Here is a 287,561-nt window from a genome sequence, read left to right as displayed (position 1 = left end):
TACCATAACTTAAATATGTTCCTGATGGATACACAATGTCAAACTAAAAGAAAAGACCAAAGGTGTCGGTGAACTCAGGAAATACTTCTCTCACAGTTGAACTGTATCGCTTCGTGTCAAATGATGTTGCATGCACTGTTCTCTGTAACTTTCTGAAACTGACAGTCTGATATATGCACCCACTTCATGCCAAGATTGACCAATGGTGCCACAGTGAGAAAGCAAGCGTGCCCTGAATTTATTTTCTGTCTTGCTCTCTTGCTCTTTGCATTCCTTACACAACCTCCTCTGCCACCTTTCATGTCTCAAACCAAGAGGAACAATACAAAGGCCTTCAAGGAGAGACTGTCTTAAAGTGGGCACTATTATCTCCGTGTATAAACTATTATGGCTGCTCACCCACCTCTCTGAGGTCTCACTTTACAGCCTGCAGTCGAGTGGGGCTGCGTGAAAAAACGCTTTGTCTTTTTAACGTAGTAGGATGACAGGTTGTACAAACTAGTTTTTCCAGGATAACTCAACCTTATAGCTGCATATCAATGGCAAAAAAAGACTAGAGGAGATATATGTATGTATGTGAGTAGGCTAATGTCCGAATCAGGACCTTTTCTTGACCGCTTCCTGCGAACCCCCGAGTGAGCTCACATGAGAATACAGCTTAAAAATGTCTGGACAATTTAAAGCAAGCCAGTGGGTAAGATGATGGCGCTTTTTAACATGTGATGGACGCGAAACTTTATATTAAAGTATATATATATCTTTATAAGTAAAGAGGTGTCATATATGTCAAAGTGTGTCACAAGGTGTCATTGGAGATGTCAACGTGGTAAGACAAGAGATTAGAGGGTTTTAACGATAAGGGCTGTGTTGATGTGCTGTGAACAAAAAGACGTGATTTCCACAGCATAGTTTGTACATCTTGTCTCTGGTGTGCTATTCCTGGGCATCACTCCTTGTCTGGATGTTCGAACATTTTCGCTGTCTCTGCTATGTTCTTCATATGAGAAAGGAAAACCCTGGAATATGTACTGAACCAAGTTCATGTCTGAAAACAAAGAAAGAGCATTTGTTCTTGCAGTATTTAACAACCCGTTGTGTTACGAGTACAGAGTAATAACACTCCGTTATTTCATTTGAACTAGATTCCTCTTGAGAGCCAGGCATTGAGTTTTTCGTGCCAAACCCTAGCCCATGGAAGAAAGCTTGATATTACTTTTATAAAACTACATGATGAGACATGTTCATTTGTAGCGGAGGAAATGGCAGACCAGGCGTATTTCATTCGAGGCAAAACTCAGAAAACCATTGTAATAGTGTGAAGACGTGTCTTGTTTCTCAGGGTGTCAGGCCAACAGTTCGCTCTCTGTCCCATCCCATCTTGGCACAGACACATGGTGACGTGTTTAAACAGCGGTTAGCGTGCCGTTTTTTGGCACTTTGAACGTTCAATGAAATACCTCGCTGCTTGTCTTTCTTCGCAGCAAAGTGCGGTGACACGGGAAACCATTTCTCTGATTTCTTTGTGTTGTTGAGTATTTAGGGGAACCATTTGGATTTAATAGAGAGTGTGAGGAGAGACAGAAACTGCTGCCATTTCAGGCTTTAATTTGTCCTGTAATAAGCAAGCAGCTGTTTTCTTTGCCACGGGCTGAGTCTGTGTCAGATACTCCTTGTCGAGAAACCTTATAATGGAAATTATCACATGTTACATTTTCGTGGAATGCTAACAAGATTGTGAACTCTGAATAACGATTTTCTTGCCTCCTACTATAATCCTCTCACATCTCCCAAATTACACTTGAGTCAATTATTTTAGTATCGACATGCTGTCTGTGTGAAGAGGCACTGATGGCTCTAGCGCTAGAGAAACTCATTTCCCTGTGACAAAAGCTAAAAGAAAAAAAGGTGACATTTAAAGCAAAGATCTCCCTTTGTCATGAAGTACAATCGTTTTGTGGTAAAGCAAGAGCTGTTATAACGTGGCCTGAGGGGATTTGCACCCCATCCCCAAGGAGTCAGAGGATGATGCCTTCAGCAGTTCTGGATATTCTGATCCATCCCATGGGTTTATTTCAGAGATTCAGAATGAAACAAACTGCCTGTGACGACGACAGTCATGGCACTGACTCTATCTCCACGAGTCCGTTAAGGTATCTCCTAAGGTACAGTTATTATTTACACAGCATATTTGACAGCAACAGAGAGTGTACCGTGAAATATGAACAGCAGCGGTGATTACACAGGGTATGATCAAAACAAGAAAGTGCCAGAAGAAAAGATTTCTCGCAGGGACACTGGCTCCGTGTTGAAGTGGGATCCTTTTTCTGGCACAGTTCTGGTCCAGATTTAGAATTAGATCGCATCAATTTTCAGCCCTGCATGTGTTGTCAATAAGGCAAGATAACTGTACAAAAATAGCACGAGTGAGCCGTGGTGAGTGCTGTATCTTTTGTGTTTTTGGGAAAAGAACTGCAGACAGACTCGAAAAGATACAATCATCTACATCTGTGCTCCTGAGATTTTTGACAGGGTTTTGGTCGAGATATCTTCTACAGCACATGTTCAGTATCTGACGATGTAGAAATAAGGAGTGATCGCCCTGGCTTCGCATGATTACCAGGGCTTTGTCTGTGCTTTTGAAAGGCTTACATTAGGTACAGGCATAAGGTTGCTATAAGAGAGGATCTTATAGATTTTGGCATTAAACGAATAGTTTGAGAATTTATTGTTTCTTGCCAAGAATTATATGAGAACATTAATACCACTCTCATGTCTGTGCATATTTATGCATGGAGCCCAACTGATTTCTCGGTTGGCCAATAAAAATTGGCTGATATGAGCCTTCCACAGACATAATGGTGTTGGTTTAAATTATTTTTATTTATTCAAGTTATATAAATATATATACATACAGTATATGCTCATATCGGTCTCAGTCAAGAGAAGCTATATCATGCAGCACTTCCTCCATCCTTTCTACACATGAAAATCTCCCTTCATGTTAACACTGTTACAAACATTTCACTGTAACAAGGTTAGTTGCTTTATTTAGAAGCTTCATTAAGGAGTAAAGCTCTGAAGTTGCCTCTCTGTACCTGTATCACTTTTTTCAAGTGCAAAAATCTATATTGGTCAAGCTCACAGGATGTGTACAAAGATGGAGTCATGACTGATCCCAAAAGTGAAGCCAAAGCATATTGATCACCACCTGGTGGGTGGCTACAGTACATGTTATAAATCCTACCTCCTCCATGACAATGGATGGGACATGGACCAAACTAAAAAGTCATACAAAATTGGTTGGAGATGGTTTTTGTAATGTTAGGTAGTTCTTATCACACTGATGTTTGTTCAAGTGCAAATTTTCCCGGTAAGTTTGGTTTTCATTATTTGTTTGATGCTGTGAAAACGAGTGCGCGCATTGATTGGAACCTTGCAACCGCTGCTCCATCCCCCGATCACTACGGCACAGACTCTGGCTCCAAATGCACAAGATGGTGGTGTTCTTATCCAGGATCTTTTGGCTTCAGTTCTGGATAGTGGGTACAAGTGTAGACTTGTCGTCCATCTTTATATACAGTCTATGGCCAGGCTCTATACAGTATGTGGCTACGGCTAACACCCTGTGAGCTTAGCTTAGCATACAGACTTGAAGTACAGGAAACGTCTGGCCTGTTTCCGATCAACGGTAACGGAATCTACCTTTTACTATTTAGCATGCTACATCTTGTTTGTTTACTTGTTAATAAAAATGTGATATAACAACAATTTGCCATTTATAAAAGTGTGTTGTTGTTACACTTTGGCCTTTAAAACTGACAGAACAGACGGATTAAAGAAATGAAATATAGCATGAACAGAGCCAGGTTAGTTATTTCTCATGTTTCCCGTCTTTATGCTCTAATCTAACTGGCTGCTGGCTCTTTAGCTTCATAGTAACTGTACAAATGTGAGAGTGGTATCAACCTTTTAATCTAACTCTTGGCAAGAAGGCAAATAATCATATTTCCCAGAGTGGCCCTATTCCTTTAAGGTGAAAATGATTTGAATGTGCTTTGCCTTGGGTAATGATTAGACTTATATGGTGGTAGATGCAGCTGCACAGGCTCTTTACAGTGAGGTAAGAGTGTTGTAGCTCTTCCTTCATTTTGACCACCCCCCTGTTATATAGGCTTATTTAAAACAATTTATTTGATTAGAACTGGATACGCATGCATTGCATCTGGTCAAAGTAGCGAGATGCTTAACAGTTAGTTAGATCTTTATTCCTGAAGAGATTGGGTATCATACAATGTATTTTATGCATTTAGAGAAAACCAGATTTTATGGCATGGATTCAGTAAACAGGATGGATATCGGGCTGTGGTTGACCCTGTGGCTATATCAAGATTATAGTCATTATAATATTATTGCTTTCATCACAGAGGAGAGAGGATGTCGACCGTTACAGGCCCACCTCTAAATCTAGTAACACCTAAGTTGAAATTCTAATGGCGTGTCTGATATGACTACACAGGCCTACTGCAGATTACTACACTGACTTTGTAGTGCAAGTGACTGCACAGTACTGAACTGTAGCCCCGAAGCAGTTAATTCATAACAAAAATGCCCATAAATGCTTTCTAATATCAGCGGGTAGTATAGAATGATTGCTTTGTGCTTATCAAGTACAAATATGGACTCTTTCAACTTAAGTGTTACTTTAATAAGCAAGTGAAGATGTCTCGCATTGTGCCCAGTTCAGACAGGTCACATGATGCAGATAATGCCTTTGCCAACGTAAAACACATCATCTGGCAACATATTCGGAATTTGATCAACTAATAAAATCATAAAATCGCACATGGTAAAATATTCTATATATGAAATACCAAAAAATACAGCTGTGAACAAACATGAAAATGGAAACAAGGTAATATAGTTAAGGCTAAACATCTTTGTCTATTACCTTTGTATAGCTAAGTCAATAAGAGGAGCATGCAATCAACATAACATTGCCACAACTTTACGTTTAAACAACAAAAGCAATCAACTGAAAACAAACGTTATGTGCCTTTCGACCACCACAAAATCAGAAGCGTGTGATGAGAAGTTTCCCACGTAGTAAATCATATGGCTTTGTGCAATTTCTCACCGTCAGTCAATTTACCAATGAAATCGTTCATGTAAAGTAATATATCAATAAATGACATGCCAGAAGTTATTGAGATTCGGTTCTACATGCGCTGTTTCTTACATGCCAGATTGTGCTAATTGTACATCGTCCTAAAAAAAAAAGAGTCAGAGACCTTTCATCATAGCATGTACACTTACACCCAGGGACAAATGTGCTCAATTCCATCACCCTACTTTATATAAGGTATTTGTGCACAAATTCTACATTTCTTTTAATATAAGAATATTGTTCGTTAATAAATTAGGAATAGTACAAGGACTTCAGGTAGGGGGGAATAAAGGTGGATGGCAGAAGTTAAATATGTCGCCTGCTTTATGTAAAGCGATCTGAATTCATCTTTCTGAGTTTGGGCGGTAGGTGTCCGTCCATCCTGCCCCCACCTCCCCCAGCCAGTCGCTGCAGCTTGGGAGGTAAGTCCGCCACTGACTTGCTCATGGGCTCTGTGCACATCTTGGAGGCCTTACCGCCATGCTTATCATCAGAGACGCCGGGAACAGAGCTGATTCGCTGCAGCTTCATGGGCAGGTCTCCGAAGCTGTAAGTCATCTCTGAGGTGGTGGAGCTCATCCTCAGAAGCTTCTTGGGCAGGCCTTCCCGTCCCGTGATCTTCTGGAGCTTGGTGGGCAGCTTGGTGGTGCTGTCATTGTCCTCCAGCGTCTCCAGGCAGTCCAGGGAGCTGTTCTTCTCCCCGCTGTTGCACAGGGATGGAGCCATGAGGGGCGAGGAGAGGAGCAAAGCCTCCTCCTGCTCCTTCACGCTGTACGGAGTGGTGGGCACCTCGAATGTGGCGTGGAACTGAGAGTAGTCCACCTTGAAGAAGCCTTCCTCCAAGGAGATGACTGGGAAGAAGCGGTGTCCCCACAGGACCTCGTCCTCGGTGTAAGACGTCCTCGCTTGGCAGGTCATCCCTGTCAGGGAAGAAATAAAACACACAATTAACTCTGAGGCTTCACAAATTATGACAAATTATGTGTCACAGCCCAACACAGCAGAGTCTAATGATTTAAGACAAAACACTTCATGACTCTGGTATTTAACAGCAGAACCCTGATTTCATTATATGCTTGGCACTGCTCCATTAGAATCAACAATATTCACCGGGATTCCTGCATCACAAAGCAAACAATACTGCAAACACATTTAATAAGCGCTTAATGTATTAGGGAGCCAGCTGCCTAAATAAAAAGCTTAATTGATTTTCACTTTTCAAACATGATGAGCAATTTTCAGCCTAACTTGAAAAATAATTAAAAGTATAGCTGAGTATTTGCTTTATGTTTTGTTTATTTATATAATAGAAATGGGTAATTATTAAATTATAAAGGCCCAGCACATTCTAAATTGACTACTAATGCCAAACTGTCAGTGCAGTGTTTACCTGTGGCTCCACATTACACTAAAAAAGGAACATTTTAAATTACCAATGAACCAACTTCAAAAATGTATTGGTGAGAAACCAAATAATTAAATTTGTTCAGATTGAGATTAACAAGTTACATTAAAACAAATGATCACTTTAATTTGAAAAAATAAATAAATTCATTGGATTTTTCTTTACTTAAGCTGGTGAAGTTTCTTTTTTCATTCAAAAATAGGTTAAAGTTGACACATAAATAATATAGACAACAACCCATAGAATTTAATGTATTTTTTAAGGAAAAATGTAAGTCTACATTAAGAAAAACACTTATTTTATTTAGTTAAAACACAGGTCTTCTTCACATCAGCTCTTATGTTACTTAACAGCTCACTCCACAGTTTAATCTTGACTAGTAGCTACAAAAGATAAAAGATTAAGATAATCAATCTCCAGAGAGACAAACCCAGACAAGAAACTTCTGCAGGCAAAAGTCTGAAGTCTAAATTACACAAACATTAATTTCTATGTGAGGAGATTTCTTACCCAATAAAACTGATTAGATTTCATCCAAAACACATACGGTTACATAAAGTACCAGCTTCATAACATTGCTCATCTTGAGAAAAGACAAAATGAATGTGACAACTTAAAAGCCCTAAATTCTGTCATTTGAAGATTTGCAAGTTAAAAGAAAAATTCTTCTTTAGCATGTTCTGGGTTTGTTCATGTGCTCTGCAAATCTGGCATCAGATAGTAGATTGTGATACCCTTTATAATAAATCATCCTTCACAGGGGACTCTGAATTAAACCCCTGCTTAAAAACTCCCCCTCGTATCCTCAGAAACAAATGAATGTAATTAGAAGAATCATGAGGTTTGCATTAATGATCAACCTTTTTTTTACATTCAAAGTTATTGGAAGCGTACAAATGATTACTCAGCACCATCATATCTGCCTGTGCATTATATCACACTGCACTGCTTACAGCAAAGCCCTATCCATCTTAGCATATTTAACATTCTGCTGAAAAAAAAACCCTTTAATTTCATACAGAAAGTGAGCATAGAAAATCTATAATTACTTTTACATTCTAGAACACCCCCACCCCCCAACTAAATTGGTTATATCAGTCCAAACAGCCATTCTTTTAGCAGCGAGGAATGGCTGGGGGTGCTCATGTTCAGGCTTGTTAAAATCCATTAGGAAATCAGCGACTGCAGTTGGTTATTATCACGTGTTTTAATTACCAGCTTAATATTGTTCTGGCAGCGTCGGTTGGGTCCAAAGTGCTCGTTCACAACTAGACGCCGCCGCCGATTGCGAGGATCGTGGAAAATTATGGGGGCATCTGTGGTTTGTGCCTGATTCCCAAGGTCATAAAAGAATCCACTGATAACGGCGCTGTACACAAGCGCAGATGTGCGAGAGACTGAACATCAAGTGCGTTTGGGGTATTCAAAGTATTACTTCTGCACTATTGAGTCAGAGTCCCGGAGCCTTTGGGCACATGGAAGTGTGCAGCAGTGGATAAAGCGGGCTAAACTAATGAGAACTTTAGGGCCAAAGCGATCGAGAGTTAAGTGTGAATGGAAATCTTATGTTATTGTGAGCGTGTCAGCTGCCTTCGGGCAAAACACTGTCGCCATGTTATCCTCAACAGGCTTATATGTAGGGATTCTAAGAGCTGTGATGTATGAAACGCTCAGTTTTTTATGTTTTCTAGCAGCTATTGGACATCCACACTGGATATAATCAGGACTAAAACATCGATAGCAAGATGCATGATGAGAAAACACGTTTAAACAAGTGAAGTGAAATTGCACCTCAGGTGACGCTGCCACAGGAAACAGCTAAACAGCCTCATCTACCAGCTAAGAATAGTGCTCTACTGTTCGTGCAGATGGTGTAGGAGTTACTGTAAGACCTCTGTCCTGTGAACCCTGCAGGCCTGGGGGCTGAATCCCTCCTCATCCCCCTCCCCAAAAAGGACCACTCTCGGATGTAGATGATCTAATAAATGGTAGCTTTCTTCAAAACCTAACAACGGCACTAGACTTAATCATGGCCATTAACATCCAGTTAATTTCTAAACATTATTCAAAGGTTGATGCCTGAGCAGTTCCATAATTATAGACCTGGGCTGCCTCATATACATCCAATTGTGTTGCTCAAGACCAGCTGTTATGCAACACCCACATTCATATGGCACACGGTATAACACACTCGGCAATGCTAATGAAGTGTGTCAAACCACAGTTCATTTTGAGATGGAATCTGACACATTGTGCAGAGGAATATGTTCGACAACGACTCGTACAGTCGAACATCCAGAAATAGCACCAGCATAAAAAATAAAACCCGTATTTGATATGTTCTGCAGTTGCCGTGTATTAATACTTAGAATAGAAATCCAGTCAAATGAGAATACTCATATCCGCGTGTATTTCATACTGGTAAATCCTTATGTAACTCTAAAATACACGCCTGCCCGAGGACTCTGTTTCTATGGAAACAAAACTGTAGGAATGTGCGCATGCAACAGCCATAAACCTTTCACTGCTGAGTTCGGGCAAAAGTAACAGTGACAACACAAAACAAAAGTCTCTTTCTTATATCACAGAAGCAGACAAAAAAAAGGAAAAAAGCATAATCCAGGCTGCTGTGAAAGGATTTTTCATTCAGGGTCAAATCATCCATCCACACAAAACCTCATCTGAAAGAGCCTTTGTTTTGGTGCAGCGGCTAAATCATACATTTTAGTGGCTTCTCATCAGTGAAGGCCAGAGCCCTTATTAGAAATGTCATCGTTAATAAAGCACAGAGCAGCTGCCTCTTCCTCTGTCATCCATCACTCTCACTGTATATTACTGTGATTTGTCTGCGGTGTCTATAGCACACGTGTTGTGCCGTGTCGAAGCACATACACCGACTTAGTCCTCTCTGCTGGGAACATGCAACTGTGCGACATCCCAGCTGTGACAGAAACACCTCTGACGAGGGGTGTAAGATGCTGTAAGAGGTGTCTGTAACAACAGTTCACATATGTCACAGAGCGAAACGAGACAAGCTCAGTCACAGAGTCAGATTCTTTTTGGACAGTTTTTTAAACTATATTCTGGGTTCCATAGGTCCACCTGACTATATATTTAAATAAAAGATAATTTCTTAAATATGAAAACACCCTGAAAATAAAAACTTTTCTGGTATTTTTGCCCATTTGACACAAACATTGCAGGTTTGTACCAGAAACTTTGTAACGACACATAGTGTAGATCTTTACCAACCATACCATGAGGATGCCCTACGGAGCTATGTATATAAAAACCTTCCACTATAACAGGAAAACACATCACATGAGATATGGAAAATGTCGACATTTAACAGGGTGTTTTCCATTTTTGTGACTGAGAAGTTCTGATGTTAATCAAATGGCAACCTTTCAAGTAGCATAAGGTCCCATCTTCTGAAGCCTCAGAAGCCTCAATGATGAAAAATAATAAAAGCTAATCAACACATGAGCAGATTTATTCATTCTTTAATTCATTAACAATAGAAAATAGACAATATTAACAAAATGAACAATATTAATAATACAGTTAAACCACCGTAGAAGAGAAGGAAGCAGAAGAAACCATGACGGAGAAACATCACTACGATTGGTGGAGAGACAATTCTTCATTCAGCTCATTAGGAGAGAAATGTGTAACTCTGTGGATCCATTACATTTCTAATTTCAGTAAATGGTTATCTGTTCCCCTCTGTGACTCAGTGTGAGCCAATACTGATACATTTCAAATCCATAGCAGAGCGGCCGTTCACAATAAAGTGCCATACAGTGACAGATTTAGCTACGCCACTGTTACAGAATCAATGTTGGGGGAATCAACAGCGTTCTGGTTGATTTGGCAGGACTACATATGTGTCGTGGGCAGGTAAATGCACTGCTGTGTGTTACTTATCGTATTAGTACAGATCATTTATGGGTAAACGACTGCCCCAGCTCCAGGTTAGGGTTTAGCCATGGAGACAGAAACACAACTTAGAAAGAATTCTGAATCTATGTCTGCTAGTGATATGTCTAGGTGCCTCTTTGCAAATATGTTCATCATATCAACCGTATAAGGTGCACTGTGTTCATATGGTGCCTTTCTCATCTAATGACCAATCAAAGCACCTTACAGGACAGGTTATATCCCATATCCCACATTATTCACAGAGTCTGACTGAATTCTGGCATCAGAGGCATTTAAGGGTTCAGTGTCTTGCCCAAGGACACTTTAAAAGCATGCAGACTGGAGGAGCCGGGGTTTGGAACCAACTCTAATAATGATAATTAAAGGCTTGTTGCCACTCAAAGACTAAAGAGCCGGTACATCAACAAAACTAAACCTAACGGGGACTCAAACTCATCATCCATCCATCCATCATCTATTATCCAAGACAAGATTACACCAATGGACGATTTAAAGTCTCCAGTTACCCTAACCCCAATCTGCATATGTTTGGACAGTGGGAGGAAGTAGAAGTAGTGTGGAGTACTGGAGAATCACACACAGACAGAGAGAACATGCAAACTCCAAGCAGGGATTTGAACAGGGAACCTTCTTGCTGTGAGGCAAACACTGTGAGGCTAAACACTGTACCACCGTGCCGCCCTAAAACACATCATCTGAAAATTAAGACACAGAAAAAACGAAAAAAAACTACGAGCAATGACTTAAAACATGAATAAAATAAAGTATCAACTTTGCAAGAGCTGTTTCGTGCCATTTCCATCTAATTTTCATAAAACTATGTCGACAGTATATAAGCTGAGGGATATATATTTCCTGACTAGCTAATTTATATCTTAATCATACAAAAGGGTGAAATCCTGAAGTCCTTCATCGCTGAAGTTCGCCAGGCGGTTTAGAGCTCGTAATATCTATAACATGTGACAACAGGAACGGCATTAGAGTAATCCTCTGCTGAATCCACACATTCCGAGGGGATGTGAAAATGCATTTCATTAAAGGTGAATTTCAGAGGAGGAGGATGAGCATAGAAAACCAGAGGGAAAAAAAAAATGTCAGGGTTCTGTGGATTTGTGTTGAGGTTTTTTCAGCCATCATAGCAAAAACCACACCACTAAAAATAATCCAAACTAAGTGACTATATAACAGGTGCTCTCCCTGCACTGAACAGTGTTTCACCGACTCCCAACTGATTCCATTAGGCACTGGGAAAAAGGCAGGAAGTTGTGTGTCAAGAATAAACTTTGAGATTTAGATGCCCAAAAGCCATCTCAGCTTGGAACTCTAAGTAAATGCACTTTTCCCTGTGACAGAGAGCTAGCTGCTCCTCTGGTCTCACAAAGTGAAGCAGCCGCAGTCAGCAGAGTGACAGCCAAGATAAAATGGGTTCTTTGGTGGCTGGAATAGAAAAGCACTGTAAACTCAGAGGCAGGCTGCCAGTGTTTCTTGATAGCAGCTGAAAAAAAACAAAGAAAACCTAAGTGGTATTCACAGTCCCAGTCATCTGAAAGAAGCTTATCCAGGTTGTAGAAGCCGGAGGATCATATCCGTTTGGGGCCCTGCGCGGCCCGGTTGTGTCCTCAGCCACAGAGCTGCACTTGACACAACGAGGACAGAGGAAAGTCAAGGGGCCGACCCGAGAGCACAGATCTATTTATTGCACCTCGGTCAAATCACCCAGGCAGAGGCTTATTCTAGATTTTAAAATCAAACACATCACTGCTTTTCTTTGATCCGACAACCCACAGGCGCCAGGCAGATGACACTGGAAATTGACAGCCATGTGAAAATTAAGGTTCATATGACTTCTTGCACAATGCAAGGCGCTGAAAAAAAGTCAGGTGGGCGTAAGAAGAGTTCCTCACAACCTCACATTTAATGACAAAATCACAAATAACCTTCCCATCCCTCTGTCTCTCTTCCTCTCTGGCTTTCCTTTTCATTCAGTCACTCAAACAGTCACACACACACACACGCAAACTCACTCACCAGTGCAGTGCTGGCAGCAAAGTCCCCTGACAGTCTATCACGGATGTGGAAGCAGCTCCAGTGTTATGTATGAGAAAAAATGCGAGCGAAAACAAGCATGAGAATCTGGACGCTGCAGACACGGAGCGCCACCACACAACACCGCCCAATACTCATCCCATTGTTGGACGATCGCTGTTGCCAAGGCTGTCCACAAAAATGTATCTGCTGCACCGCTGGATTGTGAGGAAAAACAATTAATTTAACAATTACCTGTTTTTCATTTGAATTCCAGGGATCTTTGTTGCAACATATGCAGCTCCTGTGCTGAATAAGGTAACTCATGTAAAGACAAGAGGAGGAGAATATCGAGATGCTGAGCTATGCATCTAAACCATCGACTGTAAATAAAGATGGACGACATCGCCACTTCCTCAAACTATCAAGAAATTAAGCCAAAATATCCCGGATACGGATGCTGCCATCTTGGACCAATGATGTCCTTTGGAGCCAGAGTTGGCGGCCTATAGTAGGGATCAGAGGATGGAGCCGCAGCATGTAATATTGTTTGCAGTGTCCGGAGCCATTTTGTCAGTGAAAGGGATGTGATCGTTAGCTATTCTTAACAGTGGGGGAGAAGGTGTGGCCTAAGCTGAATGGGTTGGTTGGTCAGGCAAAACGTTCCACTGGCTGGCAAAAAGGATGCAGTGTGATGCAACTACTTGTCAAGCTAAACAAGCGCATTACAGGAACTAGCCTTGTAGCAACGTCCTGGGCTCGGAGCTAGCTCAGCAGCAGATGGACACTTTGCTTATCCCACAAACCAGGTTATGTGATGAGACTGTGCAGTGTATCTTATACTCCATATAAAGGGTGGGGGGTCCACATTGCCTGCAGCAGTCCCACTGGCCCAGCAGGCGTGTTGAAAAAGACTCTTCAGGTTGGAGTGTACTTCTAAAATAACAGAAACCATCTTTAAGAAAATTTGATTTAAGTGACTTTTTAGTCCACGTCCCGCATCCACTAACACGGTGGAGGCAGGGGTTGTGACATATACTGCAGGCAGCCACAAGGGATCGATTTTTGGCTTCACCTTTAGGGAGCTGTCATGTCGTACATCTTTATATTCAGTGTATGTGTCTTCCTGAAGAGAGGAAAGTTCAATTCTCGAGTCACAGTAATATATTTCTGAGTAGTTTGGCTTTTCACAACTGACTTCTTTTTTCTTTTCAATGAAATGTTACGAAGGATAGAGGAATTTGTACCTATAATAGGTTTTTAAAAATCCCATTTTGATACAGACACTGTTATTGTGGCCATGAGTCCTGTCTGATTATTTTGTTTCTATGGTGACCACCATCAAGTGGTATAAATGTAGAGAAGAAATCCAGAAGCATCCAGTGACCTGTTTTTCACAGTTTGACTTCTCGAAGATTGAAATAAGTCCCCTCGGTTAAATAACGTTTTGGTGTGTGATCCATTAGTGAAGGTGGCTTCTGGATGTTTGCAGCTCTGAGGTTTTAATCCAGCCGCACAGCACCGACTGAGTGATGAGAACAAGTGGGAAGCCGGTGGAGGGGAGCAGGCAGGGGAAGTGCACTGGGTGGGGGAGGGGAGAGCCTGGATACTGAGGAGATTGCTTGAGTGTGTGGAGGCTGCTGGAGAGGGAAGGAAGGGAAGGGAATTGGAGCAGGGGCTGCCAAACATCTCCACTCAAGGTGGGGTGTCAGGCAGGCTGCGGGAACATATGGCTGCAGGCCATTAACACAGCCAGGAGAGCGCACATTACCAAGTGAAGGCAGTGCTGATTATTGCTGCAAAGGGAACCAGTTGAGCAAAACAGCAATCGATGGATTTCCTTTAGGCCAGACAATCACTAATGGTTGAATAGGGAAAATCACACTGGGGATATGCTCACACCACCTGAGGCTATGAATGATTTGAATTATTAAGTGCAGAAATGATCAGAAAACCATTTTCAGACAATGAGTGAAAGCCATTTACTCTCATATTGATTTCAGCTATTAAGGCTACTTAGTTTAGAAGTTACAGCTGGAAGACGGGGGGTGGGGGGTGCGATTTCTGAGCCTTAAGAGATCTTAACAAGGAGAGACTCGCTGTTCAGATCAAGACTCCATTGTTTGGTTTTTCCCCGAGTTTGTCAATTGAGTTAGAGAGCAGATTATCCCAGTAAACTCAAGCATGTCTGAGTGACAAAAATAGAAAGAGACATCCCAGAGGAGGGTCCGGCTCGAAGACAAGCTTCAAGAACAACATGTCCGTACGGCTCCTCGCTTAGACGGCACGATTGATTCACCTGCACTTCAGGGATGGTCGCATCTCCACCAATCAATCCTGCCACTGACCAACACTGCAACTGCACAACAACCGTCCTCATCACCTCAAACGAGCGGAGCGACAATATCATCTCAATTATGGCCATTTAGCATTTTCCTCCATCCTTCGAGTAGACGAGGGTTAATGTTGAGGTCTCCTGTTTGTGTTGCTATAATCATCAGAGAAAGTGTCACAACTTCACGGCGTGCACGTCTTCTGAGACAATAACAACAGAGACATAGTCAATTATGTCTAACTCTTCGCGGCATGACAAGGAGATTGCGGCGCATTGTTGGCGAATGCATTCTCTGCTTGCTTTCGTCACGGAGCAACTTCATCCCAGGTCTGACACCACACCTCGTCTACCTGTGATTTATTGCCATCCAACAGGGACTTGACAAATCCCTCAAGACACAATTACCGTTCTCCCCCCTTGGGAAGCTCGCACAGTTCATCTAAAAAGGGATAATGAATCCGGGATGTCATAGCTGGTTCACTGCACTGCCCATTATGTGGAGTTCACCCCCAGTGCAATTATTGTATGTACAGAAGACATAGGAGGTAAATCTCACAATGCCGTCCTGGAATATCCTTGTTTGCTTATGTAAAACTAGTCTTGCTGACTTCAGTGTTCTTTGATAAGATTCAGGCTGCCTTTCAGCAGAGCGTAATGAGTCATTGTGCAGTCGCTGCTCATATACAGATATAGTATACGATTCCAACAGTGTTGCAACAAATGCATGTGCAGCTTATAAACTAGACTGATTCTTGGAATGACTTGAAAGCTGTATTATTTCTATAGTAATAAATATTTATTATATTGTCAACCAGTGCACAGTGTAGGTAGAATACAGTCTGCTACAATCCAGTACTCAGTAGAGAACAGCAGCGGGAGGAAGACGACTGATTGAGGATGTTTCCACTAATTGGACCTCTTGGAATTTTTAATTGGACACCGCTGGTCTATAGTCTTAAATATAGTTAATAATCAAACTATAATAAGTGTGCATAATAATTACTATTAATAAATAATTGATATTATTAAATTTATCAACATGATGTCATTCATGTTGAGTTTCTTTTATGCCCAGTGTGCTCGCTCGCACTGACTTATGAGGTGCAAGCACAGGCCAGAATGAGCAATAGGATGCTGACTGCAGTTCATTCAATGGCCACTGGTATCGCTAAAAACTAATAATAATAATAAAAGTCTTTGAAGAAAAGATACAGAAGTAACATCATAAAAAGCTCCTTAGAACAGAGTAAAGTTTAACCTATTTTAAAGTTTCAGTGTGTAGAATTTAGTGACATGAAACATGAAAGAGAACCTGTGGTATCCTTCAGTTGTTATAAAGACTCGAAAGGAGTTTAGATTTTCCAGTTTGGACTGCTCAATATGGCAGCCTCCGTAGAGAGGTAAATATTGAGTATTTAAATATAAAGGGCTCATTGTAGGGTATTTTTTTTAATTAGTATTATTTTTAAGTGATACCGGTGGCCAATAACTCAAACGCAAACGACTCAATACTGAAACTGCTCATCTCAAAATTACAAATGATTTATCGATGTCTGCCGATGCTGGAGATTGCTCCGTATTGCTGCTCCTTGACCTTATTTGACACCATTGACCAAAACATTTTCATCAATAGACTAAGAGTGCCTCGGCATATCCGGAATTGCCCTTAGATGGTTCAAGTCTTATCTCGCAGATAGAGAAATATTAGTTTCCATTGGAAATAACATCTCATCCTTGGCTCCACTGATGTGCGGGGTGCCACAAGGTTCTATTCTTGGTCCAATCCTATTTTCGCTGTACATGCTCCCGTCAGGAAACGTCACCAGCAATTTTAATGGTATTTCAAATCATTCCTTTGCCGATGACACCCAAATCTACTTGTCTTTTAAGCCAGACAACATGTCCTAGTAGAGTGCCTAACTGCCATTGAGGATTGGATGTCACTTCTAGTTAATGAAGGATTTTTTTTCTCCCACAGTCGCCAAAGTGCTTGCTCATTGTGGGAACTGTTGTGTCTCTCTATAAATGTTAAGGTCTTGACCTTATTATGTTATGATTTGGCCTTTAAAATTGAACTGAATTGAATATCTTTTATTATAATTCATTCTTCTTCAGTAGGATTATTTTATATTCAATTGCTGCCAACTGATCCCTTTCACCTAAATCTTACACACTGAGCCATTAACTTGTTTATTTATTTTGTTTGGGTTGATTTCTTCAGTAACAATTCATTATGTCCTATAATAAATCATAGTATGGTTTTATATGTAAAATATTAATGAGGGTGAGTGTGGCAGTAAGAATGCGTGTGTTTGTGTGTGTGTGTGTGTGTGTGTGTGTGTGTGTGTGTGTGTGTGTGTGTGTGAATGGGTAAATGGTGAAAGTGCTGTACAAATACAGTCCATTTACTATATTAATCTGGAAAGTGACTAGTAACTAAAGCTACTCAACTGAATTGGACTTGCAAGTAAAAAGTATAACTACCTCAAATCAGATAAAAAGTACTCGTTCATACTACAGAAATTTTCAGATTAACATAATAAATAATATAACCCACTGTCCATCCTGTTTAAATAAAGATGACCAGAAAATGTGCATTATTGCTTTATCACATTCAGGTCCAGGCTCTATGTATCACTACACCTTTCCATGCACATTATAAATCATATTAAACACTATAAACATGGCTGCGCTGAAATATTCAAAGCAGGTAGCTGTAAAAATGTATCGTTAATAAAGACAAATGAACCCAAAGCCTGAAATCCATTTAAACAGCTGGGAGCTGTACGGTATCCAACACGTGGCTCCTCTCCATCACCTCTGCTGCACAGGTGGAGCTCAGCAGGGGAAGACACTTCTCTCCAGAGCCCTCACCCTGAGCATATTAGATTTAATTGGAAACTCCGCTCTCACCTGATCTGCGGCACTAACTTCACCGCTGAACCCACTTTAAACCTTTGACCCACGGGGACTTTGGCGGGGAACACGACACTCGGAAGACAGCGCTCGCTTTCGGTGTAATGACTCCGAATGAATTATGGTCATTTCCCGCAGAGGACGGAACGGCCTGTAACAGCGGGCTCATACCCGGGGTTCGCCTGTGTCAGTGTTTACCTGAGCTCCGGAGCTCCCGACTTCAGGCGACCCCGGACCTCCGGGGCTACAGCCTCTCACTCGTATGATTAAAACTATCAGGCCTGCAGCACCACAGAAAGCTCTCCATTTTTATTTCAATTACTGCTGCGGATGACAAAACACAGATCAAGCCATGACATCGGCTGCTCGGCTAATCACTGGCAATAGATGTTTCCAATTAATTATGCTGGCTGGCTTTATTACTAAACATAGTCTGAATCAAAGCAATTATTACTCCAATTTTCATTTTCTAAACATATGATACGTGTGTATTTGTTGCACAACAATGACTTAATTGGAGCTATGCTGAGTGTATTGTATAACAAAATCATTTTCCCACTGCCCAGGTCTGGTTATTACTCTTATTGACCTTAAATGAGAAGCAATAGTCTATTTAGTGCCTTTTTATTCAGAATGAATATATCTGATCCTAAATCCATCTATGTGCATGATTCAGATCACAATATTCGTTGTTATTGATTCAGGTCCAAACACAGTTCAAGACAGTTCCATGCACAGGTAGAAATAATGAGCATATACTGTAGGTACTTCATTATACAAAGCTATTCTCACCAGTAACACACTGCATTCATGCAGATCGAAACATATGAATAAACATGACCAGTTGATCCAGTCTATATGCAACCAACCCCTAACCACCCACACTCGTTTCAAAACGAGCAGATAACTGGGATATTAAATTTTTTTTCATTCTGTAACAGTGAATCATAGGAAAGCCCTGCAGCGATAGGAATAACGAGGGGGGGGCGGCCGAAATCTTTGAAAACAATCAAGATCAATGCACAACTTTATCAAATATGAGGAAGCAGCGTTTGTTGATATTTTTGCAATAATTTGCCTCATAATTCAAATCAAGCGATGAGATGAGACGCAGCGTTTCATGTAAAACACACATTCAATAGATGATATATACAAATATGGAGATAATGTAGAGTGTGTTTTCCGGGAGGTCAAATTTGAAGCGTCACCACACAGAAATGAAATAAAATCTAAGTGAATCTCACTGAGCAAACAAATACAAGCATCTAAATAAATACTAAGATAGTTTACACAGTTTATCTCGGAGTAAACTTTATGCCTATGAATTTTAATAAAAACCTGGGTAACTTTGCCAGCAGTTTTAAATGTGACAGACACATTTGCGGTGTTTTCTGAGTTTCAGGGCGAGTTTAATGATCGCACTCATTTGCATTAAAGTCACGTCAATCTGAGAGGGAAAAAGGTTTATGCTGATGATACAGTTTGCGCTCATGAATCACTGCTCTTCACAGCTGATGAGTGAATTTAAAAACACTTTGCAGAGCTGGTGGAGATCAGTGTGTTTTGCCACCGTGTTAGAACTAAGACATTATACTAAATTTCAGGCTTGACTAATGTGCTGACAGCTCGTCTTTCTGTCCCATAATGAAAACGAGTTCTCGGTGAAATAAATCAGCAGCTTGTTTACCTTTGTTGCTTTTCACGTCTCCGATCTGAAAACTGCACAGATGCACGTCTTCAGCATATGTGAGCTACAGCGTTTAAACAGGAGCGTTGCGGTGTACTACGTCCTGTGCAATTTAAACAGGGAAAATCATAAAATTAATTTAGTTGTGCAAAACACACTGATTAGTTTCATGGTTGGAGGAACATAAACGATTGTCACTGGCAGCTACAGTTTATTTCGGGTTCTCAAGAATCAGCGCCACAAATGAACAGATTGCCTCTGGCCTGGGATTTAAGCCTTTGTAGTGCTGAACAGCATTACTGGTGTTAATGGGACACTTATCTCAACTCCTGATGTATTTTAAGACTCCATGCAGATTCAACTCGGGGAGTCAAAGTCAGGTCATCGTCGGCTCTGTCGTGGAACAGAGGAAATGTCCCTGCAGTGGCATCAAGATGTCATTAAAGTACAATTTGTTTTCATATTATTTTGTATTATTTCAACACATAAACACTGTGTTCTTAATATCTAGTATAATTTGACATCAGTGGAGTTGTGAAATAAATGAAAGGCCCTGCGCGCGCGCACACACACACACACACACACACACACACACACACACACACACAGCTCTTTTCAGTTGAAGCCCGGTGGAGCTACAACATAACAGCTACCAAAAGTGAAAACAGCTCGCTCTCCCCTGGTGGCTGGCTGCAGTATAGGTAATAAGCCCTGCCTCCTCCATGTTAGCAGATGGGACTATACTAAAAAGTCAAAGAACACATTGAATAACATTATGATTGACAGCTGAGACTGACTCATGATTGGTCAGGGGTTGGATGGAGCACAGCTCCACCACTGATCAAAGTTTTTAACTTTAAATTGAACAAACTTGATTCATTTCTGTCTTAACAAGACATTTTTTAAGTTAGCAAACTATTTTCTTTTTTCAGTGTAGACTCTTGATCCAAATGACGTCACAAGTGCACAATTGCATCGTCCACTTCAAGGAAAGATAAATGTTTTGAAAGTCTGCAGTGACTCGAGACATCACAAGTTTATTAACATTAAACTAAAACTAACAATCTTTTCTCATTTTGACCAAGGTACTTTTGTCGCTGAAACCTGACAAACAGATGGGACTCAGAATGTGACACCTTGGGTCAGGAGCTAAGATGCTTTGTTCACTCACCCCCCACCCTGACCACCTATGAGGTGTATAAAACTAACAAGTCCACCAACCTTAACGACCATGTAGGTCATTTGTCTGTATACCCTCCGATATGACTCACAGAGGCGTCTCCTGAAATAGCTAACGTTCGAAGGCGTACTAGACCTTGGTCACCATGGCTACAAATAATAAACATGCATGGTTTTGTGGAAGATAAGGGGAAGGAGTCAAGGTGCATCAGGCAACTAAAGCTCAAACCGGAGCCTCATCAGACAAGACGACTGAGTGTTGTGAGTGCCTGTACGTAACCATGATGAACTCTTATCAGGGTTTAGTTTCTATGACCAGAGCAGACACTGCAGAGGAATGAAATGAAATATATTGTGAGTGAGCAACTTGGCAAATGTAATAATTTCCTCAATATATGACATATACAATAGTGTGTCTGTTATTTTTAAGCAAAAATGCCAAACATTCATTAATTCCTCGTCTTCGATTGGGATGATTTACTGCTTCTCTCTGTTTTACACCACTGATTATCTTCGGCTTTTGAACTGTCAGAATAAAAAGTTATTTGAAGACATTGTCTTAGGCTCTGAGAAATGGTGATGGGTAATTTTTATGAAATTGTTTGTTTATATTAAAGTATTCATCAATAATATAAACTGCACACTAAACAATAATTAAGTTGTCAAGAATAAACTACATCCCTCACACAGTTTTCAAAGCCTAAAATGCATATGATATGTAATAATCCCTCCATCCAGCGATTATCTATACCGCTATGGGGGTCGCAGGGGACGAGCCCCGCTGACATTGCAAGAGAAGCGGGATACACCCTGGATAAACCGTATCACAGGGCCAACATACTGAGACAAACTCGCAGAGACTCACAGTCACATTCACACCTCTACTTTATATTTAGAGTCTCCAGTTAACATAAACCCAATCTGCATGTCTTTAGAAGCCGGAGTACAAGGAGGCAACTGACGCAGACATGAGAAGAACATGCAAACTCCACAAAGGAGATCTCCGGCCAACCCGGGATTCGAACCAGGAACCTTGTTGCCCTGACCTGACATGACTAACCATAGCTCAAAGAGATAATATAGTTTTCATAATAACTGTGATGACTTTGTCGAGCAGATTCAAGCGTACAGTATCACAGCTGAGCAGACGCTGCTGCACTGCAGAGTCTGTGAGAATTAAGAAGCTCATTGTCCAAAAAATGTTTTTGCTGAACCCTACAATGAAAAACCTCTGAATATATTAGAAGGTATTGGTATTTATTGGAATTAAAACTGCACACACACAGTCAACATCAGCTGGGCTGCAGTAATGACGCATTTTTCACTTATGCTGAATTATTTTCTCTTTTGTTACCCAAGCACCTGTCACGCAGTGCACAAGATTGATTCAGGCTTGGTGTTGTGAGCAGATTCACATCAACCAAGTGACAGGGGGATGGGGATGGAGCGCTCACACACACACACACACACACACACACACACACACACACACACACACACACACACACACACACACACACACACACACACACACACACACACTGACCTCACTGTAAAGCTATTTGCTGTGAAATGATGTGGTCTGTGTTGTTTGTATTGATTGTAATCATGTCAGAAATGGTCCGTGTTACTGCTGTTAACGCATCCAAAACTTGTTACTATGAGCTTCTTGTTTCTGCTGTTTTTTTCCTTCCTTACAGAAAGACTCTTTTTTTCCTTTCGGGCAATGCAGTGAGATCACATGTACAGTGCATTAACTGCAATGTGGCCTTAAAGGCATCCTCAGCCTCCGCAGCGTAACAACTCCCTGCGGCCGCGTTCGAAAACCAACTCAACACCACAAAGCCACAACTGGCATCGCTCCAGAAGAAAATATGCTGCTGCGAGACATCCTCCCGGTCTCATTTGAAAGGTGCACCATACTGAGGTGGTGATCAAAAAACTGATTGGGCTCCTGTTCAAACAGGAGCGAGGACTAGCTCTCGCCTCGAAAATGTAGAGGTTGTCCGAGGTTACGTCGAAAATCAGCCCAGATTATTTTTGTGTCCTGTCAGGGGAGCAAATGGTCACAATACCAAAACGGGTATACTGTTGTGTCTGTTGTTATTTAGCAGGAAGATGAGAGAGGCGCAGATTGTGAGGCATAATCTGCAGGGAGGAGTGTTTTAAGTTGTGTTGCGGACACTGGTTTTACCACGTAACAAAAAGAAAAAAAGACAGACCTGGGGAGCTGGGCAGCTTCTTCGCTAGTAAACACTGAGCCTCATAAATATTTTATCTTTTTCTTCCTCTGCTGTATCACCTGTTCTAGCGAGTGCTCCGCGGTACCGTTACACCTCTGTGGGCTTTTCATATTTCAGAAGATATCCTCCTCAGCGCCAGGAGATTTAATCGGCAGAGCAAATTCATCTCATGTTCGACGACGCATGTTTGCCCGCTTTATTGCTGAAAAATTGGGTTGTGATTCCTATACCATAGGAATAATAATAATAATAATAAAAAAAAGCTAAGTTTAGGTGCAGTGCTGCAATCCTGAATACTCAAGGAGAGGTTGCCATGGAAACAGAGTTACATTGGCCAGAAATGAAGGCATCTGAGGATTTAGACTTTCACTGTACATCAATTTTTAACCATAGATTGTTTCTACATCAGCCTTTCCACCAACTTCACACGAGCACATCCGCTCCTTAATGCAGGAACGGCTGCGCAGCACAAACGTGAGCATAACACGGTCCCACAGACTGAGGCCAAATCAGTTTAATTAAGACTGAGATGGTGACTCTTATAAATGAGGACGATATGATGACACATACTGACGACTATAAATATCTACCAATTCATCAAGGATAATAATCTAAGATATTCATACTTAACAACAAAGACAAGTGTATTAGTATTACAATTACTCTCGTAAAAGAAAACAATGGGCATATCTGACGCCACTAAGTCCAATGTAGATACTGTCGTACATTAGGATTTATTATAAAACTTTGCCCTCTTTTAGTCACATCTAAATGACCTGACTTAAATCCGGCGTGTCTGGAATCGACGGATCATATGTCAGTTACATCTCAGAGACTTTAAAAAAAAACTGTCTCTCCATACTATAAGGAGCAGAATATCTTTGCTAATTGCCATCTGCAGTGTCAGCCTGCAAGCCTCCCTGTCACATCTCCATATGCTGCTTCCTCTGAACCAACATATTACAACTGCTCCTCTGTTCGCTCTACACCAGTGAGGGAGCTTTCCCCGCACTACAATATCAGCCGTGTCAAATAAATGGCTGAATTTGAAATGACCTCGGTGGAGGATTTTTCTCGGGGCGTTACTCATCTTGTGTTGAAATGGAATTCCCTAATTCCCGAGGGACCTAAGAAAGCAAATTATTATCCCCTCTGAGAAGAGCCGCTGTGAGGTACGAGTGCCGTCCGGGGCACAGACGAGGAGGAATGGAATTTGTCTCGAATGAGAAAAGAAGAAAATGCACGTTGCCTGACACGGACCTGACAGAGTCTCAAAGTGTTCAGTGGCTCTACTCCCTCATTCCCATGAAGTCTTTTAATGCATAGATTAAAATTACTGCACTTAAAACCTGCTAAAAAAACCCCCCAATAATCTATGGTTTATGAAGGCTAAGCACTGTTATTATTAACAACTGTGTATGGCTGCCACAGAAATAAAAATCAATGAAAAGCAATCATGAGGTCAATAGTAAGTCCATTAACACCTCTGAAATCCCTCACTATTATTCATGGGGGTTTAGAAATACAGGACAAACACGTCCAAGGACCAAGCAACATCTTCAGCTCCTGTATTCACGACACCTGCACCCACATCATGCAGGAAAACAGACTCTTGTTTTCACCAGGAGCAGGCCTGTGAAGACGCATATCATTATTGGGCACTCACCTGTCGTCTCTACTATCCCTTCTAGTATCACCACAATTTCAAACTGATCCGTTTGCATGGATCTCTGGGAGAGGTCGTAGAAGGGGCTTTTGGGGTCGATCACATGGCAGATCGTGAGCGGTGAGACGAGAAAGAGCTGGTCGGCCCCTGTGCTGAAACCCACGTCCAACTCCAACTGATCCAGCGGAAGAAACTCGCCTTCGGGCGTCTGGCGAGACTAAGGGAGCGTACAGAGAGAGACAGAGATGTTTGGTGGAGGGGGGAAGGAAGGGGGAAGACACACTTAACCATCTATAGCTTCACACAGGCCTGTGTGCCGTCAGAAACAAAACTGACTGCGTTTTTCCTGCGTTATTTTTAAAGCTGGAAGAATATCCCTCTCAGCTTGTGACGTGATGTGCCACTGAGTCAAAAAATGGGTTAGTTTCGAACAAGTGGGACAAGTCAGTCGGTTCAAATGTCTAGATACTCAGTTTATTAGTCTATATGAAGAGACGCAATTCACTAAGATGGGTGTGGTTGCAGTCTGTCTTACTGAGTTTATACTTACCTTATTAAAAATGAATGGGAGCCCACATGTAATCTCCTATACTAGCACTGTATCTGTCAGGATGCTCAGTCATCCAGGTCATGGGATTGTACAAGAAAGGCCAGTGGTTCTCGGACTTTGGCACTTCAAGGCACCGTAACTCACACAAACTATAGACCACACTCCCCCTTTTATGAAGGTTTTTGCTTTTCGATGTGTTATTACAGGAAGTGTATGAATATCCAGGACCAAAATAGTCATATATTCTGTCAGTGTGTTGCCTATGGATGAAATTATAGTGAAAATGAACGATTCCTCTTTTTGCCAGGGACCCTCTGTACCCCTCAAGTACCCTTGGGGTGCTCTGTACCCCACTTTGAGAACCCCTGAACTGGATTTGCATGTATTTCTTCAAGAAACACAAGCAAGGCCAGTCGCCTATGTTCACTTGTATAACTCCTGAATATACTACTACTAGATTCCTATATGTTACAACTGGAGGACGTGCATTTGCATTGTAGAATGTTGTTATAGGTTTATTACAGACTTCTGTGAAGCCAGGACAGCAGAGAAATCCAGAGACAGTCTCCTAAATGATCGACAGCAGCCACACAGAAATAAGAATATAAACAAAATGTGACATGTGGGACATTTTGGTGAGGCCATGAGTAATTTGCAAGGTTTAAGAAAAAGCTAAACGTCTGTGCTACAAACTGGTTTTTGGATTGTCTCACATCCACTGTGTACCTCATATATTTGTGCACGGATGGTGTAGGCTTAAATGCCAGTGTGTAGGCCTTCCTGTTTCTTTTTTTTTCATGAAGTGGGCCATAAACAAACCATTGGAAGGAACAATTAAATGTCAGAATGCATTATCAAAGTAGCACCACTTACTTTCAGCAGTTTGCAGCGGATCTGTGCAGAGACCATATGGCTGTTACGCAGGTTCCCGACCCTGAACATGAGAGTTAGTTTCCCATCCCGCATGGAGATCACCGCATGTTCACTGAACATCAGCGTCTCGGCCCTTTTCTTGGGCTGAGACATCTTGATGAACATGCAGCCGATCAGAAAGGCATCGACGATCGACCCGAGGATCGACTGGAACAGAAAGAGAATGATCCCCTCGGGGCACTTGTCCGTGATGTATCTGTAACCGTAGCCTATGGTGGCCTCGGTCTCTATGAAGAAGAGGAAGGCTGAGGGAAAGTTGTACACGTTGGCCACGCATGGGGTGTACTTGTCGTTGTGCGCCCTGTTGAGGTCCCCTCGGATGTAGGCGATGCACCACCACATGAAGGCCATGAAGAGCCACGCGACCGTGTAGGTGAGGATGAAGATAAACAGGTTCCAGCGCCATTTCAAGTCTACCAGTGTCGTGAATAAGTCTGAGAGGTATCTGCTGGTCTCGCCACCCAGGTTCCCATGCTGGACGTTACATCGCCCATTCTTATCCACGAACCGCTGCCTCTTCCTCTTCTTCTCCGGGGGATGCTGGTTGAATCCAGACCCGCTAGATGAGGTGGTCACTACCTGATAATCGTCCCCAAATTTCTTTCGAAGTGCAGACATACTACGATGACAGCAGAAAGGAAAGGAAATAACAAAGGAGTCAGTGAAATGAGAAAAGAAAAAGAAAAAAAGTCCGGGGCTGTAGTTGCTGCAGCCTGTGCGCAATGCCTCCTTGTGCGCAAAAAGAGAGAGAAGGCGATAAAAGTGCGCTGTGTTCGCCCCCAGTTAGTCTTGCATCGTCCTCTTTCGCCGCGCACTACTGCTGCTGCTGTCCACAGCCATGGAACGTCAACAACGTGCGAGTAGTTTTCAAACACCGAGCACAGGAGCCATATGAATCCATATAAGCGACGCACAGGAGAGGAGGCAGCCTATCCAAAACGCGGATTACTCATCGCCCTGTGGAAGAGCTGTGGCTGCGTGGACCCGTTCAGAAAGTGTACACGCGCACGCGGCAAGTTTTCATGCGAAACTTCGAAATCCCTCAGTGCCCCGTCAAACGCCAAAATCTCTGCGTAATTATTCGCGGGGAACGGCTGCCAGGATGAAACGTCTCCGCGCGCACTTGCGACCGTGTTGGAGAGCAGTCGGTTTCCAATCCTGCCTGTGTGGTGTGTACACATAGGAGGCGAGTTGCATCCGAGCGTGTGGCCGCAAAAGATGACGAGCAGCTGGAGGAGGAAGATCACTGTCCCACCGTCGTCATTTTGGGCTGCGCGCATCGACGCCGATTGTCGGGGCTCCTTCTTGGGCACCTTCCCCCCTTTTGCTTCTAGGACAATGTCGACAGGGTTGTCATGGTTCGGCGGTGCAGAGATCCACCAAATGTTTCTTTGGGCTCGATCGGATGATGCTTCTGTGCCTTCGGTTCCTCTGTGCGGCTCCTGCGCATTTCCACGTTTCCAGTAATGCACTCACTGTTGCCTAGTGGTTCCACAAAGACAGACAATTTGGAGGAGTAGGAGGAGGAGGACGACGAGGAGGAGGAGGAGGAGGAGAGAGAGAGAGTTCGCCTGGTTTGACAGTTTTTTTTCTCTCCAAGTGATCACATAGGCCGTGTGAAACTGCAGCCAAGATGTCATGATGGCTACAAACACAGCTATTTATAATAAATCACTGCATCCAAAATGATTAATACACTAAAACACCCCAGATATGATTAAAACAGTACATATTTCTGTGTTGCACATACACTGCCATAAAGTATATCCTCACAATGCTGAGTAAATATGTATATATTTCTAGTAACCACTTTATTTTGCTTCCTGATCCTCAGGGTCACCTGTGCAGCCACATGATAACCCCTAAATGTCATCCCATGGGTGACTGCACCGGCCCCACTCTGTGCACGACATCCTTAACGGAGAAAACAAGCGTTGCACGGAAAGCTGCTGACACTCACAGCAAACTGTATGAGATCTCAGGGGGGGGGGGGGGGAGCTGCAATCAGGTTGCACTACCCTGAATTCACTTATCATATCAATGCCACATGGAATACACCCACACCATAGTTACCCACATGGTGCCTCTCAAACACACATGGATGACACAACGTACCACCATCTCTCTCATGCTCATCGCTCCCACCCGTGGTGTTGCTAAAATCAAGGGGGGGTTTTCTCCCTGATGAAAGCATGATTATCAATGAATCAGAAAATCGCTGATGGCTGCAGCTTTGGCCCGAGACATGCGTGGATCAGTCAGAAAGTAGCTTGGGGATCAATTTAATTTGGATGATTTTCACCAGGGAAAGAGTGAAATATCAGCAGATGCCTCAATTGAAGCTTGATGTGCTTACTTGCAAACTTCATGTGAATATGAAACATAAATCTTTGTTACAAACTGCTGAAATGTCAAGAAGCGTGTTTTATCTTTTATATCTGTAAATATATTGTAAAAATCTTGCTTTTTGTTCTTATATTTATAATTTTCTGAGCCAACAGGGATCAATATGCTGGGGAGTCTGTCTGGTACCAGTCTAAATCCTCCTCTCCTGTTATCCTGCAGCTCCCTGTGGTTTACCGCATCATATTCCATGTCCAGTCAGAAGCCCAGTCTGCCCCCCCCTCCCGCCGTACAAACGGTGGCTTCTAAAAACAGCACAAAGGCCTGACATAAATGCTTCCAAATGAACGACTGCGTGGCAGCACAGTGAAACGTTGATATGCCTCCAAGTGTTGTCTGGGAGGCTCTGTGATTCAGTCTTCTCGAGGAGGACACACCGGAAAAAAAGATTTCCCCCCCTATCAGTCACCGGGCCATCATAATTGCCAGGTGAACATTAGCCACAGACTCTGCAGTACTCTGTGCTTTTATAATGAGTGCATGGGGACATGGGTCATCCGCCATGCATTCTGGCCCTCATTAGGAGGAAAAGGCCATTCACATATTTGCAGAGTAAAAATAAGGCTATTAGTTTGGACTGGCCAACAGCCGGCCAGCTGGCACCGTGAGCCAGAGAATTTTAATTGCTGTATTTCACTGATATACTCATTGAAACAAAAGTTTTTTTCCACAACTCTTGTCAAAGTGTCTGCTCAGTGTGCGCATTCAGAAAAAAAGCAATTAACTTATTCTACTGTCCAGATTCCTTGAGCTTTAGAGCCCCAGAAAACCTGGTTACATATCAAAGGATAGTTTTCTGTACCACTTTACCTTCATTTATATTCAGTCAAAGCAAAATAACATCATTACAACAAGATGCTTTCGGTATTCTGCTTTTGTAAAAGTTTAAACCAAGCTAATCTCCATTAAGACTGCATTGGTATGGTATGTTGTATGGTATGGTCTGATTTGGATGGATATGGTTCGGTTTGGTTTGTCAAAGCATGGTATGGTTTAGTATAGTTTAGTATGATATGGTATGGGTTGGTTTTATATTGGTTAGTTTGACATGGTTTTGTATGGTTTATCAAAGTATGGAATGTTTAGTATAGTTTAGTATCGTATGGTTTGGTATAGTATGGTTTGGGATGATTTTATATTGTATGGTATGCATGGAAGAAGGAGAAACAGGACATGCAGGAACAGATTGACTTGTCCAGTCAGGGGCAGACCTACGACTCTGGAAGAGGCATACAGACAGAGTTGGAGGACGAGCTCAAGGAGTTGAAGCTGGTGTTGAGGGACAAAGACAAGTTTTTCTACAAATTGGATTCTCGTCCTAGAAACAAGCAGTTTGAGATCAATAGGGTGAAAAAGGACCCTGAACAGAAAGTGCAACCAGGTCAAGGCGATGGAGCTTTCCTTCAACAAGAAGATGGAGCACATCATCTTTGAAAAGGACGCAGTGATCGGCAAGGTGACAAATGAAAAAGTGTCACTTGGACATAAAATCCTGGAACTCATGACCAAGCTCCAAGCCATCCAGAGAGAGGTCCACCCCAACGAGAATGAGTGGAAGACAAAAGTCACCACTCTGGAGGACAGAGTCAAAGCTGAGCAGGCAGAGAAGGAGGCTTTCTATGAGAGGATAAAGAAGCTGGGGAATCTGCTCAGAGAGGGGAAGTGGGCGGCCAAGCACGAGGATTCCCTAATCAAAGGGAGGAAGATGGAGAGCGTCGATCTTGAAAAGGATGCAGTGATCGACCGTGTCACAACTTGAAGCTCATGGCCGAGCGCAGAGCCGTCCAGACAGAGGTTCTCCAGAGCCAGAAGGAGTTGAAGACAAAAGTCGATGCTCTGGAGGACATTGTCTGCTCTGAGAAAATAGAGGACACGGAGAAGAAGAGAACGGTCAAGCAGGAGGACTCCCTCAACCAAGCCAGCAACACGGAGGAGAACATGGAGCTCCTGGTTGTCCAAAACACTGAGCTTCAGGTACGTTTCCTCAGCTCAGTTTGATTTGAGTAATAACTTGTCTGATTGTACGTTTGAGGTTGAGACTTTTGAAAGAGTTCATACTGAACCATATGTCGTCTCTGTCTTTTACAGGAACCTCCATTGACAACTGCCACTGCTCAGGCAGGATCAAGAAGGAGGGGGAGAAAGAACAGAAAGGAACTGAAGGAGGAGACAAAAGTTTGGATTAATATGGTTTGGTACAGGTTGGTTTTATAGGGTTTGGTTTGACATGGTATGGTTTAGTATGGTTTTGTATGATATTACAGGTATTAGATTGTACGGTTTGGTATAATGTGGTTTGGTTTGGTTTGACATGGTCTAAAGTTCAATACAAACACAAATCCCCTCAGTCATGGTAAGAAGATGATTGAATAAAATATGTTTTTACAACCTTTGACATACATTAATGAACAGAATAAATATTTCACATTCACAAGCTCCTATCTCCACATGGACACATTTCAGGATCACTTGTAATCACAGAGAATATTTATATGATGTAGCATGTGGTGGGATTAAAGTGCCATTTATGGCTTGCCTTTAAATGAGCGGCCAAATGGGAGTCTATAGAAGCCTTCATTTGAACCATCATTCAAACGTTTCCTGGCCGTGCAGCAACACTTTAATTCTGCTCGACACGCAGGCTTTGTCAGTGACAGGTAAATACAAGGAAGAGGTTAAGGTCCGGGCTTGTTCTTGTCACACGCCAGGAGGCAGCTGACGTGAAACACTGTGCACTTAATTAGAATATATGCAGATTGGGGCTCTCAGCTAATAATGGGTGGATTTAGAAAGGCTGCACTTTTCAACAGCTTTTTACTCAATAAAACTCTGTCGTCACCATCACTGCCCAGTGTAATGTGGTTGGCCTTTCTTGCAACAGGCCCCCGTCAAAATTCTGTTTGTCAATGATCAGTAAACTTTGATTATCTTTTTCTGTAAGCCATCTCATAAAAATAGCCCGGGCAAAGTCTGATGGTCGGGCGGGGATGCGATTGATTTATAAATCTAATCAGACCAATGTAGGACACAAGATGCATTCGTCCTCTCTGAATCAGCCTGGATAGCACTTGAGGTCATTTTCCAAGAAGATCACCCAATCACTTCAGACAATCTCCTCTAATTTTCCATCTTCCCTTATAATCTATACAATCAAAGACAGATCAGAGGGAGGGCCATGTTTTGATGGATCTATTATTCTCACCCCACCCCCCACTCCTACACATTTGCCCCTTCCTCACACAAATAAAATCACCCTGTAATCATATTCTTCTGCTCCGATATTGATTTTTGTATTTCAAATAAAAGATATGCGCTAGGATTTTTCACCCTGCAGAGACAGGGTCCTAACATGATCGGGAGGATGTGAACGATGCTTGGTGGATGCTCCAGCGCTAACAGGGTCGTCCTCCATACTTGGCATGAAATGTGGCGAATGAGCAAAGCTGCATCTCTAACCCAGGGGGGGTGCAGCAACTGGGTCAAAACATGGAGCTTTCGAGGGACATAGGAAGTCGTCAGCATCATGTGGTGATTGGGGAACATTACAGATGTTTGCGCTTGACTGAAAGAAGCAACAGCATTTAAACACAAACCGAATGATAGCTCTTATAGCCACGTTGTCGTTGTTTATACAATCCTTCATAGGTGCACTTAAAAAGCAAATAGAAATATGGTTCTGGTTCAGTCTCTTAGGGTATGTTTCCCCAATTGAAATAAGACCTTATGAGTTGATGCTGTGGTCGAAAATAGCATCCAAACAGAAGCGTTTTGTGGAACAGCTCCTGGAGATTGATGATTGATTACTACACAATTACTGCTGAAAGCAGCGGGGCCCCACCTCCTAATCACTGCTCTCGTCTCTAAAAGGAGATTATCACATAGGAGAAGCTGGTTAGAGCCACTTCCTCCCTGCAAATCAATAAAAATTACTCAAGAGATAGCAAGAATACATCAGAAACATCTCCCTTAAATCCCCAGGCTGGCTACACATTTAAAGACAAGTGCTGGGGTATGTGTCTCCTGTGGCATTGGATCTGAGCCCCACTGAGTTAATGGCCTCAGTCCATGTCTAATTAAAGCTGCTTTTCAATGCGGGCGCTCTGGAACTACAGGTCCCCTCAACAATTAAGTGCAGGATTTCTTCTCTGGTCTCGAGCGAGAAGGAAAGGCACATCCAGAGGGTTGATCGCCCCCCCTCTCCCCCCTCTCCCCTTCATGCCTGTGCCTATTGTTGGATTCACTTAGCTGATGGAACCACATATATTGAGCAGGGGAGACAAACCAGTATACAATCAAACACATGGGAGACACTTGGAGAAACAGGACCTAGGAAGGTAAAGCGTCTTATTTGAAGTCGAGGCACGGAAGTGTTGAGATCGTCTCGTCATGATGGTCTAATGGAAACAGGTTAGAGAGACAATTCTATAACCAGAAGGTAAAGGGTTCCGCTCCTGCTGCAGTGTCCTTGCGGATGTAGGCGATGCACCACCACATAGAGGCCATGAAGAGCCACAAGCGACCGTGTAGGTGAGGATGAAGATAAACAGATCCCAGCGCCATTTCAAGTCTACCAGTGTCGTGAATAAGTCTGAGAGGTATCTGCTGGTCTCACCACCCAGGTTCCCATAAACTCCATTTATCATCTGACAACAGCTCAGGTTTCTCTTGTGGCACTGTGGAGGAGCCCCTGGACTCAAAGGGCTTAAACTTTTGTTATGAGAGGCGGTTTAGGGCATAGAAGAATACTTCACTTGCACATACATGTCAAACATATACATAGATATTTGCATGCATACACATATGTATATAAATAAAGGCATGCATACACACACACGACACTTGCACCAGTCCACCATTTAATGCATTTCAGCATCTCCACTAATTCCACACTCCAAAATGAACAGTTCAATTATCACTTCTTCACTTCAGGAGCATCACATTAGTTTTAGCTTGGTTTTCCTAATAAACCGAGTGCAAAGCTTTTATATGCACTGATTTTAGTGCATCACTGATTCAGGTCAAACACCTGTAACGTTTGAGGCTGAACTACAGAAACACTCAAAACGAATAGTGTCGAGAACAGCAGGGGAAAATATAGAAACTATGGTGTAATATGGTCCAGAGTTTCTCAACATGGGTCGAGTTTTGTATTCCCTGAGATTTAATGAGCTCATGCTTTATGTAGTCGAGAGCTGTACAGCGTCCCTGGTGAGAAGTTCTGATCTTGTTCCACCTTAGAGAGCCACAGATAGCCACAGATAAAGCCTCCATTAGGGCCATTATTTTACAGCATCTCACCCCTTAATGGACTCCTCTGGCCAGGCCACACACCCACTATCTTATCCTCACAGGCCCAGTTAACCAGCCTGGGTTTGGCTTCCTACAGGTGTGAGGCTGTCTGAAACAGCAGCACGTCCCCGCAGGGCCCCTGCTGAGAACGTGGCGAGGCGCTGATGTGCTGTCGGCTCCACAAAGACACCCATTAATACCAGCGCGCAGTGGTTGCCTCAGAGAGGTCAACAAACGTTTACTAAAGAGCTTGAGAGAAGGAAATTTAAATATACACTACCGTTCAAAAGTTTGGGGTCACCCAGACAATTTCGTGTTTTCCATGAAAACTCACACTTTTATTTATCAAATGAGTTGCAAAATGAATAGAAAATATAGTCAAGACATTGACAAGGTTAGAAATAATGATTTTTATTTGAAATATTAATTTTGTTCTTCAAACTTTGCTTTCGTCAAAGAATGCTCCATTTGCAGCAATTACAGCATTGCAGACCTTTGGCATTCTAGCTGTTAATTTGTTGAGGTAATCTGTAGAAATTTCACCCCCCGCTTCCTGAAGCACCTCCCACAAGTTGGATTGGCTTGATGGGCACTTCTTGCGTACCATACGGTCAAGCTGCTCCCACAACAGCTCAATGGGGTTGAGATCTGGTGACTGCACTGGCCACTCCATTACAGCCAGCATACCAGCTGTCTGCTTCTTCCCTAAATAGTTCTTGCATAATTTGGAGGTGTGCTTTGGGTCATTGTCCTGTTGTAGGAGGAAATTGGCTCCAATCAAGCGCTGTCCACAGGGTATGGCATGGCATTGCAAAATGGAGTGATAGCCTTCCTTATTTAAAATCCCTTTTACCTTGTACAAATCTCCCACTTTACCAGCACCAAAGCAGCCCCAGACCATCACATTACCTCCACCATGCTTGACAGATGGCGTCAGGCACTCTTCCAGCATCTTTTCACCTGTTCTGTGTCTCACAAATGTTCTTCTGTGTGATCCAAACACCTCAAACTTTGATTCGATAACACTTTTTTCCAATCTTCCTCTGTCCAATGTCTGTGTTCTTTTGCCCATATCAATCTTTTCTTTTTATTGGCCAGTCTCAGATATGGCTTTTTCTTTGCCACTCTGCTTAGAAGGCCAGCATCCCGGAGTCGCCTCTTCACTGTAGACGTTGACACTGGTGTTTTGCGTGTACCATTTAAAGAAGCTGCCAGTTGAGGACCTGTGAGGCGTCTATTTCTCAAACTAGAGACTCTAATATACTTGTCTTCTTGCTGAGTTGTGCACCGGGGCCTCCCACTTCTCTTTCTACTCTGGTTAGAGCCCGTTTGTGCTGTTCTCTGAAGGGAGTAGTACAGTAGGAAATTTTCAGTTTCTTCGCAATTGGTAAAGGGTTGGAGCATTAGTGTTGTTAAAAAGAGAACAGTCTGTGTCCTGTTGAAGGCAAAGTGCCTTCCTTGCATTTATTAATATTGCAGTAACAGTTTTTTCTTCGTCTTGCGGGATAAAAGTCCAAACTATTTAGTATTCTTGAACATTTAACCTTTTTAGTAAATTTGTTGCTTTCTTGCCAAGAGTCATTGAGAGGGTTGCTGCCACTCTCATGCAGTATATGTCCAAGACTGAAAACGGGGGGAAACAACAAGCATGGCCGTGTCCATAGGACGCACACCAGCTACACCGGCATCATCTGTGCAGTTCACTATAATTAACATGAATAAAGAGCTGTCTGTAGAGGTTATGAGCCAGACTATGTTTTGGCTGGGAGCAGGGACATCTCTGGCACCCCGTTGAGAAATAACTCAGCACATAATCACCCATCTAACCACTAACTGTCCTTTTTAACATTTTGGTTTTGGTACAGAATGAACAAATCAAATGTGAAGTTCGCTTTAGAGGTGTCGTTGGTGATCGGAGCTTCTTTTTTACAATAAGATCACGAGAGTGGTATTGATCTTCTCCAACACTTGGTAAAATGTCACTTAAAGCAGTTCAGCACACATTCGGTATAATAAAGCAGAAATTGTTCTTTTTACGTTTTGGTTTTCGAAGACAAATCTAATACAAAGGGACTCGATGCTAATCTAAGCTAGCTCATTGGTGATTACAGCTTCTTATTAACAATACGGCCATGAGAGTGGAATTGATCTTCTCTTCCCATGCTTGGAAAGATAGACTTAAAGCAGTCTATCAACTAATCAACAATATTGATTTCTAATGAATGGTTTAAGTAATTGCTAAAGCTTGTAAGACTGTGAAATAATCATGGCATTTACACTTTTTTTTAATTGTAGAAAAAATAAAAAAATAAAAAAAAGATAGGTAATCATTAGTTTCAGCCGTGAGATAGTTGCAACGCTGAGTATTCCCCAATCTCCGTCTCCATTACCCTCCATTAACCCTGTAGCTTTCCTCTTTTTTCCTTCTTTGATTTTAACAAAGCTAGAGTCATCGGCGAGGTCAAGTGTAAAATGTGCAGAGAATAATGAGCCGTGTCAGAAGTACCTTCATCAGGTGACAATGGAAGAAGCTTTTTTCACATGCTGGACAGAAGAGGAAGGCAACATGTCTGGATGTACAAGTGTTGTCTCCAAATGGTCACCACGGAAGGAAAGGCTAGAAAATAGCACCTGTAAGAGCCCACACTCCGAATGGAGCCTGGTAACGAGATGCTCGGGGGGGTCCTAAAAGCTTCAAGACAAAGGTTTATTAAACAACTGATGTGCTCGTGTTCTCATTTCCCTCAGTTGCTTCACACTGAAATTAATGCAAATTCTATGTTCAGTCGAAGTTTTATTTTTTTTTTTCTACAAAAAAGGCAAAATGTACAAACAGGTAACACTATCATTTTGCGAACAGTACATTGAAACATTACATTCCTTTTTTTTAACACCATGCACTTTGAGATAATGAAAAACAATAAATGTTTGCACGTAATGCAAAAGAGGTGATTGAATTTTAGTCTGAATGCCAAGCAGCCACTTGGTGAGGATTCAGTATTCAAGCAGCATTGATAGTATTTCACCATTAGTTGCTCCCTCATGTACGCTCGCCTCAGGTCCTTTAGGTAGTGTGAGGATTGGTTTCATGGGACCAATGATGATTTCCAAAACACACTGCAATTTCAAAACCCATGGTAAGCACTGGTTTTTATTACCTCAATTCCAAATAAAACATTGCAAAACCTCATGATCTTTTCACCATTCAATGCCTTTTTCCTCTGAGGAGTGTTCAAGTTTTACAGCATCTTAGAAAAATAATTGGTTCTGTATGTACAACAACAACAATGGTGATAGCAACATGTCATTATGAACAACTAAATGTGTTGATCTCAGACAGTAATGCAGTGTACCAGTCACATTTGCTTGGGCGATGGGTGAATATATATATATATACACACTGACCTGCTTAACTATTAATGGGTAACTAGACGCTTGATCAAGTATTTATACGGAAGTGATGAATTCATGAGATATGACATCAATATGGTGTAGTACTTCATCTCAAATGAAAACCGACTCAACAGTCTTCTTTTTCGACAGCTAAATAATTAAACCATCTAAAAACCAATAAACCAAATAAAAAAACAAATTTCTAAAGGCACACGAAATTATTCAGCTCCAAGACAAATCGTGATATCTTAAGATGTTTAAAATGCAGTGAGCAATGTCTGAGGATAAGAGGTGGAGATCTTGTAGAATATGTCCTTATGATAACACAGTGCATTTAATCCTACTTCAGTACACGTGTTATCATTTAGAGACAACTCTTACAGCCATTCCAAAATCAATCATAGACAGAGCAGAGTGATGATTACTTGATTCATCCTTTCCTGCAGCCATTTATTTATAAGTAAACCTAATCCAGTATGTTTTCCATCAATCCAGAAAGCTGCCTGACATTTTCATCTGCACCTTACTGTAATTCCCATTTCTCTTCTATGGACCATTATGTAATTACTCAGGTAGTTTCTAGGGTGGGGGAGGATGTTATAGCTGTACTCTTGTCTTCTAGTCATTTTCTATAGATGATGGTTTGAAATCATTATTTTTATTCCAGCATTTCAAGAAAACCACTTTAACAACTAGAGCCTGACCAATAAATCGGCCGATGGCAGACAGGAAAGTGTAGGACAGAAATACAAGGATACGTTTGTGGGAACAATTCTTCAACAAAAAACTGAAGGGTCCTTACAAAATGCTGTATATGGTTTTTTTTCTTTTGTAAATTTTAAGAAAATCTAAAGGTAGTTTATCACTAGTGTAATCACTAGAGACTTTTCCGTTTATTTGGTAAAACTATTCATTACCAAAAAGAAAACAAAAGTTATTAATTTTCTGCTGTCACAGTATTGTTACTGTTACCCAGGGGACATGGAGTTACAGGAAATTTTAGTCATACATTATTATGTACTGAAGTCTGAGTTGCATTGTTGTTTTGACATTGTATCAATTCCACAAATGACACATGGAGGAAAGTCTGTCTAAGTAACATGAACAATAAGCATCTTGTGGGACAATGATGGGTCCTCCCAAATATTTAATGATGCATCTTAAATGGCTAACGGCTGCTAGCTAATGCTACAGTAATGATAGTAGGTTACTCATGTCGTCCTGTAGTCACCAACACACCATGAAAGTGCGTCTCCTAGCAACACTAACCCCAAAAGGTCAGTCAACCATTGTCATGGTAACCACCCAAAAAGTGGCTTGAAGCTTCAGACAAAGTTTCAAGAAATATGTTAAATGAAAAAAATACACATTAGCTTCAGTATCATTTTTATCTTTAGTTCCCTTACAACAGTGATGAGAACAATCCAGTATTTTCAGTGTAACCCAGACACTGATGTAGCAGCGATAACAACCATCGTATCCTATGATTGTACCTACAGTCGATGCACTGCATGTTACACTGCACACAGTGAGCACCATCGCTTAGAAGCTCTCCTGTTGAATCGTTTGTCCAGCAGCTAATAAGCAGTCTGAGGAGCACAGTGTGGCTGCACGGCCAACAGCTGTGCATCCACAGCAGGAATGATATCAGTGTTCTCCATGCACAGACCTCGCACATCGATCTCCCTGCTCGGACTTGATGAGATCCCCAAAGCTCAAGCTCATCATGTCTCGTAAATGTCAGGTGCAGCTTCTCTCAAACCTGTGGCAAACTGTAAGAGGAGACACGTCCATAATGGAAGATGTAAGCTGCTGCAAGTTGCAACAGGAAGACGCAGATGATGTGTGTGAGCCACCTGGTGAGGGTGTGGAGCCGGGACTGGTTAGGATGAGAGTAGAATGGGGTCGGAGAGGTGAGGGATCAGACGTTAAGGGTCATGTTTCGTAGCAGCCACTGCTGAGAGCGGCGGCCGTTGCAGTCTCTCAGGGTGGGGACCATCTTGTCCTCTTCAGATGGCATGTCCAAACACTGGTTGCTGTTCACGTGCAGCAGGGTGAGTCGCTGGAGAGGGACGGACAAAGACACCGGCAATTACACCCATGATACAAATGCAAGTTAAATACAATGAGTTTTATTAAATGTTTTTCAGTTATAACTTTCCTCAACCCGCATCATTGACTGTACAACAGACATTGATTTACCATATTTCACAAAAATACCTTACACCCAGTTTGTTAAACTCAGTAACTGTAGCTGCAGCAGCACAAACAATAAGTGCTGTGTATCCAGAGGACAGGATGTTCCAGACGAGAAAGAAATGCAGACTCCTGCCCCTTGTATAACACAGCATACGGTGAAGCAGCCTGGGGAACCGAGGCTCCTGTGGTGGAGAGACTGTTGTCCTTGCCAATGAATAGGAGGGATTTCTTTGGGAATGACTTGAGCATCAGAGGCTTCAAAATATCAATTTAATAAAAAATAAAAGAATTTAGAAAAATACTTTCTTTTCAATACAGAAAAATGCTTTCAAATGATTCACTTCTCATTTGACCAGAATGAAAGGTTCAACTAAGACAACATTCAAACAAAAGTGGATCAGCTCAAACATAAAGGGATGAATAGCTTCATGGCTTTTTCCGAATCTTCCAGACATTTTTACAAATCATTTTTGCAGCAAAAACAAGATGTTAAAAGCTCCACCACCAGCTCCGCCAAATATGGTTAGTTCTAGATTACAGGGAAAAAAAACTCGGACACCCGGTATTGGACATGCTGGCTCAATATTCACGTTATGCCATTGTAAAGGTTATTTGACTGTATCTCTCAAAAATATCTGCAGAGAAAAAGTATCAGTTTGGGGTTTTTGTCTCATCAGTGGTTTGGTGTTGCTCATCAGAATGTGATGTGATTCATTTGCAGTTGAGGGACACATCAACTCATCCTCTCATTGTTTCAGCAGTATAAACAATAATGAATAAATATGAGCCCAGCTATGTCAGATCTCTCCTGTTTATTCTGCAGTGACAAACCCTGTCCTCATGACAACATGAGCTCACATTTATCTCCTGCTCCACTCCACACAATGCCCCCCACTCCCTTGCCAGTCCTGTCTGTACTGTTCTATCACAGAAAAGCCAGGAGACAGAACAAGCCCTTTTAAAATGTCCAGACTGGAAAAAACATACCTGTCATGATGAGATGAACTCGTGCACCATGTGCGCATGTTGCACAGAAATATGAGGCTATCTGCCACAAGGGCTCCGGAGATAAAACCCCCCACTAACAACGGGAAGGGAGCTCTCAATGGCCCTGATTAACCATTTATGCTTATTCCCACAGAAGGAACATGCTTCCGCAATTTCCTTCCTTACTTTAGCTGCTTTCCTTGTCCTAATGATCACATGCAGTTGTACAGGACTTGGAGGAGAAGTGTCTCTGCCAGGGAAAACACTGCTTTGTGAGGAATTGAGGGGAAATTATGTCAGGTGCTACAGTACTGAGAAACGGCCGAGTTCAGATACCATTTCTCCCCTTCTCAATACCGATTCAGACGTCAGAGCATTTCAAAAAAATTGCTGTATGTTACCAGCCCTGTATGGAAGTGATGATTGCATTTGCTGGTGTTGCAATTGGCAAAACTTGTGCCATCCCTTGAAACTGAAGCCTTGCATATAGTACACATCACCGTTTTACTCGTGGGACTTTCTAGCTTGAAATTTTGCCTAATGACTCGTATTGTAGCTTGCTCTGAAAATCACTTCTTCCATGCTTTTAAGAACAGCACCTTTAAGAGGAGCAAAAAATAAGGGATCTCTGGGAAAAGAAAAATGCATTTTTTTATGGGCGAAACTAATATAGCTCAAAGACGTGTTATCATACTATATCACTATCATATTGTACTCGCCGATGCAAGACTAATTTTTCGCTAGTATTGTAAGGCATAGTGCTGATATTGGTATTGGAACATCTCTAAATCTGCTGTATGTAAATATGAGGGTTTTTGAGGGAAAACTTGCATCATCTGCATAACTCGTCGCAAAATGCGAGAAGCTCCAGATCAGCAATTCACACCCCGTTATCAGCAGCGATTGTCAAAGTGAACAATGGAAGGAGCATGAAAGAAAATGTGGCATTAAAACTTGCATTGGCATGAATATTTGATCCGGTGGCCGAGATGCAATTCTTCATTAAAAGAAGATTATGCTTTGATTGTTGACAGAGGCTATTCGGACTAATGAGCACACAGAGACGCTCAGGCCGTGTTTGAGCTTAAGCTATAAAACACAAGGGTCTGACATTCACTGCCTGGATACAAGGATGTGCACGCACACATGCACACACATGCACCTTTTTGAAGTTTACATTACAGACTGCCCTACAAGGCACATTAGTACAAACAAACCTAGAACAAAGAAAGCAGGTGGAGGTCGACCTCACTCACCTGCCAAAAAAACGACATAAAAGAACAAAAGAGTAGCTCCAGCCCAAGACACGTTTCCCTCAAGGTATCAGCTCTAATTATCAGATGTAGTCAGGTTTTACATTTTATATACGATTTGAAATATTCAAACTTTCTGTCCTATTGAAATGAATGAGCCAAACTCGTCCAAAAACGTCCCCGCTTTGAAATCCAGCTAGTTCCGCAAACTTTCAACTTGAGACTTCATTTAAGCTTTAAACAGGTCACAATAATTTCAGCTATTAAACTAGTGCTCAGCTTTTTGACATGTAATAGTTTTTTGAATTATCAGTTTACATTTTATTCCTTTTTTCCATCCTTTGTATTCTACTCTGGACACAGTTGTGGTGTCTGTGCACACAACAGTCTGGCGTGTTAAATTTGTCCTTGTGCTGGGGTGCCATTTTTTATGTAGCAGATTGCCTGATCTTTTTGTGAGGTGGCAGCTGGACAATTATACATTTTTTGCCAGGAACCAACTTTAAACCAATTGACACACGCAACCAAACATTCAAGCAATGATCGAGCAACCAATCAATATGAATGATGATGCAAACACAGGTTGCAAAATCTGAAAAATGTAATGTCATCAAGCTGAATTATTGAATCTACTTTTATGTCCGACATTGAATCCAAATTAAAAGTGTTTGTTCTGTTTTACATGAAAGAATTAGAATTTCACAGACTGATTCAACTCTGATTGACCCAATTATTAAGTTTACTTGATTTTGATGTATTGAAACAGTATTACAATAATTAACCACCATAAAGCCGAGTAAATCCTCTTTAATAAAAGCGCTCTGGCAGCGTTTTGGCCTTTGATTCAGTTCATAGCAAGTAAATCCTCTTCTCAATCAAATTAATATCGGATCTCGGATTAGGAAGAAAACTCAAAAACTCTGACGCTGTCAAAGTCACTTGTGCCAGGCAGCTAATATCTTTGTGCACACAGGATATGAGAGCCTGGGCCAAGTTTAATGCTTTGCTGAGATCTGCGGATGTTTGGAGGATGGCGTGATGAAGAGGAGTAGATGTGAGTGAACAGACTACCGCTGCAGCAACCAACACAGTCGAATACGGAATCCATTGCTTCTCCAGTGGTACGCCACCATCATATTTTTGTTGTTGTCCATATTTAAAGTAAAAAGTGGATCCCAGGATCTCATTGGCAGAATACCAGTGGTGTAGAACTATCACCTTTATATTACCTGATGCTCATAAACATGCATTCATCCCATCCATCACCTATACTGCTTATTATTTAAGGTGTGTAAGGGGGGTGGCTCCAATGCCAGAGGGCCAACACACAGAGACAAACATTTACTCTCACATTTACAACTATTCACCATTAAAGACAGTCATGTTCACTCCCCCCCCCCTCTGTATCTACTATGCTGGAGACAAATGATTCTAATTAAACAGGGGAGAGCATAAACAGGAGAGAAGCAATAATGCACAGGCTGTTTGTTACATCTACCCAACACCTTCAGAGACATAAACCTACAGACAGTGAGCTGTTTATAGTGAGTTACATGTTGGTGTGACCTGAATGGAGAAACTGCTTAACAGGAAAGAAAAGAGACTAAAGGAATGAAACTGCACATAAAGAAGAAACATTCCCCTCAGTCATGATCGCACAACCAACAAGACCAACAGATTCACAACTGACTAGAGTTTTCAAACTTTCTTTTGGCCTTTCTGACTCTTCGAACAAACTCAATGTTGATCAAGCAGCTATTTTGTTGGAAAGGTTTCACTTCGCCATTCATTTTCATCAAGTATCTCGTTCCATGTTTGTACTGTCTGATTTCCAAGGGAAACTTTTAATAAGGCAGATATTTTGCCAAAAATAACAATTTGTACAAATTCAAGTTTGGGGGAATGTAAAAAATATTTTGTGTGTAATTAAAGTCTGATCAGGAATAATTGGAACAATAAGGTTTCATAGTCTCATATAAATAATATAGTCACACACATTTTTCATCTGACATTGAAACTAGTTTACAAGCTAAAGGTTACAAGCTAATCTACTGAAAAAATTCCTGCAAAGATTTGTAATCACACAAAGAAAAAACATTTCTACAAAAACAAAACTATCACATATTCAGAAAACCTGAAATTACAATTCCCATCGTTTTCAACTCTTGATATGGCTTCAACTGCGTCTTCATATAAATTCAAGTGAGCAGCTCAGTTTAGATTCAGCTTGTGCAGGAGCAGCAATCCCACTGCAATTTCTTCAGAAAATGCATTTTCTAGTTATTTCATGCTCCCTTTGGGGCAGAGCAAACTCCCAGCGCCGTCTCCCAGCAAACCAACCAACGTCTCTGGTGCAAGTCGCTGAGTGTGTGCACAGCTGAGACCGGCTAATTAAATGACGAGGGTTTTAAAACCATAAACCCCGGTTGAGGAACATTATCCTCTTCGTCACCAGGCAGCACACAGAGTTTCCTGTTTGATGTGATTTTTGTGCTGACTGTGGATGAAAATCTAAAGAGCTGAGCTGATTTTTGTGGGAAATACACAAACGGCAAATTTCTTTTGACTCGAGGCAGAATGGGGCAACAATCTCATTTACTCTAATACTGCCTGGCTCTGTTCAAGCGCTCTCTTTGTGCCGGCTATGCCACGAGGACCTCTGAGTGTGAACAGCAAATCAGGCCATCTAACAGCAGGTCACTTTACTGCCGCAACTCTGACACACACCAGCAGCCCTGGGAGCTCCTTACACAATTTTCCCTGCTTGGACACAAAAACTGAGGCGCGCTAAAGTGAAATAGCTTTTTGTCAGGGGGGACAGCAACGCAAAATTTGAGGTGCAAACTCCAGATAACTCAGCGGAGCAGAAGTGAATGCAGAGAAAATGACAGACAGGCACTACAACTGTAAAAAGCTGAAAAATAACCAACCTGAAACAGACAGAAACGCTGAGCCAGAAAAGGTTCCTCACAAAAGTATGTAAATGCGCAGCGGGTGCAGTGAAAAGCATTGATAACCGGGATTCAGTGGGTTTTACAATGTGTACATGGCACACAGTGTACACAGCTGCTGCGGGTCAATAGGAGAGTGGCCTGAGAGGACAGGACCATGAAAGGTAGCCTCACAATGAAGGATCACTTCAAAAGAACTTGTAAACAATGGCGAGCCCGTTTCAATCAGCCCTGCCTGTCCATAATCAGCTAAAAATAAACACGTCCTCCTCCGGCTCAGGCATCACTCACCGAGCGCTGGCAGTCTGAGGCACAGCCGGTTAATTTTCCCATCAAAATAAAAATATTTACGTTGGAAAATAAATGTCAAATGAGATCTAATTTAGCGTGAAGACTGGTGAAAGGTTTTGCAGATAGCATCTTATACACCACAACCATCTTAATGGGACATCTGTCACAGCTTGATCCTGCCCCTGTCTTTATGGCTTCTTCCTGAAAGGTCACCGGTAAAAGCTACTTAATGCTTCCTAAAACAATCTGCATGCACATTCTGACTAACAGCTGGAAGATCAACATCATAACAATACGTTCTCTGCTCATGTGCTCTCATAAACAAAAGAATTTAAAACTACAAGAATGCACACCTCTGCCAAGGCTCAACAGTCCCCTTGATTTCAATGAAGGAATTGAACAAAATGGTGTACAGACTAGTCAAGTCCTAAACATGCAAGATCCATTAACTTTTCCAAGGGAAATGAGTTAAAACATTAAAAAAATCTTGCAATATTTAAGACAGATAAAAAAATAACCTCCTTGGCGAAGGTGAAAATAATCCCACACACTACCAATACTACCACAATACTGCACTGTTAAAGCTCAAACAGGTCAAACTCATCTACTTCCACTTCTAACAATGCTACAACTAGGGAGCTGCTACATCGACGACCAGCTTCTACATGGCACTGACCTGCTCCCTGCAGAGCTGACGGGAGCTCAGAGGAAATAATCGGTGGGGCTGAAGTAGAGGCGTTTAGCGACCTCCAGACGTGTGTAGTTGTGGAGGATCCAGGCCTGCGTGGGACTGTTGTTACAGTACTCCACTGTGGGGCCGTAGGTGCCGTCCTCCAGACGGCTGAGGGTCAGACATGATTGGGTGATGATGTGGAGGAAGGTGTGCTTCTGCAGCGGGTCGGGGAGGTAGAGGGAGACATTGTGGTGAAGGTGAGAGCGAGAGTCATCATTTATTAATCCATCTGAACTGGAGGTTTCCAGTTTAATAAGAGGTGATTAAAATGACAATTTTGCTGCATTAGCATGTTATATTAAAAAAATTCATGACTTGTGAAAGAAAAGGTTGAATTCCTGCAAACTGTCAGTACCTAATCAGTCTATTAGACAACGTTTTGGTCATGGACCCTTGTTAGGAACTCAATTCACCATGTGAAACAACATTCTTATGCTGCTGCCACACAATGTAACAAACTAAAATTAAGATGAGAGATCTCGAAGCATAAGAATATTATCAGATCAACGCTTAATAAAAATGTATTTTAAATGAGACAAACAATCCAATATTTGTAGAATAAATATAAGTGAAAACAGTAAAAGGAAATTGATTTTTTAATACTATTAAAGATTAGATGGGAATTACAAAGCAATTTATTTATTCATAATCTAACGCCTTTCTTGACAGTTTCATCCATCACCCATTTGATCTGATCTTTGAGACAATATATATTAAAACTAGAATGGCACTGAGTAGAGTGGATACCACCCAGGCCCAAAAGTCCCCTATTTTTTTCGGATCATCACCAAATTGCAAACTCGTACATATCAGTCCCCTCAATATGCCTGATTTGTTTAATCAAGATCTGTGAATTATTCACTGAGAAATCAATGACAATCATCTCACAATGTTAGTGATAAAAAAAATAAAAATCCTGGATCCGCCCCATGATCTTAATATGCACCAACATTTTATGAGTTCTTTCCTGACACATAAATTATGTGGAAATCCATAAAGTAGTTTTTGTGTAATCCTGCTAAATACCTGACAAATGCAGATGAAAACGTGACCTCCTTGGATGAGGTCACTACTGTTTCCCAAATTAATTGTCAAGTGTTAAGTTTCTTATCGGTTTAAATAAGTTAGAGCAAGAATTCAACCTTTCCTTTAATGTGATTAAAGAATTTTCCTTCACATCTGTTCATCTATAAATAGAATAAATATTCAAAGCTGGAAACCATGTAGACGTGTCTTACTCACATGTTGGCAGCAGAAAGATCTTTGTGAATAAGACTTGACAACTCTGAGTTGGAAAACTACAAAACTAACACAATATTTCATATGTAAACCTGAGTGAGAAGAACAGCTGGATGAGTATTAGAATAATTCGGACTGGGATAATGTTTGTAACTGGTGTGTTCACATGTGATTGTGGGAGACGGACCAATAGAAGCAGCTTCTTTCTGGCTGAAGCTACAGAACAGGTGAAAAAAAAGGGAAAAGCCATCTGCTACAGTTGTGAATGAAGATGGAGGGAAGGTGGAGAAGTGAGATACTGTATATTCGTGTGAAAGAGAAACTGATGAGCAGATGAAATGTTAATGGCTCTGTAGGCGACCAGGATTCAGCCCCTGACTGTCACACCCGGGCTAAAAATAACTTCCACCACTGACAGCGGTGAAACCCCAGTCCTGTTTACAACAGAGACCAGATCGTAGTTCATGAATTATTAATTTTTTTCATAATGCTCCCAGAGAACAAAGTGTAATGAAAGGGCTTCTTCCAGGGTTTGTTCAATGCTTGATAGAAAGGCCTCTGGGCTTCCTCACCTTGTCATGTCCACATGTCAGCGATGGAACATTTCAATAAGTGAATGTTCGCTGTGGTCTCTTTCAACCCTCTACCTTTAAATTGTTCATATAAAAGATGCTGTTTGAGGTGGATGATCCATAATATACTGAGTTTACAGTCAGAAGAGCTTCAGGAGAATGTTTTGAGTTCGTCCTGTGAGATTCAAAATGTCTCAGAGTTTCCACTTAGGAGCTAAACAACATTTATTAATACATTTGATTGACGACTGAAATGATAAGAGATTACAGTATAAAGAGTATAAATGAACTCTGGTGATCAATATGCGGTTTGTGTTTTTTCTCATTTATCTAATTTTTGTTTTGTTTCAGCACTTTGAATCATAGTGTGAACTGGATCTATTTTTCCAAAGTGCCCATATTCTAGTCAATTACGGGTTTATAATTGTTTCCACTGGAATCTGTTTACATGCTGCGATGTTCAAATTAGTCTAACACTGTACTGCTTCCTGATCGAATATTAACTCTGCTGTAGTCGTGATAACAATGATTGATACACCAATGACACAGTTCTGCTGCGGGAGTCTTAACTGACTGGAGCAGGACGATTCACAATGGGAATTCTTTATGTATTTATGATTTTTAAATTTCTCTCCATCGTGCTAATAACTGTGTGTAGGCGGACATGTTACATGATGATGGAGACAGAGAAACAAAGTCTGTCCTCATTCTTCAAGATCCCGCCCTAACATCACTACTCCATTGTTATGACTATCATTATTATTACTATCATTATTAGCCTAAAATGTATTCTCAGTGTTATTAGCATTCACATTATTAACTGTTGATGCCATCATTGCTCTCTCACTTCTCTCCCTCCCTATTATTCTCCTTTCAATCCAACCAGCTGAATCAGACGTCCGCTCACCCAGAGTCTGCTTCTGTTTGAGGTTTCTTCGACTTTTTATTTCTCTCCACTGTCTTTAAATGTTTCACTGACATAAAATTTCAATCATACACTTTAAAGTGCCTTGAGATAACTACTGTTGGGATATTGTGCAAACAAATAATACTAAATTGACATTGAATGTAAACACGATGTTCAAGCAGCGTTTTCTCCCTTTGCTGCAGACTTTGGCCTTTGTGACTTAGCAGACCTTACATGCACAAACAAGCTATAGGTCACGCTACAGGAAAATGAAAGCCCCATGGTGAGGCCACTTTAAACGATCTAATCTCTAATGACCACTACCGACACAGGATATCACGATACTGGACATACAGATACAAACTATAGAGCAACGTTCAGAAGGTGATGACTCGAACATCTTACCTCAAAATCATACTCCCACTTGCCACCATACTATGTAAAACATAAAGAACATCAGCAGAGAATAGCTGCAGGCTGGAAAACAACTCAACTTGTGTGCTGCTAAAAAAAAAACTGGTATACACCACCACCTGGTGGCTGAGCACAGGGCAACTGAATTCCCCACTAAGCACGACCAAAATCCTCCATGTACTCTCCTGCATAAGCAATCTCATCAGACACACACAGAATCAATCCATCAGCATTTCATCTAAGTCTCTTTCAATACAGCAGGCGACAGGAAGCAGGACTGGCTGCCTGCAATAACAGCCTGAATAGGGATTATCTGGCTACTTTGGGGGAACACAAATCCCACCTCAGCATCGTACTCGAACATCTGATTTCCCTTCATGTGGTGACACTTGAGCATGACGACGGGGCCGTTGAGGCGGGAGACGTCCAGACAGAGGTCGTCTGTTCTAATTTCTTTATCCGCCGTGTATGAGAACACCTGGAAACAAGACGTCTCAGTCAGGGGATGGGAAACACAAACATCAATCACCATCATGCATCCAGTAAACAGTGGGGATTTATCACAGAATTCAATACATTCATTCTTGATGTATTGTAGATTTCTTCATGATTCATGTGGTGCCAAACATGGTTTAAACTTGGATTTTTGGGTTGTGTGTATTTCTTCAGTTGTAATGACAGAGGAAACAATAATTAGACCCAAATACAAATGATGCCTTGGCACAAATCCTCTTAAAATAGCAAAGTGACCCACAGCATGGAGCAACATCAACAATGGACTCTGGAGACAGCAAAGAAAAACTTGGCAAAAACCCCAGAGTTAAATTGGATTGGAAAACACACAGACTTAAACACACAGTTAGCAACCTAACCGAGCTCAAATTCTCGTGTGTCACAGATAATGAATTATCAAAAGCTCTATTGGTTGTTAATTTAAAAAGAGATAAAATTAATCTACATTCCATTTACATCACTTGGAACAGCTCTGCCAGTTTGAATGATATGTATAGTAAATAAACAGCCCAGTCCCTTACAGACTTGGAAAATACCAAAAAATACAAAACAAAGGATCTTGAAATACTATTTGAGGGGACTATATGTTCTGTATTAATCATCGTATATACGGTCGATAAGAATAAATGTGTTTGTGTTTTTCTCACCTGGTTTCCTCCCATACCGTGACAGTTGAAAAAGCCGACTTTCTCGTTCTCCTTTCTTCCCATGTTGTCCACACACTGGTTGGTCTCAACATTTCTGATCTACCAGCAAGAGGTTCACAGTGTTATAAGTTTATTTGGCTCAAATTTTCCATTCAATTTTCTGAGCTAAAAATTCATTTTTTAGTAAGATCAAACCTTCCTCATATTCCATTTTAACGATACCAAGTTGACAAAATGTAACAATTAGATTTATTCATGCTGTGGTATTAATCCATCACTCCAGGCTGCTTCTCTGAACAACAAAACAGCAGCAACAACAAAACACCAGCCAGGTTGACCCTGCTCAATATTTCTCATTAAAAATGTGTCTTTACCACACAATTGCACTTTATAAAACCAGATTGAAATTTTTTTTGAAATACTTTGATTTTAAATTGACTTCAAATTTTTTCTCTGTGTTGTTTTTAAGTTCCCTGTGCAGCACGTTGAATCAACCCGTGTATAAAATACGCTTTATGAATAAAACTGCCTTGCCTTTTAGCTCCCAAGTGACCATTGCCCATTACTGAGAATTGTGAATTTCCAAACTGTGATGTTGAAGAATGTGTGTATCACCATGTTTTTCGGAGTAAGAATTTTACTTTGAGTTAAAATCCTGTATGAAACGGTGTCACCATTTTTTCCACAGAGCTAAAGCTGAGCTGGCTCTATATGTAAGCAACTTATTATGCCTATCATGCAGGAACAGAGCCGCATTCATAATTAAGTGATATAAAAGCTAATGGTTCCAGCTGTTAAAGAAAGGCTGACTGTGTTGTGGGGGGATGAGAATCACTCAGTGGAGGTTGCGGTGGTTTAGAGGGAGATGAGGAGCTGAGGTGCTGCAGTACAGCAGCGCAGCACAGATGAATATATCCTCTCATCCTCAGCAGTATGAAATGATAAGGGATTACAAGCTCTTTCACCGGGAGTTCTTCAGCTGACATTGCTTGGAAGTGGCCTCCATCTTTTGCACAGGCTGCACTCTGCATGTCAGCTCTGGCTGCACTGCTGTCGACACAGAGCCGTGGGCATCAGGAGTCAAACTCGGGCCACTCAATTATCTTTTTTTTCTCCCCCGTGTGAGTAGGAAGTAACTTATAAAAGGATCTTAAACTTTTGTTATCTTGAAAACAATTAAGTATGAATTCTCATGCCTGAGCTTCACATTATCAGATCGTTTCCACAATATGCTTTTCATTTCTAAGGGGACCACTTTGTAATTCCATCACTGCCCATTAAAATAATGATCTGATGAAACGTTTCTACTGTTTTTTATATTAATACCACAGGGAAATACTTCTCCTCTGCAAAAAAATGTATTTTAGCTCAAGTGCAATACAAAAATTTGCCATGAGACTGTGTAAAATGTATACATGACCAATCTTGGAGCCTATCGCCTGAAGAGGAATTAGCACTATCTTCACGGAATGCACACACAGACTCTGCATATTCACATGCAGTATCTGTTTAACATGAGCCTAATCTCACCATGCATAGTGCGAACATGTGATTGGGAACAATACCAGCTGCATAAACATCCCCTTGTTTGTTTATCATATGCATTCAATACGAACACAGCTGAGGATGTTTGCTTTTTCTCTCTAATTTAATTCCAGCCTCTCCTGTATTCTGACATTTTCAGATTTATGTCAAAGCAGTATTGTCTTTCTGAAAAAAACAGCCGAGAAGCTGCAAGGTCGGAATGCGGAGGCAGCTGGTTTATCTGCTGCATTATGGGAGATCAGAGTACATTAAAGCTCATACTTCACCAAGTGAGAAGTATCTTCTTGGGATCTGGGAGTCTGGGTAGATGTTCTCTAGATACCAGGAGAACGGTTTGCACTTCAAGGCCTCGCGGAGGGCTTTACGGGAAGAAACGTCTCCGTAGTCGACCCGCATCACTCCTGCAGGGGAAATGCAGGATTCAGACACATGAAAAACTTCACATCATCAGCTGTTATTCACCTCAGTATTTACTTTTTTACCTCCTCCAAGGAGGCTATGTTGTCCCCACTGTCCATGTGTTAGTTGGATTATGTGTAAGCAAGAATACACCAAAACAACTCATTGCATTTCCATTGAATTTGGTGGAAGGGAGCGATAAAGGTCAGGGAGGAACCCACTCAATTTTGGTGTGAATCTGCATCAGTGGGCAGATCCAGGAATTTCTTCCCCACTTTCAACATTTTCCCAGTTTATTTTTTAGCGAACTGATTCGTATAACTGTGTAGAATTTGGTGCAGCTTGTTAGAATTTAAGGACAAAGGTCCGCGCTCTCCTGACTGATATTCTCTTTTGTCCTGAAAATAGAAGGGTTCTCTTTATTTGTTGCACCACCAAAACTTAACACCAGAGGGACCCTTTATGAAGAGCTATTTGGGTCATGATAGAAAGACTTTCTATTAAATGTTGCATAAAATACTTGATTGATAAAAAACGAAATGTGAAGAAAAGACATGAACGATGTCACATGTGTGTTACACGTGTGTCGTGAAGTATTTGACACTGAACATGAAAACTGCAACATGCATCAGCCTGAATGAAATTGAACACAGAGGAAGGATAAGACGGGACGGAGCACAGACACTTACAAACACATCAGGCAGATGGTTTCTCCCCAGAGAGCCTCTTGAGGACTCAAAGCTTCCATGTACATTGATCCAGGGGGTAATTTATCATGAAAGAGCATGATTGCAATAGGGGAAAATAAGAATTTTCAAGCAGCCAACAGTAAGGCGATGCATATTTATCTATCAAACACGAGGCAGACAATGCAAACACCACCCTCTATACTACCTACAATATCGTACACTTTAATCTGGGATATAGAGGTTTCAATTTGGCAGATAAAAGCAAAGGGCTGAAGGCCACTCTTCCTCCCCTGGCTCCCTCTTCCCCCTCTCCCTCCCTCTGTCTGAAAGGTCTGAGCATCACATGTTGCAGATGATGAATGGCCTCTTTGATCATGAAATCACCAGTGAAGAGGAGGGGAGATGCACTTTTAATAGGATCACTCCGCGCCACTCCCAAATTCAGCCCGCGCATCATACTGTGTTGCTCTGAGGCCAATAAGCGAGGTCTGGCAGCAGCGTGGCCGAGATCATTCTCCCTAATGTCCTGGAGGAACAGACGAGCCATTCCAGGGCCATGATATGCAGAAAGGCTCATCTATCACAACCCCCAGCCCTGTCTGCACACAGTTCGCCATTGAAAATACTGCTCGAGTCGAAGGGGAAGGTCACAATTTGTGCTACAAGATTTGGCAGATTACGAATGATCCTGTATAGGTTGACTTGAGATTTCCGGGACACTGCTGTCAGCTAAAGGGTAATCACATTACTTAATCGACAGATGGAGAGCTGCTCATGTCTCGGTCTCGCACAGTCGTATTGTTCTAATTTGTCCGTGTGCATTTAGGCTCTGAGGGGCTAATTAATTCTCCTTTGCAGACGACAAAAGCAGCATTTAATTCCTATGTGAAGCAGAGTGAAAGAAGAAAAATAAATTCTTAGATGAAAGAAAGAGTATCATTAAGACAATTAACGAATAAGAGAAGAAAAGTGCTTTCGTTTCACACTAATTTGGTAAATGTAATATGAACAAGCACTTAAGTAGCACAGAGAAGTTTCATAATGCAGTTTATTCATATCTGCTTTTAAACAGCAGTGCAGCATTAATGAAACTTCTTACTTTTCTGAGTCGAGAATAAATTCCTTGAAACTTTAAAAACATGACGAATTCATGTCATTTCAGCATCTAACTACTAATCTACCTTCTATTTCAGAAAACCTCTGTCTGTCTGGAAGTGGAACGTATATTTTACAAGTCATTTCTCTCATCAACTTCACACTTGGTATCTGTGTCCTGAATGGTCAGAGGAAGTGCAGTGTTGATTTGGACACGCGATTCGTTCGATATTAATAACATTTGAATAAACAGGACACCAGCACTCTGTAGCAGTCAGTGGGGGCGGGGCAGTGGGCCTGCAGTCTGCAGACCGAGTTCTTTTACGTCCTCAGACACACTGCGGTGGTGCCATCAACTAGCAGCCTGCTGCCAATAATACATGTCCCGCCAGATCATTTTAATAATCTGATTATTTATATTTTACTATATTGAACTGACACAGACAACCACTTCCTCTTCAGCGATTTGTCTTCAAAGTAAAAGCACAGAGTTTTTTTTTTTTTTGCTGTAATGTTTTATATCGAGCTGAAAAGTATATAAAAGCTACATATGTGAACAGTAATAAAGCAAAATCAGTTTCATTTTATGAAAAACATTCACATGATAAAAGTCTTAATAGCAGATGAACCAGGTAGGATGAACTCAAAGTTTTCTAACTTCACTCTGCACCATTGACTGTTTATAAAAAGCTCTGCACACAATGTCCAGCACACAAACAATAAAAAGTGACAGTATATTATAGAACTGTTTGAGAAGGTCTCACTAATGACGAGGAATAATTCTGAAGTAGCCCCAGAGCATTACCTCGGGACAAAAACAGACAGGTGTAAACAGACACTGCACTAATAATCTGTGTACCTGGTGATATGATGTAGAAGAAGTCTTTGAAATCATCCATCCAGACTTCGGCCAGGCGCCTGTTGTTCTTGTTGATGACCTGGCCCGTGCCTCCAGGGAAGCTGTACGGGGTGGCCTTCCGGAAAACGTGGCCCACGTGGGAACATGTGACAATTTCCAAAGAGCCACCGCACTGCCAAATCTGCAGACACGTGTTGAATTCATACAGTATGTGTCAAGAAAGCAGACAAACACAGTCAGTACAAGCTTACAAAACTTTGGGTACATGCCAGTTCCCTTAATTGATGCTCAGGTGCTCATATGAAAAATTAATGAATTCAAACTGTCACCAACAAGGACAGTTTGCTCTTAATTCTAGAGCAGCGCAGCTTTCAGGGGGAGAGAGAAAGGAAGAGATTGAATGAGGGACAGTTTTACTAGAAATGTGTTCGTCACTGGACGCTGCAGCAGAGTAGGCAGCTCTAAAACTGCAGCACACATACAGTAGACTGTATATGAAGAGGAGTTAAAGCAAAACCACACCTCATAACAGACTGGAGACATAAATAAACCAGCGCAGGTGTAAGACTCACAGTTTTAAGATTTTATGTGTTTGCTGATTCAAAATGTATTAGAAAATGGATGGAATGTTTATTTTTTGGGGAGGGGTGATCGGGTGCATACCACACACTCAGGATGCCGCCCTTTGCTTGCTTAAACATGATTAAAAAACCCAGAGGAAGCCAGCACTCATACTTGCAGATGAGCTTTTCGGCAGTGTAGGTAATTAATGGGAAACACTACTCCTCGCTCCACTCTCTGAGCAGCGCTTCCCATGAATTACCTACACTGTGGCAGCCCACTCCCCCCACAGCTACCGCAATACATTGAATGGAATTCTGTGGTAAACACAAAGTTGTGTTGACTACACAGCTAACAACAAGCCTTACACCGCATGTTAAGTGACAAAAGCACTTTACGTTCATAGTGCGACGAAACTTCTCCCACAAATGGACTACTCTGTCTTTGTTGTGTTATTTATGTATAACATATCAAACAGCTCAAGATGGACGGACCTGGCCAGAACAAGCTTCTATTCAGTTTTTGATCAACCACAGTGACGAATCTTGCACAATCTGAGAGTTTGCCTGAAAAGGAGCGACAGTGACGGTAGTGACGTCTTTCTGAAAAGTTAACAGACAATAAGTGGACCCACACACCCACTGTGCACTTTAAGAAGACCATACTAACTCTGAGTAGGGCCTCCCTTTGTTCTCACAACAACCTTAATTATTGTGGCATACATTCCACAAGATGTTTAAAATATTCCTGAGAGAGTCTGGTCCATGTTGATATGATTTCACATTTATCAGCTGCACATTCATGCTGTGAATCTCTTGTTGAACCACACCCCAGAGGTTCTACAAGATTCTGACTGGGGAGGCCACCAGATTTCTCTAAACTCATTGTCACGTTCATAAAACAGTTTCAGATGATGATTGCTTTGTTAAATGGTGCCATAACATGCTGGAAGTAGCCATTAGAAGATGGAAAATTGTGGCCACAAAGGGATGCACATGGCCAGCAACAATACTCAGACAAGCTGTTCAAACTATGATTGACTGGTATTAAGAGGCCAAAGAGTGCCACACTTTTACACAATTACTAGCCTGGACTGTTGATACAAGGCAAATTGGGTTCATGGATTCATGCTTAATACCAAATTCTGACCATCCGCAAACCTCCGCAGAAATCCAGATTTATCCGGTCAAGTTATGTTTTTTCAGGCTTGCGCTGTCCAATGTTGGTGAGCTTGAGTCTACTGCAGCCTCTGATTTCCCCCCACACAGTCTCCTGCTAATGTCGCACATCTGCCTCAAGGTTCGATGTGTTCTGCATCCTGATGCTTTCTGCTCATCACAGTTGTATAGATTGATCTGAGTGACTTCTGTCTGCTCCAGTCAGTCGGGCAATTTCCCTCTGAACTGTGTGTCTTTGTCTTTTGCACTATTCTGAGTTAAGTCTAGGGACTGTGCATTAAAATCCAAGGAGATAAGCAGTAAAAAGTCACTGACGTCACATTTTTACCTAATTTTGATGACTGTATATAAACATGGATGACACATCTCCACTTCCTCTGATACAAAAATTAAGCTAAAATATCTTGGATATCGCCATTTTGCACCTTTTACATAATTTGAAGCCAGAGTCTGCACAGTAGTTGTTGTGGTTTAGAGGTGAGTACTGAGGTCCCACAGATACCACTCACAATTCAGTCACAGCTGTCAATCTTGACATTTCACCCCGTTTTTAATAGCATCAAATAACCAATTAAGACCACGCTTACTGTAAAAGTGAACCCTTGACAAACATCAGAGTGATAAAAATAACTAAAATGACAGAAACCATCCTTGACTTCTTTTGTTTTGGTCCATGTCCCATCCATTAACATGGGAGAAATGGAGTTTATGGCCTATACTGCAGCCAGCCACCAGGGATGATCAAGATGATTTGGCTTCACTTTTGAAGAGCTGTCATGTCGTCCAGTGTGCGTTCAGTATCTGAGCTGTGAAGAACACTTCTGATCCGTGCACAGGATGAATAGAGCTTTGTTGTGCATGTGGAGATGCTTGTCACATAGTTCAAAAGAAAACAGAAACACAGATACAATTAAGGGAACTGGTATGTTTCCATTGCCCCCCCCCCCCCCCCCCCCTTTCTTTGTGTGCGACTTACTCTGAAAGACATTTCCAGGTTCTCTCCCCCCCAGATATCCATCCCTGGATCATAGCTTCCTATTTCTTCAAAGTATGTTTTGTCTATGGAGAACAACCCTCCTGCCATGGTGGGAGTCCTGCAAGAGACACACGACAAATGAAGACAAAATTATTCTTTTGTAATATTAAGTCTCTTCATGCTGCATCAATTTGTATCTCAGCACAACTCTGAGGAACATTCAGAATATAATAAAAGACCAATTTGTTTGACAATTTGATACCAAGCCTGAGAGGGAAAACGACTTGTCTTTTAATTAATTCCATGTTGAAGTCTGCTCTGAATTAAGGATAATGTTTGTTGCAGGGATTTGCATGCAGGCGACAAATTGAGCTGTGAATTGCACTGTGAATCCAAAAAGTGCAAATGTGAGCAGTCTTCCTATTTTTAAACTAAATGAGCTCATACATACTTACACTACAACAGAGCACAATCCCAACAATGCAGATGCTATCTAAGCAGTTGTTTGCACCAGTGGGACACACAAAGGAAAAAAGATCTATTTCTGTCCACAGATAAAAATGGCACTTTTTTAATCTTCTTGTGAAGAAATCTTAATAACCAAGATTTTTCTCTGTAGCCGGCTGCCATCAAAGAAAACCCCATAAACAGCTCTGACAAAAAACTGAGAAGTCACATCTCTACGAACTTACAACAGTGTCTTTTCACCTTTTCTGTTATCAGACGTCGTCTCTGTTAATTCTTAATCAAAAACATCGCTTGAGTGGAAAGTCAGACACACACTGACTTCCCCAAAAAAAATTTATCTAGATTTTTGCTTCAGAGGAGGAAGAAACATTTTCTTTGTGCACCTGACAGGAAGTGTTCTGTCGCCTTTGCGTCGATCCATCTCCCGCTGGGGAACAGGGTACCAGCGGAAATTCAGCTTCCAGTTGAATCCACCATAAGTCATATCGGAGCCTGCCATGTATTCAAACGTCTCGTCACTGATGACATCGATGATAGGGCACACCACTGCTGACCTGAGAGACACCGGTGGTAAAGTGTAAGAGTCAATGTTGAGATCAAATGTTTGTGAAGCATCACACCGTACATTAAAAATAAATGTATATTATAAAACCAGGTTAAGATCTGTGACCATTTCTACGGCAAGGCCCAGCCTCCCCCTTACATTAAAACACGTCTTTATAGCCAAGGCCACATGACGTTTCTCAACTACACATTGGTGGTATTTACAGGTTTTTATACCCGTTTGTTAACATACAGTGGTTATAAAAAGCCTGTTCCACCAAGTTTCGTGGTAATCTGTCCAGTACTTTTTATGTAACATAGCTAACTAGCAGACACTAACTAAATCTAAATACTGCAATAAATACTTTTTTCTTCCCTTATTACTAGGACTTGGCAACATCTACACTAATGTGAATCTTTGAAATTTTGTTGACATTGCATCATAATAACAGGAAAAATGCTCCAGTCCAACTCAATAAAATCAACCAGACTGTAATTAAAACTAACATAAAGGTTTGAAGTGTGCAGACTTATCTTTTAAATGTTCATTGCATTGAACATTTCATTTTTTCAACATGTGATTTTGAACAAATTTGCTATATTGTAATACAGTGTATATCAGTATTGAATATAACAAATCTGATTTCAACCATATCTCTGTCCTACACTGGATTTGAATTAAGCTATACCCGTATCATCCATCAGGTGCATACTGTATGGAGCATACAGCGTACTTCCTGCACCATCTCCTCAGTCTGCAGCCAGAATTATTGACGTCGATACACGTGCAGCAGCATTCAGTAAAAGTGTAATGGCTTCTTAATGCAATATTCTAAGGCATATGATACCAATCTCTTCCTGAGGGAAAATAAATGTGTCTGACCTCAGATAAGATATGGATCGCAAGCGAATCATTATTAATCCATCATCTGGTCATGTCACACACACATTTTTTTTACATGCAAGTAAAAGCCTGAAAAGACATCTTCATGTTCTGATAACAGCAACCAAACAACATACCATGTTTAATTAACAAATCTGGTTCAATAAACACTCAAAGATGAAGAAAACTTAACGAAAAGATATTCTACACATTCACGAACACGTATCTGAAGATATATCCTTGTTAAATTTAATCTTGTCTCTATTAGGATCATTTGTGGCAGAGTTAACATTTCAGATCTACAGTAACTGGAACTAGTTTCCTCTGCGACAGCAGCAGGAGCAGACGATGCAAAATTATAATCGTCTCCTATCAGCAGTGTCAGGCTCTAACAGCGTATTCATGACTGACAGGCTGCTGTCCCATCAATATTCAGTCAGAACTTTGGCTGAAGCACCCAATGATGCAACTGAAGTGAAATGTGATCGTACCACTATAAATAAAGCATGTTTCAGGACTGAACAGGCAAAAGATTAAACGGATTTTTAAACACTGTAATGCTCTTTCCTAAAGAATAGAATATGCTCATTATTTAAAATAAAAAAGTTAAGATCAAGTTTGATGAATTCATTCTGGTGCGTTTTGGCTCTTACCTGTCCTCTTTAATGCGGGCCAGCAGGGGCTCCAGCCAGCCCACTGTACACTCGCAGTGAGCATCCAGGAAGGTGATGACCTGACCTTTGGTGGCGGCCGCCCCCCTCAACCTGGCTCTGATCAGACCCGAACGCTGCTCCATTCTCAGGATCCTTACGGGCACCTCCAGAGTGCGCACGTAGTTCTCCAGCTTCTTCTTCAGGAAGTCTGAAACAGAACAGAGAGTCCACAGAGCTGAAACAGTCAGATAAAACCATTAAATATGTGAGTCTGGGCTCTAATTCTGACGACTGAAGATGTCTCTAGATTGATGGCTGATTATCCTCTGTATTTTAACTTAATTTATAATAAACTGTTAATTACCTCCATCAAGGAGGTTATGTTTTGATCCGCATTTGTCTATTAGATAGCAAAATTATGCAACAACTACTGGATTGATTACTAATGAGCATAGGGGAAAGATGGGGAAGGGAAGAACCCATTAAATATTGCTTCGGATCCAAGTCAGGATTTTTTTTGTCACTTTCTTTAACATTGCAAGAAAGGGCGGTTATACATTTTTGGCAATTTCTCAAAGAATTATGTGTTAACGTTGATGAAAATATTCAGACTTATTCAGGGGGTTGGTGTTTTTTCACCTGCTTTGTTGTAACAAATAGGACTGGAAACCTGGCGGAGCAATGAATTCTACTGAGTGCAATTCACATTAACAGATTCAAACCCACAATATTAAAAATTATTTCATTTGTAGCTCCACATGTCAGTTGACTTTTGTTATCACCCGCTTCAAATAGCAAATTCTCATTCCTGTTGTTGCATTTAAAAACAACACTGTATTAGCTGTTTCTTATATTATTCTCATACCATGATAGGTGATCCTCTAAGTCTGTATCAGGGATTTGTCTCCCACACTCTTTACACAGATCGTCAGCCATGACTTTAAAATGAACATCCTGTATCCTTGACAACAGAGTTAAACCTTAGAGTCCGTCAGAGACGAGACGCTGTACATTTTGTGAGCTGCTCATTAGCCACAGCACCGACCTCGCTCGCTGGCATCATCCACGAGCACAATCTCCATGAGCAAGTGTCTGGGGGAGCGGTTGATGACACTGTGAACGGTCCGCAGCAGGGTACTCCACGCCTCGTTGTGGAACACAATGACGATGCTGGTGTTGGGCAGGTCGTCTTGGTACACCTTGGTTTTACAGCTGAGAGAACGACAGCCGGAAAAAGGAACATAGTAAAGCAGAACCGAACAAAATTAAGCTTTGATTATCTAATGTCACTCAACAACTGACACGAAGAAAGACACAAGAAACTTAACAACCCACAATATAAAGAAAATATGAGGAAATGTGATTGGGCAGCCTCTTAGATTCACTTAAAAAACAACAAAAAGGGTGCTGATCCCAAAGCTTGCACCTTCTGGTTTAGATTAATACAAATAACAAATGTTATAAAATACAAATTACATTTTGGTCATACATTTCTCATTTAATCCAGTAGAACCCCAAACAATTCCTATTTAGAGCTTCTTATATGATTAATATTACTGTAAATTAAAGCTAGGGTTGGTTATCCTGGAGAAGTTAGCTAGAGCAGGCGACACTTTAAAGATACGGGACGTTCTACCCCCTCCCGCTGGCCCTCTCGTCAAAGCTATGCCCCCAAAAAGTGCACTGCCTGACAAACGCTCCAAGCCAACTTTTATGTGACTCACTTGCTAACTTCTAGCCATCGTCTCTGCTTTAGTGCTGCAGTGAATTCACATTTGGTCTGAATGAAATGATGTGTTTATGACAGTCCTGAGGGCCACAGCCAGAGCTTTGTTTCAGACAACTTTCTCTACTGAGCGGGATCAGAAGAGGATTTCAATAATAACTTGTTTCAGTGACACCTTATCAATCCTACCTTTAAATATGTTCAAAATGTTTTGAATGTCCAACATTTGTCAATATTTTGGTATTCTTCGAGAATAGTTAATTAGTCATTACAACTAAACTGAACTCATTTGCATTCAATACCTGAACAGAACAATTTGTACCCTTATACTTAAACCTAACCCTCTCTATCCGAACTAAAACTATGGTGTCAGTGTTGAGCAGCAGTCACAGCGGCTCTCTCTGCCTGTAGCTCATTATCCCGTGAGAGCAGTATCAGAGTGTATCCTGCTGCTATCCGATGCTGCAATCATGGTATAAAAATCGACATAGCAGATTTAATGACGAACACCTCCAGTAGAAAGTAGAAAAAGTAAAACCGGTGTTGACAGATGCGTCAGCATGCCCTTGGTTTGAAGGGATGTCTGTCAAAACCAGGGAGTGACAAGGTGGTGTGCTGCTCTGGATCGTGGATCATGTTGAATAAGGAATGAGCTGTTTTACAGGAGGGAAAGAGGAGGTGGACGGGTCAGAGCAGCCCGTACGGTGGGAGCATGAAGAGTGCGAGGTGACGGAGGGTGAAAGAAGCCATCAGAGCAGACAGCATTGCTGGTTCACTCCTGTCTATTCAATGTGACAGCGCTGACTGACACAACTGGGCCAGAAGGCTGCCTTCAAGACAACACGTTATCGTCCTTCAGAGGGAACAACTGGCAATTCTGCACGGCTCTGGATTGATCTTACAACACAGCTGGGGACATTTTTTGCTAGACTAAGCTGTGCTCTGTAATTAAGCTGCTGTAATATTTATACTGAGGGAAGAATGAAGATATAATGGAGCAAAAAAAAATTCCTTGGTAATACAGGTTTTCTTTTGCACTATGTAGGCAAAATATTCTGTATATATACACATCCCTGTATTGCAAAACACATCGAGGTGGCGTTTTCTTAATATGGTTCTCGAATGTACCAGTAAAAAAAAAGACATTCTTATTTCCTATGTGACTGGCAGGGCCTTTTGGCATCCACTTAATTAAAGTGCTGCAGAGATCTGGCATTCAGCTGGAATATTTAAACCTGAATCACATGGGTAATGTCTCAGAGAGCGAGAGGAGAACGCCTGTGCATACCAGCAGCCCGAGATGAATGTGCTCATGTTTCACACAAGCGGCTCTCTGGATTTTCATTAAGTGCTCAAGTGGATCTTGAGTGACAGTAAACAAAATCCTTCCTCCATTCAAATGTCAAGCCTTACCTACACACTGGATGGATCTGATGGATTCCGTGCTGAAACAGTGCCCATAATTAGAACTGGTTTTTCCCACATTGAACAGTTATTAATACAGATGGAAATTAATTAACTCATTTATATTTTATTAAAACCATCAAAATAATGTTGTCCTGATAGTTTCAAACATGTCATCAGCAGAAACAGCAGCTTGCATCACTGTTTGACAACCTGATGAGACTCTTAAACCCTGCTGCTCTGCTGAGCCATCTAATAAAGTTGTATCAACACTAAAGCAGTTTTTAGTGAACCTGACATACACAAGTCTACACACATTACCGAATGAAAACCCCCCCAAAATAAAGACATAAAAATAATTAAAATGTCAAGCATTTCCATAAAGAAACCACAGCTCCCTGCGACATGTGATAGGTATTTAAGGTATCAGAGTTTAGAGGCAGTGGAGGACTCGGTGTTTAGCTGCTGGGCTTCACGGATTGGTCATAGCAGTCTTCTCCTACACGATAGGAAGCAACGCTGACAAAAATAAAACTACACTGGCAGAAAAAGGTAAAGAATAAGAGGAAGAAACACAAACAGAACTGTTTTATCACTGGCTCATTTCCTGCAGGAGCATCACTTTGAGCCATTAGGGTGCTTCTTTGCCTTAACAAACCCATTGCAGAGGGTTTTTTTCCCCATAGTTTCCTGCAGAATTTATCATAGTTACCTACAATCTCTGCAATCTCCCTCCAGGAGGCATCTGAGAATATACTCCTTCTTTAATGACATTATTGAGGGGTTATGGAGATGTCTTGGGGATGACGTATTGGCAGACTCTTGCCCCCAGTTCAATCCATGTTGTGAAAGAAAGTTGGGAGTAGCACGACCCGAAATGACACCTCGCATCAGAAAAATTTTGTTATTTGGACAGGAACGGCGAGCATAACCTAGCCTTGAAGCCGGTCTATTGGAAAGAAGACGTGTGTGTGAGTGTGTGTGTGTGTGCGCAGGTGTTAAAAGTGTAAGTCACAGCATGCATCTGGAAGACTACCAAGCTTATACACACCCATCCAACCTCACATCCGGCAGACTCCTGTTGAGTGCGATCATGTCACTGGCCATCAGATTGAACTGGTTAATCTTAAAGAGCTCCTTCATCTTCTCCTGCTCGTTCTTGGGGATGTTCACCGACTTGCCCATCTCGCCTGGACCCTCGTGGCTCCGAGATATCACAGCTGGAACATAACAGAGAATAAAACAGAGGGCATAAGAGGGCAAGTCTAACTTTACATTTTTATTTCTCAGTATATACTTTTCGCCAAGGCCCAACATTTCCCTTAAGCCACACCAAATTGCACACATTCAAAGATATGCAAATATGCCAGACCATATTCCATACATTGTTTACCTGGGAAATCAGTTAAAACATTGAAAAATTGCAATGTTTAAGATCCTGCATCCTACCACCAAGTTTCATGGTAATCCATCCAGTAGTTTTTGTGTAATGCTGCCAACTAACAGACCACACAGCCACCAAGGTCCAACAGTCCACTCATAAAACCACATTTAAATTCACTAGATCCAGATTGTTATTTGGATCTGCACCAAATTGCAAAGGATCATTACTCAGTCCCCAAAACATGCATGATTTTTTTTTTATCAATACTTATGAAATATTCTCTGGGAAATCAGTGAGAATTTTGAAAAACCCCATCTCACAATGTTAATGTAATTGAAGAAAAGAAAATCGTGGATCCACCCCGTTTTGGAGCTGCACCAATATTCAATGGGTTCTTAATTGGTTCATGCCCCACCCCTTCCACAAAAGTGGAAATTGGTTGTAATCCTGCTAACAAACAAACAAACAAACAGACAAAAACACAACCTCCTTGACAGAGTTAAATAAATCACTTGCAGACTATTTATTTATGGGGAAACAATGTGAGAGTAACTGTTATATAAAAGTCAACTAAAAATGTCATCTCCTTTCTAAATGGGACTAAGAGTAATGAACTGTCTGACCTGGCTCACTCCAGTCTGTGTGTTATTCACTCCATTCTCACCAGCAGAGAAGAGAAGGAGTTATGGTGGGTTTTCAAAAACTCTGTAGCAGGCACCACAGATGCAGTGTTTATTATCCGTCTCTCCAGGGGAGTGTAGTAAAGCATGCTGGTTTTATCTCTGTACAATCTGTTAAGTGCTATTCTGCTATAATTGTAAAAAAGGACACAAACATTAGTTTCCACGTCAATGTGCATGTATCAAATGGATATTAGGGTTTTAAGAGCATCAGGATGTGCACATATGAAAAGTACGGTATATTTCCTTTAGGAACACAAAAAAAAAAATGTTGATAGTATTCTCACTTGCACTATTAAATCCTGAGAAATGTTACATCTGATGTCACAGATTGTGAAAAAGCACAAGAGACATTTCATACAGACAGTCGAGGTTCTGCTTAACCTCTACTGGTTCCTGTGGCTTGAGCTGGCTGAGTATTAAGTGGTGCAGGCTGAAGAAAACATTTTAATTTGATATATTATGAGGTTTTGAACTCAGAGATTTGGACAATGTATTAATAGATCAGGTTGTGAGGAAGCAAAATCCTTCCTACAGTTACACGCCCCTGTTGCTTTAGTTAAGTGCCTGCAGAACATCAGCAGTGCTGTTATTGTTGCTGCACTGAGCCAAAGGTAAATAACCTCCTATGGATTTATGACTCTCTCTCTCTCTCTCTCTCTCTCTCTCTCTATAATAATATCTCAGAGCAGAGGCAGTGATTTCAACGAAAAGGGGCCGCACAGTTCACATTAGCTGCGTGGCCCTTAGTTAAGAGGATTCCCTACAACCCCCTCAGAGAGAGACTGGTGTCAGCCAGACTGGTAACCTTGACAGAGCGTGTTCTTTCTTTTTTTCAAATGGTGCAGCTGACACTCTCCATTTGGACATGTCAAATCGAATGGACAGAGCTCAACAGCTGAGCTGGATGACAATAAAAAGTATCCATCAGAAATATGCTCAGCCTCTCATCTATCAGTCTATACATGTACTGATAAACTTTTCGGGCAACATCTTATACATAAAACAAACAGCAAACCATCAACACTGTACTAAGTCAATTTCAATATATAACTGTCAACAGATCATTTAAAGATTCAAGATTATACATATTTTAAAGGTTCAGTGTGTAGAATTTAGTGACATCTAGTGGTGAAGTTGCATGTTGCAGCTAAATACCTCTCACCTCACCCTTCCCTTCCAAACATGAAATAGAACCTGTGGTAGCCTAAACAAAATCAAAAAGTTGTTTAATTTGTCCAGCCTTGGCTACTGTAAAAAACACGGCGGCCTCCATAGAGAAGACCCGCTCCCAATGTAAATATAAAGTATTTAAATATAAAGGGCCCATTCTAAGGTAAAGAAAAATGTATTATATATTGAAAATAAATAAATAATAAAATAAATAAATCATACAATTTAGATGATTACACATTAGTGAAAAGATCACTATGATGACTTTATATAAAATTTCTGCCAATAGCTCCCTTTCACCTAAATCTTACACACTGGACCTTTGATATATAAAATGGATTACGACTGTATAACATGTGGAACAGTGCTGTCAGATGTGAAACAATCAGAGAGAACACTTTGTGACTTTTGTAGGAGCCAGTCCTCAGGCCTTGAAATAATAAAGCAAACTGTCGTTCCCCATTCAACACAACCTTTCTGGTCTCTTTGTATAACGTTAACTTTATTTTCAAAAATATCTGACAAATTCATAATTTTTTCGAGCCCAACAAATCCATGTAATGCAGCAAATAGTCAAACATAAATAGGAATAATATGTTGGAACAATAATATAATACATTCTGACCTATCGTCAATTTAAAGTCTGTCAACCTAACGCCAATCTGCATGTCCCAGAAAAACCATGCAGTCACAAGGAGAAGAATATGGAATAATATGATTCACATTAACATAAAAAAAAAACGATGGTCTTTTCTTCTTTACCATAAATGTCTCTTCAAAGTAGGGGTTGCTATTGAATTTTGCACAAACATTCTTGTTTCTAGATGATCAGACGGAATGGCTTTGTTGATTCTGAAAATTCTGAATGACAACTATTGGAGGTTTTTCCAGAATTTAGTAAAAACTTTCATGTAGCTCACGAGACAAATTGTGATCACATTAGTTGCTTTCAGACATTGCACTGGACTCCGCAGATCATCCGTATTTTCTCAGGAGGAGAAGGGCTGTATTCGCCGGACCCCCTGGTATAATGTCAGTAGATCCCCTGCTGCTTTCTCACATCAACTTCTCGACGTGAGAACGCAGCAGGGGATCTTCCGCTGGATTCACAGCGAGCGAGTGGGGGGTTGAAACTGCAACCCTGAAACTTAACTAAGATGGTTAACGTTAGCATGCTGATGTTAGCGTTTATTACCAAAGGCCAGAATAACCTCACAGACCCACCAACAACATGGGATTTGTTTTTAAGCCTTTAAATATTCTTTTCAATTATCAGTATATCAAATGTCAGCATATTTATGGTACAGTATGCAGACAGTTATATCATTTCTAAGAAATACATTTAAAAAAATACGACTTATATATTTGATTACCATAAGATACTCACTTTGAAAGATTTAGCTCCTTCATTATGACAATAAATTATAGTTTTTCACCTTCAGCGCTTTCAAAATCGCAAACAGTCAGATTAAATAAAAAGATTAGAAACACTCAAATAAATCTCTGGCCACAAACACTGAGTCAAAAAGCTCTAAACATGACAAACAGTTTCTACCAACAAGTCCTGGCCTAGTCCTATAAGGAGGGATTTAGGAATCCTTTACCTTTGTGGGGGGGGGTGTGGTCAACCTGGTTGCTAGGTATGACACTTACTTTATGTAATAAACATATCTGTTGAAGAGTTTAAAAGATATTTGAAACCCATTAAATGAAAAGGGACAACTGGGTTATGGGACGTTCAATGGGGAATGGGGATCTTTATCGTAACCAGTCTCCCAAAACCACCCGTTTCATGGGAGTTCGATGCTAAACTGCTGAAGTATTTGCTACAAACGAACCTCCTGATGCAGCATTTGCACATGTTTCATGTGGTTCCATTAAGCTCAGTTAACAAAAATAACTGAACATGTTTACACTGTAGCCAAGAACCTGTGTATGTAACATCCTTTCTTTCACATTAACATTAACATCCCTTCAAACAACTTTCCTTTATTATGTCAAGCTAATGTAAAATCCTAAATAAACATAATGAACAGCAGTGACTGGCCATAAAGTTTAATGTGGCTGAACTGACGGGAGCCGAGTTGTGCTGCTCGAATCAGGAATTGGAGGCAAACATTCTTTCAACTGTCATTATCAACCTGGTGAAGATCAACATCATGGACTCCTGGTCCAAAACTGAGGAAATGGAGGAGAGACCACAAAGCATCAAATCATACCGCAAGCTGAGTTAAGTAATTGTAATTTAAACATGCATTAATCATAAATTATTGATATTAATATTTACTGAAATTTCTCCATGTAACGCCGATATGACCAGCTTCAGAATTGTGGAGCCTTTTGGCTGATTGCTGGTTAGTGTAACAACCCCTTACTCTGTGTCAGTTGGAGCAGCTATATCTATAAATATATAAATCGCCGACATGCTAATAAACCCAGCACTAACCCACAGGTAGAGAAAAGGCTCTATGGAGCGTTTCAGTGCCTTTCAGCTTATTGTTTTGGTTTAATGCCCAAAACGTAAAATTTTAGATTGTATCATCGCTCACCTCTTTATCACATACGTCATAGATGGCTTTTTTCAGAAAAATGTCCACGAATACACTGATGAACAAACGTAGTCGCTTGCTGAGGAACACAATAGCATTTTGTAGCTAACTTTAAAAAAGGACCAGAAACAGATGAACGCAGTGCAACTGCTGAATGCCAATATGTCCGCTGGCTGTATTATAGTACACTGTGGGCTAACAAGTTTGCCATAACAATTTAATGTTGACATGAGTGATTGTTTAAACCCGATTTGATTGTCTGGTGCCTCAGTTGCTGCATTGAAGATTAAATGCTCAACCTCTGCTGTATGCAGCACAAGCAACGTGACGCACAAAGCAGTTTGGCAATGCATGACATTATCCCATACAAAGCGAATGAGCAGCATTATGGTTGAAGCCTCCACTAAGTTATAACAATGTTTTTTAACACATAATCCAGTTCAGCCTCTGATGCGTTTAAAATCATTTTCATTTTAACTAATATAAAATACAAAATAGTGACTTTTGAACCATACAAGCAATAACTGAATAATTATTATTTTGCATAAGCAAACAAAAATGGTTCCGTAATGATCAAATTGGGTTGATTGGTTCCAATTAAAAACTGAACATGTGAACCAGTGCCACATTAAGAGTATAGGCTCTTCAGTTTGGGGCAAATGAATAAGATTACACTTTCCAGTGAACTGGCAAAAGAACTGCAACTGCCTGTGAAAGAAAAAATTCTCAGCACTCAGTTCATTAATTATATCATCTACTTGGTGAGCAGTGTAACATTAGACTTTTGCATGGTAATAAGTGTCAGTAGCTGGCAGTTCTGCCTCATTCTAACCTTAAAAGCAGCTTAGCAAGCCTCTTAGAAACCTGCTTACTTGAGGGCATGTGAGGAAATGAACTCTGCTAAAGCGATTCTGTGGTTTAGGTCGATCAGCACCACACACACGCACGCACATACTCACACACTGGTGTAAACTTACAAAGGTGAATTAATCCTATCTTCATACAATCAAATAAGAAATAGAGATTTAATACATCACAAAACTCTTTCTGTAGATCTGAAAACTACCAATTTGTATTTTTTACATTGGTCAACTTCATCAAGTTAATGGGATTCATGACAGAGGATGTGAGTATGTATGTAAAACAGTGAGGTGAAAGTGATTAAGTCAACTGCTTAAATTAACACGCATGTCTGATCCTTAACAGAAGGTTGAGTCTACCAGATTAAAGAATGAAACAAAAAGAGGAATTGTCAAATAACCGTCGCTTCACATATAAAGTGGGGTTATCAAATTCTGTAATCCCAGTTTGAGAAGATACTTTTAAGGTCTTTCCATAAGAAGTCTTATAATCTTAAAGAGTTGATAATCTTAAAGAGCTTTCCTGATTTGATATTACTGCTGAAACCTATTCTTTTGTACATTCAAGTACTTAGAAAACTAAATCAAGAGCTCAATTTCAGGATGGAAATTGTAATTTTTGATATTTTGATAACATTAACATCATGGCCGTTTTGGAAAAAGACTGCAGAAAAATGCATTCAGAGTGAGATCTCACTTCACTGCAAAACACACTCCACGTTGTTTGCTCAGTAGGTAGTCTTTAATCCTGTATTTATTCCTGATTAAGTTCTCATTATGTCGTTAAAGAAATTACCACTTAAAAGTTAAAACACACCAGACACTGTTGTTTTTTTTTTAATAGTGATAGGTCTCTGTGTAGAAATCAGTACACTTTTAATATGTATTTGAAAAGACAACAAGTTTGTTACATATCACTTCAGTTGGGTTGTCTATTAAAAGTATAATCGTGTCTGTGTTTATTTTTGTTAAATTACTTATCAACCTTCACTCACAACTACATAATCACAAAGTGATACTGTTACCCTGGCAAAAAACATGCCATGAGGAAGAAATATGTCTTTCAAGTTTTCTGTGCAGTATATACAGAAACACAATGTTGTTTGTAGTAAACCAAAAAAGCTTTATACTGTTTCAAAGAGATACAATTTCTGAAGGCGATGTTTTACTAACTCCCTTTAATATATCACAAATGGAAAATCAATGCAAAACATCACCAACCAATTACATTGCATGAATGACTGCAAAAGCCCTTGAATACAAAAATGAATATTCAAACTCCCTCTCAGAGAAGTTTTGAAAAAAATCAACTCACTGTAAACGTCTTCATTTTCAAGGGAAAACATGACAATGGAAAAACGCCACAAGCAACATTAAAGCTAAAAAGGGACAGGGAATGGAACAGTGTCCCAGTCTGTATCTCATAATGGACTCCTTATACCTTTAAGTCTACATCACATCTACTCTACGAATGAAAGGTGGCGCAGAGCTGATGTGGACTCACCTCGGAGGGCAGGGAGCAGCGAGCGGTCTTTCCTGTCATCGCACTTGTTACACTCGCTGAAGTAGAGCAGCAGGAACACGTCCACCAGCACCCACACAAGAGAGGTGGTCAACACCACCTTGCAGTAGACGAACCGCCGCATCACCTCCCCGGGAAGTCGGCCAGGCAGCCAAACAGGGAGGGTCGCAGCGAGCGCTCAGGAGCACTCAGTCTGCGGAGGAGATGTTTGAACTCGGGAGACAGGCTGAGAAAGAGAGCAGGGTGGAGGAGACATCCTGAAGGGGAGACAGAGACAGAAATCATGATAAATATTTTAGCCAGGATGATAAATGTCATAATGAAGCTGTAATGATATAAATCAATAATCTTACAAAGAAATGTGATGTCAGCAAAGTCTGTGAGAACTAAAGTCGATCAATATTTGCCTCTCGTAAAAGTGATTAGGAATCGCCTTCAGACTTCACTTTATGCATTTCATGGCTGTGGATCATAAGAGATTACTTAGTCTGTTTCCAGATCTTTAATTCACTTTTTATTAGCGCAATGTGACATTACACAAAGGGTGAATAAATAACAGACTTATTGTCTGCACATTAAAATATACAGACAACTACTTTGATGCAGTGTTGTTTATACAGCCAACCAGGGATTAGGTTTCATGTATATCAAAAGAACTTTGTACTGTGCTTGTCTACATGTGAGGAATGTGGAGAAAACATCACCCAGAAAGAGGTAGATAAGTAATAGGATAAAACAACCACGTATACATTATAGTACAATCTGTGTTGGATTTTTAGGCAAACACAAAAATCGATTTGTGAGAAAAAAAATACTGGGTTGTTATTAAGACTAATTTTGATCTGATTTGGCAAATTTGATATCAGCTAGAAGTGACGTGAGATGTTTGATACCAACATTGGAAATTCCTCCGATACAGCTAAAAATGCAGAGTCGGGCATTGGCCAGTACTCAAATCTATGTTCCGATGCAATACCACATCTTTAAAGTATATTAGTTACACCCAGATAAAACTGCATGTTTATTTTCCTGGAAATCACTTCTTCACGCTCCAAAACAACAATATTGCCACAGGCAAGTTCTGTTTTTAGAGTAAAGAAGAGAGATTTCTGCAAGTGTAGCATTAGCCAGAGCTCGTTAAATAGTCAGCTATTGGGTAATATTTCATACTGGAAGGTCTCACAAGTAAAATGTGACATTTACTGTATGCAAGACTCAGTTTTGAGGGGCAGCTTGTGTATTCTTATATTTATTTGTATTCTTTTTCAGTTATGACTGTAAAACAAGATAATAAGATAAGTTCTATGGCATGCATTAGTTAGTAGCATAGTAGCAAATGCACTGGTATAAGATTGGTACTCTGTATCAGCCGATACACAAAGTCCAGGTATTGGTATCCGGATGTGAAAAATGGTATTGGATCATCTCTAGATGTGACAAATCCATATTAAACACAACATTGATTTGTCAGTGTCATGATAGTTATGTCATAATCGCAGCTGGAAAACTAGAAAACACACAGAAATCCCTGATGTTAAATCACACAATAATCGTAGAGCACAGAATAACAACTGGTATCTGTTTCGGAAATCAATATCAGCAGATGATACAGAAATCATTGGTCGATATCGAGTTGAGGTATCAGAATCATATTAGGAGGAGAAAACACAGATTGCTGTGTCCCTAGTTTTGAAAATGCGCGCTAAGCAGGACAGTTTAAAAATAAACCTGTCAGTGTTCTTTGATGAAAACGCAGAACTTTATAATATAACTTTATAAAGTCACATCCAGCCTTCCACCACGGACTGACCCCAGACCCTCCATTTGAAAGGATGAGTGACGGCTCATTTTCCCTTAAAAGAGACTTATCGCACTTCATCTGTGTTGCTCAAATCTGAGGAGCTTTCATACCAGAGGCAATTTCTGGAAATGAGATGTCTCATTGGCATATGGCTCGCAATATTTCTGATAAAACAACAACTACATCGTTTTCTGTCTAACTGAATATCTACTTGACCAAAATCATAGGCTTTTGTTGACTGAGGCTTATGAAAGTATAATGAGAAAGGAATGGGAATTCAGCCAAAGATAATAAAATACACAAATAGACAGAAGAATTTTAGTCACTGATTACAGAAAGGAAATGCCACAATATAAATAACACAGTAGTGAATTAAGTAAAAGAGAAATATCAGGTTCACAGCTTCATTTTAACCTAAGAAGTTGTGGTACATCACATACAGGAAGGCCGGTGCTGCCTCAATGCATGTGTGAATAGTAACTAACATTACCCTTTACTTTAAAAACTACTAGAGTGCCCACAGCAACTCCTGTGGGGAACCTGACAGATTTCTTTATCTTTCTCCTGCAGTATGGTAATGATTTTGCACTCCACACACACACACACACACACACACACACACACACACACACACACACACACACACACACACACACACACACACACACACACACACACACACACACACACACACACACACACACACACACACACACACACACACACACACACACACACTCCTCTCGCTGTCTAAATGTCCATCACAGGCTCTGACACCACTGCCCGGGGCTATCTCTTATCTCATTCACAAACAAGGCAGCATCTGTCCAGCTGCATCAGGAGCTTCAGCCTCAGATCACAGCACAGTGGGTTCCAGTGGATTCACACACCATTTATAGACTTCTAACCCCAAGTATATGGACGCAACCTAGGCTTCCCAGTGTAATCAACAAATTGGTCTAAGTAAAAGTCCAAATGTGTGTGTCGAATATAACCTGCATGCACATCGCAGATCATCCACGACTATGTTTCATGGGGTCTTTGGCATCTCTAACATCTTCTTAGGTCAGTCAGTAACTGAGACATGTTTGGGTTTCGCTACAACCACTGGGTTTGCCCAAAGACACCTGGGTCAATAAGCCCAACCAACCGCACAGATGAAGTTTTTCTATCTGTTCAGCACTGCTCTGTAGGTCTCTCCTGCTTTCACAAGCTACTTTTACCTGCTTCTTGAAGTGACAGTTAATTGTGTTGTTAACAACAGTCTTAGTTGGAAATGCCTGGTGCAGTGCGATGGGCTAAATAAAGTATCCCTCAGCCGTTTAACAGGAGTGCAACAACTGCAAGCAATTCCCAGACTGTTAAGTGCTTTTTTGCAGGAAGTACTCACCTCAAATCCACACTTGACACTGAAACCATGACTGCAACAGGTGAAGAAAACATATGACGACAAAGCTGAAGATCCAGTTATTAAATCGGGGATGGTGTGCGCTCCTTTACCTCCTCCACAATCATCAACTTTCTCAAAAGCAGCCAAGACAAACCATAGTAGTCTGCTGCTGACCGTTGCCGGATAAACTGTGGTTTAAGTGCCTTGCATAGGGGTACATCAAGGCCAGGATAAGAGAGATCATCCGCATTCAGACCTGTTCAGTTAGGGATTCCAACCAGCAGTCCTCCAATCACACACCACCTGCGTCTCTATTGTGACAAGCAGCAAATAGAGCTCTGTATCGAATATCAATACCTTCTGATTGCTGAACAAATTGTGTCTGTGGCAGCAGGTGTTGAAAACGGACAAGACCTGAAAACTGGCATTAAATGGTAAATACAGATTTTTTTGCATATTTTATGAAGAAAAATGTATAATCTAAATATTAAAAAGTATTTTTATGGTACCAGTGCAGACGTTTAAGAAGCTATCATGTTGGCACAAGGAGGCCCTATTGAAAAATGCAAATCTATATACCCAGCCCTACCAGGAACAGCATGTGATTATAGAGCTTATCCCAGTAAGCCCATTAGGCCAATGACTGAAGCTTCGAACCAAAACAACACAAAATACGTAGCTCTGCTGAGACAAAACACCAACACAAACAGAAAATACAAAACATTACAATTAATACTCTCAATGTGGCGACTTTGAAGACGTGGGATCCGTCTCTTTACTGCAAAAATTACAGATCTAATCAAATGTAATACATAGGTCTTAAAAACAAATAGTTAGAATAATTTGTAAGGAAGATTCTTTGCGTTAATTCAAATTAACGCGAACTCACCTTGTCTTGATGAGCAGCTTGGTCTTTATTTGAGTTGTATTCAACTAGACAGGGGACGTGTGTGTAAAGCAGCCTCCTCAAGGTTATAGGAGCCTTGTTTTAACCAAGTGTGTCATGACTAACACAACTTCCACTTCAAGCCTTAAGCATTTTGTGTGAGTTATTCCCCCAAGCTGCTAAAGTTCTACTGAAACAACAGTGAGATCTACATTGGTTGCATGGATTGTAATGATGACGACACAGTTTGCACATCACACGGCGAAGTGAGGAAACAACCTCCCCTTTATGGTATGGACCAGAAATAACTGTATGGAGGACACTAGCTCCGGGGCAGTGCCATTAATGTGCATTCGGGCTGAAATCAATGTGGCATTATCGACAGAAATAAAACACAGTTATGAACCCGGCGCATGGAAATGTCCATTTCTAAAGCCATTCCCCCCTCAGCATCGCGATGGGGATGTTGTTGTGATGTGGGCTCTGATGGAAGGTGTGGTGCGGCATGAGGGACACTCTGCTCTTACCTATGTCACCGATGCCTCTCGTCCTCTAAGACAACGTGTTGAGCGCAGACCACAAACCCCGGGTACGATCTCCGGTGGCTGAAATACACCCCCCCACCCCCACCTCCCTCACCGTCTCACTACGACACTTAAGTAGTCACGGTCCATGTCGGTGCACAGTAGTGGTCCAACCGCAGTCCACCCGCTGCCCGCTGTCCGTCTCATGGCACCTGTTAGGACTCCTTCGCGCCGTGTGTGGAGCCGCAGCGGAGCCGGAGGACAGTCTCCATGAGGAACACACGGTCCCTCACCGTGCACCGGGTTTAACGTCTCCACGCACCTGTTCTCCCTCTGGATGCTGGAGCGGGGAGGAGGCGCAATCTAACCTCCGCTCAGACCCACCTGGTAGTGTGGCGATCCTCCTCTCTGATTGGCTGGGAGAGACGTCCGTCACCGTGTGCCTCTGGAGAGGAGCGTCACTGGCGTTTAATGAAGGCACTGTGCTGTGCTGTGCTGTGTGTGTGTGTGTGTGTGTGTGTGTGTGTGTGTGTGTGTGTGTGTGTGTGTGTGTGTGTGTGTGTGTGCAATCTGCTGCAACAGTCCTGCAATTAATATGAAGTGTGTGATCTTTTGTTGAAACTGTATAATAATAATAATAATATACTTTTCTATCTATCTATCAATCTATCCATCTATCTAGTGTGTGTGTGTGTGTGTGTGTGTGTGTGTGTGTGTGTGTGTGTGTGTGTGTGTGTGTGTGTGTGTGTGTGTGTGCATCTAACTTCCTGACAGACTTGGTTTTGGGATTAGGGTTAGAATAAATTTAGTTTGGGCATTTAGTTGTGATGGTTAAGGTTATGGTAATGGTGGTGGACCAGGGAACACATTATTTAATTGAATGTCCCCACAAATAAAGAAGAATAATAATATCCTTTATATATGAAGCAATTTCAACACAGTTGCAAGGTGCTGTACAAGAAGAAGAAAAAATTGGAGGCAAACAATAGGAAACAGTGAAAAAGGATAACACAATGTAAACGCATTTTGATCTCACTCTGATCTAGAGCACAGATACAGATGAAAAAATGCTAAAGATGAGAAAAAGTAAAAACAAGGTCAAATAAAACATTATAAAATGATTAAAATAGACAGTGAGATCGATATTGAAAGTTTCATGCTTTTTTTCCATTTTGCCATGGGCAGGATTTAATCCATGAGATTAAATGGATTTTTACATTTTGCATATATATTTTGTTTTTCATTTAGCTTAGGTTAATGCAGTAACAATAACACATATGACCCATCTGCAAGGACTGGACAGGACATAATCTAAATAAAAACTTTGAGTCGATATTGATAATTTCCTTTATAAATGTCACATTATTATTTCTTTTAATTCTAAAGGATAATTTTATGTCCTGAGTAAAGGTTGTGTATTTAAATTCTTCTTTATGAACAGAGAATGACAAACAATGTTGGTGTTTGTTTTAACTTTATTAACAACAGGAAGGATGTGGCTTGAAGTCCACGTGGACATCAACACACTGGTAAAATCAACAGTTAAAATGACTGCATGTGTGTCTATAGGTGAATATACAGCTTAACAGTGTTGTGTATCCTACAACATCACAGCTATTTTAAGGCCTTCGTTGAATCCTGTTGAATAATGCTGCCATCTGCTGCTCCTGATGAGAGACCCTCAGTGTTGCATCGTTGCATTGGCCTCTGGGCAATGTAGGAGATCAAATCTGAGCTCAGCATTTGATACACTCATGTTGCCTGGCAGTCAGAACAAAAACACTGTGACCACAATAGATTCAAATCCTCCACTAGATGTCAGTCTAGTCTTACAGAGAGATGTCATGGCTTTGAGCAGCAGCAGTAAAATGAGTATGAAAAAACCTTTCATGAGTGATGCCACTACATACAATACATTATTTAGAAATTTGAACATTTGACTAATTGTGACAATATGATCACCAGCAAGGTAAATAGCCTCTGTTTTTCCTGTTAACTTGTTGTTTAGGTTGAAATATCTTCAATGATAAAATGTCATCAAAAAAGGGAAAACTCTTCCAGATCACAAAATGTACTAAATGGCATGCTTTACTAGTTAGATATAAATTTATTTTCATGATTTAAAACCCCAGAAGTCTCATTTAGAGCATTATGTGACGACTAATGCTGTCAAGTTGTCATTTGTTACAATACCTACAAACAGATGACTAAATGGTAGATGGCTGGTTGGGAAGCCAGGTTAGGTAGGTAGGTTATAGATGGGTAGGTAGGTAGGTAGTTAGGTTATAGGTAGGTAGGTAGGTAGGTAGGTAGGTAGGTAGGTAGGTAGGTAGGTAGGTTATAGATAGATAGATAGATAGATAGATAGATAGATAGATAGATAGATAGATAGATAGATGGGTGGGTGTATATAAGTTGATTGATTGATTGATTGCTTATTTCAAGTTCATTTTTGACATATCAATCTGCCGCATATTAAAATATAATAATAATAATATTATTAATATTATTATTATTATTATTAGTAGTAGTAGTAGTAGTAGTAGTAGCAGTAGTAGTAGTAGCAGTAGTAGTAGTATTTCATAAACAAGAAGACTGTTTCGTAGAATCTACCCCATAATACACATCTCTGATCCAGTATCAACATAAAATCACACTTCACATTAATTGCGGGGCTGTTGCAGCAGGTTGCACACACTCACACGCACGCACGCACGCATGTGCTGACACGCACGCAGTCTGGTCGGGTGGTGGCGCTCTTGCAGTGTCTGTCCTGTCACTCGCAGGTAGAGTCAGGCTGTTAAACAGCGGGTTGGTGGATTCACTCCGCTGTGGAACTGGCAGCAGAACAGATGAAACCTCCAGTAATGCGATGCCACAGCAGCTTGTTGAACTCCAGTCGGGCTCTGCTTGATGTGACGGAACTTTCTCTTCATCATCATCCTCCTCCTCCTCCTCCTCCTCCTCCTCAGCATCAGCATCACTTCTGACTTGATGACTATTTCTCTGGGCTTGTTGTCTGCCCGCGCGTCTTTCTCCTCGGGTCTGCACTGAAAGTTTGATTTCAAAACAAAGAGAAGAAAAGATGAACAGCACGGGGTTCAACCAGACGCAGGGCGCACTGTTCAACAAGACGGAGGAGTTATTCTGCTGCAACTTTTCCTCCGTGGTGACTGATAATGGCTTCGTGGCCGCGGCGCCGGACGAGAGGAGCCTCTTCATCATGAGGGTGGTCCAGATCGCCGTCATGTGCGTCCTGTCCCTCACCGTGGTCTTTGGCATATTCTTCCTGGGCTGCAACCTCCTCATAAAGTCCGAGGGGATGATCAACTTCTTGGTCACGGACAGGAGACCCTCCAAAGAGACGGAGGCCGTCATTGTCGGAGCTTATTGACTGACGAGGTGGATCTCGATGGATGGAGAGATGTTGGAGACTAATCTGCCTCTTTTCACATTGGTGCGTCAGTCGCCATGTAAGAGGCAGCTGAACCCCGCAGGGTTAGGGTGGCTTTTTTAACGCCAACAGACTCATGCATCTCCAAGAGGTATAGTGCGTTTTCAGCCTCTATGTGTTTATAAAGTATTCAACCAAGCACTGTTGTATAATTTCAGTAGATGGAGCACAATCTGTCCAAGCAGCGTCCTTTGTCATGTCAGTGGCAAAGTCCTTTTTCACCTGCTGCTTATTTCTTCCCTCTCATGTTGCTAAAGCAATGGAGAATTTAATGTGTAGGGTGTTTATGTATGTTGTATGGGTTTTTGCATACAACCTGCAACATATAAATTACTGTTTCTCTCTGGACTTCCTGGTGATAACTGTATGAGTGTATGAGCGTGGGCGATGGAGGAAGCCCAACATGCCATGTATCGTGTAAATTGGAATAAATTCACTATGTAATTAAAGTTTTTCTCTATTTCTTACCATGAAGCCTTCACCATACCCTGTGCCAAAGTCATTCATTTAAAAAAAAAACTAAAAGAGCTACTTAAACCAGTTATTTCTATGTTTTAATTATATTATAGCAAGTATAAAATATATTTGAACAAAATAGAATTAACTCTATTGATCCTGATAAATTGGCATGTTATGAGCATCTATTTAAACTGAGACCTTCTCTGTGGCATAAGGAGCAGCGAGTGCGTGAAGAAATGACTCCACACAAGATATTCTCCTCTCAGTCATTACTGTCATTTGCTTTTTCTATTTATAGCCACGAGGTAAATGTCAATTCAATTTAAACAGCTAAATTTGTTTTCCTTTGGTATAAGCTGCTCAAAAGGTTATCAAAATATTCCACATTAAGATTTAAAATGAAAAAAAAAAAGCAATATCTTCATCGTCATCTGTGGGCATTCAGTGTCTGGGTCAGAATCGGATCAGAGCAGCGTTTTACATCCTTTCCCCCCCTCTCCCATCCAAGCATCTGTTGTGCTCTGCTCCCAGCTAACCTGGATGCCGACTCCCCAGGGTGAAGCCCACAGCTTCAGAAATGACGTGTCTTGTCAACCCTGGAAAGGATGAAGCCACCAGGCAATATGCTGCTGTCTGATTGCCCACCTGTGCTTCGCATGCACAGCTGAGTAGGTTGAATCGACTTACTTTTTTTTTATGTGAAACGTCCTTCAACCCCGAGTTTTGCTCGATGCGGCCCTTTTCTGTCTGCTGATGGACGACTGGTAGCTTGTCAAGACTGACGCACCAGCCACTGCGTGAGGCCACAGACATGCTGCATGTCCTCATGTTGGATTTGGAGAAATTGATCTTTACAAATATTGTTCAAATGCTTTGTAAACTTCAACATAATGTGATATTCGGTGTGTAGAGGCTAGAAGCAGCTGGTCAAATTGAAGGAGGCACACAAAATGTTAATGCATCCATCCTAATTAGATTATTTCTGTTTTATGGGTGGGACAGACCTTTCAGATAGAGCCTACATGTGACAATTATGTACAATATAATCCAGTAAAGTGACAAAGCACGTTACATTTGTAAAGATTAAAGATTTTAGATGGTTGAAGCCACGGGTTTTCATTAGATTGCACTGTGTTGTAAGCTGTTTCCTATTGATGGTTACAGGGGAAATATGTGCACCACAAAACATGACAGCTTCAAAAATTGCTGCGTTTCTATCAACGACTTTCTGACACAGTCTCCACCAAAACTCATTGTTACAATGTGAACGCCGTGTTTATAGGATGTCTTGTTATTTTTTTCAATCACTTTTTTTTCTTTCCTTGTTCAAAACAAAAACCCACGAGAGACTTTTCATTTCACATGTGTCAGAACAGATTAACAATGGCTATTTAAACTGATTCTAGTACACAGAAAATCACTCTGAATAAAATTACACTTCTATATCAAGATCTTGCCGCTGCATAAGCAGACACATGTTGTTTACTAATGACGAAACATATAAATAGATGTTTGCTTAACTTCTCCTCAGGCAGAACTCTGATACATTAAAGTAACATATTAACACTGTAACCATCAATGTAACATTTCATGTCATTAGGGAGATATGGATTTTGTTCAGCGGGTAGAAAAAACAAATCATTCCCAGCTTTCTAAAAAAACTAAATAAAACTTGAACTGTTAAATTATCACTAATCATATTGATGAAAATTTGAAGTGAGCTTAGAAGAAGTAACAATTTTAAAGCAATAAACCAGGAAGAATTAGTCTCTCTACGTCATGACAGGAGTTTCTCGCTGTTTTGTGTGATTGCTTTCATTAGTGAGTGCTGGGAATAGCTCGCAGGAAAGTGTTGTGACACTTTAATATCCAGCAGAGAACAATCTTCTCTGTCTGCAGCTGAACCATCGTTTGCTCGTCCCGCACATTCAGACTGGATTCTCATAAATTTTAGAGCGATATTGGAGAAATTGGAGATTAAAGTTTATAAGGCAAAAGTTGCATCATAAAAGCAGTTCTGTGGGACTCTTTCTAGAATATTAGTTTCTCGACTGTGACTCAAGGCTCAGAGAGATTTAGGAAATGGCAAAAGTAGTCGGCTATACGTCTGGCAACAAATAGGTAGTACACTGCAGGGCTTACCAGAACCTCCTCCTCAGATATTAAGGACTGTGCTGGTAGTTTTACGCAGCGTAAAATAAAAGCACAAAACAAAAAAGAATGATTTACATTTTCATCAGGTACCTGCAGTCTGGTTAAACATATATATATATATGTATATATTTATAGCACAGGTAAAAACAGTATCAGCTTACTTCGTCCCATGTCTACTATATGTGAGCTATGTCCCACTGTCACAGCATCTGCGGGGTGTTGATTGTGAGCTAAAAGAGGCTCCAGGTCCCTGCAGCTCGCTCTCGTGTGATCGGGTGGCGAGTAGAGGTCCAGTCAATGAACTGGATTGCGACTCAAAGCTCCAAATAGCAGCAAGGCAGCCGCAACCATCGTCCCTGTTTATACTCCTATTGTCCCACAGCATCCATTCATTCTCCTGTTCTTATGTGGTGGGAGATACATAACCAATAATGTGGTATACTACTTATTTGCGGTCGTTTAATCTAAACTTTGGACTGCACTTTATCTCTTTTCATGAAAATAATATTTGATGCACACATATATTATAAGCGGGAGCTACTTTTTTGAAGGTCACCAAAAAGATTTTATATTAAAACTTAAATGGCGTCTGTGAAAAGCAAACATTACCATCCACAGTGTCCCCTCTTCAGTCTGAACCACGCTGTTGGCGACGTCATGTGGCATCTAGATTCTCCGACAACATGGAAGTCAAGCTGTGATAAATCCATGCAGAATGGTCAGACTGATTGTGGAGAATGATTCCATCGCATGGCATCTCTAATTCCAGTTATAGGATGAGTCATGGCTCTGTTGTTACCGCTGATTGTTTCACACTCAGATATCAAAGGGATTTAACATCTGAACAATCCTGCTTCTAACACTTTACTGTAATCTGTCTGTGTTGGCGCGTGTGTGTGTGTGTGTGTGTGTGTGTGTGTGTGTGTGTGTGTGTGTGTGTGTGTGTGTGTGTGTGTGTGTGTGTGTGTGTGTGTGCGTGCGTGTGTGTGTGTGTGTGTATTTAAATCACTATATTTCATTTCATTCTGGGTTTTGGTTTAGTATAGTTAGGGTAAAGCTGTAATAATAACTGTAAGTCAAGTCATTCGATAAACCCATTGCACGTCGCTTGCCGAGTACTAAACAGTAGAAAGATAAATTAAAGCTGGGCTCAAATTTTCTTCTGTCATTCTACAAGACATAGCAATTGTACCTTTCCTGGTTGATTAATATGTCGTGTGCCATATTTCATTGCATTGAAAGATATAAAAGTTGTCACTATGTTAACTTCCAAAAGTCCTAAAAAACCACTGTGATTGTTTTGGCATCTGATGAGCCTTTAAAACATTTTCTGTTTCCCCAGTTGGATCATAGTCCTGAAGAAAACGCCTCACCAACGCTGTGCTGAACCGGAGAGATGTTCCTCAGTGAACAATTAATCAGTGAACGCACCGAAGCATCCAGCAACCTAAAGATCTAGGAGCCAGTTGTAACAGTTCTTCATAGGTTTAAATTTACCCACCAATATTATAACATCAGCGTTAAAGGATTTAAAAAAGATTACACAACATTATTATTATTATTATTATTATTATTATTAATAGTATTAGTGACTCTTAGATATTTACACTATGGAATATGGTAAACAAATACACATGCTGAAAGATTTGAAAATTGCATTCCCACCAAAATATAAAAATGTACCTCAAATTACAAAATGTTAGTCCAAGAACTAAGATCTTTTCTAGCTGAGAAACTGTTGAAATTTTAATGATGCTATATCCGATTGTTGATTGATTGAGGAAGTACTTGAGAAAGCACAATCCAGATATTTCCCTCGGGTGTTGGAGGAGACCAAAACAGAGTTAAAAGAAGATGTGAATATTAGACTATAAGCTGGACGGAAACATTCATCACTTTCTTTACACAGGCGACACAAGGCAGGGTCATTATAGATGTTCAGCAGGAACTCATTATTTACTGCAGTCATGCAAATGTGTAATCAGTGCTCATACCTTACAAACAAATAGCTGTGAAGATGTGATATTGACCCTGAAATCCATTTTAATTCTTGCCTGAGTGTGTTTCGTGATTCAGGCTCTATTGACCCTCTATTCATGCAGCTCTCTGGCAGCTACATCAGCCTCGACTCTGACTTGACAGTGTCCCTGAAAGCGTCCCTGAAAGTGAACTATCACTTTGCTTTCAGAGGAAGGTTCCTCTATGTACCATTACCAACAGAAGTAATAACCTTTTCAAGGGAGCACTCAAAGCGCAGATGGAGTTTCAAGTGTTTGTTTCTACACTGAGATCAACTTTAAAGGGAGCTTGAAAACTTACTGCGAGGATTGCTACCTCCTTCTTGGTGGCGCTTTGACCGATAGGCAGAGTTTCCCAAAGCTTTCTGGATCATCTTTATCTCGGTAAAATCATTTACCACCTGAGGCCTCCCTCAGCCGCCAAAGGGCATCAGTTGACCTACAGTACATTCTGTATGGTACACTCTGTAAGCATACGCTGCCACTATCCAGCTTAACAACCCTGAGCCGAGTACAGACACCATTAGCTCTCATTTTCTAAATCCACGGAGACTTTGCAAATCACTTTATTTTTCAATGCATAGCAACCTGTCATCCCGGGAGTAGACATCAACATACATGTACATGTTAAGTGTGTGTGTGTGTAGGGGGGTGTGAGGAATCATACAGTGCAACGTGTTTGATTGCAACATATTCTACTTTTCCAGCATCTATAAGTGTTATTGTGGTTGTATACAAGATGCTATGAGGGCTAACTGTACATACACTCATGCACTGCACAATAAGACAACCCCATAAATAAATTATATACATCACCTGATTCTGAACGCATCCCTCTGTGTATAACCTGTGGACATTTTCTCGACAGTATTTTCTTTGAAAGAAAACATTGAGAAAACACCAAAAGACCCACGGGCATTCTTCTTCCTTTTATAGTTTGCTGCAGCACATTGTTCCTGACCTGTCACCGCGACTCTGGTTCATTTGAACATGTATTTTTCATCAAACTGTTGAAAAGGTCTTTCCCCTGAGACGACTGTGCAAGGAGCTCTTTGTGTTGAGCTCTGACAGGCGGTTTCAATGGTCACGAGGAAACCTCAAGACCTCAGCCCCTTCACCCGGCTCACGCCAGTGTCACAGACTGTCTTTAAAACCTGACTGACAAAGAGGGGCTGTTACTGACTCACATGTTTCACTACAGGATGACAAAGACGGGATTGTGTCCAAAGCAGAACAGTAGAGGAGAGGATATGAAAATGAAAAAAACAATGTTTAAAGATTTGAGGATTTTGCATCTTCATACCACAAAATAAATCATTGTGAGGCTGTGTATGATTCTGATTCTGATTTTCCAAAAGCACAAAGTCCTTTCTAGCATTAATGCAAAGAGCTGATCTCTCGGCTGAGCAAAGATACACTGATAGGAAGCGTTTTCCTCAGACCTGACTGTAGAAATCAGCTGTGACAGTTTGGACCTGCCTGCCAAGTAGCAGTGTCCTGTCTGCCTTGTGCGCTGCACTCCTGTGCCCCAGCTGTCAGCTGCACTCAGTCACTGTACCAGTAATGAACCACCTTTGGCTAAGCCATCTTTTTCCACTACATACAGTACGTCCTCGCCCAATCGTCCCCTAATCACAACTGCATCAGTTCTATGCTTTAGTCGCTGCAGGGTTTTTCTGCAATGATACAGTTTGTCAATTTTTTTTTTTACATTTTCTTTAGGAGATCATAGAAGGTTCATAACTGTTTTACAGGAAATCACAATGCAGAAGCACAAAGTTCACAAACTAGCGTCCACATATAGTACTAATCGTAGATAAACGGATTTGCCAGCTGAGCAAAATATCCCATGTTTCAGGTCTAATACTATACCTGGGGAATTCATGCCTAATGGTGGAGCTCCTGGTTCTGTCACAGCACATGAAAGTAAGCCTGAGTGCTATATGATAAAAGCTCTACAGGGTCATGACTTATTGAGCCTCGTCAAATTGTTTCTCACGGTGCTGCGAGCTCTTTCTCCCTCAGGCCTGGCTCCATTATCACCTGCCTCTGCCTGCAGGTGTTTTACAGTTACATCACTGACTTCCTTCTTATACGCTCACTGCATCTTAACTACACTAGAAAAACCACCACACTGCGTGCTGGGGATGATCTCCAAACAGGCAAGTCATTAAATCCACTGGTAGAATTTTTTTTTCTTTTCAAATAGTCACAATAATAATATCTGTTAAAGTTATATTATTGAAAACTCAGAATGGTATGAATGAGTGTATAATTCCACAAAGGCCAAACAATCATACACATCTGCAAATCTTATAATAGAAAAATAAAAGGAAAAAGAAAATAGTTCAAGAGTTCACACGTCCGCCAAGGCCCAACTGTTCCCTCATGAAACCACATTAGAATTTACTAGATCCCAATTCTTTTGGGGGGTCTACACCAAATTGCACACACTCATAAATACCATCTGAACATAAAACACGCCTGATTATTTTCATCAAGATCCATGCGTCAATCAACAATTTTTTTTTAAATGCCCTAATTCACAATGTTAAAGAAAGAGATAAGGGATCCTGGATCTGCCCCCTGATCGAGATCTGCACCACGACCACATCCTTCCACCAAATTCTGCAGTAATCCGTCCAATAATCCTGTGTAATCCTGCTAACTAACAAACAGGCAAACAAACAGATGAAAACAAAACCTCCTTGGCGGAGATAAGAAAAAGAAAAAGGAAGTATTGTGATACATTAAACTCATATCTATCTAAACAACACCTTCAATACGTGAATCTTATTCTTTTTACTTCATGAGCCATAAATCAGTTTTTTACAGAGCAACAAAAAGACCCAGGAGGAAGCATAACCTCCTTGGCAGAGGTAACTATATGGCACCACTTTCTTAATGATAATTCTGACTTTGTGACAGTGAACAACTTCTCCCATGTTTGACTTTTTGAATTATAGTACCATATTTTATATAAAAAGACAGATTCCTTAAAGGGGAGTCTTGCTGAGCAGAGATAAGCAGCTGCACTGACTGAACAGATCTATCACGAGGCTGATATGAGACATAGGGAGAGAGAGCAAAAAGTAGAGATTTAAAGAAAATAGGGAGATGACTTAATACAATTTTATTTCTGTGCAAACGATGTCATCCCAGCATAGAAAAAGAGCGTCCATCTCTCTGTATCAAAATCATCCACTTCACTTCACAAGCTGTGTGTGACTTCACAGCCACTGAACAGGATGACATATTCAAAAATGTCACTAATGTAACACTGCATGGTCTCAGATAGAAGTGACTGTGTGGGCAGCAGCTGAGCAGCCGAGCAAACATTTACGGTTATTTACATTATGAGCTCCATTCATGCTGAATCTGTCTGTGGCTGTGTTATTTCACAGCTCCACGCGTCAAAATAACTGAATGATCTGAGGAATTAGTTTTCTTAACAACCACAACCACCGTGATAACATCTACCTTTCAGGGTTCCCTTGTTTGATTTGAGCCGTGATTCAATCCTCCTCTCTTTTTTAACAGTGTTACCTCTCCCATGTGGTGTGTGTCTCTGTGTGTGTGTGTGTGTGTGTGTGTGTGTGTGTGTGACACCTCTCTCCCCTGTGGTAATACACTATAAGGTTCAGCATCACAGGTGCAGATGTGGCGAAGGAGCATTGCGGCGGTGAGTGTGAAAATGACAACCCAGCCTAGCAGAGCCACACCTTACGACACAACAGCTGTCACAAAGGATCAGCATCGAGGCCGCCACACTCCAGGAGCCGCTTCTGAAAGCCCTCTGCTGTGCTGTTGTCTTCACTGCTTATTCTTACAAATGAAAGGTCAGCTGCTTCACGTAACCGACAGTCTCCCTGTTTGCATCAGCTCAGGTTGGCCCACAAAGCTGATTTAATGGGTTGCTCTGGGTATAATTTTTTAACTAAACAGATAGATGACACTTTGGGCGCTTTCACACCTGAAAGTCTGGACCATATGACTGAGGAAAGTCATAATAATATTAGAATAAAAATGTAATTCAATGAGAAAAATGTCATAATATTATAACAATAAAATGACATATTTATACAACTTCCCTCTCATAAAATTCCGACTTTATTCTAGTAAAATAAAACGTTTTTTTTCCCTTTAAGTGTCCCGAATTTTCCATTGTGGGACCAAGGACCCAGTGGCGGCTGGTTAATACCATAGACTGTATATAGAGAGGTTATAAAAAAGCTTATACAAAATGTTAAACATAATTTAATTATATAATAATGCTCCTGGTAGACTGTACGCGCCTGTGAGCATTCAATATAAGTTGCTTTCAAATTGTATTTGGTACATTTCTGTCTAAATACATAAAACTTCCAGGTGTGGGGCACCGGCCAAACCTTTGGCAACAACAGGACCTGAGGCTGCTCTTTAATTGGTTGTTGCAGATTTTCCTCGGGACGCAGCTCTCTCTGTAGTGATGCCACCACCTGTTCTCCTTGAACACGTCCTTAACACAACATTTTGATCAGTAATCACAAACACGCCCCATTAACCTTTAAGTAGCCTCTTACGCTATATATCACAAATAAGCTACAAGCCCAGAGCTCATCTAAAACACCGGTCATCCAATCAAAGATTTCAGCTATGATGAGCTCCCTCATATGGCCTCATACCATTTACATGAGGACAGAGCTGTTGAACCGCCCATTTAAAAAGCAGAGCCTGAGCCGCCACATAAAAGGTTTCATCACAGAGCGTTGCACCTGGCTAGTGTCAGCCATGCTTTGATGGGTTATTCTGCTTTGTAACCATTAAACAGCTTCCTGGTCCCTTTGAGAGGAAATTGATTAGTGATTAAAAAAGGAAGAGGAGGAGAGGCGTCATTGTGTCAGAACAGACGCCCAGTCGTGGATGTGACAGGGTGGGTAGATGATGTCCACATTAAGTCGGCTAGAACTGAAAAGGCCTGACAATCCCCATGAGATCCAGATCCCTTCTCGTGATCAATGGAAACAGCTAAATGTGTTTAATTGGTTCGAAAACTACAAGTCTGTCCTCCTCCTGCTCTCCGTCGTCACTAGTATTGGGTTTTAAAACAGCCAAACTTACCATTAAGACATTGAGATGTCAATCAAATCACTAGTTTATATACAGACACAGTTATAGTCATATATTAGAGTCATCGGACACAATGTTTAAAAGATGGAGGATTTGTAAAGTAACTTCAGTAGATACTCACTTTATTTACCTAATATCATCATTGCAGCTTCAGGGGTGAAAATACAAACCGTGTAGCTTTGAGGGCTAAAATGTAGAGAAACTACGAAAATGTAGATGTTTTGGTTCATTTAGAACCGGCATAAACCAGCTGGGTCCACGAATGTGCAGCGGAGTCCACGGTAGATCTCCTGCACGTACTCATAATGTGTGGAAATAGAGGTGTTTAGAGTGCTAACCACGCCACTGCTGCTGCGAGAGTGGCAATGCTACCATTAATCTAAGCCCCGCACTCGCAGCTGATTACAGCCGCTACAGCTGCTGTGCACCATTTTACTGTGACTCCACGGCTCCGACTCTGACCTCCTCCTCTGCACTACTCGCACAGCCGATCACCTCCCTTGACAACGCCGCGGGGCTTCACCTGACTGATGGCGCCTTTCACTACACCTCTCATCACACATTTTCCTGTCAATGCGACCTGCTCTGGTTGACTGACACGCAGCATATGTCCTGTCTGTGTCCTTTTCAAACCGGTTTAAATCACGGATTGTCTTTGCTCGTTGACAATGTCAGTGAAACGTAAAGGACTTTTTCCCACATTGTCATTGTTCAATGTTGTTACTTTATGTTCTCAGTGAGAAAAGATTTGACACCCTTATGTTTGTGCAGTAAGTTTGAATCTACAGCCATAATGTAATAAAATGGGATTGCCTATAAATAGCACAACACTTTGAAGACATTACGTATGCCGTTTCTACGCCTTTCAAGCTTTCACGAGTCATTTAATGCACACGTCAATTAACGCCTCATTGATTAGGGTTAGGAATAGGGGGACGCTGGAGGGTTACACCACGACACATACAATGGTACATGAAAAAAAGAAAAATACACACATACACACAAAACTGGCATGTGATTTATACGCCTTTTGTTGATACCAGCCGGTGTATAGTTGATTGTTAGGCTCGTTTGCTCATTTCTGGTCGAACGCTAAGCTAACCCACTGTTGGTATCAATCTTCTCATCTAACCCTTGGCAAAATATAGGGAATAAGTATATTTTCCAAATTGTCTGCGTGCTCCCTCCATCCAGATCCTGTGTCACAAGTCAAACAGTGAGGTAACTTAATTCTATGTATTTGGGCTGCATGAAAATGGGCACAAATAAATATACTTCCAAAAATACCCTTGATAAAATAACATTGAAATCTTGCAATGGATATTAAATGAAATTGAATACATTTTAAAACCACTAAATTTAAAGTAAGGCTGTAACACCAAGCTACTTGGCAGAGCTTCAATTCTCATAGCCTCCCTCCCCCCCTCACGTTCATCCCAGTACTTTTCATTCAGAATTCAAAATCAATGTGTATGAATCCATGGGACTTTCCGCTCCTGACAACAGCCCCCCACATCCTGTCACGTGTTTTTTTCGCTGGGAGAGCGGAGAGGAACACCACTGATTTACCGATAAAGCATATTGATGACAGCACATAAGTGTCTTCCTCTTACGCCAGCAAAAGGCACAGTGGGCTTGCCATGACCAGTCCAATATGAGTCCCTTATAGCTGACAGCTAATAAAGGCCCAGTAGGTCCCTGTTGGAGCGACCCCATGGCCGAGAGAGAGAGAGAAAGTTGCGCTCTGCCACCCCCACTGCTTTTATCACACAATGCACATCAGTGTCCCACACCAGGTAGCCTCTGAGGGGGGGCCTCTACGTCATATGTCAGACATTATTTGGTCTGGGCGTTTAAAAGATTATTGGAGAGGAAAATCGGTTTGCAAAGGTTTTGTCTAATAATAGCTTGGTCAGTGTGGTGCCAAGCCATGTGAGGTTATTTTTACACAGCAGATGTGATGCACAGGGAGCGTCATGGCACAAAATGGATGGAAGCGACATGAAATGGGCTGATTATATTTCCCACCTCCTTTAATCTTTGAAAGATGATACCAGCACATAACAGTGGCTGTCAAGGACTAAAGCAATGCACTTTCTTCTCCGGCATGACAACCCATATGCATTCTAGGATTAATGCTGTCTGACAGCGAAGTGACAGCAGTCACCCCTGAAGCCCTGAAGCAGCCAGCATATAGGGGTTAACAAACTCCAAGCACTCTCAATACAAGCGACACATACATCCAGTATATACACACACAGACACAAATAAACAGTCTAGGGAGGTGATGGCTCTGACAAGGACTCCAGGTGACAAGCCGTCTTCACTACACAATAGATTTCTGCTGGTCATCTGAAAGCCCTGAAAATTACAGGAGACATTTAGAAAATTGTTCATTTCATGATGAAAATGTAATAACAGGAAATGTCAGCTGCCAGACTTCTGAGATAGACGAGGCTGAAATTGAGCTTGTTTAAAAGGCAGAATATGAGGATTGCATGGTGAATAAAATAAAATCTGTCTTTCTCTCATTCTTTCTCTTTATCCTCTTGATTGTCAATGGTCTTCAATCCTCTCCTCCTCCACCTTTCCCCCACCCCTACAGGATCCTCCGCGTCCCTCTGCTTGCCTTCACCCTGCATTTTGATGACAGCAATGTCAAAACATCAGCTGTATTCAGGTCAGAGCAGGTTTCAGTGCCACCACCTGGCTGCTTTCACGCAGGGCCACAGACACCCTCATCTTTCCCTAAATCCACAACATCAAAGCTGTCCCACACCCAACAAGATAAATGCATTGTTTTAGTAATCAGAACCTGACAGACTGCTCGAGGCTCAGACGAACACAAATTGAAGTCTAATAATACCCATAAATGTGATAATGTGTTTTTACAGAAGAATGATGGAACTGTAAATAGAAACAAGACCTGTGGGGACAAGGAGAAGGAGAAATGAAAATAACTATGCAGGTACTGTGATTAGCCTGACCATTAACAGGGTGCACTGAGTTATTGTGTCTCATCGGAGAGCAACAGGCTTTTTTGCTAATATTTGGCAGTGACTCATTCTCATTCTGGGCGAACAGAAATAGTCGGCCCAGGCTTCACATCGGACACGAGACCAGTGCCCACTGCGGCCGAGCGTCTCAGTACTGGTTAGTCTCATAATCCCCTTTAATTTTGTGGCATTCAATTTCAAAGGCACGTCTCAAAATACTCCTTCATGAGTACTTAACCCTCGTGGAGGTTGACTGTCGGCAATGAAGAAAGAAAGAGGACAACTGCAGTTTTAAAACATGTAAATGACATCATGGAGGTGAATAATGAAACAGTTGGATGTCGTTCTATAAAAAGCAAAAGGGTGTTACCTGTAAAAACATTCATTACAGGGAGAAAATGGCGCAAACTCCATAGTTGCTTTCATTAGGTTTATTAATATTAATAATCCTCTACTTAAAGCTGCACTAATCTGTATGTTTATTTGAATAATAGAATAGAATAGTATGTGATGCTGTGCCCGTACTGCTCCCCTCAGGGCCATTTCTAATTACTACATGTAGCTGTTTTCACGAAAGAGCTCTGATAAACTCGTTGGTAACTCCCACCAGTTACCAGATAGCAGGCAGACACAGTTCGCTACTAGCCGGAGGGGCGAGATATTTTTACTTCAGAAGATGGTGGAGAACAAATCGGAGCTAAATGGAGATAGGACACATGAAATGAAAGGCAATTTTGCTGCATGTCTGCTGGATATGTTATCAAGCAACTGTTTGTTACCATGTAAGTTATAATTACTTTAAATAATATGTCACACGTTAAGTTTTCATGTTGATCTGCTGCCCCCACGTGGGCAAAAGAATAACTGATATTGCTTTAAAGGATATGTGGAAACATTAATGCTGAAATGGAAATGTCTATTTAGTTTGTTTTTCGTCAGGATAAAGTTGAATGCAATAACATTATAAAGATATTATTTAAATAGCGTTTAGAAACCCGCAGTGAAATTAAACATTTTATGATAAATGGTCAATTAATATCAAAGGAGATGGAGTAAAGCACAAAAAACAGTAAACTAGTCATGGACTTTGAAGTTATCTAACTTGTTGCAATTAAAAAATACATATATTATAAATTTATTAGAAAGATATTTAGAAAAGAATTAAAAAACACATTCTTCTGTCCTTGCAATGGCTTAGACTTACCCCTCTGAAAATTAACTGTGTATAAAATAGGATCATCAGACTTATAGAGAATCTCTATCCATGTTGTTTAGTCCATGGAGACATTGTTTATAGATGAACATGCTCCCATTTCTTTACAGAGATGCCATAAATAGCTGTGAGCTGTATACTGTGGTTTCCTCGAAGGATGTTGGGAGTGACATGCTGCATGGCTTTGACAACTGTCATATTATATTAGCCTTTGAATACAGGCTGTGATCACAGGCCGGCTGGACAGATTTGACAGAGGGCACCAGACACTTTGCGATTGGTGATTGAGAAGCCAGGACGCAGGGATGGAAACTGAGAGTAGGTTGATAAATATTCTGCTGTGGCCTGAGAGCATCACATGCAGAGACAGCAAAACACTGTTCAAAGCAGCGTCCCTTCTTTTTCAGTCCTTTATAACTGAATTAATGTCTCCAGCTCCTGACCTTTAATTCCTTGTACAGGTCTGGCAATAATAGGCATCACCACCCTTCAAAGATTCTTATTATGGAAATGAGCATGTTAGTGGAGTGTGAGTGGGCGCAAAGATTTAATAAGTGACTCTAACAAGGAGCAGCTGCCACTCAAACAATTACATCACTATCACCGGCAGCCACTACTTCAACAGACTCCTGTTGAATGAACGCATTGCACATAATTACATTTTCTGTTGAGTAAGTAAAGTTGATTGCATTAAAATGTGCACTCTTGTAGATAATACTCTATATAAGAGAATATATATTTGTAGATTTGTCGGGTTGTTTTTTCAAAAGCGGTGCTCAAAAACATTAATTACACATTTTTATGAAATCATTTATCATACTGTGTGATAGCACTGCACCATTATCCTTCTATAATGCTCAGAGAAATGTAGAATGTAGACGGTGCTCAGCTGACCTCCATTTTGTGTCAAGATATCATGGGGAGAAGATTTGTGAGAAAGATGGGTCATTATTGGACAGCAGGAGATTTCGAACCTGATATCTGCATTTAGATCTAAGCATGGGACTGACTGTGCCAACAACGACACTCAGCTGCCATCAACATATAGAGAGGGATATTAAAGAGTTCAGTTGTGCAGGGAGTATAAGCACCAGGTTACCCAGATCTGTAAAAATACTGTATGGTCAGACGAGTCATCCTTCAGCGTCTGATGTGGGCAAATGCATGTGTGGCATTGGTGTAAAATAGAGACTAATACAGGTCTGAAAGCTTGACCCTGATTCCACTATCCGATGTGAACATGTGTGATTCACTCAAATCAAATGCTCTCACTGTAGAGAAAAAGAAAACATGTCCTCATTCACATGAAGAATAAATAATTTAATTCCACCCACTAAAGTGGATGGTTAAAGTTTAAAAAAAAAGTATTTTATAGCTGTGGTGTTGAATGGTGAACACACTTGCCTTGACCTACATCATGAGTAAGGCTGCTTGGTGTACATGTAGTGTGTGAGCAGCAGGTCAGTGCCTTCCAGGCAGTGAGGAAGACATATCGAAAGATGTAAAGCTCCACGTCCTGGCGATGCTGAGGCCGGAGCTGACGTATGGTGCTGGTGTGAATGGGTGGGGGGGGGGGGGGGGGGGGGGGGGGGGGGGGGGGGGGGGGGGTGTAGTAGTGATGACACACAGAGAGTGGTAGTGATGACCCCCAGGAGTAGGACCCAGGATGGAGCTGTGGAGCAACATGGAGGACGCTGTAGTTGGTGGCCTGACTTTCCTCTCTGTTGTTGCCATAAACAAACACACTGCGCCTGAAACAAAACCATCTTGATGAAGGTTAATGTTAATGGAGCAGATCATAGCTTGTGTCGGGAGGAGAATTGACAGAACACTTTCATTTTCGCACACACCGTTGGAATAAGCCCACTGTTGTAATTACTAATCATGTTCAAACAAGACAATGATCACACACATGGAGGCATTGAGGCCGTCTGTATTTTGGCCTGTATCTAGTTACACTCTTCCCCTACGGTACCTGTTTCACATAACTGTTGCTTGGGTTGATTTCTCCAGCTCCCGTTACAATAGATTGATATTAGCATAAATATTGGAAGCATCTGATGCTCTGTGACTATTATCTCTGTAGCACAGAGGAGTCTGCTGCACAGTCACTCCGCTACTGAGGAGCAGAACCGATTCCACCTAATTTAAGTCTATAATCATTTATAATCTTCCTATATCTTTAGACATATTGTCACATACAGAACTACAATGTTGAAATGGTTTGGCAACTGCACTGAATGCAACTAGACTGGTTTAACAAATAGAGAGGCAGAAATAGATAACTCACTATTTCTACAGGGACTCTTTTCTTCATCAGAGCATTAAAGACAACAAACAGCAAACATAGTGCTTACTAACTGCCCAGGGTTTTTCCAATATGATGCTTTGCTGTGATTTGTATTGACTTGTTCAGTGCAGGTTTTCTATTCAAGCACATTTTGGTTTTGTTGATTTAGTTTAATGGCACCATACTTTGTTTGTTTTATCCTTTTAACACTGAGACAGTACTTAACATGTACTACTTTGGGATAAATAGCCAAAATTATGTCAACAATCTTTATAAACAGTTGTTTTAGGTGCAATGACCATGCAAACAATGCTAACAAGGTTTATAATGTGTTAGCATGTTAACATTTGGAAATTAGCACTTAACATCAAGTGCAACTTAGGCTGATGTCACAATCTATCCTAAGAGGGGGCATGAATGTCCACAAACACATTCATGTTAATCCATCCAATAGCTACAGAGACATTTCACAGCAAATGTGAACCTCCCTGTGCACAGGAGGAGAAGTCCGTCTAGGAGTCATTAGGATTCTTCATCTGGGAGCCATGGGTGTTTGTAGGGAACGCTTGTGTCAGTCCATCAAGTGGATGCTGTGATATTTCACTTGTTGAGTAAAACATTTGACCTACTGGCCAAATCTTAACAAAATGCTCAACCTGCTGTTGGGTCCACCAAAGTCAATAGACTGTATCCACTAGGGAAACATGGATGTCAGCACAGAAGTTCATGGTAATCCATCCAGTGGCTGTGATGAGTTAAAATCACATTGGTTTGATAATATATAAATACTTTTTACTGAATGCTGTTTGATATGATTTTGTACTGTTTCATACAAATAGCGAGCCGACCTGTTTCCACACTGCATAGTTTGTGATGGAGCTGAGCTGAATAGATGGCCTCTGCTCTGGCATCTCTCCCTTGTGGCTGCCGCACTAATGAATCCCAAGACAGTGTTACTGTGTAACGGAGCTGCAGGACAGACACAGGCATCGGTTCTAACAGAAAACAGAGATGGAGGAAAAAGAAAATATAACCTCCCAAATTGTACTTTTGTAAAACATTGAAAAAAGTGAGAAAGTCTGAACAACCCTAATCCTGCAGCTACTTTATCCAAATGCAACCCAGCCACCATTGATACTATTCATTGTACCTGTGACTTCTATATGAGATTTTCCTATTATAATATGTCTCAATATCTGTATCTAATATTTAGCTGTATGATCAAAACAGGGCTTCATGTCATATTTCAGTTTGACATAAGAGCTGCATTGAGATATAAAACAATATCAATATACAGTATATCAATGTAATGAATTACCTCATAAAATGTTTTGCTGTTTATCAAGGGTTTGTCATTCTCTGCTTGCGAAGAAGAGTATAAAACCACAGCCTTCACTTTGAGCAAAAATCAATCTTTGAACTTGAAGAAAATAACGTGACATTTATTGTGATAAGTATCAATACCAACCGATGTAAACATTTTTTATCTTAATACAATTGTTTGCCATGTCGCCCAGTCCTATGTTAACTAACAACTTCCCTCTCAAAATGTGAGTAACACTCGGGCTTGAAGGAAAACAGTGATTTATTTCCTAAAATAAAAAAGCTTCTAACAATGTGGGGAATTTTACTCCACCTCAGTGTCACATTTCTGCCAAATTGGCGACTGCAGCATGTGAGTGCATCTGGCGATCCCTGATCATTAATTAGATACCATGTTAAACTGTCATTCTCTGTTTGCCTGACTTATTTAATTTGCTCCATCCCAAATGCTCTGTTCCGCCCTTATCTCCAGGAAACAGTTGGGCTGAAGCCATCTCTCCACTGGCTCTCGCTTTGGGCTGGTGCAATCCCGTTGACTTCACACATGGAGCCATCCTTTTGTGCTGTTTCTCAGAGGCTCCGATATCACAGGTCCGTCCTGACAGACTTGAGACAGGCGTGTAATTAAAAGAACAGTGCTGAGTTGTTTTTCTCTGTCTTGCTTTGAGCCATATCACTCTTCACTGGGCAAAGAAAGGGGGTTTTAAGGCACTAACATCGTGGTGTTTCATCTTTTTCCCATTAGATAGGATTTGATAAAAATCTGGGCCTCTTTTGAATGGACTGTCAAAATCAAATCAACGCTGATTACATATTGTAAAGTGCAGATTTAAATTGGGAGCATCAACAATATTAATTATTATCCTCTATGCTCTGTTTGTCTGTTGTGATATGTATCAGTATGAAATTGTTTGGATAACAAACCACTAAATGTCCCTGTAATGACACTTGTCTAATCACTGAGCCCAGATAAAAGCCCTCACCTCTCTCTGAAGTCGCTTGTGATTACCGATGTGAATGAGAGTGGAAACACCGAAACACAGCTTCTGGAATATTTCACAGATTTTTTAATATAAACTGAATGAAATGATGTTTTATGAGGAAAAACACTGCAGATGCAGATTTTCATTTTATAGAATGTATAAACAGGCAACAATAAAAACGGCCCCTGTGGTATAGTTTTCTGAATTACCCAGAGATTCTGTTTGCTTTTCTTCATCTATTCTCTCATGCATCTCAATCCCCAAAATGGAGATCCACGGAGTGTAATGCTGAAGCATGGATCAACACTGTTGCCTGGCCAACAAGACCTTCAAATTAAACACGAATGGTTTAACCAACAAAATATGTCACTGGTCCATGCCCCTTCAAAAAGACACATAGGGATTTCTGACATCACCAACAAATCAACACTGCTGCATAAAAACAAACTATATCATGATGTGGTAATATACGGTTAAAGTTTGGTTAGGCTTACAGGCACAAACGTACTTGCTTGGTTACACTGCACATTGCCGTTTCATTATTTCCTCTAGAGCTGAATTGATGAGCCGATCAGATGATTGACAGAACATCATTGGCAATGTATTAATTATTTAAGTCATTTTTAATCAAGAATGTCAAAATTTCACTGGTACCAGCTTCTCACATGTGAATATTTGTTTTTCTATTAAATTAATCTCATTTTGCCGGCTTTTGGCATCTGGTCACACAAAAATCTGTCAACTTCACTGATTAACGATGGGCAGCGTCACTATTTCCTGACACTTTGTACACTGAAAAATCTGATTGATTATTCATGCCTCAACAGTCCTGGATCAGGAGAGGAAAACATGATATATGATACAATGTTCTCTGGCTTCAGACTTTAAAAAACTTTAATCTATAAAATCTTATCTGTAATATGTAAGTACCTGTGAAATGATGTATTACTCAACACTTACTCTGCCACCAGGAATTCAGATAGATATTTCACCAGCAATAAAACTCCTATGACAGCATAGTTCCAAAGTTAAACTGACAAATTTACATTTCCACCAAGCAAAAACAGTCAGGATATCCTTGATGTGTCTGTATTCTGTGCTTTGATATGATAAATGTACAATTTTCTGCAAGCATTTTGGTGCTTACGATTATTGTTTCAGGGTATAAGTGTTGCTAATGGGCAACCTCTTAAATTACTGTTGAGCAAACATGTTTTTATGTGAACATTTACTTATCGATTGTAATTCCTAAAACCAGATGGAAAACTTTTTTATTCACAAGTGCCTTTAACTAAACTATTTTACAAGTTCATGCAATCATTAAATTCTATTCTATTTTTAGTTTTAGTTTTTTACTACTTTATCTGAATCGTTTTTCTCTTTCAACTTGTTTTACATTGTTACACATTTGATCCTTTTTAAGTATTTTACCTCTTTTAATCTTTTTACCTATTTCATCTCTTTTATTTTGCTTAAGTGAAATACTAAACTGCTTTATGATTTTGAATAGTTTTCTTTTGAATCTTTGAATCTACCTCTGTGTACGAAACATACTTTATGTATAAATCTGTCTTGCCTTCCTATATAGACTGACTGTTGTTCTGCCACTAGTGATACTTGCTTCCTCCCTGCAAGAGGAACACTATACTGCAGGTAAATACATACTTTATCTATCTTTTCAAATAAATGTGTATTAAAAACAAAATCAATTAATCAACCATTATGTATGTGTTGGCATGATGAGGACAGCCTCAAAGTGTCACCTTCAATAGCTGGTATCCAGTGAAACTAAACAGATCACAGTCTGTGTTGGGATTATAATGTAATTTAAAAATTGTGACTATTCACTGATAAATTCTGATCACAAAGTTAAAGTGACCTTTTAAAATGTAAAGAGAAATTGCATTGTCGGTTGTAATAACTTTGAAAACAAAGCTGAGAAAGCAAAGAGAGAGAGAGAGAGCTGCAGAGAACAACATGAAATTGGTTCATCACATTCCAGCGGCGGCTTAAGGCATCAATTTAATGAAACATCAAATCCACCAGCAAGTTAAAGTGGTGGGGGGTTTTAAATGGAGCCGCCCTATTTGCTTTACTCATGGGGTCATTTTTTTTTTCTCGCCTGGACTCACGCTTTCTATCAGGCTTCTGCCATTTGCTTCCTGTGCAGCAAACTCTGCATACTCATTACAGACTGGGAGCAGGTGCTTTCAGCTAACTGAATATCACAATGCTGTGTCAGACGCCACATCTGGGAGGACAATGGATCTGTCTGACTCTTAGAGGGTCTCATGCGCCCCAGAGAAATTTTGAAATTGGATATTCAATGTAAGTTAGCCAATGATTTCGCAGGAAAATACTTTTCTATGAATAGATTTTTAAAAAGTGTAATTATATAGAACCATAAAGTGAATGGAAATCAAACATTGACTTTGCTGTGGATTTCTGAAACTCCAACTGAGATCAAAAACGTATCTATTTAAATAAATGTGTGGTTTGGAGTCGGTGACGATACTGTTAAAAAAAGACATTCATGCAATGTGATAACATTCCTTCTAGAATTACATGTTTTAAAAATTTTAAGTCTTTAGCCATGCCAAAAACTCTACTCTTTTTAATGATGAATAATTTAATATGTGGTTTAAAGACGGTTTTCAGATATAAACTCTGTAAAATGGTTGGAAAATTACATATGAAGATGGCAGCAGGAAATTGTCCGTGTCAGACACTTTTCCAACAACAGGAAAATATCTGGATCATTCAGGCGAGGGGGGACGTCTGGTAGAGAGAATGCAGGAGGCAGAACATGACCCTGTATAAATTCCACTGCAATTTTTATGTGATAACACATCAGAGATGGTGGAAGAGGAAGCTACTTACTTATGTTTGTTTTTTCGTTGACATTTGTACACTTTGTTCTCATCCAGAGATAATTTACCTGCTATATTCTCACATTTTACAAGGTGGCTGGTAGTTAAAGTTGCAGAAAATGTCTGGAGTAACTGACTTGGGCATTTGCATTCTCACATACAGCTCCCTTGGAAAAGTTCGGAAAAACATCCAGACTTTAGTGCTTGTCTGAACGCAGTTGAAGTCGATCCATTTAGGTGAGATTACTTTGAAACACATTGTATTGTTCCCAGAGTAATCAAATGTCCAAATCAATAAGATCTACTGTCTTGAAGCCTGAGTCTCATCTACTACCGACACATCGCACTGTGGCAATTTACAAAAAAGTGGATGAATAAAGATGTGCCAAATGTTCTGAATAGAAAGTTATGGCCCATTTGTACACGTGTCAATTAAAGACAAAAAACCTTCATATATCCAAAAGATGTATCGAGTTAATTTCTCACAACAAAAACTTCAAAACAAAATGCTCTGTTCTCCTGTGGCCCGAGCGGTCAGCCTTCCATGGCTAATTGGTATTGCCAGATGTTCGGAATCGTTCCAGTGTGTTACAGAATTAGTCCTCTTGCATAACAGATGTCAAACGGTTCCTCTGAATGAGCATTTGTGTGGGTATTTATCTCCAGTTTGTCAAGTTTGGTGGGATTAAACAAGGTGTGATGAACGGTACACGTCCCACAGCGGCGCCCCCTGGGATGCGTATCTCATTCTACACCTGATGTTTGTCCCCCCCCCCCACCTGATCTCAGCGATCTCTCAAAACAACTACGCTCAGTTTCACAAACAGATGCCACATCAGTCCGACAGATATGCCTCTCAGACTGTGAATCTTTTTCCTCTAATTGTTCGCACCGTGCCGAGACGACCGCACGCACATTTAGATTCGTAAAGTTTGGCGAGCATCGTCGTCTCCATGGAGCTACTCTGCCTGATTGACAGGCAGGATGCAGACAAATGAGCATAGTAATGGCTAATTGACCGTTCAGTCATGTCCTGAACACAATGTTCTGTGAAGAGGGGAGGGACTATATAACAGCAATTACATTATGCAATGAAAGTCAATGTGTTTATCGATTCTGTGTATTTTTTCTCATCCTCTGAGAAAGAAAGTCCTGTGCTGTTCCTTGGAGATAGGAATAATATCAGAGTTTAAATTGGCTACTCTTCTGAAAGCTGTCTGTATTTCAAAGTAATCTTGCCGGAGCAGTGTGGTGAGTGTGGTTAAAAGCCGTAGTTGATCCAGAGATTACACCGCAACCTCCTCGCTCTTGGCTGAGATAAACTAAAAAAAAATCCTCTGGCTAAAATATTCATCCCACGCTTCAGCATAAGTTCCCATGACTTCATGTGATGTTTTAATTAAAGCTGTGGTGTTTAGTGCAAAGCTCTAATATGTGGCTGCATAATGCATACATTAAGTAAAGTGCCTCTGCCTCCCATATGACACACAGAGCTGGGCAAGTGATTTAAAATGCTGCATGGACAGAATGAGAGTGAGCTTTATTCAGTGTTATCTTGATGATTATGTGAAGGAGTGAACAAGCTATCACAGTACATCGCTAAGTCATATATTGATCACTTTTATAAGAAGGAACTTCACATTTCCTAAAGCAGAACTCTTATTTTGGTGATGTTTTATTGTCTCCATCCCTCCATCTATCCATCCATCCATCCATTATATATACCACTTTAAAGGTCACGGGGGGAGCACAGGTCGACACTGTATCGCCAACAGACAGAGACAAACAACCATTCACACTCACATTCACAGCTAGAGTCAGTTTAGAGTCTCCAATTAACCTTCAATCTGCATGTCTTTGGACAGTGGGAGGAAGCCGAAGCACCTGTAGAAAAACCCACACAAACACTGGGAGAACACGCAAACTCCTCACAAAAAAGCCCCGCTCAGACTGGGATTTGAACTGGGTATTAATTAATTAATATCTTCAAAATGAAAATAATTGTGAGTTCATGAGGCTACAGGAGGTTAACATGTGGAGTTTTCTATACTTAATTATTAATGTAAAAATATTACATTGCGTAATGCTGGTAACTGACACAAAAGAAAAACCAGACAAACAAACTTTGGCGGAAACAATCAACAAGCTGCAGCAAATTTCCACAAAGCCTCTAAATGCCTATAGTGCCACAGCAGCCACATTTCATTCCGATACACAACTTGTTCCATTTAAGTCCAAATAGTTTCTCGCAACCACTCGCTCCTGATAAAATCTCCCCCGGCACAATCATGAACACATTGCAGCGCTGGGGTTTCCTTTAGGGAATTCGAAATGAAGTACATGGAACACAAAGGCCTGTTTGGGAGACAGCTATTACACATAAATCCCCTGACATCCTCTTTGTGGTTCCCCCTCCTTTTCTTCAGCCATTTCCTCAAATTACAGGCCACAGACTCAGCAGTCAGCGAGTGCCCACGGCTGGACATCAGTCCGCCAACGAAAACCACTCACCAGACGCTCTCCTACCTGAGAGGCGTCAAACCAGAAGCTATATTTTATCCCATGTGTCTAAATGGTGGCGGCCTGAAATATTGAATGACTGGATAAAGACTAGGTGCATGACATTTTCAGTAGCTGAAGATAATGTCACCCCATGTTGAGGATGCAGTTTGAACGAGCAAGAATAAAGTTTACATGTCTGACACCAGCCACTTTGATCTTTTTCTTAATGCACTGGAATAGTGGAGTGATTAGGTCCGACACATGAATCCATGTGTGTCACAGCTGGCCTGGAAATCCATTATATGAAACTCATCTCCATGGCTACAGCTATTCTCCGTCATGAAAGAAGAAAGTTTGTTTAGCAAAATCGTCAATGGTTATTTTCAATAGTTGATTGTGAGTATGTGGGTTTGATTTCCTACAGCTACTTGTATCAGCATATGACTTGAAGGAATATCGGAAATGTACGCTTTTACACTTCCATGCACTTTTTAAAGCCACTGGTGTCTGTGTGGCAAACGAAACAGCTTCTATTAGCATTCTTGTATGAATTAGAGTGAATTATTACACATATATCAAATTATGAACTTCAGCACTGCCTCTACAAAATGCCCCGTAAAGAGGAATTGGTGAAATTTTACTTCGGAATCAGTTTTAGTAACTAGAAAGTTTTTTTCTTTTTAGCACAAAGACACATTGTGGTAATCTATTCATAAGGAGAAACTGTAAATAGATAGATATGAGGACAAACTGGGGATCATTGCTTCCAGTATGTTAAATAACTGGCTGCTGGTGGCTGCTTTAAATTATCTCTGCCCACAGGAAGGAAAGCGATCTTCTAAACTAATTCTATAGAGAATAATTCCTTTAATTCTACTGCATCTGTTTTTGATTTCTTCAAACAATAATTCAAAGCCCTATTCAATTCAATTCAAAACAACTTTGGGGGGGCAGTTCTAACTATCATCCCCTCTTGCTACCATTTTGATGACTTCAGAGTTTTATGCAGCGCACAGTATTTCTATTGATTTTAACCTATTTATCAGCGTTGGGACACAAATGACTCATGAAGTGAAATCAATCATGCCTGATGACACACTATCGCTTCTGTCACTTCAGCCCTGAGCGAGTGTGTGTGTGTGACACTGTGTCTCCCCATGTCCATCTTTATACACACATGCACATGCAGCCCCTGCCTCTTACTGACTGACAACCTGTCAGAACAAGCCAGACCAATTCATTTTCTGACAGATGACAATGCATCCCGGATCCTTTCAGAGTGCACACACACGCCCTCGCCGTGCACAGAAGAAGCAGAAGCTCAGGAGTGCTGAGCATGATGTCAGGTTTATCAGACCAACAAAGACGTTCATGGAATTCTCCTGAGTCGATACAATTTTTTTAACAGAGATTTCAAAGTGTAAAAATACTTCGTCTGACATTTACTGTGACATTCAGCAGCAAAATCTCATTCAGACTTCTTTTCTGCTGTGCGATGAAATCGTGGTCTTGGCTGCCATCTCCATTAGAGCCAAGACACCAAAAGCTGGGGGGGAAAGGTGTATGGTGTGTGTGTGTGTGTGTGTGTGTGTGTGTGTGTGTGTGTGTGTGTGTGTGTGTGTGTGTGTGTGTGTGTGTGTGTGTGTGAGATAAAGTAAACTCTCTGACCTACATGATTGCTATCTGTGAAATCAGCAACTCTTTCAGAACAAGAGACTGTGAATAGCTGGTTTACTGCAATCAACAGCTTTGTGTCATTCGCTGTAATAATTGCAGCCCAGAGAGGAATTTTACCGAAATTGGTTTCTCAGTTTCTATGATAAATTCGCTGGGCAAGTTCAAATTTGTGATCTCAGGGTTTAAAAGTCTGGCAAAAGCAGGCTAGACTGAAAATATGCAACCGATATATCCCACTCTGGTCAAAGCTACGCCCCCAAAACACATGAATGCGCACAATTGCATCAATAAAGAGATCATTATTAAAATGAAGGCATGTCTAGAATGTAAATCTCTATGAACAGGTGTAATTTGGTGCAGATACAGATAATGATCCAGATGTATCTTTTCCAAGTATATGTATCTGTAATATTGTGATGATGTGTCTAATTAGCCTTCGTGGAGGTATTCACTCTCCCAGTGTCCCTCTATAACCATGTGGTTCAGTGGGGGGAAGGGGGGGAGGGGGGGAGGGAAACCCTTTATTCAGACAAAACATTACCCTCAAGCAAAAAAGTAGCTACAAAACGGGCTGGGTTTTGCAGTCGGCCCTGGAATTTCAAAGGAATATTACTTATCTAATGTGTTTTCAGGACAAATCAATATATTAATATGCCCTGAAGGTAAATTACTTAACAAAGGGCCTAATGATTAATAAATACCACACTGTACAGTTATTTACATAAAAAGTGCTATTAAATCCATGTGTGGCTTTAGTTTGAGAGGAAATGATCCTAAACCATGCAAACATATGAAATCTTCTTTGCATTAAAGAGATTTATATTAATCATAAAACATCTACATGACTTCTCTTTTGCAACAATGGTTTTAAAAAGCATTTCCTCAGATCTGTGCTCATTTGTTCATCTCCTGTATGTCACTGTTTGGTGAGTCCATCTGCAGATGCTGTATAAACTTACAGAAAGACAAGAATCGACTTTGCTCCTGTTCAACAGGAACTGCCACAGAGATCTCACATGACCCTTTGTTTTGTAGAAGCTCTCCAGTCGTGAAAAAGAAGAATCTACACAGACTAATGTAACCTAATTCAGGTCTGTTCTGGCTCCTTTATTTTTAGAAAGGAAATTGAAAAGCTTGCTGCAAATGTAATACGGTGTTTGTTTGGTGGTTAATGTGAGCAGTGTTGACAGGAAGCCAATGGTTGGATGAGAGAAGAGTGCCTGTAAGGCAGGTCAACAACAAGCTGGACTCAAAGCTCACTGGGTAAAATGGCTGGAGGCAAACATTGACCACCTCATATATTGTGAATCAATCACACCCACAACAATGAAGTACTGGGATATATAAATAGAACACCAAAGCATATAAATGTACTGTGCATATCTGCAGTGTATGATTGTCATTACTCGTCTCGAAATGCAAATGCATGATAAATAAATGATGTAAGGGCAATCAATAAAAAGTATCAGTCCAACGACTTGAGTGAGAGTGGTATTTGATTTGTGTTACACATCTTTTATTGATGTTTGTGGAAATTTGTTTCACTTGTCTTTTACAAAAAGGGCTGCTCTGCAGTTAAAGGGCTTGTTTCTTCCTGAAGAGATTGAACTCCAAGCCACAATGACAAGCACCACTACTATTATGATCTATTGTCTTTTATATCACCTCAAACAGTCATTTACAACTGATTACATTCTAATTCTATTTTTATTCTAGTATAATTTTTGTATACGTTGTGCAAATTAGATACAATATGTTACGATAAGATACGATACAATACAGAACGGTACGGTATCAGTAAGAAAATAAGATAATAATGTAAAATCATATATGAAGTATAAAAATATCAAGTGTATTGAGTGCAAAATATCTAGTGTAAAAATATCAAAAATATCAAAGTCTAATAATGAGTGCCTAAATATATAAGAATACAAGTAAGATAAGTTACAAAGATAAAAAAGAATCAACTGATAACTAGACTAAAATAGGAATGAACAAGGGTTTGGGGGTTGTTGTTTTTACTTCTTCTTAATTTTTAGTGCTTTTATTTTGCACTTTTATTCTATTAAGTGCTTTGTGTAACATTATTTTCATGAATAGTGCAATAAAAATAAAGGCCAGTTGAGTCTAACAGATTGTTTTAAAATACATCAATAATTTAGTTCCTACGATTTGTCTGCACAAAGATCAATATGTTAATACCACGTAAAAAAGAAATGAACTTGTGAAATCAGATATAAATAAAAGATGAGAGGCTAAAACAGCTGAATATTTTATCCACTGGCTTTTTCAAATATCTTAAATCATTCGGGCGAGTAGAAAAGAAAAACATTAGCAGCTACGCAGCAGTGTTGATTCATGGCTGGTTTTCTGTTTGTTTGTTTCCCTGAGGACAAGTGATGCGCTGTGGTTGACTGACTCCCATCATTAGGTTGAAGCTCGATCCATCACTGCCCCTCACTGTCGCCTCGTTGTCTTTTTGGCTTGTTAAGAGAATGGATAGGGAATTCTCCTGCACTTGTCAGTAAATGCATCAGAGTTTATGGCAATCTACCTCGAGTGTGGGCTCATCTGTTTCCACCCGATCTTTTTTTGTTGCATGCTTCACACTCCAGCAGCACTCGAAATCCCAGGGACAACTCCAAAGTAAACAACAGCACGGCGAGCAGCATATAGATAAGCCGTGATATCAGTTGCTCATCTTAAAACAGATCTTGAACACACAACATGATCTTTCAGAATGTATATGGCCTCAATGCGGAACAGCGATAAATGAAAATCAATGCGTTCATTAGGGCCTTAAACTAATTTTTCTCTTTGAATAACCCTCATAATTGCTGAGCTTAACCTTGTTTGTGTGAAAAATGTACGACCAGAGTGCAGGAGCGAGAGGGAAAAGAGTGAAGACCGCGTGTAAATGGCTCTCAAAGAGGTAAAAGGTGAGGATACCGACCACTTTTCTAATTTCCCAGCGACATTGGGAATCATTCCAGCCCCATACAGCCAAGAGAGCTCTGTCACAGAAGCCAATAATTGGAAAATCACAGCCAGTTCTCCAAATTATCCCCAATACACCAAGGTAATTTTGCTGCGTCTGAGCACCAGCTACTCCAGCTTATAAAAAAGGGTACCTGTTATAATGTCTTAAATAAGGAGAAATGGGAGGAAAGTCTTCATTGTAACATGTTAAAGAACATCATTTCACCATTATTTATGTAATAGTATCCTCCTTTTTTATAAAGTATAAGTATAAATGTTACAGGCCTACACAATCTATATCTACTCAACCCATTTAATCTGGCAATAGACGTTAATCCATCCCTGTTGCTTTGTTTTATTACTCATACATTTCATTATTTATTCATAATATTTACATTTGCTTGTCAGTCTAATGTCTTTGTTGTTAACTGCAATTTTTATTTATTATTGTCATTGACCGCTTAATTAAGATATGTTACAAAACTATTATGTGTGTGCTGTTGTCTTTAATTGTTTTTGTGTAGCTGGGTTGTATCTTTATTTACTGGCATGTCTTTGCTATTGTTTTTTCTGTTTAATTGTAAATTAAAAATGACATTTTATAAATCAGTTGAATGTACCTGTAATGTCACATTTTTCCTGTAATTTTGCTATATAAACATATTATTGTGGTATATAGCCTAACTATAACTATGTTAGCATCTAATTCTATTTGAGCAAATTCGTTTTGTATTTAGTAATCTTACTTCTTACCCAGGTTGTGTTTGTCGTTGCATTTAAGAATAACTTCACTCAAGCTTTTCCGCAGCTCATGTGTCTTCCTCTGTGGATACAGTTTGCTCAATCCTAGTGGAGAGAGAAAGATTTGGTTAAATATTGTGTCATTATAAGCTGTTGTGTTTTTGTGAGGCTTGGTTGGATCTTCACCTGAGTGTCTATGCATGTGGGTTTTCCATCTGTCACAATAACAGCACTTGGAATATATTGCCTATTACATTCATACCAATACTTTAATTCATTTAACCCCAGATATTATGATACAAAGCTATTTTCACAAATTTTACTCGAAGCATTTAATTTTATACTAATAAGTAAAAAATACATTAATACTTCATCAATTAATTATAATCATTGATTCTTTTAATCCAGGTTATGCAGGTAGTTGCATTTGAGAAGTAAAACTTTACTCAAGGTCGACTTACTGGCTTTCTAGCAGCTCTTGGTCTTCGCTCATTCCATATATAGAGAGAGAGAGGAATTACTTGTAAGTATATTGTTTCATGATTTATTCTTCTGGATCTCAAGAAGATGTAAAATCTCATAGCATCTCTGTGTCTGTTTAAAAAAAAACATTTTCTCTGCACTACCGTCGCGGAACAACGCTCCTGGATGTTCCCCTTTGACCCCGCTACGTCACGGCGGAGTTGAACCAATCAGGTCGCTCGTTGTTGAGAAGTGTACGGGTTTCTCGGAGGCTGTTACCCTCTCGTCAACATGGTGAGTGCTGCCATGCAGACTAACTCTTTATTCACAATGAAGTTAACCCCAGAAGCAGACGAGAGTTGATTTGTGAACATCCTCCGTTCGGCCGATGTCCGTATCTTTGCCTCCACGTTGCTAAAACAACGTTGTGCATCCCAGGGCACCACGGGTTAGCACACCGAGTTAGCATTGAGCTAAGATAGCGGCAAACATATAGCGTCATGGTGCAGACTATGTCCTGGAATTCAGGGTTACCGTACAGTAAAAGTACAACCTACTACATACCGTTGGTTCAGATTGCAAACAACACAAGTTATTCCACGTCGGAGTGTTCGCAAACTAAAACTTTGGGTCGGTTATGGGTTTGTTAAGCTAGCTGCACAGTTAACTAGCTTAGCCCTCACGTTAGCTGTTGCACCTCCATTCTCCACCAGCATCTAGACAGAGTCTTCAGTCATTCAGAAAGACTACATGCGATACGGGTTCCTGGTGAGGGAGCGTCACTGCGATGTGGGTTAGAAATCATGTGTGTTTGTTATCAAGGAGAATCAACGTCAGCCTAACGGACAAAGACGACCTGTCTGTCAGACACAGTTAGCATTGTGGCTAAAAGTAACGTTATACTGAGCCGGTGGTTTTATGGTAAAGTGCATGTATTTGCGCCATTTATTATAATAAAACCATATAAAGTAAAACCTTGTTAGGCCAAGTCATCACCGATATTATCTTTAATAATAACTGTGTATTTCTAAGAGACTTGTTTGTAAATGAATGAGTAAAGAAAGCCAGACATACTTCTTTAAAGTCCTGGTGCACCAGTATGAAACCAGTGCATGTTAATAACACCCCTGCAGTAAGTTTACTATAATGTTTGGTTTTTGAGAGGTACTGATTCAATTGTATGATGTTTTATTTTGTAGACTGCAGTTTGTGGTGCAGTTAAATTGTATTTCATTACGAGAGATATATCTTACATCTATATTTATTTTATAAACCCTATACAAATGTGCAATAATACTTAAATATATATATGTATAAATGGAATTTCCTGCACTCATTTGATTCATTTTAATTTTAAACATTCAACACATCATTAAGTGTTCTCCTATTGTCCTAATCCATAGAAGATATTTAGGTTTTATGTACTTAAATCACAGACAGTTAGTTCAGCCTGTTGACTTATATTATATTATGAAAATCTCAGTCAACAACATATTTGGCGATATTGGAGAAGCCGTTAAACTGTGTTGAATATTTTCACCACTGGCTGCTGTGAGTTCACTGACTCTGGTGTTTCTCATTCATGACAGTCTTCATCGGAGGCTAATAATGGCCCGAGTCAAGCGCCACCTTACCCAGGTGTACCGCCCTCAGGGATACCTCCCCCATTTGTAAGTCAGTGACAGAGATGTTTGTGACTATTAGCTTTCCTCCTCTTGTTTCCAGTTGTCATAGAGGGCTGACATGAACTTGTTAAATATTAAATGTTTTCATCAATGTTTCATTTGATCTAATGCCTCTTTTCTCTCTTTAACCTGATGTTTTGGCCAGATGGGACCACCTGGAATACCGCCTCATTTCCCTCCAATGGGAATGCCTATGGGACAGCGACCTCCCAGCATGACTCCAATGCCTCCTGGAATAATTCCACCGGGTATAATGCCACCAATGGGGGCACCTCCGATGGGACAGGTTAGCCTTGTTCTAAGCTAAAAGATTTTGTTTGTTTTTTTCACTTTTGCTGGACAACTTGCTGAACTTTATTTGACTTGCTCTAGTCATTGGTTTTATTTATTATTGCTGTGAGATTTTAGCAATTACTTTGAGTACAACGTCATCAACTGGTGGAGCCAATGTCTGCAGCTATGAATATAAAACCCAAGTTGCAATAAATGGTTTTCTATATACAGATAGTTCCTTCATTGCTAAGGAACCAAGGCAGCTGTGTTTCCCTTTATATTGTTGTAATTATTCTATATTTTAGTTATTTTCATATTATACTTGGAGAATTTATTTTCAGCGAGCAAACATGTTTTGATTCCAGACACCACACATTTGCAACAGGCTATAAATAAAAGTTTTTAAAGTTTAAATGATAAAATCTATGCTTCTTATCCCATCAAAACAAACAGCAATCCTTGTGCTGAACTCATGACACATATCATTCAAACACTGCTCTGATTAGTTCTTTGAAATGGAAATAAACCAAATCAGATAAGAATGCTGAGCATCTGGCAGAGAGGCTTTGTTCTGAAGGGGAAAATGAAGACGAGCTAATTCAAGAAAAATCTGCAGCCGACAAGATTTAAGCTACTTATTGAGTTTTCTGGAATTTCATTCACAGTTAAGATCTTATCTTGCTTGTGTATTGTTTTAAACCATTCCCATTGGTTGTCTGAATACTGCTGAAATATTCACACAATCTTAAAAATGCATTAATTAAAGCAAATATGTCACATTTATTAAGCATATGTGATCCTGTAATGGGGGGGTTTAATTAAAGTGTCAGCAGTACAAGTCTTGAAGCTGGTGTGGGGATTCTAGTTAGGAGTTTGTCGTTGCCGCTGCACAGGTCGTAAGCTGTGGTATCACACCGTAAATAAGCTCAGCAGACACTGTTTAGGTCGCACATCATCGCATGCGTCCTTCCGCATAGACACCAACTCCCTCGTCTCACACTGTGTCTGATACCTGAACCTGCACTAGGTGGTATGGAAATGACCGATAAATATTTCATGATGCTTCCTTTATTAGATGCCAGGCATGATGCCACCCATGATGCCAGGGATGATGATGCCCCCTCGCATGCCAGCTGCGGCTGTGCAGCCAACGGGACCGGTAAATCTCCTAACCACCTTCTCATCAGTGCTCTGCTTCACACTTCTTAAAAATACACTGTGAATCTGTGAACGGCTAAATGAAGGATTTGCACAGCCAAGTAACACCTCTATTAGATGTGACCTGATTTCGCTCCATTAATTAATCTGTATATTCTTAACCACAGATCGAAATGAAACAGCTAAAAAACTAAATTAAATACTGTGTTTAACCAAAAGGAAAACGAACACCTACATGCTGTTTGTCCGTCCCTTTTTTTGTGTTGGTTTTGGTTCAGCTGTGAATAACTAAAACGTAATGAGCATGTGAGCCCTTCACTTCTGATGTTCTGCTCATTTTTCTTTTTACCAAGTATCAAACTATTTATTCAAGTGAGCAGTTTGGTCTGACAGCTTTAGCGATCATAAGACAAGCACTTAATCAATACAAGCTTATCATGAATATATTTTTGCATCATTAGACTGGAGTTTTGTATTAATGAGGAAAACTTTGTCAGCTACCGTGAATTATGAGTTTGTATTCCCAGATGAACTCATCAATCATTTGTAGAGAGATGCTGATGTAAACTTCTAGATTTGTTAGTGTTTCCTGTGAAAATATTATACTAAATAATTTGTCTTTTCCATAGCCGGGTGTTGACTCCACAGGTAAGATATTTAATTAGATGTATTATGTAAATCATATTCTTCCAAATGTTGTGTTCATTAAAGCACAGGCTCTGACTGCATTTGTGTTTTTATCCTCCCAGCTGCTGCACCCGGAACAGCTGTAAGTCTGATATATTTCTTTGTTTACAAGAAGTAATTTCATATTAACAATTTTGAGCTCTCATCATTTGCTCCAGTATTATGCCTTTTGTCTTCTAAATCCCTGCAATCTGTCAAAATTTAATTTGTTACTTCGTCTCTGCAGAGTACCACAAATGGATCTCCACCGGAAGATCAGCCAAAGAAGGTTTGTGCTTACAGAAAATATAAAGATTGATGTGAAAGAGTTTAAATAGAATCAAAGTAGGGCTGGGCAATTAACCAAACCAAAATTATATTGGTTGTAAATGTCGTTCTTGTTGGTTCATTCAGTTAATGCTTTCCCAAGTGCGTGCATTCACAAACTTCTGGGTTTCCGCTATGTTAATTTTGCAGTGGCGGCCCAGGTACCTTGTTGTACCTTTTATAATCCCCCTCCTCACTCCTGCACTGACCTGAGCTCACTATACAGAAATTATTAGGACACGTACAGGACTCGGGGGGGGGGGGGGGGGGGGGGGGGGTCGTTCATTAATTGTATTTGAGATAAAGTTTGAAATAGTCTTGAATGATGCCTAAAGCAAAGTGAAATTTTTTATGACAAACTGTTTCTGATTCTGTTGTTTTTTACTTTCTCAGAAGTCTCTGTGGACCGAACACAAATCTCTTGATGGCAAGACCTACTTCTACAACACAGAGACCAAGCAGTCCACGTGGGAGAAACCGGATGATCTCAAATCTCCTGCAGAAGTAAAAACCTTTTATCTCTTTCATAACAGATTTAAAGTCTACTTCCTCAGAAAGATTTATAAGCTATTTATTTTTCTGAAGTTTAAATGCCCTGCCTGCAGTGTCTCTCATAACAAATGCAATTAGATGAATTGCATATACTTAATAAAATAGATATGTTATTTTCACGTGCATCCTAAATTGCACAAGCTATCTCAGTACATTTTAGCCCAACTGACAGACTTTACCTTTTGTTATTTCCGCTTTTAGCAAATGCTGTCTAAATGCCCTTGGAAGGAGTACAAGTCGGACACAGGGAAGCCTTATTATTACAACTCTCAGACGAAGGAGTCCAGATGGACCAAACCCAAAGACCTGGAGGATCTGGAAGGTAAAGAGCTGCTGTCCGATGATGTCAGACCTGTTTTGATGTTCCCTACTGCGTTTTAACAGCATGATAAACGGCAGCCCTCTGGCATTTTCAGCGAATGGCACCATGCATTAGAGGGGCATCACTGATAGTCCAAATACAGGAGCACGTGGAGGCTGGTTCAGTTCCTTTATCTCTGTGCGGCTCTCCTATCTGCAGTAAGCTTTGAAATGAATACAAGAAGCATAACTGCTATTTTCTTGTTTCTCTTCCAGCTATGATCAAAGCAGAGGAGAACGGGTAAGAGCTACTTGTTTGCCTTCACTGCCTCGTGATATATTATGAATGACAAATACAATGCAATTGGAAGTTTTCGAAACCTAAACATATTTTTTTCAAATGGTAGCCCACTCAGTCAGTTATATTATCCTCATATTCTAAAAACCATCATTATCTGATTCCAGAACGGCAGAGGCGATGGTCCCCAGCATCACCACAGCAGCTCCTGCAGTGCTGGCAGATAATACAGCTGCTATGGCGACTGTAATGGAAGTGGAAACTGCTACAGTCCCAGAAGAAAACCTCTCCCAGGCGGCTGTGCATCTCACAGCTGAGGTCAAGACTGCAGACGCTCCTGTTGCCTTGTCAGAGAGCGCAGCTGCCACAGAGGCCGCAGCCAGGTAAACAAAAGGCGTCTGATACCGAGACAGGTACCGTCTCCAGTCCTACACACGTACAGGGTCACAGTGACACTGGATTTTTCTTCACACCACTCTCTCAACTAAATACACTCAAGGATGAGGATATTTAATGAAGGTGATAAATGCTTGCTGTGTTGTATTTTCAACCACGTGATTCACATTTCCATTTTGTTTTAAACTCAGTGTTGAAGTTCCAAAGGAAGAACGGCCAGAACTTCAGAAGAAAACTTACAAATGGAACACAAAAGAAGAGGCCAAGCAGGCCTTCAAAGAGCTGCTGAAGGAGAAGGTGAGACCGAGGGACAAGTGGGTTTAACCTGTCAATGAACTGGAGGCCGCCCATTGTGAGAGGCTGAGTTGTCCCTGTATGGAAGTACTGAATGTAACTTGACATTTAACTGGTCAAAATACAAAAACTTCCATCTGCTTGTATCAAACATGCTGGTCTGGACATACAGTAGTATCCATTAACATGCTCTAAGCTGTGACCCACACCAAGAGTAATGCAGTCTGACTACATGTCTGCATGTGTTGTTGCAGCTATTAGACTGAAGATGGTGGAGAACCAACGCTTTGTTTCCCTCTTTAGAGTAAACGTTCCTCTAAACGATCTGTAGCATAAACAATCTTGATTATCTGACCATTTCTATGATATAAAAATTTGGGCTTTGCATCAAAGTCATACTACAGCTCACTCATCAACTTAACACCAACAAGTGTTTTGATGATTGAGTTGTGTAACCTTTATAAATAAATGTTTGTACGATTTTTTTTATTTTCTCCACCTCGTCCTAATGCCTGATGTGTTTACAATACATGCTTTGCATTCTGATCCGGATCTAATCCCTGTCCTTCCTCCGGGAGGTTTTAGCACGATTGTCGCTGCTTCTGATGTGTTGTGTGTGTTTGGTCGCAAGGTGGCCCAGCACCACCCACCTTGAAAGCTGCTATATTTAGGCTCTTTTTAATTTTGTTCACAAAGCTCTCCTCTGAGATTGCTCGCCATTTCCTGCAAGATCTTAATGGCTCTGTCTTGATGATTAGCTTTATTGGATCATGGGGCTGGCTGGGATTAAGACAGTGAGAGAAAGTGGCATGCCTCAGTGAGTTAGAATAACTGTGACAGCCGACAAGATGCAGGCACGTGGAGGAATCAGTTCATAATGGATGAAGCAGTCACTCCCTGGGAGAGGCAGATGGGGCACTTCTTTGAATTATTGCCACTTCACATCTCTTAACGGGCATCTATTAGTAACTAAGAAAATGTGTTAAGTGCGTTGTCAGAGACAACGTAGCACGACTCATTGTTCCTCCTCCTGTCTCGTGTGCTTTCAGCAACAAAGGATGATAAAATCGTCCACGTGTTTTGATCTATTGTTTGAAATTTCCCATTTAAAATGTAACAATTTGATTTGAGCTTTCAGGCTATCATGACTTGCTCTCTATTTCAGGGTGTGTCCTCAAACTCCTCCTGGGAACAGGCCATGAAAATGATTATCAATGATCCTCGCTACAGGTACAGGCTACTCTACCATGATCAGTTCATCCTAATTGCTGTGCGAGTAACCAGCCGACCTCTCACCTCGTGTTTCTCTCTTTCCCTTATCAACAAAGCGCACTGCCCAAACTGAGCGAGAAGAAGCAGGCGTTTAATGCTTACAAAGTCCAGACAGAGAAGGAAGAGAAGGAGGAGGCCAGAATTAAATACAAGGAGTCCAAAGAAACCTTTCAGAGGTTCTTGGAAAACCACGACAAGATGACATCTACCACCAGATACAAGTAGGTGCTGCAGTGAAGCCACAGTAAATGTTTTGCTTTCCCCCCATTGATTTATGGTTCCCCTGAATTGTCAATATGATTATGCAGATGAGATGACTGAAAGGCCAACGATGGCTTATGCATGACATCGTGTCGTTACAGCACCGTTGGCTTTCACTTCAACTCCTGTGACCTGTTAAGCTCATCACATGCTCTTTGAATCACCATCACTGTGTCGCTATGTTATAATTTAGTGCGTGAGGGCTACATTTGCTAGTTCAAATTGTATATGTATAAAATATTGCATTAAACATGGAGGAAGGAGAAACATCAGGCCTGTAACATTGAACATGTTCCAGTTCCGATGCTTGATCTTGCATGTAACATCCAGTTCACCCTGTTTGCATTGGGTGAGAGTCACGATGACGGAGGAGAGAGACAGATTGACTGGTGACCTTGACAACGAGCCAGTTTCAGAGTTCAGCTGGTTCTGGGGTTATGGTGATGACTGGGGCTGCGATCTGGGTTGGCACACAACAGGCAGTCGGAGAGTGACAGCAAGACTCTGTGTCTGGTTCCTTAAATTTAAAACCTCATTTACACTGCGTTCAACCACATCCTCTGACTCTTCACAGCAATGAGTTTTGAGAAGCATTTATGAAAAGTGCACATCATGGTGCATAACTTCCTAAAACCTTTACTTTGTAAGATATTATTAAGACTTCATGAGCTTTGAAACTTACTATACACAATCGAATGGCTTGCATTAATGAATTTGTTAAAGATAAATTTGGGCTGTGAAATACTGCCCTCATGTGGGCTGTGTGAAATTATCCTAAATATGTGTTTGTGTGTACTTGTGATGTAGGAAAGCGGAACAGATGTTTTGTGAGCAGGAGGTGTGGAGCTGCGTTCCAGAGAGAGACAGACTGGAGATCTATGAGGATGTGTTGTTCTACCTCGCAAAGAAAGAGAAGGTAAGAGTTTGTACTCGAGCTCAGCCAAGTCTTTAGATTTAGATTTTTAATCAGCATGTCAGCATATGTTAACTTAGCATAATGATGTAGAATCATTTATCTTCCTGTCTTCATCTGCCAGGAGTTTGGGAAATATTAGCACAATTATCTCACTGGTTTCCTTCTTTGTTTCCTGTTTCCAGGAACAAGCCAAGCAACTGAGAAAGAGGAACTGGGAAGCTCTGAAGAACATCCTGGACAACATGGCTAATGTCACCTACCGCACCACCTGGTCCGAGGCCCAGCAGTACCTGCTAGATAACCCCACGTTTGCTGAAGACGAGGAGCTGCAGAGTATGAGCACAGATATTCTCAGTCTAACTACTTTGTACTCTTGGGTTGCCGTAGTCATACATTCCCTTAGTTCTATGCAACTGGTGATAGTGTTGTTATCTACTGACAGATATGGACAAGGAGGATGCCCTCATCTGTTTCGAGGAGCACATCCGGGCGCTGGAGAAGGAGGAGGAGGAAGAGAAACAGAAGACTCTTCTCAGGGAGAGGAGACGCCAACGCAAGAACAGAGAGTCATTCCAGGTGAGAGGGGACAGATATTTACAATCATATTGGAGGTTACTGTGTCAAGAAAATGACTGGCCTAAAAATGTTTTAATAATCATCTAAATCCAGGTCAAAAAACGTCCAATTCTATTTATTTATTCACTATTTTGCTGTTTTCCCTCAGAAATTCTTGGATGAGCTCCATGACCATGGCCAGCTTCACTCCATGTCTGCCTGGATGGAGATGTACCCGACCCTGAGCTCTGACATCCGCTTTGCCAACATGCTGGGCCAGCCGGGTAAGACAGCAGTTCACAGCGCACGTGGCTTCACGAGCTGAATGCTGTGACACACGTGTATGTGACATGCCGACAACAGCATGTGTCATCAACATAAAAATGAGGCATACACAGCTCAGGGTGTAAATACTGTATGAAACACAGCAGTGCACTGTTAATTAACTTTATTGTTAACCACATTCACCTAACATTTCCTTTTTATGTCTTTTAACTTTAATTGGATTGGCTTCAATGTTTTTTCCATTCTTGTGTGACCATTTTTTACCCTTTTACTTTACTGTATAAAATAATAACAACTTAATGCCGTCCACTTTTCAGGTTCCACTCCCCTGGATCTGTTTAAATTTTACGTGGAAGACTTAAAGGCTCGTTACCACGACGAAAAAAGAATCATCAAGGATATTCTTAAGGTGAGAATCTTAAACCTTATGCCCACTTCAGATCTGCATATGTCACAGTCTCCTCTGAGAGCTTTGTTATGATGTAGATATAAATCATACATCATACATATACATCAGCTTCTACAAGTTATTTGTTTCATTTCTCTCCTCAAGGACAAAAGCTTCCTGGTTGAAGTGAACACCAGCTTTGATGACTTTGGATCAGTCATCAGCTCAGATAAGAGAGCCACCACCCTGGATGCAGGAAACATAAAGCTGGCCTTTAACAGCGTAAGACTGCTTTCCTTTACATATTTTCCTCCCGAGCTTTATTTGATGTCCTTCGTATAATCTGTGGCCACTTTTCGGTAAATCTGTTCAGTCTATTGCAATTTGATGAGCCGCCTCTGCCATACATTTTATATTTGCCATCAATGAAATATTTATATATTATTACTAAATGTTTTGATGCACACTGTACAATAATATTTAGAGGTGCTAAAATGTTTCTATCCTCCCAACTTAGGGCAGCAGGAAACTCATGAATACATTTCTATGCAGTAAAAAGAAACCACCACTACCTCTGTTCTAAAACATAATCAAATGTGTACAGATGTAGTGACTGAAGTAGTAACAGGATAATTCCAGTTTCTGAGTTTAAGGTGTAAGAATTGAACTACTTTTGCTCCATATGACTTGTGAGCAAGGTTTATCATGTTACATTGTAGAAAACTCTGCGTTATGGGATTGCATTCTTCCTGTTATTAACCCAGTTTGTTCTGTGTAGTTACTGGAGAAGGCTGAAGCCAGAGAGAGGGAGCGAGAAAAGGAGGAGGCCCGGAAAATGAAAAGGAAAGAAGCAGCCTTCAAGAACATGCTGAAACAAGCCACCCCACCGCTGGAGCCAGAGGCTTCATGGGAGGCGGTACGTCTCTCGTGTGAATAATACTGTTACAGTTACTCAGCACCAACTGTTTTCTATTCACATCTCTCTCTACACTCTCTTGCTCTCTTTATAAATAGTAGGAGGTTGTCTTTTCAGGTTTTATTATACTCAGTGTCGTATCATACTTTTTAATATTTCAGGTAAGAGAGAGATTCTTAAAAGAATCTGCTTTTGAGGACGTGACTTTGGAGTCGGAGAGGAAACGGATATTCAAAGATTTCATGCACGTCTTGGAGGTAAGATGGTCATGACAATGGGGAGAGAGGCTGAATTTATCACTCGAGACGATGATGTCGTTGAACATGGTATTTATCATTTTAACAGCACGAATGCCAACATCATCACTCCAAGACGAAGAAGCACTCGAAGAAATCCAAGAAGCACCACAGGAAACGCTCCCGCTCCCGATCGGTCAGTAATCCTCACCTCTGAAACGAGACAATGAGCCGTGAGCAAACGGTTTATTGATCAATAACACCCCACCCCCCCACCCCCCTTATATCACGGCCTGGCCATCTCTAAATTACCCGACTGTAATGTTTTGACAGGGTTCGGAGTCTGAGGATGAAGAATATCACAAAAAGAAAAAGAGGTCACAGTCCAAATCCCCCTCTGAACGCTCCTCCAGTGGAGAATCTGGTGAGTGGTTTTCACAGCCTAGTGAATCTATTTATCATCATATAGAAGTAGCTCAGTGTTGTTGACATTTACTGACATTTTCTGCATAAAAACCAGAGAGAAGCTACAAAAAATCCAAGAAGCACAAGAAGAAGGGCAAGAAGAGGCGCCACAAGTCTGTGAGTATACAGAAACACCCCGAAACCCATATATATATATATAAAATATGAGTGTTTGTACGCTGACTGTAATTGTGTCAAACAGGGATCACCGGAATCTGAAAACGAGAAGAAAGGACGAGAGCGCGATGGGAAGCGCGAAAAAGATCTAGAGAAAGATAAAGAGAATGACAAGTCCCGAGGGAAATCTCACTCCGACTCTAAACAGAAGTCTCCTAAAAGGAAAGCTGCCAAAGAGGAGGTATATTTCCTTTATTAATATATATATATATATATATATATATATATATATTTCCTTTATTAATATATATATATATATATATATATATATATATATATATATATATATATATACACACACATGCACATACATATAAATAGTTTAAATTCCACCAATGTTAACCTCTTAAATGTTGTTACATGAAGAAAAAAAAAACAGGTCATACTGACCTCAGGGACAAAGGAAGAATAATTTTATTATTTGTATAGTTTTATCTTACATTACCTATCTTTATCTTTTGTTACAATTATGGCTAAAATGCTATTTTTAATTGGAGTCAAATTTTGTCCCACAACCAGCCACTAGTATGGCAACCAGTTTTTCTTAGTACTCCCATGTGTGGCCTTTCTAAATATGATGTAATTTTAGTATTTTGTGTGTGTGTTTTTGGTTACCAGACAAAAAGTTATTTAATCACTTTTGCAGGCAACTGACTCTCGTTTAGGAAATTTCTGTAGCAGTTAACTTCAATCTTTCAAAGTTTATTTCATCCCTAAATCTTTGTGTCTTGCTGTGTCACATTCAGGGCGGCTGGGACACGTCAGGCAGTGAGCTGAGTGAAGGAGAGCTGGAGAAAAGAAGAAGAACTTTACTAGAACAGCTGGATGCACCTTGATGATCACACTTCTGCTGCCTTTTTGTTGCATTAGTTCACTTCTGCCAACATGCATTCCCCTTCAGGCTCAACTGACTGAGAGATAACACCCTCCAATGATTATTTAATGGGAATAGGCTTCACTGAACCTGTGAACACACTTAATGATAAATAATTTGATATCAGGAATAGCTGATCGATTGTTAATGTCAGGTCGTCCTTTTGTGGCTTGTTATCTCTGAGCATCTTTTAGTTGACTGTAGTTGTACATGTTCTCCATTGCCTCATTTTTATATTCAATTAAAGTCATATCTTAAGGTCTGACTGTGTCTCTCACCAGGAAATGTAGCAAGAAAACAAACGTGTTCAATAATAATATTATAGATTTGATCAAATCTAACTGCACCTGTTTTCTTGAGGAATGATTCAAAAAGGTTTTAGTTCAAATTGATTTACTGGAATTAAACAAGAGAAAATATTTTGTGTGGATACTAAAGGAGTTCAGAACGGTCAAAGGTTTTCTCTATCTTATCTGTTCATCTCTGCTTCAAGTGACAACTGGTCAAAATTTGAAGAAACTCTAAAGGCTGACATCAGATATTCAATACAATGTTGTTTGTATATGCCACCAAATCACAACGTTCATTATCTCAAGGAACTTTACATGGTAATGTAGAGACCGTAAAATATTGTAGAGACAGTTCCAACAGCGAGCTGGTAACTGAGGAGAGGATGGGAGAGTGATGGAAGGCAAACACGGATAAAATGTTGGGTATTGATAAACCATTCACATTCTTTGACCACGTGCCAAATAACAAGCAGGAGGCTCAGCCTGCTCACAACCTCTCTGCTCATGTCTGAGCAAAGCAGCCGGTGGAACAACCAGAAATATTGAAGTTTATTGCTGTATGATCCTAAAATAACCTTATTGGACGTGTGTGTGTGCTCAATTTTGAGTATTTACTATTTAGAGAATGGGGTTTCGTGTTTTGGCAATTCAGAAAAACTAATACTTAAAAGTATATTTAAGAGCAAATACTTTGACTCCAGTAGAAAAGATAAAGCGATACTCGTGAGTACATTTCGTCTTTTTATTTGTACTTTACTTAAAGGTTTAGTGTGTAGGATTTACTGACATCTAGTGGTGACGTTGCATGTTGCAGCTGGACACCCCTCATACCTCACCCTCACCTTCCAAACATGAAAGAACCTGTGGTAGATTCAGTTGTCATAAACTCAAAAGGTGTTTAGTTGGTCCAGTTTGGACGACTGTAAAAAACATGGCAGCCTCCATAGAGATGACCTGGTCCTGATGTAAATATAAAAGGTCCATTCTAGGGCAAAGAAAACAATTCATACAATTTAGATTAAACACAAGTGAAAACATCTCTACGGTTATTTTATGTTCACTCTCTGCCAATAGATCCCTTTCACCTAAATCTTACACACTGGACCTTTAATGTTTGAGTCACCATCACATCCTGCTTCTACAAGATGTCTGATAGTATTGAGTGTTCTGTGGATTCTCACCCATCCCCAGCTTCAAGAAGGGAATGAGACAAAGTCAATGTAAATAGTTTATTTGATCATATTCAATGAAAATCTCATATCACCTAATAAAAAAAAAAAAGCTTGTTATTTTGTAATAAGCGCAATAAACTGCCTAAAATACATTTCTGGTGAAAGTTTAAAAAAAAAAAACATGCCAGTATTATCCAGTTAGAGAAATGACACTATTACAGACGGTGTAGTTAAAGAGAGACGGAGATGATTACAAGGTGCATCACTGAGCCACATTCCAGCTCATCATCACAGGTCAACCAACAGAAACCAGTTTAATGTTTCACAACGAGTCCAGTAACATGAGCGTGCTGCATGTCGCCGGAGCTGGGTTTGATGCACGTGACATAAACCCACAAACAAACTGCGTGATCCTGCTTCATAACAGGATTTCACTCACTACTGTAGATTCCCGGCTGCATTTGGCTTCATTAAATATACAAAAGAAAAAAAAATATGGAAACAAAAAAAATCTATAAGTTAAAATAACATTCAAGTTGTATAGCACAAGGCAATGAAAACTTTTGTTTAAACAATATGTACAATATTAACCATCTGGTAAAATGTGAAAAGGGAAAATAAAAAAACATGGTTTGTAGCAAAATATCTGTACATTTAGGAAACTTTTTTGTTTTTCTGTTTCGCCGTCACTCGAATGACTCGACGGAAACATGAGCTTAAAGGAATCTTTTCAGTGGTTAAATACTATACATTTAAAATTACAATAAAGTGAGCAGACACAGTAGCCTGGAGTATGATTAACCTGTAAATACAACGATGGGTTATATCCAGTTTTGTCAATGAGATCATCGAGTCTTTCGTGCAGTTTATACTCTTGGTAACTTGTTCCCATAAACCAGTGAAACTTCTGTGTTGTCACAGAAACAAACGGCAAAGTTTAGTGGAACTGGGCGTCTTCTTCTATGGATTAAGAGCGACAGAGTCAGACTTCGGTAACCACTGATCAGTATGAAGAGATTTGATGGATGCGATTCACATTCGCTCGGGCCCTGTCCTGATAGGTTTTCTTTATCCGGCTTCACTTAACCTAACATATCGGCCTGGTAACCTGTACAAACCAGGTCCAACATATCCAGGATATCGGTTCTTTATCTGGCTCAACTTCACCCAACATCGTCCTGGTAACCTGTGTTAGCGGTTCAGCAAAGGTAACCACGGTGATTTATTCCAGTAAGAAGTGAACCAGGTTCGTAGGACTTAAAACTCAAGTTACCTCAATAACAGCAAATCCTGTTTCCTAGCACAGGCCCTAGGTCTCGTTTTGAAAAATAATTATTGTTTCGTGGACTTTTTCATTCATTTTCCATCAACCTTACACTTAATTTCTTTTAATAATTCAGATCTTGAATTCATTTCTGTCCACCATCTTCCTGCCTGATCGTCAGCCCTTGTAGTTGAAGACGAGAAGCCTCATGAGATGCATGTTTGTGTAGAAAGAGGAATGTAAGAAAGCACCAAAATGTACCGAGATAAAACCGAGTGTGAAACTTGGTCAGTAAGAGACGCAGTATCTGTGACATCTGAAGGGAACGTGTCCCGTACATTCTACATTAAGGAAGCGTCTCCTCGCGCGGCTCTTAAAGCCACAAAGTCCAGTTTCAACATGTCGCAACATTAAAGCCAGGTCAAACTGTATTGCTTTCAAAGTGGGGCTATTAAAAAACAGAGAAACAGAACACAGTGTGACATTAGAGCACAAGAATAAGTTCAGGCACTTGGCTTGTCGAAGGTTCGAGAACCTTTCAGACACTTCTCTTTAAACTCATTCCCGTCCACCTCCCAGTCCTTCATCGTGAAATGCTGCTACGATACCACAGACAGGGAACAACACGTATTCTTATGTAATATATATACATACTCATATCTACGGTTGCTACAACACTCGTCATCTTCCGCTCGTCAGCCTTCGCTCCGCATCCGACCTTCCGTCCCTCCCTCTTCTCAACATCCCTCAGTCCTTCCCCCCCCCCACCCACCCACCACCACCTGTTCGCCTCCTCCCTTCCAGCACATGAACCGGTCCCTCGTCATATGACCACCTCGCCGTTGTTGTTGTTCACCGGCCGCAGGTTCTGATCGTCAAAGCGTCTCCTGACACTCCTCCGCACGGCGTCCGCTCGCCTGTAAGGCTGATTCCTCAAATCTGAGATAAGGGGAAGGATGGGGGGGAGGGGGAGAGGAGGGGATAAAAGAGCTGTCAGTCATCCTGTCAGGGAGATTTGATGAGCCCACATGCTTCTTGTGCTGGTAGCCTGTCTTTCAAAGCAGCGTGAGGTCTACACAGGAGGAAAAAGAGCCCCTCAGGTCGGCCGTCTCTGGACGTTACGACAGAGACGAGCCGCTGGGTTCTGACTTGGGAGCTTCTCCCAGAGAGCGAGAAAATCTGAGACGTAACTTTTGAGAAATCAAGATAAACCTTTCCAATAAAAAAAGGTGAATTAACTACAATAAAGAGGAGCAGCTTCTTTGAATCAGACATTCAAATGTTCTGTTATTAAGGTGATAGAATGATGAGGAAAGGAAAGGGACAGGGAGGTGATGAAAGAAGGTAAAAGAGGAAGGTAGGTAATAAAGAGATGCTTGCCAGGTTCTGGACACATCCACCACTACAGGCGTGCTACTGGAGGAGTTCCTTACCCTCGAGTAGACATTGGGAAATTTAGTAATGTTATTCTTCTTTAGGGCTGGATAAAGAGAAGACAAAAAGGGAGGTTAAAAATGGAGGAGGAGGCGGATGACGAGAACATTTATCCTACTGGCTTTGCACAGAGAGCGCTGTGAGAGCAAAGCAGGGTGGCAGCAGGCTGCGTGGAAGGGGGGAGGGGGGGAGGAAAGCGAGAGATGGGGGTGAGGGCATGACAAGAGAGAGAGAGAGAGAGAGCTGGAAGAGGTTAAGTGATTCAACTGACTGGGAGGAGAAGAGAGGGGGAGCCGGAAGCTCATTTAGCTGTTTATTTTTTTGATATGCGTTACTAGACCCAGGCTGCTTTGCAGAGCGGCTACCAGCAAGAAAGTAAAAGTGCCCGTTTCAAACTTCCAGCACAGAGCATTTGTGAACTGAAAAAAAAAAGAAATGGCTCCAGTCGACAGCAGAATTACATTCAACAGCATCTCCACCAAAGAAACAAAGCATGCAAGCACAACCAATGAATGAGTCACCGCCACACAGAGAAACAAGCAGGATGCACGTTAGTAACACACAGACTGCAAGTGAAAAAGAAAGACACCTGTAATGCAAAAGAACAAAATGTGTGCAAACGTCATGCAGCGGGTTAGCGAGTCTGCCAGACGAGCAGGAAGTCACGTGACAAGAGAGGTGACCTGTCAGCAGACCCGAGCACAGCGTCAGGGCTAAACTGGGAGAGCAGGGGGCTGCGTCGTGGAGAAGCTGCAGCGATGAAGCAGGCAGCATGAAGCAGGCAGCATTCAGCATGAAGCAGGCAGCATGAAGCATGAAGCAGGCAGCAGGCAGCAGGCAGCATGCAAGACTCTCTGACAACAGCAGTGATGATAATGTGATGATGTGATGATGAACACACAAACATTGATTTTTGACACTTGGAACACACAGGAAAGGCAAGTTATAATGCCACAGGCGCTCTCACACATGACGTTAGATCATACCTGCCATGGAGATGACTGAAGCTTGTACAGTAGATACAATGAAATATGTGACGTTCTGCCACTGCGGCATGTCGGGCGACCAAATTGGATCTGAATCTAATCAGAGATAAACTGCTCCATTCGTAAATGAGTATACATTTCCAGTCTCCCACCACTAGGGGGCAGCACCCAGCTACACATCTCGGCTCCTTTACATGAGGGGAGACGCTCCACTTTAAATCCAGTCAGTCCAGGTGAGATTGACCTCAGCGACCTTTCTCTGTGACATTATGTTTTGCCATGGTTGATAAAATAATGGTGATGAATGAGGGCGTCACACTCCATGCAGAGGAAACCGTTTAACCCAACACCGTGTCATGCTCAGGGAGGGGAAATACACACAATACACACAATACACAAACAGACGTGTGCGTCTCCAAGAACCGTGAGATCCGGGCACAGTGCACATGCACAGGTCCGAAGTGTGAGTGGAGTGTGACGGTTAAAACAGGGAAGAGTGTGTGAGAGGGCATGCAGAAGGAGAGGAGAAAACTTGAAGGACATTTTGTTCCATTAACCTTTGAGAGGAGAGAGAGAGCTATAAGCTTAGTAATGGTACTCCTCATTGAGGGCGGACTCGCAGAAGAACCGAGAGCCGCGCTTGGCTGTGCGGGCGGTAAAGGGCACTGTCTTCAGCACTGCATCGAGAACGACAGACAACGACAACAGCCAGGACAAGACAAGACAAACACAATATAAGAAAATGAAGCAGATTCCTACAGAGGTTTAGCACTTGGTTAGCACTAAGCAAATACCCAACAACAGCATCAGGGCGGGCCGGGTGCAAAACGCCTCACAGACAGTTTAAAAGTTTAATTTAGCAGTTTAAAGTACGACTAAAAACTGACAACACTCCATTTACTAGTTTTGTTATTGACATCTGAATATTAAAAAAAAAATAATAATAATCTATAAAATCAAGTTTTATTGTCACATCAATCTCACAGCCATGGGCCATTCTAGAAGGATATTCAACTTTTACTTCAATGAAAGAGGCAACAATACAATGAAAAATAATATTGAATTGCAAGTAAAAGTACACATTAACACAAGTATTACAAGTATTACAAAATGTAAAAAGTATTAAATAAAGCACTAATCATGAATAAAAGACTCTTTACTGTGAGTATTATTGTAACTTATATTATTGTTAATAGTAATGCATTAATATAGTTATTAATATTATTAATATCCAAAGTAAAAGTATTTTTCCAAAAGTAAATATACTGCGGTCACTATAAAAAAAAATCGAAATGATCTGTATTAACATACTGTTCAATGATTATTTTTGTTTTTTAAACTCAAATATCAGCAACAGTATTAATCTCAACTATAGATATTTGATATATCTAATAAAGAAAAGTAAAAGATTTGCATATATATTATAGTACCTGAATGCTCTGTTTAAGTATTTTACTTAGTTACATTCCATCACTGTCCATGACTAGTTTTCATCTCAGTAAACGTCTCATTACTAAATAAAACCCGGCCCAGGCTATGTACAGGTTGTGTTACAAAGCAATGACGGAGCAGATAAGATAAAGCAACGATCATCAGAAACATTTGAGCCGATCGTCGCTGGATTAGCTCGACTGTCAGTGAATGTTTGTTTCTCATAACATCATGGATCTCAAACATCTGAAGTGTCAAAGCCACAGTCGTCGTGTTAGTTGCTTTAGAATCACTTTGTTAAAGACTAAATGTTTAGCATAGAAGAGGACCTTCATGCAGAGCGCCCTGGTGTGTGTGTGTGTGTGTGTGTGTGTGTGTGTGTGTGTGTGTGTGTGTGTGTGTGTGTGTGTGTGTGTGTGTGTGTGTGTGTGTGTGTGTGTGTGTGTGTGTGTGTGTGTGTGTGTGTGTGTGTGTGTGTGTGTGTGTGTGTGTGTGTGTGTGTGTGTGTGTGTGTGTGTGTGTGTGTGTGTGTGTGTGTGTGTGTGGTCACAGTCGGCAGCCGGGCCCAGGTGACGTTACCTGTGATGATGTCCTCAATGGCTCCATCTTTGCCTTCGTAGACGTGGCGGCTGTCTTTCACCTGTTTCTTCCTCAGCTCCTGGATCAGGTCCTGCTGCTGCCGCTTGTTCTTATGGGAGGGAGACTGAGGTAGACACAGACACAAGTTATATGTGTTAGATGTGATTACAGTAGGTTCTGCAAAGGATCCTCACACGCATAATTTTCTCTTTCTCTCGTTCCACTCATCCCTTCATTCTAGCGTTTGTGCCTGTGAGATAATTGAACCATTTTGGAAGAAACAGCTGATCCTGAGTGGATGTGATGTGGCTCAGCATGTGTCAGACTGTGCAACCAGATATAACCTGCACCCAGCAGGTGTTTAACTAATCTGGAGGAAGAGAGGTTGAAGCGGAAGAGGAGGAAGTGGAGCGCGTTTTTCCTTCTGGTCGCCGTGTTCCACTGTCGCCTCCTGCCCTAGAAAGCGATATAGGGAGAGAGGGGAGGAGAGGAAAGAGAGGGGCAACTCACCTTCTTCTCTTCCTCCATCATGGCCTCTTGCTCTAGAAGTTTCTCCATCATTATCTGCTCCTGTCTCTTTCTGTGCTCGTTGTCCTCTTCCGCTTGCTAAAGAGACAACACACCCACGTCATGTACACGCATACAACACACACTGCTGCTGTTGCCATCATAGAATTCAACACTGGAGCTTTAAAAACCACACTTGCAAAACCAAACGTCTGCCAGCTGAGATGATGCTTGGGTATCGTGAGCAGTGTGGAGTCATTAAGGAGAAGGAGGAGTTCGGTGAACGGAGCTGACACACAGCTGCCGTGGAGGGAAAACAGCTGAGAGCAGGAAAACACTTCCAGAGAGTGTTGGATTGAATCCCAGTTCATGTAAAACCTGTTGATTTAACTGCTGCTCGGAGGAACATATGAAGCTGTTTACTTACAGAGCATCAACAGAACACACCACTGCCACAAGAAGCAGTAACGTAGTTTGGAGAGGTAATGTGGTACTGTTTCTTTACATCCTTAAATCTGCTCATTTATTTGTAAAAGCCATACTTTGTTCCTGACACGGTTCAAGACCCCAAACACACAAATGCACATCAGCATTTCAAAGTATCTTTACATCTCAGCCTCGACTTTCCTCAGCTGCTGTGGTGACAAAGATTGGATCCTTTTCCACTGGTCTTAAAAAACCATTAACACCCACTAACATCTGGCTTCTGTCTGCAGTGGGAATGGATACAATCAGGATTCTCTTCCGGGTCAAATGACTCTGCAGTAGACGCAGATTTTTTTAAATCGGCTCCGGCTCTGATCCCCAGTGATGGAAACATGACACCTGGGTGAGCACGGCATTTTCTTCTTCTTCTTCTTCATTATGGCGGTCTTGAAGCTGATGCTGCAACTTTTGCAGAGCAACTTCCAGGAGTTGGCACGTAAAAAGCCATGTTTACGTGTCTACTTATTATTTTTTACATCTTGGGAACAATGTGCAACAGCCATTTTTTTCTTTGTACCATGCAAGATGCAACACTGGCAAGAGAGAGCGCCTCAGTTTCTGTCTTTTTAGCAGGTTTTAAGTACCTATGTATACCCGCTAATTTTAGTGTTGAGGAGGCATAAGTATGGAGGTTAACAGCTGGCCAGGTGTGTGAATTCCACTACTTGTGTGTGTGTTTGTGTGTGTGTGTGTGTGTGTGTGTGTGTGTGTGTGTGTGTGTGTAAGAGAGACAGATGATTTGTCCAACTCACCCTGTAAGCCTTAACAAATCGCACAAACACAGGGAAGAAGACGGACGGCGGCGTGGTTTTGGCGTTCTCCCCATAGAATTTCACCGCCTCGTCGAAGGCGTCCTGTTAAAGACAGAGAGTGGACAAACAGAGGAAAACATTCAGATGACTGTTTCACAGAGTGGAAAAAATCCAGGGCACTCTCAAAGTGAGGTGTGCTCGTGTCACCTGTGCAATCTTAGCGTCGTCCTGCATCTTCTTCAGCTTGTTCTCATTGTGTGTGATGAAGTCTTTGAGCATGGTGTTGTGGCCGTGCATGCTGCACTCCCGTCTGGTCAACTCCATGCCCCTCTGCAGCTCCCTCACATCGAGCAGGACGTTCTCCAGCGACACTGGGAACACAGCGAGACTCATGAGAACACGTGTAGCCCCAGTATTCAACCGCACGAAACCCAAACCTGATGCTGAGGGATATTTAAATCTTACAGACAAATGAAAAGACACAGAATTAATTAAAGCAACACCATGTAACTTTAACTGAGCAACAGCGCCCTCTGCGGCCACATGCAGTGATTCATTCTGTGGGGCTCCGTGTCCGAGCGATTAAGTGGTTTTCATGTAGAGAAAACAAAGCCTATGAAACTCGCTCAACTAAAAACACAACTGAGCGTTGGATATTACCCATGATCCCCGGCTTCCTGAACTAAAAGACCTGCCGCTGTAACACATAAACCAAACTCTTTATAGATAAATGCTGGTTTTTAAATAACATTTTTACCTGATCTACAGTTCAGAATTGCCTTTGAACTTGCTCGACCTGATTTTGACAACTATCAGTCAGTTAAACACTTAGAAACAGGCATCTAGGCCGACAAGTGCAAATGAGAGCTGCACCACTCTCCCTATTCAAAGTCAGTGAACCATCAGACTCCTTTTGAAGCTGAAGGGGAAAATGTTGCACAGTGTTGCTTTAAATCTCCAAACAGCCTCTGCACCAGAGTTAGCCTCCTCTCAGTTATGTTAACTTGCAACAAACACATCTGCGCTGCACAACTCACCTGCTGCAGCCTTCTCCACGTAGTGCAGTTCGTTGTAGAAGAGAGAAACCTGCGAGTACTTCTCTTTCACCACATTGGCGATGTAGTGTAACAATGTTATCTTACGGTCCGTCGACTTGGTATCGATTAGCTGAGAGTAAAAGCAAAGTCAAAGAAAAGTTAGACGTGAAGAAAACCTGCACGAGAACATTTTGAAGTGTGGGAGGAAGCAATTTCCACTTACCAAGTCTAAACTCTGCAGCTTGAAGCCGTACACCGCTCCTCTTTTGCTGCTGTTCATGTAGTTTCCAAGTGCCAAGATAATCTGCACAACAGCATGAGCACAAATGTGAGAGAGGGAACCACACATGGATCCAACATTACGCTGAGTCTAAACACAACTGGTTCAATTACCTCAAGAATTTTCTTCAGCTTCTGTGACGACTTGATGGACACTGACGCCGCGATGACTGCGTGAAGTTGCTGCAGAGACACAAACAGATTGTTGCTTTCTATGAGTCCAACATCACACACCAGTAATAATAACAACAATAATGTGAAGGAGGCGTCTTTGATGGTGTAATTATTTTGAAATTTAGTGGGAGATTTTGTCGGAGAACTCACCGGCGTGAGCATCTGGATGCTCTCGCTGAAGTTGCCGATGAAGGCCATGATGGTCATCTTCTGCATGAGCCGCTCGATCTTGCAGAACTGCATCATGAAGCGGTCCTCGTCCGTCAGGGTCTCCACCGGCTTGCGCTCCTTTTCGAACTGACGCATGACTTTGATCTCGTTCTCTGTGGGCTGGAAGCGCATCAGACACTCCACGAAGTCCACGGGCAGAGTGCGAAGGTCCAATCTGGACGACGGGCAGAACAGAGGTAAGTGTAAAAAACACAGAAGTAAAAGACACAGATCATCCAATAATGTGATTCATTATTTAATCTTTTTAATTTTTGTATTTTTTTGTACTGATTTATTTTGATTTATTATAGTCATTTCAATTTCGTATTTGTTGATGCCACATGTACAGAATTGTACTGGGTTGAAAATCTGAAAAACCTATAATAAGTTAAAAATATAATCATCTCTCATGAAAAAATAAATAAAATAAATAATAAAAAAATGATTAAGGCTTTCACTTGAAAAAATATTCTCATGGTTACATCACATTAACTTGGTAACAACAGGTAAGAACATTAATGTCTCAAAAAAAAATCCCTAGAGATCAAGGGTATTTTTGTTTTATTTTGAAAGGGCTTACAGCTGAATGGCCTTGCAGATCTCCTCGGGCGCCTTCCCCACTTTCCTCAGCGTGATGGCCAGGTTCTTTGCCCTGTTGGATTCCAGCAGGGTCACCTTGCTGGGTCCCTTCTGGATGATCTTGTGCTTGCTCAAAGTGATGTCAATGGACGGGCCCTGGGCTTTCGTCTTGAACATCTCCTCGAACTCGTCCACGTTCAAGTCCTGAAAGATGTCAACAAAGAGTCACATGCACGTTGAGGCCCCGGACATGGACATGGCTGAACAACCGACGAGTGAAGGGAGACTCTTTACCTCCAGTATCCTCTCATCATCGATCTCATTGAAGACGGTGCCGTTGATCTGGTTCGGTTTAAGCGCGACCCAGTTGAAGACGGGCATGCGGAACTTTGTCTTGATGGGTTTCTTGATCTTGACGGCTACACAGGGCACAGACGAGTTAGCACAGTGTGAATGGTTATCTTACCATCAGAGAACACACACACACACACACACACACACACACACACACACACACACACACACACACACACACACACACACACACACACACACACACACACACACACACACACACACACACACACACACACACACACACACACAGGTGACGGGGTGGATGGGTATCTGAGGTCTGTGACACACACGGATATGACTCCTAGTTCTGTGTGAAGTCTAAAAACAATCCCACATCTTTTTTTTTCCCCCAAGCAGAGTGAAGCCTCTGTGCTCGGGCAGGGGAATAAGGCCAAAGCTTTTACCGGCACAGTAAAAGGTGCATATGGTGAGGATTTCCTTCCTGGCCAAATGACAAACTATTCATTTACAGAGATTAAAACTATTAGTAGCCGCCTGACGTGATTCATTGAGGCTGAGAGCTGAGATGGCGTCCTGATGAGGTGTCAGCAGGGACAGAAAGTGACTATACTATAAGTATTTCCGCTATACTTATCATTTATTTTCATCAGCATACCACAGCAGGTCTGTGTCTCAGCATGCAACCAACACTCAAGATGTGGTGATCACAAATTCACAAACACACACAGTCACAACACCACAGCAAGGTGTGAGGGTAAATCATGCAAAAGTTTGAAATATGGTATTTTATATGTTTCTTTCACCGGTGTGAATCTGTTGTCCTTTGATTCAAAGACTTAAAATACCATTTTTAAAACTTGTGGGAAAGGAAGGGAACAGGGGGGGGCGGTAAATCACCAAACATGACAGGTATAACCTACAGAAAAGTTTGATGGGTCCCTCTGGTCGGCAGAAAAAAGAAAGAATCAATTCGAAGACAGGTCAGTAAGAAAGTGGTAGAAGTTAGTGAGACGCACAAATCTCATACACACAAAGATTTGACTTTATTACTGATCAGTTCTCCTCATCTGAGCAGGAGCAGCAAGTTTTAAAGCATAAAAACATAATGGAGCAAGAGGAGTTTCACTGTGAAGCAGCTGCAGAAAGTGTCAGCATTGAAATTAACGGAGGACAGTGGTCAGAATACAACTGGATTTCCTCACAGCTCTAACGAAGCAGGAAAAGCTGTTGCATGAGCTTCTGCTAATCTGATATTTCTGCCCTTTCTGATGACTTAAAGAAAGAAGCTGCTAGGCCCACTGTAAGAAAAGGAAATATATGTTGTGTATCGTTCCTTACCGGCCAACCCAGAGTTCATGATGACGGTGGGCGTCCCACAGCCGGGCAGTGGTGGAGCCATGGGAGGAGGCGGAGGAGGCAGAGGGCCTGAGCCTAGTCCTAGGGGTGGTGGTGGGGGTGGAGGAGGCGGTGGAGGAGGCGGCGGAGGAGGCGCCGCCATTGTCGGAATGGCCAATGAAGGTCCGTTTGGCACTAGGAGGGAGTAGAGATGGGAGGGTCAACAAAAACAAAACTGATGTTTGGACAGTCGAGTTATTTATAATAAAGTTGTATTATTTTTTACATAGGAGTAAAATCTTCTTTCTACATGTTAATATGTTAGAAAACTTGACTTATATTAAACCTACATGTGCCGTTCACTGGCAGTGGAGGAGGAGGAGGTGGTGGTGGTGGCGGAGCAGGCGTGCCCGCTACAATGCCTACATGGTTTGGACTGACAGCTCCAATTGTTCCTCCGATCACGCCGCCCGGCACGCCCAGCACGCCTTCCACGCTAGAAGGCGGCGAGGGCAGGATGGAGATGTCCCCGTCTCCCTTCTTGTGGATCTTGATGGTGCCCTGCTTCTCCAGCTCGTGGATCTTCTTCTCCAGGTTAGAAGATCGCTGGATGGCCTCGTCCTTCTCCTTCAACATCTGCCGCAGGGAGTGAACCTGCGAGCTGGTGTCTTTGTAGACTTCCTGCGTGAGGAAGAGAAAGAGACAAAGAGTTTAGAAGAGCCAAATTCCAGAACAAAGGATAGAGAAATCAGACACCAGAGAGTGGAAATCTAAAAAGTAAACATGTTAACAACAGTTTATTGTAAGACGACTTGATTCTTGGATTTCACAAGTAAGTAAATGACAACTGAAAGAGTCTGACCCTGATGGATTCAAGATCCTTATTCCTTTGCATCAGCTGCTTCTCCAGCTCCACGATCTTGGACATGGCCTCATTCTCCATGTCCTGCAGCTTCTCTGTCATCTAGAAAAACAACAACGAGAAAGAGGAGGTTACACAGTGACACAAAATCACTGCAAAGGCCCCATCCAACGAAGTATGTCAAAGCAATCCAGATATATGGCATTTAACATATATTTCTCCAGAGTAAAACACACTGTGAGGACTTATATAAAGTCTTGGCCTGTGGTTGACAGCGGACACATTAGATCATTGTATATTTCATGCTGAGAGAGAACTGAATGACGACAAGTAAATGTGACAGGAGCCGCACACGTATGCCCAGCACCCTGTCAATTCACGGTGCCATCAACATCCTGACATGTTGGATGTTAACTTGTCGCCTTTTGCAAGAGAAAAGATGGATCTTCACACAGAAATATAAGCAGACGTGGGCTCTCACATGAGACATATTCTCCTCCAGCTCCTCCACCCGCTCCAGGGCGGCGTTTTTGGTTTCGGCATCCTCCAGGAGGGCTCCCACATCAAAGACGTTATCCAAGTACGCCTGGATCTGCACCTGCAGCTTATCGCTCTCTGTGTGTTTTAGTTTCTGGAAAACAAAGAAATGGCGTGACAATCCGAGCAAAGCAGCCAGGGTAGTGAGAGTGGGGAGGTATTCAGCTTTCTAGTCCGCAAGCATGAGGTTGACGCTGTCGACTCCGAAGCCAGCATCGATCTCCCCGCTGCAGCGAGGCGGGAGACGAGGATCTACGGAGCTGACTTTCTGAAGCCCTTATTGACGACTCAGGGCAGCCGGGAAGACAACACACCGCACGCTCTGGACTGTCTATCCACACATCGTCTCTCAACTCACGTCCAAGTAGTCGTCCAGGCACAGCTTGGTGAAGTCGAACTGTAGATGAACTCTGAAGTTCATGTCCTCCACAGAGTGCACGACAATGTTGATGAACTGCATACATGCCACCTATGGAATATAAACACACAATAAAGTCAGTGGATGAGGACACACAGTAACCATAGGCTTTCTGAATGGTATTGAAACACTTGTAAACATTAGATGGTGATCAAAAAATAACTAAAAATGTTTTATGGCCCAAATGGCTGAAAATACAAGTTAAAAAGAGTTTGTACAGAGAGGTTTGAGTTTTTCTAAGACTCTGAAATGGTTTCATGCTTCTGTTGTTTTTTAAAATATTGATTCCTTGAAGTTGGGTGTATAAATCCAGATGATTGTGTTTATATATCCGGAAGAGGAGCTTATCTGGCTGATTTAAAGGAGTGAAAGAGACAAATGAACAAAAATCTGCCAGTTTAGCTTCATTGGCTGCATTTAAGGAGGCTGCATGAACAGATAAAGAGGGATCTCTTCATAGGGTCCAATATACACACACACTTCTCACAGTGACCGTGGCTTAATGAACTTCACTGTAAGAAGCTCAGTCGTCTCGTGCGACATGGCGGCTTTGACAAAGTCTGTTTGCTTTAGTGTTGCTGTCAGACGACGACTTGTGACAGAAGCTCAATTTAAAGTCCTATTGAAGGTCTATTTAAACACAGCGTCTGTTGGTTTTCACTCACACACAAACACACATACTGTGAACATCCCCCACTTAAAAGGATATAGAGATAAAAATCCTGTCTGAGTTGGCTCTTTGTTCCGGGTGTCTTTAAATTCTTATCAGCCAGGATCATTAACATTCCTCAGCTTCGACACAACAGGTCTGTCGCGGCTTCTTTGCTTCGGGTCACTGCAGTGTGACGTTCTGCACTGCATCACTAGCTTGTGCTGCAGAAGCAACATTTTTCTCCTTATCAAACATTTGCAGACACATGCAGCAGTATTCAAATTATTCCAAGTATCTGTCCTTCTTGTCACATGGTAACTAAATCATTTTTGCAGCTCCACGTGCCTGTCCTGCCCACTACAGTTGCTGGAACACTGCAGTGCTTTGAACACTTGGCAGTGGTGAAAAATAGCAAACGCCTTGATTCTGGATCTCTTGAGCTCAAAAAGACTCACAAACCACCTGCGGTTTGCCTAGTGATGTACGAGGGAGAGCAGGGCAATCACACAATCCGTAATCATTAGGATTGTGTGTGTGTGCGTGTGTGTGTGTGTGTGTGTGTGCGTGTACATACCATGAAGTCAATGTTGTTGTCCTCGTTCTTGAAATACTCCATTAGCTTCTCAAACCGCTGCTCCTCCACACATACCTGCAAAGCAAAGCACATCACCGGATTTAAAGAGGTGAAGAGAGGAAGAAACAGCGATCAGTGCAATCAGTCAAGTGATTTGCATTAATAACACCCGCACCACCTACCTCGGATAATTTACAGTGATTAAGCCATAATTGACATGTGATTTAAGTCTTAATATCTAAGATGTCAGACTTACACTAACAAACTAATCACTGCACCCTCAAGCATCACTAGGGTTAAAACAAGCGTGTGCTACTAAGAGAGATGAGGGCGTTTGTTGGTGGCTTATAGAGAGCTGGCAAAATAAAAACCCAAATCCTGGTGACACTGTTATCTCAAAGAAAGTGATGTTTGTTGCTACACACAATGTTTAGAGTGATAATTACTATGTTTAGTGATTCACCAACTACCGCTGAATCATTCTTTCATTTTATATTTATACTGTCTATGTTCAATATCACTTGTGATACGAGGAAAAAGTCTTCATTTCAGGCTACCTGGCATTTTAGAGGGGGAAAAGAGAGCCACACAGACCTGGAGGAAACAGCCTCTTTAGTGGAAAATGAAATGTTTGGTCGTGGTTGACTGTGTTGATCGTGTGATAGTCATACAACATTAATTTCAAGATTTTGGATCCAGAATGAGTGGAACTCCTGTGAGCACGGGTTCTGCTTCCTGGTTATTTCCCCCAAAAAATGATTCTCGTAATATTACAGCTTTTTCTCATTAAATTATGACTTTATTCTCAATAAATTTCGACTTTATCATCAAAATCTCCCAATCTCCCCCCCCCCCCCTAATATGCCCCTAGTCATACTTTTTGTGCTGTCAGTAAAAGCCTTGATGAATGTAGGAGACAAAAAGAAAAAACATTGAGAGAGATTTTTTAAGAAAGAGGTCGAGAGAGCCAGCGAGAGTTGCCTGCAGTTCAGACAGGTCACGAGGAGGGCAATGAGGGAGATGGAGCGTGATAAAGAATTGAAGGGGAAGGGAGGAATAAAGTGGAGGGGTGCATATCCAAAAACCTCTGAGTAACAACCCAGAGCCTCAAGCCTCCGCCCTCGGCCCCTTCGTCCAACTTCTGACTCGAGATTATCAAAGCGTCTTGGCAAACTAAATCTGATAACATAACATTTTAGAGTCAGTAAGAAAAAATACAGAGCGCGAGGTCATCCTCACGCTTTTCCAGCAGCCGACACAACAATGATCATTTCTCTACCTTCATCTCATTAGACGAGCTGCGTTCTCTCCCTGAGCTTTATTCTCCCACTAATGTCAATGCCTCTGAGAGCAACACTCAATATTTCATTCAGTGGTGTAAATATTGCATTAACCCGCAGTCGGCCCATGTTTGTGGGCCGGATGCAACAACCCGGGGCTGCTCCATCACACAACCTCCCACTCTTTTCTCCGGGAGTCAGAATACCTCTTCCAGACAGACATGGGTCAGGGGGAGGTTGTCTTTAACATTTGTTTCTCTGCTATACTCAGCTTTGATGTGTCTGTCAAATCCACCTAACACTAACACACACACACACACACAGCGGTTATGCGGCTAAACCGGTGTCTGTAATCTGTTGTCAAAGTGCTCATTCGTAGATGCTACTGTTTTGCAGCGGCGAGGAATTTGCCAGTAGGAGCATTCCTCCAGCGCTGAGTCACTGTTTGAAATTACACAGTTAAAATGTAATGACATATTCGTCTCTGTGCAGCACCTACCTCCTTAAAGTTGTCGAACGCAGAGAGAATAATTTCGTGGCCTCCTCTCACGAGACAGACCGCCGCCAGGAGCTCCAGGACCAGAGCTTTAGTTCTGTGAGATGAGGAGAGAATAGAGGAAGTGATGGTGAGTAAATTACAAGTGTCGGCGCTGCAGCTAACTTGTACTCAAGCACACAGAAAACACAACAGTCATTTTCTACCAACACTGAAACTTTTATGTAAAACTGAACTGATGTGTTTATTACAATGAATGTCCTAGAATTTTACAAATGTGGAGGAAGAATAGCACTGGGCAATAAAACAATATCAGTAATTACCACAATATAATTTTCATCAATAGCAATATAACAAAGGTTCAATATACTGTATATCAAATATAATGCTTATATATTGTGTAAGCACAGTGAGGAGGTATAACAAATAATTGATCAAGCTCAGTAATATATTTTTCTGTTTAGAATCACAAACTTCATCCAGGAGGGGGGGAAAGAAATCTATAATAATGTGACATCATGATATCACTATCGACTGATATGAACATTTATATCTTGATATAATTTTTGGTGATATCATCAGGCCCTAATGAGTATTATAAAACTTAAATATCCTGACACACTGACACTAGGAGGTGTGAAACATAGTTTTGTTGTATCAGAGCATCGAAGGTGATAGAGCTCCACATTTTAATCCTTTGGATTAAGCAGCAGGTATGAAATATTAATACTTGGGGCCTAATCTCTCTGTGTGTGTGTGTGTGTGTGTGTGTGTGTGTGTGTGTGTGTGTGTGTGTGTGTGTGTGTGTGTGTGTGTGTGTGTGTGTGTGTGTGTGTGTGTGTGTGTGTGTGTGTGTGTGTGTGTGACAGAGTGTGTCCAGCCTCTGGTTCATTCATGCAGGATTTCTCTGCCTGGATGAGACTCCATGTGACAGGTGATGCAAAGTGGTTTCACATTCATTTTTGAGGGAATCCTTAGGCCCCGGGCCATGAAGTGGAAACACACCAACCCACACACTTTCTCTCACACACACAGAGAAGTGAGTCCTTCTGGTGGCTGCCTCACTAAGCAGCTTGTGTGTGCCAGCGGTGGCCTGACCCGTCTGTCGGGATGAATGTGCCCCAGAGCAACAACACACTCTGGATCAGACTGCAGGTGCACTGAGGCTGACACTGGACTGTTCCCTTTTCAATCTGGGTCCAAGTTGGACAAATGTTTGGATCTTTTTTGAAATGTCTGCTCTTGGGTTTATTTTTGAACTTCTGGTTTGAACTTACCTGGGGTTTTTATTGTTGAGACTTAGTGCAATTTCATTCACAGCATGTGGGTGTGACATGACCATGTTGAAGCCATACTGGAAGATGAATGAAAGGGAGGAAGACAGAGACAAATAAGCTGATTAACAGTGAAAAGGAGACACTGAATGAGAAATAAGTGCATTCTGCTGCATAATAAATGAAATATGAAGAATAGGCAGTGGAAAGAATGTAATTTGTTCCCATTAGACAAATGTGCTTCAGTCCAAAGGCCCAGGACGTCCAGAATGCAAAGGGCTTTACCTGGTAGTTCATGATCGCACGCAGGCACATGATGCAGACGTGGACGTCGTCTTTTTTACAGACCAGTCTGGAGTTTTTCAGCGTTCGCCGGCTGGGCAGAGTGTTCGAGCTGAAATCCAAATTATACAAAACACAAAAACAAGTGAGTGAAAAGAGGAAAAAAACAACTAGTTTACTAAAAGGAGGTTTCAGGTCTACGACCATCTGAACAAAAACAAGAAAACAGATGCCATTAGTGAATGAGCCCTTCACATAAGGGAGGCTATTAAACCGCCACGCCACCTTACATCTCACACACACACACACACACACACACCACACACACACACACACACACACACACACACACACACACACACACACACACACACACACACACACACACACACACACACACACACACACACACACACACACACACACACACACACACACACACACACACACACACACACACACACACACAAGCCATATAATCTACGGCTCTCAAAGATATCACTTACAGCTTACACAATAGGAGCCAGTCATTTGCATGCAGCGCAGTGATTGTGCTGTGAACAAAAACAAGACCTTTTACTCCCGCTGCAACTCACAACTCACAATCAGAGAGAAACAGCGGAGCAGTAGAATTAATGAATGATATGTTGAGCCAGTCGGAGCAAAAAAAACAAACAAAAACCCCCCCAGTTTATTTTCAGACTTATGTCACGAGATTCAAATACCAGCCTCGGTACTGGGGGAGAAATGTGTCTTCAGGCTGCTGATAGACACGCTGATTCGTGTCAGCTCTCCGGTGCCTGAAGGCTTTATTTCTCTGAGTCACAACGCTGTGTGTGTGTATGCGTGTGTGCGCGCGCATGTAAGGAAGAGGCAGCAGTTTTGTGTCAGAAATGGTAACACACTCATCTGTAACTTGAAACGAAATGAGTTAAAACAGTTGTAAACGTGAGTCATAACCAAAACAAACTGTCTTGAAAATGGTCTTTGTGTGTCTACATTGTGTCATCGGCCAGTTGCAAAACAAGTTCCCTGATATAAATGCATTTAAATCGTTCATGAGACACTTTCTGATACAAGTCATTTCTTCATCTCCTGCTGAATCAACATCCAAACCAAGGTGTGGCACGACCTGGAACAAATGACTTCAGGATCAAGTGACGAATCATTTCTTAATCGCAAATAACAAACTAATGATTACAAAAGACCGGACTTCTGTAATGCCTCAACCTGCTTTGACTTGTCGGAAATTAGTCAGCTTAACTTTTATATAAACACATTAAACACCACAATGAGAATTTGATATTTGTATCCGTTTAATGAGAAATACTAATTTCCTTAATATTTACATTAGATTTAGTTTAAGAACTAAGGACAAGCAATAATATAACATTTTTGAAGCAGTGTTTGGTGAGAAGTATTGAAAAGTTTTGATATACAATTCAAAAAGATTAGGATGAACAAGTCCGGGTGAAATTTGAATCCCATGTTTGTCTCATTGTAACTGTAATGAGACCCAAGTTGGAGGGAAAAGATGAAGTTATGTTCTGTGGATGAAGTGAAATGAATTTTCATTTTCACTGAGTAGGAAACATTCCACGACACATGTGCGTTCAATCCAAAAAGCTGCCGGCTAATTTTCTCAAAACGACAAGAGCATAATGAACAGATTACAAACATCACCACAGAACATCACACACTGACGACTACAACAAAAGGTTGTAAAACACAGACAAACACGGCTACGGGTTTTCTTTCTATCTCTGTGCAGTTCTACAGGCATACCGTTTGATTTGAGAGCACTTTGGACAGCTCAGCGTGCTTGGTGATCTTCAAGGTGGCAGTTTGAAGAAGACACATACACACAAAAGTCTTAATTTGAAATCCAGTTATTAATAAGTTCACGTTATTCTAATTCAAAGCTCATCTAACAGCAGCATAAGGGACAAAGATTCTGTATCATGGACAATAGGACTTTTAGGAATTATTAAATCACTGAGACAGTGCTTCTTAATAAGTGCGACGTCTCTTGTTAACCAGGAAAATACATCATGCATCCAAAATACAGAAGATATTTAAAGGGAGCCTAATCTATCTGTGCTGGTTGTGGACTAGAATTCAGCTTTTTACAGGACTTCTGCAGAAACTAGGCAAGCTTCTGCACAGAATGGCATTTAGGGAGCCACACAAGCAGCACACAGGCACAGAGGAAAGAACAATGAGTGCAGAAAATCCATTTGCTCCAAGCAAAGAAGAATTCAGTCTGAAGGGCGGGAGGGGAGGCTGGCAGTACAAATAATTCACATCCCCGACACAGACAGAGGGACAAATAAACTGGGCACCGCTAGCAGAGAGGTATAAAGTACAATGAGGCGGGGGGGGGGGATTGTGTGTGACTGTATGTGTGTGGGGAGGGAGCGGGGATGGTTGAGGCTGCACAAAGCTCGCTGTGAGCCAGCGGAGCGGAGCTGAGACCTGCCTGCTGTCGAAGACGGGCAGACAGTAGAGGAGATGACTATGGAGGAACACGAGGACAGAACAGAGGAGACAGTCAGCCTCAGTGAAGACACTGACCTGTTACACTTTACTGCACACGCTCAAGTCATGACACAATGCTAACAGATGCAGGCAGCAGACGGTCATTAGTGAAGTCAAGGAGGAATAAATGGCCATTTGACAAATTATCATGATAATAGATATATTTCACTGGGGTGACATAGACATAATAATATAGACATAGATTATATAAATAACAGTTTAATGAACTCCTTGGATATTAAAAAAGTTAACGTACATAAGCTACAGTGGACTAGTTCAGTAATTCAATGAGTATGTTAAAAAAAACTCGGGATGTTCAGCTACAGGTCTCAAGGGAAAGTCTCCATGAATTACAATAAACTTACAGCTGTGGCTTGAAATAGAGAAGATACCAGTTTTATCAATGTCTGGTAAAGACCACAGACTGTTTATAACAACAGACGACATGACAGCTCCCAAAGGTGAAGCCAAATCGTCTTGATTGCTCCCTATTGGCTAGCACCAGTATAGGTCATAAACCCTGCCTCCTCCGTGTTAGCAGATGGGACACGGACCAAACTAAAAAAGGCAAACCACACGTAGAATACATTTTTCTCAAAGACGTTTTCTGTCATTTTCGATATTTCTTGTCACACAGGTTTCTGGGCTGAAACATCATGACTGACAGATGAGTCTAACCTCCGATTGGTCGAGTGTGTGTATCGGCAGGATCTCTAATCCGCTGCTCCACACAACGATCATTACTGCACAGACTCTGGCTCCGAATGACATTAAAAGCGCAAGATGGCAGCATCCATATCCCGGATATTTTGGCTTCATTTAGAAAACTTCCAGCCTCCAAGTCACTGTATTAAAGTGTGAAATATGTTTTGTCTGTGCTTCATTTACCAGCTTTTACTTACTTAGCAAAAACATAGTCTTACTTTCGACAGCTACGACAATGAATAAAATTGGCTGACTATCATCATGCATGGATTTCATCTTCAGCAGACATGTGCTTCGTTGAATCAATAGCGGTCTTTGTGTAGAATGTCTTAAAGTTATCCTCGTCAAACAAATGGATTAGAGGTCGCAGAAGTCAGAGCGAGTGCTGTACCGAGACATCAATGGAATGACAGGGAGGATTAGAGAAATAAAGCACAACTGAATAGGATTTGTGCTACAGAGCGTATATTAGCATGGGCTTATGAATTAACTGCTGTGAAATATTTAGTGCTCAGGAAGTTGAGTTAAAATGGGCTGTGTGCTGTTCATAACAACAAAACAGGAAAAAGCGATTCATTCCATTGAAGAGATTTTTCCTTCTGCTGCCACAGGGGAAATCAGTGTCCATCATGTGTCACAGTCATGTGCAGAACCAGCCCGAGTCTGACAATCCAAAAATAAAAATAAATCCAGACAAACAGTAGTCGCATGCTCTGGCCGAAATGTGCCTTAAGCCATTTAAAGTCTTACAGACCTCATGACTGTACCAACGGGCTGCTGGCATCATATGAAATGTGTGGCTTCTCAAAAATAATCATGGTACAATCACATAGCTCCAGCTGAACACTGGTTAACTTCAAACAAATGGTTTAATGGTGAATCCTGCTGTTTGTGGGTGTGTATTGTACCGTATGGTGGAATGTCGCCTGCCACGTGTGATGCCGTTCCCCGTGATGGGAGACGGCAGCGTGCTGCTTCCATGAAGGTCTTCTATTGAGCGGCTCCAGGGCTTTGACTTATCTATCGTAGCTTCCGGGTTATTCTCCAGACAGTCTCCATCAAACCTGTCAGAGCAAAGACATAGAATATGATACAGAACATGGTATTTTATTGAAGACAGCATTTTTTACAAAGTATCCCTTCAGTTATCTTATGAGACATAAAAAAAATTAACTTTATTTGAACCATGACAGTAACAGTAAAAACATTGATGCCAAACAAACGCAGTTTGGCAAACATCAGTATCACTGACACATGCTACTTGTACTAGCATGCTAGCAAAAGGCCTTTCCATGCCAGTCTTAAGAGCACCTCTAACCAGTGGCCCATCTAAGCTGAACAATGTGTGGGTAGCAGTGGCAACCTATGACCACTATAGTCTGTATATAAGTCCTCCACAAAAATGAAAGCCAAAGAATTATGGTCGTCACCTTGTGGTTGGCTGCAGTAAAGGTTATAAATAGTACATGTACCCTTAATAAAAAAATCAAAGTACACATCAAATATTTTTTTCTCAAAGATGGTTTGTGTTGCGTAAGATGGCGGCAATCGTATCTGGGATATTTGGGCTTTATTTCTGGATAGCGAGAGGAAGTGGCGACCTGTCGATGAAATTTACACACATCTTCTCTGTGTGTGTGTGTTTACAATGGCTCATGTTAAGTTGTGCTTGGCAGAAACTTTGGAAAGAGCTGCTAGTTTCAGTTTTTATATGACCCGAACACACTTAGAGCTAACCATTCACCAGTTTCCAGTGGACAGACCATAATAACACATAGTGAGGTGGGGGAGTGGGTGAGTTTTAAATTAACACTGTGGCTCTTTGGCCCTGTGCACAGATTTTGTGACTGACTAATAATCACGCAGTCAACCCATGAATAGTTTGCTATGGTTGCTATAATAGACAGCGGCCAATGTGTCAGCAACGGGCCCCGGGTGACTCCAGTGTTTCTGACAACCGGGCGGCAGCAGCAGTGGCGGTGGTCGTTGTCGTGGTGGTGCCGGCGCAGTGTGGTGATGCATCAGCGGCTGTGCAGAATAGCAGCATTGTGTTGGCTGTCTGCCCTGCATATACACAAACACGGTATAAAGAGAGAAAAAAGCTGGTAGTGACTTACGTGACAGCATACTGTGCGAAAGAAAGATACTCCACCAGCACGTCCAGCCCTTTGTTCTCTTCATTTAGGAATTCTCTTCACCCACCTGAGGAGAGGATGGAAAACAGGTTAACTCAAAAGGTTGATCAGCAGGACATACTCTTGGAAAATCAAAGGATTAGTTTTTGGTAGATCTTCATAGTCAAGGGTTTTTTGTGTTAAGTTTTATTGGTAAAATCAGAGAAAATACAACTCATTCTCCAACTCTGGAAAAAAGCTGGGGCGTCTACAATTCAGCTTAAAGACACAAGAAGTACTTTTCTTCACCCTCTCTCTCCATCTTTACCAAGAAGAAATGTAATGATGCATTCATCTGACTTCAAAGCTTCCAAACATATCACACATGCATGTGATCGCAAAAGAATCAACACACACACACACACACACCCACACACACACACACACACACACACACACACACACACACACACACACACACACACACACACACACACACACACACACACACACACACACACACACACACTCCCCTCCAGAATGATCAAAAGCCTGTTCCCACCTTCCTTACAGACACTGGAGTGGGCCACCCCATTCAGCACACGTCTCATTCTGCACAGAACAGCTGAGTTTTTCACAGGACAGCTCCCCGCTACCTTTGGCAACTTTTCTGTTCTCCTTCCAACGTCATGAGCGACGTTGAGCTGAATCACTGAACATCTTTATTTAATCGCATCCTATTAGAGCGCCGTGTCTTTTGCTGTTTTCTTTTATTGAAGCTTCGCCAGGCCTGATTGCTCCGGTGATTAAGAGAAATTTGCAGGGCATAAACATAATGACACACAGGCTGGCTTTTGAGTGGCACTGCACTGATGAAGATGTAGGGCTAAGCTGCTTTTAAAACTCCACTAGCTGTCTTCTTTATTAGGGTCCCCCGTGGCGTAACTGCATGGGAGCGAGTGAGACTAACGAGAGCGTCCAGGCTAGCGGTGCCTGGTAGGGCCCCCATGTGTTTTCAAAGGGCTTGGGGGTGTGGCCTGCTTCAGACCACATGGTAATCATTACCACGGAGGACACTAAGTAACAATCCTCCCATTCACCACATGTTGTTGGCCACTGAGCAACATGTGAGGAGCAGACAGGGAGCTGGATTGTCCCTGTGCACACTGCAAGTATGGGGACAATCTGCTTATTATACACAGCTTACATGACAAATACATTTCTCTGTTCCACCTCAGAAAAAGAAGCAGATTCATTCCCTGTCTGAGCAGGGGGGACATCTTGCCTTCTCGCCACCCGCCAACCCCCCTCCCATCTCTCAATCTCTCTCCCATCGCTCTGCCATCATTGGTAATGCCTCATTGCCTAATCTAGATTAGGTCGATTAATAAAGTAATCTAGTTATTCAACAAAAAGAGTTAATCCAAACAGCGCCTGGACTGCTGGCCAGATGGGTGTCGTCTCCGGTTCGCCGGTCTGAGTTATTTTGGTTCGAGGAGCAGAATCCGATCGGTGTGTAAACAGCGCGGAGGCGTGTGAGAGACGGTGTTGTCAGAAACATGAGACCATCAGAGAATTTCTGCGAGAGTGAAACGGATGAATCGGAGTTAAGTAATATGTGAGGGGGAGGACAAAGAGAAAAACAGAGGGATTAAGAGACGTAGTTTAGATAACGTGTGTGTGTGTGTGTATTGAGATCTTGTGATGGTTGTGTAACTAGTATCTCTGCCTCTGTGCTGTCACAACAGTCCTGTAGCCAGCAGATGCCCTCAAAGTTTCTTCTACTTCCTGTCCTCGACACAGGGTCTACAGGGTCTTTTGTGGTTGCTTTCCGACGTGCAATGAAATCCCGACATTTTCCAAAGGAGCTGTATGCGAGCACGCAGATGTGCAAATCAGTTGCTCTGGACATGTTGCAGAACGTTTCCTGCCAGACATTTTGGACGTTTTCCTGTTGTTGTGAAAGCGTCTGACCCAGACAATCTCCTGCTGCGTTCTTCATATTTGAAAGACAAACTCCAGATAATGTCTGTATCCAGTTTTCTGGGTTTCATGTCTGAAAAATAATGTTTCCTGTGGTCGCCAACCTCCAACATCCCTCTCAGCTGTTGGCTCTCATCCTCATCCCGACTAATGAATGCTGACGTATCATTAGTACACTCAGTATCCCATTTATCAATTTCTAAAAAATGGCCCCAGTTCCCCTTCAATGCTACCGTTTTGCTTTCTTGTCTAATACCACATTGGTTAAGAACCATAACATCTATTTTCATTGATTTCACTTATGTCGGGTATATTCTCTGTTACTGAAACTGTGAGACGTATTGTGGACCAGTGTTTACTTTGTTTACTGCTTATACTTATTTGACCATCACATTAAATAAAAATCTGATTCTAATTCATTTAGGACTGCCTTGATAAATGATCTACAGATCCCAGAATGCATTAGGCCTATTAATAATGCTGAGCGTCTATCAGGGGCCTCTAATCGAACAAACAGGTCTTGTGATCTGGAGCGAGACAAAACAGTGAAGCTTGTATCTCACTAACTCTCACTGAGATATTGATCTTTCATTGAGGCTGACGGAGCTGCACTGGATCAGTATCAGCTGTGACAGGTCTGAGCTTGTTATCCTGGCATACCTGGAATTACAGGAGAAAACTGAATACGGTTTTTATCTGTTGCATAATCATTTAGCAGCATCTCCTATAATACCCTTACAGGAACAGGATGGCGGACTGAAACGCCGATGTATCGAGTTGTGCAGAAAGAAAAACGTGTTTCCTTCCTCCAGAGGCTGTTCATGTGTCAGCCGCACCGAACAATCAATCGATTCATCTATCCTCCATCGCCACATGGCTTTTCTGTGTAATATTAGGACGGAGCAGAGAGATGAATGGGGGATGGTGGTGGCGGTTATAGCGTCAGCGTCTGTGTCTCCGGGTGTCTGGAATGCCAGACTTTTTCTCCCCCCTAATTCTAATATAACCAGGTCCAGGACATTTAGCGCTGCACAAGCTTCACACAATCCTGCCGTGACTCACCCTATATGATTGGTCCGTAATGAAATTTCCAGTTCTCTCAGGACTTGGGTGGACTCCTGAACCCTCCGTCTGAATTTCTGGGGAAGGGAAGACAGGGGCAAGTTAATATTTCATCACATCACAAGGAGTGTAAAGTCGGTGAGTGGTAGCACAGGGATGTTTTGGCTGGAGAGGACTTTTAAAGGTCGGACAAACAGACACAGTGACATTTATATTTGAAAACAGAAAAGAGAAGCGCTGATTATAAACAAGAAGCCGAGACCAGGTTGTTCTCATCAGTTACTATTCAACAGGCTGAAAGAGAAGCTGAGTGATTGGAAACTGTGAATATATAAATAGTTCCTGTTATCTTGTTTGCTCATGTTGGTTCCGTAATCCTTCCTGGTAGCAGAGTGATAAAATCAAGTCACCTAATTGGTTACCTCTAAGACCCTACCAGGACACCAGGCGGACACACATACACACATTCTTGTTCCCGTTACTGTGGATACGGTGACTAGAAAGAGGTGTGGGAGAGACGTGCATGAGGGTTTGGAGCTGCTAGCAGATGAAACAGAAAGCGAAGTGAAGAGAGAGGAGCGTGAGCGCGTTTCGCTTTTGATTCCATCCTCTGACAGGAGGTGATCTGCAGAAACCAAAAACAAAGGGCCCTTCAGGCTGTTACACAACCGCAGGGACAAAAGAGGCAGAGAAAATGACCGGTGGTGATCGAGCACCAGCGGCCTCAGTGCGACGGGGAGTGAAATCCCAGATGAGAGGGTGTGTGAGACTGTTGCATCAGAGGAGAGAAGAAAAGTCAAATTCAGCTTTTAATGTGTCGCTGTCTTCTGAAGTTCCAACAGTTCCTCACATCACAAAGGGATTTTTTAATATTTTGTTTAGGGATTTCTGTGCTGCTTAAAAAATAAAATAAAATAACTCAAAGCCAAGCAATCCCTCTTCGCCTGGTACAGTTTTATTATGACAGGAAGAAAGAAAAATCCGGTTGGTTTCAGCAACTCTGTTCAGTGTGAAACTGGAAAAGTCCCGGCCCAACCAAACAGCCTCACTGCTGCAGCAGCAAACGAATAAATGAATAAATTAAATGATTTGTTGTTTAGCATAAAACTGATGGTCACCATTTTCATATTAAATTCATTATTTCTCAGGCAGAAACAACACAACATTTTCTATTTCCAGCTTCTCAAATGTCAGAGTTTGCTTCTTTACCGCAGTTTTTTAGAATCATTATAAACATGAGGTCACTATAAACTTGAGAGGAGAAGAGAGGAGAAGAGATCCAGGGTTGGAGGGAGGGCCGGGTCACTTTCCATGATGTGTTTGTATCAGGGAGGAAACAGAACTCAGCCCAGTGTTAACCTATTATTAACATGCACGGAGAAGAGAGCTGTTCCCATAGCTGGGGTCTCTCTCTCTCCCTCTCTCTGTAGTCTGTGTCTTTGGGCTTGGGCGGTGTGTGTTTGGCACATGAGGAGATGAGAAACAGAGTGTTTTTATTAGGGAGGAGTCCTTTGTGTGTCTTTGTGGAAAGCAGAGCATATTTAGGAATACTGCGCAAGCTCCCAGAGGCACCCCTGCCTCCCCCTTCAACTTCGTCTTCTTCTCCCACCGAACACACTACACTCCACACTTTAAGTACTACCAGCTGCATCACCGAGAGACGAGCCGACAGAGGGAACGAGAGAGAGACAGAGAGGGGAGACAGAGAGGGAGAAGTGAAAGGAAGCAAGTGAGAGCAGGGAGACGGGACATATAACCGGTGCTGGGGGAGGGAAAAACAGGGAGAAAATTTGGGGGAGTGCGAGCTCAGGAGGGGTCATCCTGGAAACAAATCAATGGCTGATACATTCTTGGGGACTAGTTGGACCGGAGCTCTTCCTCCTTGGCTGCCTATTGGCTGGGAGCAGCCCAGAGGAATGCACCGGAGCCTGCCTATGGAAAGCAGAGGCAATGACCTCCAGCTCTCTCACAGTGGCACAATTGTTTGAGTTTGAAGAAAAGGGGGATGGAGCAGGAATGAGGGAAGAAGCCCATAACTCTTTCTTTTCCTCCGTGCTCTCTTGTGCCGTTTTTTTTCGTCTCTCTCTCTCTCTCTCTCTCTCTCTCTCTCTCTCTCTCTCTCTCTCTCTCTCTCTCTCTCTCTCTCTCTCTCTCTCTCTCTCTCCTGCATTCTGTCCATCTCTTTCTCCCCCTCTAACCATCGTTCAGCCTCCTCCTCCCTCCCTCCCTCTTGCCCTTCTCACTTTACTCATTCAACTCCCGCGTCTGTGTCTGCTTGGAGGTTTTGAACGGGCTGATTTCCCAAAATCCCACGTGTCTCGGCCGATGAGACTAAACATAAACAGCCGATAAAACGAGATGATAAATGAACAAAGTGTGGTTTAGGGAAGTCCCTCAAAGGTTGTCTAATCCAGAATGGTTGTATAGAAACCCAGTTAGTCATGTAGCCCCGGATGAGTTTAAACAAGAAAAGAGAAGGATGCAAAACAAACAGACACTTGTGGCTGTCTGCTGTGGATGAGGTCATTCAGCCATGATGCTGTTTACACCCAGAGAGGTTTAACCAAGGTCAAAAAAAGGAAAAGAGCTTGACGTTTTGGAAAATACTTTCTTGCTGAAAGTTCAAGTAGAAGATCAATACCACTCTCTCTGTCAGTTAAACACGAATGCTTAGCAGTAAGTGTGAGGGGGGGCAGTTCACCTGGTTCTGACCTGGGGTGAACTCCTAGCACCTCTAAAGCTTGCCGATTTTGTTTCCTCGGGAGCCATGTAATTTACAAGAAGGGCCACTCAGGGAGTGCACATATACAGTCAAGGCTAAAAGTCCCAATTCGCCATGTTTAAGAAAAAAAATCCTGGATACGCCTGTTAATCCACATCTGCTCTAAAATGATCCGTCTTCCTCGGGTCCTGCCCAACCCCTCCTCAAAATGATATGGAAATCTGTTTGGTAGTTTTTGCTTTATCATGCAAACTAAGAAATAAAGACACAGATGAAAACAAAACCTCCTTGGTGGAGGTAATGGTGGCATCAATCAACTCTCTGCAAACTATTCTTTTAACATGGACCACTTAGAAACCACACAAAACCGACTTACAGTAGAACAATGGCCACTGACTATTTTAACTTTGAGCAGTTAGGTGGTGTGCCTTGCTCAAAAGCACTACAGAAGGAGAAGTGACGAGAAACACTTATATACTACTTAACACTTTTTCACAGCCAGATTCATACCAGCTGTCAACAGGCCTTCATGTCTATCACCTTGAGACTGGTACAGACTATCACGCTTTGACCTCATGTTGTGTCGACTTTGTCTCCGTTAACCTGCGTCACTCCCGCTTTATCAGATCTACTTGTGTGTGTTATCTTTCACATTATGATCCAGAAACCACAGGCATGCAGCAGCATTGTGAGCCAGTGGTTCCCGAACCTGAAGGCCCTTCCACCGGCCATTCGGGAAAACGTATGATGCATCTGAAATTATTTTAAAATGTATGTTTCACTATACGATCACAAAATTGAGCAGCCAGTCATTTGGACATTAAAAGGTTCAGTGTGTAAGATTTAGGTGAAAGATATTTATTCCAAGAAATTTAATATAAAATAATCCTGGTGATGTTTTCTTTACCCTATAGAATTAACCCATTTTATATTTAAATACTTTATATTTACATCGGGAGCGGGTCGTCTATACGGAGGCTGCCATGTTTTTTTACAGTTGTACAAACCATTACATTTAGCTAGTTATTCATCTTAGCTTTTAGCTATTTTAGTGATTTATCCATTACTTTTATCCATTTTACTCACTATCCCTTACATTATGTTAGTTATTCCACTTAGCTTTTATCAATTTCACTAATTTAGTCCATTACTTTTTAGCTGTTTTACTCATTATAACATCACCTTTAATTTTAGATATTTCAATCGCTTATCAAATATAGTTAGCAAGCTTTTATCAATTTATCCATTACCTTTAGTTAGTCATTTGCTATCTTTTAGCCAACCATATTACCGTCACAGTTCCTCCTTTTTTTAACCCGTTATCTGTATAAAACTAAATTAATGAAGCTACACTTCACAATACCTCTGGCAAAACCTTAACTAATTTTGCCACAGTCATCTCTCTTCATGCCATTCCAGCTGAAATTTGAATTCCAGTCAGTGCAAAACTGAATTATTCAGTAATTTGTTGTTATTCTGGCAGAGGCGGTTGGTTAATTTGTTTATCATAGAGACTGGTGTCCCAGCACTCCCCACACGACTCTATCACTCAAGCCAAAAAGACTGAAATTTGGCAAAGCCCGAGAGCTGGCTGATACTTGGCTTCATGGAGCCCCTCCTCTTACTCTCCTCTGCAGCCCACCAAGGAAACACACTGAACGGGCTGCTGCCAGGACATAAGACTATTTCTATCGTGTAGCTGCTCGATACCTTTGGTGAGCTCCTGCCACGCTGCGAGGTCATGTCGATGCCCGAAGTCTGACTGTCTGCATCACTATTATTCTCCTCTGCCTTCAAGGAACTACTCTGCTTTCTCCTCTTCCTCTAAGCATGGTGTCGGGCCTAATAACGCTTCAGCCGGACAGTACTTTCTCAGACCTGGGCGTGCCAGATAAACAACTGTCTCCTTTTCCTCACTAAACCACACGGCCGCCTGTTTAGTAACTAAAGTTCCCAAGTCGTCTCCTGCAGGAACCCTGTGTGCAATCTTTCCTCAGCTGCAGGGATATCCTGAACAAGAGATAGAGAGGGTCGAAGGGGAAGGGAAGAAGCTGCAGCTGCGGAACAGCCAGGCCAGTGGAAAAGGACAGAGCGTTGGTAAGAGGGCATTCACCTTTCTTGTGACTGCTGGGTCTAGATAACTCCTCAGCTTCTGCAGGTACGTGTGAGGCGGGGTTTTTCACCTGGAATCGCTCCTGTGAAAAGAGGAAAACAAGAGTGAGGTGGGCAGACAGCTGAGTGAGAAAAACAGAGCAGAAACACTCAAAGAGAGGAAGTTAAACACAGAGAGGAAGCTAACATTTTAAAATACACATTTGAACATTCCAGAATTTTTCATTTGAATGACGCTTTGATTTTTGACAGTTCTGTGGGACTGTGTGACATACACACACACACACACACACACACCACACACACACACACACACAACACACACACACACACACACACACACACACACCCACACCCACACCACACACACACACACACACACACACACACACACACACACACACACACACACACACTTGTATGATGTAATAAGAAGAATCCCGCTGTCACAGGTCTGAGCACATCTCCTGTTCACAGGAAACTGTTGTTGACACTAAAGCCGTCAGATTAAAACGGAACAGGCTCTGAGTGAATTACACCCTTGAGTTATCCTTCAACTGATGGGATCCCCAGATTATGTTCAACTTTAAGAGGCCGAATGAAATAACAACAATGACTCCAGTGCTAAGAAGCCGCTTTACTGGGAGATAAACCTTTTATATAAAGGTCACGTGTGTGGTTGACTTCAGGTGTCAAGAAACGGTATCGGTTTGCTTTTCTTGGAGATTTCAAATTCACTTTGGGGCCAGTCGAGGATAATTTACACATCGCACTTTAAGACAACTTGTGTGGGGACAACTGTGCTGACACAGCATGTTTTTCCTGTTAGAAAAGAGGGTTCGACACATGACAACAGTAGGAATTTCTATTCTATCATCCTTTTTTTTTCTATCTGCAAAAATATTCAAAGTTAAACGATTCTTCTTCAACAGTTGTGTTTAGCTGCCAAACAGGTGGATGACAGCAGGAAGGTGATGAACTGTGCAGATCACTGGCCACAGTCTGATAAAACACTGAGCAAGGAGACTGCGACAGTTGAGGTCATCCAGCCGGCAGAATATATCACACACTGATCGTTCTGATAATTATTGTCATTAGTTTAATGAGCACAAAAAAAGCAGAATCTGCATCAGGGATTGTGTGAGTACATGTCCCGTGTTCAGCCAGGAACAGGTTTTAGGTCAAATCCCTCACGTTATTGTGCTCTAAATATAAATACAACAGATTAGTGCTGGATTTGGATCAGTGTGTTGAGCGGGAAACCGTATTTAGAGCAGGCTGAGCGCTACGCAACAGTGGCATGAATGGTGAGTGATTTACCCCACAATGCTGCATCAGAACAGAGAGAGAAAACGTCAAGAAATTCATTCTTCACACAGTAAGGAAAAGAGCAGCACCATTTCCTTACTTTGTCGACTAGCCAGGACAGATGTCTGACTTCAAGATGAAGACTTTCAAGGGAAAGTCGACTTCTAGACTGTTTCTCTATCTGACATACAACAGAATCTGATGTTCAGAGCATACACACATTTCCATGAATCTCCGATGAAGAGCCGTAACAAAAGTGTGCTCTTACACCAGTATGGTAGGAAGTCACACATGCATCAGTCAGCTCGTGGAGGTCTGTGCATCCATAAACTCAGCAGCTGCATGGTTTTCTGAGTCAATTCGGTAAAGGGACTATATTTATAGAGCTTTCCAAGTCTTATCAACCACTCAAAGTGTTCGTTCTTTTCACACGCACGCACGCACACACGTTTGTGTGCGACCCTGTCTACTGTCTGAACCACAGCCGCCCAATAGTGTAGGTGGGTCATCTAGCCTGCAACAAAAAACAACCCACTCAATGCCAGTTCACAAACAATATATTTATTGTAAGTGTGGTTTTCGTTCTAGAGCAAGTTCCTAACAGTTTTCCACCAGAGCAAGTTGGTGTTTGGCGGATTACATTTTATTTTCCTGTTTTTCTCACTAATTTGAAATGCCCCGTTTCCCTCCGGTTCATGTGGTTCAGCAGTCACAGACCACTTTTTCCCCCCCGTGCCAGTAATAACCTTCAGTAAATCGTGGGCAGATTTAACCCCAAACTGAGCAGAGGCACCGACCAACGAGGCACAAGCGCAGCGACAAGGACAACGATCCCTGACTGGCTTCCCACTCAACACGTCTTCACAAAGAGACTCAAGCCAGAAGGAACTGGGAACTGGGAATCGAAACCTTTATCTCTGCAGTGGTGGCTGCTATTCATGTGCACAAGTATCTTCATTCACTTTCATCAAAATTACACAAACTCCACTGCACCCAAGCATGCATACGGTTTCAATAGCCATGTATTTAACCAGTATACATGAGTTTCCATCAATACCCCATTGAAATGAATTGAGTGCGAATTAATGTGGTGGTGGCCACACTCACAGATATACTTTGCACTAGCATGAAATTCAATACCACAATCCCACGAATTACAGCAAATAAATGAACAGAGAACTAATCTCAAATCTCAAACGGAGATGAAATTCAATTATAAGCTTAATGTCTTTTCCTCTGTGTATAAAACATTGAATCAAATGCTCCTGGCTCTGCTGCGTTATCGGCAACATCACATTTCTCCCGGCTCCAGAGCGACTATCTCACGAAAACAGGAAGGACAACAGCGGTGTCAGGAAAGAGAGCTGCCCGTCACGGACACAGCTGACGGACAGCTCGGCCCCGTTTGAGAGTTTCATTTGCTCCAGAGCTACGATAAAAAGAAATCTGGCAGACGCTTAGTGCTGCTGAATACACCCTGTTGCATGCAAAGAAATGCACGGAATGGAAACAGGCTGTAAATACATGAAGCAGGAGAGCGTGTATCATAAAGAACACATGTCTGGCTTTTAGGAGCTCATATAAACTGGTTCCAACATGCTCTCTGTGGTGGTTTTGTCTGGGAGAGCTGGTCTGTGCTTAATTTGAGGAGGTGAGGTACAAATCCCCCCCTCTGCACCTGACGAGAGCAGACTCGAGAGGGGAGATCACAAATCGGAAGAAAGTGGTTTTGGGTGCATTCAACTGAGCTATAAGAGCCACTTCTATAGGAACTGTGTTGTCGGTTGCAAAGAGTCAGAAGTCTCGAGATTTGACAGCGACGACTCCGTCTCCTTTACTCCGGATTTCTTCCACATCAACAGCATTTTCCCGTCCTTCATAAAGCCTCAAAATGTAATATTTAAAACTTTGCAGGGGGATGCACCTGTCATCGCCGCCTCCCTCCATCCCTGTTGCCATGGTTACATAAGGAGATTCACTGTAGCTGTGACACAGAAAACACTTTACTCCCTGAGCTGCCTGCGCTGTCATGGGTATAAGCTTGTTGGGAGAACAAGGGGGAGGTGCAGACGTCGGAGGACTTGTTCAGTAATGTTCTTCAATGTTTGACTGTTAAAATAATTGTATTGTACAATGATATAAGCTCCACACCTACAGTAGATACCCATCATTGTAGACATAGATAACACTGATTTGATGACTCTATAGTGTATTGGCTTTTCCTTCTCTTTTACCCAAAGTGAGCATCTCAAGACGCCACGCTGCCTGTCAGTAAAATCACCACGCTGTGTTTAGGTGTCAACCGCTTCACTTACAATAAAGAGTAAACCAACTATTTTCACTTCAGGTCTGAGAGAGGAACACAAGAGCCCTCTCTTAACTGAAAGAGGATGTCTGTCTGCTGGTCAGCGGCCGCGTGGGCACCCTCTGGCACCGTTCCCTTCGGGGTCAGCGGCCATCAATACAGTTTTAGTGGGTGGTGGTCTTGATCTCGTCTCCGTTTTTTCCTTTTCTTTTTTCTCCTCTGCTCAGGGATGCAGAAAAACTCCATGGCACGGAGGTTGCGAGCTGAGTGGAGCACTCAGACCACAGCTCAGTGCACAACATGCACCCTCTGTTATTTCCTCAACGCTGCACTGACGCCGGTAACAGGCCCAGGTTTTTTTAACTGATGTGTGCTCCCCGCTGTGCCACTTAACCCACTTGACCAGGGAAGTCAGGGCAGGGTGTAAAGGCCAAGACAGGCTTACAGGATAAAGGCAGGGCAATGGAGCGTGGCTGCTGTCGTCACGACACCCAGCCGAGCATCTCCAGGATTAGATCTACAGTAGACAGTTGAAATGCACAGTACATGCACGTGGCATCACTTTTTCTTTACTTTGCTGAAATGCAAAGGTTGATTGATGACTGTACAGCTTAATGCATCTCAATGGTAATTATGCAGCCACAGTGCATGAAGTAAACAGATGAGAGACTGATGCCCACCTGATCGCAGATGAGTTCCCACTTCTTCTCGTTGTCATACTGCCGCAACAGTCGTGCTTTGTCTGGAGGAAGATTCATCGAATTCTGAAAAAGAGAAAAAGGTCAGAGTTAATTGGATGCAGGTAATGAAATATCATCAGTCACATGAGTCGAGTAATAACTGAAAACACACACACCAACTCAAACAATGAAGCTCCTTCACAGGAGGTAAAGGGATTCATGATCTCCACATGGAAGATATAAACGTTGTTACAGAGAGAGAAAAGACAGATCTTATCTTTCGCCATCCTGCTTACAAACCAATTACAGACTCTCTCAAGAACTATGCCATGTCACCAGGAACCTCTGAAACAATGGGTGACGGTGCTGCACTTGATCTGAATAATCCCTCCACTTGATCTTTATAAAGGGTTTAGATTACAGAAGTTAAAGAAGAGGCTAAATGTAGTTTGGTGGCATTTCAAGAAAGAAAGGTCACAATGGGGTTTCTTCCTCATGGGAGCAGAAAGGTGCAAACCAAATTTTATGCAAAAAGTAAATTTAAAAAAAGGGGGTCCACATAACCTACAGCATGTCATTATCCTTGAGTGGGCTAATTAAGGACATTTTCTTAATAGTGGAGAAGAGGAACCAAAAGGAAACATAAGGAGAAAACAAGGGGAATAACATTTAACAAAGGTCCCTGGTTTGAAACAAACAGTGTTGACATGTGGTAAAAATAATAATAAAATAGATAACGGACAAAGTTTTATTTTGTACTGGCTAAATAGAAATTTGAATCACTTCACAGAAATCTGCTATTTTTAGTTTGCTTGTCAGGAGGATCACCCAAAAAATAACTTAACAGATTTCTGTGAAACTTGGAGGAACGGGACATGGACCAGGAAAGAAGCCATTTAATTTTGGCATGGAACCGCACAAAAACATCAGAACCAGCTTTTTTTTTCTTTTCACTTTCTTTAACATTGCAAGAGAACATTGGCATTTCTCTGGCGTTTTAAACAATTTCCCAGGGAATCACTCACTGATCTAGATGTAAACACTAAGGCACATTTAGGGGATCGGTGAGAAATTGGCAGCAGATCTAAATATAATTCTGGATCAAGCAGATTTAAATGGGGTTTCATTAGGGGACTGTTGGGCCTTGGTGGAGCTACGCACTCTACTGATTGACATTGTAGTATGATTAAGACATTGAAACTGACATTAATTATAGAGTCAATTCAAGCAATGACAGACTAGAAGTTAAACTACAACAGTCACTGAACATGCTCACGAAGCGGCTCCGCTGCAGACATGGGAAACCTTGAGGCCTCTTTCTCAGAGCACCTTGGAAACTGTTGTTAAGGAGAAGCCAAAACAAATCTTCATTTGCTTCCCCTGACTAGATTTTTTTTCCTGTCAAACCAGGTTAAAACATCATCCTGGAAACCAGTTACCAACTCTTTGGAAACAGAAAAGCCACTAATGAGAAAGATCCCAAAATATCTGCCATGTGAAAAGCTGCAGACAAGTACTGCAAAGAAAATTACAATGAACCGAGAAGCTGCTGCTTTACACTGAAGAACTTTTTGTCTCTTTTCCTTTCCTTTATTATCCCGATTGCAAAACGTCAAATATTCCCCTTAAGTGTTGTTCAGGACATATCTCTCTACCAGTTAACACTCCATATCTGAAACTACTCCCCTGATGCCCCAAAAAAACAGTTACACAACTCCCTTCTTTATCCTGCTGTCCTTTATCCACATCTGCTTCATGTTGGAACACCTCTGCAGTCGTCTAGAAAGTTGGCTCTTTCAGTAACAACTGTGATTCACCACGCCCTCGTGCGTATTAAAAAAGCTCGGGACAATTAACCTTGCACTTAATCGCACCACCTACATAAAGTACATGGTGCAAATTTGGCCACAAAGAAAATGTTACCCAGCTTGAGATTTGTTTAGACGCCCCAGGGCAAATCCATCTTACATGAAACTAAAAAGCTGCATCAAGAGTGTTTCGTGTGCAACTTTCAGTCTTAAAAGATGTGACAAATGGTATTGTGAGAATATTTTCCACTGGTAAGGGAAAAACAGGGGGAAACATGGCTATTATGCAGCGCTCAGCTTGGGGCTCTCCCCCCACTGCTTGCCTGATGGGCTGGATCATCTATCAGAGTGTGTGTTCAGTGCTCGGCCTCCACTTTTTTTTTTTTGTCTCCGCTGGATTTTCCAGCAGAGCTCACAGGGGGGGGGGGGGGCAGCGAGAGGAAGATGGATGAGGAATATCCCTGGTTGGAACCTGGTTTGGTGAGCGGGACACTGATTGAGTGGTTTGAGCCTGAACTTACTCCAGAGCTTTTCATTTTGTATAAGATATTATGGAAAATCATCCATTTCAATATTATAAGTGCATTGGTAAGAGAAAAATCAATGTGGAGAGAGATGCTGAGGAGGCAGAGGGACGGGAGGGCAGATCCAGGATATTTTTATTTTCACTTTCTTTAACTTTGAGAACGTTGATTTCTCAGAAAATAACCTCGTGGATCTTGATGAATCAGCAGTGTTTAAGGGACTGGAATGTATGAGTGTGTGTAATTTGGTGCAGATCCAAACAAAAATGGATCTAGTGAATTTAAATGTGTCATGAGGGTTATGTGTTCCACCGAGAGCAGTTGTTTCATTGTCTCCATTATGTTTCTGTCCTTCACATAATTAAAACTGGCGGATAAACAGATATTGATGAGGCTCAATTGATTTACTTCACAGGAGCCAATAAGCCTGCAAAGTGAAATCCTAATAGAAGAGTATATATAAGAGTACAATTTGTCTTCGATGTGTTTATCTTTAGATGCATCGAAATCAATGTGAAGCACAAAACGTGGGTTTTATTTGGTCTAATCCCAGGTTGTAGCCCGCCCACTCCTCTCTACAAGAGTGGGCAGGAAATTGCATCAGTATTCAGCAGACGCTACACGCCGGGCTGATTGCTGCTATGCTGACTGCAGGGAATTGGGAGTCAGGAGGGATCATATTGACTCAGTTTGGCGGCTCACCAGATGAGCGGCGTTTATACCCACTTCCCTTCCCTAAACACATTAAAATACAATTTGATACCCGAGCAGACCTTCAAATGAAATGAAAGGAAGCAACCGGCGGTTTCGCTATTTTACACAGAGAAGTGTGAAAGGATTTCACAGCACAACCAAAAAAAAAAAAAAAAGAGTAAATGATATAAGTTATGTCTAGACTATAGGTTTGGATATAAATAGGCTGGTGTGATGACGTGGGTGCTCGATATAGGTGCTGAGCTCCTGCAGCGTGGTTGGGTGACTGGGTGGTTTTCAGAGACGCTGCGGCTGCACTGAGCTTTGGGATTCCTGCTTGGGGACGCTCCAACTAAAGCAAAGAACCACTTCTACCAGCCTTCATTTCATCCCAGTGCTAATGAGCGGTGACAGGTACTCAGCTCTCTGGGGTCAGGTTACCCCGCATCTACACCCGCACGATTTGGGCCTGTGTGTGTCTGCGTGCATCTGTGTTATTAATGGGGAACTGTTGCGGAGGGTGCGGCGGCTTTTCGCCAACACGTGACGGCAGACCACCCTCACAGATCCACCCACGTCTAGATTTGACTCATTAGTAAATCCCACCGTAATTAAAGTGTAGCTCCAACAAAGTAAGGAGGATTATAACACGTCCAGCAATGCCCAACCACTGGGTCTGAGAAATGAGAAAAAACAATCTGATAAACCGGTGACAGATGTTCTGACATTTAATATGTGTAGATCTACACTTTGAGCAACCTCCTGTAAAAACAAGCAACATGATAACTCAGCTGTCTGCCATCCTCCTATCAGCTGCGTGGAGGGTTTGCAACCTAAAGATAAAAACGGGCGAATGCAAAGTGTGTGACGGAGTGTTTCATGGAGAAGAATCTCTATTACAAGCTTCAATAATCCAATTGTCATTAACAAATTAACTTGAAGAAGTATCTTGCATGAGAATAATGAATGTGAACCAGCAACGACCATCAAGAGACGAAAGCGTGAGGGAGAATCACACATTGAGGGAGGGGGATTCAGGAAATGACCGTGCTGGATCCTGTGAAATGCAGGGTTTTAACGCCTCAGCATCTCCAGGCTCGCTTCGTGCTCGAAGCAGCTGTTGCACATCTGTGCTGAAACTCAATGAATTGCTTTAGAAACATAAGTGCGATGACTTTTAGCTCAAACAGGCCTTGTACAGCAGGACATTAACTGTGTACTCTGTAGAACTCTGCTGTATTGTATTAGAATTAGAATTAATATGAACGCAATTATTGATGCATCACAAAATTATATGTTTGGTTTGGTTTTGGAGCACAAAAAGCTTGCTAAGCAGTGTCGTATTGTAAAAAGAATGGATAATAACCCCGGACCTTTCAAGCATGTGCGTGCATGTGTGTGTGTAGGTGTGTGTGCGCCTGTGCTTGCAAGTGTCAGCTCAGGGCCTTGCTCTGTGTTACTCAATTTATCTTTGCAATAGTCTGCTAATAAAACAGGTTTTTTTTTAATAACAAAGACAAGATGTCCATTATGATCACCAGCCTGTTGCAAGGTCAGACCCAATCAAACAGCCATCAGCTACATGCTATGTATAAGGTTCAAGACACTTAACGGCTGTCGAGCATAAAGTCTTAAAGACACACGGCAACCCATGTCATTACACTACTTCTTCTCTTTGGGCTCGTAAATATCTGGTGATCATTGACGAGAGAGGATTGTAAAGACTCCACACATATTCAGTGACCTGCATCTCTGTGAGCAAACCAACAAACTGGTTCTCGTTTTGGTTGGAATGCCCATGATTACAGTTTGCAAGACAGAAAAGCTGAAGCTGTAAGGTGCGGCTGTTGGATGTTTGCAGTATACCCTGCAGGTCTTCATGTAACTGCTCCATTCTTTTTTAGTGCTGAAAACCTTGTCGTACAGATCAACTGCTACAAATCTTAAATTTGCTGAATCTATACGATGAAACTAGAACTTAGAATCTTCAAAAGAACAACAGGTACAACTTGGACAAAGATGTAAACTACGTTCTGGCCGTGCTTGAGGACGTTGACGATATCGAGTGTTAAACTCGATAGTTGAGAGGCTGTAGCAGAAATGACTGTGATCAAACCATGGTGCAGCTAAGGTATTCCATATTGGACCTTGTGTAACTATGACAACCAGTGGCTCAACTTAAACCAGTGCAACTAATATCAATTTATGGCTGTGTTCAGCTCACATCAGTTTTTAAGCCTCATAAAAACGGTCTATTATTGTCCACGTATCCTCTCATTAGGCAGCCTGAGTCACAAAAAGGAGTAAAAAATAAGACAGCTGGCCCGAAGCCCACCACCAACCACCCACCCCCTTCCAGGAGGTCTGAGGAGGCACGGCCTTCACAGCACAGCTGGGCCAGAAAAGCAAACACGCAGCCCACATGAAGGACCCGTTTCAGTTGCTATTGCTGAGGAAAGACGTGGACTGTGTTAACAAAACTCAGAAGCCATCCATTCAACATGGGGATGAGTCTAAAAAGGGAATATTTTACAAGTCAAGGTGTGCAAACAGACCACAGTGTGGGGTGGTAGAAAGGCTCATTACTCTCCGGAGAGGAGTTCGTGTAAAAGAAAAAAAGGACTTTTAACTAGGCCAAACAAGTACTATCATCCAATACTGAAACCAGTTAAAACTTACAGCCACTACTATACTTTAGTGGGCTTATTTAGCTATATATCCAGCATACTGAAATTTTGTCACAAAACTAAATGTACAAATGCAAAGCAGGTACTTGCACAAATTGTAAGAACTTTTTTTAGACCCCTTTGTTAAATGTGCCTGATACACGCTCATCTCTATTAGTATCACTCAAATTCATGAACATTAATAAATGACAGAGTAGAGAAAAAGGAACGGAAGTGGTACAATGGAGATTCTCTACTGTTCTGTGATCCCCTAGAAATAACAAGGCCCATCCAACAATATTTAAATTCACTGAATCCAGACTTTTATTTGGATCTGCACCAAATTACACACTCTCATAAATATCAGTCACTAACTGATTGTTTTCATCCAGATCCATGTCATCAATTATTCTCTGAAAAAAAATCAAGGAAAATGTTGAAACACGCCCGATCTCACAATGTTAAAGAAAGTGATGATAAATCCCTGGATCCACCCCCTGACCCAGACTGCATCCTTCCACCAGATGTTTGTGTAATCTTGCTTATAAAAATACAAACCAACCAACAAACAAATGGACAGGGGGTGAAAACATAACTTCCATCCGCATCTCGACTAACTGAAAAAGTTTTTGTGGGAGTAAAGTTGCAGAAAATGTGATGAGCCGAGTGGGGGAAAAAAAGTTAAAAAATGTTACATGGATGTGATGACTTTTTAAAGCCAATTCACAAGATAAAGCTCAAAAGCTCTGGTGAGGAAAAAATAAGAGTTTCTTGAACATGGTTTCTTGAAAGCGGTTGACTGAACTCCACCTCCTCTGATGTAGCTACACACAGGAACAAGGAAAAGAGACGGAGAGACAGCCTCCTGTCAGATATCTCTCAGAGCAGGGATTGATTTATCCTCAAGGACTTAGGCTGGGATGTGTTTAAGACACGTCCACGCTCTCCCATTACTTTATCACTATCATAAAGAACCCCAGCCTTCCTGACCTGACCAAGCAGAATTACTCGATCCAAATCATCAAAAACGTTTTTTTCGGTTTTATAAGCAACATTTGTCGTTGAAAACAACGTTCCAACATTCCTCTAATTTATTCCCCTTCATAAAATGTCTCGCTGTCTCTCTAAACCAGCGCTGCAGACACCGCGCTGCATGCCACAACAGGAAAAAACCCTCTGACTGCATTAGTTATTGACGACTCGTCATAAAACAAAATTGCAAATTGCTCAATACTCCGGAAATGACTGGATGCTGCACTGTTCTCTTTCAATACTGAGCTTTATCAGTCACCGATCTGCTGTGCTTTGAAATAATTGATATGAGGTTAGTGTGCCAGTACACGTTCTCCTCCCCAGGTGTACAAATACGTGACCGACTGCACAACTGAACATGAACGGAAAGTTGCTATGTTTACCCAGCAGTGAAGTGGAGGAGCCATGCTGCTTAGAGCTGGTGAGCGATAAGGTATAAAGTACGACAGGCTATGTGTTATCCATGTGCCATCCAAACTGCACCGTCCTCCCCTCATTAGCGCAGCGTGGATCCGTAATCCTCGGCATTCTTTGGGGGCACAGGTGTCCCCCGTCTGTCCTCAGATTAGCTTTGTAATCCCCAGGACCCCCTGCCCCTTCTCAGCAGCCCACACCATCAGGACGTGGTGTTTATGTTTGCGGAGCTGTTCACTGGAATGGCCCCTTGACCAAATGGTGAGTTCAAATGGTTGAGGCCCCTCTCACGGGCACATTCCAACCAAATTCCTTTCATTTACCTTCGAGGCAATGACTATAATCTTAGATACAGTAAATAATGTGCCATCTGTGCCACTGCAAGAAACCTTACGCACACCAATGCAAACTAATTCTCTGTACCAGCTCATATTGGTGAAATATGTCACATTTTTGCGTACAGCAGAAGTTGAGCAAAGCAAAACCTTTCATGCAGCAATGGAGGCACCAGCCAATCAAGCAATGTTTTGACAAATACTAGCAGGCGCGAAGTGGATCTTATTTCTCATGTACTTCCGGTAAACGTTATCACAACACGTGCATGCGAGTCCAACGTCAAGCACTCAGTGCATCCAGGAAGACAAATACCAAACTGTATATGATTAATGATTAAGTTAAATCAACAGTCATATAAATGCAATGCAGCAGCTGCAAGTGGGAGAAGCCACATTCTACTTCCTGTGTGAACAATCTGAGTGAAGGGTCAAATTTCTCTGTATTTTTACGTGTTTTCTTCACCAAACCTTCAAACAAGACATACAAATCCATAACACTTAGTGGGCTGTGTTGTGGGCAAATATACAATATCTGGCTAAAAGTCGATTTCAATGTCTGAGTTGTGGGTAGCTCACTTTGGCTTGATGCATGAGGTCTCGTATTTTGGACATTATCCAAATACCGGACACATTATGGAGATTGTTTGGAGCAGCAGGATGTTGTCCAAATAAAATAAGTGATGCACGAAAACAGAGGAGTTCTAGCCAGGCCAGATGTTTTGCGAGGTTGTGAAAGAGTCTGGACAGAGGTGGAGTTCGTGTTCTTGTTCCAGCTCCGCAAGACAAAAGAATAGGAATCAGGAAAGTTGTTTATCTCAAACAAAAACAGCTGCTCTTAGTAGTGTGAATGCAGCGTGTCATAGAATGAAATCATGTGTTTACTTCAAATTACATGATGTTTGAAGAAAACACCTTTTTGTTTCAGTAGGAGGCCGTGGGATGTACAGGGAATCTGTAAGCATAACTTTGCAGAGCGTTTAATGCGTCTGCTGTTGACTACAAATACAATCACAGTCATCAATAAAGTTTTGACCTGACAGTTAGTATTTGCTCTATTTACAAAGGGAATCATTTCCTCCATGTCCACAGGATATGTAACAATGTCATCCTTTGCATACATAAGAGGCCACACACAGATGGACAACATGACTGCTCCCCAAAAGTGAAGCCAAAGCGTATCGATCGCCCCCTGATGGCTGGCTGCAGTATAGGTCATAAACCCCACCTCCTCCATATCAGCGGATGGGACATGGAACAAACAAAAAAGTCAAAATACACGTCAAAAAATGTTTCTCAAGGAGGGTTTCTGTGATTTTAGGCAGTTCTGATCATAGGTATTTGATTAGTCGAGCATGTGTATAGATGGGACGTTGCTACCGTGGCTCCATCCCACGATCGCTACTGCAGGACTGGTATATTTTAGCTTCAGTGGGAGGAAGATGAGACACTTCGTTCATCTTTATTTACAATCTATGGCCACACGTCAGTGAGTGGGCATCAATTCTATTTTCATGGAGCAAAAACTTGGGTTGTGTTAAACATTATCAGATGTATTGTAGCTACTGTTCATTTTGTCACCCATGTTTTACGCGACCACAGGCGGGATGTCGGGAGAGCCGGCACGGCTGGACCGACGTTGTTGTGTTAAACATCACAACTCTGCCATCTGACAACGATGTGGTGCCATTACGTTGGCTTTGTTTACTCCAGTATAAACACATAACTGGCACAATGAGGGGTTTCCTAACAGCCACGCAGCGGGATCTGTTTGAAAAGGGACATAAACTACATTCCACAAACAGGCATTAAGTTAAAAAAAACAATGCAACATGAGTTAGTAACAGAGTCAGACATCTTCAAGGGGAAAAGGTGTTTCTTCTGGCTTGTTGTCTAACACATGCACTCACAGGGAAACTGTAACAGGCTGCACAGACACAAAGAAAGGGGTGTGCTCTGTTTGTTTTCGCTGATATGGAAAACTATATCTAGCCAGCTGTCAGGGTGTATGGAAGATATACTTATCAATTTTTGCTCGAATGTTATAGCTGGCAGCTTTAACCCTTCACTGACCATGAGCTGACAACAGACTTAGGTTATTCTTTGCTTTATGTGTACTTATGGGATCAGTTCGGCATCTCTGCTACCAGAAAGCCCCAAATCTGTGGTAAACTCCCACCATGGTGATTTCCCTCACATCATCCCTCCAACAGAGAAGAATTCATCAGTAAGAGCTAAACAGTCACTTCTTCTAATGAGATGATCGATGTCCTCTGAGCTACAGGTGCCCAACGCAGCAATGTGCTTCTATCTCATCCAGTGAAGAAAGGCTGAACGGGACTTTGATAAAACGAAGAAAAACATGGCCGTTGATCACATCACAGCCTTTATGTCAACAATAAACAGCAGGAAGGAGAAATCCTGAAGGCCAGGTGGAGGTGATACAGCACACTGAACATACAGTGTGTAATAGAGCTCAACCAATTTATCAGTTTGCCTTTCACTGGTATGTGCGTGTATAATTTTAGATATGTGCAGTTAATTTGATTTTAGTGAATAATCGATATGTGAATTTCCATTACATACATTACAAAAAAGTATTTTCTTAATTTAAGATCCATGTATTTCACTGCATATGTGTTTTGTTTTTATTTATAATAAATCCTATGGTTAAACTGAAAAATATTAAGCCTCAATTACGTTTCTTTTTTTCACATGGGATTGATCATATCATAAAGCATTTTTTCATATAGATATCGGCCAAATTACCAAATTGCCATCCTACTGAGCAATTTCAAATCAAACCTGTCAGAGCTAAAACATCTGAACACTAGTGTGAAAATAACCTGCTCTCCCACGATGGCATCTTCTGTGATCTGCCGTATTTTGCTGGAGAGTGGTTTATAATGTGTTTTAACTGAACAGCACTGTAGTAAAATGAAAGCAACTCTACAACAACAGGGCATGTGCTCTTTAAACTCTCTTGAAAAAACAAACTCAGCCTGTGCTTTGGCCTTTGAGTTTTACTTGGAAAGAATAATCAGCTAATCTAAACCACAAGAAATGAGACTATGGCTGGTCCACTCTGCTTTGCTTTCATGTGGGAGGTCCAGGGTGAGAGGCTCATCTTCTGTGTCCAAGAAAGCCTAATGCAACAGACTGCGGCATTGTCTGTAGCTGTGATGGGGCCTATATCAAACTCTGGCAAAGAGCAATGAAGTACATTCAAATGCAACAGGACCTCCCCATTCTGCTGTGCAGATGTTAATTCTGGCAAGTCCCTACCTAACAAAACCTGCCTTTTTGTCTCTGGTTGCTTAAAAAGCAGTGCAGCATGTATGACAAAGAAGAAACAAAGAGAGAAAAGAAAAACTCAGCAAGAAAGGAGACTATGTTTAAGTAAACTATCAACAAAGTATAACAGTATAAGTTACAGTTGCAAATCTGAACAAGGACCGTGAAGTTGTTAGAAGTCCAAAGACGGGCAACATGTACCGACAACTCCAAAACGTCAGCTGATAGACCATGAGTCCTCGCCTTCAGACACGTCTCACAGATCCACATTATTCAGTTCCAGGAAGCTACAAGATGGCAAGTAAATAAGCCAGTAGATGAAACCATGAGGATGATTCTGCAAACCAGCCTAAAATCAAACTGTAAACTTGCCTAGAAAAGCTCAAGGCCCCTACAACAGAATGACAACACCATCAATGTCATGAGATAGAACTGACCCTGAGGCCACAACACCAGATATTTGTCACGGTGACATAGATTATTTGAAGGCTGTTCCGTACTTAGTTTTGTGATTGAGCTCAACACCATGATTGTGAACTAACTTTTAAGAGTTCACAACAAAACACTTACTCCTGTGCAGCACTTCAAGCCAAGCAATCTCGCTTTAATAGCGCAGCTGCCACTTTGGAGCCCTGACAGATCCTCGCCATAATGTACTTCTCCACAGAGCCGCGACTCTCCTGGTCTTTTGTGGGGGCCCTCGGACCGGTGCTGTTGGACAACACTGGCAACTGCCTGTGTCCGGAATGAAAGGACCAGGGTGGTCTATTCCACACTACAACATCGTGCACCTGCTTCCAAAGCAGGACGACCTACAGCAAAGAAAGTCACGACCAAGTACAGACTCACTAACTCCGGATTAGATGCCATGGAAAGTTTCTCTTTTCTTAAAAACACTTGATACTTGATATTCAGTACAACTTTTTAGCAATGTCAACCAAAACTTTTAACTACTTATTCTGGAACTGAGACGTAAGGTCACTATCTCATCTGACTCCTGAGACTTGATCCCAAGCGAGGGTCAGGGAGCATTTTAACCAGGTGTGATCGTGCTGAAAACCCTCTGAAAAGCCATATTTTAGTGTCAATACACTTTGGTTTGTCGTAATCTGAGTAAACTCTGCCACCCACGCAGCAGAGCAGAAAATCCAACCACCCCCAAATGTGTGGATGTCAAAACAGAACTGAGAACTACAATAATGATTGAAGCCCCAGTGGTTTCGGCTCAGCGGTGCCTGCACACAGTCAAGAGACCTGCTCCTACATAATCAGACGACCCTCTGCCAGCCGGGCAGGATGCCTCCATGCTCCGCTTCAGGGTTTTGAGCAGCATATTAAGGCTGAACACTGCAGCACCTCACATCCCCTCTGTGGGCCTGCAAAGGCCAGCAACACTGGCTGCCGGATCTCATCGCTCCCTGAGCATTTCATGCTAAGCTCTGTTACAGCTAATTGGTTGGTAAGCGTCCTGGGGCTCCAGTGCACCAGAAACCCACATGCACATACACAAGCATGTACACACACACACACACACACACACACTGAGTATGTGTGGTGGTCTCTTGCAGCCTGCCGGGTCTGGGTCCGGTGCCAGGCTCCGTCTTGGGCTCTCCACAGAATAAAGAGCAGTTCTGTTCCCTGGGCCGGCTGCACGGGATTCAGCCACTGCTCACCCTCTGCTCCTGGGACAATATGCATTGTTCTGCTTTTTAATGAAGAAGAGTTGACGTGAAAAATACGGGAAGGGCAAGATTAGTCACTTCCTGGGTCGCATGTGGGAGAGCAGGAGAAGAAGGTGTCACTGTCTTCACACAAGTAGAGGACATGCTAACAAACCTTAAAGTAAACTTGTCTTTTAGAATAAACTAAATGTTTTTTTATATGTATCATTTTGCCAGTTCTTTCATGTGTTCATTGCTCCATATAAATGAACATTAGCAGAGACTCTACTTGTCACTAAAGAAACTGGAGAGATGAAACCATTGCTTAAAAATCTTAAATGGGATCAACTGGGTTGAGATTTGGTGACTGTAAAGAGCTGTAACAAAAAGTTCAAACAATTCAGTGTGCAAACATCTGTAACACACATTTCTATACTCAATTACTCAGATTTGTCCTTTAATTAGTCACCTATGTGTATGTGGAGAACACCTACATGTATGGATGGGTACAAATAAAGAAAAACAGCCGCCTGCTGCTGGAAACGAGATAGAAGATGGTTGCCGCACATAAATTCAAAGCAATTAGTGAAAAGATGCTAAAAAGCTCGATCAAGAGAATCAGGTAATTATTACCTCCCCCAAGGAGGTTATGTTTTCATTCCTGTCCATCTGTTTGTTTATTGGTTGGTTTGTAGGTTTGTCTGCAGGATTATGCAAAAACTACTGAACGGATTTCCAGTCAATTTGGTGCAAGGATGGGACGTCAGCCAAGAAAGGAATCATTAAATGAAATTGGTTTGTATCCAGGTTTTTTTTCTTTACTATCTTTAACATTGCGATATAGGGCAGGTTATTATTTTACATTAGAGCAAGACTCAGGAAATAATATTGATGACAAAAAACAGGCATATTTAGGGGACTGATATCTATGTACATGTGCAATTTGGTGCAGCTTGATTGGATTTAAGGTGACTGCTGGGTGTCATTCTAGTTTCCTCTATGGGTTCATCACTTCCGTATTATACAAAGTCATCACACCCATTGTTTTATTTCAATATTGATAGCGCAGACGCAGCTTTAAAATCAACTTCAGCTTTACTCTTGTTAAATGTGTTCAAAACAGCTGACTACTATTGGGAAAGATTTCAGGTTGATGTATTGTTGGTAAAAAAAAAAAGCAATGCTACCTTGGTCGTGCCAATGTGACAAATGAGACCTCAGCTGAACGTGAAGGCTACTCATGTGATTAATCTGGAGTAGATTTCAGATGCAGTGCCTCACAACACAAATAACAGCAGCTTGTGGCACTTCGGCAGCCTTTAAACAAAGCAGCTTAGATGTAATCTGGGCAGACTATTGAGACGAGCAGCTCCAACAACAACTAAGCCTATAGCCCCCATATGGCATTTCAACGAGAGATGGCTGTAAACATCTCTGCTTTCATGACAGCGCCGGTGATATTCAGCGATCGCTACGCTCCTGAGATTGAAGTGGATGGCGTCTTGGACGTGGGCGCCGGTTAATTTGATGTCGGCTCCGCGGGTTAGCTGAAGCAGAGGAGCTGCCAAGAGGCCTGAGCTGCATTCCTGTTACACAGAGTCATTTTCCTGTGGTTCGGCGTGCAGCATGTAGACCGGCTCCTGCTGTACATGTGACTCCCAGAGATTGATCGCAGTTATTTCACCCGCTTTCTGCCAGCGTGCTCTTTTAGGCAGAGACCCAAAAAAATTGGCCACATTGAATCTTTGCTAATACCCTCTAATGGTCGGATAAATGACAACATTTGATTGATTGGGCAATGAGTGCAGCGTAAATTGATCTACCAGGATGTTGATATGAAAAGCTCTTAAGTAGACTCACTGGGATATCAGCGTTGTGCTGTGCAGAGCGAGCATGAAGAGGGTTGTCCTGTGCAACCCATCTTTGTCTTACAGGATGACACCAAAACTATGGCAACCACAAGAGAGGTGCAGGCTCACGAAAAACACTTCCAAGAGTAACGGATGAGCCTTTCTACCCAGGCTGCAGTGCCAGAGAACAAAAGCGACGACCAGTAACGTTCATAACAAAACATCCAAAGCAAAGAAAAGCCTTACACAGTTAATTGCTTATTGAAAAAAAAAAAAAAAAAAAAGTGAATGGATTCCTGTTTATGTCTGTATGGAAATCTAAACCTCCTTTAAGTTCTTTAAACAATGAGTGTTTGGGTTTTAACTCAACCTCACTTCACAGCCAAGGTCACATGTGAATTAGCCACTCTTATCATGGCACAGGCCTTGCATTACAATTAGCCTCAGTCTATTTCCAAGATCAGCCGCTAGCCCCAGGGATTCAGAGACAGAGACTTCACTCTGGGAGCTTTTTTGAAGAAGAAGAAGAAGAAGAAGAAGAAGAAGAAGAAGAAAATGCCAACTAAGCTGGCAGTAAACCCTGATTTTGTTTTCTCCAAAGTGCGACTACAGTCATGCAGAGCCAGATCACTCAATGACCAACCAAGTGAGACCAGCTGAAAACACCAATATGCAAGCTGGCACACAAGCAGTTTGGTAACATCTAACTTTCTACCATGTTGAAGGGGTTGAATCCAGTTTAAATGATCCTTTATTCAGTTCACATGTCTAAATGTGTACTACATGTGGGCTGTCAAGACACTTTGGTTGAATTTTTTATTTTGGAGTATAAAAACTCAACTTGTGGTCGACTCAGATGATGAAGCTCATGAGTCAGTGTTTGAAAGGAGTCACTGTGTGCATGTCACAGTATGTCCTATAGAGGAAATTCAAGGGTTCTGAGGAGGTGAGCGAGGGCTTCAGTGTGGTCGCACACAGCACAAGCCTTTAATCCAAAATGGTCTCCTGCTGTGATCAAGGGCTTTCCTGTTGATCAGACGTTAATCAAAGCATTGTGGGAGTAAATGTGACGGAGTAAAGCTCTGTCATTAGCTGACAATATCACAAATGATTAATGAGTCGCTGACGGGCGGCCAAGTGCAATTAAAACCAGATTCATCAGTCCTGAGATGTTGGGATAGAAGGACGAGGGAGAGGTATCATCTTTATCAGCTCTCATTAAAACTGAAGTGAGGTCGTCAGCGTCACTCAGACCGGGACACATTAGGGTTTAAATGGTAGTAAATAACACTTAACGCTGTGATTACAGCACTAAAATCTTCTAATGCTGGAGGGCTTCCATCCCGCCAAGAGCTGAGGCATCACTCTGGCAGCAGGGAGGAGGAAGGGAGGGAGCTGGGGGGGGGGGATCCTGACATGCTACCAGGAGTTTCTGACAGCCAGCGCTCGAGTTAGACAGGTAGATGTTTTATATTCTAAAAAACACTATGAGGTTTACTTATGGATCCTAATCGTTTGCTGATTCGTAGAGAAAATCATTTCGGAAATTGGTGGAAGCAGGTGAATTCTTGAGGCAGACGTGATTAAGGAGAAGGCCCCAAATCCCTCGGCAGCGTGACGTCAAACCTCCAAACAAAGTCTGCGGCCTCCTGCACACGACGAGTCATCAGCGTGTGACAAGCAGCAATCGAACCCAACACAACGCTGCGACACACAATGAGTCGACTTCCACCGAAATCTTTAGCTTGTAGCTTCCGGTGAAAGTATCAGATGACCCAAGACAAAATTAAACCATTTTTCTTGTCGTCAGGACAAGTTTACAATCACGCGGCTGTAAGTGGCAGCTTGCTCAGGTCGAAATTCCTTCTCCTGAGCTGCTAATGTGTATGAGAGCAGTAGGCCGAGCGACAATCACGTTTGACCCACATTTTGCCAGCTCTCAAATTTCACCCTGTTCTTTCTGCGCAGACCTTTATCCACAGACTGGAGAGCTCTGTCCTGGAAAACCCCTCGTGATCGCAAAAAGTTATTTATCACTCATAACTATGACCTAGAAGGATTATTTAAGGCACAATGGGAGAGGATGAATAACTCTTTTATGACCCGAGCTCTATGGTACTTTGAAACCTCGTGATTACCCACAAATCAGTCAACAAAGTGTTGAAGTGTTGAAGTGAAAGAGTCTAAACTGTGTCTACGTCTAAACTATTATATCCTCAAAGTCTGGAGGATCTCTCAACGACACCGGCCATGCTCTGCGTCCCCCCCCCCCCACCCACCCAGGTAACACAACATGATTGTTGACAGATGCAGCTGATACTTTATGATGTGACAGATGTTTCAGGGGGGGGGGCCTGGCATGCTGGGCACTTAGAGGCTCAGTCCTGATCCAGAGCTTGGGCTCATAAAACCTGGAGGTGGGGGGTGGGGGGAAACACACAGGCTGCCATAAAAGCAAATAATGTGCCAGGTTATGACTGCAGGTGTCTCCGGCGACTGTACTTGGGAAATTTACAGAAGCGTGGAGGATAAACAACAAGGTAGTTTCAGACCTGAATGAAAACTTACCAAGCCCCCCAAAAATAAAGAGATATATTTAGGAGTGAACAGTGAAATATGATGGTTGGGGGGAAACGTCTCGAACACTATTGATCAACTTTTCTTCCCCCAGCTTTTTTTCCTGGACAACAAAGAAAAGGGACTAAATGGACGAGCAGGGGTCCAACCTCCTCACACAGCTGTTTCGTCCCGGGACACTGGAGCGTGGAGGGAACAAAGAGGAGACGCACACTTCCCAAACATTTCGTTTCTCTTACCAGGACGATCGCGAACCTCTCCTCCAGCTCTGCCGGCTCGGGCACGGGCAGCTTCAGGGGCATGTTGTGTCCTCTGAGGTCAGCGTGCTGGTCCATGCTCCCCGCGTTCCCCATGTTGGACCAACAAGTACAACTTAGTTCTCGGTCCACCACCCCCCCGCAACAGCCACCACGTCCACTCCTGAGGACCCCGACACGGTGGGAGGAAAAAAAAAAAGGAGGGGAAGTATCCACGCGTGTGTGTGTGTGTGTTTTTAAAGTAAGAGCTCAGTGTTCCTCGCTGCTCTGGTTCCTCGGTCGCTTCTTCAGCATAGAGCACATGTGAGGGAGGCGGCGGAACAACGCGTCGGCTCCGGGCAGCAGCGGCGGCGGCGGCGGCGGCAGTGGAGGTGGCGCTGCCCCCGGTGAGGCATGATCACGGGGCAAAGCTGGGGAACTTGTACTGGAATCCACACGGAGCCTTTCCGCCCCCCCACCGTTTTCCTTCTTCGCCGTTATCCGTATCTTGCACAATTTCGGCTCCACTCCCAGTCTGTAGTAATGACGGCGATCATGATTCACGCTTGTTGCAGTACACCCCCTCCCTCCGGTCTGCTGGGCAGTGACTCTCCTAATCCCTCCACCGCTGAGCAGCTAGTTAAAGAGGAGGGGGTCCTCACTCACACACTCATCCCTCCCTCCTACAATGAGCCCTTTCACACACAAGCCTCCCACTTCTTCTTCCTCCACTTCTTCTTCCTCCTCTGCTTCTTCCTCTTCTTCTTCTTGGGGCGTAGCTCCCAAAGCTGTAGCTAAGGGAGACAATATTTTTCTGTGTTGCATTGTGGTACTTTGAGTCCAATGTGACAGACATACCCCCCCCAACCCATTCCCTCAAGGGCCCCTGAGCAGGAGGCCCCTCAGCCTGCAGAGGGGGTGATTCCAGGGGCTTTCCAGGGGCGTATGAAGTGAGTTCATTACTTCCTCTATGGATGTGTGTGTGTGATGAACAACATGTTTGATCAACTTGTTGCATGTGATGTAATGATTTATGGATTATTGGACCAGTGCCACTAGATGTTAAGCAACACAACACACTGCTCAGAACGTTTACCAAAACCATAAACTATCATATCAAACTGTATTTTCCAAAAGAGAAGGTGAATGTGTACAAGTGAACGTGTCTGCTGCTCATTCATCACACATTCAAGCATTTAGAAGAAGAATGGGAAATCTTAATTGTCATTATACTCAGCTACAATGAAATTATGAGGCTTCTCTCTCTCGTCAAAGATATGTGTAAAAGTGTTAAAATATAGAAAGATATAAAATCAAAAATCAAATATACTAATATAGTCTTAAATAGTCTTATCTCATGTTTGAGGTTTCCCAACTGATCATCATGTAAAACAGTATTTTCCATAGTAGCCTGTAAATGTGCAGACTGTATATTAAGATAGACGCTGCGTGAAATGAAGCTAAAATATCTCGGATACGAATGCTGCCATCTTGCAAAGTTGGAGCTCGAAACAATCTTTGAGAAAATGTTATTTGACGTGTACTTTGACTCTTTAGTTTGGTCCATGTCCCATCTGCTAACATGGAGGAGGCAGGGTTGATGAGCTTCACAGCAGCCAGCCACCAGGTGGGGATCAAGATACTTTGGCTTCTTTTGGAGAGCTGTCACGTCGTCCATCTTTATATACACTGTCAGGTCATATGGGGACGGCATAGGTGTTACTGCGAACACCATCAGTGACGCAGCATGGACATCACCAGGACCTTGAAGCAGCTGAAGCCTCAAACCTGTGATGAACATGTCAACTGATGCGAGGAAGTTCTCACTAATTCAATCAGCCGCAAAAAACACCCAACACGTGAGTTGTTGTATCAAACCAACCATCACAAACAGGAGTTTCAAACCAGCTCCAGTCAAAGCAAAACAACTGGACTTGGTTACGATTAACTGAGCTCATAATTTTAATTCTAAAATTACTCCACCCAGGAAGTCCTTCCAGTTCCGCTTTACCTCCCACATGACACGTTGACTTGCTGTGGCAGGAAAATCTCACGTGTTACTAATAATGTTACTTCTGTCTCCTTTCCATGTAAGTGGCCAGTGAACCATGACAGTGAGACAGCATCCACAAAGGAACATGGAACGGATGCATCGTGGCAACTTTAAAAAGTGCATTAATTAATTACTAATGTAAATAAACCACACATGGTTTGAAACATTACGATAAACAGCAGATATATCCTGAGACAAAGCATGTATGGAAACTTGAACATGACAAGACGATGATATAAAGGACATTTAAACTTCACCATTAACCGAATGTATGATTCTGATTCCTCCCTTCAAGACGTCTCTCATCTCTTGTGTGTATCTGTTAATCTGTGTGACGAGCCGCTGTGTGACGAGCCGCCGCATACAGTTGCTCCAACAAGTTGTATTTAATTGAAGTGTACTGTAGCTTATAAGTGTTATTGTATTTGTTTGCTGTATATTGTACTTTTCCAGTGAAAACCTTACTTCGCAGGGGAACCACCTTAACCCTGTGGATCTCTGGTAGATGAGGAGTAGACTTTATTTCATTGACTCTATACTTGGAGAGAATATGTTATTAGTTCCACTTATACTATTCCCTCTACTCTTGTCTCTAACATCTGTCCTCAGAAGAATATCCTTGGAGCAAAACCTTTGGCGGATCTCTTTTTGGTATTTGTAATATATGTTATATAATTGTATAACATTTTGAAGAACATCTAAAATGATCCAAAATCCCTGAAATTGCCACTTCTTCTTCTTCTTCTTCTTCTTCTTCACTACCTTTGTTCAATGTCAACGGAAATGTAAGAATCCCTATGAAACTGCTGTTTTGTAAAAAATCAATCAGAGTCAGACATGTTTATGCTTCCTTGAGATCTTCAACATGCGTTAGTATGAAATCTGATCTGCTGACAGGGTGGAGGCCACATTACACACCAGAGGGTGACGTCAGCGTGCAGAGCTCTGGAGACGATCCAGAGGCTCTCCAGATGCACAGTGCTTTCATTCACCATGCCGGGCTGATTCAGGAGGGGAGGGTGTCCTATCTGAGGTAATGGCTGCCTGGACGCACTGAGGATGCGAAACACAGCTGACTGACCTCATATGATCATTACGTGTCCTGAAGTTGATCTGCTCCGTCTGACCACCCCTCCCCACCGTGTTGTGCACGTCACATGTTTAACCACTGCAAATGAAATTTGTCTAAATTTTGTACTGTACAATTACAGTGGCCTACACTTCAATCATTATAAAAGCATGATAATATGAATAAAAGCCCATTTGCAGAACATTATGATGTCACAGTGAAGTGGAACTGTGACCTTTAAAATATAAGATATAATCACTTCCTCATTTTATCCAATTTGGGGATTTTTCTTAAAGTCTCCCATTACTGCCACAGCAATTCCTCAGTTATGGACACTTTTAAAATAATGCAACTGTCAACAATTAAAAATGGTATGTGACATGAATAACTTATATATTAGCGATCAAATATATAAATATATATATATTTTTAAGTATAATTTAGTTTCACTGATATGTGCATGTCAGCATTTTGAATAAAACATAGGCTATCAAAACATTGATTCAACAAATCTATGTATACTCTGTATTTTCATATCCTGCATATGTATTTTTATTAACTTTTTGTGGTCCAAGGCCTGGACAGAGAACGAGGCCTGTACGACCTGATACACATCAAATGATTGGATTCTAGTATCACAGTCTCAAAACAGATTTTGACCATTTGACCAAGGACCATTTTCAAGATGGGGGTATAAGATCAGGTAATAAAAGCAGGACCCCCTGAACATTAGTATCAAAGAGTTACATTACTATTGAGTAAGTTGTAAAAAACAACTGCCTCACACTGAAACTCGGACCAAGGGAGTTAAACCCCAAGAGATCGTAAATGATTATGCAACGATGTCTATCATATACTGACACAGGCCTATTACAATAAACAGATGCATGTGACTGCGTAGTTGGATTAAATCCATCCATTCTCTTGTCACAATACCAAACACATTGTCCTGACTGTACTGTACTGAAAGCAGAGCAGCACATGACATATGAATGAGCTTTAAAGCAACAATAACACAAAGTGTCTCTCTATTAAGTGCAGTGGAAAAAAAAACTACTGGGGGTTAGTGTGCTGCCTCACGGGCATCCCTGACGCAGCTGACGGTTACACAGCAACGGTAGAAACAGGAATGAGCTGATGATGGGAATCTTGCCTGTTGATGTGTGTAGCCTATATGGTGTGATTTGTCTTCCAGCACTTTCTTTGAATCTGTCCTCCTTCCCAGTCAGGCCTCATTTTGAGTCAATTGTAACATAGTTCAAGAAAATAAAAGCACAAGGCATACATTTTGTCTAAAATATCAGAAGCTTTGCGATTAACATTCTGCATTTGACCAAACACAACATCTTATTCTTCCAAGAGGCCGTGCACTAGAATCCAGAGAGTGTCTGAGATGTATGGGCGGAGGGGGGCACCTTGCAGCTGCATCTCTGAGAGGTCGGGGGGAAACACAAGTGGCTCCATAAGGAAATATAAAATGCAGAGGCGATGCCAAAAATAAAGGCAGCACAAACAGACCTCTGTGTGCAGAACGTCGCAGAGTTCACTTGGCCGCTCGGTTTAGTAACATCTGTGAAATGAAGTTGGTTTGAATAAGAGGAGGCTCGTGAAGTTATGGCCTTCACAATTCTGGAGTGCAGGAGCAACAAATGTGTCTTTGTGTTGTGAATTGTTGGGTGGGGGGATTTAACAGTCATACGTTTAGGGCAACAATGCCCTCTGGTGTCTGTAGAGTGTGTTGCCCTCTTGGGATGAGAGCTTCAGTTTTAATTATGACATACGAGTAATATGTTTGAGCAAATGCCCCCATTTCAGGGCTTCACACATGAAAACAACAACCTTGTTTTTAAGATAACATAGCTTGGTCGTCAGAATATTTATCCAGACATAACACATGATCAACACTCAGTCACTATGCTCCCTCTATCCGAGTCCTTTTAACAGCTGCAGGCTTCCCACTCAAGATGTAAATATTTTAATTTGCCCTGCATTGTGTAGTGCTGCATGGCTAAAATATTCATTCAATAGCAGATCCACACAAATGGGAAGCCACTCAAGAAGCTGAGTATCAAACTATATTTATTGTATACAGTATAGGGACAACGAATAATGTACAAAAAAAAAAAATGGTGAAATATCTGCCAATGTCACCCTGCAAATCTAACAAACTTTTAAAAATGAAGTTGGACTTTCTTACAAAACATGATTTCTACCGACCGACAAGTCCAACGAACTAATCTGTTGATAATATAGAGATTTGAGACAGATGTATTCAAATTGGCAACACAGCAATGACTTGATATTTATACAATGAAATATATAAGATTAGATGGACTGCTAAAGGTGACACGATTACATGTTGTATATTAAAAAAAAAAAAAAGGTCCTGAAAAGGTGGGATAAGACCACTGTTACCGAGTCAGCTTCCATTACCCAAAGCTCTTTCATCTAACATTTTTGGTCCAGAAACAAACCATAATTTAATTACCAGTTAGTTGAATCTGTATCGCGTGACGGTATTGAGGTAAAACATCCATATTGATCTTTCTCTGCACGAGCATTTTTTCCTTAGCAACTGTAGAAGGTAAAATGGGCACGAATTTATTAAATTATTTTAAATGTTTCTTAAAAATAACACTACTGAAAGTTTATTACATTAGAAATATGTCATAAGAACTTTCCCATCTGTGGAGACATTAATCATTGCCTCCGATGCAACAGTTTTCATCAGAACATTTACATTAATTAAAATAAGTCCAGCCTGAATTTGAATGTGTGCAAGAAAAAAGAAAAGAAAAAGATTTTGGTTGATTCCTGTGACATGCAGGATGTCATGTTTTTTTTTTATTGAAAGCCATATCTGATTTAAAATTGAACATTTTTAATTATTAATCTGTGAATAAAACACCTAAAAGTCACGATCTGGCTTCCCAAAAAAAATATTATTTTGTGAACAACACTGTGTTAGCAAAGCACAGTGAAAAAAAAGAAATAACAAAAATAAACAAATACAACATGAAAATATGGTGTGGATGTTCTTCCAAGAGCAGAGTCCACATTACACTTAAGAACAGACGCCTCCTGTCTGTTGTTGAAATACATCAATAGTGTCTTCATCCTCCATCTCCAGCTGTGAGGACAAAACAAGTTACACATCAGTCATTCAGCAAAACAGATAGTTATTTTACAGCACATTATATATAGATCATAATATTTATCCATAGCAACGAGGACTTTTTAGAAATTAGTTAATAGAACTAGCAGCGAAAGATGTCAATAATTTATCGTCTTATTTTTTACAAATTCACTTAATGTCTCCAACAGTTGGTTGTGTTTCGAATGCAGCATTTGAGTTTTGTGTTAAATGAACAAAATTGTTTCCACTTTCTCCACATCTCACCACCCAAAACTTTGTTAAACAATAAAAAATACAAAGATGAATACAAAGAGGAAATTCCAGAATTTTGTTTGAAATACACTTTTTTAAAGTTTCTACATTACTAAATCATGTTTTAACTATACACAATCCCAAAAATCTCAACCCTTCAGTGGCAATTACAGCTCTGCGTTATCACGGTTAAGCCTGCAACTTCTGCACATCCAGATTCGGGGATATTATCCCAATTGGCCGGAAAGATCCTTTCAAGCTCCACCAGACTGAATGTTAAGTGTATGAGCTGCTATATTCAGGTCTCCCCATAGATGTTGCATGGCAACGGAAAGTCTAGGTTTTGGCTGAGCTGCTCACATGGACAGTCAGTCTTGTCCAGAAGCCACTCAAGCAGGTTGTCTTGGCTGCGTGCTTCTGCTCAGTGTCATGCTGAAATACGAACACTGGACTTGTAGGCTAAAGTAAGAAGTCTGGCAATTCTATCTCGCACATTAGATTCTCTTTCTTGCATGTGTGTTGTGCAGCTAAGCAAGGTTGCTGGCAAGGAGAAGCACGTAATTAGCATGATGGCACTATTACCATACTTCAACAAGGGGATGGTATTAGCCAGGTGATGAGAAGTGGCTAGTGTATCTATGAGTGTGAATCTTATTCCTCATGCTCTCAGTCTTTTAAATGCTGTAGAGTCGTGACGTGACAGCCTCAAGGCAAAGAAAGAATTTCATTGTCCAGGGACTCTACATAGGACAATAAACACTTTGAACTTGAACCATTGGGATATATCAATGCCCTTCCCTTCTGGTCACCCACACAACCAACTGTTGAATCGTTGAGGACTCATGCCACAGTTGGGACTCCAGTCAAGGTTTAGTAGCCGTGGCTCTAAGGTAATTAAAGCAAAAAGGATGTACCTGATATCAAAGTGATCGGCAAAGGGTCTGAATACTTTTATAGTTGGTAATAAATTAGCAAAGATTTCTAAAAACATGTTTTCACTGAGTCATTACGGACTGTGTGAACTGATGTGATAAGGTTTTTAATTGTGTCAAACTATTGTGAACTTTCCATCACAAATTCAAAATCGTGAACGACAGTAAGAGATCTTATTTATTCTAAATTATTACCAGTATCACAAAACGTTTTGTTGGGAGCAGTCCCTAGACACACTGAGTTTTTCACAGGTGAATGGGAAGCATGAAGATAAAGAAAAATACAAGAAAACTCAAAGTCGCTCTCCTTTCAAACAATTAAAATGTCTTTATAATCACGGTATGTTTATATTAAACACAAATTCGGCATATAACCTTCTTCAGGGAGTCAGCTGAGGCGCAATATGACCATGTTATGTTAATAAATGCATTTTAAATTGCTTATTAAAAAAAAGGAAAAAAACCTTGGAGTTTTGCGACCAGGAGAAGAACTTATACACCACCTATTTATCTGTTTATTAGAGCGGGTGGGTAACTCGGTGGGTTCAGGGTTAGTCTATTTTAGGTGGCGAAGCCATTTTAATACTTAACACAGAATAAACAAGTTCTACTAACAGCCTGACTGTGTGTAGGCAAACAGGTATTAAAGATCTGTAGCACAGTGCATGTTAATGTGCGCAGGTACGTCATCTATTATGGTGTGAAATGAGATTAAACCATGATCAATAACATCAACAAACAACTACACTGAGGACAGTGCAGCTTCACAACTCATGCATCATGTAAAAGGCTGATGGGCAGGATAGAAGAGTGTGTTTCACCAACCTGTGCAGGTGTGTCTGTTTCATTAATCGGCTGTCCATCAAACCTAAACCGTATCTGTCGAATTGACAAACCCTGGAAGAGAGAGAGACACACACACACACACACACACACACACACAGTCCGTTAGCAGCTGGGACAACAAACACGACCACAGGGGGTTGGTGGTTAGTTCGGTGCAGATTGAAGTTACCTGTCTTTCGCAGTATGCCTTCATTAGTTTGCTGAGCGGAGTGTGCCTCTTGATTTTGAACTGTACCACCGACCCGTCCTGACCGGCTACCTTCAGGTTGATGTGGTCGTTCTCCGTCTTCACTCCTTCCTGCAACAACAAAACCCGCCATCATCATCATCATCATCATCAGCGACCCACCGGGAATGTGTCTAAACTCACCGGCAGCTAACTCAAGTAGCGAGCTAGCTTAAGTCAGCCCCATTTAGCGGATGAGCGCGGTCCTTGCGGAGGGTTTCACCGGCAACACACGCCGCACACTTAGCGCTACACACTCCCTCCGGGGGTTAGCATAGCAAGCTAGCCATCGCTCAAACTGGCGCAGAGAGCCACAATGGCGCAAATGAAAAAGAAACGCGCATATCATTCATTTCACTAGAAACCCCTCATTAGCCTCGACTGCTCAACTCAAAGCTCAAACTAGCGTGTAGTAGCAGCGGGGTGGGGGTGGGGGGGGTCTGGATCGGAGGGGACACTACCGACTCTGCGCCTCAATCCAAAATATCCGCAAATCGCTGAACCTTTGTTTTCTCCATCTACCCGCTCAAATGCGGCATCTGTAGCCTGGGAGCACACTTAGCTTAGCCGTGCTAGCGTTAACGTGCTGCCGGCACCATCAGCGCTAAAAAAGACAGACGTGAAACACGACGCAGCTCCGGAGGAACCCCCGCACTGACCTTTGGCTTTTCTTCGGACATCCTGCTGCGTGTTCCCGGGGAGGATCCTGAGGTGTAGCGGGAGACGGTTCACGGTGAAGCGGCTCGTCAGCTCCTCCGGCTCTTTCGTTTTGGACCAGGGGCGCGCGCCGAAATTTAAAATGTGATTCGACCAAAGGGGTCACGTGCTCCTGTGTGCATCGGGGCCGCGCATACGTGAGCGCGCAGGGTCATTTTGCGCACTCCCGCGAGTTAGCTGGAGGAAGCCCATGGGTGAAACAAAAGGTTCCTGCTGCAAAATAAACCATTTAATCCAGTCAAAACTTAACTTAATGAACAGGCGTCTTTAAGATATTTTAATATTATTAGTTATAGTTTGAAAATGAAACTTAAATCACATTAAAAGACCTGAAAACTCACTCACAGCCCTTTTATATGCATTTTACCTGTGATACAGGAAATACATCAAATATGCTCCATATTGCTATAATGGCCCTGAACCACTGTTCTGATATTGTATATATATTTTTTCAATGTTTATATATATATATATGTTTTTTTTCTTATTGTATCCCTGAAGTTCCACTCTGTGTTTCCACATTTGCCCACTGTACTGCTATTGGTTAAAAAACTAAACAATTTAAGGATCCAAATAGTTAAAATAAGACTTCTTTGCATCCTTCAGTTTTACAAATGCAGACACAGTCTAAAATAGGGTCAGGAGCAGGGTAAGAACAGTTTCTATCGCTAAGCCATCAGGTTTCTAAACTCGTAGTCAATTCATGTCCAATAACCCTGTGCATATCTGTTTACCTGCCTGTTCCCCACTTTCCCCCCCCTCACTCACGTCTGGAATATGTGCAATAAATTATACATACACATTCCATACAGGCAGTTGTCACTACATTCGTATCCTTGAATGTTACACTGCACCTCTGAATGTATATAGTTTGAGAATTGTATTGCATTTGACTTTTTTCTACTTTGTTTTTGTTTTGATTTCATTATTGCACTGTTGAGCTGACTTGTTTCTTCTGGTCCAACACCTTTCATTCATAATGTTGACTCTGTGTTAACGTTCCCATGACAAATAAAACTATAAGCAAATCATCACAAAAACACGCAGTTTTGTTCATTTCATTTAGAAATTTATGGTCACATTTTGTTTTCAAGAGCTGCACAAGAATCAAATGCTTCACATGTAAATCAAGGACAAACATTTAAGCTCTCAATCTTATTCTGGTATTTATACCAAAATAATGTAAAATATGTTGCATGTTACAAAATAACAGATTAGCTTTCGACATGAATGAAGATCAGAAAAATATAATTAAAATTAAACTGCTGTTTAAAAAGCCACTTAAGCATCAGCTGCATTTTATGCAAATACTGTTTGCTTGTGATGGTGGACCATATGAACACATGCAGTTTCCTGTGTGGAGAGAATAGCAAGTTAAGTGAACAGATTTTCACACAATCATTCACATCAACATGAAGACAGAAGAAATATTATTAGCCGAAAGCGACGAGTATAAAAAAAATGAAACATTAGGTGAACGGACCACGTGTGGAATATAGTGCACATTCAGTCAAAAGGACTTCAGAACAAATTGGTGACATCACTGAAATCAATCTGCACAATCACAGTTGATTATATGCTACTTTTATGCTGAATCTCAATGTTACTGGCATCAATAAAATCAACTTAAAGGATAAAAAAAAAAGAAAAGAATCATTGCTGTAATTCTTCTAGTGCTCGTCCATTTGGCAGTATGGATTATCCGTTGCCAGACCTACAAAAGAGGAATGGAGAACAGATTAGTTTTATTTTGATGGTTACAAATGTGGGTTAAAAGCAATTCATTTGTTTTTTAGGTTTACAAAACTTGTTGTAGTCATTAGCTTTCAAATTGAATTCATGTGTATCAAGTATGTACAGTGTATTCTTTCTCCAGTAGAGGGCACTACTACTGCTATTATTATTTCAATGCTACATCTTTCTCTGGTTGATAAAGACCTTTTATAACAGGTTCTTGTTTCATCTACTCAGATTTTATTATTATTATTAGGGCCCGAGCACCGACGGTGGGAGGCCCTATTGAAATTGAAAGGATTATTCTTATTCTTATTATTCTTCCGACAAAAGAAGGTTTTTTTTTAGGCCTTTAACATGCTCAAAGCTTACCAAAGTTTGCAGAAAGTTACAAAGTGGTTAGAAAATTTACGTATTCTGGAGTATTTGGAAATGGGGGTGGCAAAATGGCTCAACAGCGCCACCTGGAACGCAGCCCCTAGGTTTGCCCTCGACCCATCTTCACCAAAATCGGTAAACAGGTGTATCATGACCAGAAAAACATAAAAGTCTCTCAGTGCATTATGAAAAACGCAACAGGAAGCCCGCCATTTTGCATTTAGTGGCCATTTTGGCCATATTCCACATTTTTACTTTGATGAACTTGTCCCAGGGCTTTCATCTGATCAACTTCAAATTGAGATGAGTGTCATCACAACAAGATGGAGATATAAACAACTCAAAGATCGCCATCTACACAGAAATCATGATTTAAAATCACAGTGCCCCCTGGTGGAAACAGGAAATGTCTTGTTATTATTATTATTAATTTTATCTTTCCCCAACCCTGTTTTTATTCATTTTGCAACAGTTTTTTTTTTTACACTTTGTTTGTGAACTAAGCATCTGCCAAACAGTCATCTTTGATGTTTCAAATTTACATGTATTAACCCACTCAAACGTCACAAACAATGAATGTGTCTCACCATATTTCGGCCTGACTGCATCGTGTCTCAACTGCATCTCTGTGCTCCTGAAATGGGAAGAAACACAAGCAACTTGTTAAGATAACTGGGAACACTGACCAATAAAATAGATCAATAAGGACACGTTAGCAATAAAACAAAGACTTAGGATAAAAGCATAAAACTAGCAAAAGGTATAAAAAGAAGTTAAAAAATAAGAAAACCTTATTCATAATCTAGGCTGAAATGATGCATAGGCCAACCTGATAATGATGAATGAAAATGAAAGTAAAGTACATCAATAAATAAACCTGGTTAAAAAATGTTCATAATGTGTGGGCAATCCATAATGTGTGTGGTGTTGGAGAGATCTGTTTGAGGATTGTTCTTGTTAAGACAGTAACAAACTAATAAAGTTTTTTGCTATACATCTGAGTATCTAATGATGTTTTTGTTTTTTTTCAGATTTACCTGGGTTTCTTACCAGCATTCCTCATCCGGGTTGGTCGCTCCACCGTTGCATCTTCTCTCTTGCTTCTGGAATAATAAAGTATGCAGCTACATCAATATTCATCATTGTTTTAATTGCACTTAAAATTAAATAGTTAAAATAGTGTTCTTACAATTCAAGCAGTCCAATAATCTGACCAAATATGTCAGTTTCCCCTTAACACTCATTATTAAGTTAACTCGTTTTTGGAGGCCACGTCCTCATAGAGAGAGCAAAGTTATTTTCAGAGTTAAACTGCAGTCACAAATTCTGGCAGGCTTTAGGAGACGGCGGTATCAGCCGAGCCTGGCAGAAAAACAACCCATTGTGTTTCCTCCTCCTCCTCCTCCTCCTCCTCCTCCTCCTCCTATGCTGAACCAGATTTTGCGGCCTCCACTTCACGAGACTTAATACTTACCCGACTACTTGACATCTGCTGCAGCAGCAGCAGCAAATGATGCCGATGATGATGATGATGACGCCAGCCACCACCGACATGCTGATCATCAGAACCTTGAAGTTGACTGTATCAAAGACAGACGCAAAGGAAATGTAAACATCCATAAGTCAGGGATGTTCAGATCCAATAAACGAACATAACAAAGGTTTTCTCAGTTAGACTTTATTTGATAACTGGGTGTCCGAGGTCTTGGTACAGTACACAATATTAATTTATTATTATTCAAATTGGTTGGTTATGGTTCTTCTGAAGAAGCACCGTAATTAGTAAGCAAATCCTTAATTCAAGTATTTATTATCTCATAAGATTTCTTGATCTGAGGAAGGTGCAAAACCATGTCTGTAATTTGAGATTATTTTCATTAATGATTGATTCAAAGAATTGTATGACTTCTAAAATATCAAAAATAGTAAAATAAAATCCACAAAAATCCACAAATTCCAGCAGCTCTGTATGAAATCTTCAAATTGCTTAAAATTATAAACTTCACCATCAGGTAGCAAAAAGAAAAGCAGCAAATCCTGATAAACAGAAGCTGTAACTTGAGCATATTGGTCTTTTTTTTTTAATTTAAAATTACTTTAACAGTTCATTAATTGTTTTATTGTTATTTATTATTATAAAGATGTCCCACAAAGAATCTAAATATCAAATGCTTGCAGGGTGAACCCAGATGAAAAGTCTTACCCCAGCAGACCCCCCATCGTGCAGCATCCAAAGGACACATGCTCCTGTGGGGCAGGAGGTTCCTCACTGGGTAGTCGATGCATTGTTGGGTTGGTCCACACCACAAACACTGCAACAGATACAACAAACAATACAGTGCTGAGCACCAAGAGACAACCGAGGACCTCATTTGTATAAGTCTGGGTTTCAGGAGACTCACTGTGACATTCTTCAGACACTCTGCACAGCTGGTGTTGGATCTCATGGCACAAGGAACTGAAAATGAGAGGAGTCACAGTGGGTTCTAGTTTTATGGATGGGTACAGGCCCTGCATTCATTATGTAAGTCTGAGCAGGTATAGGAATAAAGTTAGAAGGAAATAAGAGGAAATAAAATAAGAAATCTGATACAAATCTTCCTATAAATTCTATCCTCTCCCCACTTTGGTAAATGATTAACAGAAAAGGCAACCACATACAGTCAGACTGACACTTTCCCACACGAAACACTGGTGTAAAGTTGACCTTCTGCAGAAGTCAACACATGTCCACAAACAGTGCAGCCTTTACAATAACTTCAGATGTTCATCGTTCCTTCTACATTCAGGAAAATCCATTTAGCCCCCAGTCATGTGACAGCCTCCTGACCCGGACAAAGCAGAGCCCATCAGCCCCAGCAGAGCAGAGAGAGGAGAAGTCACTTACCCGGGGCTGGAGTCGGACTCTGCGCCTCTGCGCCGAGAAACACGCCGAACAGAGTGAGGACAGCGGCGGCCACTAAAGCTCTGCACACTGCGGCCATCGTGGAGCGGCTGGAGAGCGTCGAGAGCGTGGACGTGAAAGTCTCGAACTTGGGGAAGACCGACCGACTTGTTGCAACAAGTCTGGAGACACAGAGGAGGATGAGGAGGAGGAGGAGGAGGGTGGGGCCGAGCGCGATGACGTCACGAGCTCCCGACGCTGGTTTGATGACGACAGCTGCAGGGTCCAAACAGCTGGACACTGAACACAGGGTTTTATACATGAGAGGAGATGTGTGAATGAGGGGTTGTTTCTTTATGCTGTATTTTACAAACTAACATAAAACCCTTCAAACAAACACAAGTCGATGTTATGTTAAAAAAAAAAACATTTCAAAGACTATGTGTGACTATATTTTGACTTTATAAATGGTTTATAGATCATTTACTAATACTTTTATATATATATATATATATATATATATATATATATATATATATATATATATCTATGTCTACATCTATATCGCTCTATATCTATCTTTATCTCTATCTGTCTTTCTCTATATCTCTATCTGTATACTTATATATCTATATCTATATTAGCTGTATCCGTATAACTATAACTTTATATCTATCTTGATTTATCTCTATATCTATACCTGCCCCTATATATATCTATAGTTCACTACGGAACACCTACCATTGATTTCACACAGCTGCTTTTGCACATCTGGTGCAAGTAAGTCTTATTTTACAATCCATTACTAGTGAGAAAGAGAAATATGTACAATACTAACTCGCTGTTAGCTAGCTAGCTTCTTTTCTGGCGAGCTAGCTAACTCGCTGTTAACTAGCTAGCTTCTTTTCTGGCTAGCTGACCATAGCTAGATCAACAAAATAAAACTCGAAATATAACAGTATATACTTAAGACTGATTGATATGCATTTGAAAATATGAAAAAAAATGCTTTTGATTTTCTTTATCCAGAGTGTTAGTATGGCTGGTCGCAATCATTTCAGACTTACGGTTGATGAGGAAATTGAGGAGACAAGTCTTGGTCTTGATTCTGAGTCTGAAATCTCTGATGCTGGGGACCTAGAATATCTTCTACAGGATCAAGCTAGAGTTGTGGGTGTGTTTTGGAATCCAGCTCTCCTAAATGAAGAAGGCTCCTTCAATGACATAGAGGACTCATCTTCTATGTCATCACAGGTTCCTTTGATGACATAGGAACTCACAGGTTACTATGTCATCAATTTTCTATGATTGATGATATAGAAGGTGAGTCATACTTTGGAATCCACCAAAAGAAGAAAATACTTTTGGTGGATTCCAAATTATCATCCTATGATGACATAGAGTATGAGTCTTCTATGATCATCATCATGCCATCATGCTCATGCTAGGCAGCTATTATGATATGGTTTCATATGGTTGTTAACGTCATTTTCTCATCGCTTAAAGTTTCAAGAATAAAACAGTTTAACTGACTTAAGATCAAACTATATACTGATTTCTCTGTATGTGCAAAGTAGCAATGCTCTCATCATTGTATTTAGTAAGTATCAAAAGTATGGAGTATTTTGCATATAAACGTGCACATAGACACTAACTTAAATTCCAGCATTGGGATTTTAACAGTTAGCATTTGCTGGTACAGTATTATATGTGTTATATTATTGGTGTAGTTAAGTGTTCATATTTGGCACCTGAGGTTAAGGAGACACATCTAGATTCTATACGGTCCAACATAAGACATGACAGAACACAAGACACAAACACACGAGCCATTTTGAAATACAATAATTTATTAAAGCATCTTTAAATTCTGATATAAAACATTTTCCTGATTTTTCCACTTCAAAACAATCAGAAATCTCAGTCATCGTCAGTGGCATTGTCAGTCCCTGGTGTGGCCGCCGGCAGCTGACCAGAACGCCTATGCGAGTACGATCGGAGAGCAATGGAAGACAGTGATGCAATGTGAGGTAAATGCTAAGCTCATTAGGTTTGGACCATATTATCATGACATATACTGATGGTTGATTGGCTGAAGCTCGAGTGTTTTGAGGCCGAGGAGAGGAAATATATCAGGGCAACACACTGAGGTTATATCATGTTGACAAATGGTCAGAAACAGGATTAAAAATTTGGAAAATCAATTTTAAATCATGAACAATTGTCTGTTTCAGAATTCTTGTGTCCCTGAACACACACATGACAAAGCAAAACGGCATCATTACATTTTCCAGCACACAGTTCACTTCTCTGAGCTTATTCTCTCGTCTACTGACACTTCAATAAATAAATACTCCACCCTCACGTGGCCTTTGACATCACTAAAAAAAGACAATCTTTTAGACACAGACACACTATACAGATGACACCATGCTTTCCTCGAACATCAGTTTCAGCTACAAAACGTTTCAGAGACAAACCCAAACCAATTCAGTTCACGTCAAATCAACGTTGCTCTGATTCTAGTACTGCTTCCTTTTGAGAAAATACTCTAATGCAGTGGTTATAAATGTTGCATCTCCACTGATGCAGTGGTTATTTACATTGAATTTGTTTATTTGCTGCATTTATTTGACTTGTTCTTGTTTTTGTCGCACACACACCCACACACCCATGGACGCACTAACTTCCACGACCCACGTTACGCAACACCTCGAAATTTATCTGAAAGGCCACATTTGCACTTTAACTAATTAATCCAGATTAAATAGCTACAATAAAAACTTAAATAAGGCAAGATGAGGGAGAGGAGCTCCCTGGGAGGATGACACTTTACATTACACATTAACCTGAGGGAATCTCCATCCAGGAGAACATTCATTACACTGGGCTGCAGGGTGTGTTTGTCACTGCAACACATTCTTTTACACAGTTTGGGATGTGGGCTTGATGGAAATTAGATCAAGTCTAAATTCAGTTGCTAATGTGCATCTTGAATATTTTTGGGGGTGGAACTGAAAATAAAATCCACGACAGATTCCTGACTTACATTTCAAGTAGAATGGTAGAAATGAAAAGTGTGAGTAAGGAGAGTAACATTGTCTGGAGACTGCATGACGGGAGGCGACACTCAGGATGACGATAAAGCTTCAAATGGTGCAGATGCTCCCACACGAGCAGTAAAGATATCTGCATTTTTTTGTTATTTGTGGAGATTAAACTTTCCGGCTGGAGTTTGTTTAGTTTGTCAAACGGGATTTTATTCCTCTTCTCATTTCTCTTCTGTCCATTCTTGCTCGTAATAGTTCAGATGTGGTGTTCAAACTGTATCCAAGTCCTGTGGAGTCAATCACCTGATCCAGTTGGTTCCATAGCTGGACACAGACTTCACACTGCAGCGCTTCTTCACAATCATGTTTATGTAGGCTTTCATGATCTTTGTGATCTCTCCCACCTGGAAATGTAACGAGGAAACACACGTTAAAAAAACAGTGCAACAAAACTTCACGTGTAAAATAACCTAATAATCGGAATGTTTTCACAAAAGCAAATGAGCCATTTTCAGTCATGAACTCCGGAAAATGTCCAGACAAGGGAGTCCGGACTTTGTGCAGAGTTTGAATTTGTATTCTCTTTGTTTTTTTTTAAATTCTGTTTTGTGTCCGTCACGTGTTAAGAACATCATCATCAGTGAATCTAGATCATTCTGATAAATTTAATTTACAATGGATTGAAACATTTCTGTCCTTAAACAATAAAGTCTGCTGCTGTAATCTATGCTCTGATGAATAATACATACACACAGACTGTATATCTCCATATCCACATACATCATTTTTTCTTACCTGTGGTGTTTCAAAGAACATTTCTCGCTCATCCACTGTGATCTTGTACGTGCACGGCTGTGGAGCGCCAAAGAAGATGATGTGCTCATAGGGGAACTTCTCCAGAGGTTTGGGCTCCCCCTTCTTATAGACCGACACGTTCTCAGCGCTCACACTCAGCCACAGGTCATGAGGGAAGCCTCCTTCTTTGCACTGGAGAGACATTCAAAAAAGGATTTTAAGAGCATTATTCAACGTGTGATCGGCCTTGCAGACTGGGTATCAGTGAGATGGGATGTTTTATCAGTGCCATTATTTGCATTTCATTTCTTACATTGTTTAATTCTGTCTCAATTTCCTGCAATTAGTCTGAAAGTCCATGTTTTCACACTGCACACCAACTAAATTTAGTCCGGACCTCAGAGGAACCTTTTACACATGTTATTTAGGTTTGGATTAAACTGATACTGTGATTCCAAGGTCCAAACCAAACAGGGTAGGTTTGAAAGTTATGATTAAGGTCCGAGTGAACTTACCTCCACATCAAACAGTGTGGATCCATATCCAGGCCACTCTTTGATGATGGTCATGTATTTGAGCATGGCCTGGTGCTGATCCAGAGCTTTGAGGCGAGACCACTTCTCCACGATGCTGGCTCTGGTGGCGGACATCTCCTCCTTTATCCACATCTCCAGCATCTGCTCCTCCTCCATGCGCTGCTTCTTCATCGAGCCCGTCTTCAACCCCCGACGCAGTGTCCCATCCAGGAAGCTGGTCCTCCGACGCTCCAGAGTCTGGCCTGACCCCGAGGCTCCACCCACCTTGGTGAACTGCAGGATGCGACTGCGCAGGCGGCCCACGGGATAGACGTTCTCCAGGCTCCAGGTGGCCCGCACTTTGTCCCCGTACAGAAACTGCAGGCGCAGAGCTGCCAGGTGCTGCAGGGTCTCCTCGCGGGCAGGGAAGTGGCCTCTGGTCAAACTCTCATGGGCCTGAAGGAAAAACGTTCAACATTAGCACCAACTGCGACACGTGATTAGAAAAGAAACCCTCTGTAAAGTGTAACATGATGAGTAAAACACACCTGCTCGAACATGAAGGCAAACTCCACTCCTTCCCTTGGCATGCTCTCCACATCCAGGAAGCAGTAGAGTTTGAAATAGAGTTTCCACTGGCCCTCGTTCTCAGCTTCCTCACTGCCAGACAGTCTGGTGGGAAAATCACAACTGTGTCACTTACACAAGTAACAAAGTACAAATACTTTGCTACAGCACTTAAGTAGATTTTTTTAGGTATCTGTACTTTACTTGAGTATCTATTTTTCTGTCGACTTAGCCCCCCTACATTCTAACACATATATCTGTACTTCCTACTCCTTACATTTTCCAAACAGGCTTGTTACTTTCGTATTTATGCATTTGAGGGGAGTTATCCGTTACTTTTATTTTGCATCTTCGAGCGCGACCTTCCCAACATCAAGACAGATTTCAAACTAAATGGACAATAACACAGAAAAGACGATTCCTTGTGGTTTATCTAACAGGGCATATTAAGGGCGTATAAAGAGAGGGAGACTTGTGGAGAGGTGGGGCGCTCATGTCTGTGACAAGGACGTGGAAGAAAGGGACGAATCAGCCACAAAACATTCCCTATCCCTGGCCTTATTTAAATTAAGAATATGTCATTTAATACTTTCATTTCCTCCTTGATAAATGTTCACAATGCTCACAAATCTTTTCTTTCTTAAACCTTTCTTTCTTTTTATTGTATTGGTTTTTCATTTTATTTGAAATAGGTTTAAGTTCAATAGTCTTTGAACTATATTGATGTGACACAAGTCTCAGTTTGCTTTCACAGATACAACTGCTAGAAATGTCTCTTTTACCTTTATCCCTTGAATACATGTTAGAGCCTTTACTTTGATACTTTTACTTAAGTAAACAGGACGTCAAAATCATGAAAAACATACCTTTCAAATTTCGCCAAAACATCGGCCACAAGGACCCTGCTCTCCACAGCTTTGTCTACGGTGTTGTTGTGCTCAAAGAGGGCAAACATGTTCCTGCTGTCCTCCATGGCCAAACCTCTGATGAGCTTCTCAACCACCTGAAGACAAAAGAGGCGAGATATCAACAATCACATCATGAGACATAAGATCCACCTGAAAAGCAACATCTAAAATAGCCATGTATTCGTTTGGGACTACAGCTCGCTCACCTCTCCCGCACTGGTGTGTGAGTTGATGGAGATCTTGCAGGAGCCTCCTCCGTGGCAGTAGACGGTGGTCGTCATTTCCTGTCTGGTAAGAAGCGCCACGATTTCCTCTTGGGAGGGAACCAACTCTCTGGTCTTGGTTTTCTTCAGGGACTCACCGATGAAGTGGGCAAAACTCTCAATCTCTGTACCAGGGAACAGCTCCTTGATCCTAAAGAAATATCCACAGGTGAGCTGCAAGTCTCAGGCAGCTGTAATCGTCCGTGAGGGTCTGAGTGGCTCGTACCTTTTGAGGTGAAACTTGAGGTAGCGTAAGATGCCTCGGCTGGGCAGGAAGGTGCAGGTCATGCAGGTCAGGAGGTGCCAGTGGGCGCGGTTGGCGAGGCTGTTGGGGTGCGGGACGTGATTGGTCTGTTTGATCAGCTGACAGTACACCTCATCTCTTAGCGACTTCAAGTCTTGGCAGGTCTGTAGGATTCCCTGGATGATTGGCACGGGGTCGGAAACGGCCTCCATCTCCTGCAGCGAGTTGAAGATCTTCACGGCCTCGTCCTGCAGGCTGGTGTAACCCTTCTCCTTTTGCACTGGGAGGACAGAGAGGTAAAGTTCATTTCTAACAACCGACCATAACCCGACCCCCAAACCAAATAATTACTTTACCTATAACTTGTTAAATGGGATTTGAGAACTTTCAAATATATTGCTTAAAGTTTCATTGAAATGCACCCAGTGTACAAACATCCTTTTTCCCCTTGATGTTTTTATTACATCCATCAAGGAGGTTATGTTTTCATGCCTGTATGTTTGTTTAATTTTTGAATAGTTTGTTTGTCAGCAGGAGTACGCAAACAACTACTGAATGGATTTCCATGGACACAGGCCAAGAATGAACCCATTGAAGTTTGGGACAGATCTTAATAAGAAAAATCTGAAGTGTACCATTCCAGTTTTGTTATTATTTATTTATGTATTTTTTGAAAGGTCCCATCTTTTCTCCAGCTGGTGAATTTGACTGTATTACTGTATTTTGGCAGACTCAGACTACGTGATGAAGAAAAATACGGAAAAAAATGTATGTATAAAGGTGCATGTTCCAGCATTTATGTTCTGGTTTCCCCCAAGAAGCAAACCATCAGAACCAACAGAAATCAAGTAGCAGCAGCTGCAGGCCAGAGCACTTACAGTGGACACTGACGTCTCCATAGGGCAGAGGTAGAAGAGGAGAGTGCAAAGGATGCTGGGTGTATCTCAGGATGGGGTTCCTCCAGTATGTCTGCTCCACTGCCTCCACATTTAAACTGCTCTCCTAAAAAGACAGAAAACTGGGTCAGTGTAACGTAGAGCAATCTTAAAAAAGCTGGAAATCTGTTTGTTCGATGAAGGCAGATAAGAAAAATAACAGGGAAACAATATCAGTCTTGAACTTTTGGCAGTAACAGCTCAGGAAAACAGGATGTTTTGAAACAGGCAAAGCTTAAGACTTCACAGCACACATGTAGTGAGTCCATGTACCTCACTTTACTACAGTGTGCGTCCCTGCCACAGGTTTGCATGACTGGAAAGAATTTGAGTTACAATATCATTAATGTTAATGTTATGCAGAATAAACAAAATATTATCAGCCCAATGTCGTGACACAGAAGTGAGTTGAATGTCACACGGATCAAAACAAGAGGACGAACAGTCGGGTGAATGTTCCGTACCTTGATGTCCCTGATGAGTTGCTGTGTTGGGGTTTCAATGGGAACTTTGCTGTCTATTGCTCCCTGTATGGCATTCGTCCACCGCATGGCTTCATTCAGCAATTTGGTGTAAAGGCGGTAAGAGTGCTTACGCCCGTGGATGATTATATTCCAGTAACCTAAGAGAAAAAGACAAAAGGTAATTAGAGTTGACATAGGAACGACCTGTTGTAAAAAGCTGATAAATGACAATAAATATAACATAGCTCTTCAGATTAACTATATTTTTCATAGGTCGAGCAGCGTTGACTGGGAACTGACCGGTGTCCTTGAAGACCTTCTCATCAGGCTGCATCACCGAGCAGAGACTGTTGAGGACCAGAGTTCCCAGTTTGGCGGCGGTGCGCTCTGAGGACTTATAATAGTCCAGAGAGTTAGTGGTGAGAACAAACCAGCGCTTCTTCAGCTTCAGAGACGAGCTCTTAGCCCCGGACCTCATCTCTTTATGCAACCAGCCTGTGAGGATGAACAAAGGATTTCCACATTAAGAGTTTTCTTAACCTGTCTCTAGACATGAAAGTCGAGTCTGGACAATATCCGGAGTTTGCCTTTCACATACAAAGAACGCAGCAGGAGATTGTCCGGATCAGACGCTTTAACAAAAAGGGGAACATTTGTGGAACATTGGGGTGAGGGCCCTCACTCTAAAATGTAAATTAATCTGTGTCTACTGACTGACCTCTGACTAAGAACTCCTGTCCGTCGACCTTGGAGTCTCCTTTAGATTTCTGCAGCAGCCCGATCCAGTGGTGCATCTCCTCAGGCGTGTCTGTGTTGCAGTGGATCACCCGGTTGGCCGTGATGATCACAAACGAGTTTGGTCTGGAAACAGGACACATCACACATGTTGCTCCATCACATACACTCTGTACTGTAGTTCAAATGTTTTTAATCAGACATGGGTTAGGTTTCCTCACCTGTCAGGGTTGTCTGATGCACAAACGGAATCTATCAAGCCCACGTCTAGTGTGCCCTGGACAGAGGAGAAAGAGGTGAATACTTGACATTGTGTGATTATGAGTATCATTGCAGTGGAATGAAAGATTTAGAAAGTTGCATTACATTTCCATGATTTAAAATGGACTAAATGAGCTTAAACGTCACTGTCGTATGTTCCTAGCTGATTAAAACAAGGTGTAAGAATGTGATTGAATAAATAATGCTGTTTATTGTCAGGATAGAGACAGGCTACCTTAGTGAACACCTCTTCATCTGGCTCATGGAATTTTCTACATCTGTGGATGCTTTTAACCAATGTAATCTTTAAAAAAACTGAACAATGACACACCAGTGTGTTCATTCTGCTTTATCAGCATAAATCTGGCCCATCATACTTCAGCCAATTCAGTTTCAAGCTCCACCGAGTGAAAAGCGGATCAGAGGCTGGGGCCCCGGCAGCAGAGAGGTAAGACGGCACTAACCACTGCATTCTTTGGGTTGGCTTGTTCGTGGTTCATTTCCATGAGCTGCTCTGGACTGGCACTGTGGACCCGACTCAGCACGCTGAACCAACCGCTGGACGGGGGTCAGAGGGAGTTCAGAAGGAACAAGTTTACCAAACATGTAATTGAAAATTACACCGTGAACTTCCACTGGCAACCACAAGGGGGAACTTTGTTTCCACACATTACTTATAGAGAAGGAGGAAGGCAAGGACAAGCCACAGTTAGATGATATACAATATATGGATGTGTCATACCTGGCATCTTCTGGCGACTCTGCATAGATGTGGTAGGTTCTGTCCTCAGTCACAATATTCAGTGCATTTTCCTTCTCATGATTGTCCACGATCTCCCTACAGAGAAGCAGAGTGAACCATACCTCTTGAGAAACAGCACTTACAGACAAAGAGAAGATGTTTTTTAACCCCAGTGGCTGAGAACAGGGTCTTACTTGGTGCTGCGGACGTCGATGGTCCCTTTCAGCTTCTCTTCGCTGTCGTTCTCAAAGTACATGAGCTTCGACTCCCGCAGAACAAACCAGCGCATCTTCCAGTTGCGCCGAGACAAGGTGGACATCCCTCCTCCCTTCTTGTAAAGCCAGCCGGACTTGAGGGAGTCCTGCTTGGCCCGGAACCACATGAAGGTCTCGTCCTTGAGCACGCACCAGCGGCGGCGCCACGGGATCATGAGACCACCTGAAAAGTGATAAAGATGCAGAGAGCAGAGGGAAGAAGAAAATACTTTCGTGAAATTGAACACCTCCCATACACATGTACACAGCCATTTACCCACATATACATGGATCCTACATACATGCAACAAAAGTGATATAACACAATACAAGCACTAGAACAACAATAACGACACCACGCAAGCCAGAAACATAAGAGAGCCTGAAAGGCATAACTGCTGTGTTCATCTGTGCACGAATCATGTGCATGCCTGCTGGGCAGTGATTTGGTAAAGCCACTTACTCTTCATGTAGAGGTAGCCATGGAAGTACGGAGGCCCGGTGCCATTCAGCATATTCATTCTCCCATTGGAAACCTCCTCGTCTGTGTCCACGTAGCCGTCGTTCTCCTCGTCGCTGTCGATGAACTGAAACGCAAACACCGGCGTTTATGAGGAGAGAGGTCTGACATGAGAACGTTATTTACAGTCAAAATGATCCAAACACTGTAATGAACAAGTGATTTTTAAGAGCGATTTATATGAGCAGCACTTTAAACATATTTAACGTCTGCAGTTAGTAAGTTTTTGTATTTTCTGAATACTACAGGAAGTCAATGGTTTCATTTTTGCAGCTTAAATCATTCTCCAAAACTTGTCTGACGTGGTTGTCGCAATTTGTTAATCAAAAAAGCCATAAAACCTGTTTATACACCCACACACTCCCCTTTGACATTTTGCTGATCTGTCAGTGTTGCGTCGGAGCTCTCTGCTTCACTTGCAGTTTCTGGGAACACGTTCACCAGCAGAAGCCAAAACAAATAAGCAGCAACAGTGTTTCTCTGTTTTTCTAACACGAGCTCAGTCTGTTGATACGTTAAGAGGATTCAGACTCGCACTTCTGCAGCATGAATCTTGAGATATTCAGCTCAGCACCGTCTGTGCAGAGGCAACGTGTCAGAACTACATACCCAGAGGAAATCCAGGTGTGTGTGACGTGTGTGTGTGTGTGTGTGTGTGTGTGTGAGTGTGTGAACAACAGCTAAAGTTAGATCTGACGCAGAAGATAAAAATTCAGCTATTCAAGTTCAATTAATTTCTCTAAAAATAACATCCGCTGGACCTCTTTGCTCCAAATGATTAATCCGATCATTAAGAAGTGCAACTATGCACATTTTCCCATTATAACTCATAGCATTGACTATAAACGACTCTCAGCAGGTTCTCACCGAGTCCGAGCTGCCTCTGAAGGAGTCCAGGCTGTTCTGGGTGCAGGAGGATTGCCGCAGCACCTCCTCATCTGTGATATGGCCGTCGTTTATGCTAGCACCCGAGCTACCATGAGCCTCCTCAAACTCCTCCTGGTCGTAGTCCGACTCTGTGTCCGGCAGGTTTGTGTGGGACGTCTCCTCACCCACAGGCTCAAAGTTTGACCCCTTGCTGGCGCTCTGGCACGGCCCCCTATCTCCGTTAGTGACTACTGGAAGAGGAGGAGGACGTGGAGAGTCGGGGGTTTGGGAGTCTGCGAGAACAGGGGCATGAGTCAGTCCATTGGTGGGGATTTGGGAGAGCTTCCCCAGTGCAGGAGAGGAGGTGGATGAGGAGGAGACCAGTAGTCCCTCTGCAAAGTCAGGCGGAGGAGGGGGGATGCTTTGGAATACTTCTTTGTCCAGAGGAACTGCAGCCGGGGGAGGGAAGTCAGGCAGAGGGATGCACTCGTCCTCGGCGTGGAAACCCTCGTCCACCTCCTCCTCAGCCAGAGGGGCGGTGGACTCAGTCGGGTCGTGGAGGTTCTCCTCGCTCGAGAGGGACGGCTCCAGACCCCCGAAGTCCAGCAGATCCAGGAACTCCGTGGCGACACGGGAAGCTTCCTTCTCCAGTCTGAAGATCTCTGCGTCCCTCATCTGGCGCAGCTCCTCGTGAGAGACGTCTCCGAGGAGGGACACGCCGTCCTCCTGCTGCTTCTGCAGACGCTCGATCTCCCGCTCCAGCCGCAGGATCTCCTCCATCTGACGGCTCTCCTCCTCAGAGGTGTGGTTGTTGGACAGAGTCTGGGACAGCTCCTTCTGTACAGAGGACAAGGAAGGTTTTATGCTCCCACATTCACATCTCATGGTTTTTGTCATTTCAATCCGTTATTTGACACTTATGTCATCATGGTTATGGAAAATAAATTACCTTCTGACAAGCACCATTGACCAGTGAGTTCCTAAAAACAAAAAAAGAATACATGAATGCATATTCAGGGATGATCCGAGTCATCTGGTATTAACATTGGCACTTTTATCATACCACTCTACCTTTTCTTATCTTCTGAGGCTGCCATTTTCTGCTCTTCCTCCTTCAGTCTCATCTCCTCCTTCCTCACTGACTCCTCCTCCGCCCTCCTCCTCATCTCCTCGTCCATCAGCCTCTGTTTCTCCTCCTCCTCCCTCCTTTGCCTCTCCTCCTCCATCCTCCTGTTCTGCTCCTCCTCTACTCGCCTTCTCGCCTCCTCTTCTTCTTCCCTCCTCCTCCTCCTCTCCTCTTCCTCCCGCTTCTGATTCTCCTCCCTGAGCTGGCAACAGAGCGATCGGGCACGCCGGCCTCTCTGGTGCTTCTGCAGGATGAGGGTGGCCACGCGCAGGCGCAGGAAGACGCGTCTCCAGAAGTGGGCGCGGTAGTTCTTCTGGATGGTGACGACGCTGGACAGAACCTTTTTGTATTGTTTCCTGGTGAGGGAAATCAAAACACATACATTTGTATCCAGTATATAGCCAGGTCCCGTTATTAATCCAACACATCTGTGAGGTTGCACTGTTCCACATAATCTCTTCCTGACACAGGTTAACAACTTTTAAGAAAGCCTGTGCATTATAGACTGTGTGCGATATTTAGTGTGTGATGAGCTTGTGCTGTTCTTTTGTGGAGATGTGGGCTGTCGTGTTGGGCCTGTGACTAAGCCCATTCACCCACACACTGCACGTGCATTCAAACATATAAACACAACCATGACTTGCAAGCGGACCACACACAATGCTCTGACTCTCTGACCCTTGGCCCCGGCCTGGTCTCCGCAGTAATCGCTCCGCAGCCTCTGACTGGTCTCAGGACAGGCTCCGAGCTGAGATAACGTTACATATAATAACACAAAGGCTTCACTTGTGTCTTTAGGGAACTTCCTGAGTTAGTACGAGTGGCTCTCAAGGGAAGAGAAGCCACAACCTGAACACTGTCATCAGCCCCATTATACTCTCCCAGCGGAGCCTTTCAGAGGACTGTATGCGACTTGCTATATGGCAGCACGCAGGCGGAGCACGGCTACAATACATACCTAGGGGGCTTCTGCATATGCAGATTTTTCTAAAACCGCAGCAGTGATGGATGTGCTGTCTGTCAGGTGAAGTGGAAAGGAGGAGTAAAACTTACATCTACTGTACTGCAGATAGTGTTCTGAGTAATTAATACTATTAGGACTCACTTTGCAAGAGTAGTGTAAAGAAGGAGCAACATCATTCCAGATCTTTTCAGGAAAAAAGAGTCAAGTACATGAAGCGTTTTAATCCCACACCCACCCTTTTTAATACTCTCCTCACTGTCAAGCTATTAACAGTGGTTTAAAGTACATTTACTCGAGTACTGTACTTAAGTACACATTTGAGGTAATTGTATTTTACTACATCTCAGCAGGAAATATTGTACTTTTTACTCCACTACAGTCACACGTACGCAAATGTGGAGTGAACATCGCGGGTCAAAGTTCACCAAAGTTGAACTCCACAGGAAGCCACGCTACAATTTGCCACGCCACAGGAAGTGAATGTTTTATTCAATCGCACAGATTGGAAGTGAATGGGGGGGCGAAGGTTTGCCGCTGCTTTGTTAACATACTGTATGTGTGACCGAGTCCTTAATTCTGAGTGTTTGTGATAAACTAAAGGATGAACTGTTCTTTGATGTGTTGAGAAAAACACAAAATCGACACAAAAATCTGCAGCAGTAAAATGCAAAATACATATTAATGCAGCAGTGATATGAATCATTATTATTACTGCACCATGAGTAAATCTGAATACTTCTTCCAGCATTGGCTATTAAACATTTATGCAAAAATTCCATTCCAAAGCTGTATTTTTTTTGTGGCTGCCCTGTTACATTATGTGGAAATATTCCAGATGTCTTGAGATTCAACTTTTTATACACATTTCTCCAGTGTGAACCCCCCCCTGTCGAACTCTGTATTCACTTTATCAATGTTTTGTTCCAGGAATCTTCAGATATTGAATATTACCTCAGGATTTTACCTGTTGAGAGTCTAAGGACTGAAACATGGTTCGTAAAGTGAATAAAAGTGATTATTTCACATCCAAAGTTTATGATGTGCCACACAAGTCTAAAAATCTGTCTGGAAACATTATGATCTCCGTGAGAAGTAAAACAAAAGACTTTCTGCTGATCTGAACATTGTCTGGCTGCACAGCATCAGTTTATAATGACAGACCCACTGGTGAATCAGCAAGATGGAACAGAACCATGAGTGAGACACATTTTTAGTAATAACTGTAGAACTCAAACCACTATAGAATCTGTGAAACAACACTGTGTATAATGCCACATAACACACTTACAAAAAGGTAAACACACACGCAAAGGTATGCACATATGCACATTACACCCCCTGTCCAAACAGACACACAGGCTAAACACCTCAATTACAAAACAAACAGGGACAACTGTCGCTGCCCCTCCACCCCTCCGCCCCTCCTCCACACCCCACCACTCACCTTGCCACATAGCTGAGGATGTGGGCGCGGATCACCATGCCAGCCCTGCGCCGCACCTCTTCCCTCTCCTTCTCCAGCCTTTGCTCCAGGGCCTCCTTCAAAAACACCTGCGGAACGAGGGGCAACGCCACGGCCGACGAGCAGGGACAGGGACACAGAGTGAGAGGGGGGATGAGGATGGGGAAGGAAGGAGTGGAAGGAGACAGGATGGGTTAGTTCCTCTTCTTGGTAAGGGAGTTCTAAAAGAGGGCCTGCAGAGATGTGAGGGCCCCCCTGTTGTCTGTTGGCAGCACCCTGTGCCCAATGCAAAGGAGGCTGTGGTGCAGCTGAGGCTTCGCAGACTATAGACGCCCTCCAGGGCAGCGGAGCAGAGCAGATGGGCACACTGGCACTGGGACTGCAGTGTTGCTGCTAAAGCCGCTATTGCAGAGCCTCATTGTGTTGGGGGCGTCCTTTCCTGAGCGTCTCCCTACTGCTGCTGCTGCTACTGCTGCTGTGTTGGTAGCTCGACTGACGTGCAAAGGCAGAAAAGGCACCGAGAGGGAGGGGAGAGGCAGGGAGAGGAGGGATGGAGGGATGAGGGGGAGGGATAGTGGCTGGTGTCCAGATAACAAGCCACACCCCTCCTTGCTCTTATGAAGGAAGGAGGAAGAGTTTTGTTAACCCTTCCCTTCCTCCAGGAGACTTTATTCTAAGTTAGCACTATCTCTGAGAGACGCACGGCAGCTCACAAGTCCTCCTGAACCGAAACGCTCGGAAGACATGGACAGACAGTAGTGACATGATATTACAAGAGATAATCGGATTTGATCTGTCTGACCATGCTATCAGAAGTATAAGTGAGGGGTGGGGGGGTGTTGTGTGTGTGTGTGTGTTCATGTCCCAGATGTTCCACTAATCAAAGGGTCCCACAGCTGCAGCCCGGCCTGCCTCTGTAAAGTCTGTGAGAAGGAAGCTTCCTCTCCATCCACATCCTTCCCACGTCTGTAAAACAAATGGGACACACACACACACGCAAACGCACACACACTCCATCCTTGCAACATGACCCAAGCCCCCCAATTCTGAGCACACACACTTCCTCTCCACACTTATAATTACACACAGATTGTTTCTCGAAAAAGGAAATTTCGACCCTTTCTGTCTCTCAGCCCCTTTCACAACACAACCCACGCTGCATTTCCCTGAGACCAAAAATATTGTGCTGCCATCAAACACACACGCACAGAATGACTCACACACGAGCCTCTTTGCTCCTTCTCTTTTAATCCACAATATACAATCTATACTCTGTAAAGTGGAGGAACGGGGTCCCTGAAAGCAAAATTAAGTTTTACCCACACAGAGGAAAAATTATTTCTCTATAAGTCAGTAAAAGACAGTGACACCAAAGATGTACACTGTCTGCATGTGTGAGAAATGTAATATACATAGGCATGTGCATATTAGCGGTTATGCACCATATACTTATTAGGAACCAACACATGGTTCACATCAAACCGGACGTTTATATTTCACTCTGCCATGGGAGCAGCTGACACTGTTCATAGTTTGCAAACCCAAACAGGGGAATTACAACAAAAACTGTCCAAACGGGAACCAACAAATCTGAAACGTCTCAGTGGTTTTTACAGCCTCGGAGGAACCACAACTTAGAGCAGGAAGTCACGTGGGACAAATGTGGATTAAGCTGATTTCGAAGAAAGGCCATAAAAAAGAGACGCTTTTATTTATATATCCCCTCTTTCTGCTTTGTGGAGAGCAATTCTGCTGAGTCGAAGCAAATCCGAGGTTTTTTCTGTCCAGATCAAAGGAGGCTTTAAAGGTAAATCGTCCGCGGAGAGCGCAGAGATGTGTGGGAGATGATAATTGTTTGAAATAAAGAGAGAAAAAGAGATAAGCATCCCTGACAGCTGAATTACCACAGATGGGAGATCATGATGTGATAATTACATTTCTAAGATGAACGCTCAAGATGTTGCTTTCAAGTTCACTCAGCTGCAACGTCTCATCCCTGTAGACCCTCGCCGGGAGTTCAGTTTATTAAATCAACAACCCGGCGAGTGTCAGGAGGCTAACACTCTTCCAGCTACAGTAACGCTGCCTCAGGATTACTGTAAGCCCCCGCGCTGGGTTACAATTACAGGAACAGTTGTTGGTGTCAGGGTTTTTAGGAGTAGCCATGTAACTCTGTGGTCGCCAATGGGAGAGGAGAAGATTGACCACAACCGGCCAGAGAAATCCTTGAGACATGAGTCAGGGTGGGGGCCGTCCACACTGTGGCACAAATTAACAGCTTGGGAATGACGGCAGCTTGATTCCTGAGAAAGAATCTGAACCAGTGGGAACAAAACTGAAACAATCCGCTCCAAAGATTTTCTTCAGACCGATGCATCTTTATGAATTCGTGTGTATTTTATATCTGTCTTGTTTTAGAAAATAAGCTTAAAGGTAGAGGAGAGTCCATAGTACAGGAAAACATAAGCAGACATTTCACCTGATCCCTAGGACTTTTCATCTGTATTGTTTTCTGCTTGAAGCCTGCAAGTCTATCCTGTCTGAGCGTGTGTGCTTTTGTACATTTATTAAACACACAGTGGGGACAAACATCCGTTCACACAGTCGCAGGACTCATAATACTTCCAGATAAAAGGCCGTCGAGCACAAAGTAAAACATTAAATCTCAAGGGTAAAAGTTCTTGATTCATGTTTGGAATAAAGCTGAGTGTTAGGTTAAGGTTCAGGGTGGGGCTGGGTCGGGGTAGTGGTTACGGTTACTGTAATTATTCATGGCACGAATGTAAGTCAATGCAATGTCCTTCAAAGTGACAAAAACATGCTCGGGCATGTGTGTAGTGCACTCTGAGTTTGTGTTTGTGTGCTCACTGCTGTGTATTATGAAAAATACACACTGTATTCTGTCTGTATGCAAGCAGGAGAGCTTTTGTGCACATATGCGTATATGAACTTGTATCCACATCAGTGTGTGTGTGCTTCACCTTTGACTTCCCCAGCTGCCACTCTTTCTTGGATTTGTCGTGGAGCATGAGAAGCTCTGAGCAGCACTGCTTCTCATCATCTGAGTGGATTTTGCTCTTCATCATCATCATCTTGTACCTGTGGAAACAAACACACACACACACACACATAAAATATAGCAGAAATCGGATCCTGCACGCTCGAATCCTCCTGCAGCTGCCGTGGGTTCATTTCCGGCCTTTCTATTCTTCTTGCTCTAATTGCATTGCTGAGCTGACCTTTCCCCCTTGTCCAACACTACATTTTACCGTTGACCCTGTGTTAACTTACATGCGACTAGAAACTTTATCTTTCTTGAATTGTCATTTTCTGTGTATTTATATATCTTCTTACCTGCTGTAAAAGTCCATAAAGGTTCTGCGGACAGGGAACCCAGCCCTGCGGATCTTCACAGTTTCCAGCATCCCAGAGTATCTCAACTGGTTAAGGACGATGTCGGGGTCAAACTGGTTGGCCTTCTGGAGATGACAGACAACAAGATAACATGAGAGCTGCAGACAATAAAACATATTGGCTAAAACACCAACAACCTATGTTTACCTAATTATTCATTTCTTTCTGCATTAGCTGTACACTGGAGGTTGACCTCCCCAGAGAACCTGTTCAGGACAATTGATGTTTTGGATGTTTGTGTTCCCTAAACCTAATCTGCCTCAGTATGTGTGTTAGTGGAGGATATGAGACACCGAACCACAGCAGGTAAACATAACCCTACACTGTTGAGCCCACACACCTATTCAAATGTTCTTTCTGCTGAGTCAAGTTAAACTTGAACTAAAAAGTTAATTACCATGGTGAGTGCTATCATTTTACACTAACAGTCAGGTTACTGCAAAGAAAACACACACGAGCCAACATGGAGAAACCTGAACGGTGTTGAGCAAGACCTCTCCAAACAGGACGGCCTTTTCATTCTAGAATAATCAGATGCATTGTCCACAGGGTCTGTTTCACCAATGATCCCCGGGTCTGCTTATTATAGAGGATCTGTGATGTCTGCCGCCATGCACCTCCACACTGGGCAGGCTGCCTGATCGCTCAGAGGGTCCACATGAAGGGCACACGGTGCTGGATAAGCCCCGAACAGGACCACAGCATTCCCCAAAGTGTCAATCTAATAACAGGCTAATGCCACTATGCATGGAAACAGACACACTTGTATACACAGGCACTTTGCATGTGTTCGTGTTCATAATCAAACTCTGCTCTTCAGATGAGGACTTATGCAGCTGAAAGAGGTGCGGCACGTCGACTTGTGGGGTGAAGTCAAGCTGACCCTTCCCTCAGTAACATTTACTCCAAGGAGAGCTGGTGCATGCACATCACACAAATACATTGCATGTAAATGTGTGTGTGTTTGCACTCGTGGAATCATGTCAGAGAACCGTGCATGCAATCCTGTCATTCTGCAGGATTAACAGAGGCGCGGCTTGTTCCATCACGACCTGACGAAGACAGGTGACAATGTGAGACAGAGCCAATGAGAGCAGGGGACAGACGAGAGGAGGGGGGGGGGGGGGGTGCAAGGAGGCCGAGAGGGCGACAGCACCGCTTCCATGCTAATAAGTGAGCGAGAGGGTGTGGAATGACGCATTAGGAGTGGGTGGCGAGGTGGCGAGGTGCAGAGAGACGGGGACAATCACCTCACTGTGTGCATTAATAAGTAACTAACAACTCTGAGCAGCCGGTTAAAAAGAAACTGATTATACAAAAGTCAAAATAATTCCATGTCAAGAATGAGCATAGAATCTGTGATTTTGAGAGGAGCGGTGGAAGAGAGGCCTCGTAAATCAATGTCCGACTTAGGTCTCTTATCTCGGCATTCCACCGGTGCAGCCAGATCAGCGGAGCATCAGCCGCCGCAGCAGCAGTCAGCGGTGACCTCTGACCTTTGGTAGAGGCGCTTAAGTGGCAGGAATGTGCTGGTACACAGCCCGTTTTTTATTTGACTTTGCATAATGTGAGTCTTTGCACCAAAGCAGCGGAGCGATAGTTTATTAGTGAAGAAAAGTGTTACTGTACAATTCAAGTGGAACATTTATACGACTCTGCAGTAATGAGTGTAAATGACTTCTTCTTTAATGGGAGTCTTAAGAGCAGCTAAACAGCAAGACTCAATATTAGCTCTGAGCAATGGGAGCTATGAATAGCGGGGGTTTAACTTTGCAGGCGCTGACCTTGACAAGACCTGGCAGGGTTTCTGGCATTTTCTTTTTTTTTTTTGTGCAATGAAATTTGCATGACCTACCTTGTCCATGTTTGGTTTGATGCAGCGTACGAAGAAGGGGTTGGAGGCACTTAGTGTGGCCATCAGGGAGTGGAGGGAGTCCTGAAACACATCAGCAGCAGGAGGATAAAGATCAGGACAGCAGAGGAGCTCGTGATTCAGTCCAAACATATTCATTTATGTACACAAGTCATCATAACCGCGCTTCTCCCTTTGTAGCCGATGACAAGTGAAGATAAATCAAGAGAAGCTGTTCATTAATTATGTGTGTTTACAGGGCTCCGATTTAAAGAAGCTAGTAAAGTAAGACAAACATCTCAAAATACTCCATCGCATCAATAAAGCTGCTTTCAGACATTTACTCGGCCCCGGATGTTTTCCTGAATTTTTCTTGAGGGGCCGCATGTGAAGATGTAAATTCTGTTGCTCTGGACATTTTCCTGAACTTTTCCTGCCAGACCCCTTGTCAAATGTCAGCCCATGTGAAAATACAGCAGAAAACTTTACGTAAAATTAAGCGAACGGGGACATTTTTGACGTTTCGAACATGTGTTGGACGAAAAAACTGTAAGAACACGAATATCTCAGGATAAAAAAGAGGAGCCATGCACGTAGAAGACGACAAGGAAGATGTCAACATGTCTGAAAACAGCTTATGTTAAATACAGAAAGTTTAATTTCTGTAAAAAACAACAACAACAAAATATACTTCAAGTATCAAAAGTATTGAGTAAATGTACTTCCTTATTTTACATGGTATTAGTCAGCCCATACTTAGAGACACATGTACAAACACAAACTACGAGGACCCTTGAACTTCGCATTCTATATCAGCCTCGCTCTCGCCGCTGCCTCAGACAGTCTGTCTCCAGCGAGGCCGGGCCTGGCAGAGCTGAGCGTGATTGGCCCTCGGTTGGCCCCTCTCTGCCCAGCCATCAACCATAATCCCCCCGGCTTTAGAGACTGTAGGCCAGGGCAGCCGGCCAAAATCCTCCCCCTGCTCCTTTCTCTCCACACTGCACTAAGAACATGCTAAGCTAACGCCCCCCCCCCCCCCAACCACCACCAGCCTGCCTGACAACCACATATTTCATCCGTCCCATCACCCATAACAGAAAGCCTTCTCCTCCCCGCTCTGTCTCTCCATTATTTCTATTCCTCCGTGCCCCCACGCTCACATTCATCATGCCAACATTACAAGCCCAGTGTTACGGGTTAAGTGATCATCATATGCAGCAGCACATGGGAGACAATTAACTGGTTGTCTGTGTGATGACACAATCACACAACCATGGAGCTGCGAGTGATATTTAGGCCACAGAAGCTTCAGTCTCACCCTGAACTGAGAGCTGACGGTGGGCTTGCGTCTGGCCGTGCCCATCTTCAGGGTCTCGTCTCCGGTCCGGCTGCCGACACGCTCGAAGAGGTCGTAGATGAAGTCAAGCCTGCAGACACACGCGGCGCAGAACAGGGGGGGGTGTGAGATTCTGTGTCACTGTCCGAATCATACAGGTGTGTGTTCAGTGACGCAGAGGAGAGTGAGAAATAGCCAACCTGCTGTCCTTGAGAATAAACAAGATGTCGTCTCTGAAGGTGTCTCTGTTCTTCTCCAGGATCCCTCGCACATCATAAAGCACCTACACAGGCGAAAACACGAAGATTAAGTCACAGTGAAGTTTGTTTTTTAAGATATAAGAAATAAAACTTAACAGGTGTTACAGCAAGACAATAAACAGCTAAAATAAACTAATATATAAACTATATAAATTATACATGCTGTATTATAGTTCTGGCCATATACACGATTTATGCCATGTGAAACAGTTATGTATACGTAGAGGTAATGGACTTGCAATATGATGCAAAGTGTAGCAGTAATTTAACATAATCCAGGTTGATCAAATATTCTGCAAAGCGACACAACTTCAAGTCATAAAGGTCAGTGGCTGATATCTTCAGAGCTCAATGTGATGTTCTGAAGACATGAAAATAATATTATGCAACACATATTTACTTTTTTGTTGTTGTCAGGCTGTTTAAATATTTTATTCTATATTAAACATCTTTATTTATATTTATTTACCTCAGCGGTATTGGTATTTGGGACATGGTTTCTGAGTAAGATGTACTAGAAGAAAATAAAGTGTGTGTATATGTGCACATACAAGTTCTGCAGCTACTTGGGGAGCAGATGCACAGAAGTGCTGAAAATGAAAACTTAAAAAAACTATTTTGTATTTATCTATCTTCTGCAGGATCGTTATCGAGAGGGTAATTGCTGTTTTCAGAAGAGAACATTTACACATATCTGCACAAAGTGAGATATGAAAGGGGATTGTGAATGTGTGCGTGTGTGTGTGTGTGTGAGTTGTGTGTGTGTTTAGGGCTCTATGTGAACAAAGTCGAGGGGGGCAGGGCCTCTTCAAGTACAGCACAGCGCCTGTGAGTTAATTCAGTCACCTGTTGAGTTCTTTTCAGGCTTCGTCTTAGCAACACGACATTCCTCTGCCTGCCCTGATCCACAGTAATGCACCCTGAGCTTGTGTTAGCGTGCTCACCGCTGTGCTTTGTGTGTATGCATTTGCATTGTGAACATTTCATACAACATATTTATAAAAAGATATCCTTAGTAATATCATGAAAAAACTGCAATCTGTGTCTGTATGCAAGCAAAAGATCATTTGTGCACACATGCTTACATGAGCTTGTACCCACATCTGTGTGTGTGTGTGTGTGTGTGTGTGTGTGTGTGTGTGTGTGTGTGTGTGTGTGTGTGTGTGTGTGTGTGTGTGTGTGTGTGTGTACTATAGTCCAATATCAACCCCTATCTCCAAACCTCAAGTTTCATGAGGAGCATGAACCACAAAGGCAATTGCACACAGTGTGAAGGCAAACACTTTTCAGGTGGTGAGTGTAATCATGTCTTATCATGCATACAGCCACCACTGAATCCACAGAAATAAAAATATAGTTAAGTGGATTTGTAAAAATTGAGTCTTTGCCTTTGAGACGCAAGCGTTTTAATTTACTACCTGTGAGTTAATCAGGGTGTTAGTGTCCTTCTTGTTTCTCTCATTGTCACGTCTGACAACGGGAGACTTCCCTATCAAATGAAGTGCATTTTTGTGGCACCACACAGTCAAATCTTCGAGAGAATGCCACGCCTCCCCCCGGCTAAACTCACAGCACCGTTTCAGATAACAGTAGGAGCTTTCAGACGACCACACTCTGCACAGAGGCACACTGCAGAAAGAGAGAGAGAGAGAGAGAGAGAGAGAGAGAGAGAGAGAGAGAGAGAGAGAACAACCGGCTGGCCTGCCTGTCTTCTCTGAACCAAGTCATTACCATAGACAGCCGTGCCAGGCTTGTGACTGAGCTGCCACGCTCACACTGAGGAGACCTTGTCTACAGGCAGGCTTCATAAGGCCATTCTTTGTCACAGTAAATCTCTCTACTCTCCCATATTCACTTTTTTCTCTCCTCATCTCTTTTACCTTCACGAACACTTAGGTCAGGAGAAACCGCCGCCACAGTAAGAGAGGACGACAGAGAGGCTGTTTCAAAGACGACACTACTGACCATCCAGAAAGAACCCAACCTCCCAAACCTATTCATTCATTCTCTGTCTCTCTCTCTCTTTTGCTGTGTGTGTGTGTGTGTGTGTGTGTGTGTGTGTGTGTGTGTGTGTGTGTGTGTGTGTGTGTGTGTGGTTGTGTGTGTGCATGTGCATTGTTAATGACCTCTCCGGCATAGTGCTTGATGCCAAACTGGTGGTCAGTCACTCGAGGCTTCACATAGTACAGGTTGGTCTGAGGAGAAAGAACAAAGAGACCAGTGAGTGAGATTTAGAAAACGCTGCTCATGTCGACTTGATCAGTTCTAATCAAATGAGGCACAGGACACAGAACATTGAGTCCTGTAATGTTAGTTCAGAGGGAAAGTGCACGATCACATCAGCAACTACCTGACGTGACACAGGAGCAAATCATGTTCACATGTTCTGTATTAAAGTTTTATTCAAATTACGCAGCAAACGACGATTGAACAATCGTGATCCATTAAAAGTGATCAATACATACATTGGAAGGAAAAATACATTTTAACCATTTAATCGTTTTGAGACATTTTAACGAAAAATTGTTACATAGTATATCTTTAAATTATACTTTATAATCTGGTGTAATAATAATAATAATAATAATAATAATGTTGAAAATGTATCAATAATTGTACAATGACAACTATTTTCAAAAAGTTGTTATGTCTGTTTCTGTTTGTTGATTTGACTAAATATTCAGACGGGAAACAAACAAAAACAAATAAATAAATGTAGAATGATACAACACAGAGAAAACAACAAATCCTCACATTTGAGACATGTGAGAACATTTGGTATTTTGCCTGAGAGATGATTAAAAATAGTCAAGGTTTGTAAAAATTGTTGTTGATGAGTTTTCTGTTGATCTATGAATCATTTCAGCAGTTAAAAAAAACACCCCTGGCTTTAAGTGAGGCAAACAATCTCCAGCTCATGCGACCATGACCTTAAACAACGTAGCACATGGATGAGCGGCGGAGGAAGAAACCTCAGGGAGAGGTCAGCCGTTTTTTTCCCCCGCCTACTCCTCTGTTTTTCCCATCAGCCATAGAAACTTTTTCGGAGGAGACTCTTTTCTCCTGCACACAATGCCAATCAGGCCCGATCACATTTCAGCATTGTAGTGTTTGCATGTGAGGGGAGGGAGGGAGGGAGGGGGGGGTGTGTGCGAAGCCCTGCACAGACGTTCGGCGGGGAACACCGAAGGCAACAGGTGATTCATCAGATGGGAGAAAGGTTTAACTCTTTGAGGCCGTCTGAGCTGGTGGGTGGTAGAGACGTGGATCATTTTTTATGACTTTGCAAGTGTCTGCCCGGGAGGGACGGGACGGGGGGATGGATGTATGTAAGCTTTTGGTGTGTGCGTGTGGACTCACTGCGTGTCGACTGTGCAGCTTCTCCAGAAGGGTGAGGTCTGTGCCTTTGGGGAAGCGGCTCTCCTCGTTGATAAGAGCCAACATGCCCAGTTTCTGAAGAAAGGGAGACAGACAGACGCACAGGCAGACGGAGGAGTCATGACGGAACTAGTTATAATTCCATCGGGACACATCTGGCAGCTTTTTGGTGTAACAATACATTCAGGAAACAGCACAGTAATTCACTGAGCTTGCTCCTTTATCCAGAAAGACTGGGGTCACGGTGCAGGCACGGTATCTGGCGGCAACAACTTACTTTACATTCCTGCATGTTCGTAAAGTCACACTGATTAACAGCGATCCTCCAATCAGACCCACCGAGCAAAACCACACGTCTATTCACAATAAGGTGGTTGTAGGGTTATTTTGTCTTCCCTTAAAGTTTCCTAGCTCGGGATCTCGCCCCAGAGATCTTTGAGACATGAGCCCACCTCTGCAGGGGCTCAGCTTCAACCGCCATTATAACATAAAATAACACAACATTGTCTTTACGCTCTGCTATGGCCATACCTCTATAACCACCGCACTGGTGTATATTACTGTGCATACAACATGCAAAATGGGACTGTGTAATGATAGGGTGGGAGATGGGGGTCAATGTAAGCACAGTGTGGCGTCTGGGTCAGCACGCTCTGGCTGGCGGTCGGTCCTAGTGGTGACTTTGCTCCCCCACTCTCTCTCTGTCTGTTACCTTCTCTATGAGATCCAGACACTCGGCGTTATCCATCCAGTCTATGGCCTCCCACTGGATCCCCTCCCTGTGAGGACACACACACACACACACACACACACACACACACACACACACACACACATGATGTGTATATATAAACACAAACAACGAGAAGACACAATGGCTGCATTGTTCCCTGTGATCATGTGATGAAATGAGCCATGTCCAGGCTGTTGGCCCATTATACAAGAAAACAACTGTCTGGGGGAGGAACTGAGCTGATTCCAAACCTCTGGCAGTTTTCCTGTTTCGCCCCCGCCCCTATCTGTCTGTGGGACCTTCACTAGCACATGCAAATCCTTCATTTTCTACTCATCCACCAGCGTACAACACTGATCTGTAGAAATCTCAACTGTTATTAGACACGTTGACGCCTCTACCTGTTGTACTCCAGCTGCTCCAGCGAGAAGATGTGCTTGTTGAAGTACTCCTGGAGTTTCTCGTTGGCGTAGTTGATATTAAACTGTTCAAACCGGTTCACCTGCAGGACGAGCAAACAGTTTGCAAACCATCAGTTCTGCAGCTCAGGCAAATCAACTCAAACCAGTTCATCCATGGCAAATCAACTGCACGCTGACAAGCAAGTCTATCACCCCCGCCAGCACGGTTATGTTTTCTGTTTTTGTTCGACTGGTAGTTGGCAGAATTACGACAAAACTGCAAGAGGGATTACCACGAAACCTGGTGGGAGTATGCGGTGTGGGTCAGGGAGGAACCCATTCAAATTAGGTGCAGATACAGGTTTTTTTTTCACTTTCTTTAAAATTGCGAAATAGGGAGTTTTCAACATTTTGGTCGATTTAATTCATGGATTTTGATGGAAAAAAATCAAGATCATGGAGTTTAAGGGGTCTGATATTTATGAGTATGATGATTATTAACTCTGTACTATCAATTATCCCAGTTTATTTATGTTGTTAAGTTTGAACATGAACAACCGACACCCTAGTTAAAAGGCCAAAACAAACACATGGCTATCATTAAAAACAAGATATGCAAGTCACATTTAGACACTTTACACCCAGTATATATTTCTAAATATGCTGCAAACACCATGTAATGTTTACTTTATGCTTTTAATACTAATAAACCCTTAATCTACTTTATCATTAAAGTATGTCTGTGTTATGATCAGGTTTGATTGATAGTGATCAACCAATCCATCAAATGCCATTACATTCTGATTCAACTGTCACTAAATCCTAGAAGAAGGTGTCATGTTATCGAAGCAGCCAATGGGCCTCATGCGTGAACAAGTCTTACATGTTCTTCAGTGGCATGTGTGAGTGATGCCACTGACTGTGCGTAGTTTCAACGTTTGTTTTCATACTTGTAAAATGTCTCCTTAGCACAAAGAAAAATGTATGTGTGGTCCAGACCTGTCGTACGAGTCATGTTCAGACAGTCCATCTTTTCCCCTCAGGGTGAAAAACACCCCTGAAATGATGAATCTGGAGTTTAAATAACAACGTGTTTCAGGACAAAATGTACAGTAAAGGTATGAGGATTGTTACGTAGGTGTCTGACAAGATTCATCCTCTGTTGCACCTGACAGCATATCATCAAGTTTTCAGGGCCTCTAAAACATGATTTAGGTTTTATTTCGGTGGGTGAATTCTGCGAGCGAGCGAGCGTTCACCTCAAAGTTCTCGAAGCCAAAGATGTCCAGGATGCCGATGGACTTGAAGTTGTCCTTCCCCTTAATCTTCTGGTTGATCCTCATTATGATCCAGGAGAAACACTGAGAGTAAAGCGCCATGGCAACCGAGTCACGGGAGTCCACCGCCTGCGAACCGGGACATGAAAAAATGAACATAACCGTGGATACCAAGCCAGGCATAAATAATCTGAGAGAGGAAACTTTGCAGAATGTGTAGTAAACCCAAGACTAATTATATCAGATGGTGGTTAAAGTGGTTAAAAACAATACTAGGTTTGATTGTGTGTGTGTGTGTGTGTGTGTGTGTGTGTGTGTGTGTGTGTGTGTGTGTGTGTGTGTGTGTGTGTGTGTGTGTGCATGCGGGCGTGTGTGAGGCCACAGTGCCTGAAAAACAAATACTGCTTTGGAGACAAAGGTGTGTTATGTCAGCGCCTGTCTGCAGGTAAGACATTGTCTGTTTTCACAACAGACAGCATCCTTTATCACCTACATATCTGCAGAGTGACGCACTGCACATCAGTTTTTGTCATATTATATTGTCATATAGGACAAATCAAAATACTGTGTAAACATGCTCTTGTATTGACTCAAGTCTTATTAGCGAAACAACAACTTCTATATTACACGTGTCCACAGATAGGAAAAGGCCACAGACGCACCAGGGGCACAGTGATAGTGAACAGAGGCAGCGATATGAGGTGCATTTAGAGGAACTTTATTTTGTACGGAGGTTTTGAGTCCTCAGCAAACATTATAATAATAATAAACCCGAGGACACTTTACAATAAATCATATATAAACACTCGGAAATTAAAGTAAAACCAAAGTTATAATGGATTAAGAAGCAAAGACAAACCTAAAATACATCAAAAGTAAATACATGAATAAGTTAAAAATAAGTAAAACCCAAGGTTATAATTTAATAAAATTAAAGAGGACTGAGAGAACTTTATGAGGTGAAGTTGGGTAAAGTGATCTAAACAAATGTGTTTTGATTTGAGATTTGAATGTGGTCCAAAACATGATATTTGAAATTTGAACGGAACATATAAGAAACAACTTAGCGAATAATATCTGCTGACGAGGACAAGAGAGTAAATGAACTTGGATTTGTGATTGATTTGTCGACTATCATAAGAGAGACCTTATTTTTCAGTGTGGCTGTAACTCCACTCTCTCAGCAGTCCAAAAGCAAGTTTTAAAAATATATTTTTTGACCCAGCTATGATTCTCTCCTCTCCTCTCAGCAAGACGCCATCTGTGTATGTGCATAAAAAGCTGGAGCTTGCCAGCGACACTTCCTCTGTGGACATTGTGCTTGAATTAAAAAGAAAACAAGAGAGTGGTGGTTGCGGTGTGTGCACTGTATTTGGGGCAACAATGCTAGCGGGGCTTTTGAGCCATCAATCACAACCTCTCGCAACTAGCGGGTGTGAACATGAGCGCCGGTGGCTCCAGGATCTCCGTCACAGGGGTGAGAAGAATGGCTGTTTGTCGGGGATTTAAGGAGGGGTAGGGGGTCTTACTGCAAGCAGTGGTGGGGTGGGTGACCCCTGGCCGCTGTGAGAAGAAGCCTTTCTTGCTGACTCCAGGGCTGGAATAATGAAGTCTATTAAGAGACAAGCTGCTTCAAAGGCCGGGCAGAACATGCGGCAGCAGGGCGACAGCACAAGCTCTTTGTCTGGCCATGAAAAGCTTTCTTGTGAGTTTCGTGTCGCTGTGATAATAGCAAAGGTCCATTCTGCATATTCTCTGACCTTATCGTGTACGAGTGGGCCGAGGAGCTCGAGCTCGGCCAAAAAAGGGGGCTTGTGTGATGCCTCAGAATGCTTTACACATGCAGACGAAGAGTTGTGGAAATGTACACTTTAATTACAGACGGAGACAGGAGTGAATTACTGCACCGACGTCTTTGGGGTGTCTGGCCGCGCCGCCTCCAGAGGAGAAGACTCTCGCTTGGGCCCCAGTCATTGGCTCTATTGTGCTTTTTCACTCAGATCACTATCATGATGGCTTCATTGTGCCAGGAATCCAGCAGACAAAAAGCAGGAAATGGCCGGGAGTCACGCAAGGGATCTGGAGAGGCATGTGGGGGGAGAGCGCCGGAGAAAGGCTGTGTGTGTGTGGGTGTGTGGGTGTGTGTGTCACCAGGACAGGGGGAGGGAGAGGGGTGAGGACGGGGGGAGCTGACAAACAGGCATCTACTGTATATTTCAGTGTCTCGACTCAGAACAATCCCCAGCACCTAATCCCAAGATAGGACGAGGAAATCTGGGTAATGAGGGTGGGAAAGCAGGATTTGTTCCATGTTGGCTTTCTGATTCTTTAATGGGCGCTGGAGGAGGAGGAGGAGGAGGAGGAAGAGGGTTTGGATGTGTCGTTACCTGCTCCACGGTGAGCGGCGAGCAGATCTCCTCCCCTCTGAGGATCATGGAGCGCTGGGTCAAGACCTCCGACAGCTGGAAGGAGTCCAGGCCGAGCAGCTCGCTGACGTTACTGACCACTGAAGCACACACACACACACACACACACACACACTCAGCCGATGTGTGACATACAGCCCCAGACAGGTCAGGTGACCCCTATTGATGTCAAACAACCAATGTGACATAAACACTGTGATCCCTATACAGTCTATAGGCAGCTTCATTCTGCTGCCTTCTCCAGTCACTGTAGTTCACTGCTCCTGTGGAAAAGAGGTCAGACACAGCAAACAAAGAAGCCTTGAGCTCATGTTACAGCCTGTTCAGAGCTCTGTCTGCGAGAGCAACGTCAATCAAACTCAGGGGGCCGCAGGAAAACTGCACAGTGGTCCCACATGAGACTTCTGCAGAAAGAAGTCAACTTAAAGCCACATGTTCCAAGTTTTTCGCCAATTATTTTTTACACAATTTGATAAATATCATGTTAACTTGGGGATCTGATTGGCCCAATACTAAGTTGATACTGATGGTCTCACCCAGGAGCTCGTGAGGTTGAAGACGCTGGCTCCAGTTGTCTGGATACTGAAGGAGAACTTGTTTGGAAGCTCCCTGTTCTCATGAATGAAAATAATTTGGTTCTCTAATAGACTAAGTAGAGTCAGGACCATTATAATTTTAAGTGTTTGTGATTTCCAAATCATTTCCCAGGGATTTGTTTGCTCGACAGAAGTGCACCCAAGTAAATATTCATCCATTATTCATAACCTCCACCAAGGATTTTATGTTTTAATCATGTTTGTTTGTTTATCCACAAAAAACTACTGAGCAGATTACCACAACACTAGTTAGAAGGATGCAGCACTGTGAGATTTGGTGCAGATCTACATAATGACCTGAATTTTGTGAATCAAAAATCAAAGTATTTTAGGGTTGATCTTTACTTAGTTACTGCACTTCTTTTTAATTATATCAGAGAATGGATATTTTGTCTTCATTTAATGTGAGTAGTTTGCAGAAAACTTCTGTGTATATGGTTTATGTATCCGAAACCATTACATGTATATGTAATATTGTGATAAAGTGGTCTCTGAGTGCCCGGATGGTTTAACATGGGATTCATCCATATGTGCTTGCTCTTTGAAAAGAAAATCTCACATGTTCATGTACCCTGCTGTGTACAGACAGTTTATAAAGTGACTAAAGAATTTGTACAAATGAACACAGTCTCTATTCCAGAAAGTTCTCTCCGGAAATTTTCCTGACTTATTAGAACATTGCTTAGATATTACAGCATCCCCAGAATTTATATTGTTATGTCTCTGTGTTCTTCAAGGTATCAACAGCATGGTGCAGATGATGTGTGACACTTTTGTTAACATCAATCTAACACACCCTGTGTAGTAGATCTGCTACATGTTATTGTACATGCAGTATACAGAACTATAATTCCTTCTCTTACCCCCTTTCGACGTGATCTGAGCTCCACCAGCAGTCATGAACTCAATGTTGCCCATCTGGAGAACAGCAGACAGCAGCTTGAACACATCTCTGATCTCCTCCTCACTGAACTCCATCACTTTCAGTGCCTCCTGCAACACGGACAGAGTTGGATACATTAGATAGATGCAATAGATATTAGGACCCATTCAAAACGGGACAGCAGTTAAAAATATTCTTCTATTTTGAGCTATAAAACAACATAAATTAGATTTCGCCTGCAAAGAAAACTTAATTATTTGACTTTATTTCCTCCCAGGCATCTCTGGAAGAGACGTCTGTATTCTGCAAGGTACACTCATGTTAAAGGGTTATAGCGCCCTCTGGAGGTAAATCACACAGCATACATTTGGTGTCCTCTTCCTTTTCCTTACCATGACACTGTCAAAGAGCTGCTTGTCATCCAGACTGCTGTCCTGCATGCAGCCTGACTGGCTCAGGTAGTGATATGACTCAGGACCTTCACACAGTAAGTACAAGTCTGCAACACAGAGAAACGACAACATCATCAATGAGGGAAATAAACTGAATGTATTGACATAAAATAAGTCTCCAGTGTAACCTTGCTAAACCTTTTGTTTTATGATATTCATACTTGACTATACAAAGCAAAGGTTCTGACAATTGAGAAGTCCAATGTATGGCCTATAGATTGGTAAGAATCAAGTAAGAACTGCAAAAATAGCTCCTATTTCTCTTTCATTATTTTGTGTATATTTGAATTTCTAGTGGAACAAGGTCACAGTATTCAAAAACATGGAGTACTCCTTTAAACTCTGTAAAAACGAACCTCTGTGGTCTCTGTCAGCTCCTGCTAACAGAGCGTAGAAGATGTGGTAGTTTCTCTCTCCAGGATTTTGTCGAACCACACGATTCTTGGAAAGAGAGGATAGTTTATTAGAAATGTATTTCAATATTTAAATGATTTTGCTGATGACTCTGGTACGACATGTCACATTGTGGCGGCTGAATGTTCCAACAATACACAACCTTACCTTTTCCAGCAAATCTGATTAGTGAAAGTCAAGGAAAAACAACAACTTTCAGGGTCCTCTGGACAAGATGCTACAGAGATCAGATTTCTGCACAGAATATCTGAATGAACGCTTCAAGGATACAGTCAATGATGCAGCCTCCATGAATGTTTCCATTTTGTGAAAAGTGGAGCTGGATGAACTTCCCAAAGCGACTGGAGTTATTGTTGTAGACAGTCTTAGCGTTTCCGAAAGCTTCCATGATGGGGCTGAAGAGAGGGAGGAGAGACAATAAGGAAAACAAAATAATGTTTGTATTTGTATCTCTGCCAAAGACATTTTTAAATTGGATGTGTTTTGATCCAGATGTTAAATTTCTTAAAATTTTTTGCAGCCTTGGTGGAAGTTTTCACTCTAACTGTATTTTCTAGTTTGTCATGTCATCTCTATACTCAGTCAGTGACTAAAACATTTTGGATATACGACTAAAATTCAGTTCATGATGGATTTCCTTTCTGTTCTGAAATGCGGGATGCCAAATAAGAGACGCAAACCAAATAAGCACCTTTTCTCTTTAACCCCTTAAATACTATGGTTTATAATAACAAATAATAACAAAGAAAACATGTTTATGATGCTTAAACTTTTCAAATGTAAAGGGCACAAGATTCTTCATGACGGCTATTGAAACTCAAGCAGACGAGCAGTCAGAGGTCAAGGGTCAAACCGTACCTGCTCTGAATGAGGGCCTGCTCCACCCTGGTGGTCCTCTCTGACAGAGGAGTTCCTGCTGAGTTCTTACTCATCATTGACAGAAACTTCAGCAGCAGCTTGGTGCTCTCCGTCTTCCCCGCACCACTCTCACCACTGAAGACGCAATGTACAGAGACAGGTAGAGAGGAGAAATAGATATAGAAAGTATTTGGTGTCATTTTACAAGGGAAAGCAGTACAACAAATTGCGAAAGTGCTACATCTGAAAAACAGAGCAAATTTATACAAGTTTTTAAATCCGACAAAAGACTCAGACTCAGAATTCAGACTCTATTTAGGAGTCATTATTGTGCAGCTTCTCATTTCCCCCTCAGTCCTCACCTGATGAGAACACACTGGCTGTCGTGTCTCTTCCACAGGCAGCGGTAACACTCATTGGCCACGGCGAAGATGTGAGGAGGCAGCTCCCCCATCTGGTGTTTGCTGTACAAATCCACTGCGGGGCCGTCGTACAGTCCTGCTATCTGCTTGTAGGGATTCACCGCCGCCAGGATGGAACCTATGTTGGTCTAAAGGAAATGGAAACATAGACAGAGGGGGGGAAAGGAAAGGAGGATTAAAAAGGGTAGACGTGAAAGATAAAGAAAAAAATATTTTAATGTATTTTATACTATTATTTGAAACTCTTACATCCTGCCAAGCAATGTACACAACTCAAACTTAAATATGAGACCTGCAGCATAATTACTTGATATAATTTCAGCCGATTCCAGTTTCCTGTGTGTACCTATACTCAGTAATACTCTTTATCTACTGCATATGGCCTAGTTTGCACAGAGCGATGTAGTATTTTAGGATCCGTTCCTCTGGCCCAGTTAACGTGCCTCACTAAAAGTGTTTGTGGGTCATCATAACGTCCTGCGATGCTGCCTAAACAGACCGGGTGAAACATCTGGGATGAGATTATAGGAGATAGGATTTCCAAAAACATAGTTGCCATGTGTCTCTGGGAAATGATTATTTTAACAAAGCCTGGATAGAGTTTCAGAGGAACCTCAGTGGACTTCTATCATGAAAATAATCTCGGGTACGAGACTGGGACAAACAAACATATCAGAGATCTTGTGTCCTTTGGGGAAAAACGCAGCTCAGAATGAGGTTCAATAATCCAGGAGTTATCTGTACTGCGTCTGTTTAAGTTAGTGAGAGAATGTGGCAGAATGTGCTCTGAGAATTTTCAAAATTTTTTAATAAAAATGTCTTTGTGATTATGTACATGCAGTGGTGAGAGGAAATGCGGGGTCATGCTTCTTATCTTTCTGCTACATTGTATTTTCCTGAAAGACTTAAGTATTGGTGTTTTTGATGTCTTTCAGATATAAGAACAAATACACCCGTGAACATCACAGCAGACCCACAGACGTCAGGTCCGTCATGGTGGTGCAGGGTAAACTCGCAGATTGAGACGGTGCGGGGCCTTACATAGATGTTGTCATTCTGGTAGCGCAGAAACAGGTTGTGCATGATGGCGGCTTCGTGCAGCTCTGCCAGTGTGGACATGTCCTCCACTCCGTGGACGCTGCTGGGGTGCATGGCGTACACCGTCTCCCTGTTCAGCTCCGCCTTCTGTAGGTAGATCACCTGCAGCAACACACACACAGACACACACTCATGAAACATGAAAGCATGGATGACAGACAGATTCAGGAGAAGATAGACGAATCATTCCAGTCAAAGCTACAGACTGAATCCCTGATGTGTGTCTGTCGTCAGGTAGGACGTCCCCGTCTGATAAGCTTCTTACTCTCTCCACAACAAATCTATCACATGTGACATTCCAATTACATGCAACGGTAAAGTAAATGTGAGGATGTCCTTGTCTTGACTTTGAAGGCCCGTTTTTAACTGGATGATTTGAAATGGGAGCAAGAGAGAAAGACGATGTAGCGTCTCATAAAAACAACAGAGAACAACAGACTCTGTGGCTATCACAACTCTAATGGACCAGGCATGAGATAAGAGAACAGACTTTCTATGACTGCTTTGGTCACTTGATGGGAAGCTGTGTTTAGATCAATACTGATGGAAACGGGGGGGGGTATGTGGTGTCCTAATACATTACTGCTGGATGTTCTGGTGAATTCCACTGGGAGTGGGAGATGTGCTGAGTCAGCACAGAGGGGCTGCAGGGGCTCGATGGGAGCTGGTTGCTGAGTGTATGATGGTTTAAGGGGGTTTATTATAATAATAATAATAATAATAATAATAATAATAAATAATGTGTTTATATTAAAAACAAGAGTAATAAAAAACTATATCTATAAAGCACTTTTCAACATCCACATTACAAAGTCCTTTACAATGGCAGCAAAAGGAAACAGATTCATGAAATCCTCAGTTTTAAAATGAAACAGGAATAGGGCAGGTCGTTCCAGAGCCTCGAGACCCCTGACTGCAAAAGCCCCGTCCCCTTTGGTTTTCAGCAGGAGTCGCTGGAACGGACAAAAGACGTCTGCCCGTGGATCTCTAGCTGCTGTACTTGCTGGTACATATGGTACTAAATGGTCAGAGATGTAGCTTGGACAGAGGCCGAGCTATAGATGATTATTTTCACTTTATAGCAAATGAGATCGAGCTATTCAAATCCTCTTCGGGGCAGCACATAGATACAGTGGAATGTGCTGCTGTAGCAACCTTTCCATGGTGAACCCTACCTCTTGCCCAATGTCAGCTGGGTTTGCCTCCAGCCCTCCATGGCCCTGAATCATCTTTGCATCAGAGCATGGATGCTAAAGAGGCTAAAATGTAAAGCTGAGGGGAACGTATCATTCTCTGTGGGTTCTCACTACAAGTAACACCCTTATTCAGTAATGTGACCCAATGTTAATGTGGAGATATTGATTAGTGCAGCTTTAACAAAGAAGCTTTAACCTCAAGAGCTTCCATTACTGTCTTTGTTGTCAAATCGACGACTCCTCTGTATTCACCATCTATGAGGGGCCAAACCAAACCAAACCCTGTTTCAGAATCTTGCCCAGGGACACTTCGGCATGCAGGTGGGGAAGACTGGGATCGAACCACATCTCTGATCTCCAGTTGGAGGACAACCGCTCTACCCCTCAGCCACAGCCGCCCTACTACCCTTAAATCCAAATACAGCCCAACTATTTGATAAGATAAATACACACAACAGATGAATACAAAGGATATGATATGAGTCAGACTGAAAAAAAAAAATATTTTCTCTCTCCACAGTCACCAATGTTTGCTCATAGTGGGAACTCTTACTCTTACTCTATACTACTGGAAGGTCATGACTCTGTGCCTTGAGATAATGTCTGTTGTGATTTGGTGCGATACACATAAATGAAACAGAATTGAAATGAATCTGTGAAATCTGTAAAATGATAAACGGCCACTTCAGCTCTGTGTGGTTGACAGAAAATGGGCGTATGCTGAGACAAAAGCATGATATCAATGTCGTCACCAGTGGGTTCACTCAGAGTTTCATGGTATTAAGGTTTGTGAAAGGTTCTTTGGGGAGAAAAGCAGCACGTGCACTGATGTCATCCATCGAGCAGAAGCGTACAGATTTACAGCCAGATGTCCGCAAGCATTTGTCTCTAACCCCACCCACCCACTCTCCTCTCTGGCAAATTGGCCTGGATTCATCAGGCAGGGCCGAACTGGCTAATAAATCAAACAGGCTTTTCACTTGTTTTACATCCTTAATCAGAATTATCGTTTTACGTTCAGTTACGTCAGTCAATTAATGTGATTGATGTCAATGTGAGCAGCTGGGCACATCATGGCAGTGGATTTATACAGGATCATTTACTCTATTTCATATTTTTACTTCCGCCAGGTTTTGATTGTTTGCAGGGTTTCACAAAAACTACTTGACCGATTTCCATGCATTTTTGTGGAGGAGTGGGACATCACCCAAGAAAGAATTCATTAAATATTTGTGTAGATCTGGATCAGGGGGTGGTTCGAGGAATTTTCTTTCACTTTCTTTAGCATTATGAGATGGGGCGTTTTTTAACATTTTTCTTGATTACTCATCGATCTGGATGGCAGAAATTGGGCATGTTGAGGGGACTGATATTTATGAATTTGGGAAATTTAGTGCAGATTCAAATAAAAATCTGGATGTAGTGAATTTAAATGTGGTTTCATTAGGGGACTGTTGGGCCTTGACAGAGGTACGCACTCATTCTAGTACATATGGGACATTTATTACAAGTTTAACTCCCTGCTCTCGGATCTGAGTTCACTTTCTGCAGACACTGATGGAGACGATGTGTCCGACACATAATCAAATAAATGGCAGAAATCTGGGTTAGGTCTCCTTCGAGTGTTTGCATTCCCCACATTCTCCAAGCACAAGTTCAAAGTTCCACCGAGGCAGCTGAAAGCTTAGATAATACAGGAGAGGCCGCAGGACAAGATTAAATTCTCACTTTCACCTCGGGTTTCACAGGAGGAAAACAAATATGGCCGCTTTAATGAGCCGCGAGCTCGGAAAGTACCGTCACAAATCCTCAAGTATTACATTTATCTCAAAGGAGAATTTTCCCTTCTAACTTTCGGTGGTGTTATCAGATATGTGTTTGTCTGCCACTGCATCATATTGTGCGACCCTTGTTTTTCATCTTCTTCTTACAGTTGGGATTTTACAGCCTCAGGGTCTTTTTCATGCCTAAAACATCAGAGAAGCTCGGGAGAAAACTGAGCCGGAGTTTCCAGCATCAAAAGAGGTTTCACATTCCTCTGTTTTGCCCCGCTGTGGTCTTTTATTGTTTGGTTTGACTCCTTTGAGATAAGCCATCGAGCTCCGGCCCCATAGTCGAAGCAGTTCTCATCAATATTCAAAGTGTCATAAATTTGTTTACAAATAATTTAAACAGCGTCCCGTACACGCAGCTAAAAGGAATCTAAGATGGAACACAAGAGTATATCAGGTTCGAGATGCAGACTAATACATCTTATTGTTTCCATTTCAATCTCTGTGAGGTCTAATAATGTTCTGTTAGTGTCCATTATAACTCTTGGAAAGGCTGGAATAACTTTACTGAGAGCTGTAGAGCCAATTTAAAAACACAAATGTGCAAAGACTTATCCAACCCAGACATAAATAATAAATGAATTAATCACAGTTGAATCTATATGTTCAAAATTAAAATTCTGTAATTAAATCTCTATTATTTGGTGCACAAAATGGTTTGAATTGAAATGATTGCTAATCTCATTATTTCCTTTCTGGTCATGATTCCAGTCGGTGCAGATCAGACGCAGCATCCTCAGTGTTAATGATGTGAGTATAATCTAATGACAGCCGGAGAGAATTTCACGCCACTTACAACAACATGCGAGTCATGATTGATTAGTGAAAATGTTCGCTGTACAAATCAATCCTTTCCAAATGGAGCCTGGTGGTGACGCAAGTAACACCACCGGGCCACGAGGCTGGACACAGGACAGGACAACAGAAAACACAAAGTGTTGTTTACTCAGTGTTGTTGTTGAAACAATTTCAAATATAAAATTACTTACAAAAAACAAACTACAGTCCAAACTACTCCAACAAATGTATACTTTAAACAGCAAATAGAGGGTGTGTGTACAAGTTAACCTATGGAAATGCATATATTATCTATTTTGTATGCATAATAGAAGCAAATGATTATGCATTAGATGTACAATATTTTATACCAGGAGAAATATGAATGACTAAATTGAAAATATACTGTAAATATCCAATGTAATAAAATATTTCCAGTATTATAAATTGTTGTTCCAGCAAAAATATATCAGATTCTCTGGTTCAGGCTTTTCAAATATGAGGATTTGCTGCTTCTGTGACGGTAAACTTCATATGTTTAAGTGTTGGACTGTTGGTCGGACAAAACAAGAGATTTGATAAGATGAGAATTTGTTTTCTGATCAACTGATCCATTCATCTTCTAGTTGCAGTCGTACTATTAAGTGAATCATGCTAAATTAATAAATACTGTTCTTTTCAGTTAAATAATTTAGACAGAAAATACAAAGTCTCACCAAAATGACCTGCGGCCTAAACAGTGGAAACAGTCTCTGCTGTAATGATGCTCTTTTCTTTTGTTTTGCCCTCAGTGAAACCACACCCTGCTGCTGCTTTGTTCAACCAGCTCTGCTGAATATTCACATGTAGGCGGGGTCAGGCTCCGTGAGTCGGTGGACTCATGTTATACTGACACATGTACAGTGTTCAGGCCTTTAGAAATAACACATGTGTCGATAAAAAACAGAAAAACACAGGCTTGTGGGCACAAACAAAGTCTGTTCGTGCCTCCTGCTCCTCTTTCTTTTTAGTTTTTTTTACTTGACTCTCTCTCTGTCTTACAGTGAATCCATCTGCTGAGGGCAGATCCCAGACCCCAGACCCCCGGGACATGGAGGTGGTGCAGGGGGGGGTTTAGGATTATCAATGCTGAAAACTGTGATAAAATAAATAATGAAAAAGAGAGAGTTTCACATTTACAACCGAGAAACAAACTGACAAACATCCCAGTGTAATTGCCTGTTTTGGGATGCAGTAACCCCAAACCCAAAACTGTTTTTTACCACACACTCAGACACAGATGCTCACAATAATGTTTGTGTGAGCGCGTTTTCTTGTGCGACCCGCGCTCATGAATGCACATTAGTCACATTAAGGCCCACATAATGGCTCCTTTGACTAATAACCCAGAAAACACTGAGCGGCCATCAAAGATCTATTTTAAACCACAGAGACTGTATGGCTACAGGCCGTGGACGACGTGGGAGGAGAGAAGCCTCATTAGATTTTTTAACTCAGGCAACTCGTTAAGAGAAAAACACAAAGCTGAGGATGGAATTAGAAGCTTAAAAGTATGAGCTACATGAGCAATATGCACTGTATGAGTATTTTGCTCATGTACATGCACAAACATAGTGTTTAGGTCTGGTCGACTAACACAGGAAGCTGGAGATGACATCATCACCACCAGCAGCATCAGCAGCCATTTAGTTCAGGTGACAGAGCGTCTTCCTGCTTTTCTTTACATGTGCACCCGTCTGGGTCTAACTCGACACACTGTTAATCCAGCTGGTGCCATCTGGCCACCGACACACTCACACACACGGGTTTGGGTAACTATCCTTCTCAGGACTCTGCATTGACTTCCATTCATTGTGGACAGCCTAACCAAAAGCTTATCCCTTAACCTTATCTCTAACCTTAACCAAACAATCATTCACATCGGACCCCTAACCTTAACTGGGACATCAGAAAGGACATTTAACCTCATTTGGACCAGGCTTGTTTTGTCCCAATGAGGTCTACTGGTCCTGACAAGATCAGTGTTTATACTAGAAAATGTCCTAAAGAGATAACGACACACACACACACACACACACACACACACACACACACACACACACACACACACACACACACACACACACACACACACACACACACACACACACACACACACACACACACACACACACAAGCACACAGGCACAGAGGGATATTCAGCGCTTAGCTTCAGTGTGCGTCTGCTGCATCTTCAGGCCCTGTCTCTGTGGTTTGCAGGGATGAGACAGTAATTAATGTGACAGCAAGCAGGTCGGCCTGTTAAAGATGAGGCAGTGTGGGTGAAGACACTCTGCAAGCTGAGCACTCGAGCAGGGAGAAGCACCTCAGTGCAACAACTGAATCAATACAGAATAGTGTATCCCAGTCCCTGAGGGAAAATGTTGAGAGGTATAAAAAATACCAGGAGACAGACAAAGACCAAATCTCATATGCATAATACCGTGATTTTGCTAAAGGAGCTGGATTAAGTAAAAGATTACGCGGTTTATTTGTGAAATGCAAATAAACCTCAGCAGATAGAGTTTGTATTCCAGGAGCAGGGATCACGTCGGGGTCAGCCAAGGACCCTGAACGTGGAGACGCTCTGTTTCCCAGACTCACATTCCTGTCATTCTGGTTGCAGAGTCTTATTAGGACTAAGACTAGGAGGAAACACCCATGCGCGTGTCCCAATGACTTAAACACACTGAGCTCACATGTGAAGATCAGATGAACACACGCTGCAGCTTCAGATCAGCTGCAACACTGAGGCTCAGCTCATGAGGAACATGACGTCACGTTAGCCCAGTGTTATGTTTCTAATGTTCTGGTATTCAGTTGTATTCGGACAATAAATCAGAAGTGGGGGGTCTGACTCCTCACTCAACCTCTGACCTGGTGCAGTCAATCCTCTCTTTTCCATTGGTCAGAGTTACCCCCTACTCTCCTGACAACACATGGCTGACTTCTCACACTGCAAGCATCCCCACCAACGATCACAGAAACATCAGGAGAATATGACGAAGAGAAAGATGACAGTGTGTTGATCCTGTGGACATTTATCAGTCTTTGGACCATACCCTGTTGCTTACCCAGCAGGAGTGTCACAAGGGGCTTTGTGGGCCTCAGGTAGAATGGACCTGGGGGGGCGCTACATTGAACATGGGACCTCATTAAGGCTAATTTATGCTAGATGCTAGATACTGTAACTATATGGAAATGGACAAAGCTTTCTGTCCATACTCTACATTCATTTTGTCTGCATTTGCTAGCGTAAAGGATGCATGGATGTGTTTGGGCAGTGACGATTACATCTATTGAAACTGAATAATTAAAGGCAGCATCACTGAGCCCATGAGGTGTGTCGGACCATGGTGTCGTCGCAGTCTCCTGTACACAGCTGATCTTAGACCTTAAGGGGGTTCTCACAAAATTATCATTCCTGTGGACTAACAAAATCAGCAATTCTCGTGGCAACGCCCCTGTTCCCCACACCCTGATCATATGAAAGACCTGTAGGTGAGGAGCAAAGGGTCAATCATGAACAACGCTCATGAGGTTTGGTTGGTATAAAAGCATTTCATTAAACAAGAGTGGTGCTAGAAGCTAATTTATTATCTACTCCCTCAAACACCAGACATTGTATTAGAAGCTCATTTTTAAACGTCTATCGCCACCTCGCTCTCTCTCTCTCTCTCTCTCTCTCTCTCTCTCTCTCTCTCTCTCTCTCTCTCTCTCTCTGTCTCTCTCTCTCTCTCTTCAGGTCTCTCTCCAGATCTCTCTCTCTCTGCCTCTCTCTCTCTCTCTCTCTCTCTCTCTCTCTCTCAGTCTCTCTCTCTCTCTCTCTCTCTCTGTCTCTCTGTCTCTCTGTCTCTCTCTCTCTCTCTCTCTCTCTCTCTCTTCAGGTCTCTCTCCAGATCTCTCTCTCTCTGCCTCTCTCTCTCTCTGTCTCTCAGTCTCTCAGTCTCTCTCTCTCTCTCTCTCTCTCTCTCTCTCTCTCTCTCTCTCTCTCTCTCTCTCTCTCTCTCCCTCTCTCTCTCTCTCAGTCTCTCGGCCTCTCTCTCTCTCTGACAGGATTTCCTCCAGACACAAAGACCACCATGCCCGGCCAAACAGATAAGCTCAGGCCGATGACTTGTGTGACTCGTCACCAGGAGCCCATTCCTGTCATTCTTAAGTTTATTAAAAGAGGTGTTGATCTAACAACCGAGTCCTGAGACGAACCACGTGTGTGCAAACAATTCACGCACATAAACACCAGACAACTCCCCTCTCGCATTATATTACAACCCCTGTAAATGTACACAGAAATTCAGGAGGGTACATCACTGTACACTGTATCTGTCAAAATCATTTGATTTCTGCATGGCTTCACAAAGTCTTTCCCTGGCTTTAGGGTGGACTTACAAACATGGTGCATGTGAATCCTTAGAGTAATAAAAAATGCTTCGTGGTGCAGACTTAGCGCACAGATGTAGCTTTGGGGCTGTTTAAAATGAATCATTGGCAGCATTAATGGTTCAGAAGGGGGGTAAAAAGACGTGTTCTTACCTTCCCATAGTCGGTCGTGAGGACCAGAGACGAATCATCACAAGAGCTGATGGTGGAGGGGAGGAGCTGCTCTTTGTGTCTCAGCCACACATGGGCCCCCTGCAACACAAAAGCCAGCGCAACATCATTAGCATCTGGACACCGGACCATGTGTTAGAGTCATTGGTTTCAGAGGAAAGGACTGGACACAAACAGGAATTTAGCTGATGCTATTGATGCATATTTAAATCATTACTGAAAACCAAAGAGGTCAACGGTGAAACCAGAGAAACATTAAGGACACATTTAGTCGTATTTAGATATAGCAACGATTCAAAGGAAGAAAGCAGGAGTCAGTCTTTTTCCATTTTCACTTTCCCTGAGCGTTGCTCACCGCTCTTTGCCACATAGCTACTCCCTCACCACAGCAGACTGGCACACTTATCCTCTTATTAAACTGTCACTGACTCTTTTCTTTCAGCCGGGCCTGCACTCTGAGGGTGTGTCCCAGACTGAAACCACCACTCAGAGTCATACACACTCAGTAAAACTGTCAGAAAAGTCTTCCAGTCTTGGGTTTAGAGCCTAAAATCCCTCCATAAAACAGAAGAGCTTGGGCCTCCAAACGAGGGTTTTTCAATTTAGCAAATCAATCAGTACAACTGTTTCTCTGCCCATCATACTTTCTCCTTCTCTGTGTTTCTATCAGGCAAACCACAGCACACTTCTCGCCATTTATCCCAACATCAGCGCTACAACAGCTCATCACCGCGGGCCCGCCTGGTCTCCTGTGTTTGTGTATCCATGTGAAGTCACTGACCTTCCCAGACATGTTTGTTAGCAGCTCAGCAACCAGGAGCAATAACAGGAATCTGAGGCTGATTGCTCAGGCGGAGTGTCACTTCCTTATAGTGGTGGAAGAAACATTTATAGATGAGAGCAAACGCCTGCAGAGTTGTAAATCTTTTAGGAAGACTTGGTCCACATTTACCAGGGTCAAACACAATAAATATGACCTTTATTTAACAATACAGTTAATCAAAACATCTCATGATGAATATATGGCCTTTAAAGCATCATTTTACATTTTGGAAAATAAACTTATTTGCTTTCTTGCTGAGAAATAGGTAAGAAGATTGATTTAATTTAAGGTAAAATCCGGCAGCTGGTTAGATTAGCTACATCACAGGTTACAAACATTGCCTGCCAATTCCTCTCAACCTCATAATAAAAACATTATATTTTCCCTGTAGAAAACAACTGAGGTGTGAAAACGACAATCTGCTGTTTTACAAAGGGTTATGAGAGTGAATGAAGCCTGTTTCCTTTGAGAAGCCTGTTTGTATTTCCTCAGTCCGTGATATCATCTATAATTAATTTCACAAAGGAAGAATATTTTGGTTTTCAGAGTTAAGGCTCATTTATGCTCAACGTTTGACACATACATGGAAACAGACGGAACAGTACTCTGCGTTAATTTCGTCCATATTTTTGCACGTGTCTAAAAGCTAACGAAACCATAAGACGTAGCATTTTTTGAGAAGAGACTTTAAGAGTTGGAAAGAAACTGCTACTTCACCCTGGCAATGAGACAAGCAATCACCTTTGCCTCTTTCTTAAGAGATAAATTATTGCAACCTCCTCCACCATCGCCATGTTTGTTGCTGTCAGAAACTCTCGACTCTGCACTGCCCTCAATCGTGCCAACCTGGAGGATCTATCAACAAATGTGGGCAGGGATGCTTACATCGTTTGAAATGGACGGATCTCTTTTTGAACGTAAAGGCAGCATAAATGAGCCTTAGGAGTATGAGTGAGAGATTAGTGCAATGTGCTGTGTAAAGAGATTTGGCCTGAAAGTGGCCAGCTACACTCCATTCATCATCAGACGTGCCACCAGTGCTGTGGCCGAAGAAGACACGGAGCAGAAAGGGAATTGTGCGTCCAACAGAGCATAAAACTGTAGAAATCAATATGCATGGATTCCACTAGGAAACCTTATACAAGGTCACCACTTGCAGACATCAATCCTCATTAACTATTAACAAGAGACTGCCGCGTGCCCGCAAACACACACACACACACACACGCACACATTCTGGTGCACAAATGTGTTTACTAGCAGGGTCAGAACAAAGATCAAGATGCTTTTGTTAAATGCACAAGATGTTTTGGGAGAAATCCACTCTGCTGAGTCACAGAGACAAACAGGGAATAGTCCATTATTATTCTGAATCCTTTTAGGGAACTCGCTCAGAGGTCTGACTGGTCACTCGTCTTTTCTTTATTTTGTGATTCAGGCTTCCTTCTCGGACAAAGAGTCACTCGGCCCAAACCTGCCAGCCTGAAAATACTACTTCGATCCTTTTTTCCCTCTCACTCGGCTAATGGAGCACGGCTAAATGTGGCTCTGTCAAATCACAGGGGAGAGCGGTGAGTGGGATAAAGGGGGTCGTGTAAATTAGGAGGAGGATGGGGCCGGAGGGAGGCAGTAGAAAGAGAGAGGGGAGAGAGGAAGGGTGCAGGCACCTGATAATGTCCCGCCTCCCATTGTCTGGAAATAAAGAGGCAGACAAACAGAAACACCAGGACAAAAACACAACACAGGTATTACAGTAATACGCATTAACACTGTTTCCACTTAATAGGAGACAAGTGGCGACTCCCACACCAGTGAGCTACTGTGTCTGCCTGGTACCAGTTTGGCATGCCACGGCTCGCTTCAAGGAAAAGCTGCCTCACATGAGTTCACTGAAGTCCAGGGAGGAGATTAATGGCGCTTACTGTATAGATTGTAAGGAGATCAGTTGGCTGTTATGTAACTGGAATTCACAGGGGCTCCGATTCAGCAGAATATGGCTGCTTCTCTTCATCTTGTAAAGGGTTTTTTGTGCCCATGAGTGGAGCTGACAAAGTGCAGGGAGTAAGGTTGATTATATGATTTGTTAAACAGAAGAAAACAGCCGGCAAGCAATGACATGCAAACAGAGGGAGGGTTTGTCACGCTGTGTGTTTTTACATCACATCCCATGATTGCTTCATTTTAGACTTTTCACTGATGCAAACTATTACAGGAAATTTTCCCCAAGAACACATCTTGAATGGTTCAGTCGTTGAGTCAGAGTTTTAAATCTGGGTTTTTCTGAAAAGATAAAGACAGATAAAACTCTCCAGACCGAACGCGTTATGAAACAAGAATCAAGCGACACGATAATTCACATCATGACGGGTTCATCAAAAGAGTTCAATCTTATGTTAAACCAAAAGTCAGAAACTAACTCGCCCATATGCTCGCTCCGCTTGTTGCACCAGTGTCAGGCAGAGACATGCTCACACCAGCCACTATGATTAAAAACCAGCCACATCCCCATTAGACTGATACCGTGCAAATATATCCAGTAATTTTCATCAAGATCCATGAATTGTTATCTGGGAAATCCAGGAAAATGTTGAAAAAATGCTTTATCTAGCAATGTTTAAGAAAGTGAAAAAGAAAAAATCTAAATGCCCCCTGATCCGGATCTGAACCAAAATGTAATGAGTTCTTCCCTGGGTCTTGCCACAAAATGTCATGGAAATCTGTTGAGTGTTTTTTGCTAAATCCTGCTAAATAACAAACAACCAGACAAACGCAGATGAACATCCTTGGCAATGAGATTTAGATATGTTCTCAACAAACACAATCATGTGTTTGGATAACAGGATAGTATCCGGCAATAGAATTTAATTTATCGGGTTCTCCAGTGACTGGACGCTCAAGACAGCCAACACCAGATGTGATTGTCCATTTGTTTGTATTTGTGAGCGTGTGTGTGTGTGTGTGTGTGTGCGTGCGTCTAAAGACTCTGAAGCCAGAGGGCACAGAAGTCGGGATGCATTGTCTCAGCAACAGATGGTCTCACTAAAACTCCTCCCCCTTGTCCCCTCCATCTCCAGGAGCTCTGTCACAGAGTCGGGACAAAAGCAGCCACCTCTGACTGAGAGCTCAGACGTTAACCAGGCAGAAATATTCCAAACAAAGGCCAGCCGGGACGCAAAGGAACATGGGTATCGGCTTATGTTTAGACCCCCAGACTGGAATCACCTGCTGCAGCACAACTCAGAGAAACAGTCTGTGTACTCCTCATTTAAAAACATTAGTGGTCAGTTAAATCCCATGCCTCTGCTGTCCAGATGTTTGAGTTTAAAAAAAGCACAGTTGCTGTGACGTTTCCAGCTCAGGCTACTTTAAAATTCTCAACGCTGCATGTCACCGGGCATGTGCCGCACTGCTGAGGCAGAACTGACTGACAATGGTGACCTGATCCACCAAAGACCAGGCTGCACAGCGGCGTCCCATCATGCTGTTCTGACACAGAAACCACACGGGCCGAATGATGCGATCCCAGAGTCGGAGGCTTGGGTTTCTGCAGCTTGTATGATGACATCCAGCTCAGAGATTTGCTAATGAGTGAGCCTTAAATATTTCAGGGTAAAACACAGGACGAGGTGCCAGGGCCCTTTCTCTGCTGTCTGCTGCAGTCGGTATCAGGTGATCGCATCGGCCACAACAAAAGAGAAGCTAATTAACTCAGCCGGACGTGGACACAGCTGAACAATTAGTTATGATAGGCTAAGTTCTTGGATCATGGTTTCGGGGCGCAGTGAGTCGACGCCTGCCCAGCGGACAGCAGCGAGCGGCCGCTGGTGTTACAGTAAGGGCCGACCGCAGGCCAGGGCCGAGGCCCAGCTGAGGAACGAGTGCGTCCAGCTGGATTCCTGACAGGCGTCTCATCTGTTGGGCCCCGGACGTAGAGGACGATAAACGTATCCACCAGGAGAAAGCACAGATGCAATCCAACTGAAACTCTAGCTGTTGCTGCTTTTACTTGTATCTCATTTAGGATGTTTGAAAAATAAATCTCTATTCTGGTTCATCTCTCTTTTTTACACCACAAACACAAAGAAGTGCCAGAATTATCATATGAATAGAGAGGCATGAGGAGAAGTCACTAACCCTGTGTGACCCCACCCTGTGTCCTGGACAGATGTGCAGTCCTGGATATTGAGCGGCTGGATGACCTGCATTTAAAAAAGGTCGCACAGCAAATTGATGCTGGCTTGCACGTGTCGTGGTTTTCCTAAGAAACTAGAATGGCACTCAGTAAAATGAATCAAGCTGCACCAAGTTGCACACGCTCATAGAAATCAGTCCCCTAAATTAGCCTGATATTTTTTCATCAAGACACAGGAATTATTTCCTGAAAAATTGGTGAATGTTAAAGAAAGTATAAAAGAAATTCCTGGATCCACCTGATACGGAGCCACACCTAAATTACTGGGATCTTTCCTGACCCATGTCCCACCTTTCCAACAAGTTTCATGGAAATATGTTCAGTAGTTTTAGGGTAATTCTGCTGACAAACAACCAACCAACCAACCAACAGAGGTGGAAGTAATACATCTGTAGTAGGTAAAAAAAAACTTTTCACCTAGAAATACTTTACACACTGAAATATAATTATGAGAAAGAATAAAGGCGGTTTGTTTTTTGCTTTTTTTCCCCAGAAAGGCTTTTAAAAATGTTGATTGCAATGAATTCACAAGCTACAGTCACAGGAATGTTTGTAGCCAGCAGGGTTTCAAAGCTTGCAGGACAATGGTGAAACGTTTCGCTTTGTCTGTCATAAAGGAACGTGAGCCAAAATCGGGGATTGTAAGCAAATCTCCTGAACGCTGAGCAAGTGGAAATGAGGAGGAATCCGCCAAGTAGCTGGTGAGATTAAAGAAAGTATTCTCGCAGGAGAATCTGGGCAAAGGTCCCTCTGGGTCTTTTTGACCACGAGATTTCCAATCGGGCAAAAGCTTCACGTGCTATAAAGTTCAGCAAAAAGTTACTGGATATAATTTCACAGACAGTTATTTGTCATCTTATAATCACAACATTTTAATTGGTATTTGGCAGGACACTGAGAATTTTAGAAAACTGGTTTACATTTGTTTTGTGCTTGCTTGTTTTTCACACTTTTCTGCTGTGCAGATCCACTTGGCCACTCACGGGTTAATTTCTGTTCTCCAAGGCTCTTCAGCGGTGGTTATTGAGGGAAAGGAAAAGTGTTTCATTTGCTTACTTGCATAGATTTTCCAAGAATCCAGTATCACAGCTCTGCACTAACATACAAGTCTCCGGGTCATAAGGTTCATCACATAGTAAATAACTAATCAAGAGTCTGAAGAATACATATAAGTAACTAACAGTGATTTAACACCATTGCACCTCTGCACACTCCGTTTTAAATGTGCTTGTTTCTTTGTTTCCTCGCTGTAACGTCTGCCTGATGCTGAACGGGGCACAGTCAGTGCCCGCATCCTCCGAGGGGTGAGGGTGGGGAAGGGCAGGGTGGGTGACAGAGGGGGGAGTAATCAGATGATTAAAGGCAACCTCTAGCATCTGTGCTGGAAGACTTATGAATTAATGATTGAGGGGGGCAGCTGATCAGGAATTAGCTAATGTAGGAGGAGGAGTCCCACAGGGAACTGCTTGGCCCCAGTCTGGGGGAGGGGAAAAAAAGAGGTGGAGGGTTCAGCTCATCAATTGTTCTTGAGTCAGAGGAACTCCCTGAGCCCCCCTGCAGAGGAGGCTATAAACAGACTTAGAGAGGGAGGGGCTGAAGGCAGCACCGTGAGGCAGCCTGACATGTGGCTCAGCAACGCAGTGATGTCATGCATAATTTTCATGTTCGACTGTTTTTGTTCAAGCAGGAGGTCTGTGAATGACGAGGTTATTATGGAACTGTGCCCCTGGGTTAACAGGAACCACACTCGTGCAACACAGAACAACTGCTTACAAGAACAAACTACATGGAGCAAATTGGTAACATTATCATGTCGAGCATATCAGTGAGCGCTCACTCCCATTCATTTGATCCACTGACGTTTCAAAAAAATCTGTATAAAAAGAGTTTTAGGTCTGGAACCAGGCCGACCAGCTACCGGATGAATCCTGACCATAACACATTTGTTTCAGAGCAAAACAATTACTGCAAAACGGAAATAATGCAAATATGAAAGACTTTTTTTGTTTACTTTTAGGAATAAAAAACTAAGCATCCCATCAACCATTGCGAATGATGCCTTTCCAATGACTTTTCATCGCACTTCTTCTTGTATTTAACGACAAAAGATCGCATCGCAAACATGATTCTCACGGTTGTGGTTAACATTTCCATGGTAACAGCGAGCTCCACCAATCAAAGATGTCACTATTACACCTGAGGATTTTGAGTAGTGTAGTATTTCTACTTGACATTGCGATTAACACGTTTTTCTTAAAAATCTGTTTGATAAAATAACATTGTTTCAAATAACATTGTTTCAAAATCAGCATTCAGAAAATAAATGGAATTTTCCCTTCAAACCACTTCCAGAACCATGCTGTTATATATTGAGTTATATAGCAATCTGATCATTTTGTAGCGTATCTTTGTCTGTTGTCTGTATGTCTCCGTCTGTCGGGGGGGGTTACAAAGAGCCTCCTTCATTGTCATCCGATGCCGCTAATCTGTCGCCTTGCTAATAAGCGTACAGAGGAGAATTTGCATGACAAATTATGTCCTCACGAGCTCGGCGGAAAGAAGAGGAGCACTTGACACTCCACCTCGCACTCCTTGGCACGTGGGTGCTGCTTTACATCCTTATCCTGTCTGAACACATTTCCATTCCACTACTGTTCCACTGATAGAAGTATTAGCATGATCCTGTGCCCGGGGTCATGATGCTTTACTTGACAAAAGAAAAGGTTGCAGGGCGGGATGAGGAGTGTGATTATGGTAGATTTGATTGGATTTTCTGCAAAACTACAAGACAGTAGAATATCTGCATGAGCCAACTGTCATCCCCCGTCCTGTCTGTGATCTACATACTGATCTAACCCACTCTGTATCATCTGTGGACTCTAATATCCGAGGACTGGGTCACACAGCGGGGACTCCAGAGATATTTCAGGAATGCTGCTCAGTCAGGACCGTCAGAGACTGTTTGACACATTACTAGGTAACCAGGCTCCTGTTACACTGCCTTTGACCTTTGCTGGAACTTAATGTCGTGCAGGAATAATTGTTCTGGACACAGAGAACCTTTCTGTCTTGGTTTATAGTTCTTGACATGTGGTATATCACATGTGGAGGCTTGAGTCCTCCTGCAGGGGCTGCAGGTTTCTTTATGACCCGGCCATTTGCTGCCTGACTTCCCTGCTCTCTCTCTCTCTCTCTCTCCCTTACATGCCTAACTCTGACCTGTCAAATAAAGGTCTAATGCTCCCCCAAAAAATACATTACTGGAAAAATCAAACATTCAATCAAAAGACTGAAAATCACAGTATTTGATGGAACTTTAAATGTAATTTCTCTGTGCATAATCTGCACAAATCTCATTTATAGATTCTTTTAAAATTACATTTAAAAATAATTGACAACCATGCAAACACAGAGCTGATTTTTTTGATGTTATAGATCAAATCATCATCATCTGATCAGCTTCACACTTGGCCTGTGTGTTGTAAAGGGCCGAAGAAAGGGCAGGGACGAAGTTGGTGGGATTTGGGCATGTGATACGTTCATTTTCAGTAAACTTTGATTAAACAGGTCACCAGCGCCCTGTAGCAGCGGTGGCTGGGACACTGTGTGTATTCACCACAACGACAGCTGATTCTCCAGTTGCAACCATTATTAACTCAGGCCAAGAAAACCGCCCACTGCAGAAGTCACTCAGAGAAAATTAAATGGGCAAATTAATCAACAATGAAAACGACGAATGATTAAAATTTAGCGACCAACTACCTTCCAGAACTTTCATACCAGTCTCACAATGTCCATTACTCACATTGCTTGTGCCGCCTACACGTACAGGAAGGCTGCCATGTAAAGGTTCATTCCTCCTCATGTGAGTCTCATTATGTCAGTGTATCATGGCACAAAAAGCCTCAGGCCTGACCACACACACACACACACACAAACACACCCATGTTTAATAAAGCAGACTGGAAACGGGTGGGAAAACTAACAGGTTATGACTGTGGACAGCACCATGCTGTGTCGTTTGCTTGTTTTACGCACTAAGGGTGCCAGTTAGACTCCTCCGGCCATGACTGTCCAGACTCAAGCAGTGTGGGATGTCTACTTAAACTCCACCCGGGTGTTAGCGCTGAAATTACAACTGCAGCAGTAATTCAATCACTGGAGATTCAACAAACGTTACAGTTTATTTTAATATATTTTTCCTGGGCCTAGATTCCTTTGTTTGACTTCCACTCATAGGACAGTTTCAGTTTGAGACACACGCACTCCATCTCGTAATAGGCCGCCTCCATGCGCGGTAATCACAGGGGGCTAAAAAAGGAAAGTCAACATCTGGGCTGGGAGCAGTAATCACAGGTTGGCTGTTATTAAGCTGCCAGATGAGACCTCTGAACTGAGAGGATTTGAGCTGCACACACATTCATTACGGGCTCACAGCGTGTGTCAGGTAGGTCAGCCAAGGTGAAGGCCAACACACATTTATTGTGCGAGGGTAAGAAGCGATAAACAGGAACTTTAATTTTCTCTGGCTGAAGCGTCCCGGACAAACACACAGATCTGACGGGATTGATCTGGTTTGGAGTTCAGCGTGTGTACCTGCTGCAGATGAACCGCTGAAAGTCTTTCTGAGATGTGAAGATGAGACAGGACAGAATACACCTGACATGGTACCATGAGCGGAGCACAGAGACGTGCAGTCAGCCTTCGGTATGAGCAATAACATTTCATTTAGAAACCTCTCAGGCCACAAAGAGACAGCTTTACTGCAAATGGTGAGATGTTGCTAAGAATAGTTAGGTGCTAAGACATGGTGAGAAATAAATCACTTTGTTGCCACGCGTTTAAACCCCTGTAAAACACTTTTTACACTCAATTTAACAAACCAGATATAACCTGTAAATTAAGCCTTTTTGCAGACACAATCTCGAGAAATTGGTTTTCTAGACTTTTGTTTGCCTTTCACAAAACACAGCAGGAGATTCGCCAGGTGACTGTGCAATGATTTCTTCATTTCACTTTAAATTCCCAGATGTAGCAGGGAGTTGTGGGGATGTTCTCTTACGTCACAGTCTTGTTGACATGGCACGTTAGTGATTCACCCAGGTGACCTGAAGAGATTCATATTTCCGTGCAAGACACACCCATGAAAGTCCCTGCTGATAGGGATACACACACACACACACACACACACACACACACACACACACACACACACACACACACACACACACACACACACACACACACACACACACACACACACACACACACACACACACACACACACACAGGACAGGAAGGATGGGCGTTTAAGAGAATGATGAACATACTGCAGTGTAAAAATCGGACTGGTTTTCTAAGAAATAGTGACATTTATAGATTTTGCCTTATTTGTATTCGTGCCAAGAGTTCAATGAGAATATTGATACTATACTCTACAATCTAAATACTTCATATTGAGTAGTATCACTAGAGCATCCCAGGCTTGATGATTTTTTTGAGGGCTTGACCGGAGATTAATGGGATTTACGAGTGAGATGATAAAGAGTCGCAGAGGTTACTGAAATAAGCCTTCATTGCCCCTATGTAATCTGTCAGAAGAGGTGCAAAAAATAACCTGCTGGGTGTTACGTTTACGTCCCTGTTCATGGAGCGGATACCTGTGACGTACTGCAGAGTCATTTGACCTTGGAATGAATAACGATCGTACCGTTTCACAACGAAGACAAAAGCCAGATGTTAGCAGGTGTTTTAGTCTATATATAAACCATATTTCAAAATTGGTCAAATTTTCTTGTCTAGTTCAAGAACTAGTCTAGCATACACCTTCTGTTAAACCATGTTGGTTCTGGTACAAGTTAATTGGTGGAGAACATGCTAACTAAAGAGCGCTACCTTCATGATAGTTTCTAGCCTTTGTGCTAAACGAAGCTGCCCAGCTGCTGGACAGATCTGAGAGTGGAATCAATCTTTTCATCCACCTCAATGTAAGAAAGCAAATAAGCATTACTCTAAAAAAAAATGCCAAACCAGCAGAAAATACCAGAAGATGATTGGTGAAAAAAAAGTTGTCACTTCATCCAGGATGATTCAGTTCGCTGACGCAAACTGTGGCGAGATGAGGGTGTCCCCCTCCTCTAACCACTACAAACACTGATGGCTTTATCAGAAGTGCTCCGTAATGTAGCGGGTTAAAGCTTAAGTCAACAGCGTGGTGTCAGCAGGAGGTTATGACAGCACTGAGCTCCCCATGTGACGGTCAACTCACTGATAGAAGGGGTTCAGGTTACTGATTGAGGCACAGGAAATGCAAAAAACAAGCCAAAAAGGCGAAAAAGGCACACATTTATCCAAAACATTTCAGAGCAAGGTTGAGCTTTTTTTTAATAATGAATGGTGGCTTCCAAACCTAAATCGCCACCACTTACACTGAGAAAATGTGTCATCATGAGAAGGTATTATCCTTTTTGGTGTGTGGTCAGACAACGGCCGTTTGCAATTAGTCCCAGAGCTCTGGTGACGGATTAAACCACCTCCAGACTAAACCAAAGCTGCAGTTCTGCTGACGCACACATAAAACCTCTGCCTTCGTAATGCCCACCTCTGTTTGTTCAAAAACAACCAGCTCTGTTAATTCACCACAGCGCTGGTTGAAAATCCCCTAATTTAACCGATAAAGCACACAACAGCCACTTAGAGTTTATTAGGACAGCTGCTCAGAAACAATTCAAAAGGAATGCTCAACCCATTAGCCACTTTTTCTGGCTTTCCTTCCTTCCTTCCTTCCTTACATCCTATAACTTCACTTCCGGGCTTCCTTCCTTGCTCCTTCGGCCGCTCGCAATGGCTGGAGGTGAAGGGCGCTGATCTCAGATTCTCAGCTCTATAAAGTAACAGCTGGAGGAAGTGACAACTGGGTAGAAAAGTCCCTGCCACCGCAAGAAAAAATAGTCCGGCCTAAAGGAGGAGCGGGCTGGCCTTTCTCACGTTACCCACTTCACTACAGAATGCTTACCGAGCGTGCCGATCCACGGCTCCAGCTTCAAAGAGCCAGACGTAAACAGCCCAGAGAGCTGTGAGGGATGTTTCAGGACGGGGGACGGTGTCATTCTATGTGTGTGTGTGTGTGTGAGTGTGGGGGCAGTGGTGATGGTGTGAAACCTAAAGCCTTGGCCACCAACTCTCCACAATGCATGGATGACAGGCGGCCATGACCGGGAATTTCAGGGGTCAGAGAGAGGAATTTGGGATTCCCTCTGTCAGAGTATCATTGAGAGGATGGTATTTGGTGTGTCACGCAAGGAAGCAGTTACCGAGTGAGGAGAGGTCCTCGTGTGGCTTTACAGTGTCCAGCAGCTGCTGCTATAAAGGACCTGATTACCAAGTTTAGAAGTTTAGAAACGCACATAGCTTGGATTCAGCATCGTCAACAGGATGTTTCACAAAGACACAAAATACTGAGAGGAGGTGATACGTGCATGAATGTGTGATTGTGTGTGTGTGTGTGTGTGTGACCTCACAATGTTTTCATCATCTGCAAAGAGATGAAAGGGAGGAAGAGAGATAAATCTAGCTTTAAACAAACACACACACAAAGGTTTGTGCAGGACTTTGCATTGACTGACATTCTTTATGGACAGCCCAAACAAAACCGTATGCCAAAACCTTAACCATGACCAATTCGTGCCTAACCCTAAACTTAACAGAAACACAATTAGCAGCACCTAACCTTAACCAGGACCTCAGAAATGATCAGGCAACAGTCACCATGAGGTCTACTGGTCCTGACAAGGTCAGTTTTATACCTAAAACAAGTCCACACACACACAGTCATGTCTCCATGACTTCAGAGGACATTACATTGATACTTTGCTGGAGACTTACTCTAACCATAGTTAGGACTTGCCTAACCCCTAACCCCTAACGTAACCTGAAACCATGTCTTTACCTCAAAATTAATTAATGTTCCAGGGACTTGCTTTTTGTCCCCATACGGTAAACAATTCCGCATAATGTGACTGTGTAAACAGATTAAGGTCCCCACAACCAGAGGAATACCTGGGCCACAAACACACACAGCCACACAAGCCTTTGTTGGGACTATGTATAATGTTCATATTCTCAGACATGTGAAAGTCTACGATGACCAAACCCAGCAGCCTGTCAGGCCCTCTGACACACTCAGAGTGTGTGTGTGTTTGTTGGGTGACTTCCACTCAGAGGATGGAGTGGGTGTGGATGAAGGCAGTGGCGGTGAGGGTTTTATGGATCTGTGTGAGCGCCTGAAAGGAAAGGCGGCGCTGATGGACAGGATGGGCCCTCAGGATATATCACTGACCTTGTACCTGCCACGCCTCTTTACTCTACCGCCGTCTCCTACCCCGCCACCATCTTCATCATCAGCGCATCTAAACACGTCAACAATCGTTTCAACAATCTGATCTGCAAAGAGATCCTGCTTCTCTCAGACTATGGTCAATGGTTTAAATGTGCAATTATATTTTGAATGTGCTAACATCAACAGTCGTGAATCAGACAATATTCATCCTGCTGCACTTGTTTTCACTGGTTGCAGTTTAATCCTTGTCTTGCTCCACTTCCAGAATTCCTGCTTAATTAAATCCACACTGGTCGCACTGTGGCATTCAAAACACTGGCTTCATTCCATGACCCACTAGCCATTTAAAAACCGGGGCAGTTCATTCATTTATTTATATTTTGTTTAACACAGCTCTGAATAGTGGAGAGAAACACCCAGCTTAGTTCCACCTGTATAGATTTCTTATTTCTGCAGATGCTGCAGAGGAAGAGTTCCTTTTTTCACACTTTGCATTTAACTTTATCGCCGAACGAAACATAATGCAATCCAATGCAAAAGACCTAAAACCTCTCAGACACTATAAAAAGTAGTCCTGTTCTGTGTGTGACCTTCCTTTAGCAGATAATGTTGGCCTAGTTGTAATGTAATTGCAGCTGTTCAAATTGTATTTATTTAGTCTTTATTTGTGAGCCCCAGAAGTGAACATCTGGGAGACTCTTTGAGGAAGATCAGTGGATAGGATAACAAGCTTGGGCTTTTTGTTGAGATTTGTTTTGTCAGCTTCTGTTTCCAAGGTCAAGGATAAACTTTAAATCTCAACTGGACTATAATATTGGATGGAGTCAAATGCTGCATTGTGCAAACCCTATAAATCATTATATTCTGACCAAGAAACGATGACTTTCACAGATAAAGCCTGTTGGTCATGGAATAGCACAGTTTGTTATATCTCAGGATATCTATACTCTATATACTCTATACTGAATCAACTTCTTAATAAAATCAGACAATGACCCACAATCCAGTTCACCCCAATCTGTCCACTATGCTGTTGGTTTACAAAATAATGAAACCTACAGTTTAGATACGATACGATTGTTCTATATGGACTTTAGAAGGGCAATAACTTCTACAGGTTTGATAATAACTCATTAACGATGTGTATAAGTAGTTTGTCACTAGTATGAAGTAGTTCATGTATTATTTTTACACTGAGTCACAGCACATCAGTGAGGGGCAGACAAGGATGATGATGCGATATAGAAATACAGAAGGTGAATGGAGGGGACGTTAGAGGAGGAGATGCACATCACTACACAATACACACACACACACACACACACACACCCTGTCTATCTGAATGCCCACCGCTGAGTCAGAGGTGGATGACAAATCAGACCTATAGCAATGTCTGTGCACGGTCTCTCAGTAAAGTGTGTGAGTGTGTGAGTGTGCTGGAGTCTGGGCTGGCTTCCAGATGACACATCCACCCTACATGGGCACACACTCAGCATTTACAGACGCTCTCTGATGGAGTCTGGCACTGAGTAAAACTACCAAAGATTAAATCAAAATCAAACTGAGGCACAGAGGATGACAGAGATGATGTTATGTGAGCGCTGGGTCAATAATGGACGTATGTGGGCAGAAATGAAGGAGGGGTTTTAAGTTGAGTTCCCACTAGAGCTGAATCCTGTGTAGAGCAGCCCAGAGAAAGCACACCATCACCAGTGTGAGGATCATATCATACCAGTGAACTACAAAAAGCATAATTAAGACCTTTAACACAGCAGATGAAATATTAAAAAGCAGCCTTATATTCCCTGTAGACACACAGCCTCCGAACAGAACTGAAATGCATCAGGGACATTTACTATTCTGTCAGATTTGCGTTATTATTTATTTATTCATACAACTTGCTGCTACCAGGAACAACTATCAATCTATTTCATATGAGTGGATATCAATGATTTATCATGATAAATGTCACATTATTATTTGTTTTATGTTTAAAATACTGATTTTTGCTCATGGGTGAAGGTTAGGTGGTTTAAAATTCAAGACATTTTACAAATCTGAGGTGTCATTTACATGTTATACCTCCTCACTCAAGTTATAAACATTATAATCGATATATATTAGACTTTAATGATTAGTTTTTTTATTGCCCAGCATTAGGATAAGTGAACTTCTTATATATTGAATCTGGGAGCTGACCTGAAAGCAGCCAGGCTCAGAAACACAACACAACACAACACGGTACACACACAAAACAAAGAGCCGCTGCGGCAGCAAGAGGCCAAAAGTACACAGCAAATACTCAAGATGTTGTTTAGCAAAAGAGGAATCGAACTAAGTCACCTCGGAGAAGAAAGTGTCCATTGGCAGCAGGTTCCGACCCCTCGTCTCTTTGTAGTCTGACTTCAGGGTACCACAGAGGGAGAGGATGAGGAGCTGCACTGCCGACTGGTTTCCATCCGGTAAAAAAAACTTCTCCTGTCCGGTGTAATACTCGGCTCGCTGCGGTCCGTCAGCAGCCGTACGGTTCCCGGTTCTGCTTGAGGACACTTCAGAGGAGTTTGTCGCCCGAACGGTGCGTTCACAGTCCCGGGAAGCGGCCGTGGAGCTGCGCCGTGTCTCTGCCCCGCTGTCTGTGTCTGCTCATTGAATCCAACGGAGCCGGCACATTATGCAGAGAGGAGGAGCCTGCAGGGTCCCAGCCCCTCCCCTCCAGCACACGCCCTCTTTGTGTGTGTGTCCCCCCCCATGTCTACAAAGAGGCCGATGCTGTCAGGAGGATGTGCACGTTCCCCCTGTTTACCTATTTCAAGGATTAGGGTTAGGGTTAGGATTGGGTTTAGGTTATGGTCAAGTTAAGGATTACAATTGGTTAAAGGGATAGTTCACCGAAAAAATGAAAATTCACTCATTATCTACTCACCACTATGCCAATGGAGGGGTGGGTGAAGAGTTTGAGTCCACAAAACACTTTTGGAGTTTCACGGGTAGACAGCGTTGCAGGAGGATTCCCGATTGAAGTTAATGAATACCGATTCTTCAAAAACAAGAGGAAAAAAAACATTTGACTCCAAGCAGCATCATTTACACAATGCTTTAAGCCTCTGACATCCTCCTCCAGACATCCTCCCCCAGAGTGGACATTTAGGTTAAAAACATAAATATAAAAATGTAAATGACTCTGTTTCGAGTCAATTTTGAACGTCTGGGCTTACGGACACTTGGATGTCACCACAGGAGCAGTATGGATGCATTTTCAATTATGGGTGAACTATCGGTGGTGGTGAAGTTCCTCAGACTTCCTCAGAGGTTGGAAAGGTTAGGATTAGATTTAGTTGAGGGTAAGGGTTACTTTTAGACTTAGGTTAGGGTTAGACATGGGTTAGGGTAGAAGCCAGGGTCCAGATGAGGGATTGAGGTCAGGGTCAAGATTAAGGTTGGGGTAGACAGAAATATGTAGGACAGGAATCAGTGTACAAAGGGAGGAATTGTTGCAGATTGAAAGATATCAGGTCAACTGGTTCAGCACAGTGAATTCACTCCTAGTTATCTGACTATGTATGTGTGTCAGACTGAAGATAATCTTTATTTTGACTTCCTCCTTAGGGAAAAATAAACAGAGGAGGAAGAGGCAGATCAGGGCGAGCGGGCCAGCTTTATTTTCGTCTGTGGTTGTTTACAGAGTAATGTGGGTCTCAGGATGTGTGTGTGTGTTTGTATAGTAAATGAGACCCTGGCTGTTGCTGTGTACTTGAACTGTACTTGAAGTATCACACCTGACTAGCCTTTATCAAATTGACAGGTACTGAGAATTGCTACTGAAAAGTACTGAGATTCTTACGTATTCTTCGTTTGGATATCACGTTTTAAACTGTCCAAAAAGCCAATGATCTCTGCCAAGAAGTTTGTGTTTTTACCCCTGTCCATTTGTTTGTTTGTTTTATATTAGCACGATTCCGCAAAAAACGACTGATCAGATTGCCACAAAATTTGGTGGACGGATGGAACATGTTCCAAAATTTAACCAATAACATTTTGGCATGAATGAGGCCAACATTGTGAGCTTTTTTCTTTCCCTTGGAATGAAGCATGGATCTTGATTTTTTTTTTTAATCATGCAGATTAAGACACATGTGTGTTTCCTCTTTGCTCTTGTCCTTTGGAAATTACTGTATAGGCTTAAATACAACTAAAAGAAAGCATAGAATTTAATGTACCCTCACATCTTGACTGTTTAGTTTGCTGTGGTTTGCTGTGTGTTACTTATTCGTCAATAATGCTCCCAAGGCGGTTGTTTGCCTCTGTGCTTTACTTTCACTCATTCGTGTTGAATGAATACATGGTGAGAAATGAGAAACGAGGACTTGTAGCTGCATGCGACCTTATGCCAGTAAAGATCAGCCGCTCAGTCTTGACCTGTGATAACAGAGGATTGACAAGATAATCTATATGCATTAGTCATGCAAGAAATCCTGCCCGGGTAATTGTGTTGTGTCTGTTATGTCATCAGTGTTGACTGTACAAAAGCAAATGTAGCAACATCGCGTGTCACTGTGAAACTCGTTTGTAAATGTTGTTTAGTGGCTTTGATGCATGGTGTCATCCTGTCTGACTGTTTTTCTAATTCATCTTCTTCTTCCCTTTTGTGGAAGTATTTACAACAGTTTGTTGTGCTCTTGTATGTTTCATAATACTATTTTATGTAACCTCAAAAGAGGCTCAACTTCTTTTAAGGAACTGAATCCCTTAATTCTCCCTTAAGCCCCCTCAAAAATATTGTATTACGAGTAAAGTATTAATAAAATAAGGGTTGTCCTTTATTTATTTATTAAACCAAAGGACAACCTATACATAATCGTTGATTATAAGGATGGAAGCTTTTTTATACAGGGAATTTCCAATCATTATTTTTTACTGGGTTTTATAAAAGCCTTAGGAGTTGCGAGTCTCTGTCAAACTGTGTATATAACAAAGTTTTATTAAGGTATATTGAGTCACAGTTTACCAAAATACTTTAAGTTGCACACACGTTTTAGGAATCCGTACACAATTTACTGTTATATCTAACATCATATCCTGTGTTTTTGGAAGAGGTTGTAGATTGTATGTGTATTGAACAGTATACATGTGTACATTTTAAGTCAGAATAAGCTTTTTGCAGCGAACAGTGCACATCATGTCCCAGGCGATTTGCAAGTTGTAAAATCAGAGATGAATGCCAAAGGTGGTCTGCTGCGGATACTGAGCATTACACTGCTTAAACATCAGCCATTACACATTTGCCAAAACCGAACAATAGTGAAAGAACTGCTTTTTGGTTGAGTCACTAATTTGCTAAACTGTGGCAAGTTGGCAGTCAGAGAGAGAGAGAGAGAGAGATTGTGTGTTAAGAGCAAAGCCCTCTTTCAGTCTACCTGAGAGGACAAAGGGAACAAGAACAAAACATCCATTCGGTCATGATGATCCCCAGAGGCACGGGGGGGGGAGGGACGAGAATCACACACCCGCAGGTCTATATGCTGCTTCGGTCCTTTGAGGAAAACAGTTGCACAGGTGATGTCTGAGCAATGGAAGCAGGACAAATGTACATGTCATTAAAAAAGGAAACATTCAAAAAAATGTATACAATTATAATGAGGAAAAACATCAGGATTTTAAGACACTGTTAATAGAAGTTTTCCTCATTAGAAATTAGGAAATAGTTTAAGATATTTTTCTTTTTAATGAGGAAAATTATCCTAATTTCCAGATGCTGTAAATAAATAAATGATAAATGTCAGGTTTCACTTTTCAGTCGCAGTTTTGTTAAGCTCAGGAAACACAACTGCTTTGTTAAGTTTAGGAAAAGATCATTGTTTGGGTTCAAATAAATCTGTGGGAGAAGATTGCCTTTAATGTTTTTCAGCCAACAAAGCCTTTCCACATGGTTGAGCCAAAACGTGATCCTTTCCTGAACCTAACCCAGTAGTTCTGTTGACAACGTTAACCAAACTGCAGCTGAAAACTGAAGCTCCTGCTGGTGTAGCTTTCTGGTAGAAAGCCCTGAAGGCAAACACCTCCCATGTGCTTTTCAGACCAAGCACAACACCGTTATTAGCCATTTAAACCTCTTTAAATAATAATAGATATAAACAATGTCTTTCGCAACTGTTGATTGCAGCAGAAGCTATTATTCTCCACTTACATCTTGAGAAAAGTCATTTACATTTTCTCCTTATCTGCAGGGTTTTCCACACATTGTCGTCAGCATCAGGGAGACATCTGGATAAGTGCACATTTAACAGTTGATATTTGTATTTAAAGTTGTCAGAGGTGGTTGAGAAAACAGACCAGTGACCCTACATACCAGTGTGACACCAGAATACCACACACTGGCAAAAAGATCAGCTGAGTGTCAGGTCTGCCGGAAGAGACTAAACATATGTGTCCAGTGTGAGATTGAAAACTATAAGCAGATGTGTTTTCATAGCAGAGGACTATTATCAGTCCTTCACCCCACTAGAGGCAACCAGCAGCTCTAATTTCGTTTTATTTACCAGAGGCTGAAATAAGGACGAAGGATAAAGAGAACACGGTTGTTCAAGGTTTAACATGGCAATATGAAGGTTTTTAAAAGCTTTCTGGCGTCACTGCAGAACGAAAGATGGTTGAGGCTGCACACATACCGATCTGCTGCACCATCTTTGCCCCCACTTCCTGCTCTTACAGCGTGCGGTGCATTTGTGGAAAAAATCTGTGGCTTCAGAAATGGTCTCTACATCAGTCAGACTGTTTTTTCCTTCAGCTGGGGAATATTAAGTTCACCCTTTCAGGATCAGTAGGCTCCTTTTAACAAAATGGAACAAAACGCTTCTGGAATGTTTTCCAGAATCTGTCTGCAGTGTCTCCTGATTGGGACTTTTAAAACCTATAAAGCCTAAATTCTATTTCTCTCAGATTTTTTTACAAAGTTGTAACTTTAACATTGTCCTTATGTACATGTAGGCCCGCTCATACGTACTCATACTTTGCTTTTTCACCCTATTTTGTGGATGTGAAAGTCTCTGTGCTGTTCTATTAAGTTATTGTGTATTGTGTTACACTGTGTTCACTGTACTCACTTCAATAAAGCATTGAAACTACAGCCGCATGCAGTGGCAACAACAGACAGAGCCAGAGTCAGGCATGAGATACACCTCAGGCAAGAAAAGAAACCCGGCTATTTAACCTTATTCCTCCAAACAGGGACCAAAAGCCAGGGTCATGTGTCCAGATCGGATCAATCGTCTGGCTCCATTATATAAACGTCTATTTAAGCGTGAAATCAGAAAATGACATGTGATGAGCGGTCACATGTCGCGGCGGAGAAGACCTCGGGCAAAGTCATTCAGGTCAGGTGAAGACCCTTGTGCACCCTCGTGTCACGTCAGATAAGTGCAGAGGTCCCATTCACTGAGAGCGAATGATTAGTTTGTACTGATGCCATCAGTCGCTGCTCACAACCAGGCTGTGGTAATTACTGGAGCTGGTTAAGTTATGTAAAAAGCACCCATCCATGTATTACTGCCTGAAACCTGAGTCCCAGCTAAAATACATACACACACATTGCTGCATCATCAGTCATTTTTATGATTTATACTTATATTATGTTATTCACCTGGAATATTACAAATATTACACATGTACACACTTGTAGCCCATTGATGTGATATTAACTAAAATTGTGGTTTGAAATCTCTCAGGATTGTTCTTGTTCAATTACACCTATTAAACTGATGTGCTTATTTGTCTTCTGGGAAGCGGGGGGGATTATTGGACACACCCAGGGAACAAAGCAAACAGGAGGGAGGGACAGAGGGAGGGAGGGAGGAGAGGGAGGACAGGGTTTAATATTGATTGAATGAGATGTAGTTTTGCTGAGATGGATGAGAAAAGGAGAGGAATACAAAGCCAACACTCGGATCAAAATGGAACATATAACAAAAGATGATTCGATTGGTATCGGATCACTCTCACCGGCAGTGTCGCATTAATGTATAAATATGGCCGATGACGAATCCTGGTGCCACATTTATTAGATTATGTGGCACACCACAGAGTCAACAGGTCTGCAGCCGAATGCATTACTCACACCTACATGTCAGTAATGTCTCTGCTTTGTTTATTATACGAGGCAACAAGATGATGGGACAAAAATATTCTGTAAGAGAAAACGATTCAGAGGATTCGCTTATATAGTTCTTATGTTATCACGCTCTGTACTGGGGTTTGTTTACCACAAAGAAGATGCACACGTAGGAAATATATTACCATATTGGAATGCATTTAGATTTCAATGCAAATCTAAAATCTAAACACATTGAATAAAATTTGTATAAAGAGTTACAGTCAAAAAAACATTATCATGGCCCTGCAGTGTTTGGATTTACAGGAGCAGGTATTTGATCCAAACTATTTGACACTTTAAACTTTCTATCTGATGAAAGAGTAAACTATGTCTTAGCAGACGTTTAGATACACTGTAGCCTACACCGCTAAAAAACTGAAACCTTTGACCTGAATAAAAAGTCAGAGAATCATCAGGATCTGCAGGGTTCATCCTCTGTGGAGCAAGAATGGTTTGCTATCCATGGCATGGTTATCCATCCAGTCACTCAAAAAATGTATTTAAAAATATTCATGTCAACAATTTCCACCTAACTGAGTGTTAGATATAATTTAATATTATTATTAAGATGGCAATAACTGACGTATGTGTAACCACCATGACTGTATGAGGCAATTCAAACATGATCTGGACAACTTGGATTCAATTAAGAGGTCAGTGTCTGACTCAGTAAACCAACTTAAATTCAAAATTTAAAATCAGTGGGATCAACTGTAGCGATTTTAGCAGTGAAGATCTTTCAGTGGAGCCCTTAGAATAACGTGGCTAAAAAAAGAAGGTACAAATAAACACAGAAAGCTTTTTGCCTTGCCAGTTAACTTTTACAAGATAAGGAAGAGGAGGGAACGGAAGACGCACATTAATCACTGTGATTAGTGTCACACACTGATCCCCTCCATCGGCTGGAGCTCCCTGGCTCCAAGCACAAGGATTTCACAATAAATCTCACCACAAGCATTCCTCCTCCGACACACTGAACTCCCAAATGCATTAAATACCTTCCTTAAGGCTGGAGAACGAGTGCCCGCTCACACACTTCCCATGCTCCCCTGCACTGTCAATTTCCTGTTTGTTAACGGAGCTTCATTTTTCACTACTCCCACAGTAAATACTGTATTTATTCTATAAACTCTCCATGTGCTCCGATCTGATGTGTGCTTTATGTAACCTGAAAAAGTCTATATACCACAGATGCATTGAATCCATGGTGGTTGACTGCAAACATTCCAGTGGACGCTTGTCATGTTTGTGGTATGTTTTTGTTTATTGTTTTGAAGCTTCTCAGAACAAGTTTCCCTCAAAGTCTCAGATTATTAACCTGTGTGAGTCCAGCAGTGACTCACTGGTCATCCAGAGCCTGAGAAAACTCACAGGGACTGATACGGAGGGCTGAGGGGAATTCTGCAGAGCTGCCTCATATCATATGATTCAACTGTGTGACTCACCTTCACCTTACACCACTAATCAAGGAGATTTACCATATATGTTCACATTTGGTAAAGAGAGACATGGGGGTGTTACAAGTAGATGAATGATCCAACTTTAAAAAAAAAATTCTAATAAATATTTGACTGATGAGTATTTTTTTTCCCAGTTGTACAAGAGGCAATGTGATGGAGCCAAATGTATGACCTCTGTTAATAAACAGTCAAAGTTATCAAATAATGCACAACCATATCCGTTAATAGATGAAGAGTAGTAAAAGTATCATATCTGAAGCGCAGTACACAAAAAGTTTACAGTGACATGTGTATAACTAAATTCAGAGCTAACTGCAATCGTTAAATAATATCTTTTTCATTTTGGCTCTTCCTTTAACTTCAGAGACAGATTTAGAAAATCTTTATCAAAATCAATGAAGCAGAACCTGATATTTATTGATTTGTAATCCCTGGAGTCAATTATGCTTTAAAATCATTGGCCCCGCACTTCCCATAATGCAACTCAGTAGCCTCTCTCTGTAGATAGCCCTGTCTGGTAAATAGATACTGTACATTTATTCAAATTCCCACTGCAGGTATCAGGCAGTGGAGGCGGTTTTAATGCAGTAGTAGGACGTTCAAACCTGTTCCCATCCAAGGTGAGCACCGTGGTGACATCTCTACCAAAACACATAGATGTGAACATGTACTGTACAAGCACGGGGGAAAGAGAGACACGTTTGAACAACAACGACAACCTATTGCAATAATGGACACGCACGTATTGACTCCTGCTTCTGCTCTTTGCACAACAATGTAAATCCACCACGTGTATATAATTAAACAGGCATACTTCTAACTCTTAAATGTAATTTATTGCTTTCTTTTTCTATTTCTGATGCACTGTCACAATATTTCGTTTGTTATGTGAATGGAAACACTCTGAAAAATGACAATAAACAGAATCTTGAAATGTGGTGGGGAAAATGTGCGCTGTCAAAAATGCTCAATATTAAAAATAATGAAAACGATGTTTAGAGTGTGACCACAAGATATGACTGTTAGGACTGAACCATTCATCTTGATTTAAAATCCATACAACCACATACAAGGTGGGCCAATGACAATAGAGACTGTTGATATTCTAATACCTTTTGGTATAAAAAGTACAGTAAAAAGGCTGAGTAATTGTCCTCATGACAAAATAAACACTCCTTTTAATGTAAATTAGATTCAATTGGTGGAGTGCCCCTTCACCGTCAGCTGTTCCAAGTGAATTGCACTGTATTTCCATGAGGTGGGGGCAGGGGGCATCTGAATACACCTGCTTCCACCAGAGACAACAAAGAGCTACGGGGCTTATTTAGGGGGGAGGTGGTGGGACAGAAGGGGAATGGTCCAATCTAATTACAGACACTGGGGAGATGACTTCACTGGGGTGACGCCCGACCCAAGGGCGAGTGTTTGTCCTGCGTCTCCCATCGCATCAGGGGCAGGCCTCTCCTATCACTGTGGGCAGGTCTGGGTCTGCTCCTTCACGTAGCAGTTAAAAGGGAGAAACACAACAGTACTCTGCAAGTCAAATAGCGTATTTAAAAAATGACGAGAGTTAATGAGATAGTTATGGTGTCAGTCACTTCCGTAAGATGTGCACTCATGCTGCAGTGCCTCGGTAAGTGGTGCTCCCCTCAGTGCATTAGTCAGTGGGATTTTTTGTGGTTTGAACGTCCATTTCCCACAAGCTTCAAAGAACTGATACTGACGAGCTCATAACCAAATTACAAGCCCATGTATGTTGTTTCTCCTCTCATTCCCAGGACAATATAAGGGGTCTGACAGTGGGCTAATGAGCCACAGAGCACTTGTCCTATCTGCTGTTGAAATCAGTTGCCATTAGCAATCGTGAGCTTCCAGTCTTCTTAAAAATGGAGACTGATGGATAAAGAGGCAACACAGGAAATGAAATTACAGTATAGACAATAATTACTACAGAGGGGCTGGAGAGCACACACAAAAAGGAGGGTAAAAGCATCTGTAGACGTGTGTGTGTGTGTGTGTGTGTGTGTGTGTGTGTGTGTGTGTGTGTGTGTGTGTGTGTGCGTGCGTGCGTGCGTGTGTGCGTGCGTGCGTGCGTGCGTGCGTGCGTGCGTGTGTGTGTGTGTTTGTGCAGGGACAGGCCATCAGGCAGATGCAGGCATTATTAACACAAATTAACGGGATTAACAGCTTTGTGTTTACTTGACAAACTGCTGTTTCCATTACACACTACAACATAATCTGCTTCACTCCCACTCAAGAGCCCTCTGTGAACAGGGATGATGTTAAAATTAACTTTAACTAACTAAAATTAACCTTGCGCCAATCTGCACTTGGATTGTGTGGGGGGAAAAAAACAGAGAACATACACATTTTACACAGAAAGAACTGGGCTTCGAACTGTTATCCTTTATTGCTGTGAAGTGGAAACCACTGTACCACCATGCCACCCTCTGTGATAGACATGCTTTTATGAAACACATTACTTAAGCATCCTTGTAAAGTTAATCTGAGTGTTTGGAGATAAATTGTAAATTGTACTTGTTTTGTTTAAAACATTTTTAAATATAATATAATGTGATATTTTATAATGTATCTTAAATAAATGTAATATAACGGTTTCATTATCTCAGGCACAACTTCCTGCCCAGTGTGGTTCTCTTAAAGTATTGAAGTGCCATCTAGTGTCCTTTATAAGAACAGACGTCAGTGAAAATATCACATTATTATTATTTCACCACCACCAACATCTCATCACAAAACTAAGTGTCAAAAGTCCACATTAATGTAAATAAGACAGTTATAAATCTTTGAATGTGTGAGTTTTATTGTTAAAGTCGACATCATTGACACAACATGAAAAGTTGCACAGACACAGAGCTGTGTCGTGCAGCTGCAATGAAGCGAACCATTCCTGAACTGGCTGCTTTGTTGTCTTGAAACGACAAACACAATGGGAATTGCTCTCAGTCTGCACAATGCATGGAATGACAGTGTGTGGTAAAAACATTTTATCATATAGTTGTATTCTGGTTTTTTTGTCCTCACTCTGTACTGTGATATATAAATGTTTAACTCTAATTAACATTATTTATTTAGAGATGCTTTTTTTCAGGACTACTATTACTAACTTTGTTCTATTTTGGTTGTATTTATTTTTTCTATTTCAATTTTTATTTATTTTTCAAATCAAGATGAATGGTCCAGCCCCAACGGTGATATCGTGTGGTCAAATTCTTAACGCATTTAAGTGTAAATTATTTTAAATATTAAGCTAACAAGCACTTTTTTTCCATTTTGCTCAAATCTGTCAAATAAAAAATTGATTGGTTGGTTGATTGAATGATTGCATGATTGATTGACAATTTCCCCATCAGATATTTATTTAACCAAATAATAATCTTCCAAATTACAGTTTTCTGATTTGTTATAAGAAAAGACAAGAAGATACATTACTTTTTAAACCCTTAAAATAACTGGCAGCTCAATGCACCTGAACAACTCTTTCATGGTGTTTTATTGTGTTATTGGATGTTTGTCAATGCATGTCTGTATCTTGTATTTTAGTCTTCTTTGAATTGCCCTGAACCAAATTAATTAGGGATGAATACATTTGTATTGTATCGCTTTTATATTTAATTAGTGTAGAAACATTCTCTGTTCTTTCAAGTAAGTGAAGATTATGAAGCAGGAATGGTTTGAGTTGAACGTGCTGTGTTTAGGACCCTGCAGATAGTCACATGACAGCCGCTGGTCACGTGGCCTCAGCATTGAACAGACATGCGGGGAAGGAGACGACTGATGAGATGAGAAGTGTTTCAGCCACAGACTGAATATAAAGTCTCAGCAGGACATGAAGGCGGAATGATACACCGGAGATGAACTAGTTCCAGGTGGAGGTGTCAAAGGAAGCCGGTGGACATGGCTGCTGGAGTCTTACTCGTCATCGCCTGTTTATCTGTCTCTGCAAACCTGGTGAGATGGAAACCAAGAGTTGACTTGAGTTAATAATAGAGAAGTCACCTGATCAGTCATGGGTCTTGAAAGTTTTCTACCAGTTAGATTAGAAACTACTTCCTGTTGCACTTTGTTTTTGTAACGGGGTCATTCTGCTAGAATTAAAGGGGATGCTACTACAGTTTATTTGTAATGTAACATCTGCAAAGATACTCTTCTGTATATACAATATTAAAAGTCAATGTAGACTTCTACCAGTTTTAAAGGACATACCATAGACTGTGTATAATGATGGACGACATAGTTGCCCCCTACAAGTGAAGCCAAAGCATCTTGATTGCCACCTGGTGGCTGGCTGCAGGATAGGTCATAAATCCCTCCTTGTTTACGTAGTGGACAGACTCTGGCACCAAATGTGCAAGATCTCGGCGTTCACATAAAGGATATTTTAGTTTCATTTCTGGATCGTGGGAGGAAGTGGAGACACATCGTTATTTACGGCCTGTGGTAGAGTCTTTGCTTCACAGATCAGAAACTGTGTTTTATCTCTTGCAGGCCTCTGGCGAAAGATCCTTCTCTATAGACTACAAAAACAACTGCTTCCTCAAAGATGGGAAACCGTTCCAGTACATCTCAGGCAGCATCCACTACTCCAGAATCCCACAACAGTACTGGAAGGACCGGCTTGTAAAGATGTACATGACCGGTCTCAATGCCATCCAAGTGTAAGCTGAACCCACACTGTGCATATAAATTATACTGTGTGTACTTTTACTATTTTTCTGTAATTGGTTCGACCGCCTCCCCACAGATACGTGCCCTGGAACTTCCATGAAACTGCTCAGGGGGTCTACAACTTCAACGGCGACAGAGACTTGGAGCATTTTTTGGATCTGGCCAAGCAGACAGGTCTCCTGGTCATCCTGCGTCCGGGACCGTACATCTGTGCAGAATGGGAAATGGTGTTAAAACTCAACTTTGCTTTGTATATGACAACATATATATAAGATCATGCTTTATAAGAAAATCCTTTATTGATCCCCATGAGGGATTATATGATGGCTAATTAGTAATTATGTTGACTGAGACTAATAGCAATTTAGAAATGTCATTTTTGACAGTCATTTGAACTTTTTGACAATTACTTTAATTATTTCAACTATTCTGTTTTTAATTGTAGTTCACAACATAAAAGTGTTGAATTGATGAAGTATCTTAAAGCTAAAATTACCAGGTCACATCACAGAAGAAAAAACACAAACATGTTACAAATAGATTTTTTTTTATAGCAGTACAGTTTAAATCTACATTCAAATTTCCATTCAGACCAACACAGATTTTACAAAGTGGAAATGTATAGTCAAAGGGAAGAATAATGTTGCTTTTGAACACACACTGAGGTTTCTATCATCTAAATTTTATTTAAAGTTTGTTAGTAACATATACATATACTATATACAGTACATTATGTGTTACCAAAGTTAAAGTGCATTTTATTTACTTTAAGATATTAATAAATTTACCACACATGTTTAGAGTCTAGACTTTAGATCTAGAGAAACTGACTTTGACTATTAATAGTCACTTAGCTAAGAAATCAGGAACATAATCTTTATTTGCAGTGTGTCATATTTCTGTCTTTCTTCCTGATAAAAATGTTCCTCTGTCTATATGTGTTTCTTCTAAAAGCTTGTTCTCTCTTCCAGGGTGGATTGCCTGCATGGCTCCTTCAGAAACCAAACATCATCCTCCGCTCTGCTGACACAGGTACACGCGTGGCAACATGCACATGTATGTCTTTGTCTTTGAAACATAATATCCAACATTGATTTGTTTTCCTCTGCTGTAGATTACCTGCAGGCAGTCAGTAACTGGCTCGCTGTTCTCCTCCCCAAAATGAAGCCTTGGCTCTACATCAATGGTGGGAACATCATCAGTGTCCAGGTAGAGTACTGACAGTTACGTTCTTTATTCAAGTTAGTTTTTAAACCTTCGCTTTGAATTAATCCTCTCCCTTTACTGCAGGTGGAGAATGAATATGGAAGCTACTTCGCCTGTGACTACAACTACATGCGTCACTTGCGGACTCTGTTCCGCTTCTTTGTCGGCGAAGACACGGTGCTGTTTACCACCGACGGAAACACGGACAAGGAAATGATGTGCGGGTCTCTGGAGGGATTATATGCCACGGTGGACTTCGGCACAGGTGGGTTCAGGTGATGGCAGCAGCTGCTTATTTGAAGTTACTCATACAGAAATATGTAATTTCTTTCCATTTCTTCCCTCGTTCAGACACCAACATCACTGAAGCCTTCAGCCGACAAAGACGGTTTGAACCTCGGGGCCCTCTGGTTTGTTACGCGTTAACTCTTGTAATTACTTCCATTCAGTACTTGCTGACTCATCCAGCTAAGCTCGGAACAAATGTCTCGTAGGTGAACTCGGAGTTCTACACCGGCTGGTTGGATCACTGGGGAGATCAGCATTCCGTGGTTGATGTTCAGAAGGTCAGCAGAGTGCTAGAAGAAATGCTAACCGTGGGCGCCAACGTTAACATGTATGTCTCCCCTAACTCTTCTTCCGTCCTAAGTTCATCCTCTGCAAAGATTTGGTGAAAACATATAGCTCTGCCACATTTTTTCTTATTGTCAACCATAGACTTTGTATAAAGATGTATGACATCACTGCTCCCCAAAAGTGAAGCCAAACCATCTCAATAACCCCCTGGTGGCTGGCTGCAGTTCAATCATAAACCCTGCTTCCTCCATGTTGGCAGATGGGACATGGACCAAACTAAAAAAGTCAAAATACACATCTATTAACATTTTATAGCTAGTTCTTATCACACTGCTGTACTGTATATCCAAGTGTTCATTTTTTTGGCTTCATTTCTGGATAGTGGAAGAAAGTGGAGACACATCATCCATTTTTATATACAATCTATGTCTAAACAGGTCCAAAGAAAAGACCAAAACAGTCAAATTATTACTTTCTAGCTTCTATTAATTTCTTCCGACAATACAACTCTAACTTTACTCAAATAGGAAGAGACTATATTAACTGGGATAATGTTCATCTACCGCTTTAATAAAATACACTGATGAATTTCTCACTGTAATAACTCTCTGTAATGTGTCGAAATAAACACACACAGTCCCCGTGTTCATCGTAATACATAACAACTGCAGCAGTGTGGTTCATTAAAGGGTCGGACAACATGGCAGGTCTATGGCACAGAGGAATAAGCTGTAACAGGCCTGTAGCTGCACACACAGAACTCTCTCCGGTGGAATCAGTTTAATTGGATTTCTTGAATAGAAATCATCAGCCGCAAACTTAAAAGATGCACCAGTCACCAAGTTGAGCTCCCAACACATGAAAGTCACCTGTTTGAAGAACAGTAGATTTCTCTGAAGTATTAACAGCCTCACGTTCTCTGTTCTCAGGTACATGTTTGAGGGAGGCACTAACTTTGGCTACTGGAATGGTAAAGTTCTTTTTTCATTATCTCTACATCAGTGCGGGTGATAAAAGCTCATGTTGCGGTGCAGTCGTCTGATCTGTGTGTAACTCTTGTTTCTCTCTCAGGTGCCGATCATGACACCAGGTTCCGCTCAGTGGCGACAAGCTATGATTACGACGCCCCGCTGTCTGAGGCAGGGGACCCCACAGAGAAGCTGTTGGCCATCAGAGACGTCATTAAGAAGGTACGTCTGATTCACCAGCCGCCCACCCAGGTTGTTGTCCTGATTACACTCCAGTACCACGGTGGATATTTCATTTTACTATTGGAGGAGGGATGATAAACAGAAATTTCTCAAGAGCAATACCACCAAACGTACTGTTGTCTAGAGGAAACTATTATCACTACTATACTAGAGCAGTGCCTGTTCTAAACCTGCCTGTTTGTTTGTCCTGTGGTTTTTCTGGTCGCAGCTGTCTTTCTGAAACTGTAAAAGTGACCTGCAGTAATTGAGCTGCAGCAAGTAAAGACCGGCTCAGTCCACAGAACCCTGAGGCTGCACCTCCGCTGCTGCACAAAGAGCTGTTCACTTGTTTATTCAACAAATTCAGTACACAAAACCCCAGATAGGAGAATCAGTTGTCGCTCTGCTGTTGTTGATCGACAGTGTCACTGACGTTGATGAGTCCCAGCCACTGCTGCTACACAGCTCTGGTCGCTTGTTCATTCAAAGTCAATATTGAACGTATCCTGTGTCCAAATGGGACCAAACACTGCATGTCCTTGGACCCGTAACAATATACATGCCCAGTGTCAAGCCGTTAAGACGAACAGTTCAGACAGACAAGAGATGTCTGGAATGATTAGATAAATATATATACATGGTCATACTGTATAGCTGATGGATAAATCACCTTTTTTAGTTCTATCAGCCTGTTCAAATGTTTTACCAGACCATTAGCCTATATCAACACGTTTTTATGTCCAATCAGCAAAACCAAGAGTGACCAGTAGGTGGCATTGGTACACCTTGTGACTGCAGTTTTCCTAATTACAATGAGAAAAGTGTGATCTAATTGGAAATGTACATGTGTCTGAGATATGATTGATTTTATAAATTGCTGTTTATTTGCAGTTTAGAGAGATTCCTGTCGGACCCATGCCACCAGAAACTCCCAAGTTTGCCTACGGCTTCGTGACCATGAGAAAGGTAATGCTGTATTATTTCAGGGAAGCCTCTTTAAATATTAAGCTGCATTTTCATGTTAATGATACAGAAACCTTTTACAGGTCGGCAACATCAGTGCTGTGCTGAACACCCTCTCGCCTCTGGGCCCAGTGAAATCTCAGTATCCTCTGACATTTGAGGCGATGAAACAGGTACGGTGTGTCTGTGGGGCCACAAACAGGCGAGGGCCCACTGTCGTAGAGGCCGTAAACCTCTTGAAACATGGAGAACTTCTAGACTGTTGTCTGCAACCTGTCATGTCTATTGTGTTCAGTACTATGGATTCGTGCTGTATCGGACCACGCTGCCCCGGGACCTCTCGGTGCCCACGCCACTTATCTCTCCACTGAATGGGGTTCATGACCGTGCATATGTGTCCGTCAATGGGGTGAGCCTCCACAATGAACTTTTGTTGTCTATCCAATCAGAGTTCTATGTCACGTATGGGGGAAACATCACAGGTTAAATCCCTGTGTGCTTGTGCTCCAATGTTATTTTGGATTACTCAATTATTTTGTATTTTTTAAATGTTCATACCAGTGACTGTGTGTGTGTGTGTGACCAGGTTTATCAGGGCCTGCTGGAGAGAGACACGGTGCTGGTGATGAACATCACTGGACAGCAGGGGGAGACAGTGGACATACTAGTGGAGAACATGGGCAGAGTTAACTTCGGCAGCAAAATCAATGACTACAAGGTTCAGTCCCTCTTTTCTTTTTTGTAACTTAAGAAAACTTAGTCCTAATTGGCATAAGGATAAGTCATTGGTATTAAACCAAACAGGAAAATATTTCTTGTCTCATTTGTTAAAAGGGATAAACATAAACAACAATATTCTTTGTTTTCTTGAAAAATCCTATACAACATTGTTATGAATGTTAATCTAGATATTGACCAGGGTTTCTGGGTGATCCTAAAAAGTCCTTAACATTTATTCATCTGAAAAGGCCTTAAAAAATGTATCTAGTAGTAAAGTAGCCAGTTACTGTCATAATGGTGTTGCTTTATGTTTGCTGATATGTGCCAATGTAACTATTTTACAGTAAAAACAAGGCAGATAAGATGTGCATATATATTTGCGTATGAAGAGGTTTATTTTCTTAATTCAAGTTCAATTTATTTGGTTGTATTTATTTTCTTTCTATTTATGACAAACTTTGTGGTTAAAGAGTAAAATATCAAGCATCAATTTCATTTATTGTCATGGTTTGATAACTACATCTTAGGAATCATTGCCAATTAATTAATTAATTTATTCATACATATAAAGGAATCATGGCCAATTAATTAATTTATACATATATATATATATATATATATATATAATCGAAAAGTCTTTACTCCACTATATCAATATGGCATCGACCTCCTAAAATCCTGAAAAACCCAGATTGATACATATACATATTTTATATGGAGTGAGCAGCACAGATATTCCAGTTTTATTTTGATAGCAAATACAAAAAAAAATTACTTTGAAAAGGTGTGTTAATTACTGTGTGTACAAGTGACTGACACAGAGTTCAGTGTACTGACAGAGTCTGTGTGCTGCAGGGCCTCTTGAGCAATCTGATCCTGGGCAAAGACGTACTGACTGACTGGATGATCTACACTCTGGACATTGATGGAGCCATCAGTGGTGGATGGCCTCATTCAGACAAACAGTCCTTCCCCGACTCTCAGAGGGAACCTTCAGCTGGACCTGCCTTCTACGTGGGGACATTACAGCCCAACGGTATGGCATGGGACACCTTCATCAAGCTCAATGGATGGACAAAGGTAATGTGCGTTTATCTCTTTATTCCAGGGGATAAAGTAACCTCCTCTTTTTCTGATGTCAACACTGTTCCCTTTTCATATCAGGGTCAGATTTGGATCAATGGTGTGAACCTGGGGCGATACTGGCCAGCCAGGGGTCCTCAACAGACTCTTTACGTCCCAGGACCCTTGTTGAGCACCACGCTACCCAACAACATCACAGTGCTGGAGCTGGAGGGGGCGCCAGCGCACCTTAGAGTTTACTTTATGGATCGGCCTCAGCTCAATTTCACCGCTTAACAATCTGAACAGAGTGAACTGAAACCTGTAGCACAACATAAACTATTCAAATCGTTCTGTACTACAAAGGACCATGGTTTTGTCTTTTGGTTTTAATATTTACTGTGAAAAAGAGAAGATTGATCAATAAATTGTATTATACTTTTTATTTCATGGTTGCTTTTTTATGTTTTCATAACTGCAGATAATGTAAATAATTAATACATTTATTCATTACATTTGTAACAGTACGAACATTGTCTGTAGTTTTATTTGAATATCTGAAAATATCTGAAATGTGTGTGGAGTTGAAAATGAAAACTAGAACTGTGGTAAAGTCTTATCATGGCTGCACAAATTCACTTGTACTTTTCATGAGGTAGTTTCCTTCCAACTGTACATTTCCACACGGATGTTAGGTCTTGGCTGGAGGAGCATTTGCTTTTCGATGCGCTTGAACGCAGCGAGGGGAGCAGAAGGAATACTCCAGGTACTGGAAAGGGGTCTTCCCGAGCAGGGACTCCCCACACTGCCAGCACCTCCTGGTGGCAATGACACAGACACAAAAACGCATTGAATTTCAGTAACAGTTTTGCTTCGTGGAAAGTGAGGGGGCGTTTGTGGGTCTTACTGGGTGTTAGAGAGGCCGACTCCTGATGCAGCTACTTGCGACGCTAACCTTCTCTCTGCTGCCAGAGCCCTCTGGAAATAAGCACACGGTGAGCATTTCTGCATTTTTCATGAACATCAGTGATTGAGTGCATGTTAACTCACCTTTTCCCGGTCAGGCAGAGACGCAAACCTCTTCATCTCCTCTGCCTCCGCCTCTTGTTTCCTCTTCTCCTCCTTCTGCTCTTTTTCTCTCTGTTTCTTCATTGCCTTTTGAGCCTTTTTCTTCTCCGTAATTTTGGATTCGATCTCCGCCGTCAGTGGCCCGGGGACCTTGAGTTGCACAGGTGTAAGTGTTCCGCTTGTATTTCGTGTGATGCATTAGAAGTTACACCCCCACCTCTTACCTGTGCTTTAGTGTAGTCGTACTTGTCAGGATTCTCACCCATGTATTTGCGAAAGACATTTCTTGTGTCTTTGTCGGGGGCCACAATGTACGGGGTCTGCCCTTTGTTATCCCTGTAAAGGATTGTTGCATATATAAGAGTTATTTACTTTTACTCCTAATTTCTGCAAACTATATCACAGATTTTGTATTTTTACTGAAGTTGCCTGTACTATTCTTTCATACCTGCAGGCTGGGTCAGCTCCTGCGTCCAGGAGCAGCCTGACCGCTGCCTTCTGTGCAGCTGCTGATGCAACATGCAGCAAAGTGAACCCTGACGAGTCTATGGGCTTATTGAGGAGAGTCCGAGGACTCGGCGCATCAGAGGGGCTGCTCACCGACTGCTCTCCACTCTTTGCTGTTTCTCCAAGTGGCTCGAGGTGTCTACTTAGAGTGTCCACGTCCCCGACCTTGCAGGCCGTAAAGAGGGCATCCCTCAGGCCATACTCCCAGGACTCATCCACGGTTTCTATGAAAACACAGAAAGCATAATGAGTATTGAGAGGGAGAAACAGGAGCAATACAAGGAGCAATAGAAGCCCTCACACACCTTCCACTTGTTTCTTGCTCTGTGTTTTTTTCTTCCTCTTGTTCTTTGGTTGTGTTTCTCGCCGGGTGTCTTCATCTGCCGCTGCCTCCGGTACCTCCTCTTCTTCTTCTTGATCGTCTCCTTCTGTATTAATCAATTCTGTCACAGATCAATATGAAATTTCATAAAAATTTTAACTATCAAATCGAAACTTCTGTGTGGAAAAAAATATATTCTTTGGGTTCCTATAAAGTAGGTATATCCACCACCGGACAGGACCTACCCTCAGTTTGCATATCGGCTTCCTCCTTCTTTCTCCTCCTCCTCCTCCTGTGCCTGGGGGGATATACTTCATACTCCCTGAGGTCCAGAGTTCCTATTGTCATCTCTTCCATCACCAGCTGGATCTCTCCTGCCTCTTCTTTCTCTGAGCTGTCAGGGTTTTCTTCAGCTGATGCCAAAAATAGAGATGCATTGTAAAAACTAATTTCACTGTAACTTTACTCTGTGTGGAAACAACAATAAATGTACCTAATTTTCGAAAGCCGTTTCGTCGGGACATTGAATCAACATCTTAAACTTACCTTGCTCCTGATCAGTGGTTTTTGGTGCCACCAGTTTGCCCATTTTTTTCCACGCCTTCTTAGATGGACTGAAGACTGCAGACATGTCTGCGTCTCTCCCTGCATTAAGATATTTCTAATTATACCCTGGCTGTATGACAGTGAGGACACAACATGCTATTATTCCCAAGTGTGTTATTCAGCTTACCATAAACATGAACTGTGGAAAGCACCTCGTGCACCCTCAGTACCTCTCGAAACGTCGCCCTTCGTGTGGCGAAGGGAAGTGTGCGGATCCTGGGATCTTTTCTGTCGAGGGGAGCTGCCCGGCCGGCAAAAAAGATGGTCTTGTTGTAGCTTGACGCTCGTATGAATACTGTGGTGGCCTCCTTCAAATGTTCAGCCCAGGTCATCAGGAGATCCTGAATGTCCTGCAAAAAGTTACAGAAGTGTTAGAGTATGAATAAACTGCACAGGGAAAAAGCTTACGACTGATAAATTAGATGCACTGACAAGAATATGTTTAGAATTCAATATTTAATGAACCTCATTCTTCAACTTATTTACGCTTAATTTGTATGTATTCAGTAAATAAAATGTAACCTTCCATGGCTGTAACTGAAGAGGCAAAACAAAGTGCAGTTGAATGGACTGTGATCTCACCTTGACAAGCGCCGCCTCATTGTATCGCCTCAGAGCAGCTCCTGCGGACTTCGGCGCGTGGCTGCGGTTCTGAGAGTCTCGGAGTCCTTGAGCTGTTCCCCGCTTCGCTCGCACCGTGTATCGGTGGAAAGTCTTGTGCTGAAGGACGTCTTTTCTGTAATGCAAACAAACTGTGTTGGCCAATGCTTGCACATCACATAGTGTGTGCTATTACTCTTATGCTTCTTGCCACAACTCAACAAATATATATTAAAAAACTGTCCGCCTACCCTTTGAATACAGCACCAGCAAAGTGGCCTCCACCCGTCATCAGAATGACCCACACAGTCTCCTTACTAACGACCATCAGAGAGGATCCTGCATCCTGCTCAGCATCTGACTGAAGTTGTTGCAGACACAGAACGTGAAGTTATCACAACAACCAAAGGTCACACAGATTACACACAGAACTGTGCTGCACTGTACCTGCTGAGCCTCACCTTCCCCTGCAGAATGCAGCGGTGCACTGACAGATACTGTCCCGCTGAGTTCTGGAAAACCATTTTGCTGGAGAGCCGACAAGCATTTTCAAACGAGCTCTCGTTATCCGTGCCGGTGACGTTACTGCTCGTTCCCCCGCTGTCGCTATTTGAGTTTTCTTCCTCTGAATCGGAATCTGAGCCTGAGATACTTGACACGTCTCCTGTAAAGTGATAAATTAAAATCAGTCAGCTGTTACATTCAATCGTTCTCCTGGTTAAACCATGTACATGTAGGACTGTGGTTTCCTCACCAGCTCCAGTCTTCTTCTCAAACTCCTCCATAGTGACTGGCGGCAGTCCTGACAGTTTCTGCCTCAGGTTGAAGCGATGCCAGTCGAGCTTGTAGTGCTCCGTCTGAAAAGTAAAGAAGTGGTGATGAAGGGTCAGACTTCATCACATCAGCATCCTTCTTGTTGATCCGAACAGAGAAGTGTTTGATGATCACCTGCTCCTCCCGATGAATAAAGGGGCACCTGCAGGCCGAGCACACCATCTTGTCTGACACCTCTCGAGTCAGGCTGGACTCCCGCTGCCTGTCATCCTCCGGGCATTTATCTGCCGGCCCTGTGTGGAGGTCTGGGGGTTCAAACAGACGGAAAGGGAAGGGGATCGTCTTTATGACATGCATGGACTTACAGCTACAGTTTTAGGGATCAGACGACAGGCGGTTTCACAGTAAGTCATGGTAACAGTTTTGATTTGTTATGCTTGGTCTCCAAGACACAGCAAGCAGCGTAGATTTGTTATCTGTGGTGAAAGATGGCAGAATAACCAGCGGGCAGCGACCGCAGAGGAGCTGGTCGTCACTAGCAACGACCAGCATCCACTGTCAATACACTGTGTGGGTTTAACACACTGTTATTGTTTTTGACTTTCAGATGTTTGGAGTCGACTTAGTGCAACGACTTCCCCTCCACACAGAGAGAAACTGGAGCGTGGAGGATTCTCACACTGAACTGAAAGGATCCTCTCAAATCGTCTGCTTCTGTATCAATCAACTGTCACAGATCTATATGAAATTATATAAACTTTGCAGAACCTCTGGGTGGGATTTCTTTGGTTCCTATATCGACCTACGTGATGACAACACTGGACTGGACCTTTCCCTCAGTTTGCATTTTGGCTTCCTAGATGTTCCATAGAAATATTGGGGTAACGATACTGCGATAATACAGATAACTGTGATAATCTTTAGTCACTATAATCACGATAAGACATTTTCACACGGTTTCATCTCCATGTTCATACCATAGCCTGTATATAAAGAAATACACACTGTGTGAGGCTGGCTCGGTGATCACAGGCTGCTTCAGGACACTGTTCACTTCTCTCAGCCCGAGCAGAGCCTCGTCATCTGGGCACAAATCGAAGATGGAGCGGTGGTCAGCGTTGGTCGTCATGATCTGCTGGAGCATCAGAAACAGACAAACCTCCTGTGAGCGCAGTGTTGTCCACAATAACACGTTTCATTAGGAACACACACCGTCATTAACTACACACCTCGGTTGTTTACTAGTCACTCCAACTCCTCTTTATGTCCGACGCGACAACAGCAGAGTCACAAGCCGGCAACAACACTTAGCACTGTAATACAGCTAATGTTATTTTAGCTGATGTCAACTTATTTGTCCTTTGACCGACACGTGTAGCGATGACTAGCAGCGACTGTTGCCTTTATTTTGAAAGTACAATCTGTGCCTCGCTTCTCTAACAGGGTTTTAAGTAAATTACATATAATATCATTTATGATGAGATCGTTTAAAAATAGCAACTTACCATAAACAGGTCTCATAAGGCTTCGTTGACGTTTCGGCACACTACGCTTCCCCCTTACGATCTACGGAAGCCTCAGTGCGACAAAAAGGTCCAAATGAGAAAGCGCTCAAATGCGAGAGATTTTTGATATTACATAAATATTAAACTATTATTTAATATGGGCACATTGTATGGTTCACTATAGATGCATGAATTATAATATGATCCACAATATAAAATATTGTGTTTTTCATAGTTAGTTATAGTTATAAAAGATAGTAGTTATAGTTCTTTTCTTGTATTTGCTGTGTCTGAGTTTAGTTTGAAGCACTAAGATGTATTTTATTATGATTATACAGAAATATTTAATTGATATTTGACAGGGGCACAATGTCAATTTCACTGTAAATGAATAAGATATAATACAATAAACAATATGAAATATTATCCAAGAATAAGATTTTCTGTGTCTAGAATGACCAATAATTACACACATACATTAAGTACTTTTGGGATCCTATCAAGTCAAACACTTTATTAGGTGCAACAAAACATATACAAAATCAGTTACAAATATTAAATGAAATATAGGATTAAAACAAAAAGGTACTTAAAATTTTGGAAACATTTTTGATTCACTGTTTTGCTTTGAATTCACTGTGAAATGCTGGTTCATGTGTTGATCGAAGCCTCTGCTGTTGGCAAAACAAAGAGACAGTATATTACAAACTGTATCAAATAGTAGTTGACCAGTAGACGTCCTCCATGTTCCCCTTACCAGCCACATTACGAGCTTTGGCCTCTGCCAGCCGCTGTTTCACCTCCAAAATCTCAGCAGCGAGACCCTTCCCCTTGTTCTCAAGACGCTCACTCCTTTCCTCTAAATCGCTCTTTTGATTTCTGAAAAAAAAACTGAACAATGTACACTGCAGGTTTGTGTTTCTCTGTACACACAGTGTGGTGCAATACCTGTCTTCAGGGGCTTGACCATTCAGTTGTTCAGAAAGGTCCCTTTCCTCTTGCAGCATATGACTCAGCTGCTGTAACAAATCAACGACTCTGATTTTATCCATCATCAACTCGGCCCTCCGCTCAATTTCTCTGGTGCTGCAAGTAAAGTGCAGGACTCATTAGACATTTAACAACAGCGCAAAAGTCCACATACTTCAATATCACACTCAAATACTGTATGTGCATACGTTTTAGTTTTGCAGAATTAATCGTTTGGTTTTGGCTTCACTCTTAAAGGGATGTGATTTGGGATCTTTTAAACATAAAAGGTCCAGTTCAAAAAGTAGTTTTTCCATGTGTTGGTGAGCATATTTACTACTACCAGAGATACAGGCACTCAAGATGGTCACTTATACTCAATAATCAACCACTCTTGTTTAATAAATGAAGATTAAACTTTATTCTCACTTTGCATTTACTCCTTCGTTTTGTCCAAACATTTATTCATTGTGCATAAACTCTGCAATTCAATTTGTTTTGATTAATTCATTTAAGTGTTGATACGGTAAGAAAAGTGCTTTCCTTGCACAGTTTCTCAACAGTTTTCGCAACATTGGACAAATTGTTACCTCCGCCAAAGAGGTTATGTTTTAATTTGTGCTGTTGGTTAGTTAGTTAGTTAGTTAGTTAGTTAGTAGTCCAAACAAAAGTATCTGGCTCTAATGAATTGAAACGTGGTTTCATCAAGGGACTGTGGCCATGACTGTTTCTTAGTTCGCAGCATTACACAAAAACCAATGTACAGATTATCACAAATCTTCAAAAGTATGGTGCAGATCTGGATCAGGAGGCGGAAACAATTTTTTTTTCCCCACTTTCTTTAATTCTGGAAGATAGGGTGTTTTTTTTAACATTTTCAGAGTTTTCACAGAGAATAATTAATGGATCTTGATGGGGGGGGAATCAGGCACATTTAGGGGGCTGAATTTATGAGTGTGTGGAGTGTGGTGCAGCTTGATAGAATTCAAGGGGTCTGTGGGGCCTTGGCTGGGGTATATATATTCTCTGAGTTCCATTCTGCTGTAGTTTCAGTTGTGTTTAATTGGATGGATAAAACTTACTGTGATATATTTGAATTTTTACCATTTTGAAAACGGACAGGTGCCCTTAAACATGCCTGTCACTAAAGATAATTGGTATGCAGGGCCCCAATCCTTAATTAGTAGCCACCAGGGGGATGGATGGAGGACAGATGGGGTGACGTCGAGTCTTTCTTCTCCAGGTAAGACTACTGATATATATAGATATCTATAGATATCTATAGATATATAAATATCAAGGATAATCACACCAGTCGTCCCTTTGGATGAAGGTAAAAGTTCGTTTAGTTTAACCTGAATTCAAACATAGGCCAAACGGAGCAGAACTAATTTACGTATCGACAACCACCAGCGTAGAGGACACGTGTTCCGATAAAACTCTTTTTTTACTTGACAAACACTCGCTCCACTTCACTTGAGTCTCTCTAAAATAACTAATAGTTCGTGTTGTGTTACCACTGAAGTGTCTCTTGCTCGATACGCTGCCTCTGCCGCTGGGCGTCCTCCAGTTTCACTCCGTGTTCGTGAATCCCTCGCTGCCGCCCCATGATCTGCTCCTGCAATTGAACTCGCTGGATTACAGCGTCAACAGCGTAACTTTGTTCGTAAGGATTAACACTCAGTGTGAAAGTTGACTATTCGGTCAGAAAATTGTCTTTTAGTTATTCTCGTTGCTAAACTGTCACTTGAATATAATCGGATGCGGCCATCTACATCAAACAAGGCGAATTTAGCTAACTTGCTAGTATGGCCCAGTCAACTAACATTAACCGCGTCCTACCGTGAACTCTTCATGTGGTGTTGGACACGTGAGGTCGAGAAAGTCGCTCATGATCTACTTTCCTTCTGAAACACTCAAGATTTACCGAACTGCCATTCATAGAACTCAGAATAGTGGATGGGGCCAGATCTATATATGGGTGTACTTCCGGTGGTGCGTTCAGGGCCCGGATAGCTCAGTCGGTAGAGCATCAGACTTTTAATCTGAGGGTCCAGGGTTCAAGTCCCTGTTCGGGCGGTAGTATTTTTCTCTTTTCACAGTAGACAACAGTTTCAGCTTATGTTGTTTTTACACAAACTGTACGACAGATACGTATCATTCGATTTATGCAGGACAACAGTGCATATCAACTGTTGGTGAGATTATCAGTTAGAAACAAAACACTACTCCTGGCGAGTAGATGATACTCCCCAGAGCCTAAAATTGCCCCGTACCTGTGCCACACATTAAACCATTTCATTTAAAGCTGGTCATTGCAGTGGAGCTGTTATTACCCACAGTGAGACCTCACATTATCCTACTGTCGGAGTTGTTGTTTGTGAAAGCATCAAACTAATTTGGGGATTAGACTCGCTCGCAGGAGCAAAAAAGAAACATTAACCGTGTAATTTACCAGAGATAATCACGGGTGTTTTCTCCGCACAGTGATTGGGAGCACATATAAAGCTTGGCATTCGCAGGTTAAATGGCAACACAGAAGACATCTGACCTGCAAAGATGGACCGGATTATCCTCTTGTGCCTGTTCTCCGCTTGTCTCTCAGCCGTACATACCCAGGTAAATGTGCATGGGATCGCAGTGGGACTGATTTTTTTATTTTTAAACGAGATTAGCAATAACCAAATTTGAAACCACTTTGTCTTCTTTTTTTTTGCAGAAATTTTTGTTCAGCCCAAAATGGGGCCCCGTCGGCTATAAAGGTACAGTGAATACAATTGGATTTGAATGAAAATGTTAATGTAAGACCAAGTGCGGTATAAGTGCACACAGTTGATTAATAACTCTTCTTTTTAAGAGCGTAAAGAGCCCGGTGTTGGGACAGCAATGGAAGAAATCATTAAAGCTAATGAGTTCCAAGGTAAGTTTCACACAACACCCTGTAACAATTGCTTTTCCGCTGTAGAATGATTAAATTTTCCCTGATGTCTGTCTCAGCCTCCCGAATCATCGAGGGCACCACCACTCTCAGAGAGGGAGACATTGCTGTTTCTGCTGGAAGGCGCTCCAAAGTCTGCTTTGCACGGAGCTGCCTCTGGGCGAAGTCAGTGGATGGACATGTCTACATTGCATACAGGCTATCACCTAAATACTGTATGTTAAGTTTTTTTATTTAGTTATTTAAATGAAGTTTTCAAAATTTAAATTACAATTCATTTAAATGTAGCTTTCTAGATTTAAATTAGTGCAACAAATGACAGTCTAAATGTTTCTGATATTCACCAACAACCTCTCTCCATTATGTGTGAACTATTCAACAGCTGAAATTGAGACAAAGCTGATAAAGAAAGGGATGGAGAGCACGGAGAAAGGTACCTGTGTGCGATTTGTTCCCTGGACTCACCAGCGAGACTACGTCGACATCCAGCCAAAGTCTGGGTGAGGGGCCTTCGCCTGGAAAGTTTGATACCATAACATGTTTGTCTTTGTTTTAACAAAAAAAAAAAGTTGCTCCTTTTGGTATTTCTTTTCTCTTCTGAAATGCAGTGTTGAGTAGCAGCAGTTTTCCGAATCATACCCTCTCTGTCTTGGTGCGTGTGTCTGTGTGTTAATCCAGGTGTTGGTCCTACCTTGGTGCACGTGGTGGAAGACAGACCGTATCTCTCAAGAGCCCTGGCTGCCTCCAAGTCGGAGTGATTGCCCACGAGTTAATGCATGCCCTGGGCTTTGTGCACGAGCAGTCTCGCTTGGACCGGGACAACTATGTCACCATCATGTGGCCAAACATTTGGAGGGGTAATTTCAAAGGGGCGGGAAGGGGGGGTGGCCTTGGGGAATGAGGTCTTTACAAACAGTAAATTAAAGACTATTCATAATTAACTGTATTTCTTCAGCAATTTACTAAACGGAGATGTAAAATGCTCTACATCGTATTTATGAAAACAATGCTTTAAGCGTTTAAAAAAATATTATTCAATTTCCAACAGATCGTGTGAGGAATTTTGAGAAATTCAAGACCGACAATCTGGACCTTCCATATGACTACAGCTCAATCATGCACTTTGGGATGTAAGTAATGTGACTTTGATTTAGATCAGTGAATACTGTCGTGGTCGAACTCAGGCATCACAATGTATTTTATATATATGTTTAGGTATGCCTACTCTCAGGATGGGCAACCAACCATCATACCGAAGAACAGCAAGGTGCAGCTGGGCCAGGCCTCGACTCTCAGCTACATCGACAAGATGAAAATCAATAAGCTTTACCAATGCGGTTAGTACCAAACGTCCTGAACTAACTTCCAGCAATTGCCTTTTGGTAGAGGAACTAGTAACTGTAATGTGCAAATATTACTAAAGATGTCCGTCACTGTCAAATGTTTGATTCCTTCTGTCTCTGTCCCACAGGTGACATGGACGATAATTAACTCAACTGAGTGGAGATGAAACAGAACTGAGCAGGAAGCTAATAAAAGAAACTACTTTAAATCATGGAAACAGCTCCAATAAATATTTATTTTAAGCTTCCTATCAGCACTTCCTCTGTGTGCAAACAAATGTGTGAGTTTAAACAAGACATGTTGCTTCTGTTGAGAAAGTTTGAGTAAAGAGGTTCGTGAGCGGAGCAACAGAATCTGAAAACTAGGGTTCATTACGACTTAGGTGTGACTATCGACCCTATATACACAGCATAGGTCATTTCATGTATTGGTCCGAGATTGCACAGATGTAAAGAAGTTGTATTCCTATTTGCATTCTTACTTTATGCAGTGAATTAAAGTATTTAAAAAATGTAAATGTGTCATGTTGTCCATTTTAATCAGAAGAAAACTGAAGAAGACATTCACCTTTGTTAATATTGAACCAGTTTACACGACACTAAAGATCCATTTTTAAAACGTCAACCTTTTACTCAGCTATATATATTTTATAGCACTTATTTACTCACAGTAACCACGGAGGCAAGATATGATAAACTGCAGCCACATCAATTTCTTCACTCGGTCATTGGCCTTTAAATTTGCACCTAGAAATAATCTAGAGAGAAGGATAATGTTTGGTTTTTATATATTTACCGAAGTAACAAAATGATTGCCGTCAAGACGGTTATCAACAGAGTTCCTCACAAAATCACTGGTTACCGGTTTAGTCGGATACAAATTGCTGGTTTGTCTGACTTGGTGACCAGTTATTCTCACGGTGGCATCTGCTGAGTCGTTCCACGATCTGCCAGCAAAACACCAAGTGTCTCATCTGTGAAAGTGCTGAATGTGAACATGAGATAAGTACGGTGAAGGTCAGCACGAGGGAGCACCTTTTACGGCTCAGCAGTGGACTTGAGTAAATTACATAGACCGCTTGATGAGGGGGTCTTAATCGTGCTTCATCATGGAACACGTGACCAATCAGTACAGGGAACAGGAGGAGAAGTGGGTATATAGATTCAGGGGAGGTGAGGAATTCATTTAGCTCGTGCACTGCACCTGGAGACCGCAGAAGGAAACTCGTACACCACTCGGAAAAGCCACAATGCATTCGACCATGATCCTCCTGGGTCTCCTCCTTGGCCTGTTGAATCAGGTGTACTCTCTTCCTGTTAAGGTCAGTAGCAGGAGAAAATACTTTTGGGTCAGATCCCCGTTTTACCCTTAAACCGTATTAACGTGAACCTTTGCATTACAGAACGCTACAGGAGTAAATGAGGGAAAAGTGAGGTCGAAAAGGAAATACTCAGGTAGGCTCTTAGGGAAAAGGCAACTTTTATGCGCACATGTATGAAAATAACTTCACACTTTTATGCATATTCTTGTTATGGGAAATATAGAACAACTTTTAAAACTTTATCTGTTTTTGCATTTAGATGAATTTCCGGAATGGGACGAAATGAATGCGATGGATCAAATCCTGCAGATGAATAGCAGTAAGTAAGCTGTACATTATTTATGAATGAATGCTTTTTAGTTTGTTGTGGACTCAATGAAATGTTTTTCTGTTTCTCACAAGGGTTTCGAGCCCCTCGAGGACTGTTGTTCAAAGAGGGAGATATTGCAAGTTCATACATAAAGAGTGCTATAACCTGCCCTGGCAACTCCTGTCTGTGGCCTAAAGCAGTTGATGGATTTGTCTATGTACCATACATTCTCTCCCCACTATACGGTAAGAATCCGTACCTTTTAAAGGGGTGTTATACAAATGTATTTAGAGTTTGAATCTTTATGCAAATGTTACTGTTTTCATGGCAGACGACATGGACAGAATCACCATAGAAAACGGAATGCAAGACATTGCCTCTGGAACATGTGTTAAATTTGTTCAACGCACGCATGAAGGCAGTTTCCTTGATATTCAGCCGAGATATGGGTGAGTAGGATTGCGACAAATGTCTACCTCCACCCTGAAGGTTATGTTTTCATTTAATCTGTGTTTGTTTGTCTGTTGATTAATTGTGGATCTGGATCAGGGGGCGGATCCAGGCATTTCTTTTCAATTTCTGTAACATTGTAAGATTGGTAGAGTTAAAGGTTTTTCAAGGTTTGTATTTATTTCCCTGTGAATAATTCATGGATCTTGATGAAAAAAGTCAGACATGTGTAGGGGACTGATATCTGTTAGTGTGCAATTTGGTGCAGATCCAAATAAAAATACAGATCTAGTCAATTTAAATGTGGTTTTATAAGGGAAGTGTTTGGCCTTGGTTAAGATATACACTCTACTGAGTAGCCTTCTAGTTAAGAAATGTAATACCTGTCTTTACATATTGTTTAGATATAATCCTTGTGTCGTGGTTTAGCACTGACGTGTGATTTTTGTTCTGTGCCCCAAGCTGCTGGTCGTTTCTGGGGCAGACTGGGGGAAGCCAGACCTTGTCACTGCAGACTCCTGGATGCATGTGGTCCGGAGTGGCTGCCCACGAGTTCATGCACGCTCTTGGCTTTGTGCACGAGCAGTCCCGCTCAGACCGAGACCACTATGTAACAATTGTATGGAAAAACATTGTTGCAGGTGAGGATAAAATAATCACCTCCCATCATTATGTCACGTTGTTCAGAAAGTCTTTTAGTTCGCCCTCTTCTGACCTTTTGTGTTTCATGTGCTCTGACAGACCAGATGCATAACTTCAGGAAACAGCTTACGAACAATCTCAACAGCCCATACGACTACAATTCCGTCATGCATTATGGAAGGTGAGCTGCTCTCCGTGGCAACATACTGCCAGGGTTTTTCATGCATTACTAACATATACTTTATGAATCTTTGATGCAGATATGCCTTCTCTGAAGACGGTGGACCAACAATAATCCCCAGACCTGATCCTTACATTCCCATTGGCCAGCGAGATGGACCCAGTGCTCTCGACCTTCATAAAATAAATGTCCTTTATAACTGTGGTAGGTGAACACGTACACTGGCATTTGATGAAAAAAAGTATTTCTTTCATTAAAAATGACTGATTCATTCTTTTTTTTCTCTTCAACCTCTTTATAGGTGCCAACGAGTAGCTGGATCCAGAGTGTTGAATCTGTCATTCTGTCATATTCTGTTAAATCTGCTCTAAGGTCATAATCTTCAGCATACTACATGGGAAACATTAACTTTTAGCTATTTCATTTTTCTGCATTAATACTTTTGAATTACTATCACAAATTTCTGAGTACAATCTACGAATCTTGTCATTAGATGAAATAAATAGACCAGTAAGAATTGAAAGCAGCGTTTCTCTAACATAAAGAAAACCATCACTGTGTTAATGTCAGACTGAATCTGACCAGTTTTTCATGTGCCTTCTGCTGACAATTAATTCACAGCATGCCTTCTCTGAACCAGTTTGTACCATTTCTGCTTCCTTCTCGGCTTCTGCTCAATTTAAATAAAGAAAGTGCAACACAAATAACTCTGTTCTGTTTGACTCAATGTTTTTACTATGTCTTGCAGAGACATTGTGATCCCTATAGAACATATACGGTATTACAGAATGTCAGAACGATCAGATCTTTGTCTTTCCGCACCAATCTGAAAGTGACAGCTCCCTTTATGTGCACGTACCCATGTGGAATGATCAGGGGTTTAGCAAGAGGAAAAAAAAAACAAAGCTATTTTTCATTCATATTTCTTCCGCTGAACTTAACCCTGTAAATTTCAAGAGTTTTAAACCAGATACATGAGTCTGAGTCTGAGGTGTTGCACTGTACCACTGCCACTATACAATCCACTGAGTGCCTGGAGCAAGGCGCACACCTCTTTAACCACAGGATAAATCACTTTCTCCTCTTCACTGCCTGAAAATAAAACTGAAGGGGAAGAGAAATGAAAAGGCAAAGAAACACAGAAAAGAGGTGAGGAGTATAGATGGCAGGAACAGATGGTCAGGGGTGGTGTTAACGGGATGATTTTCCAAACAAAAAAATCTTTATTTGTTATCATTAAAAGTGTTTAGGATCAGCTTTGAACCAAATCTTAAAATATCCGTTAATTGTACCGCATCCTCTGATTTCACCTAATGTTATTTTTTCTTTTTAATGGTTGGTCCTGCTTAAGTTTCTCACACTGTGTTGTTTTTTTCACATCATTTAATACTTGTTAAGCACTTTATAATATTGTTTTGAGAAGATCCATATAAATCATTATTTTTTATTTTTATAAAAAGAAAATTTGTAGAACATCAGCCAAATGCCTAAGTTTTTCCATCGTGATGAGTGGACTTGACAAAAGTAGTGTCTCTGATAAAAATCAAATATTAATGACTGTTAAATTAAAATAGTTGTTTTTTGGATATATTACTCAGACATACATGTTTACATAAGGCACAAAGCAATGTTTTGATAATTTGAGGCTGGGTGGGAGACGGGTTCATGTACAGAACAAATTTTGAAACTCCCTGACTAAACTTTAGTCTCTCTAATTCCTTGTTTATACAGATTTTTTATTTATTTATTGTTTTAATCCTTTTTAACTTTATATTCTCAAGTGTTCCCTGTTATATCTACAGGCACACTGTTGTATTTATCATTAAAGATCTTTGGAATCTCTTGCCTCTTCCTGAAATGTGTCCAGTATGTCTGGTTTCTATTGGAGCCGTTATGTTGTCTCATCTATTTCACACCGATGGTCGCTTGCATTTCACGCCCTAACCGGTTTTATTTCGATTAAATCGTGAATATGTGGTTTTCTTAACGAGTTTCGGTAGCAGCCTGTGGTTCGGTGTAGAGTCTGTGGTAGCAGCTCACGAGCTCGTGGGAGGAGCTACCGTTAAAACCTCGCAGCTGCTGCTACACACACACACACATTGTGGACCGTAGCTAGCTGAACTGTAAAAATATTCACTGTCTCTAAAATGAGTGATAACGGAAAGGGTCGGGTACGTATGCGCTTTTATTGACGCGTTGTCTGTCTCATTTCATCTGGAGCGTTGAAGTGACTCGTCTGTGTGGAGCTGGTCGTCATGTTGTTTTAGCTAGTGCTGGTTAGCTAACGTTAGCTAGCTAGCTTAATCATGCGGTCCGTGTGAGATAGTCGTACAACATACGTTTCTCATCGTATAATATTGATCAGCCAACGTTATCTTACGAATATATACCCACAGCAAAGGTGTAGTAAAAAGCATAGTACAGTGTGTGTATGCGCATTATAATGGTTAGCTAACGGGCTAACGTTATCTGGCGGTGTTAGCTAGTCCTCAGGGCCTAGAGGAGGAGGCGTGCAGCGCAGGCACCGCGACGAGAATGTCAACCCTAACCCGACGGATTAACCAGTTTAAAAATAACAAACCCGAGAACATTCCCAGTGTTGGTGTCTCTGTTTATCGTTAACATGGCGCGTTTGAAAGGTTGATGTTTAGCATGTTTCTTAGAAGTTTGCCGAGCACGTTGATGAACAATTAGCCAGTCACAGCGACAGTCTGCAGACACCGAGGGGGCCGATGTGTCTTTGTCGACATTTAGAAGGGATTTAACGTAGCAATTATAAAATGCTGGTGAACGGCTTTCAGATACGATACGTCGGATATCCATGTAGTAATGTGTTTTTTTTTTTCGGGGGGAGGGGGGGTGGTTATGTTTAGTAGCATGAATCACTGTGTGTTTTTTTTTTTTGGCGTGGTAACCTGAGTCAATAATTAATAATGCTTAACATCTCAACAATTAAGAAAAACAATAAACGGCCTCAAGATGTCTTCTCACTCATTTGTATTAACTCGCACATTCAACCATTGCATTAGATCTCCGGGGGGAACGTGTGAAATGTGTGCTGCGTGGCTGGAAGTCACAGTTCGATTCCCTCCCTCTGTCAGATGACTGACCAGCTCGTCTGTGCACGATAGAAAACCCTTCTGTGATTTACACCACTTCTGTATATATTCTCTGTGAAAGCCCCATGCTGCACGCACAGCCCTGTAGAATAGAGCTGTTCCTCTACCATTTCCCTTCCTGATACCGATCTGCTGATACTGAGTAGTGATACCAGTGCATTTTAATAGCTATATGCTGTAAGGAAGCGATGATTGCTATCATTGTTTTTAGGGCAACATAGTTAAACCTTTAGAAAATAGAAACGCATACAGAGCATGAATGCCAAAGAACAATTTCGACAGTCATAGCTGAAAAAGAACACCAATAAATAAAGACTTGCATACAGTACATGTCACAGTTTTACATGTGGGACTTTCCAGAATTAAATATTGCCAAATTGCAGATATTTTAGCTAGTTCTGGCAAATGCTACGGTATCAGAAATCACCTCTTCTTCGCCATTCCAAAAATAGTAGTCGCCAGTGGCAGAACAGTGCGATTGCTGTTTTGAAGCAGCAGAGAATAAGTGATTTCCAGGAAAAGAAAATTGCAGGTTTTTCTCTGGGTGAAAGTGATACACGGTAAAATCACGGCATTGAAATGGTAGATTGATTCATGTATTCGCAGATGCATGATCTGAGATTTGCAGATTTAAAGGCATTTCTGCTGCTGGTATAGGTATCGGAACATATCTACTGTAATAACCCGATTTAAGCCAAACATATGGGGCGGTTAGTCCTGTACATGTTTGAGTTTTGCCTGCATGTGGCTGGGGTCACAGGCCCAAATAATGAATACATGTAAATGGGTGATATTTTTTTGGGGAGGAACGTAGATTGTTAATATATTTTCTGTACCGCTGGTTCAAGCTATGTGCATGGGACACAGTTCTTGTTCCTGTCAAATGACCTTTAGGTTTGTTAGACAAGTGTTTTCCTGTAGACACTGCTGCCCACATTGACTGTGGACATGCAGTTTGCAGTGGCTTGCTGGCATAACAACCTATTTTGTTTGCACACCAGCTTCCACTAGTGTGATCAACTAGAAGTGGTCTCGTGTGGTTAGTTGTGTTGCCTCATGGGAAATCTTCAAATGTTATGAAGCAGTTTATCACAGTGAATTATTTAGAGGCTATTTGATGAACATGCAAGTTTAGAAATGTTTCATGGCTGTTTTATCATCAGTGATGAAAGACAGTACAAATGAGTGACGGCGAGAATCTTGAGGTCGTTTGGGCTTTTTTTTTAAAGCCAGAATTTATCTGAAATAGATAAAGGCATTGTTCAGCAGACATTCACGTTCAGTGGTTTGAAATGCACTTTTGATGCCTTAAAGGCCACTTTTCAGAAGTAATGTCAACAGGACTAAGTGGGACAACTTTATTAAGGAACCCAATGTGTTTATTAAAAAAAATATTCAACGTAATCATAATTGTGCCATCTTATGAAGGTGTATGTTGTAAATGTTCTGTTTTCCTGACGACGTAACAAAGTATTGAGACACATCAAGGATGAAATGTTTTGCACCTACAATGCTTTACATGTCTTAAAGTGGCTGATGGAATTCAACAGTGAATGTAGAACCACTGAAAGTGAAATGTTTGTAAAATGAACACTGAAGATTTCTGCATTATGTGAAACATTCCCATGCATGTGTAAGATCCTATAAATGACACATTAAAAGTTGAATGAGGTTGCAGTTTTAATTGTAGTCATATATTCTTCATCCTTTTCTTTTTCATAAAGGTTAAGGTTGGACGAAGAAAAAGCAGAAGAAGTCTCATGTCCACTTTATTTTCTATAATACGAAGCTCAGATGTGTGAAGCTGAATTGTTGAATGCATGCTAAAACATGACGAGGGAAGAAGTATGGGCAGTGTGTGAGATGGGGGAAGTAAGAAGAAGTAAGACAATTGAAGAAAGAAGTAATGAAGTTACAGAAATGAAGTTAAGGAAGTAATCTGCCTAAGATCACAGCGCTAAGTAATTTTCTGGTCTGTCAATTGCGTGCATGTTCTTTTCACTCATACTAGTTTAAATCATTACAGTTTTAAGAAAACTGACACATTTCTGTTCATTATACACATTAATGTAATCATATTAATGTTATTATATCCATGGCTACACAAAATATTAATCTTCTGTCCTAATTCTCAATTGTAAATTCTGTTCTCTTCTGTACTCCATACAGGCTAGTCTTGATTCTTGATTACATAGAAATATTCAGGCAAATTTCTCAGTTTGTCCTCACATCGGTACTTAAAGGATGTGTGTTGGTGTGTGTGGTCCATTCAGGAGTCTCGCTCCGCATCCAGGAGTGCGAGCCCAGCGGCCTCGGGGAAATCCGCAAGCCACTCCCCAGCTCGCTCGAAAGAAGGCTCCCGCCATTCCCGCTCCAAATCTCGGTCCCAGTCCAGGTCAAAGTCTGGGTGAGTGACGTTGTCTATGGAATTACAACAGCATAATCTCTATTCTATGAACTGTGAGACAGGATGTGAAGATCCTTGTCTGTCTTTTGAAGCAGCCATAGAAGTGTTAATATGAATGTGGATGTATTGTCTCCGTCTGTACAGATCCCATTCCCACCGTGGTTCGCGGAGACACTATAGTCGATCTCGTTCCCGCTCAAGGTCCCATCATCGTCGATCTCGTAGCAGTAGATCCTACAGTGGAGAGCGTCGACGCAGGAGCCACAGCCACTCCCCCATGTCCAATCGCCGCAGGCACATCGGCAACCGTGTAAATGTTTGAATGGCTCTTTATTTGGCAAATCCATCTATCTCTGTCCATTTTATTTTCGAAACGCTTGTTCAGCAACCTGACCTTGACGTCTTTCCAACTGTAGACTAATCCCGACCCAAACGCCTGCCTGGGAGTGTTTGGCCTGAGCTTGTACACCACAGAGAGGGATCTGAGGGATGTCTTCTCCAAATACGGCCCCCTGGCGGATGTCAGCATTGTGTGTGACCAGCAGTCGAGGCGCTCCAGGGGCTTTGCCTTTGTTTACTTCGAGAATACAAATGATGCCAAAGAGGTGTGAGAACATGCGTTGACCGAGTCCTTTGTCCAAACGGTTCCTGAAATATGTTCTGGGTGCTAAACTGTAATTCATATGTTTGTCTGCTGCCAGGCAAAGGAGCGAGCCAATGGCATGGAGCTGGACGGTCGTAGGATCCGGGTTGACTTCTCCATCACAAAGAGACCTCACACCCCAACCCCTGGAATCTACATGGGCCGACCCACATAGTAAGCCACCTGCACCATACAGAGGTTTTCATTCATGTTATAACCACTCCTGTGGTGTTTCATCTTAATTCCTCTATTGTACAAATGTGCTTAATGTGGTGTTTTATTTTGTATCCATTTTAAATGTAGCCCGTCAAAGAGAAAAAAGTAGTGCTTATCATTTTTAGTGTTAAAGACAATTTTTTTTCTCATAATAATTGAACCTATATAATGATAAACGTTTTAAATACTGCTTCAATTGTATTTCTCTTTTTCAAAAAATACAAAGTATTGTACAGGCCCTCTGAATATCCCATATTATCCTGTATTTATCACATAATGGCTGAACAGTGGGCCGCATGTGGAGTATCTTGGCCTTCTACGATTAGATAAGAGCAGTAAGACTTGCAGATGTAAAATAAGACGTATAACTCAATATTTTCCTCCTCCTGTGTAGCGGTGGAGGTGGAGGCGGCGGAGGCGGCGGCGGCGGTGGAGGTGGAGGTGGTGGCGGCGGCGGTGGCGGCGGTGGCGGTCCCAGTGGTCCTCGACGTCATTCACGCGACTCTGACCGCGGGTATGAGCGCGGGTACGAGAGAGGCGGCTATGATCGCTATGACGACAGGGAATGCTACAGATCATACAGGTGATGATGAAAACCAACAGAATGTCAGCTCATTGTATTTTGGTTTTGCTGTTTGTTTTTTCCAATACCATCTGAAATGGAAAACATTTTTTATTTGGTCTCGTTTCAGAAGAAGGTCTCCATCACCGTACTACAGAGGTGCTTACAGGTCTCGGTCCAGATCGCGCTCTTATTCTCCCCGTGAGTCTTTCTCTTGAATTATCCACTATTTCACTCATAATGATTCAACAGGTTGCAGTGTGTTGGAATTTATCTTATGACTGTTTCGTTTCACAGGTCGTTACTGAATGTCACCGTCAAGCAAAAACTCTTCGTCTTTCCAAGCGAAGGAGGAAATGTTTGAGTGGAATGATTGATTTCAGAACAGCTGTTTTTTCATGAGGTGATGTTCACATTTGTTTGCTGATGTTCATGACCAGTAAATGTAAACTGACCTGAGCTGTTTTTAATTTTGAACTATAGGCGATCCCTGCCATAGCCGGCATATTAATGTTTTGATTTTTTTGGATACAATTTGAGTGAAGATACAACTTTGAACAGATTAAAATCAGGATCCTTTTTTTCCACTTTGACTTGTGTCCCTTCTTACCTGCACGGCAACACTTGGCTTACAACTATAGATGTTCCAATACTGATACAAGCATCGGAAATAGCCATCATCACTTCCATAAAGGGTTAGTTGCATATACATCTGTTACAATACCATATAAAAGTTATTTTTTAAATGCACTGGTATTGCATTGTTACTCTGTTTTGGCCGAGTATCAGTATTGGGAAAATGGTATGACGACATCTTTCCTTGCAACATTTGCTGTTTCAAACCTGTTATGCTAAAGATAAAGATGCATTAAGGTCTTCATCTTACCACATTGATGCATTCTGTAGAATTTACTTTTACAGTCAAACCTGTGACTGTGTATGTGCCACTAAAACTAGAAATAGTCCATTAAAGAAGACGACTTTAAACATGAATTTTCCAACTGATATAACGGAATATTGAGGCAATACATCAGTTTATCAAAAAATAAAGTGTCAGTTTATGTCAGACTAAATCACTGTCAATATCTTTTATTTATTTATTTTTACTGCAATTCAAATAATGTTGTGAAACTAAATGTGACTTGAGTCTGATTGTCAGGCTCATTCATATGTCCTGATTTATTATATGATGAATTCAAAGTACTCTCTATATTAAGGGATGCTTATGTCTATTGCCTATCCCTGACTAAACATGGCTGAACAAAGTGAGTTGATTTCACCAAGCAGTGTTTACTCCTTCGCTGTTCTCTCACCGTGCTGGTGTAGTGAGACCCGCTGAGCAGCGTCTGGCTGTGAGGAACTGAAGTCCAACATCTACCCCTACTGGGCACAGAGGAGTCCCAACTTGATCCAGCATCCATGACATACAGTACAGTACAGTACAGTATGTGACACACTATGTCCTGTTGGAGTCTTTGCTTGCTGTAGTTTTTCCATTTTAACACCTAAATTATTCAAAACATGTTTCCTTACCTGTAGCAGGGTCCAACTATGCAGATCATATTTTATTTTATTTGTAATATATGTTCTTGAGAGCCGTCCCTTTACTGATTACAAAGGAGATCAATGGATTTCACTGCTGGGGCTCATAGCTTTGAAAAATTATACAATTTTTAGTTTTATCAT

At 41.8% G+C, this 287,561-nt stretch overlaps 13 protein-coding genes, 2 long non-coding RNA genes, 1 other non-coding gene and 1 pseudogene across 33 annotated transcripts; 8 read left to right on the top strand and 9 right to left on the bottom strand.

Moving 5' to 3' along the window:
* Window positions 1-4,243: 4,243 nt before the first annotated feature.
* On the bottom strand, window positions 4,244-26,663 carry kcnj3a (potassium inwardly rectifying channel subfamily J member 3a). Its single transcript, XM_034574121.1, has 3 exons — window positions 25,986-26,663; window positions 24,563-24,779; window positions 4,244-6,084 (listed from the first exon to the last, which is right to left on the bottom strand). Exons 1-3 carry the CDS (start codon window positions 26,661-26,663, stop codon window positions 5,489-5,491), a joined length of 1,491 nt encoding a protein of 496 aa, XP_034430012.1. The 3' UTR covers window positions 4,244-5,488.
* An 11,792-nt stretch (window positions 26,664-38,455) lies between these two features.
* galnt13 (UDP-N-acetyl-alpha-D-galactosamine:polypeptide N-acetylgalactosaminyltransferase 13) lies at window positions 38,456-75,984 on the bottom strand. 2 transcript variants are annotated; one of them, XM_034574120.1, is made up of 13 exons: window positions 75,588-75,984; window positions 70,966-71,240; window positions 63,867-64,035; window positions 60,731-60,897; window positions 59,686-59,893; window positions 57,990-58,160; window positions 57,139-57,256; window positions 54,424-54,604; window positions 51,643-51,782; window positions 49,837-49,935; window positions 49,020-49,154; window positions 48,668-48,697; window positions 45,416-45,699 (listed from the first exon to the last, which is right to left on the bottom strand). In XM_034574120.1, exons 2-13 carry the CDS (start codon window positions 71,105-71,107, stop codon window positions 45,514-45,516), a joined length of 1,746 nt encoding a protein of 581 aa, XP_034430011.1. In that variant the 5' UTR covers window positions 71,108-71,240; window positions 75,588-75,984; the 3' UTR covers window positions 45,416-45,513. The 2 variants fall into 2 exon arrangements, with proteins under 2 accessions (XP_034430010.1, XP_034430011.1); XM_034574119.1 differs by lacking the exons at window positions 45,416-45,699; window positions 48,668-48,697 and adding an exon at window positions 38,456-39,192 and having other exon boundaries at window positions 75,588-75,982.
* Window positions 75,985-78,361: 2,377 nt separating this feature from the next.
* rprma (reprimo, TP53 dependent G2 arrest mediator candidate a) lies at window positions 78,362-79,505 on the top strand. Its single transcript, XM_034574988.1, has one exon. The coding sequence runs from the start codon at window positions 78,670-78,672 to the stop codon at window positions 78,976-78,978; it is 309 nt and encodes a 102-aa protein (XP_034430879.1). The 5' UTR covers window positions 78,362-78,669; the 3' UTR covers window positions 78,979-79,505.
* A 29,499-nt stretch (window positions 79,506-109,004) lies between these two features.
* Window positions 109,005-121,527, top strand: prpf40a (PRP40 pre-mRNA processing factor 40 homolog A). 2 transcript variants are annotated; one of them, XM_034574649.1, is made up of 27 exons: window positions 109,005-109,108; window positions 110,404-110,484; window positions 110,645-110,785; window positions 111,848-111,931; window positions 112,560-112,578; window positions 112,680-112,699; window positions 112,844-112,885; window positions 113,317-113,427; window positions 113,677-113,797; window positions 114,052-114,076; window positions 114,241-114,456; window positions 114,661-114,766; window positions 115,929-115,993; window positions 116,092-116,256; window positions 117,104-117,212; window positions 117,395-117,545; window positions 117,655-117,788; window positions 117,937-118,051; window positions 118,370-118,461; window positions 118,606-118,722; window positions 119,219-119,356; window positions 119,518-119,613; window positions 119,702-119,788; window positions 119,926-120,016; window positions 120,113-120,174; window positions 120,260-120,415; window positions 120,981-121,527. In XM_034574649.1, the coding sequence occupies exons 1-27, from the start codon at window positions 109,106-109,108 to the stop codon at window positions 121,068-121,070; spliced, it is 2,637 nt and encodes an 878-aa protein (XP_034430540.1). In that variant the 5' UTR covers window positions 109,005-109,105; the 3' UTR covers window positions 121,071-121,527. The 2 variants fall into 2 exon arrangements, with proteins under 2 accessions (XP_034430540.1, XP_034430541.1); XM_034574650.1 differs by lacking the exon at window positions 110,404-110,484 and having other exon boundaries at window positions 109,051-109,108.
* A 2,315-nt stretch (window positions 121,528-123,842) lies between these two features.
* Window positions 123,843-144,495, bottom strand: LOC117754471 (formin-like protein 2). Of its 4 annotated transcripts, none has more exons than XM_034573336.1 (23): window positions 144,468-144,495; window positions 140,320-140,428; window positions 140,038-140,114; window positions 138,764-138,857; window positions 136,985-137,059; window positions 135,699-135,809; window positions 135,285-135,434; window positions 134,804-134,905; window positions 134,292-134,622; window positions 133,945-134,136; window positions 133,527-133,547; window positions 132,583-132,707; window positions 132,290-132,492; window positions 131,650-131,884; window positions 131,440-131,508; window positions 131,270-131,350; window positions 131,047-131,176; window positions 130,217-130,380; window positions 130,010-130,111; window positions 128,775-128,870; window positions 128,265-128,388; window positions 125,268-125,314; window positions 123,843-124,773 (listed from the first exon to the last, which is right to left on the bottom strand). In XM_034573336.1, the coding sequence occupies exons 2-23, from the start codon at window positions 140,347-140,349 to the stop codon at window positions 124,768-124,770; spliced, it is 2,565 nt and encodes an 854-aa protein (XP_034429227.1). In that variant the 5' UTR covers window positions 140,350-140,428; window positions 144,468-144,495; the 3' UTR covers window positions 123,843-124,767. The 4 variants fall into 4 exon arrangements, with proteins under 4 accessions (XP_034429227.1, XP_034429225.1, XP_034429226.1 ...); XM_034573334.1 differs by having other exon boundaries at window positions 124,642-124,773; window positions 125,215-125,314; XM_034573335.1 differs by lacking the exon at window positions 123,843-124,773 and adding an exon at window positions 126,812-126,931 and having other exon boundaries at window positions 125,231-125,314.
* A 94-nt stretch (window positions 144,496-144,589) lies between these two features.
* Window positions 144,590-175,636, bottom strand: LOC117754472 (annotated as a pseudogene).
* Window positions 175,637-175,760: 124 nt separating this feature from the next.
* On the top strand, window positions 175,761-177,322 carry LOC117754475. The gene is made up of 3 exons (XR_004612434.1): window positions 175,761-175,882; window positions 176,629-176,791; window positions 177,028-177,322. It is a non-coding gene; the product is annotated as an uncharacterized LOC117754475 (long non-coding RNA).
* A 2,793-nt stretch (window positions 177,323-180,115) lies between these two features.
* On the bottom strand, window positions 180,116-184,262 carry sumo3b (small ubiquitin like modifier 3b). Its single transcript, XM_034573337.1, has 4 exons — window positions 184,106-184,262; window positions 183,390-183,518; window positions 183,200-183,271; window positions 180,116-181,184 (listed from the first exon to the last, which is right to left on the bottom strand). Exons 1-4 carry the CDS (start codon window positions 184,124-184,126, stop codon window positions 181,119-181,121), a joined length of 288 nt encoding a protein of 95 aa, XP_034429228.1. The 5' UTR covers window positions 184,127-184,262; the 3' UTR covers window positions 180,116-181,118.
* Window positions 184,263-185,201: 939 nt separating this feature from the next.
* On the bottom strand, window positions 185,202-187,680 carry LOC117754474. The gene is made up of 4 exons (XR_004612433.1): window positions 187,465-187,680; window positions 187,313-187,378; window positions 186,863-186,909; window positions 185,202-185,877 (listed from the first exon to the last, which is right to left on the bottom strand). It is a non-coding gene; the product is annotated as an uncharacterized LOC117754474 (long non-coding RNA).
* A 65-nt stretch (window positions 187,681-187,745) lies between these two features.
* On the bottom strand, window positions 187,746-189,303 carry pttg1ipb (PTTG1 interacting protein b). Its single transcript, XM_034574330.1, has 4 exons — window positions 189,163-189,303; window positions 188,678-188,733; window positions 188,479-188,587; window positions 187,746-187,855 (listed from the first exon to the last, which is right to left on the bottom strand). The coding sequence occupies exons 1-4, from the start codon at window positions 189,257-189,259 to the stop codon at window positions 187,746-187,748; spliced, it is 372 nt and encodes a 123-aa protein (XP_034430221.1). The 5' UTR covers window positions 189,260-189,303.
* A 1,685-nt stretch (window positions 189,304-190,988) lies between these two features.
* myo10l3 (myosin X, like 3) lies at window positions 190,989-248,009 on the bottom strand. Its single transcript, XM_034573330.1, has 41 exons — window positions 247,723-248,009; window positions 232,009-232,107; window positions 223,575-223,733; window positions 222,474-222,661; window positions 222,112-222,246; window positions 221,524-221,648; window positions 221,401-221,414; window positions 221,196-221,280; window positions 220,780-220,886; window positions 220,368-220,497; window positions 218,870-218,988; window positions 216,465-216,611; window positions 215,206-215,306; window positions 214,784-214,850; window positions 214,054-214,146; window positions 212,820-212,888; window positions 210,634-210,716; window positions 210,416-210,524; window positions 209,101-209,181; window positions 207,186-207,310; window positions 206,813-206,930; window positions 203,814-203,920; window positions 201,351-201,761; window positions 201,229-201,259; window positions 200,280-201,116; window positions 199,356-199,479; window positions 198,833-199,076; window positions 198,639-198,734; window positions 198,361-198,454; window positions 197,857-197,912; window positions 197,619-197,761; window positions 197,201-197,395; window positions 196,901-197,058; window positions 196,380-196,503; window positions 195,484-195,781; window positions 195,201-195,408; window positions 194,953-195,089; window positions 194,068-194,191; window positions 193,520-193,975; window positions 193,005-193,196; window positions 190,989-192,613 (listed from the first exon to the last, which is right to left on the bottom strand). Exons 1-41 carry the CDS (start codon window positions 247,741-247,743, stop codon window positions 192,509-192,511), a joined length of 6,315 nt encoding a protein of 2,104 aa, XP_034429221.1. The 5' UTR covers window positions 247,744-248,009; the 3' UTR covers window positions 190,989-192,508.
* Window positions 248,010-258,738: 10,729 nt separating this feature from the next.
* glb1l (galactosidase, beta 1-like) lies at window positions 258,739-265,913 on the top strand. 2 transcript variants are annotated; one of them, XM_034574473.1, is made up of 16 exons: window positions 258,739-258,957; window positions 259,495-259,664; window positions 259,751-259,901; window positions 260,646-260,706; window positions 260,789-260,877; window positions 260,959-261,145; window positions 261,232-261,290; window positions 261,375-261,496; window positions 262,386-262,426; window positions 262,528-262,646; window positions 263,538-263,612; window positions 263,693-263,782; window positions 263,905-264,018; window positions 264,196-264,327; window positions 265,185-265,409; window positions 265,494-265,769. In XM_034574473.1, the coding sequence occupies exons 1-16, from the start codon at window positions 258,904-258,906 to the stop codon at window positions 265,686-265,688; spliced, it is 1,884 nt and encodes a 627-aa protein (XP_034430364.1). In that variant the 5' UTR covers window positions 258,739-258,903; the 3' UTR covers window positions 265,689-265,769. The 2 variants fall into 2 exon arrangements, with proteins under 2 accessions (XP_034430364.1, XP_034430363.1); XM_034574472.1 differs by having other exon boundaries at window positions 258,761-258,957; window positions 260,789-260,883; window positions 260,965-261,145; window positions 265,494-265,913.
* ankzf1 (ankyrin repeat and zinc finger peptidyl tRNA hydrolase 1) lies at window positions 265,912-270,867 on the bottom strand. 3 transcript variants are annotated; one of them, XM_034574470.1, is made up of 16 exons: window positions 270,774-270,867; window positions 270,274-270,400; window positions 269,443-269,573; window positions 269,249-269,351; window positions 268,956-269,158; window positions 268,746-268,855; window positions 268,477-268,630; window positions 268,022-268,244; window positions 267,835-267,933; window positions 267,534-267,701; window positions 267,272-267,409; window positions 266,908-267,190; window positions 266,684-266,795; window positions 266,442-266,609; window positions 266,299-266,369; window positions 265,912-266,209 (listed from the first exon to the last, which is right to left on the bottom strand). In XM_034574470.1, exons 1-16 carry the CDS (start codon window positions 270,774-270,776, stop codon window positions 266,083-266,085), a joined length of 2,220 nt encoding a protein of 739 aa, XP_034430361.1. In that variant the 5' UTR covers window positions 270,777-270,867; the 3' UTR covers window positions 265,912-266,082. The 3 variants fall into 3 exon arrangements, with proteins under 3 accessions (XP_034430361.1, XP_034430362.1, XP_034430360.1); XM_034574471.1 differs by having other exon boundaries at window positions 267,272-267,394; window positions 270,274-270,403; window positions 270,774-270,855; XM_034574469.1 differs by having other exon boundaries at window positions 270,274-270,403; window positions 270,774-270,854.
* Window positions 270,868-272,894: 2,027 nt separating this feature from the next.
* Window positions 272,895-276,548, top strand: LOC117755021 (low choriolytic enzyme). Of its 4 annotated transcripts, none has more exons than XR_004612529.1 (11): window positions 272,895-272,985; window positions 274,230-274,361; window positions 274,462-274,504; window positions 274,600-274,662; window positions 274,740-274,895; window positions 275,063-275,180; window positions 275,359-275,537; window positions 275,729-275,810; window positions 275,896-276,062; window positions 276,152-276,200; window positions 276,253-276,548. XR_004612529.1 is itself a non-coding variant. In XM_034574475.1 (11 exons), exons 2-10 carry the CDS (start codon window positions 274,302-274,304, stop codon window positions 276,169-276,171), a joined length of 843 nt encoding a protein of 280 aa, XP_034430366.1. In that variant the 5' UTR covers window positions 272,895-272,985; window positions 274,230-274,301; the 3' UTR covers window positions 276,172-276,200; window positions 276,253-276,546. The 4 variants fall into 4 exon arrangements, 3 of the variants coding, with proteins under 3 accessions (XP_034430366.1, XP_034430367.1, XP_034430368.1); XM_034574475.1 differs by having other exon boundaries at window positions 275,896-276,017; window positions 276,253-276,546; XM_034574476.1 differs by having other exon boundaries at window positions 275,896-276,030; window positions 276,152-276,548.
* Window positions 273,749-273,821, top strand: trnak-uuu. The gene has a single exon. It is a non-coding gene; the product is annotated as a tRNA-Lys (tRNA).
* Window positions 276,549-277,222: 674 nt separating the features above from the next.
* On the top strand, window positions 277,223-279,621 carry LOC117755020 (high choriolytic enzyme 2). Its single transcript, XM_034574474.1, has 9 exons — window positions 277,223-277,345; window positions 277,427-277,478; window positions 277,605-277,664; window positions 277,748-277,900; window positions 277,987-278,104; window positions 278,568-278,746; window positions 278,847-278,928; window positions 279,008-279,132; window positions 279,230-279,621. Exons 1-9 carry the CDS (start codon window positions 277,274-277,276, stop codon window positions 279,241-279,243), a joined length of 855 nt encoding a protein of 284 aa, XP_034430365.1. The 5' UTR covers window positions 277,223-277,273; the 3' UTR covers window positions 279,244-279,621.
* A 1,334-nt stretch (window positions 279,622-280,955) lies between these two features.
* On the top strand, window positions 280,956-286,462 carry tra2b (transformer 2 beta homolog). Of its 7 annotated transcripts, none has more exons than XM_034575099.1 (8): window positions 280,956-281,099; window positions 283,772-284,454; window positions 284,599-284,764; window positions 284,871-285,059; window positions 285,156-285,271; window positions 285,708-285,896; window positions 286,006-286,076; window positions 286,173-286,462. In XM_034575099.1, exons 3-8 carry the CDS (start codon window positions 284,732-284,734, stop codon window positions 286,181-286,183), a joined length of 609 nt encoding a protein of 202 aa, XP_034430990.1. In that variant the 5' UTR covers window positions 280,956-281,099; window positions 283,772-284,454; window positions 284,599-284,731; the 3' UTR covers window positions 286,184-286,462. The 7 variants fall into 7 exon arrangements, with proteins under 7 accessions (XP_034430990.1, XP_034430988.1, XP_034430989.1 ...); XM_034575097.1 differs by having other exon boundaries at window positions 280,960-281,099; window positions 284,321-284,454; window positions 286,009-286,076; XM_034575098.1 differs by having other exon boundaries at window positions 280,960-281,099; window positions 284,321-284,454; window positions 284,599-284,770; window positions 285,732-285,896.
* Window positions 286,463-287,561: the final 1,099 nt, after the last annotated feature.

The sequence above is a fragment of the Hippoglossus hippoglossus genome, chromosome 21 (genome assembly GCF_009819705.1).
Source record: "Hippoglossus hippoglossus isolate fHipHip1 chromosome 21, fHipHip1.pri, whole genome shotgun sequence".
In the NCBI taxonomy this organism is placed as follows: domain Eukaryota; kingdom Metazoa; phylum Chordata; class Actinopteri; order Pleuronectiformes; family Pleuronectidae; genus Hippoglossus; species Hippoglossus hippoglossus.
The sequence above is the reverse complement of the archived record's forward strand: the minus strand, read 5'-3'. Positions and strand labels throughout refer to the sequence as shown.

What these genes read in the sequence shown, in the direction of transcription:
- sumo3b (XM_034573337.1), bottom strand. Translation starts at nt 184,126, where the DNA reads ATGTCCGAAGAAAAGCCAAAG. An exon ending in AGGCATACTGCGAAAGACAG is followed by an intron (nt 183,272 to 183,389) that starts GTAACTTCAATC and finishes TCTCTCTTCCAG; the next exon opens with GGTTTGTCAATTCGACAGAT. An exon ending in AAACAGACACACCTGCACAG is followed by an intron (nt 181,185 to 183,199) that starts GTTGGTGAAACA and finishes TTGTCCTCACAG; the next exon opens with CTGGAGATGGAGGATGAAGA.
- kcnj3a (XM_034574121.1), bottom strand. Translation starts at nt 26,663, where the DNA reads ATGTCTGCACTTCGAAAGAAATTTGGGGACGATTATCAGGTAGTGACC. An exon ending in TCCGCTGCAAACTGCTGAAA is followed by an intron (nt 24,780 to 25,985) that starts GTAAGTGGTGCT and finishes ACGCTCCCTTAG; the next exon opens with TCTCGCCAGACGCCCGAAGG. An exon ending in AGGGATAGTAGAGACGACAG is followed by an intron (nt 6,085 to 24,562) that starts GTGAGTGCCCAA and finishes CTTCCCTGACAG; the next exon opens with GGATGACCTGCCAAGCGAGG.
- LOC117755021 (XM_034574475.1), top strand. Translation starts at nt 274,302, where the DNA reads ATGGACCGGATTATCCTCTTGTGCCTGTTCTCCGCTTGTCTCTCAGCC. An exon ending in GGGCCCCGTCGGCTATAAAG is followed by an intron (nt 274,505 to 274,599) that starts GTACAGTGAATA and finishes CTTCTTTTTAAG; the next exon opens with AGCGTAAAGAGCCCGGTGTT. An exon ending in TAAAGCTAATGAGTTCCAAG is followed by an intron (nt 274,663 to 274,739) that starts GTAAGTTTCACA and finishes TGTCTGTCTCAG; the next exon opens with CCTCCCGAATCATCGAGGGC.
- ankzf1 (XM_034574469.1), bottom strand. An exon ending in GCTGCATTCTGCAGGGGAAG is followed by an intron (nt 268,856 to 268,955) that starts GTGAGGCTCAGC and finishes CAACAACTTCAG; the next exon opens with TCAGATGCTGAGCAGGATGC. An exon ending in GAGCAAGAAACAAGTGGAAG is followed by an intron (nt 267,191 to 267,271) that starts GTGTGTGAGGGC and finishes GTGTTTTCATAG; the next exon opens with AAACCGTGGATGAGTCCTGG.
- LOC117755020 (XM_034574474.1), top strand. Translation starts at nt 277,274, where the DNA reads ATGCATTCGACCATGATCCTCCTGGGTCTCCTCCTTGGCCTGTTGAAT. An exon ending in AATCCTGCAGATGAATAGCA is followed by an intron (nt 277,665 to 277,747) that starts GTAAGTAAGCTG and finishes GTTTCTCACAAG; the next exon opens with GGTTTCGAGCCCCTCGAGGA. An exon ending in ATGGAAAAACATTGTTGCAG is followed by an intron (nt 278,747 to 278,846) that starts GTGAGGATAAAA and finishes GTGCTCTGACAG; the next exon opens with ACCAGATGCATAACTTCAGG.
- tra2b (XM_034575093.1), top strand. Translation starts at nt 281,076, where the DNA reads ATGAGTGATAACGGAAAGGGTCGG. An exon ending in GTGATAACGGAAAGGGTCGG is followed by an intron (nt 281,100 to 284,320) that starts GTACGTATGCGC and finishes TGGTCCATTCAG; the next exon opens with GAGTCTCGCTCCGCATCCAG. An exon ending in CAGTCCAGGTCAAAGTCTGG is followed by an intron (nt 284,455 to 284,598) that starts GTGAGTGACGTT and finishes CCGTCTGTACAG; the next exon opens with ATCCCATTCCCACCGTGGTT.
- pttg1ipb (XM_034574330.1), bottom strand. Translation starts at nt 189,259, where the DNA reads ATGGCCGCAGTGTGCAGAGCTTTAGTGGCCGCCGCTGTCCTCACTCTG. An exon ending in AGTGTCTGAAGAATGTCACA is followed by an intron (nt 188,588 to 188,677) that starts GTGAGTCTCCTG and finishes TATCTGTTGCAG; the next exon opens with TGTTTGTGGTGTGGACCAAC. An exon ending in ACGATGGGGGGTCTGCTGGG is followed by an intron (nt 187,856 to 188,478) that starts GTAAGACTTTTC and finishes TCTTTGATACAG; the next exon opens with TCAACTTCAAGGTTCTGATG.
- galnt13 (XM_034574120.1), bottom strand. Translation starts at nt 71,107, where the DNA reads ATGCGGCGGTTCGTCTACTGCAAGGTGGTGTTGACCACCTCTCTTGTG. An exon ending in ACGGTATGGGAGGAAACCAG is followed by an intron (nt 49,155 to 49,836) that starts GTGAGAAAAACA and finishes TCTTGTTTCCAG; the next exon opens with GTGTTCTCATACACGGCGGA. An exon ending in TGTTCGAGTACGATGCTGAG is followed by an intron (nt 48,698 to 49,019) that starts GTGGGATTTGTG and finishes TGTTTTACATAG; the next exon opens with TATGGTGGCAAGTGGGAGTA.
- myo10l3 (XM_034573330.1), bottom strand. Translation starts at nt 247,743, where the DNA reads ATGGACACTTTCTTCTCCGAG. An exon ending in TCAATGGTGCTTGTCAGAAG is followed by an intron (nt 201,117 to 201,228) that starts GTAATTTATTTT and finishes TCCTCTGTACAG; the next exon opens with AAGGAGCTGTCCCAGACTCT. An exon ending in AACTCATCAGGGACATCAAG is followed by an intron (nt 196,504 to 196,900) that starts GTACGGAACATT and finishes CTGTCTTTTTAG; the next exon opens with GAGAGCAGTTTAAATGTGGA.
- rprma (XM_034574988.1), top strand. Translation starts at nt 78,670, where the DNA reads ATGAACAGCACGGGGTTCAACCAGACGCAGGGCGCACTGTTCAACAAG.
- glb1l (XM_034574472.1), top strand. Translation starts at nt 258,904, where the DNA reads ATGGCTGCTGGAGTCTTACTCGTCATCGCCTGTTTATCTGTCTCTGCA. An exon ending in TAACTTTGGCTACTGGAATG is followed by an intron (nt 262,427 to 262,527) that starts GTAAAGTTCTTT and finishes TTTCTCTCTCAG; the next exon opens with GTGCCGATCATGACACCAGG. An exon ending in CATTTGAGGCGATGAAACAG is followed by an intron (nt 263,783 to 263,904) that starts GTACGGTGTGTC and finishes TATTGTGTTCAG; the next exon opens with TACTATGGATTCGTGCTGTA.
- LOC117754471 (XM_034573331.1), bottom strand. Translation starts at nt 140,349, where the DNA reads ATGTGCCTGCGTGCGATCATGAACTACCAG. An exon ending in GCCTGGACGACTACTTGGAC is followed by an intron (nt 135,435 to 135,698) that starts GTGAGTTGAGAG and finishes TTTGTTTTCCAG; the next exon opens with AAACTAAAACACACAGAGAG. An exon ending in ATCTGCAAGGCCATTCAGCT is followed by an intron (nt 131,885 to 132,289) that starts GTAAGCCCTTTC and finishes CCCGTCGTCCAG; the next exon opens with ATTGGACCTTCGCACTCTGC.
- prpf40a (XM_034574649.1), top strand. An exon ending in CAGGGATACCTCCCCCATTT is followed by an intron (nt 110,485 to 110,644) that starts GTAAGTCAGTGA and finishes TGTTTTGGCCAG; the next exon opens with ATGGGACCACCTGGAATACC. An exon ending in AGAAGAGGCGCCACAAGTCT is followed by an intron (nt 120,175 to 120,259) that starts GTGAGTATACAG and finishes TGTGTCAAACAG; the next exon opens with GGATCACCGGAATCTGAAAA.